General features: G+C 42.7%; 5 protein-coding genes and 1 long non-coding RNA gene across 15 annotated transcripts; 2 read left to right on the top strand and 4 right to left on the bottom strand.

The window, feature by feature from the left end:
- Nucleotides 1-16,778: 16,778 nt before the first annotated feature.
- Nucleotides 16,779-31,950, top strand: LOC135982566 (uncharacterized). The gene is made up of 4 exons (XR_010599977.1): nt 16,779-17,134; nt 18,186-18,331; nt 30,478-30,572; nt 30,683-31,950. It is a non-coding gene; the product is annotated as an uncharacterized LOC135982566 (long non-coding RNA).
- A 9,624-nt stretch (nt 31,951-41,574) lies between these two features.
- On the bottom strand, nt 41,575-52,043 carry MKKS (MKKS centrosomal shuttling protein). Its single transcript, XM_005287404.5, has 4 exons — nt 51,053-52,043; nt 48,166-48,341; nt 47,373-47,483; nt 41,575-46,471 (listed from the first exon to the last, which is right to left on the bottom strand). The coding sequence occupies exons 1-4, from the start codon at nt 52,041-52,043 to the stop codon at nt 46,031-46,033; spliced, it is 1,719 nt and encodes a 572-aa protein (XP_005287461.2). The 3' UTR covers nt 41,575-46,030.
- On the bottom strand, nt 48,202-52,442 carry LOC135982568 (uncharacterized). Its single transcript, XM_065589768.1, has 2 exons — nt 52,289-52,442; nt 48,202-48,341 (listed from the first exon to the last, which is right to left on the bottom strand). Exon 1 carries the CDS (start codon nt 52,440-52,442, stop codon nt 52,290-52,292), a length of 153 nt encoding a protein of 50 aa, XP_065445840.1. The 3' UTR covers nt 48,202-48,341; nt 52,289.
- On the bottom strand, nt 52,057-59,521 carry LOC135982567 (uncharacterized). Of its 3 annotated transcripts, none has more exons than XM_065589766.1 (4): nt 59,414-59,521; nt 55,187-55,411; nt 52,948-52,979; nt 52,057-52,494 (listed from the first exon to the last, which is right to left on the bottom strand). In XM_065589766.1, exon 2 carries the CDS (start codon nt 55,397-55,399, stop codon nt 55,208-55,210), a length of 192 nt encoding a protein of 63 aa, XP_065445838.1. In that variant the 5' UTR covers nt 55,400-55,411; nt 59,414-59,521; the 3' UTR covers nt 52,057-52,494; nt 52,948-52,979; nt 55,187-55,207. The 3 variants fall into 3 exon arrangements, with proteins under 3 accessions (XP_065445838.1, XP_065445837.1, XP_065445836.1); XM_065589765.1 differs by having other exon boundaries at nt 59,357-59,492; XM_065589764.1 differs by lacking the exon at nt 59,414-59,521 and adding an exon at nt 59,014-59,145.
- On the top strand, nt 59,334-179,944 carry SLX4IP (SLX4 interacting protein). 7 transcript variants are annotated; one of them, XR_010599978.1, is made up of 10 exons: nt 59,435-59,726; nt 74,532-74,581; nt 111,029-111,277; nt 120,953-121,042; nt 127,218-127,341; nt 152,294-152,371; nt 154,996-155,084; nt 174,773-174,882; nt 176,328-177,222; nt 179,565-179,944. XR_010599978.1 is itself a non-coding variant. In XM_042846916.2 (9 exons), exons 3-9 carry the CDS (start codon nt 111,152-111,154, stop codon nt 177,148-177,150), a joined length of 1,440 nt encoding a protein of 479 aa, XP_042702850.1. In that variant the 5' UTR covers nt 59,436-59,726; nt 74,532-74,581; nt 111,029-111,151; the 3' UTR covers nt 177,151-177,344. The 7 variants fall into 7 exon arrangements, 6 of the variants coding, with proteins under 6 accessions (XP_005287459.1, XP_042702850.1, XP_042702859.1 ...); XM_042846916.2 differs by lacking the exon at nt 179,565-179,944 and having other exon boundaries at nt 59,436-59,726; nt 176,328-177,344; XM_065589761.1 differs by lacking the exons at nt 111,029-111,277; nt 179,565-179,944 and adding an exon at nt 79,376-79,437 and having other exon boundaries at nt 59,440-59,726; nt 176,328-177,344.
- A 9,003-nt stretch (nt 179,945-188,947) lies between these two features.
- On the bottom strand, nt 188,948-226,061 carry JAG1 (jagged canonical Notch ligand 1). Of its 2 annotated transcripts, XM_005287401.5 has the most exons (26): nt 225,543-226,032; nt 224,475-224,780; nt 213,578-213,629; nt 206,906-207,160; nt 205,624-205,684; nt 201,796-201,926; nt 201,415-201,534; nt 200,841-200,954; nt 200,179-200,292; nt 199,215-199,328; nt 198,764-198,810; nt 198,105-198,278; nt 197,537-197,687; nt 197,059-197,223; nt 196,467-196,580; nt 195,583-195,696; nt 195,382-195,495; nt 195,131-195,247; nt 194,596-194,623; nt 194,385-194,470; nt 193,361-193,474; nt 193,055-193,164; nt 192,740-192,973; nt 192,295-192,426; nt 191,712-191,862; nt 188,948-190,937 (listed from the first exon to the last, which is right to left on the bottom strand). In XM_005287401.5, the coding sequence occupies exons 1-26, from the start codon at nt 225,606-225,608 to the stop codon at nt 190,480-190,482; spliced, it is 3,642 nt and encodes a 1,213-aa protein (XP_005287458.1). In that variant the 5' UTR covers nt 225,609-226,032; the 3' UTR covers nt 188,948-190,479. The 2 variants fall into 2 exon arrangements, with proteins under 2 accessions (XP_005287458.1, XP_042702881.1); XM_042846947.2 differs by lacking the exon at nt 200,841-200,954 and having other exon boundaries at nt 225,543-226,061.
- Nucleotides 226,062-251,170: the final 25,109 nt, after the last annotated feature.

Below are 251,170 nucleotides of genomic sequence, written 5' to 3'. Positions count from 1 at the left end.
TTGTCAAAACATAAAAGCATCACTGATAACGTTTGCAGATGATGCAAAAATTGGCAGAGTGGTAAATAATGAAGAGGACAGGTCACTCATGCAGTGCGAACTGGATTGCTTGCTAAGCTGGATGCAAGCAAACCATGTGTGTTTTAATATGGGCAAAGGAACAAAGAATGCAGGCCATACTTACATGCTGGCGGGGCTCTGTCTTGGAAAGCAGTGACTCTGAAGAGTTCATGATGGATAAAAAGCTGACCATGAACTCCCAGTGCAACACTGTGGCCAAAAGGACTTATTGCGATCCTTGGATGCATAAACAAAGGAATCTCAAACAGAAGTAGAGAGGTAATTTTACCTCTGCATTTGGCACTGGTGCAAGCACTGCTGGAATAGTGTATCCAGCTCTGGTGCCCACAATTCAAGAGGATGTTGATAAACTGGAAGGGTTAGGAGAAGAGCCACCCAAGTGATTAAAGGATTGAAAAACATGCCTTATAGTGGTAGACTCAAGGAGCTCAATCTATTTATCTTAACAAAGAGATGGTTAAGGGATGACTTGCTCACACTCTGTAAGTACTTACATGGGGAACAAATATTTAACAATGGGCACTTCAGCCTACCAAATAAAAGTATAACGAGATCCAACGGCTGGAAGTTGAATCTAGACCTGTGGTTTTCAACCTGTTTTCTTTTGTGGACCCCTAAAAATTTTCAAATAGAAGTGCAGACCCCTTTGGAAATCTTAGACATAGTCTGTGGACCCCCAAAGATCAGCAGACCACAGGTTGAAAACCACTTATCTAAACAAAATCAGTCTGGAAATAAGGTGTAAATATTTAACAGTGAGAGTAATAATAACTTACCCAAATGATGGATTCTCCATCACAGGCAATTTTAAAATCAAGATTGACTGTTTTTTCTAAAATATCTGCGGTAGTTCAAACAGGAATTATTTTGGAGACGTTCATTGGCCTGTGTTATGAAGGAGGCTGGACCAGATGATCACAGTGGTTCCTTCTGGCCTTGGAATCTGTGACACACATGTAAACACTGAGATACACACTCCAGTCACTAATCCCTAAAGGTAAATCTTCACGTAGAGCCTGACTCCTACCTCAGCTGAAATTCACCCCTGGTGGGGAGGTCAGTACAAGGCCCTACAAAGGGACATATAGGGGGAATGTTAGCTGAGTAAGCAGCCAGACAGAGTTTGTATGGGGCCGGTATGGGGCCCACCAGATGGGTTCCATAGATGACTGGGTTGTCCAGCTGCCCAGCTTCATCATCTGAAATCTTGACCCAAAACTCAGATTTAACCAAACATTTGTTGAGCTCTGTAGAAGCACGTCTGACATCTAAAATAACGTGTCATTTGTAACCCGCATATTACAGGTCCCCCTCTGTATTGAACCCTGGAGGATATGAGTTGGGACAGCCCCCAGTTACAGAGACTTGGCTTGTTAGTGCAAGCTGTAGCAGCTTGTGCTTTTAGCCCTGGAGATCATTGATCCGGTCCCCAGTGTGTAGGCCAAGATGGAGGCCGTCATACATCATGGCCACTTCCTACTCTCAGAAGGAAACAGAAATACCAAATTACCATAACAGAGGCTAATCTTGGGGGATCTCTGACCAGGGGGAAATTCCGAAGAGGTTATCTCATGAGAAAGTCAATTTCCATGAGATATCTTGCGTGATTTCTTCAGTCAGAAAAGTGAGGAGAACGCTGAATGAGCTTTGTATGAATTATGTAGGCTTCTCTGAACCAGACCTTGAAGCCTTTGGAACTTTGACACTCATTAGCATTACATAGCTTCAGCTATTTTAATCCCCAGTTACAATCTTCTAGTCTGACCTCCTGCATAACACAGTTCCAGCGAATTTTACTCGGCGATACTTGCATCAAACCCCACCATTTATGGTTGAAGTAGAGCATAAGTGTGGGAAAAAAAATATCCAGTCTTACTTTAAAGACTCTGAATGATGGAGAATTGATCACACCTCTTGGTCAAAATATTTGCTTTTAATTATTATTATTTAGACAGGGAAAAGGTAACAATTAAAAAAACAATCAAGAGCATAAGCTTTCGAAGACAAAATTAAGACTCTCAATTTTCATGCACAAAATGTGATGTATCTTTTGATGCTGTCACTAGGTAGCTGACCCCTCTGAATAAGGAAGGTCCAACTTCCCTGTGCCAAAGCAGGTGCTCGTAGTTTGGCCAGTTAAGAAGGCAGGGTAGCACCTGGGGCTATAAATGATCAGGGGGACTCAATGCTGCAGGAAGTCTTTGAAGGAAGCTGTAGGAGGTTCCTGGGGGAGAAGACTGACTTCCAAGCTGGAGCTGAGAGCCAGAAAAGACTAAAAGCAGGGGAGGGGTTTAGATAGCGGGCTAAAGGCAGGGAAACAGCAGAGGGAGTTGCCTGCTGACATCCTAGCTGGAGCACCAACTCCAAAGGCTGGAAAGGGCCGAAGACGGGGCAGGAGTGGAGCAGCTAGCTGCTGATATCTTGATGCTTGACACTGGACCCAGAGGGCTGAAGACCAGGGAGCAGTGGTAGGGCCTACCTGTTGGCCTGTCTGGGATATGAGAGGCTCATGGAACAGGGGGAGTGATGAACACATCCCTGGTGAGGATGAACTGCCAGCTGAGAGGCTGGGAAGAGCGGGTGCACTCCAGCTAAAAGGGCTGGGGTACCTGTCCTGGCAGAAGATGGGAGAGGACTGAAGCAGAGCCTGGATGTGGTGGAAGATGCTGGTGTGTAGTATGTGCTATGTCAAAGGACTAGATGCTGTGGGAATTTAGGGACTATCTGCACTGGGAAGGAGGGTGATAGGCGGGCTATGATTTGGGACTCTTTTAATGGATTATTTGTTCTAGGTTTCTGTAACAAATTGGCCCCACTGGGTGGGGGAAGGGGAGGATTATTATTGAGACAAGAGAGTCTGTAGTGGAGAATTTAGGGGTCTGGGAGGAGAAGTGGGAGGGTAACCCCAGGGTTAGGGTGCCCAGCTTCAAGAGAGCATTCGGGGATAAGGTGGAATCATTCACACAAACCAAAACCAAATGTGCCATAATTAATGTGAATTACTAGGACAATGAGCTGCATTGCACCTGCTTAAAGACACAGGCACTTCATATTTGTCACAGAACTTTTTATTATTTTCTGCAGCTACAGACCATATAGATATTCCTTAGACAGTTCCGCATGCAGAGCTGCGTCCCCACGGATTTAGACAGGCTTTGGAGGGGGCCCTGTAGCTCATTTGATAGTTCAAAGTCTTTTTGGGTCTGTGTGGTTATTTTTTCCTCTTTTCCCTCTTTTTAAGCTCTTTGGCTAGAAGGGAAGAATTGAGCATTCGTAACGAGGGGAATTGTGTGTGTCAGCGACAGCTGAAGTATACACGCTGGATGCTATCTCTGCCCATGGGGGTAGGTGTGTGTCATGTGACTGCTGGCTTTGGTGGCATTTTGTTGCCTTTCCAGAAGAGACATGGGACCAGCTTGTTTGGAAGCTAATAGGCGAGCACAAGCCGTGTACCATAGAACTGTAAAAGCCTTTGTGAAGCACAGGCACCAGGGATCTTTCCCGCTGACAGCCTATGGCAACGGGGGCCTTGCCTTGCAAGGCACTGAGTCCTTCCCAAAGCACCATCCACTACAGTCTTCAGTGGGAGCTGATGGTGCACTGCAGGTGGTCAATATGGCCCTGGCTCAACAAGGTACTTAATGACAGGTTTCAGAGTAGCAGCCGTGTTAGTCTGTATCCACAAAAAGAAGAACAGGAGTACTTGTGGCACCTTAGAGACTAACAAATTTATTAGAGCATAAGCTTTCGTGGACTACAGCCCACTTCTTCGGATGCATACTTATACTTATGCATCCGAAGAAGTGGGCTGTAGTCCACGAAAGCTTATGCTCTAATAAATTTGTTAGTCTCTAAGGTGCCACAAGTACTCCTGTTCTTCTTTTCAAGGTACTTAAGAATATGCCCAACCACATGCATTTGGGTAGACCCATAGGAGTCAACAGCACTACACACCTACTTAAAGTTAAGCACATGCTTAGGTCCTGGTTCAGCATGGTACTTGTATCATAGAATCAGGCCCTCTGAACTCAGGAGGAATAGGGGGTGTCCAGCATGCCAAAGGATCAGGCCTGTTAAGAGTTTAGAAATGTTGATCATTGACCATCATAAAAGTCTGCTTTTCCTTTCCAAGTAATGCTCCTTCAGTAATGTTTAAGGACCAGTGGCCATGCCAGCCTGGTCAGTTGCAGGCATGGCCTTAGTCCTCCACATATTCTTCTCTTTCATCATCCCTACTTCAGGTTGTGGTAGAAAGATTAAAAGCTCTGGTGAACTCTTGGGGGGAGAAGAAGAAATGAGGTGTTTCAACTGCAGAAGTGAGACATTTTACAATGAGCAGTGTAGGGGAGCAGTGGCCACAGGAAGTAAAGTATTTGGGGGAAGCAGCTGGAGGAAAATCTGAAGTCGGATGGGGAAACACCATTGAGGACTATGAAAGGTGCTAGGTCAGGGATTCTCTGACATTTTCATGGCATAGGCCACATGTTTATCTTTGTGGACACCTCCCCTTATATGACAGCCTCCCTTGAAAAGAGCAAATTCTCCTGGATACTTAAAAGGATCAGCCCAAAACAACTAAGGGAACTGGCTCTATGGATAAACTTAACACTTCACCTGCGTGTTGAATATATTTTTGGACAAACTGTCCACTAACTCATAACTGTGAGCAGTTCCTCAACAAGACTAATCCCAGTGAACTTCACACTGACATACATGACAATGGTTACTTTCAACCGCTATAGCAAGACATTATTTTAGTGCTTGATTGCCAGTGCAGTTTCAGCTACGTCATTTACCATGATCACTTATGACCTAACCCAGCAAACATTTACACGTGCTCAATTACAAACATCATAGATTCCAAGGCCAGAAAGGACCATTGCGATCATCTAGTCTGACCTTGTGTATACATACCACAGACCATAGAACTTCCCCCCAAAATACTTCCTAGAGCAGATCTTTAGAAAAACAGCCAATTAAGCATGTGAGCAGTTCCATTGACATCCATGGCACGTGAGTAAAGTAAATCACGTTAACACGTGTTTTCAATCTCAGGGTCTAAAACACTGTCACTTTCTACAGTAGTACATCCAGCAAACCTATGTCAAAAGAGCATTAAGGTTGCAAAGTCAAATGCTCAAAAGTTAGGAAATGCCACAAGTAAGGTAGCCCTTGAAAAAATAGTATATGATCATGTACAAAGACTATCATGATGCACACGCACAAGCAGACCAGATGAAGTCGGAGTGCCTGACTTTGCAACTTTAACATTCTTTTAACATAGCTTATTTTGGATGTAATTTCCTAATCTTAAAAGAAAAATGGGGGGGGGGAGAAAAATTCCATCATGTGGCACCTCCACATGAGTTATCAGCAGGGTTTAGAGCTTTAGATTCACAGCACAAACCTCTGCCACTTGAACAGAGTAAATAGTAGCAGCAGTAGGCTGTTATCTTCCCAGGTGGACCCATCTCCAGAAGGGAGATGGGGCACACAATTTTCTGGGTGGGCTTTACAGCTATTTGCAGACAGCAGAGGAAAGGAGAGAGCTGGAACGCCTCGGTTCAAGTCCAGAATCTGTAGGAGAGTGTTCTGTGATGAGTAAAACAACACATTTTCCCCAAATTTCATCCTCTAAAGGGTTGAACTGTCTGTACTGAAACTTGCAACTAAATATATACATTCAGTCTGAGGCAGACACCCAGCATTGGTACTTTCAGCCCAAATGGTTAAAGTTTGGAAAAATTGTAAGCAACTAAAACTGGAGTCTTATAATGGGAAGTGTCAGGCACCCGTATTTGCAGGAGAGATAATATAATTGTTTTTCATCCAAGACTTGATCCAAAATCCCCTGGAGTCAGTGGAAAGGTTCCTATTAACTTGAGTGTGTTTTGGATTAAGCCCTGATAGCACAAAAATGTAGTTTGCATTTGACTACGATTTCTGGGTGTAGAAAACAGCAACATGCAAACGTGAACAAAACATTTCTTTTTAAAAACCTACTTGGATTTGCTGTATTGACACTAATAAGATCCTGTTTCTGGCCATATATCATGAAGTATTTTTGATGCTTGGCAGAAAACCATGAAAGACTAGATGGTCCTTCAGACAGCATATTCAGTCTATAGAGACTATAAAAGCATGTGCAGAAAAGTTAATTTGTATGAAATTAGCAACTGTGCATGTAATTCAGCCTTAAACCTTTATTTTAAATCACATTTGCAGGCTCTACTGTATATTCCTGTCTCCTAGATCAAATTAGAATATCAGGAAATAAACCAGCAACATAAAATGTAATGAATTGCTGCTCTTCTCAGACTGTACTTACAGCCTGCCCACAGAAATCAAGCCACATTTGCTGACCCTTGCCAAGCCTAGAGGTGAAAACATCCCTGTCTCTAAAATAAAATGTAATTAGATTAGAATAAAAACGCAGTAGTTGAGGCTGGTGGTTAGTCAGAGAGCTGGAAAGAAAGAAGGAGGATGGGAGAGAACAAGATGTAGAGGATAAGAAGCCAAACAGAAAATTAACATACTCTCCGCATGAACTGAAAAGCACAATGATTTGAGTAGGTCTGAGGGCACAGAAAGAGCTGATCCCAGAGCCTCATGACAGGGTTCTTCTGTGAGGTGACCTGATTCGAAGAGATCTCAGGTGAAAGGTCACTAAAGGCTGGAATCTGCAAACCCTTACTTACGTGTAGGATTAGTTGTGTGAGGAAGGGTTTAACAGCGCAAGCCCTAAGGTACTGTGGAGCTGGAGAGCCGTATGCCATATATGATGAAACATTACTAAACCAACACAGAGAGGCTGTTATGTTTAGTATGATACATCTCTTAATGTCATGGTTGGCAAAAATTCCCCCTAAATCAGCCAAATCAGTGGTCGTGACCAGAAAACGGTTTCTTCCGAAATGTCACATCTTGGTGATCCGTTTTAAAATGTTTGTCATTGATGATATGTGAGAAATTGGGCAGCAGTACTCTATACAGGCTACAGGCTGAAGACCTGGAAATTGGGGAAGCCACCGAGAAGCCAATTATAATAGTCAAGCAGATGAGGGCATAATCTACTAATGCTGCACAATGGTGTACTGCCACGAATGACAAACACAATACATATGCCTGTTTAGACTGTAAGCTCTTACTACATTTCTACAGCGCCTAAGAGAATGGGGACCAAAGCGCAGCGGGGGCCTCAAAGCGCTGTTAATAAAACAAATGAAGAAGTCTGGTTTCCTTTAAGGAAAAGAGTCATTGGCTTCATTGCCTTATATCACTTCCTGCTTTAGTTCTCTGCACTGCCATTGGTTTACGTTCAATCTAGTGGCCTAAACAAGAGAGCACATTATTAATCACTTGCCACTGAAGGGCCCAACCCTGCAAAGTGCTGAGCTCATCCTGGGAGACAATGAGTGTTCTCGACCACCACTGAAATTTTGAGAGCCCCTTTTGCATCTTGCAGGATTACATTCTAACTGCACTCAACTAATGCTTGGTGCAAATATTCTCAATTAAGACAAACCACCAAGCCTTCAGAAAGACTTCTGAATACATGTTAAGGGAAAGCTACAGATAAGGGCTACTGGACTAGAGATGTTATGGTTTACCTGCCTTCAGGACAGGTACTTTAAGCAGAACATTTGTTCTGCATTATTCTCAGGTTGTTTTCTACTCTGTTCTTTTGCGTTAATGTGACAAATTAGCCAATTTCAATAAAGAAAAGTCAGAACTGAGCTGCTCAATTCCCCTCTCACTTATATGAGAACAAATTCCGTCCCAGCGCTCTGAAGTCAATGACGTTACACTGGTATAAAACTGTCAGTAACAGGAGACACGGGCCTACAGGGTATGTCTACACGGCATTTTGAAATGATCCTCCCAGCCCGGATCGACAGACTTGGGCCAGCCGGGCTCATGCTAGCACAGGGGTGGCCAACCTGAGCCGGAGAAGGGGCCAGAATTTACCAATGTACATTGCCAAGAACCACAGTAATACATCAGCAGCCACCCATTAGCTCCCCCCGCCCCTGCTCCCAGCGCTAGCCCCGCCGATCAGTACCTCTCCCTCCCTCCCCGCACCTCCCAATCAGCAGTTTTGTGATGTGCAGGAGGCTCGGGGGATGGGGGTGGGGGACAAGGACATGGCAGGCTCAGAGGAGGGGGCGGAAAGGGGTGGAGTGGGGGCAGGGCCTGTGGCAGGCTCAGGGGTTGAGCAGTGAGAACCCCCCGGCACATTGGAAAGTTGGCACCTGTAGCTCCAGCCCCGGAGTCGGTGCCTATACAAGGAGCCGCATGTTAACTCCTGAAGAGGCGCATGTGGCTCCGGAGCCACAGGTTGGCCACCCCTGTGCCAGCACTTTAAAAATAGCTGCATACACAGCCCTGTGAAGTCGCAGCTGGGGCTTTGAAGCAGAGGGAGAGGGGTGGGCTTTAGAGCCCAAGCTCCAGCCCATATTGCCACTCTAAAAGGCACAATATCTCCTACCTCCATTGATATTAATAGCCTCATTAATACTCCCTTGGCTAAAAATGAATCTTATGTATCATACGGGGGTGGGAATCACTATATAATCAGCTGATTATGTCAAAGCACTTGCACATCATAACATGGACCTTGTAAGTTGCAAGCATTAAAAATTGCCGGGATACATATGAGCCACTTAAATACAGATCAAAGAACCGCACTGCATGATGTACACAGATACTGTTGACTCAGAGTGTCGGCAAATCTTACAGACATGGGAAAGGTTAATACCAGAAGCGAAGAGAAAAGTCAAAGGAAGAGAAAGATTTCTGTCTAAACAAACTCCCACTGTTCCCTTGTAAGGAACGAGGTGAGCAAACTTCGGTCTGATTTGTAAGGTAATATGTCTCATTGTCTATTATGTCGAAGCCAAAGCAAGCCAGTGAGGTGCCTATGAACCATCAATGTATGAAACATTTTAGGGCCAATATTAGATTGGCAATTCCAAACCCATACGTTTTGGGGTGAGGTACGTTCCCAGCTTTGACCTTTCTCTTGTGGAACAAGCTGCAGCCCTGCACAAGGTCTTGCCTGACACTTCTTTGGAATGTGTTAAAAGAGGAGACCTCTCTCTGATTAACCATCCAAATCTGTTCTATTTCTGCTAAGGACTACATGGAAGGGAAGCTGCTTCTGCTGCTTCAGGGAAATAATAAAAACAAATTTTAGTGACAAACGATCATTTTCTTGCAATCTGCTTACATATCATGCAGGTAATGTCTTCTGGTTTGCTTAGATGTCTGAATAACATGGGTTGTGTGCAGAGCTGGTCAAAAAATTCCATTGAAACTGTTTTTCAGTGGGAAAACTGGGGTTTTGAGTAAATAAAATTCTTCACCAGCAATGTCTGCGTTCCATGGGAAAGTTTTTATCGAAAGAACAAAGACCCAAATGTCACCACAGCACCTCATGAAGTTGCAGTTTGACTGCCTCATGCCCCTATTCTCTTTTATAGGGCTTCACTCCCCACTGGACTTTATCTTCCATGAAGGACCATGCCATGGGTCTCGCAGGGGGCACCACCCACATCACAAAGAGGTAAGACTGTGGTGCATCATGGGAGATGAATGACTAGGAAGTCTGGCGGCCTATCATGGAGAATGGGGGCCTGAGGCACCCAAACTACAACCTCACAGGAAGAACCAGGGTGGCATTTCCGAATCAAACAACTTTGGGTTTTGGCCCAACAATTGCAGGTTTCAAGTGAACTGTTTTGATTTTCAGCTAGAACATTTAGGTTTTCCATTTTTTGCTGGAGTCAAAATTTTCCTCAGAAAACTTCAAAAAAAACCTTTTTTCCCCCCGTGTTCTTCAAAAATTTCTGTAGGGAAAAATCCCCATTTCCCAACCAGCTCTAGCTGTGTCAAGTAACCGCTTAATGGCTGCGAAGATGCATACTGTACTGTATAACAGGATTGTATTTTTGCAATGAACAGTGCCTTTGGTGGAGGGCATATTTTACTTTGCAGCTTTGAAAGCAGAGAGAATATGCAGCTGAGGTAAACTACAGCTGTTTAAATCATTCCTCAGTGAAACGATTCTCCCTTCAGGAGACGTCCCAGTGGTGTATTTTTACATCCTGAAATGCCTTTGCTGTTCTTCTGCCCAGCTCAGTGTGGGAAAGACTGAGAAGATGAAGCTAGACTTCCACCACTCCTTTAAGAAAAGAAGGAAGATATAAGGCTAAATTTGACACCAACTGGAATAGGACTGCATGGGCGGTACTGAAAGGTGTATTTAATTCACGTGCTGTCTTTTACTGTTAAACTGCTAGCAGTGCACTAGACACATTGCAGATATGATCTATGGCAACATTAAAAAACCCTCTCAGAACTAATCAGTATTAAAATACATCTTTGCCTACAAGGACGTATGGCTCTGCTGTGCCTTTAAGCCTCAGGCCTGTGCTGGAAGTTGTGGGAGATCCCTGAGGCACTGGGCCTGATTATAATATTACCTCCACCCGTTTTACATTGAAATTGTTCCTGATTTACACCAGTGGATGAGGAATCAGAATCAGGCCCAATGTACAGGAAGCACAGCTCTGGTCTCTACTGACGTGAATCCAGAACAACTCCACTAACGTCAGCAAGGTTATGCCACATTGACACTAGCACAACAGTGTGTGGAATGTGGCTCACTGTGCCCACACGTCTGGGGAGCATATGGGGCATGCCAGCCTTGGCCCCATCCACTCCCCATCCCTTTTGGACAGGCTGGCCTGGATAGCAGCATTAGCAGCCAGATTTTCAGTTACTCCATTTCTGCACTTGAGGTAGGGACAGTGGCGGGGACACAAATATAACTTGTGCTCCCTGCATTCTGGGGCCCTGCAGAGCCCTGTATGGCTCTCAATGTAAAATGGAGCAGCCTCAGAGTAGACAAGACCTAAAGGCCACAGACCGAAGTCCTGTGGTTTCTGTGAGAGCAAAGCTCTCTTGATGAGTGTTAGACACAGATACAGCCAACATTAGTTGGCTCTGGCTGACTGTCTGAGTCAGGTTCTGTGAGGAGCAGAGGTTCAGATGTTCACTGCCATTCAAGTAAGCCTCCAAAGAGTCTGCTCTGACCTCAGACACCAGAGGGGAGCATTTCCAGACCACAGGGGATAGAGGTGGACCTCCCCACCTCACAGAGAGACACTACCATGTGCCTGAACTGGCACCCATTAAAGCCAACGGCAGCTGTATCACTGATTTCAATTAGCGTAGCATTAGCGGTCCTGTCTCTGAATTCAGGGACACACCCCATACTGAAGCTTCGCCCACCCCCAAAGAGGCACTCCTGGTTTGTCCTGACACATGTAAATTCTATGGCATCATGTAGCATGACCGCCTAACAATCCCAGACAGTACGATCATTCGCCTAGACACAGCCTCTGTGGGAAGCAGGCAGTTGAGAAGCGAGCACGGTGACACACCAGCCCTGTCATCCCCTCAACAGTCAAACTCCACCCTGACCCGAAGACACCGCTTTCCTCAGGGACGAGAGGAGATTCGCTCTCTCTGCCCGTGTTGCCCTGACCTCTTTTTTAATCACAGGCTGAAAATGCATTGAGCTCTGCACACTGCCTGTGTGAGGTGGGCCACACTCCAGCAAGGCCTGAGCTGGAAATACCAAAGCAAGGTTTTGTTAATGCAGCTCTTCAAAGAAGTGCTGGATTCGAGGGGATTAGCAGCCGACGTCACAGCACGGCACAGAATGAATAATGTAAAACGACTGTTGTTGTGCTGTATCTGTTCTGCAACTGCAAACCAGGCTGGGAATAAAACAGGAGCTGATACAGTATCATTTCCCAGCGTGAGCTTCTTCCGGGGAGACCAGAAGACACTGGAAATGTCAGCACCTCTCTGTCTTTATTTTAGAAAACACTTTGTTACTCTATGGGCCAGATTCTCCTCCCATTTACATCAGTGTAAACCAGCAACAACTCCAATCGAGTGTGAAACTGATGGGAGAGGAAAAGCAGCCCTATATTTTTCTATTGATCACAGCAGTGAAATTGATCAACATGGATAATGGCATCTGGCAAGGAAGAGATGAGAAGTTCATTCTGCCCTTGGTCATTAAACCTCGAACTGCACTTGAGTCAAGAGTAGGGTTGCTACCTCAGTGTCTTGGATAAATTCCAAGGTGGCTAATTACATTCTGTCTATATTTCCCTGTGGTTGCAGTTAGAAAAAATGGTTCCTTTTTTCGTCTAAAATCTGTTCAGTCATGTTGCTCATTCCAAATGGCCGCTCTGTTTCACCCCAGTGGCTGCTGCATTTTTCTATAGATGATCCCTCTATTTGCAGTTTGAGAACTGTCTGATGGAAAGACACGCTATAAACATAAGATAAAATGATTAGGGGACTAGCGTATCCTAGAGAGGAAGACTACCTGAGAAGAAGACTAGCCTTGTATGGGAGGCAGTGTGGTCTAGTGGATAGAACACTTGACTGGAGACCTGGGTTTTATTCCTCCCTCTGCCGTTGGCCTCTGGGTAAGTTGCTTCCCATCTCAGTGCCTCAGTTTCCCTATGTGTAAAATGGGGATGATGAAACTGACCTCCATTGTAAAGTGCTTTGAGATCTCTGGATGAAAAGTGCTCTCTAAGAGCTAGGTATTAGTATTACTGTAGTCAGGTCATTTGCCGGGAATGCAGGAGATGTGGGTTAAAGTCCTAGTTCTCCTACAGAACTTCTCTATGACTTGGGCAGGTCTCTTAATCTGTCTGCAGCTCAGTACCCCCTCTGTAGAACAGGAGTAATAATACTTCTGTGCCCCTCGCTCTTTGTATGTCTTACCAAGAATGGGCAAGGACTTGTGTCTCTTCCTATGTGTCTGCCAAACACCAATAGGACCCTGCTCTTGTTTAGGGGCTCTAAACTGGATAATGGAAACAATACAATAATTGTAAAAAAAAAAAAAAATCACACTTCGTTGTGATCAATTGAATGTTATAAATACCTTTGAAGTTCATAGAGATTTCAAGCATCTTAAATACAAAGGACCAACTTCACCTTTGATGGAAAGGCACTGAAGTCATTGGAATTTGACCCCAAAATATTTGTTGTAAATCTTTATTCTGGCCCCAAGTAGCCATGAGTCAGATAAGCAGCAAACAGAAAATTGCCCTAGAGTTTTATAAGTACCATTTTGTAACAAAATATTTAATATTCCTAATCTTTGTTCAAATCAACTGTATTGAAAATACATGGGGCCAAATTCTCTGCCGGTGTAAATTGGTGACTGTTTGTCTCCCTTGCCTTCCGCTATGCCTGCCGCAGCTGTTTTGATTTTTACACGGCACTGCTGCATGTCCCTATCACAGCCTTTCTCCTCCATGCCCCGAGCAAGTTCCTGCAGCTGGAGCAGAGCTGTGTCTGCAGAGCCTCCTCTCCTCACAGACCCAGCAGCTCCACCACCTCCCGTGTACTCCAGGCAGGAGCGTGTTTGCTGCGTGGAGCCGGCATGCTCAGCTGGGAAGATGCGATGTGAGCTGTCCACATTGAGCAAACAAGAAGAGCCATTTCAAAACTTCCTGGGGCTTTAAAAGGGGAGAGACGCATGCCTGTGTACCTGGCTGCAGGGCAACGGAGTTAAAAACAATGAGCAGAGCGGTCAAGGAGGGCATTGTGGGACACCTCCTGGAGGCCACTGAAGGAGACATATGCAACGCAGCAGTGTCTATGCCAGTGGTTCTCAAACTTTTGTACTGGTGACCCCTTTCACATAGCAAGCTTCTGAGTATGACCCCCCTTATAAATTAAAAACCCTTTTTAATATATGTAACACCATTATAAATGCTGGAGGCAAAGCAGGGTTTGGAGTGGAGGCTGACAGCTCGCGACCCCCCCCATGTAATAACCTTGTGACCCCCTGAGGGGTCCCGACCCCCAGTTTGAGAATCCCTGGTCTACGCTGACACTGCATCACTCTAAGTATGTTGCCCTAAGTGCTACGCCTCTCGTCAAGGTGGTTTTATGATGTCGGCGTAGCTGGAGAGTTAAACTGGTGGGAGGCGCATTGCAGTGTGTTAGGTTGAACCTAAGCTTCCTTATGTCAAGTTAAATGTGTAGTGCAGTCAAGCTCTAACTTGGCATTGCAGAGAGTAGAGGCAGAGACAAAGGCATGGCTGAGAGGCATGAGGGGGTAGGAGATTCCAACGGTGGGGGTCTGCAGAGGCCATTCAGGACGAAGGGAGAAGAGGGAACCTGATAATTTTTTCTCCCATTTAAACAAAAATAACCAACCTGTACAGACTAACTTTAGACCTTTGGAAAATTGTCCTAGAGTAGTTCAAATGAACTCAGGCACCAATCAGAGCTGGCCAGCAACAAGAACAAATGTAGAGGATTAATGGGTGGGGAGGAAGGGTTAGTGATCCTGACTGCTTTCATGTGTGAAATAAACATATGTGAGCTTGATTTAGTCTGAGGAGCAGTTTACATCTCCTTGAGTTTTCACTCATGAAAGTGCTGACATCTTGAGAACATGACCCCCAGAGCCATGGTATCGGATGACTCCGACTGTTGGCAAAACATCACCCCAGCCTGTGTTAATTGATGGTTTTAAAAAAAGGAAAAATGAGGAATAATTTGAAGTAATTTTATCTGGTCAGTCGCTCTCAGCAAAGGGGCCAATGCTCAACTTCTGTTTGTCAGTATATCGCAACGAAGTCAATGAAAGATAATGTGGCTTAGTGGCCCCCCTAAGGAAAGGAATTTTCCCTTCCCTTCCTGTGGAACGAACTCTGTCAGTCCAAGGCACACTTCTCCAACCTGCCTTCTTTGCACATAAACACATAGCAGAGTGTACATTAAAACAAACCCAAACCCTCCGAAGCACACTCGACTCCCCTGGGGAGAAGTTGAGAACAAACCACACATGACAGAGGTAAGTCACATGGCTTAATGTGCTACTAGAAGACACCCAGATACTATGGGGATGAGGGATGGTGCACATGCTTAGATGGACCAGGCAGCGCATTGGCCTGGAACTCAAGAGACCTGAGTGTTATTCCCAGATCTGCCCCTGGCCTGCTGGGTGGTCTTTGACACATCATTTCACAGCTCCATGCCTCAGTTTCCCCTGCTGTAAAATGGTGATAATGATACTGACCTCCTTTGTAAAGCCCTTTGAGATCTATGAGCGAAAAATGCTACATTACTATGACTGTAACTACACCACATTATGCCAGCTAAGGTCTGGCTCAGCAGTATTTTGTTATGTATTGTAGTCTTGGCAACTTTGAGCCAGGCAACACTATCTTGGTGTGTCAGTCCTGTCAGAGCCTTACGGCCTGATCTGGCAAGGTGCTCGTTACTATTATCTACTATCTAGAGGCCCCAAGCTGAGCTCAGGACCCCATTGTGCAAGGCTCTGTACAGACTCAGAGTAGGAGAGATTCCTTGCTCTAAAGAGTTATAGTCTCAGTAGACAAGCCAGACAAAGAAAGCGAAGGGAAATAGAAGCAAAGAGAGTGATGTGGCTGGCAAAAGTCACACCGCAGATAAGTGACAGAGCTAAGAATAGCCATTGGACCACACAGCCTGTGAAGCCATAACACTTAAAATCAATAGGAGCAAGAACGCTCAGCAGTTTTCAGGACAAAGTCCCCATTTGTGCTTGCATATGTTACAATACGTTTCTTCAATTCCTATTCTAGGCTTTTTTTACTTAGAAAACTCTGGGTTGTGTCCTTGTGGGATTTCTTTTTTTAAATTGTGTCTGTTAATTTTTAGAAGAATGTATTTAAATTTCCATGCCAACAGGCTCTCTGTAGAATTGGATGGGAGACAGAGCCTCTCATTGGAGCTGCTTGATGAAGAATGTTTCAAAAATAAACATATTGTTTTAAACAGCCTAGAGATCTGCTCTCAGTAACTTTGCCGCAAACAAATCAAATGGTCTGTCAACAGCCCAGAAATTTGCATTGCAGCACTATCTATATTGCAGCATTCCGAGCTGGCTGTGAGCTTTGTAGTTGTGGGTAATTTTCATTAGAATTCAGCACACCACACTGCAGACAGGGAAACCTGCCAAGTATTTTATTTGTAAGAAGGAACTACATGACCCATTTATGCCTTCAGCACTAGCAACTTCTCACTTAAAAATTAATGCAGATTTCAAGTACCTGTCCTATGCTTTGCTCTGCTTTCTCCCTGAGAAACCTACATCAGATGGATGACTAGGGTAAGTGGTGAAGACTGACAGAGGGAAAGCATTGAGCTCAAGGTGTTTTCCTGCTTTTGCTGCTCAGTTTTTGTCACCTCATATCCAGAAGAAAAGCAACGGGCCTAGAAAACTGCAACTGATTTTTTGACGGCCGAGTAATTAACTGGGTGAGATATTATTTGATGAGACCCTTACATAAAGTGGAGGTCTTGTTTGCTCTGCACCAAGGTTACAAAACCAGTGGATGTTTTTATAAAGGCAGAGCTCTCCCCTAGCCTCATTTCCTGCTAACAATGTATTTGCTACGTGTGAGTCAATTGGGCTGGTCCACCCCAGAGACAACTGAATTCTCATGGTGCTGTATTTATACACAGCCAGAGTGAAGGCGTGTACTACCCCTATAAGGGTCAGCCAGGAGCTCATAATCAGAACCCTTTGAGTATAATCAAGGAAACTCCCTGCTCCGCCCTAAGACTGACCTATTTAAACAGGGAGACAAAGTGGCTGGGGTAATATCTTTTCTTGAACTGACTTCTGTTGGTGAAAGGGCAAGCTTCATAAAGCTCTTCTTTAGGTCTAGAAACAGGAACAGCAAGAGAGCTAGGACTCAAAGCTAGCTTGCTATGGGGGGGAAATCTTTTCTCCAGGTTCCTGAAGACATACCTGAACAGGCTCAGAGACTTTGTTTGAGGGGCTTGTGGGAAGGGCATCTTGAGCTGTTAATACAAATATTCCTTCTGTGATACCTTGTTAAAGAAGCCATACTTATTTTTGATTAGGCTTTTTTATTTTATTTTTTCCTTGCTCCGTTGGCCCAGATCCCTTTACAGGAGATGTCTAATGCCCCAACTTGAGAGCAGTAAGGTAAGAGGAGACTAAGGGGGGATATTATAGTTATATAAAATCATGGGTGATGTGGAGAAAGTGAATAAGGAAAAGTTATTTACTTCTTCCTATAATAGAAGAACTAGGGACCACCAAATGAAATTAATGGGCAGCAGGTTTAAAACAAATAAAAGGAAATTCTGCACATAGTCAATTTGTGGAACTCCTTGCCTGAGAAGGTTGTGAAGGATAGGACTAGAACAGCGTTTGAAAGAGAACTGGATAAATTCATGGAGGTTACATCTGTTAATGGCTATTAGCCAGGATGGGTAAGGAATGGTGTCCCTAGCCTCTGTTTGTTAGAGAGTGGAGATGGATGGCAGGAGAGAGATCACTTGATCATTACCTGTTAGGTTCACTCCCTCTGGGGCACCTGGCGTTGGCCACTGTTGGCAGACAGGATACTGGGCTAGATGGACCTTTGGTCTGACCCAGTACGGCCGTTCTTATGAGGTTCATCTGCGGTGCCAAACCTGGTCACAGGGGTTGCTCTGAGATTCTGCCTAGCCCCTATACAAGTGTGCAGTAGGGGGAGTGACAAAGGAGTCTCTCATAGGCCTTGCACAGCTCATGTCAAGTCCAGGTAGAATTGCAGTCCCTGTACTCAAGTAAGCACAGAATTGGCTCCCTAATTACTCTGGGAGGAAGACATCAGTGCCCCAAACAGATGCTGGAAGCGTGGTGACAAGGTGGAATTCTGGCTCCTATACCACTCTGTGTGAGCAACTGGAAGTGGCCAGCCATGCTCTGGGGGAGTCTTTCTCAGCATGAAGAGATGCTGCACTGTATGTGTGCTCCCTCTATGTATTGGGAACTCCAGGAGGCATTTGCTGCCTCTTTGGGGCAGAATGCTTCTATGTGCCCACCGAGGAAGCATGTCTCTACAGTGTCCCCATACACGGCTGTGGCATAAACACTACAATCTAGCCCATAGTCTGCAAAGCCCCTATGGCCAGCCCAAGCATTCTAGAAACATGACTCAGGCCCCCAAAATTAAAAAAGAAATTTATTATTTTTATTTGCCTTCTAGGGTTCATGGCTTCAAGTTTTTCTCTAGGAGCATGATGGCTAGGATTTTCATTCAGCTTAAATGAAAGCTGAGACTCCCATGTGGTCACAGGACTCCAGGAGCTGGGGACATAAGAAAAAAAAACACCAAATATCCTGAGATTTGCAGTGAGTTAGCAATCTGTTTCCTTCAAGATAAAACACTTTCACTGATCAAAAAGTATTACGAAGTTGAATTGTCTCCATTTAATTATTTAAGGCTGCTGGCTGGCAGTTTACTGGAATGAGTATTAATACTGCTGGGTGGTGGTTGTAAATCCAATTACTGTTAAGACGTTCAGAGCATCTGTAGAGGTATTTTTTTCTCAATGTCAAATCTAAAGGAATACAATATTCGTTGTAAGGAAAACTTAAAGCTGGATCACTTCTGCTCAGTAGAAACCTGATCCTGGGCCCAGTCATTGCGATGGGAAAGCTCCTATTGACATCGACAGAGCAGGATCAAGTAATGTAACATATCTTCGGGCACACAATAATATGTTAGATAAGAACTATGTGCTTGCATAGGGTGAGCTGGGCAGCCTTTCTCAGTGCGGGAGAGAGACTGTGGAAGGATCTGGGGTAGCTGTTTCTGCAGAGCGGCACGTAGAAGGACAGCTGCCAGGGTCTTCTAGAACAGGGGTTCTTAACCTTTTTCTTTCTGAAGCCCCCCCCCCCCCCCCCCCGCCAAACATGCTATAAAAATTCCACGGCCCACTTGTGCCACAACATGGTTTTCTGCATATCCCGTAGATTTAAAAAACAGGGCTGGTGTGAGGGGGTAGCAAGCAGGACAATTTCCTCAGGTTTTGGCTTGAGTCCCCGGTGGCGGGGCTCAGGCTTTGGCTTTCTGCCCTGGGCTCCAGCGAGTCTAACGCCAACCCGGCTCTCTGGTTTATTTGGGCGGACATCCTGAAACCTGCTTGTGGTCCCCCAGGGGATCGCAGAAACCTGGTTGAGATCTGCTGTTCTAGAGCTGTGTTTCTCAATCTTCTTGATACCAGGGACCAGTTTGCTGCCTTCCTGAATTGCGTCAGGGAGATCTTGGGGGCTGGTCGTTGAGAAACACTGTTCTAGAAGAGGTGAGGGGACAACCCTGCACCATGGGGTGGAAAGCCCAAAGCCCCGAAGGGATGGGCTAATGGTGGGAACCCTGCTGTCCAAGAGAGGAACTGTTTACGCCTAGGAGGGCGAACTGGGCTGTTTGTTTGGTGTGTTCTACTTTCCCAACCAATCAAAAGCAACCACAACCTTCCTCTGGCATTGATTACAACAGGAAAATTTGTCATGTTAATGGTTGTTTGGTCTCTCTAGTGCTCAGTAAGACACCTCATGCCCAACAATGCACAGATCACGGAACCACTTTTCGTATTAGCCTTGCTTCAGTCCCCCCTAAGAAGCACTGGCATAACCGCCTCCACAGTGCAAGCAGTCCTTCCAACATTATCCCACAATGTACAATGTCATTGTTCACGTGGCCTCTTCTGCTTCCTTCTGTAGAGGGGTCCAGCTTGCCAGAAGCACTTAACTATACAAATGGTGCTGTGCACAGGAGGAAACTCATCTGTGTGCTATTTTGTTCCCCAACAAGCAATTCTTTCAACAGCAATCTACTCCCTCTGTTGCTATCACATCTTGGAGGAAGCCAGGAAGGTGCTGCCAGCTGACCATAAGCTAATGTGTGGGTGCTGGCACCTATCTTGGGGCTAGGAGGAAAGCCAGATTGAGCTGACCGGGGTTGCTGAGAACACTTGGATCTATGATGGGGTGTCTGATCTAGCTGGAAGGGACTTCACTTCAAGGAGCAAGCAGCCATGGAAAGAGGGAGGGACTTAGGAGTCAGTACAAGCAATGGGATAATAGTAGGCCTACTGCAGAGATGAAAACTTTCTGCTCTTTGAGGAGCTGGACTGATGGCTCTCGATTAGTCCTCCTATGCAGTGAGATGGGCTATTGGACAGGCTTTGAGCACAGCTGTGATGATGGAATGAAGAGGACCCTGGCTTTATGACCTGGATGAACTCAAGGGACAAGGAGCTGGAATGGGAAGTAACCGAAGGTTTAGTGAGATCTCAAACTTCCTGGGGAGGCCCAGGGTGCAGATGCAATAGTTGAACCAGCTCAGAAGATAAGAATAAATTGGCAGACAAGGAACCTCCTATGTTGGCTGTATAATTATCTTCACAGGAGGGTGGAATTACCCACCTTTCCTCAGCTTCTCCAGTCCCAATTCTCCTCATCTCCAGTATGCTCCTTCCCTAGCATGCGTATCCTCCCCTCTGTGGGGACACTGGCTGGTTAGAATGAAAGTGCCCAGCTCAACATGTGCAGTGATTGGCTAAGCCAAAACACATGGATCAAGTAAGTGCTTTGACCCTACTGCTGAATGTCATGACATAGACCTCTTTTTTCACACCCAACATAATGCTGTTTCTGTGGGGCTTCTACCACTGCCTTCCTCTGATTGTCCACCATTAAATCTAGCCATGTGGTTTGAGGAGACACTGGGAAACACCTGGAAACAAGAACTGATCTAAGGGGAGAAGAGTTGAGCCTAGGCTGGCCAGATGTCTAGCCTGTGAGCAATAATACCTGAAGTTTCAAGCTGCAGGCCAATGCAGCTGGCTTTCAAGAACCTTTGCAATCCACCTGAAACAACATTTAGGGGGAGAAATTAGGGTGTATTTGTAGCCAGTTTCATAAGTGAATCAAGCTTAGTTTGCGTGTTTTATTTTATTTTGCTTAGTAATCTGCTTTGTTCTGTTTGCTATCCCTTATAATCACTTAATCTGCCTTTTATAGTTACTAAATTTGTTTGGTTTATTATTAAACCCAGCGTGTGCAACTTCTAACTGGGGGAAGGGGGGGGGGCAAGAAGTTGTGCGTATCTCTTTCCACATTGAGGGAGAGGGCGAGTTTTTTATGAGCGTGCGCTGTGCAGATTTTTCTATACAGCGCAAGACAATATACCTTTGGGTCTGCACTCAGGGCCGGCTCCAGGCACCAGCTGAGCAAGCTGGTGCTTGGGGTGGCAGATTGTTCGAGGCGGCATTCTGCCCAATCCTAGGGCGGCACGGCCGCTTTTTTTGGTTTGTTTTTGGTTTTTTTTGTTCCGCTCTGGCCGCCCTGTGGGGGGCGGCGGCGCGGAGAACCAGAGCACCCTGCAGGGCAGTCCTCTTCCTTCCCTCCCCACCGGAGCGGAGTCCTCACGGCAGGTGGCAGGAGGCGGCGCAGCAGGAGGGGCTGCGTGGCAGCACCCCTGCTGTAGCCCTGGCCGCCCCTTCTCTCTCTCTCTCTCTCCCCCGCCTGCTCCCTTCCCCCCCACCCCCAAACTGGTCCCCCTGCACCTGTTCTCCGGCCGTGCCGTAGGGTGGTTTTTTTGCTTGGGGCGGCCAAAAAGCCAGAGCCGGCCCTGTCTGCACTCCAAGGGAGGTGGACACCTGAGTGCTGGGGCAAGTCCCTTAAGCTGAGCCTTCCCAGGGGCAACCTTCAAGGGGGGCAACCCATCACAGACATCACTGATGACAAGTAGTGTGGGTTGATTTTAATCAAGGCTATTTAAATTGCCAACTAGAAAGCCTTGATTAACAATAATTTATTTTAAGCAACTTTACCGTTTGTGTTTATTACCTTCTAAAGAAAGGTACATTTTCTCATGGGTTGATATACCCATTAAAACATGTTGATTTACAACTAAATAGAGCCTTTATGGTAGATTGGTACATCCTTTTGGTACCTGGGAGGGTACAGTATAACCATATACATTTATTTAAGCAACTATATAGCTTACTATTTTCAGTAGTATTTTAGAAAATGCTGAAGGACATATTGCTTAGTTAACAGATGATTAACTTTTTGCTCCTGTTGTGTGTCAAGGTGCATTAGGATGGTAACTGAAATTTAAGTAAACACACCACAGCATATACAATTTGTTTTTATTAAACTAAGCAAGCCCTTAATACATGACCTGTTGTGCCATGTTTACAAAGCTTGATCACAAAAGTTAGATGTTTTTCTCTGATTCTCTGTTTATATGGAAAAGCAGCTTTTAACTCAGTTTTTAATAGTGACTCATAGATTCAGCAGATTTTTTATTTATATTTTTAGATCATAATTTTTGGCCTTAGTTTATTTTGTATGAATGTCAGATTTGCTTTTAAATAGGCTCACTTCAAAAAAAATTGTTAAATAACAAAAAAACAAACCCAAGATTTAAAACAAACAAACAAACAAAAAACCTCATCCATTTTTATCCCCCCCAGATGGCTAGTGTTGTGAGGGACACTGTCTGTGTGGAACAGTGATATCCAGAAAGGGAGAGACTTTAAAGTGACCTGGCCAGAGGGCTGAGTCAGAAGAAGAGACCACACGGTTGGAAGAGGGTATAGGATGATGAAAGAGCTGCTGTCCCCACTCAGGAGGGGGTGCTCTAGCCGTGAGTCCATTGTGTAGAGCCAGATAATATTAAAGTAAAGGAGTATACATCCACAAAAGTTCTCTCAGATTCTTTCAAATGGGGAGGGATAAGTTATTGAGTGGGGAAGAAACTGTGGATTATTTGATGGGCTTTGGGAAATGCATGTTTCCAGGATGTGCTCTAGTAACTGCATAATACAAATGCCTGTTGTATGCTACATATCACTCCAGAAATTGATGAAGTTCTGTTACAATGATTATATTGGTCTTCGAAGGGGAGATGATCCAAGAAGCTATATTAGTTAATCTTCTATGGGTGATGACAATGGTGCATTTCTGGTTGACTCAAATGCCAATAATAAATTAAGGATACAAACCAGATGCATGACAAACCACATCTGTTTGATAAGTTGTCTCTTTGGGGTGAATTCCTGCTTCCCCGCAGAATATAGGAAGGAACCAGGTGGGTTAACAAGAAGAAAGGTGTCTAGGATTCTCTTCCCTGCAAGGTCAGTACATCGGTGAAGATTGATGGCTTTCCATAGTTGATTCCACAATATGTATTTGAGAGTAAAGTAGCTATGGCATTTTCAGGCATGGTACAGTACGTGGCTGCCTTGATAAGGTGAGCAAGTATAAGGTTTTAATCTTACATAAATTAATAGTAGCTCTGGGAATCAGTCATGGCCAGATAAGAAGAGTCTAATGGTCTGGGTATAAGATGCTTTATTTGCTGCATGGGAAAATACTGCCATCAATTAGATAAGTTTTTATATCTAAAATGGGTATCATGTGACCAAGTGAGATTGTACCTGAAATGCACAAGCTGTGGTCCAACTCAGCTGATGAAAAAGGCTATATGAAAATACAAGTAACCACTTACATGATGTCCCAAGTTCTACTTTTGGGATGCTTGGTGCTGATTTTTCCCCTCCTCCATCGCCTTGTGTGTGGGTTCTTTATAACTATAAATACTTGTCCCTGGGGGAAGGTGAGTGAGTGGAGGAGTAGTCCAGTGACAAAGGCACTAGCCTAAGACTTGGGAAACTCCGCGCTCTGCCACAGACTTCCTGTGTGACTGTGGGCAAGTCATAGTCTCTCTTGCTTCTATTTCCCCCTTTTATTGATAGGGAATAATAGTACTTCCCTGCCTAACAGGGGGGTGAGGATAAATATATATATTGTATTGTATAGATTGTGAGGCACTCAGATACTATGGTAATGGGGGACAGATAATACCATAGATACAGGTATTGCTATGATTATTATAAAATGTTTTATGCAGTCCTATTTCACACTAGGTACATCCTGAGTGTGATTTGAGTCAATCATTATTTAAGGCCAAACTTATCTATCGAGGTACTTATGGTGAAGAGGATCATATAATACTTCAACACCCCACAATCTGGGAACAGTGGTATACTCTGAGATAAACTGATGACCCAGTCTGGTCAGTGCAACCCCCCACCCCCACTTTGGATGCTTGGGGGCAGAGGATAGACTCATAGACTCATAGACTTTAAGGTCAGAAGGGACCATTATGATCATCTGGTCTGACCCCCTGCATGCTGCAGGCCATAAAACCGTCCCTACCCCTTCCCTGGACTCTGCTGTTGAAGTCCCCAATCCTGTTTTTAGTGACTGCAATCGGCAGAGACCCTCGTGCTAGAGATCCCTGCCCCATGCTGCGGAGGAAGGCGAAAAACCTCCAGAGGCTCAGCCAATCTGCCCTGGAGGAAAATTCCTTCCCGACCCCAAATGTGGCGATCAGTAAGACCCCGAGCATATAGGCAAGAGTCTCTAGCCCGACCCTGTTAGCCATTATACTATTTACCCACCATTGCTTGGCTTTCCTTGACTACTATGTTTTACCATTAAATAGATAGAAGAGGTGGATACCCAATGATCCCTCACTGCTCCCCTGTCTATGGCTGCCAGAAGTGAGCGAGGAGTCTGCAGTGAGCAGTGGCAGAGTTTTGCGTTTCTTTGCTCTGTTTGGCTGCTCCAAGCAGAAATCTTCTGACCCAGGCAGAGCAGATTGAAAGTCAGAACACAGAACATATAAGTGTGGTTTTTGTCTCCCTGTATGAGGCTTTTGCAATCCTAACACACACCATCACGAAAGCATCCTAGTTTGAAAGGACAGTCACATCCCTGGAGCTGAGGGTACTTGGCATCTTGCAGGAGCTAACCTTTAATGCTGTTATCTGTGGACTGTACACTTGCGCACCAGTTCCCCACATGGTTATAGATTCAATTTAGTTAAGTGCAAAGGTATCTGGTATAAACATGGTCAGAAAATAACCCCTCCCCCCATGTTCATTTCAAATGAGTCCTTATTCTGCAAACCATAAAGATCCCCCAGATGTAAATGGGAAAACTTCAGCTTTCTTAAGGGAAGAAAGATGCCCTTGCAGTTATGACACTGGCATGGGACTCAGGCAACCAGGGTTCAATTCCCAACTCTGCTTCAGGCTCCCTGTGTGACATAGGGCACTTTAATCCTTTTGGCCTCTCTTCCCAGTCCTCTACCTGTATGTTCTATCCATTTAGCTTGTAGGCACTTTGGGGTAGGGATTGTCTCCACTGTGTATGTACAGCACCTAACACAATGGGGAACTGATGTTGAGAGGGGCATCTCAGCCCTACTGTAATGCAAATAGTTCTCTCAGTGCATTTGTGAGGGGATGTGAGATCACATCAGAAAACACTCCCAAGATCAGTTCCCTGGGCCTGTTAAAACCAAGTTTAATTTAATAATATGGGAGCCTGCTGTTAGCAGCTGCAGTTACATGATGCAAGATGCTTGGCTGCTTGTGATATGATCACACTGCATAGGACTTCATTAGCAATTCTTCCATCTGACACTATGCTTTGCAGTTGAGTTTTTGGGGCAGTGTGCTGCTGTTTCGCACATTGACAGTAGCTTAATGCAGCTGTCTATTCACAGAGATGTGACTGTTCAGGCATCAGCAATCTAAAATGTCTCGGCTATTTGGATCATTACGGAGCAGTGAGTCACATATGCAGCCCTCTGTAGTGGGTTTACTGTGAATATTCATTCCCAAGGCAACTTCACAACCTCCCTGCATCTGTCGTTCTGTATTCAAATTCTGATAACTGGTAGTGCCTGTTGGCCGTCATGTAGAAAGGAGCATAACCTGGGTAATGGTGGAGGATTCCTTATAGAATTAGGGATGTATTTTAAAAAAGTACTTTATGGTTCTCTCTCCCTGCTACCATATGGAAAGCCTTGGTTTGATTCCTAGGCTTAGTCTCCTGCTTAGCCCCTAAGGCAAAGGAGAGCTTCTCTGATTCCAAGCTGCAATGATCCCATGGCCAAACTAGTGGGTGACAGTCTCTCTAGGGAGTAGCACGTATAGGGGATGACCCAAGGCCTGGAGTGAAGGAAGTCACAATTTGTATCTTGGTTTGCCTTACAAGTTATCCCTCTCATCATGGCTGGTTGGATGCCAGTGTGATCCAGAGTGGATGCAATTGACGTTAAGCACTGGACTCTTTCAACTGCACTGAATCATTTAATCACGTGCTGTGCACATCCCACTTCTGTTTTCTAGTGTGAGGGTAAAAAGAGGGGCAAGATATAAATGGGTGTGGTCTGAAGAGACATGAGTTGTGTGCGACTGTAAGTAAGAAAACTAGATGCTTCTCTCATTGGCCTTACTAGGCAGGAGTAACTCGCTAGCCGCACACTAGAACCAGGATCCCTTGAATTCAGTGTCCCGTTCATAACTACGTACATCCCGCTCTGCCTAGAACACTGTCCTCCTGCTCTGCAGGATCAAGCATCCCCCAGAGTCACCCTTTGTCCTGCTAGCTGGTTGTAGTGATCCTAGTGGCACCTTTTGGGTCTCTGTTTTCCAAATGATGGATGTAACATGCCTTGCATGAAAAAATGTGTATCCCCTCTGTCACTTTGTTTCTTAAGGATGGGTGACCTTAGAGGAGCTGAGGTATTAATGTCACCGTTCAGCAAACGGAAACCATTCCTCGTACTGTGGGAATGGCAACCTGGAGTGAAGGTCGTTTCTGGCTTTGCATTGCATTTGAAGCAACCCCCAAACTGAGGGTCTGATCGCAGACTTCCTTAGAGCCCCACTGAAGTCAATGGGGCTGTGCTCAGGCCCAGGGGTTTGCCCAAGTTCATCATATTGCAGAACTGGGGCCTGAATCTGCATGGCTGGGGTTAGATTCAACAGATTTGTATGTAGCTGGCTGGGATGAGCTTGGACTTCCACCCAGCTCGGTCTTCATCCAGTTCTTCTGCTACAACCAGCCAAAAGTTTGTATCTACGGGGGGGCATTTCCAAAGCATACAGACCCCCTCAAAAATAATTCCTATCCTTTATCCATAAGGACTTGCTACATCCTGTCTCACGGACACTGTCTTTCTTCTCTCCCCATTCCTATTTACTCAGATACTCTAGTAATGATGACTGTATATCTCTCAATCTGTAGTGTAGTGATCATAACACCACCTGACCCGCGTAAGGTAGGGAAGAGCAGTTATTCCCATTTCACAGATGGGTAACTGCAGCACAGAGACTAAGTGACTTGTCCAAGGTCACTCAGGAAGCCTGCTACAGAGCAAGGAATTGTACATCAGGCTAATGCCCTAGCTGCTGGACTATCTTCCGGTCCAGCCATCTAGCACTGACCTCTTGATATTTTCATAAATTCTGCTGCTCTTGGTGCACGATCCTTCTCCTTTGTAGCATTCCTGCAGCATTTGAAGCAGCGTTCCTGAATCTCTCTGCTATGCAGTCCAAAGCTGAAATCTGATCTGTCTTTGCTTGCCTACCTCTAACCAATTTTTTGTAATATTGTAAGAAAAACAGACAAAGGGCAAATTGTGACATTTAGCTAATGGCTAAAGTAAGGCTGCAGAGCTTTGCCAGCCTATGGGGAGTTCATAGATTCATAGATTCTAGGACTGGAAGGGACCTCGAGAGGTCATAGAGTCCAGTCCCCTGCCCTCATGGCAGGACCAAACACTGTCTAGACCATCCCTGATAGACGTTTATCTAACTTACTCTTTAATATCTCCAGAGATGGAGATTCCACAACCTCCCTAGGCAATTTATTCCAATGTTTAATCACCCTGACAGTTAGGAACTTTTTCTGAAGCACACTTCCTCTCAATGGCCCATTGCATAGGGGATCATGAAGGTTGCACCCTTTTTTTATCATATGGTTCAGCCTGCTTATTCCCAGGCTGTGGGTGTATGTTTTCCAGTGTGGGAAGGGGTAGCTCTGTACTCACTACAATTTTGTGAGCTGTGGGACTGCTCACAAAATTATTTTCCTAGATCCTCATTTTGATCATGTCTCTCCTCTCTTTGTATCCTCCACTGCATCAAACACAGACCACTTGCCTTCACTTTCATGACCTATCCCCACCTTATCAATCATCTCTTTACTATTGAGATGTCAGCGCTGGACTCCACTCTACTAGTGATACCAGTCTTCATTGCCCACTTGTCAGACTTTCAAACAAGCACTTTGGTGCTTTCTCCCATGCTGCCCCTCCTGCATGGGCGGATCTCCCCATAAACCTCCATAAAGCCACCTCAGCACCATGCCTAACCTTCTCGGTGCCTAGGAAATCACTGGTATTCACAAAGGCTGAGTTAGGGGAGTAGGTTCCCTATACAACGAGAGAGAGGCGCTTCAAAACAGGATTTACAAAACCCAGCATGCTCAGTGGCTCCTTGCCTAAACTAGCCAATGGAAGATTCCAAGATGAGGGATGTGGGCTAAACCCTGCTCCCTCTCAGAGATATATGCCTAAACTGGGCTGCTTGGATTTTTGGCTCCCTCTCTTGGCATTAAGCACCAATGCTATTTTAGCAAGACTGGGGTGGGGAGGAGGCCCTCCCTCATAACTTTTAGCTCATCTGGGTACTCATCCAGCATGTAAGAGACCCCTGGCTCAAGTCCCCCACCTCTACCTGAAGGGAGAAGGAATTTGAATCTGCTGTCTCTCAGGTCAGTGCCTGAGTTACTGGGCTATTCTGATGTGAGGCTCCTCAGTCTCCTATTAAAGCTGTTGCACTTAGCATGAATAACTTTAAAAAGTCACTGGGGCAGGGGAACTGGATCCTAAGTCTCCCACCTTCTAGGTTAGTGCTCTAACTGTGGAAAAGTACAAAATCTTTTGGATTTGGCCCATCCAATTTAAGGCCAGAAGGGACCATTGCGGTCATCTAGTCCAACCTTGAGCATACCACAACCCATAGAATTTCACCCAGTGATTCCAGCATCTAACCCGTATCTCTGGTTCAACAACGCTATCTCTTCTAGAAAGACTTCCGGTCTTCATCGGATGACTTCAAGTGATAGTGGATTCTCCATGTCCCTAGGTAAGTTTGTCACCGATAGGATCATCGGTCATACTCAGACAATACTCAACTGCTTAAAACTACTACTCCTAACTCAGCTCATCAGGTGAGAACATTTCTCTTTTGTGATAAAAGAAAGCTACTCACCGTGTGAGGTAACAGTGAACCTTCGAGAAGTGTCCCCCTATGGGTGCTCCAATGTAGGTGTATTCACATCCCTGTGCCTCAGATCAGAGATTGTAGGTAGCAGTGTCAGTTCAGCCTGCACCTGAACTCTCTGTCTCAGACCTGGCCTCAAGGCTATCCAGCACTGTATGGGTGAACTGCCCTCAATTCCTTCTCTACCACAGAGCCCCTTAAGAACCCCGAAGTAGAGGGGAGGAGAGCGGGTCATGGAGCGCTCATAAGGACACACATCTCGAAGAACCACAGTTACTGCACAAGGTGAGTAACCTGTTCTTCTTCTTCGAGTAGTGTCCCTATGGGTGCTCCACCGTCGGTGACTCTACAGTAGTTACCCCCGAGGCTTTGGAATTGAGTCTAATATTGATGATGATATGGTGGAGCCAAACATGGCATCAGATGCAGAGTCATCCGTGATGGCATAATGTTCTGTAAAAGTATGAGCAGATGCCCAAGTTGCTGCTCTGCAGACTTCTGTGATGGGAACACTTTTGATGAAGGCTACAGAAGTGGAAACAGATCTCATGGAATGAAGATTGCCGGAGGCTGAAGATTGCAGATACAATAGCAAGAGGTAATGAGGTTTGATATCCATCTGGAAAGTCTTTGTTTTGAGATTGAGGTTCCTTGAGACCTCTCTGCAATCGAAAGGAATAGTTTAGATTTCCTGAAGCTTTTTGTTCTATCCGAATGGAATGCCAAAGCTCTTCTGACATCAAGTATATGTAATATTGATTCTCTCTTGTTATGGTGAGGCTTTGGGGAAAAGATTGGAAGGTGAATACTTTGGTTTAGATGGAAGGCAGAGGATACTTGCAGGAGGAACTTTGGGTGTGGTCTCAGTGTGACCTTATCCCTAAAGAGAATTGTGAAGGGTGGGTGTGCCATTAGAACCCCTATTTTGTTGATTCTCCAAGCCGAGGTGATAGCTACTAGGAAGGCTGTTTTCATAGACAGATGCATAAGCAAGCATGTGGCTATGGGTTCAAAATGAGGCTTTTTAAGGCACTTGAGGGCCAGGTTAAGGTCCCATGTTGGTGTAGGACACCTGATTTGTGGGAAGAGGTTGCCCATACCCTTGAGGAATCTTTTTGTTGTAGGATGAGTGAAAACAGAGTAAGCTATCTTATGATGAAAGGTGGTTATGTACCTTTACTGAATGTAGAGCTAATCCTTATCCGTAGAGTGGATGTGGGGGTAACGTGTTTTGAGTCTCACCAGATTTGGAATCTTTTCCATTTCTGCATATATGTGTGATGAGCTGTTGTTGTTTTTCTTCTGTGTAATAGCACCTCTTTCACATCCTCTGAACAGGACATCTCTGCTTTTGAACCATTGAGGAGCCATGCCTTGCGTCAGAGGAGCTGTAAATTGGGATGGTGGCTCTGTCCAGCATTCTGAGCGAGGAGGTGAGGAAGGGACTGCAGAGTGATTGGCAGGCACATCGCTAACATGTTTGCCTTGGCCAGGTGGGAGCTAAGCGAATAACTTTTGTTCTTTCTTTTCTTTTCTTGAGCAGGACCTTCGATCTGAGAGGAATTGGAAGAAAGGCATAAAGGAGACCTGTGTTTCAGTGACAGAAGAAGGTATCTCCTGGCAAATGATGCCCAAGTCTGGCTCTAGAGCAGTGCTGGGAGCATTTCTTATTTTCGGTTGTGGCAAATAAGTCAATATTGGGGACTTGCCAATGTCAAAATATGTTGTGAAGAACAACAGGGTCCATTTCCCATTCCTGTTCCTGTGAAAATGTCCTGCTGAAGGTGTCCGCTGTGATATTCTGCACACTGTGCTTCATTTGCATGATTTGCTGTAGGTTACCCAACAGGTTTATCGGATCTTAAATTTAAAGCCATAAGAATAATGCAGACTCCCAAAGCGCAATGTCTGAATGTGTCAATTATTTCATAGACACCAACCCCTTTGCCTTTCTGCAGGAGGGGTGAATGTTACTCTGTTATGTTACCTGTTACTATTTCAAAAAAGGAATGTCTACTATTCCGTCCTCTGCCAGCCACCCTTCCCACCCCCCACAAATGGAGGAAGTCCAGAAACAGAAATTTTTTCTGGAATACAAACTAATGAAAAATTGAACTCCTTCCCCATTCTCCCCTATATTAATAGATATAATTTTTTAAAATAAATTATATCTCGAGGATAAGCAAACATACTCCCTGCTACACTACTCTATCTACTGGAAGACTGGAGTGACCTCTGCTGTTTACCATGCAGATCTAGGAACACTTTTTATTTTTCACTTAGCAGCCATTTTGATTGAACAGATCCTTACGGAATTGTAATTTTTTAACTCTTTTTAATCTGGAATCAAATGTTTCTGGTCCTCCTCCCAGAATGCTGGGGTGTGTGTGTGCGTGTGTTCTTTTTTTTTTAAATACCAATACGAAGCATTCATTGAAAAGACTTGGTTTCGCTCTAGATTACAAAAATGTGTGTGTAATTTTTGGTAATGGAATTGTTGAATAGGCTAAAAGATCTCGGTGCTGAAAGGAGCGGTTTGCATTCTACACGTCACTGAGGAAAATGTAGAGTACATTTTCTGCCATCAAGCTTTAGGCTTGAACAAATTCTTTTAGAAAGATAAAGCATGTGATCCTCAGAGCATGTCCACATTTATTCTTTTTAAATGTCTGTATTGGTCTGGGGTTTCAACAGCCCACTTGCTGGCATTTACTGTTCTTGGTGCTGGAAAATTTTTTTAATAAGCTTACAAGTCATAGCATTCTAAAGTTATTAATTGTGTAGAGATAAAGGTTATAGGAACATCCTGTATTTCTTTGGTTTTCCTTGATTTAACACCTCTGTGCTTTGATATCACTTTCAATTAGAGATCTCCTGCATCTGGCTGTTACTATATTCACTGCTATCAAGCACAAACTAATAGGGGCAAATCCACCCCTGCCTCTTTGCTGGCAAAGGGTCCCCAGGCAGTGGAACCTCTTGCTATACTTGCCTGGAAGGGTGCAGGACAGCATGTATTGTGGTAATCCCATTCAGAGATTAGCACCCAGTGTGCTAGGCACTCTACCCCAAAGAGCTTACATCCTTAAATATATGGTGAGAGATAACAAAGAGGGAGATTGTGATTAGTGTCCTAAGCAGTGATGACAGCACACCAATTGCTGTTTGTTAAATATTTATATTATATAAATAATAAAAATATTTATTATTATGATTGTACCCAGAGGTTCCAATCAGGCTGTGAGCAACATTGTGCTTGTTCCTGTATGCACGCAAAACAAGACCCAGGGCCGGCTCTAGGTACCAGCAAAACAAGCTGGTGCTTGGGGCGGCACATTTTTAGGGGCAGTATTCTGGCACGGGCCATGACGCCCCTAAAAATGTGCCCCGGCCGCCCTAACTCACCTCCGCTGCTGCCGCTCGCGTGCCGCTGCTCGCCCTCCCTCCCAGGTTCTCAAACCCGGGAGGGAGGGGGAGATCCCAAGCGATTCGCCCGTCGCGGCCGCTCGGGATCTCCCCCTCTCTCCCAGGTTTGAGAGCCTGGGAGGGAGGGGGAGACCCCGAGTGGCCGCAGCGCACATGCTGCTTCTCCCTCTCCCTCCCATGCTTGAGAGCCTGGGGGGAGGAGGCAGGGCTGGGGATTTGGGGAAGGGGCGGAGTTGAGGCGGGGCCGGGGGTGGGGTAAGAAAAAAACAGGGGGGGGGCAAAATTGTTTTTGCTTGGGGCAGCAAAAATCCTAGAGCCGGCCCTGACAAGACCATCTCAATCCACAGAGGAAGGTCAGGGGATGGGGATACACCATAAGAGCAAATGAATCTGATGAAAAATTGTCCCAGCTTTGTTAGTTACCTGCGTTGTAGGTTTTTGGGGGAGGGGGGCAGGGGGGAGGGAGGTAATAGAGGTGGAGAGGGAAGAACTGTTACAGCTTGTCACCTGCCTAGCCATGATCATCAGGTTAGATTTTGGTAGGCATTGTGGCAGAGTCTTAAGGAGAGGCTTAAGGAAGTGGCTGTTTAGATTTTTGTCATCTTTTACCAGGGAGTTTCCCCATTCCTGCCTTTAGTATCTTTGCTTCTTCCTCTCCAGAAGAGTAAAAGGCCTCTCAGGAAGAACTAGACTCTCATAGCTGATGCCCATCAGCGACTCCCATGGACAGATGTTGAAAATGCATGAAATGTCCTTTTCATTGCCAAACAATGAAATAAACACTTCCGTTCCATATTAAACTGTTCAGAGCCAACAATCATGCGCTGAGTTGCGAGAAATGCCAATGCTAAATTAGAAACAGAGGGACAATAACACACAATGAAATTAAAGCAGCCCGCAAAGGCCTCAAACATGGGCAAGCTCTTGGGACAGACAGAGCTCGTGGGGAGGGTGGGTGGAGAGAGAGCAAAGGGTTACAGAGGTTAGGTAAGAAAATGCACCACAATTTAGAAATAGTACTCCAGATGCTCTGAACCTAGACTACTTATCACTAGGACCACTCTATGCAAGGCTATGTATTTAATCGTGTGTGGCGTGTTTTTGGTTTTAGCTCTTGGGTATGAGATTAAGACCAGTGTGTCACTGCCTCTAAGGTTATTTTCTGGTACTGAAAAGCGCCTATTTGCTGATAAGGAAACAGAAATAATTTGTGTAAGTGGTAAAAGTCTTGAAATAAGTAAATATATATTTTAGAATTCAGCTGCTATTCCCCCTGAACAGACCTTATTTCTTGGTCTCAGTAGTAAAAAGAAATAAAATTTGTGTTTTTGTTTAAAGTGCTTCCTGTGACATTGTCTGACTTTTAGATGTGGATATTGATTTTTCTGAGATTGAAAAACAGTGTATGGCTTGATGTAGCACAGTTTGCAATGTGGCAGAGGCTACACTCTGCCCTTCAGCATAGCAAATTAAGGGCACAAGCAAGCCTTTAAAGTTGAATTTGGGAGTTGTGTGGTTCGCACACATTCCCCTGTGATTGTAATACACTTAGTCATGGTAATTTTAGCTCTATACCTATACAAACAGGAACATTTTCAAACTGCTTTTTAGTTGAAAAACAAGAACAAAGCAAAGCAAAACTTTCTGAGTAACTATTGGCCTACTGACATATTTAGGACAGATTCCCAGCTGGTATAAATCAGTGTAGCTGAATTGACTTCAAGGAACTATGCCAGTTTACACCAGCTAAGGATTTGGCCCATAACATATTTATGCAGAGCATGGACTCACTGAAAGTGACATGCAGTGCAGTCAGGATCAATGATATTTCTCATTCCACTTACCCTCCAATCATGCACCCATTGGGCAGTTAGGGTGCACTTTTCTAGATGTGCATTGAGCATCTAATGCACTGAAGTAAATGTCAGTAGTCCTGGACAAAGTGTTCACTAATGAACTGTTGCTGCAGTTTTAACAGGGGAAACAGAAAATATGAATATTTAGTAAAATACAAAACCATTGGCTTTAAAAATCAAGCATACCTGGTGAAAGATTAGTAAATTTAAAGAACAATGACAACCTCACCTTCATGTTTTATCTGTAGGGCCCTACCAAATTCACGGTTCATTTTGGCCAATTTCATGGTCACACAGGATTTAAAAAATCGTAAATTTCATGATTTTAGCTATTTAAATCTGAAATTTCAGAGTGTTGCAATTGTAGAGGTCCTGACCCAAAAAGGAGTTGGGGAGGGGGGGGTTCGTGGTACTGCTACACTTACTTCTGCGCTGCTGGTGGTGGTGCTGCTGCCTTCAGAGCTGGGCAGCTGGAGAGTGGCAGCTGCTGGCTGGGAGCCCAGCTCTGAAGGCAAAGGCGCCACCACCAGCAGCAAGAAGTAAGGATGGCATGGTAGTATTGCCACCCTTATTGCTGCTGGCAGGGCGCTGCCTTCAGAAATGGGCACCTGGCCAACAGCCACTGCTCTCTGGCTGCCCAGTTCTGAAGGCAGCAGTGCAAAAGTAAGGGGGGCGTGGTATGGTATTGCCAACCTTACTTCTGCGCTATTGCTGGCAGGATGCCACCTTCAGGGCTGGATGTCTGGCCAACAGCTGCTGCTCTCCGGCCACCCAGCTCTGAAGTCGGTGCAGAAGTAAGGGTGGCAATACTGCAATCCCCTAAAATAATCTTGTGACACCCACCCACCCCCTGCAACTCCCTTTTGGGTCAGGACCCCCAATTTGAGAAACGCTGGTCTCCCCCATGAAATCTGTATAGTAAAGGGTACAAGACCAGATTTCATAGTCCATGAAGCGTTTTATAGGGCCCTATCTGACTAGAAAACAGTCTCTACTATCAGATTAGATCAATTTGAGGCTACCTTAAAAATGTAAATTCTGTCAAAATCCCATTAGCCAAATTACCATTTTACGTCAAGAATCCTAATTTGCAATTTGTGTTGCAGTGGGCCTAAAATGGCAGCAAATACTTAACACTTGATGTAGCGCTTTTCATCTGCAGATATCAGTGTTTCTTACAGAAGAATATCATTAGTCCAATTTTACAGCTGGACACTCTGAGGGGCAGAGACACAAAATGACTTGCTTGAGTTCACGCCGCCTCAGCGGCAGAACCAGGAACAGAGATCAGGTAGCTTGAGTCCCAGTGCAAAGCTAAAAGAAACAATTACTTATTGTAACTGTGGCTCTTTGAGTCTGTGCACATCCAGGGTGCTAGAGTCACGTCTTCGCAGTAACATAGAGAGGTGGTGCTCATGCCTTGTGGCTGTGGTCCTTCCCTTGGCTATATGAAGTGGTGTCACCCTGACCCCTCTCAGTTCCATCACACCAAATGCCCATGACAAGCGACTCCTATACAGAGGGGACAAAGGGTGGGTCATGGAATATACGTCTGCATCACATCTCGAAGAACCACAGTTACAGGAAGTAACTGTTTGTCTCAGTAAGTAGGTGTTTGTCTCTGTCTGAGGGATTGGAACAAATGCGGCTGTATTTGGATTTCAACAATTCCCACCCCACCATCAACCTGGACCAGTCCACACAAGAAATACACTTCCTGGACATTACAGTGCAAATAAGCGATGGTCACATAAACACCACCTTATAGCGGAAACCTATTGACCACTATACTTACCTACATGCCTCCAGCTTCCATCCAGATACATCAGATGATTCATTGTCTACAGCCAAGCCCTAAGATACAACCGCATTTGCTTCAATCCCTCAGACAGAGACAAACACCTACGAGATCTTTATCAAGCATTCTTAAAACTACACTACCCACCTGGGGAAGTGAGGAAACAGATTGACAGAGAGAGATCGGTCACCTACTACAGGACAGGCCCAACAAGGAAAATAACAGAACACCACTGGCCATCATGTTCAGCTCCCAGCTAAAACCTCTCCAGCACATCATCAACGATCTACAACCTATCCTGGAAAATGATCCCTCACTCTCACAGACCTTGGGAGGCAGGCCAGTCCTCGCTTACAGACAGCCCCCTAACCTGAAGCAAATACTCATCAGCACCACACCACAGAAACACTAACCCAGGAACCAATCCCTGTAACAAACCCTGTTGCTTACTCTGTCACCATATCTACTCTAACGACACCAGAACAGGAGGCAGCAGCCCTCTCCGAGCCCGAGGGCGATCTTCGGCCTGATCCAGTCCTGAGGCCTTCACGGCCTGTTCGAGCAGGTGCTGCCTGAGGCAAAGGTCCCAAGCTACTTGAGTCCTTTTCTTGAACTGTCTGCAGATCGACCAATGCACCGCCTGATATAGCCAAGGGAGAGGCCACAGCCACAAGGCATGAGCACTGCCCCTCTTCAGGTACTGCTAGGCAAAATCTCTGGCTCCAGCCTGCTGGGCGTGCACACACCTAAGTGGAATACACGTCAGCATCTACTCGAAGCAGAATGATTATTAGTGGTGGCTCTACTGAAAATAGAAATTTTAATAATAGAAATGCTGAAGGACACTGTGCTGCCCCATTGTCAGAACTTGTTCAGAATCCTTTGAACTCGGTCTGAAGTCTTATGTCTGGTCTCCATTTAAAGCTTAGGCTGACATAGTTATGGCTTGCAGGGGATCTGAAAAATCGACACTGACCTTAGATACACAGCTAGGTCAATGGAAGAATGCTTCTGTCAACCTAGCTACTGTCACTTAGGCAGGTGGAGTTCCTATAGCAATGAAAAAGCCTTAAGCTGCAGTCCTGCTCTGAAGAGTGACTGTGACAATGACACCTTACTCAACAGACTTGCTGCTTGTGTATATTCAGAGCCAAAGCTGCTGACATGAGCGATAAAAATACACTTGTACTGCTTTTTATTCCTGTTAGCCCTGCAGCACCAACACAGCTGCAAACGAGAGCTGGATTCTTTTCCTTCTTATGTGTCATCAACAGGATTGTTTACTAAGCTTCAATTAAGTTCCCTGAGAAAATCTATTGAAAGCAATAGAGGATCACTGTGCGCATGGGTTGAAGACTATGGGGTTGCACAGGTGTCACTAATTTAGCTCCAGAAGTTTTATAATAGGTGATGAGATGCAAAAAGAAAAAAAAACTCTGACCAAATGATTTTTAAGTATTTATCCAGTGTGGAACAGTCACTGGATCAGAAAAAGGATTCTGTAGTCTAGTGGTTAAGCATCCAGCTGCAAGACCTCTCTTCAAATCCTCCCCCTTGCCTGGGGTCTCCCACGTCCGAGGTGACTGCTCTAGTCACTGGGCTAAAAGTTAAAGGTGGGCACCACCTTCTTTCCCCATCCCTCTCTGTTTTGTGTTTAGTGATGTAGGCACCTAACTCACTCCTGCAAGAACAACTTAGGCCCCTAATCGGCCTGACGACAGCCAGCAGGTTGTTTGTGGATTGCTAAGCAGAGATAGGTACTCCCCTGCAGCCCAGATTTAGGTGCTAACTCTGTGAGGGCTTAGCACACACTTGTCATCGGCACCTCCCATTGACTATCTTAGGGAGCTCCCGGACTGGCATGTTGGCTTCTGTGGATTGCATTCTAAGGTGCCTATCTTTCCCCATTCATCGTATAGGGAGCCTAGGTGCCTAACGCAGGCGTTGTGGATTGCATTGTTGTTCCCGTGACTTTTTCTAGGCACCTAAAAATTAGGCATTGTGACAGTGTTGCAATGCTTAAGTGAAGAGCCTAAGGTTACACAAGAACTCTGGGGCAGAGTAGGGAATTGATCATGCCCCAGACTAGTGCCCTAACCACTGGCCATCCTTTTCAATCAAGCACTGGCATATTAAGCTGGGGTGTTATTAACAGATTACTATTCATACATGAAATAGACTTTTAAAATGCTTGTAGCTAGATCAAATCAAAGTCAGTTTTCACCAGGTCACCAAAAAGTACATCCAATCTCGTTATCTCCCAACACCAAAAATCTTCTATTGCCTCTTGCCGAGACACTGGAGATATTCCTAGAAAATCTTAGGCAATCGTATTTCTAGATTTTTTTTTTTTTTACTACATGCTCCAGGTACAATTTTCTAATCTATGAGCTTCTGAAATATACCAATAGCAAAAAATCTTAAAAAAAAAAAAGTCAGATGTAATTTATTTGTTTTACAGTGCCTTTAAGTAGAATTTTTTTTTTAGCATGATAAACAAGGACACAAGCAACAATTTCTACTTTACTGAAAATTAAAGCAACTGTTATTTTAACAGTACAGGCAGTCCTCGACTTTGACATTCACCTTATCATGAACGGCACTTACGACATTTCTGAATTGACACCCTGATTTGACTTACGATATTGGTTTCGACTTTATGACGCTTGGTCCCACAATGGAGTGGATTGCGGATCCAACGTTTCGGCTTACGGCACAATTTTCAGGAACCAATTGTATCGTAAGTCCGAGGACTGCCTGTATTCATTAAATTTCCAATTCTTGCATTGGATCGTAAGCTGTTACTAAAAATACATATAGTATTCGTGGTACTATATGTTACATGTTCTTCATTAACTGAAGTATTGCCAGCAGTCTTTCTGTGCCTTAAGATACACTACATCATTTCGCTTAATTATTCCCGACGTTTTCATAGCTTGCCTCATATAGTGTAGGATCAAGAGCTGAAAATCTTTGCACAAAAATAACTTAACACAGCCTCTCTCTTAACCCAAACAGCTTATGCGTTACAAATTTTCAATTGATGTTTTATAATAGTGTAATAATTACTTCAAGTTAAACGGGGTAAGACACTTTAATAGTTTTCTCTATGCATCATTCCTTGTTTATGAAAATGATAACTAGATTACTTATGTTCATAGTAAATACTAATTCTGTGTTTAAAAAAGGCTGGTAAATTTTTTTTTTCAAAATTGAGTTACACAAAGCAGATTGTCACCTTTTTTATCTAACATATATTCACTTGAAATACAAAATGAAAATACCAGAAGACAGATAATAGGCAGATTTGGCCACATGAGTAATTCAGAGCTAATTTATAGTAAAAAAATGCCAAAACCAACTTGTCCCATGTGGCCAGAAAACTGCAGGGGGAAAAAAAAAGAAAATGAATCTGAGCAATAACTGTAACTCCCTGTTTGATCTTGGCTGCAAGCTGTAAATGAGCAAAGAAAAAGGGTTCTATCATTCAGGCTTAAGATCAAAACAAGGCAGCATAGTTTAATGCTTTATTTAATCAAAAATTGGCATGTACAGTCAGGGAATGAATTGAATAGTAAGTGGGACACTTATCTGCATCTTTGCTTAAGATGGTGTTAGAAACGTTATTATTTATAAACTGTCTTGTTTTCTGTGGAACAGTCAGGTGCAACCATACAAAAGACCTCTTATTTCCTAAGTTAGTCTGTGATTCCTTTTGATGTCTTCCCTTAATAAGTCCAGGTTGAATTTTTAAGCGTTTGCTATATGAACTAGTTCTATGCATCGTATATGGCAAAAAAAATCTTCTGAACAAAATAGGAAAGTAAGAAGTGGGTCAACATGTCTGCTAACAAGTTTTTTTAAGTATGAAGTTAAAAATGAGTAATACAGTAGTTTTATTTGACTGTGTAAAGCATATGGTGAAGCTGCAGAAATTCTATTTGATATGTATGCTCCTTGTTGAGCAACTCAATTTAATTTTCCCTACTAATCTGAATGGAGCTATCAAACATTCTACTTTTACATAATATGCGGGGTACGTCAGACAATGTCATTTAACTTCAGTTTTTCCTTATATTTAAAGGCACATTCAAGCTTACTGGAAGGACATGACTTAACTCGTCCTATTTTGCAATGTAATTCTTTCACCTACAAAAGATTTGGGTAAAGTACATGAGACCTGCCTTCTGTAGTGGGCTCTGCAACAGGCTTCATAAGTCACTGGGACAAGTCACAACCTTTCTATGCCTCGGTCTTTTTCTATAATATGAGGATTACATTGCGACCTCACTGGAGTGTTGCGAGGATAAACTCACGTTTCTAAAGCATTTTGAAATGCTTGGCTAGAAGCCACACAATGGATGCACACTCTAAGGTGCCACAAGGACTCCTCGTTGTTTTTGCTGATACAGACTAACACAGCTACCCTTCTGAAACCTGACACGCAAAATAGTAGTCTTTCTTTCAAATGAACTTTTTTTTTTAAAATGTATATATTTCCACTATAACAAAATGGCAGCAGAGCAGCCTCATTTAACCTATACAGCAAAATAGCTTGATTCAAGATTGTGAGAACTGAATGAGGTAGTTTGAGTGCCTGGATTAGGCCCATAAAGAGTTGGTTTCCTTTGTCTCCATGTTACTTTCAGTTTTGAAGAATGATGTTAAAATTGCAGTAAGGAAAGTTTTGTGCTGGTTGTAACAACACTGTATATACACATCTACCCCGATATAACATGAATTTGGATATAATGCGGTAAAGCAGTGATCCGAGGGGGCACTCCGGTGGATCAAAGCAAGTTCGATATAACGCAGTTTCACCTATAACGCAGTAAGATTTTTTTGGCTCCCGAAGACAGCGTTATATCGGGGTAGAGGTGTAGCAGCACTTCAAAAAAAGAAAAGAAAGAGGGGGGGGATTGGTGTTGGGAGGCAGTTGGAAGGTAGAGTCAGCATGAGATAGTCTAGAAAAATAGATTCTGGGTGTGATGGGTTCCCCCCGGGGTGCCACCTGGAACGGGGGTACCACTGAGCCACACTGACCCACCAGCCTGGGCTTCCTTTACACTATACTGCTGTGAGCAGCCTGCCAAGCCCTCTCCCAGACTCCAGCACACATATAGGTAGGGACATACCCAGCTGCACTACATACAGATGTAATCAGCTCTGCATGGGGAGGCTACAGTGAAGGAACTGCCCAGCTACTCAAGTGCACACCTCCTTCTGGAGTGTAAACCCCAAATTATACCATCTTGAGATGTGTATAGCGTAAGCTCATGAAATTTGCCCCCTCTTTCAGTGTGGAGAAGGATATGCAATAGCTTTCTGCCCCAAGGTATGATTCCCACACACTGGTTTTAGACAAAGGAAAAATAAGTTTATTAACTACAACAGATAGATTTTACGTGACTATAAGGGATAGCAAACAGATCAAAGCAGATTACCTAGCAAACAAACAAAACACACAAACTAAGCTTAATATACTAAAGAGATTGGAAATGAGTAGCAAATTCTCACCCTAAATGATTCAAGCAGGCTGCAGAGATTCTTAAGGGGCCATCTGCACTTGTTTATAGCTTAAAAACCACAAGTGTTCCTTTCACAGACTAAAAATCCCTTTAGCCTGGTTCCAGCACTTCTCCCCAGTTCAGTCCTTGTTCCTCAGGTGTTTCCAAGAGTCCCTTTGGGGCAGGGAATCAGTGAAGAATCCCGATGATGTCACTTCCCTGCCTTAAATAGCTTTTGCATATGGCAGGAACCCTTTGTCTCAAAGCCTGGTTCCCACGCCAGTCAGTGGAAAAACACTGATATTCCAAGATGGAGTCCAGCACCAGGTGAGCTGGTTACATGTCGCTGTAGTGCCATAGCAACCATTGCTCGGAGGCCGTTTGTAGCATCTTCATCTTCCCAGGTGGGAAATAAGCTCCTTCTAAGACCTATTGTTTTTTCCCTAATGGTTCATAAACTTGAATGGGCCCTTCCCAGTCAGCCATCTAGACTGACAGTCTTTTGCCTAGTGGGCGTTCCCCAGGTGTAAACATATTTGTGATACAGGTACATAGTCAATATTCCTAACTTCAAATACAAAAATGATACATGCATACAAACAGGATAATTATATTAATAAATCATAACCTTTCCAATGATCTCACATGACCGATCTAGCATAAAATACATCAGAATTATGCCATAATCATATCATAATATCTCTGTGAAGTATATGGGGTACAGTGTCACACTGGGGATTTACATTTTTTAGTGTTTAGCAGGATTGTTTGGCTCCATGCTGCTTCCAGGGGAATCTCTTTTGCAAGGGACAGGTAAATTTTATTTAGATATTTCAGAATTCCTTAAACAGAAAAAGGCCAATTTCTCCACATGAATAAAGCAAAGTTATTTTATGGTACTATATTCATTTCTTGTACAGATCTCCTCATCCCTAACAAAGGGTACCCTTCACAGAAATAGCTGCAGAAGGGGGAGGAATTAAAAAATTAAAAACCACACAAGATTATGTTTGTTTCTCTAGTTCAGCCATCCTGGGTGAGAGAGGGTTTGTGATGCTGCAGAGGTGGGAGCAGTGGCCTGTAGAGATTCAGTATCAGTGAGAATCACTCCCTAGTCTTGTAGTTCTCCAAACACAACTACTGTGCTCTGCTAGTACTTCCCTCCCCATTGGCTGACCAACTTCTGAACCATGCTCCTGTTGCCTCTTCACTGTAGCTGCATATTCTGACATCTCCCGGGGAGTAGCATTACCATGAAGTTGGGGTTTAATCTCAGAGTGAAGGATTAAAAGAAACTCTGGGGGGGGGGAGAGGATGGGGAGATCCTTAGGTACTGCAAACTGTCATAGCTTTCTGGAGTTCTGATTGTTTTATACAAGTTGAAGATCTGCCCCATGATGTGGAACTGCTACTCCCCATTTCCATGTGTATCTGCTAATTTCTATGCACCTTTTTACCTTCCATCCATATAAACAGAGATAAATACGTACCTCAGTCTTTAAATGAGTTCAATGCACAAATAAACTGGAATTCGCTGGTCCAGGATCACCATGTTCCCAGATTATACTAGGATGCTACTTTAACCAACAAAGCTTTTCCTAGAAAGTACTGAATGGACAAGATTTCTCATCTAAAACTCCAGAATAGTCTTCTGGTTTTGCAGATAATAAAACTACAACAAAAGTCCTGAAAACAAGTCATGGTGAAAGTCAGAAACTTCAAAAACATGTTTGATGACGACAAAAGAAATATTTATGAAAATAAATGAGAAGATGGCATATAATTAAAGAACATATTGAAAGAGCTGCACTAAATCCTAACCATGTGAATCCCATGTGAATCGCTCTATTATTAAGAGCGGCACAGCTAAAACCCTCAACAACTTTGAAAGTTTACTGATGGGTTAGAACAAATAAACACACGAAGCAGGGTTCCAAGTACTAAGTTTTATATAGGAAATCAAAATGATACAATGGATTGTTAAATTGGTGATCTGCCTGTCTCTATATCGTATATAGCACACTTAATAAACAGAAGCAAAGTATTGTTTAGTCCATATTTCATATTCATAACATTTTTCTATAATAGATATGCCTCACTGTACCAAACCAATTGCACAACATAGGTGTAATAGAGTTTTTCACTGGATTGTAATAATGACTCTGCTAAGTAACAAGTACAAAGGCAAACTTCTGTTCATTATCTAACTGAAATAAAATAATAGACACTATCATAGAACAATCAAACTTTGTGTCACTAATTGTGCTTGAAAATATCTGGCATCTATGCAATCCCAGCACACGTGCCTAAAAGTACCAACTCCTGAGTTAGTCAGCTGTGATGTTTTCATATTTGCCTTTTTGTATAATCTTTTATGTATTATATAACACCTACTGGTGTTTTTATGCAGGGGGCAAACTATGACCAGGGTGGTCAAACAAGTGGAGGCGGAGTAAGGAGGTGGCAGATAGGCAAAGTCAGGGACAGAGGATAGGAGTTGAGGTTAAAAAGGGAATAGAGAGTGCTAGAGAGTGATGGAGGGGGACAACTGCAGATGATATAGAGGTAAAGAATATAAAATGGAATGAGCAATTTGCAGTGTTTGCAGAAATAGGATGTAGGTGGCAGAAGGGCTCCTCCCCCTCTCCGCACAAGCCGAACAGCACATCTCAGCACCCACTTCTCAGGGCCAGCAGGGAGAGTAAGGAGTGGGTTGGGGGAGACATGGGGTAGTAAGGGCTATAAACTCCACTGAGAACTATATTTTTGTTAGTTCTCAGTAGTGTGTGTAGCCTGTTCAGTACAAAGAAAATGCAGCAAGGGTCCCATACAACATTCCCTCTACATTTGTTACAGAAATTGAAATGTATGAAGTGAATGAGGTGGGAAGAAAAGGGATAGCCTCATGATCAAGGCAGTTGAAAGTTGCCCTTGGGCACTGGATTCTATCCCTGCCTCAGCCACAAGAGTTTCTATATGATGTTGGGAAAATCACTTAAACCAAGCTTTTCAAAGATGGTCATAAATTGTGTATTTTCTTGGTGCCTGATTTGGGACCCTGTAGTCTGATTTGCAGAAGTGCTGAGCACTTTCAGCTGCAAGTGAAGTTAATGGAAGCTGTGCTTTTAACATATGAAGTGCTACAATATACTAAATATTTTGAAAAATCAGGTCTTAAGCACCTCAAATTGGACACCCAAAATTATTGGAAACCTTTTACCTTAATCTTCCTGTGTCTCTGTTCCCTCTCTATAAAATGGGGATACCAGCTCCTCATCTCACAAGAGTATTACGAGAATAAATTAATGTTTATGAAGCACTCAGATACTACAGAGAAGAGAGCCATACAAAAGCTCATGAAGAAATTAATAATTCTGTCTTCAGAGCATGGTTTGAATAGTACGAAGTAAATAAAATATGGGGTCACATGAGAATATAACAAAATATTGAATAGCTGCTCACTCAGTCAGCAATGGCCATTCTGTGGTCTGAATGAGTCAGGGGTCTTGTGGAAAAAGTACAATGTGATTAGATAATTAAAGACTGAATCATACTGCATACACACAAGGAGGCTGTATTAAGGTTGCACAGGCAACCTTAATTCTGGCACTTCCTAACTTTTGAGTGCTTTATTTTGCAACCTTCCTCTTCCTTTAATGTAGTTTTGTGTGTGTGTGTAGTAACACATATTTGCATATATTGTTTGAATGGATAGAATACATTATAGTCTGAATTTTCAATCATGTGTTACTAAGATTTGGTTATGTCTGAGGGCTGGTCTACACTGGGGGGGGGGGGGGAAATCGATCCAAGATATGCAACTTCAGCTACGCGAATAGCATAGCTGAAATCGAAGTATCTTGGATCGAATTACCTAGGGTCCACACAGCGCGGGATCGACGGCCGCGGCTCCCCCGTCGACTGCGCTACCGCCACTCGCTCTGGTGGAGTTCCGGAGTCGACGGTGAACGCGTTCGGGGATCGATATATCGTGTCTTAACGAGACACAATATATCGATCCCAGATAAATCGATTGCTACCCGCCATATTGGCATATCCTCAGTGCACACTAGACTATTAATGTTTAGTTTTTCTAACAAAATATTAAATATAACTGCAAATGTCTATAACAACTGAAGTGGAGTAGGAATCAGACAAGTAGCTTAATGAGCAACTATGCTTGACATTAAAATTCTGTTTATAGACTCTGTTCCTGCATAGTAGCCTCTTAGTATATTATTTATGCTGCTTTGGAACTTTTTCAAATAAATATGAAGTTCAAAATAATGGAGATGAAAACTAAACTAATTTTGATCTTCAACTATATATGACAAATCCAAAATCAGATTGGCTGTCTCCACTGCCACTTGCAGACCACTACATTTTGCAGTAAAACAGTCCAGTACAAGATGGTCAGTGGAGTGTATAGAAGGCTCATTAGAGCAGCTTTGTGGAGCAAAAGGGATACATTGGCTTCGTAAAACTGTCCAATTGAGATTCCGCTGGTTATTGTAAATCCCACAACCACACTTCAAAGCTAAATCTGACCAGTTACAATCACAGGGAAAACCTGATGGAATAGACCAAAAATGTCCATAAACCATATCAGTAAGAATTTCACCATCATCGTGCTCCAGGCAGCAAGCTACACACTCCAGCGAGAGGCAAAAGGCATCAGCAACCAACTGGTATTGTGTCCGAGAACAATCTATAGCTTTCAAAACATTAGTAGGAAGGGTAAAACTCTAAAAAGATAAAATAATAAAAATCATTAGACAACTGTAAATATGTGTACTTTGCACAAACTGGAAAACAAACTAGTAAACATCTTATTTATTATTGAGCACACACAAAATAGTCTCCTACCAAACTACTGGATAACAGCTTTGCTGTTTTTAATAAAAGCAATTTCCCCTCTCTTGGAATTAACACTTCCTTATCAATTATTGGGAGTGGACTACATCCACCCTGACTAAATTGGTCTTCAACATTGGTTCTCCACTTGTAAGGTAACTCCCTTCTCTTCATGTGCCAATATATATTTATGCCTGTATTTGTAATTGTCATTCCACACATCTGAAGAAGTGGGTTTTTTACCCATGAAAGCTTATGCCCAAATAAATCTGTTAGTCTTTAAGGCACCACCGGACTCCTTGTTGTTTTTGTTTTTAACAAGTAGTGCAAGTTAACATTTTTAACTGAGGAAAAATTATTAATGTGATGGCACAATTCAAATATCAAAGGTTTCCCACAAGTAAAATCAAAGCCAAAAAAGTCTTATCCTTATTAACATTCAAGACAAAATAATTCTATACACTTCTTGTTTTCAATTAAATATTCTAGGAATAAAATGAATGAACTTTTGCTATGGTAAATGGAAATCCGAAGAGCTGTTAAAGAATACAAATGCAGTATTTCTTATGCAATAAGTCCTGAGGCAGATATTTATCAGCACATTAAAATCTCATACAGTTTCATTTTATATTAGTCATTCTTTGGAGAATAAAATGCAACACTTAATGTCAACTGAATCTGCTAAGGACAAGTGAGATGTTTCAACTCTGTTCGTAATCCCAGATAAACTAAATTCCTTGTCATCTTAAGTGAATTAAGCAGCTTTAAATATCCTCTCAAGGCCTTACATACCTTGTGTCTTATGTATGAGGCCAAATGAGTTTCTGTACAGCCACCTCCTAACAGTGCCAATGGTTGCTTGATTGTTAGTTGTAAGACATGTTCTGCAGTTTGACACGCAAGCTGAAGAGCAAGAAAAATTTGTCATTGCATATATCACTAAAGCAGAAAAAAAAATCTTGTTTTAAAAAGGTTTAAAAATTTTACTTTTTAGGATATACTTTTAAAGTGCAGTTCTTCTCTAAGAAGTGTAAATGTACAGATGGCACTTGCTTACTCACAGATCTGCTCTGGGTGATTTCAGTATCATAGCTGCTTACAGAGTGAACAAACAAGCTTTTGGTATTCATGCTGCTTAACATTGCAGATCACAGCCAAGAGCGCTGGGTTCTGTTCCTCATTTTGCATAATCAAAATTATTTACTAAGTTTCAATCAGTTACAAACATGGAGCCCCATGTCAGCATAGAACCACACTTTAACTATCTAAATTACTCGAGTGTGAGTGTTGCCAAGTGAAGGATCAGCAGTGATCCTGAAACTTTCCTCACACAACTGAGAAAATTGAAATAACATCCTCCATTTCTTTCCACAGGGGTGGCCTCTAAAAAGGGGGAGAAATAACTATGTGCAAAATGGTGTGGAAAAAAATCTTTGTTTCTGAGATGGGCTGGTGATCAAGGAAAAGTCTTCTGGTTCTAGTGACTGAAACAGTTAATAAACTTTTCCTCACACAATCCTCTCCCAACCTTCTCCCTCCAGAAGAGTATGCATTTTTATTAGATATTTTGAAAAACTTTGCCTACCTTCAGCTCATCCCATGCCATTTCACTTCTGTTACAGAGTATCAAGCTGCAGACAAGTGTGTCATTAGGAATTAGATGCAAGAAATGTTTTGAAACAAAACTCTCAGTGCGCAAGTCCTTCAGACTGCCATAACAAGTAGGAGATACAGAATGTAGGGCAGCAATGGGCTGTGAACCTGTACAATTAAGAAAAAGCATCTATTATCTAATCAGAATAGCTGTCCACTGTGTTTTGTAGAACATGGTCTGAAAGGTTGTTTTGTTTATATTTTAAAGTTACAAATGCTTTTCAAGACATATACATGTAAATTTTCAAACTATGATGGAAGTCATGCAGACACAAACCAGTACAGTGCTTTGAAAATATAGCTTCTGGTACTAGTTCATTGTAAAAGTAGGAATTTTATTATTTAGATTAGGCAATTTAAAAAGCTTGCATCTGTAAGCAATGTTTACCATGGGACTCTAGCCCTGAGTGCTGTAAGCAGCATCCATGTGTCAGCTGTAGAGCTGGCCAGAAAAGGTTTCCATTAATGTTTGAAAAATCTGGTTTCCAATCAGCTGTGGCCATGCGCCGCTAGTCTCACTGGTGACATGTCTTGCTCAGATTGGAAAGGTAGATTGAAAAGACTGGAGAAAAAGAATTTCTGCTGTACAGAATGGCAAGCAAAGAGATTTAAAATTATAACACAACTTCTTAGTTTTCAAACTTTTAATTAAAATTAGTAATTTTAAATTGTAAATTTAAAAATTGTAAATATTGTATTTAAGGAGAAAAAATGACTACCCTTAACTTGACTTTACCAAAGTCGTCTGGGAATATAATTTTTTCTGAATCTTTACTTCCCTTTTTTTTTTTTGCCAAATAGAAATAATTTTAAATCTGTTTCCTCATTAAAGGTTTCATCTTTATGATAGTCATATATTTCATTCGCTTAAAAGATCCAATGACTTGCCCTCTTGAGGGTTTTGTATGTTGGAAAGTTATAGCAAAATAGCTGAACCAACTTCAATGAAAAACTCAAGAACTGCCAAGATACAATCTGGCTGCAGCAGAGATTAAAAGAAAACAGGAACTCAAGTTACAACATATGCACATGAACTAAGACTTCAACTGGGATAGTAGTTTAAAATGAGTTGGACCTATTAAATAGGTATAAACTTTTTTGTAAAACAAATGACATTTGACTTAAAATAATGAAAGCATTACTTTAGGCATTTTCCCATTGTAACTTTGTGCCTTCTGCCTCACCATTACCAGATTATGGCTCTTCCTAACAGAATCCCTATTTAATTCTTTATGAATAGTGGCACACAAATATTGGGCCCAAATCTGACCTAGCCTAAAGTTGTTATAACTTAGTGAAGGAAGCTTCTAGACTGATGCCGATACTAGAGATGAGTGTATTACAAGTACCGAGATGTTTAAACTGATGAGGAAAGCCACCATTTTGTAGAACATCAAAAACATCTGCTCAGTAGCACCAGATAACCACTATGCTTGGTATGCAAACTTTTGGCATTTGATTAACTAAAAACAGAGGGGGAGATATTTGATGGTTACAAAAAACGATAAGATATTATTTTCAATCTTGACTGTAGTAATGGAGTGTATTTGGCGATGCCATTTTTATATTAATTAAAGTCTTATTTCCTGAGACTGTCCTATTTTTAGCCAGGAAAACAGCTACTGGTTCATAAAAGCAAAGGAACACCAGAAATCTTAAAAGTTAATGAGTAATAAGAGCACAGCTCTTACAATATCTAGCAAAACAGAAAGAATTTGGGTTCTGTCTGTAACTTTTTCCAATCACTGGTTCAGGCTTAAAGTACTTTGAAAGTTAACTAATCCTGAAAAAGTCTGCATTGTTTCAAAGCTTTTCTAAGGAAGGCAAGTCCTGACATATTAGACCCTGATCATATAATTCTTAGGTTCCTTCTTCCCTGTCCTTGAACACACACAGACACTTCAATTCTACTCACAACTCTGACATTATAGCAGCTGAATTTAAGGTTTTACCATCTGAAGCTAGGTCCTACATTTTCAAATAGTACTGTATAAATGTAAAGCAGTGTTTTCTACCTATAACTGTTGTCACAGCTATCATGACACTAAAATTTTTGAACCTGAAGTGGAAAGGAAAGGAAAATAGTAATTGGAATGTCATTTTGTGATCTGAAATCAACATCACAAAGGACTAGGAGCAATTTCTATACATATATTTAGAAAGATGAGATTCTTCTCACTTTTCACTAGCAAACTTCACCATTTCTAGTCTTGGTATTTCACAAAACATACTTAACTATTGTAACCATCTAGCCATGCTTTTCAGGAATGATTAGCGCATCTTGGATCATGAGCCATACGACTTTTATTTCCTTGATAAGGAATTACTTGCCAGTGGAATTTTTTTTAAGTGGTTTCTATTTTACAGTATAATATGAGCTATACATTGAGTGTTTATACAAAATAATTAAATTCTCCATTATCATTTAATGTTATATAAACACAGGGTTTAGAGCTTGATTCTATCTGCTCTAGGTAACAGAGTGGGTAATTGTCTTGTAAATATCAGTTATTGTGCTTGTGTAGACACATGCAGTAATGACTTTTATGAAAACTTATAGGATATGGCCACATATGTAAAGGCAGGATCGAGCTCTCTTTACCAAAGTTTTAAATAAAGATATATATCATGAGATTCTAGTTTGTTGGATTTCAAACAGTACACTATTCAATCTTAGCAAATTTATGATACATAAGATACAACAATGGCTACATCCATCTCAGATACAGGAAAGATGGATTACAATCTTACTTTGTGACATTTCTATGTTTCCTTTGAGACTAATGTTATGGATGCCATGTATAAAGTTCATTTATTACCTGTCATTTTACTCAGGGGCTCCATCATAGATACTCCAACTCTGTCTATAGTGATGACATGGTGCTCTTTCAGGTATTGTTTCAAAGATGGGTGGACAACTTTCTGGCACACTACAAGGCCTACTTGGTCATTAACCAACTGCTTTCCTAAATTAAGCAACTGATCCAATACTGCTACTTCTAGAGAAATTCCATGATGGACAATTACAGTTCCTTCTCCAATACTGGAAAGGTCTCCTGACATAGAGATACAGAAGAGTGCCATCTTGATAGTGCTTGAAGAAACTCTTTTGACAGGAAACGTTCTTGCCAATTGAAATTCTGGTATTTCTATTAGTAGTCCAGGAAATACAGTAGAATCCATTACTCTTTTATCTTTCACAGGAACAATTACACACTTTCCTAAAACAACATTAGTTTCAATGGTATGCGGAATTGTAAGCAAAAAAGCCTTTAAAACCAATGTGCTGAGGTGATTGACTTCTGTTTTGTTAAGCATGCAGGCAGGTTTGCTTGCTAATATGCTACGTACCAAAGAAAGAAGAGTCTTAATATTGTCAAAATCCACCGATATTCGGCAACCACAGGCCTCAGACTTGAGATAGTCAGTACTTAAGTTCAAAAGATGTCTACTTATTTTAGTGACAGTACAGGCCGCAAAGTTTATTCTTTGAAAATTTTCAACCAAGCTGCAGCAAAGAATGGCTGTAAATAAGCCACAGTCGCTGAAGCGTGATATATGATTCTGTACAGAGGCTGTCAGAACCTTTAATACTGGATGGGTGATAGAAAGGCCATCAAGCAAGGCAGAAGATTGTGAAGTTGTGCGAACATAGCCTCCCATACCATTGTGGAGCTGTTTGAGTCTACCAGTAGGGCCATAGCAAGACTTTACTATTCCACTTAACACAGACAGAGAGAAACTAATTCTCTCTTTAGTTAGAGGGTCATTAGTACACAATGAAGGCTTTTTAGCTTCAGTGCGAGACATCTTCAAGACAAGATTTTCATTCTGACCAACAAAATTTCAAGTTTATTCCATTTTCCTTGAATCCATAAATTATAGATGTTTTAATCTACAGACGTATTTTTTTACTATTTGTAATCAAGCACATTATAAAAGAGAAATCTTGCATACAGAATGACAACTATGTCCATGTAGCTGTTCATAGTTTAATATTTAACAAATTATACAACTATAAGTGATAAATTAATGTGATGATTGCAGAAAATTACTTCATTCTCCAAGATCCTTTTGCTTAATTTCCAAGGCTGATTTAGCAGAGTTCTTTGCAGCTCTTTGTATAAAATATGTACCAAGATGGACACCCAGAAATGAAAGTCCTGCCACAAGCAGCCAGTTCTTTTTAATCCAGTTAGTTTTTCTCATCTTTTCTTATGATGGTAAGATTGCAGATGCAAACTTTCAAGGTTAATTATACCTACAATAAAGAAGTAACAGGATATTAGTATAACCTTTTATACAATATATTGTATAGTGACTCTGACTGTCTCTTCTGAGAAATCAGATTGTATCTATGTCAATAATCAATAACTGAGCAAATCAGCATTGATTTAAGGCAAGACCACTAATTTGGCACCTTTATTTTTCCCCAGTGTGTTTGCGTGCACACACAAACACCTAACTGTAGTACTTTTTAATAGGACTGTCAACATGTGCTGGGTCATCATCCAAGACTGCTATAACATGAAATATATGGCAGAATGAAGGTAAAACAGAGCAGGGGACACACAATTCTCCCCCAAGGAGTTGAGTCACAAATTTAATTAACACTTTTTTAATGAGCGTCATCAACATGGAAGCATGTCCTCTTGAATGGTGGCCGAAGCAGTAAGGGGCATACAAATGTTTAGCATATCTGGCATGTACATACCTTGCAATGCCAGCTCTCACTTTCTGGTGACACTGTAAATACAAAAAGGGCGGCATTATCTCCTGTAAATTAAACAAATTTGTTTGTCTTCGCAATTGGCTGAACAAGAAGTAGGACTGAGTGGACTTGTAGGCTCTGAAGTTTTACACTGTTTTGTTTTTGAGTGCGGTTATGTAACAAAAATTCTACATTTGTAAGTTGCACTTTCAGGACAAAGAGACTGCTCTACAGTACTTGTATTTATAATAATAATATACACTTTTATTTCAATTACAACACAGAATACAATACATATGAACATATAGAAAAACATCCAAAATATTTAATAAATTTCAATTAGTATTCTATTGTTTAACTGTGTAATTAAAACTGCGATTATTTTTTTTAATCGCAATTAATTTTTTTGAGTTAACTTCAATTAATCGAAAGCCCTACTTTTTAACTAAGATGAGAAAACCTGCTACAGTTAAATATAGTGTGGGAAGGCATTGCTCAAACACATGCATTTCTGCCAGTTAACCTCTTCAATGATGACTTGTAATATCCATGCCATTTTACCCAAGTCGTCAAAGAGCAGGCCCTTACCAACTGTAACAGATTGTGTGACAATATGAGTCTATATTGGTTTTGATAACCTCATTTTACTTTAGATCTATACAGATTAGAAGCTAGTGCATTAATACCAACCTCCCTGCATGTGCAATCACTTCAAAACAAAATGATTTCTTGTGTTCAGAAGTCTAAGAACTCATTCCCTTTTTTATGGGGGCGGGGGGCATAGAATGGCCCTTTAACTTGTAGCCCTGTGACGTCTTGACATGTTTAAATTTACGCATTTTTCTCAGCTCACTTCTAAATACTTCAAAGTTTAAAGAGGTTATTTTTAAATTTAAAATTAATATTCTTTGAGCTATTATAATCATCCACCATTTTAGCACTCAGTGGCTTACACTTCTGAAACCTTGTTCAAGACATGTTTAAATCCTTAAATCACATCAAACTGGTGGAAAACAAAATACCAAGCCAGTAATAAAAATAATTAAGACTAAAATTATGTAATTAAATTGGTGTCAAGTATGAGGAGGTAGCCGTGTTAGTCTGTATCCACAAAAATAACAAGGAGTCCAGTGGCACCTTAAAGACTAACATTTATTTGGGCATAAGCTTTCATGCATCTGAAGAAGTGAGGTTTTTTACCCATGAAAGCTTATGCCCAAATAAATCTGTTAGTCTTTAAGGTGCCACTGGACTCCTTGTTGTTTTTGTAATTAAATTGTTTCGCAAGTTGTTAATATATGGATTTTAAATATTCTGTGCTGTGAGTTGAGATTAAGTGATATTCATTTTAAAACATTTAATTATCCCTAAGATAACAACACTGATAATGTTACTTCTTTAATAGTATATCTCACTTATTCCTACTTAGTAAGAATTTAAATAATACGGAGTGGGAAAGGACTGAGTCTATGAGTGGGGAATCTTGGCCTCATTGTAGTCAATGGGAGTTTTACCATTAACTTCATTAAACCAGGATTTTACCCTATATATCTGGGTTTATAGTTAAAGGTGACTTATAAAGTTTTTCAGAAACAATGGAGTGCTTTAGTTATGTGCCAAAAGTCCTTAAAAACAATAGTATCTATACCTACCTATGCTTTTATATAACATCACTGTTATCTAGACATCTCCTGCACAAGTTTTTCTAAACATATTTGTTTAGTCTTCATTTTCCTCCAAAGTACTTATGGCTAGCTCTATTCTACTGAAACTTGCATAACACATTATTTTATGAAGTTACAATGTGACAGCCATGTTTGTTGGTAGAGCTGACCCTCTTGGATTTGAATATGTTTATCAGATGGACTTGAAAAGCCTTTTTAAGATAATAAAATAACTTGAAGCCATATAATAAAAGTCACTTAGCTGAACACTTATAGTCTAGCAGGATTTAGCTGCAGTTTTGAAAACAAAGACTGATGGATTTTGGAGTGTAATAGCAGAATGGGAGCTGTACACAAGAAAAGGGTATAGAGTAATATATGTATTGAATTGCCTTCTAACTCCTGCTGTGTGGTGTATTCAGTACATAATGGTAGGGTTAACTCACTTTCAGAAAAATTAAACAGAAAGAAAAGGCTAAAAGGTTTTCTATAACAAGATCATAATTGTTAGAAAATTGATTATCACATGAATTATATACTACATTAAGTATTTCAGTCTGGCTCAGTAGGGAACTTACCTTTTATATATAGTACTACTGTTATTTTCCTTTTTTTTGACTTTCATGTTGCATCACATATGTCACAATGCCAGGTTCTGGTACATAATCCTCTCTTTTTGTTTGGAACATAGAATTGGACTTGATGTTAAACCACCCCCAGTGTATCAGCCCAAGGCTAGTTCCCATAACAATCAAAACTTTGTAGTCCTTCCAGATGGTTTTAAGGCCCATACTGGCATCTACCTATGTAAAGACAGTTGATCATTTTATTTTAAACATGTTCCAAGAAATATTTCTCTCCAACCACTATAATAGCACAGTACAGCCAAACCTGAATGTTAACATTTTTAATTATATTGCAGCATGCCAAATGATTAAGAACAAAAAGTGACAGAAGGAAGCCTTGCTTAGTGAACTTTAAAATTGTCTTTAAAAATAACCTCTGTTCAGATACCTAAAAAGAAATGCTAATTGCTGTACTTGTTTCCCATGCAGTTATAAGCTATACTGGTATAATTACTTCCACTTTGTTGGGGTTTTGCAGCTTTAACTATACCAGTTTTGCATGTAAAACTTTTTTCTTTTTCAAAGAAGACTGAAAGGGTATACAATGCTGTAAGATCTGCAACGATCATAAGACTTTGCACTTATCATTGATAAATCTCAAAGCGCTTTTCAATGGTTTTACAAAGGAAGAAACTGAGGCACATTGGCCCCAATTCTGCAAACACATACACACCCATGTAAGCGTTGCAAGATCACGGTAACAGATGCTAAAAGTATGTCTACACTACCAAAAAAAAAAAAAATCACAACCCCAACAGCTGGGTCAACTGACTTGGGCTAATGCTATGGGGGTACAAAATAGCTGTGTACATATTCCCGCTTGGGCTCTGAAACCTGGTGAAGGGGATGGGTCTCAGAGCCTCGGTGGGAATGTCTACATAGCTATTTTTACCTGCATAGTATAAGCCCAAATCACTTGATTCACACTCCAGGACTGGTTACTAAGGTTTTGGGTTTTCTTTGCAGTGAAGACACATCCTAAGCGACTTCCCCCAAGTATCACTGCACCTCAGTGGCAGTCAGAAATAAAATCCAGGTCTCCAGTTGCTCAATCCCATGCTTAGTTCACAAGAGCATACATGCTAGCCTTATCCCTGCCCCTTTCAAGGGGATTCCCAACCATTAACATATTCTGCTCTAAAACCAAAAGCTTCAACACCTATCTGAATGGTATTGTTAACCTGAATATATTTTACTGCAGCCTTTTATAAGTTTTAGTGAATACTTCTCCTCCTTCCCCACCAAGCAAAACACTCTTATACCCACAGGAAGTCCTACTATTGATAAGAACCCAGATTTTAACCCTCACGGTCAGGGTCTCATTATCTTTAGTAATACAAGCGTCTTGTGCTATATTTACTCCTGGGGGAATTCTGCGCCACTGCAGATGCACAGAATTCATGTGCCACGCAGATTTTTTTTCCCCACAGAAAATACATTCTGCCAGAAAGGTGCTGCAGTTACTCCTTTCACTCACCAGGAGCCACTGTTGCACCAGAACAGAGCAGCCACTCCCAGGCAGGAGTAGCCCCAGCTGAGGACAGGGAAGAGAAAGAGGCTGCATTCCTCATAGCACCCTGCCTGTGGGACCAGGTCAGGAGGCATGGGATATGGTAGGAGAGACAGCATGGGGTACATGGGGCTACAGGGGGAGGGTCAGACTCGGGTTCAAAAGGGCTGGGGGGAACAGACGAGGGCGGGGGCTGAATGGGATTTGGGGTGCAAGGACACAGGGGGACAGGGGAAGGAAGGTGCATGCAGGGACACATTGAGGGAGTGGGGGCACAGGGGCATATGGGGAAGGAGTGGGTGAGTGAGGATGCAAGGATTCATGGGGATGAGGGAGAGGATGCAGGGCCACATAGGGACAGGGGCAGATGTACCTGACTGAATGAGAGCATGCTAGGGTCTGCATGGCGGACACTCCCTAGCAATCCCTTCCCACCACAAAAACCTGTTCCATACTTCTCCCACTCACACCCAACCATCCTCCAAGTTTTCTGGGTGTGGTTTTGGGGTGAGGGTTGAATGGGAGGATGGAAAGAAAGTAGGGGGAGAGGTAAGCAGCAACTCTTCTGGAGTAGAAAGATTTTTGAAGGGCTGTTATAAACTAAGCCTGACCCCTAGAACTAGTCAGATCTTTCCCCCACAAAGTCCTAATATTTTCAAATATCTTGAAACACTAAGGCCAGGTCTACATTTGAAAAGGTCTGTTGGAATAGCTATTGCTGCAAACCCTCCTAGAGTAGATGCAGGAAAGAAAAACGTTTGCCAGTATAGCTTATACCAATTTGGCAAGCAAAATAAGCTACACAATCCTAAAGCACTTTTATGCTGGTATAATTGCATCTACCACAGGACTTTTGCAACTATAGAAATGTCACACACACAAAAATACACCCCAATCAACATTGCTATCTGGGCAAAAGTTTATAATGTAGAGCTGTTCTAAACCACAGATTGCATTATGAAGGGCTCTGAGAATTGCTCAGGTATAGAGTTAGTCTTCCTAACACTATAGGTATGTCTGTGTGGTAGAAGGATCTGGTGCTGATAAATACCTCCTCTGTAAAACACTGAAATCTATATGTGACAAGCAACAGATGAGAGCTAAACATTATCATCATGATTAGAGCTGATTAAAAATAATCCAACAATTTCTCAATTCCCCCTCCTCCATAGCATTTCAAAATGTGATAAAAATTAACCAGCTCTACTAATGTGGGAAATGCTGTTGTAAACTCAAAAAGGCAGGGAGGGGAAGGAAGGGCAGTGTTTCTAAATCCTTGCAGTTTAGCAACCCTTCTTGACTGTGTGTTTTGGGAGCTTGCCACAGAATACTTGACACTAAGGGACATACAGTGAGCAGTGCGTGCATGCAAGATTTTCTTTGCTTTAGATTGTAACAAAACTTTCAATGCCTAGTGACCCGAGGGCCTTTTTTGAATCTCGAGGGGGGGTTACAATCTAGTGGTTTGCAAAAGGCACTGGACTGGGATTCAGGAGACCTGGGTTGGATTTTGGCCTCAGGCACACAGATTCTCTGTAACCCCACTGTCTAGGGACTGCAGCTCAGGTGTGGGAAAGAAAAAACCCCCCCAAACCCAACAGGATATTGCACATGCTGCAGTAATAGAGGCCATACAGTCCTACAGGTGGGTGGCTCCTAGGACTGGGAGTTGGGACACCACTGGGGCTTTGAGGTGACTCCAAGTTTTCTCTCGTTTTCAGGTGTTTGCCTGGCTGGCTCTTGCTCATGGTCTTATGCTCCAGCTGATCTCCCTATGAGGGGTCAGAAAGGGATTTTCCCCCAGATTGGCAGGGACCTTGGGGCTTTTCGGCCTTTCTCTGCAGCACCTGTAGGTAATCTGCCAGTATCATCTGCACCTATCTCACTGAATCATTTCCCTGCCGGGGGGGGGGGGGGGGGGGTGAGGTGTTGGGACACTGGTGAGCCTGGTCCCGCCTATTCTCTGCCCGTGGCCCCTAACAGCCTAGTCCCGTGTCAGGTGCGGCCTGTGACACACACACACACAGGGGGTCAGAGCAGAGGAGCTGGTGACCCCTTCTGTGAATGGCGGGCTTAGGGCCTGCTCCCATTGACTTCACAGGGGCAGGATCTGACCCCAGCCAACAAGCGAGGGGGGGGGGGGGTGTGCGGGTCACGCCCCGCCCCCTACGAACAAGTCGGGGGGGGGGGGAACCAGCCGCCTCCCCTAACCCGCAGCCCTGTTCCCTCTACCCGTTCCCAGCAGGCATCAGCCCCCCATCCTCCTCACCTCCACTCGCATACCACCCGCCAACTCCCCCTCACGGGGCGACCAACCGGCAGCCGCCAACGCCTGCTGCCCGCGCGCGAGCAACCCCGGCCCAAGGACAGTCCGAGAAGCCGGTGCAGGTCCTTTGCTAGGGAGAGGTGGTGGCTTAGTCAAACGCCTGTCTGATTCCCCAAAACTACTCTCCTCCCGGAAATATCCTAACGGGGATTTCAAGCTGGTTTTTACTCAGGAAAATGCCCGGACAACGGGACGTGTTAAAAACATGTCGTCGGGTCCCTCAGGCATCTGTGTAGGCACCTATATAATCCAAACCCTAACGGTCGGAGGAAGGCCAATTACATACGCTTTTTGTAACCCGCTTCTCCCGCGAGGGGGAATTATCGTCCCAAAGCCTCCCCACCTCTTTCCAATCGATTTAATTGTGGTTAACTCAAATCCCCTTGCTTTTAGCACAGAACCGATCTTTCGTTGGCCGTCCCGGGTCACGTGACACCGGAGGGCCACTAAGGGAAACACCCGGATGTCAATGCGTGTTGCCCTTCCAGGTGGAATAAAGGCCTGGGGTGGTTTGGTCGCCATTTTGGATTGAGGCAAGGAGACGCCATATTGGATTGGGGCAGAGAGGCTCCATCGAGCGGCCATTTTGGATAGGGGCAGAGAAGCCGGTGCAGGCGAGCGAGAGCGACACACGCGGTGTGGGGAGGGGCTGGAGCGTGAGTATCCCCCCCCCCTGGCCCGTTCAGATCGGGCGGATATGCCCCTGTTTCTACTGCAATATAATCTACTCCCAAAATAAACACCCCTCCCCCGCACACCTCCAGGGGCCCCTGCCCCCGATGACCCCCCCGCCTCCAGCTCTCGTCCTGCTCAGCGCACCCTTCCCCAGCTGTTGCCACTGCTTGGTGTTCAGTGCTCAGTCCTGCCCCCTGCGGTGACTGGCCAATCCATCGCCCCTGGGTGCCCACCCCTTACATTCACCCCCCAACCGGTCTCTGCTCCCTTTGCATTCACCCCCAAACCAACCCACTGCATGTTCCCTAATTGCTAGTGTTGTTTGTCCCCTTTGCAGTCACCCACCCCCAAACTTCCCTGCCCTCTTTGCATTCACCCCCAAACCACCCCACCCCCAGTGCTATCTGAATTAGAATAATCAGACATGTAGATGAACACAATTTGTTGGGGGAAGAGTCAACATGACTTTTGTAAAGGGAAATCATGCCTCCCAATCTATTAAAATTAGGGTTACCATACGTCCGGATTTTCCCGGACATGTCCGGCTTTTGGGGGCTCAAATCCCCGTCCGGGGGGAAATCCCCAAAAGCCGGGCATGTCCGGGAAAATCGGGAGGGAGGGAGGGAGGGCTCGGTGGTGCTCGGCCGGGGCCTCTTTGGCTGGGGTCGGCGGTGCGGGGCCGGGGGCATGGTGCCGGGCCGGGAGCCGGGCCGGGGTCCAGGAGCCGGGCGAGCGGTGCCGGGCCGGGAACCAGGGGCGCAGTGCCGGGCCGGGAACCAGGGGCGCAGTGCCGGGCCAGGAGCCGGGGTCACAGTGCCGGGCCGGGCGGGGAGCCGGGGGAGCGGTGCCGGGCCGGGGTCCGGGCCGGGAGCTGGGGGCCAGGCCCGCGGGGCTGGGAGCCGGGGGGGTGGGGCCGGGGCCGGGGGGCCGGTCTGGGGTCGCGGGGCCGGGGGGCCGGTCCGGGAGCCGGGCCGGGGTCGCGGGGGCCGGGCCCGCGGGGCCGGGAGCCGGGCTGGGAGCTGGGGTCGCGGAGCCGGTCCGGGCCCGCGGGGCTGGGGTCGCCGGGCCCGGGGGGCCGGGCCCGCGGGGCCGGGAGCCGGTCCAGGGTCGCGGGGCAGGGTCCGGGGCCGGGGGGCCGGAGCCGGGGGGCGGGGGGCCGGGCCCGCGGAGCCGGGGGTCCGGGGTCGCGGGGCCGGGAGGTGCGCCGGGCCGCCGGGGGCCGGCAGTGCTGGGCGGGCCGGGGGTGGTCGGCCGGGGCCGGCACCCCAGGGCCCGAGCCGACCCAGGCTGGAGCCGCCGGGGGGGCCAGCCTGGGCCGCGCCTCCTCCCCCCACACTCCCCCTTACCTGCTTCAGGCTTCCCGCAAATCAAATGTTCGCGGGAAGGAGGGGAGGGGGCGGAGACTTTGGGGAGGGGGCGGAGTTGGGGCGTGGGCGGGGTTGGGGGCGGGGCCGGGGCCCCGTGGAGTGTCCTCCATTTGGAAGCACAAAATATGGTAACCCTATTAAAATTCTTGGAGGGTGGTTGACAAGGGGGAATCCAGTGGATATAGTGCAGTGGCTCTCAAACGTTTTTATTTGTGACTCCTTTCACATAGCAAGTCTCTGAGTGCGACCCCCGCTTATAAATTAAAAACACTTTTTTATATATTTAACACCATTATAAACGCTGGAGGCAAAGCGGGGTTTGGGGTGGAGGTTGACAGCTCACAACCCCCCATGTAGTAACCTCGTGACCCCCCTGAGGGTTCCCGACCCCCAGTTTGAGAACCCCTGATATAGTGTACTTGGACTTTCAGAAAGCCTTTGACAAGGTCCCTTGCCAAAGGCTCAGATACAAAGTAAGCAAGTAGTCATGGGCATAAGCCCTCTCATGGATTGGTAACTGGTTAAAAGATGGGAAACAAAGGGAATGAATAAATAGTCAGTTTTCAGAGAGGAGAGAAAGGTAAATACAGTAACTCCTTGCTTAATGTTATAGTTATGTTCCTGAAAAATGCGACTTTAAGCGAAACGATGTTAAGTGAATCCAATTTCCCCATAAGAATTAATGTAAATGAGGGGGTTAGGTTCCAGGGAAAAAAATTTCACCAGACAAAAGACTATATTTTATATATATATATACACACACAGAGTATAAGTTTTAAACAAACAATTTAATACTGGTAGACAGTGATGATGACTGTGAAGCTTGGTTGAGGTGGAGGAGTCAGAGGGTGGGATATTTCCCTTACTGCTAAATGATGAACTAGCAATTGGCTGAGCCCTCAAGGGTTAACTCTCTCTCTCTACACAAGGCAGCAGGAATGGAGGGAAGATATGTGCATTTCCCTTAAGTACACTGCCTTGTTAATTAGATCAGCTTGCTGAGAGGGCAGCTGCTGCAAGCTCCCTCCTTCTTGAGCCCTGGTGTCCCATCCCCCTGCTCTATGGAAGATGGGGTAAGCGAGGTGCAGGAGGGAGGGGGACATTCTGACATTAACCCCCCAATCTTCTTTCCCTCCCCCCCTGCACAGCAAGCAGGAGTCTCAGGGAGCAGCTCCAAGGCAGAGGGCAAGAACAGCACATGGCAGTGGGGGGAGGAACACAGCTGAACTGCAGGCAGCTGCTTGGCAGGGAATTTAGGGGAGTGGGGAGCTGATAGGGGGCTGCAGGTCCACCCTGGTTCCAAGCCCCCACCAGCTAGCTGCAATGGGCTGCTCTTCCTGCAAGCAGTAGACAAAGCAGACGGCTGCCAAATGATGTTAGAAGGGAGCATTACACAACTTTAAAGAGCATGTTCCCTAATTGATCAGCAACATAACAATGAAATAACGTTAACCCAGATGACTTTAAGTGAGGAGTTACTGTAGTGGGGTCCCCTAGGGATCTGTAATGGGACCAGTGCACCCTTATTCATATTCATAAATGATCTGGAAAAAGGGGTAAATGCTAAGATGGCAAGATTTGCAGACAATATCAGGAAAGTTAAGTCCAAAGCAGACTGTGAGGAGTTACAAAGGGATCTCGCAAAACTGGGTTACTGGGCAACAAAATGGCAGATAATATTAAATGTTGATAAATGCAAAGTAATGCACATTGGAAAATATAATCCCAACGGTCTATACAAAATGATGGGTTCTAAATTAGCTGTTAGCACTCAAGAAAGAGACCTTGCAGTCATTATGGATAGTTCTGTGAAAACATTCACTCAATGTGCAGTGGGAAAAAGCTAAGAATGTTAGGAACCATTAGGAAAGTGATAGATAATTAGGGTTACCATATTAAAACATTTAAAAAAGAGGACACCCCACGGGGCCCCAGCCCCGCCCTTCCCCACCCATGGCTCCGCCCTTTCTCTGCCCCCAGCCCCGCCCCAACTCCGCCCCCATTCCAACCCCTTCCCCAAAGTCCCCGCCACAACTCTGCCCCCTCCCCTGAGCGCCTCGCATTCCCCCTCCTCCTCCCTCCCAGCCACACGAAACAGCTGCCCGAGCGCTACCGGCTTCACGGTTTGCCGGGCAGCCCCCAGACCTTGCGCCCCCGGCCGGGTGCTTCCCCTCCCGGGCTCCGGCTGCGCTGGGGAAGCGCCCAGCCGGGGGTGCAGGATCTGGAGGTCTGGGGACTGCCCGACAAACTGTGAACCCGGTAGCGCTCGGGCAGCTCGGCTCTTCAGCTACACAGAGCTGAGGTGTCTGGGGGGAGCAGCAGCCGCTGCCGCCGGAGCTGCTCTAAGGTAAGCAGGGGACAGGGATGCCGGCAAAGCATTTTCCCGGACATGTTCAGCTTTTTGGCAGTTCCCCCCGGATGGGGATTTGAGGACCAAAAAGCCGGACATGTCTGGGAAAATCCAGACGTGTGGTAACCCTAAAATAATAAGACAGTAAATATCACAGTGCCACTTTATAAATCCATGGCTTGTCCTCAGATTGAATACTGTGTTCAGTTCTGGTTGTCCCATCTCAAAAAAGATGTATTAAAATTGGAAAAGGTACAGAGAATGGCAACAAAAATGATTAAGGGTATGGAACAGCTACCATGAATCAAGATTAAAAAGACTAGGACTTTTCAGCTTAGAAAAGAGATGGGGAGGGGGGTATAAAGGGCTATAATATCATGAATGGGGGGAAGAACGTGAATAAGGAAGTGTTACTCCTTCACATAACACAAGAACCAGGGGTCAGCCAATGAAATTAATAGGCAGAAGGTTTAAAACAAACAAAAGGAAGTACTTCTTCACACAATGCACAGTCAAGCTGCGGAACTCATTGCCAGAGGATGTTGTGAAGGCCAAAACTATAACTGGGTTCAAAAAAGAATTAGATAAATTCATGGAGGATAGGTCCATCAACAGTTATAAGCTACGATATTCGGGGATGCAACCCCATGGTCTGGGTGCCCCTAGCTTTAGATTGCCAGAAGTTTGGACTGAACAACAGGGAGCGGATCATTTGATAATTGCCTATTCTGTTCATTCCTTCTGAAGCACCTGGCATTGGTGACTGTCCGAAGACAGGATACTGGTGACCGAGTATGGCCATTCTTATGTTCTTATGCCTTTCCCTTTTGCATTCACCCTCTCCATCATCCCTTCTGCCTTTGCATTCACCCCCAAACTTCCCCACCTTCCTAGTGCTGCCTGCTCCCTTTTCATTCATCCCAAATCTCCATGCTCCCTTTGCATTCACCCTAGGGTGACCAGATGTCCCAATTTTATGGGGCCAGTCCTGATTTTGGGGTCTTTTTCTTTTATAGGCTCCTATTACCCCCCACCCCGTCCCGATTTTTCACATTTGCTGTCTGGTCACCCTAATTCACCCCCAAACTGCCCCATGCTTAGTGCTGCCTGCCCCCTTTGCATTCACTCCCCCAAACTTCCCCACCCCCTTTGAATTCACCCCCCACCTTTCCCATTGCCAGTGCTGTCTGCCCCCTTTGCATTCTTCCTAAATCTTCCTGCCCCTTTTGCATTCACTCCCAAACCGCCTCACCCCCAGTGCTACCTGCCTGCCACCGTTGCATTCACTCCAAACCAGTCCTCATTGCTGGTGCTGCTTGTGCCCTTTGCATTCACTCCCCAAACCTCACCACTCCCATTGCTGCCAACCGCCCCTTTGCATTCACTCCAAAACTTGCCACCCCCCATGCTGCCTGCCCCCTTGGCATTTACCCCCCAAATTTCTTTGTTCACACTTTACACAGTTAACATTAATAACACATCAAAATATAAGTTTAAGCGACACCCACACTATAAAATGTTTACTCTAGGTTCTTTTTCAGACTAGTAATTCTCAGCAGTTGTAACTCCATCAGTAGTAGCTGTAGTATGGACAAGACTTTAGCATTTTTATCACTGTGTTCAACCCTGATCAGAGTGGATTGGAAATTATGGGTTCGAAAAATCCAGAGCCTGGGTAGATGACAAGATGGTGAACGCACATGAGCCCTTCTAAGATGAGTCTACACTAGTGTCCACAGGCAGAGCTGACCAATCAACAGTGTAACACTTGCAAAAAAAGCAAACATCATTCTGGGATGTATTAGTAGGAGTGTTATAAGCAAGACATGAGAAGTAATTTTTCCGTTCTACTCCACGCTGATTAGGCCTCAGTTGGAGTATTGTGTCTAGTTCTGGGTGCCACATTTCGGGAAATGTGTGGACAAATTGGAGAAAGTCCAGAGAGAAGCAAGAAAAATGATTAAAGGTCTAGAAAACATGACCTAGGAGGGAAGATGGGATTGTTTAGTCTGGAGAAGAGATGACTGAGAGGGGACATAACAGTTTTCAAATACATAAAAGGTTGTTACAAGGAGGAGGGAGAAAAATTATTCTCCTTAACCTCTTAGAATAGGACAAGAAGCAATGGGCTTAAATTTCAGCAAGGGTGATTTAGGTGGGACATTAGGAAAAACTTTGTAACTGTCAGGATAGTTAAGCACTGGAATAAATTGCTTAGGGAGGTTGTGGAATCTCCATCATTGGAGATTTGTAAAAGCAGGTTAGGCAAACACCTGTCAGTAATGGTCTCGATAATACTTAGTCCTGCCATGAATGCAGGGGACTGGACTAGATGACTTCTTGAGGTCCCTTCCAGTCCTATGAGTCTATGAATTTGGGAATAATTGGTTTACAAGGTCCTAGATTAGCCAAGCTAGAAGCATCTGATATGATCTATCAGAGCTAGAAATACTTTATTGAATACAAACGTTTTTAGGAGTAGGAAACTTTTCCAAGCACTGCTGGACCAGTGATTAAAAAAGAGAATTTCAATGCCTGCGTTACACTAAGGGCCTGTTTTAAAGCCGCTGAAGTCAATGGGAGTTTTCACTGATTTAATTGGGCTTCGATCAAGCCCTAGGTCATCTATTTGTTTTGTGTAAGTTTCCAGACACTTTATTAGAAAATTAGCAGTGTAAAAAGATTTTAACATCTCCTGTAATTTATTTCTGGGGCACTAATTGTTAACTTTTTTCCCAACCTGTTTGCCATATTTAATTAAATTAAATATTATCTGTTTTAGGACTATTTGAGCAATATGTAAAGAGGTGGTTCAGCTTCTAGTTCTAGCAGAAGGAAATTATTAATAGATAATTAAATAAAGCTTTGTTCAGTAAAATGCAGAAGAAGGGATTGCCATTTTGTCATTAATTACTCATGTTCAGAGCTAAGTAGCTAGGTACAGGGTCCCAACAGCACACTCTTCTTATAATTCTCCATTATTTATAATTCACTGGTGGTGCACCTACTGCATTTAAACAGTAACATGTATTGCTACTCTAGCATCTTCATAATCTTTAATATGTCATTTACTTTTTCCCCTGATACATTTGTTCTTGGGCCTTCCTCAGTGATGGTTATGTATTTCATAGTCCATCTCAATTACGATGTGTCAATAGTGGGAGATTTCCCCAATGTTAGTGTTGGTAAGGTCTAAGAGCCATATTTGTAAGGTATTTAGGCACCTAAAGATGCAGATAGGTGCCTAGTGGGATTTTCAGAAGTGCCTAGGTGCCTAAGTACTTTGGGATGAAGATCTTTAGGAACCTAAATACCTTTGAGAATCTGGCCTCATGGTCCTCTTCCATACTACATCCTGGTACTGGGAATACATAGATGACAAATCTTATTTCAAGTACTGTGCATCTAATTTGCTCCTTATTATATATTTTTCTGTATTCCACATGTTCTTCATCTAACTTTAATTCTTCTCTTGGAACAGTGTTTGACAGCTTGTCTGTAACAGGTGGGTGGGCTGTTGAGATTAACAACAGAGTTAATCTTGGTGAACTTTGCCCTAACTGTGTACCTCTCTCACTGAGTTGCTACACCATAACACTTTCTACTTAAAGAATGGTATGTTCAGGCGCATAGTTGAATCTGGAGTGCTCCATATTTCAGGTTTACACACAGCTGGGCATAAAAGTAATGTTAAAAGGTACGAAAAGGACTTCCAGTTCCCAAGGCAAGCTCTTGATCTAGTGCCAAAAGCCCCTTCATATTTTGGCTGTGGTCCTTAGATGTATTTCAAAGCAATACAGTGGTGATCCCTGCGCTTGACGATCATACGTATTAAGAACATATTATTTTCCATCTATTGCTGCTTTTTCTTCCTTGTTTTCTAAGGAGAATAATTTTAACAACTAAATACTTGCCTTATGGCTTCATCTCTTATTGTTAATGTTAAATTCTCTATTTTATCCTGTATAGTACTGAGCACATCAAGGCTTACATAATAAATAGTTTCAAGGCCTTTCACCTTCCAGATTTTAATGCACCTTGCTGTCTCTTCTTACTAGCATTTTCTTTCATTTGAACAACACCACAGTAATGTCAAGTGCAGATATAAAGTGTATCAGGTGCTGTCAATTGATTTTGATGCCCAAATCTTTCCATTTACAGTTTCTAAAGCTCTTTTCCAGTTAACCTCCAGGTAAAGAATTTTAGTGGTAAAGAACCTGTCTCACTGTATGCTTCAGATGGAATTTTTGCTAGAATTCGATAAATATTTCTAGAAAGTTTTTGCAAACATCCACTTGAATTAAAACCTCATGTTTGTTTCACTGATATTCCTTTTCCTGTTTATTTGCAAGTCTGATGTTTGCAAAAAGGAAAAGCATTGCAAATGTTTGAATTAATACTTATTTGCATGCAAATAGCAATGCATGTATGTTCATATGAGTACTTGCTCTGATTGTGTCCACTCTGTAGGTTTGGGAGTCAAACAGCCACATAACATAGACAATAGTATGTGAATTTAGTGACCAGACTCATGAAGCAACTATATTAATTGTAAATATATCAAGCAAAGTTGTAGTTTGTGCAAGTAATCCTTTTACACAGATTTGTAAAAAAGGAAGTGTTTGTAGATAATTAATGAACAAATAAGCTATCATTTGTTTTACAGTACTCTCTTGAGGCCCCAGATGACATTGGGGCAACATTGTGCTAAGCACTGTACATATACATAGTAAGAGGCAGTCCCTACTGTGAGGAGTTTATAATCTAAAAAGACAGACAAATGGCAGTAGGAGAAAAAGAGGTCTGAAGTGACATGCCCATGGTCACACAGCAGGGTACTGACATAATGGAATCCAGGTCTCCTGATTCCCTGTCTAAGGCTCTATCCCTGGACCCCACAGTAGCTTAAAATAGTCAAATTGTTTGCTGGAAATAGACCAGCTCTCCTTTTCACTCAGCATGTCATCATGTGTGAAGGAGGCTCTTCTGCTCCTGAAACTTCCTTTGCTTCTAACACTTCTGTTTCAGTTGAGTTGGAGGCCTAACTACGTCACCTTCAATAGTTATACAAAATTACATATTAAAACAATGCATTTGATCCTTTTTTAAAAAAATGCTTCTATAAATAAAAGTGGGCTTTTTTGTGAGGGAGTGAGGGATTGGTTTTTTAATCACCTGAATAATGTCTACAGGGTTTTATTTATGCACATAGATGAGTTTATGGGTCTAGACAGGCTGATGGCATGTCATGTACAGTACACTGTTTTCTGGAAGCACACTTTTCACTCCAAAGGGTACCAGTTGTACTAGATCTCACCCTCTTGTGTCTTATTTAGCCTGGGAACTCTCAAAGCTATGTGTCTTAAGTATTGCTGGCCCATTTCCGCCTACAATGGAGGGAACAATTCACCCCGCTGGGTAAGGTAGCTCATGTTTCCTCTCATGTTTCAGCAACCTTTGGCTCACGGCCCACTAGGGTAAGCACCCTGGCAGGCCAGGCCGGTTTGTTTACCTGCAGCGTCCACAGGTTCGGCTGATCGCGGCTCCCACTGGAGTCATTTATATTAGTTCTGTCTTCAAACTCTCTTCTGTCTGTCTGAGCAGGAAGAGAGTGGGATTTTGTACAAATTAGGGCATCTTTGAACCTCAACTCACGTGATTGTAAATTAATTTGCTGGATATCTTATGAATTTTCTCGCATTTCTTTTTCAATCCACTGATGTATTTTGCATTCTAGGAGGGAATTTGTCTCTGTGGTAATGTTCTGTTTGAAACGCTGTGAGACTAAGGGTATGACCAGACTACCCGCCGGATCGGCAGGTAGCGATCAATCTATCGGGGATCGATATATCGCATCTCATCTAGATGAGATATATCGATCCCCAAACACGCTCCCGTCAACTCCGGAACTCCATCAGGGCGAGCGGTGGTAGCGGAGTCGACGGGGGAGCCCCAGCCGTCGATCCCACGCTGTGAGGACGGGAGGTAAGTTGAAATAAGGTACGTCGACTTCAGCTACACTATTCCCGTAGCTGAAGTTGCGTATCTTACATCGCCCCCCTCCAGTGTAGACCAGCCCTACTGTGGCTTTCTGACACCAGAATATTTTTGGATGATAGACAGATCCCCAATCTTTTTGTAGCAGGGCCTGATAGCTGCAGCCTCTATGCACCTGACCTCTCATGCAAGCATCACCACCAAGATGCAGCCTGGGGGAGTCAGATAAGAGGCTGGCTCTCTCTGATTCTTGGGATGTCTGTAATGCAATAAGCCAGTGGTTCCCAAACTTGTTCGCTGCTTGTGCAGGGAAAGCCCCTGGTGGGCCGGGCCGGTTTGTTTACCTGCCACGTCCACAGGTTCGGCCGATCGCGGCTCCCACTGGCCGCGGTTCGCTGCTCCAGGCCAATGGGAGCTGCTGGAAGCGACGGCCAGTAGGTCCCTCGGCCCACGCCGCTTCCAGCAGCTCCCATTGGCCTGGAGCAGCGAACCGCGGCCACTGGGAGCCGCGATCGGCCGAACCTGCGGACGCGGCAGGTAAACAAACCGGCCCGGCCCGCCAGGGGCTTTCCCTGCACAAGTGGTAGAACAAGTTTGGGAACCACTGCCATAAGCATTTGATGGAAAGATGCTTTGCCATATTTTGTAGTAGTTCCCACCTCTTTCTAGGCAGCTGTACGTTAGGAAGTAATATTGAAGCATCAGCTCTCCAAACACAGAGCTGCTCCTCCAGTTCACCAACCTGCAGCACCATGGGTGGTCTTTTAAGCCTCAGTGCTTCTGAGAGTAGAGGAGCCTAGAGGCACCATATTTGCTGAGCAGCATTGAACACACCTCTTGGCATGGCTATGTTCCCAGCCTCATACTTTGTGTATCCGGGGTACTGGTCACCCAAAGGGTACGTCTATACTTACCTCCGGGTCCGGCGGTAAGCAGTCGATCTTCTGGGATCGATTTATCATGTCTTGTCTAGATGTGATAAATCGATCCCAGATCAATCCCGGAAGTGCTCGCCATCGACGCCGGTACTCCTGCTTGGCGAGAGGAGTACGCGGAGTTGACGGGGGAGCCTGCCTGCCGCGTGTGGACCCGCGGTAAGTTTGAAATAAGATAGTTCGACTTCAGCTATGTGAAGATCGTAGCTGAAGTTGCGTATCTTAGTTCAAAGTGGGGGGTTAGTGTGGACCAGCCCAAAGTAATCCACAGGTTACCTAAGTAATCCACAGAGCTGTGAAGAGGATTCTTGATGGTACTTTTCAGAATAGAGGAAGTGAGCCTATAAGCCCATGTTCCCCTATGCTGCATGGGGATTTTATTGGTTAAGCAATCTTCAGTCATGATTCAAGCTGTTTGGATAACCCCTGCTGTGACAGTCTATCTTGTGACATTGAACTCTTTCCTATTGTTTCCCTCCTACTGTCTTTCCTATTTTATTTTTTAATTGGTGGATCATTAAACAAGCTCTTGCTGATGACCCTTTATTAGACAATGTTTACATGTCTGTCCTATTCTCAGACTCACAAGAGCCTTACGGTGCAAAACAAAGATCTAAAATAATATAATGTATGTGCGGGGTTATATTGGCTGTGGTTTGTGAGATGCTCAAAGTGTCTTGGCCTTTCTGTTACTTGGCCTGTATTTTTTGCTGGTCTGAAGAGCTTTTTAAGGTACGGTATCCCATGAGTCCCAGGGGTATACACTAACAGTATGCACCATTTGAAAGCTGGGATTCTGAATTGTTTTTTCACTTCAGTGGTTGCCTTTTTCCTTCAGCTTCAATTCTGACCTAGATTAGCAGCTGCTGTTTCAAGAACTGTTAGTCAGAACCACATTTTATAACATTTAAATAGTTGTCAGTAAAGGCACAGTGGTTTCTAAATCTGACTCTGGATACCACCAATGAGACAGCTAGATTCTGTTACCCTTACTTATGCCGAGTAGCACTTTACTTCATGATTGGCTCCATTTAAATGTAGGGGGGTACTCAGTGGGAGTAACATGCTACTCACTGCAAGGGTAGCAGAACCTCCTCCCTAGTTCGTGGTGTGGGAAATCTGCTGAACCCCACCAATGATTTGGATAGGATGAACTCTGCCAAAAAAGCAGAAATCTTATGAGAGTGGCCATTTTATGTGAGGGTGAGTGTCTACCCACATTATGGAGAAAGCATGACCACTGTGGCCCTTTCTTGTAGCACAGCGTCATGACCTGCATCTCACTTGTCTGTCTCTGAGTAGATTTTTATTAAAGAATTTTGTCTGCTTGCTAACTAGTGAAACACTGAGCTGTATACAGATAGAATACAATACAAGAGCCCCATCACACTAATAGTCCATTCTTCCACTTCAAAGTATAATGCAAGTGATGGTTTTGTTGGTAGTTACATATAATTTTCAACAATTACCTTTAAAGGGGCTCTCATTTTAAATGACCCTTACCTAAGTCAAACAGAATATTGAAAACCTAGTTTACTTTTCACTATTTACGATCCTTTGTTTACTGTTTGAATTTCTTTCAGCTTGAACAGAGAAATTCATTTATGGGCCTAATTCTGTTTTCATTGTGCAAGAAAATCACTGAAGTGTCAATAAGAAATTTCCTTGGGCAAGAGTATTGAATTGTTGCCCCAGTCACTTTCGCTTTTGCATATTGTCATTTGCAATTTCAGATTCAGAACTCCAATGTTTGGGGTGCAAATACTGCATGGGAATGGTTATTTCAAACGATTGCTATTAGAATTTAGGATAATTTAAGTCTTTCTTTTGGCCTTCCAAGTTTGTAAAAGCGTGTGATTTTTGTTCTTGTTACCAAATTTAATTTTATGGCAAAATTTGAGTTGACAGAGTCCTTTTAAATAAGAACATTTTAGTATGTTTGACTTTTCAGTATTACCTTTTGGAGCTAATGTTGTAAATTTCAGGATCCGAGACTTACTATCGGCACAATCAAGGCAAAAGTTACTTTTGTGACCATTGGAATAAGTATAATCAAACCTTCCAGGCCCTGCAACTGCATAAGATCTGAATGAAATGTTAGGCATTCTGTTATGTCATTGTTGAGGGGCAAAATTTTAGCTATAAGTCTATGATACAAACGTCTTCTGGGTGTGAATTGCTTCTGAAAGTGAGCAGTCTCCCATTTTATTTTCAGAGGACTGAGTCTTTCAGCAAACCTTTGCCCAGGACACTAGCTAAAGAGACTGTAAAATTTATGTGACCTGCTGTCAGACCATAGTGTCAAACAGTTAAAATAAGATAAAGGGAAAGTGTGTTCATCTTCTAATACAGGGGTAAACTCTTCCTAAACTGATAAATAGAGAGACAAGGTGGGTGAGGTAATATCTTTTATTGGACCAATTTCTGTTGGTGAGAGAGACACATTTTCCAGTTTCTATAGAATTCTTCTTCAGGTCTGCAAACATACTCAGAGTATCACAGTTAAATACACTTTGTCTCTCTAATACCCTGTGACCGACACAGCTACAACAACGCTGCATACAACAATAAACTGATGAATGTCTCTCAGCTAGTATATAATTGGATAGAGGACATAATTCAAATTCATAGTGATCTGTGAGCAGGGCCAGAGTTCATGCAGCTGGACAGAACCTCAGCATGGCTCCCAAATTAAGCAGCAGAACCCATTTTAGGTTTTCAGGTTCATTTACAATTTTTCCTGTAGAGCAGTCAAAATGATGCTCATCGGCAATATCTTTGACCACATTCCCTAAATCCATTTTAATAGTCTAAATCTAAACAAAACAATATAAACAAGGCAGCTTTTTTTGTCAACTAGAACTTCCAGTCCTGGCTTCTGGTAAGCAAACACTTGTCAGTTCTTTCCTGAAAAGAATTCTACCCCATTTTAAATTTCTGATCCTAACTAACCTCATATGTACTTGATTGACCCAAGTGCAGGTACAAAACTAGAATCCCATACCATGGTGTATTTCTGAAGGGACCCAGTTAGGACATCACTGCAATGGGATGTGTCATAACTACAAGAGTCTCCTCTCACATGGAGCACAATAGGAGATATACAAGCCATCATAGGTTCCCTCTGGCTCATAGGAATGGAGTTGTCATCCAGGTAGAGGAGAAAGGGACTTATTGGGCCACAGACTCCTTTGTAATGAAAGGCTGAGAGGGGAGAGAGGAAGAAGGTATCCACAACCACCACCTGAACCATGATACAAGGTTGAGGAGACAACTCATTAGAGCAGGTGCTATCCTCTCTCCTCTTTAGTTTATATTTCTCTTTTTGAAGGAAACTAGTTCAAAGGATGGTCTTTCCCATTTTTTCCCTCTCCTCTTCTTCACCCTCCCCTTCCCTTAGAGCTGTGCAAAGGAATTTCTCCTGCAGGATGTGTCCTTGGATAGGGCTATGTTTCTGGGATTGTCACTAGAGCACTCAGGAAGTGAGAATCATGAATCACTGAAGGTCTCCTAAACTGCTTCACCAGGGTCTTCTGTAGAGAGAAAAGTTGACATTTGGATTTTCATAGAACAGATGGTGGTGATGGATGTAATTTTTAGGGTGCGAGTACTAAAGGAATAAGAATTGCTGGTATAGAAAAGAAGCTGGTAGGGAAGGCCTAAGGCAAAAAAAAAGGGGGGGGGCTGGGGGAGGTTGGGTGGGTCTGGCGACGGTCCAGTGGTTGTGGCACTTGCCCAAGATTTGGGAGACCTGGCTTCCATGTCCTGTTCCACAAGGATTTCCTGTGTGATTATAGACTGGTCTGTCTATGCCTCTCTCTCCCATTTGTAACATCAGGATGGATAGTATTGCCCTACCTCTCACAGGTGTTGTGATGACAAATACATGAAATGTGAAATATTATGGTAGCAGAGGCCATAAAAGTACCAAAGGTAGGTAGCTAGATTGATCTTCTTGAAGTGGAGTAAGAGTTTTTCCTTTGATTTCAGTGGGAGCAGAGTCTACAATATGTAAAGCAACATGAGCGTGGAATAAACAAATAGTGGAGCTAAAATTGTTTGCCACTTGGTATAAAGATCTGTTTGTTTGTTTTTCTAGTGCAAATCTTTATTTGTAACTTCTTTTTGATATTTTAGGGGCTCTGTTTGAACTGATAATCATGACATCCAGCAAGTTTGTTATTAAGGTAAGCAGAGCTTCAAATTTTTCATAATAACCAATATTACCACAGTAATCTTTAGTATATGGCTAATCTATACATATCTATATTTAAGTTAATGATGAAGTATCGGGTCAGCATAGCACATTTTGACCTTTGGCATTTCTCACTTACAAAATGGAGACTATATTAATGACAATAGAAATGCAACTGGTATATCATGTACACCACTGGACCTTGGCAGAGTATCTTTATTGGAGGTTTTGTCCTTTCAAATGAAATTTTAAAAACTATGCTTGTGTAATTTAAAGCTACTCACTTTATAGTTCATAGTTAGTGAGTCAGAAAACTGCATGAATTGCCAGTATAATAGTCTTAACTACCTGGATTAAAAATAGGAATCACTTCTCTCTGACTAATATTTTAATATTAACCAAGTAACTCCCTCATCAGATCATCTAAGACTTTTGTTGTTTTTTTGCAGGTACTCATATTGTTAAACTTTCTTTGTGGTCAGTCACTGCTTCTTGACTTTTTTCTCACAATTCCTATTTTTTTCCTCTTTCCTGTTCTTGTTTTTATTACCACACTATAAAATATTAACTGTAAATAAATCACAAGAGCATATATGTATGCTTTTGTGATTTATTTATGTATATAGTTTGTTTATATATGATTTCATTATATAATATTTGAATGTTTAAAGATTAGTGCTGTCTTTATTGCAGTATTGTGTAAACAGCATTGTATAGTTCTGCCCACCTGCAAACTATTTCAGCTCAAAGCAATGGGTATGTAAAAAAATCACTCAATCTTATTATCTGCTTCAACTTCCAGACCTCCTTCTCTGTTATCCTAAATGGAGAAATGCAAACAGTAATTTAGACTTTGCATATAATTCCATGTGATTATAACCGCATGTTGCTCTTTGGTGGGGTCTTCTCCAAGATTTTTCTTCATAGAGGAGCTTATGTTTTTCCTTTGTGGATAGGTAGCTTTGCTTTTTGGTGGATTGTTAGAAAATATTCATGATCATCCAGATATAGCAGCCATCTAAGCTGCCATGTCCTGGTTTCATGGCAAGCTAACCTGTTTAACAAAGAGACATGTATATAGTCAAAGTTGTGTTCTTCCACAAGGGAAAGAGAATCATAAGTCATGCAATGAGCTTTTTAGTATTTTCCTCCTCATATCATCTCTAGCTTGACTGTACATACAGTCCCATGTCTTGGTCAAGGACAACTATATATGCCAGAAATTTGCGTCTGCTTCCCCATCATTACAAGGGAAGACAGGATTAATGTTTCACATTTATAGCATTCTGTGGCTGATATCCTGAGTATACATCACTAGTATTCTACTGGTAGAAAAGTAGCAACAGGAGCCCTATGGGAATCCAGTTATTTGATCGGTTGAGCCCTGGTGTCATTAACACTAGTGCCATTGCCAAGGTAATCGGCTGGGTTGAGTTGGAGTGTTTGTGCTGGATAGAGTCCTGAGATCTTTGGTCGCTAATCAGCAATGTGGTGTGGATTGCCTATCTAGCACAGACACTGCAACTCTATCCAGCCATTTACTTTGGCAATCACACTATTGTCAATGACATCATGAGAACTCAGCTGAGCAAACCAATGGTTTCTCATACAGGTGTTTCATATTGTTACCGGATGAGTCAGGTACCAGTAGTGTATGCTACTGTCACGTCAGCCACAGAGTGCTATAGGTTTGGGACACTTCTATTTCTCTTTGTAATGTTGGAGAAGCAAAGGCAAATTTCTGGCATATACAGAATGCTGAACAGGAATATAAATTAGTTTCATATTTTTTGTGTCCATGAATTTTTTCCAGGTTGATAGCTGTAGAAGCAATTTCCTATTTAATTGAAACCTGAAAGATCACTTTGTCAGGCTTATTTATTTACTAGGCGTAGATTTCCATCTATGGGTTTTTGCTTCCCAAAAGATATGTTCTCCAATGAATATAAATATGATTGCTCCCTCTCTCCTTTATATTCCACTTTCTGGGGAAGGTTTTCCTTCAAAAGGCTCCTCATTAAGGCCCAGAAATTGCTTCTGCTCCACTACACAGAGAGGCAATATAAGATAGCATGTTCTTACTCTGTTGAGGCTTGTAATACAATTTAAAGTAATAAATAATAGAAGTATTGTGCCACTCTTGCAATAAATATTGTATAAAATTGAAATATACATATTTTGGCTTGTCTTCCCATGTAGAAATGGGAGGGAAACACCTCAGCATTAGAAATACTGTGGTGGCCAGAATCTGGAATATGCAGTTTATTATCCCATCTTTCATTTTTGTCTTAATAGTTTCAAATGTAATTTAAAAAGAGAAAATGCCTACAATATATTTCATAGTTTTACTTTACATGAACCTACATGTATTCTATACCAGAGGGCTCTCATAGGATCTTTTTACGTTTCTGCTGTGTAATGGTAGATTATTTTCAGCAGAGGGAGTAGTTGGTCCACATTTGAAAGAAGATGATAAGCCTTTTTGTGGGAGATTCTTAAAAGCAAATGAAATGAAGTTAATTGATGCAGTAAAATCGCTTTTATACTTTTATTACAAAAACTACAGTTAAGTCCTAAATGCACATATTTCAATTGCCAATTGGCTGGAAACCATAGTATATTGTGATATGCGACAGCTAACATTTAATGAATAGTAATTTGAGCAGGTATTTTCAGTTTTAAGCAATACTTATACCTCATTGCTTCATGGTGTGCTATATGGCAGAATAAAAAAAACTGAAAAATGAGGCATATGAACTTAATTAGGATAATGTCTGTGTGTGTCTTTGCTCCTAAAATATTTTAGTGCTATTATAAGTAAGCAAATCTTAACCTTAATTGGGCAGGCTTAAAGCAAAATTATGAACTGTATATAGACTTGAGAAAAAATACCACTGGGCTTTTGTTTAAAATTGATGAAAGGTTAAAAAGGAGAATTCTCCTGAAATTATGTAATTTGCATCCACCCATGCCAAACTACTCAACTAAATATGGTAAGCCATGTAGCCATAATATAAATCAACCTCATATACAATTTATAATATGTTGATCTGTCATACCTTTCAAAAAGAGTACATCTGAGTTGGTAACTCTTAAGCTTTAGTGAAAATATTATAAAATAATAAATCTCTTCTCCGAGATGGTTTCTTTCACTTTGGGCTTCCTTGCATTTACACATTTAGGGCTCTGTTCTAACTCAGATTTGTAGACCTTTACTGCCACATATCTGAGATTACAATAATTGCTGTTAAAATGTTCCTCTGGTCAGCCAGGACATTTTGGGCCAGATTTTCAGAAGTGGTCAGCCCCCCGCATTTCTCATTGTTGTCACTGAGAGTTGTTGAGGGCTAAGGCCTAGGTTGCAAACTCCTTGAGGCAGGGAACGTCTTACCTCTGTTTTGTACAAGACCAAACACACAGCCATTGCTTAATCAATAAATGCAGAGAGAACCCTTGATATCTTTTAGTTTAAATATAACCATCAAACATTGTTAAAAGTGTTCCTGTTGAACATTTTTACACTTCTTAAAGCATTCTATTCATGAAGGGAAGTATACTAAAAAGATGTTATATTTTTATCAGGGTGGAAAGGGACTGAGTAGAAATACTAAGAGAAATGTTCTTTTTGTCAGACTGTATACTAGCATCAACCTATGCCGTAATAACAATAGCGTGTGATTTTAGAACAAAATTCTGCTCTCAGATATGTGCGAGTTGCCATTGACATCAGCTTGGGCCTGAGAATACAGAATTGGACACTTTATTTTGGTGGGGATTCATTGTGGTTTCATTTGTAATATTTGGGCAGGGTAACTTAATTTTATTAATGCTTTTCTAACAGTAATATTTCATTTTTGTGTGTCTCCCCTCATTTCGTTGCTCTTTGATTGCTTAGCTGCCATAGACCTTTTCCAGGATATTGACAATAACTTGTATATCGAGTGATGATCCTGTGTCTGACTCTTAAAGCTGATTGTCTGTCTTGCTTACTTGGATAGCTACTGAGGTTAATGATTTTGTAAGTTTCACTGGCCTGAGGTAGCTGATCAGTATTTCTATTAGACTATCCTTGTAGCTGAAAACAAGGCTTGACCTATCTTTTCCAGTAAATAGTTTGGTTTAAAATATAAAGTATAGTTAGATTTTTAATCTGTTGTTGATAGTATAGTGGCTAGGCCTTTGCCTTAGGACCATGGGGGATGGACTCTGCATTTTACTACTCTAGGGAGTAATTAAATCCATATGTATATGAATGTACTGTTTGTAAGGTGTGGGGAGAGCAAGGGTAAAGAATATTTTATGTAAAAGATTGCTGTTTTCCAAGATACTGCTTTTATAGAGTAAACAAAAGAGATTTTCATAAAAATCTGTCATGACAGATCAACTGTTTTGTATCCGGTTCTTGCAGCTGAATGTTTTTCCTACATTATATATTGTGCATATCTTTTGACATATCACTTAGCTTGGAAAACCAGATCTCTAGAGGGGTGGCTTACCTTAAATAATTATAGTGAATGTATTTTTCTGCTTCTTCTTCGTATGACTATTAAGGCTATTTTATATGTGAAATCAAATGGGTTATTTTAGTAGGGATACCCTGGCAAACCATTTTCAAAAGAATTAAACTATTTTATAATATTAAAAAACAGTCTGTAAGAATTCAATTTAATATTAAAAGTAAGATGCCAGAGTTCTGTGAATTGTTTTTAGGGGCTGCTGAATGAATTTCCCTTGTATAATAGGAGGCCCGATAATTTAGTATGTTTTTTGACCCACTTACTTTAAGGGCTATACTACCCATTCAAAATGCTGGGTTCCCAGGGATGGAGTTCTTTTCATAAGGGTCATGTAAGTACCTAAAGTAAACAGTATTTGAACTATTTCAACTGCATTGTACAAAATAACTACAATATACAGCTGTGGGTGGTGTTGTTTTAATAATAATACTAATTAGTATCACAACAATACTCCAATCAGGATTGAAGCCCCATTTTGCTAGACACTATATAAACATATAGTAAAATCTGTTTTTTCCTTCATCTGTCACCTGGCTTTTTAGATTTTAAACAGGGTGAAGGGTTGGAGAAAGGGAAACAACATAAAAACAAAGTGATCAGGGGTGATGGGCACATTTATTAATTACTTTTATTTTTATTTTTTTCTTACTGTGCAATTTCTCTTTCATATTTATGGGGGAAGGAGTAGCAGGATATGGAATGGCAAAAGAGGTGAGTAAATAAGGGAGTGGAGAAAAGAAAAGATGAAGAACATTGATCAGGAAAGGAGTGAGTGGATAGCCTGATCCCAACTCCTCTGAAATCTCTGGGAAGATCTCAGACCTGAAAAGGCTATGGATCAGGCCTGGGGAAAGGAGGGAGGAATGGTGGAGAGTAATGAGATTAAGGGTGATAACAGGGGAATGTTGAGGGAAAGGAGTAGGAAGAAGCTGGGATACATGCCAATAATATGAGAGAACTTTCTTGGCGGTCACTTGATGTGGTACGGAGTAAAAGGCTGCTGGTACAACTCGTTTAACCTTCTGTTCTCAGTAATTTAAATAAATAAATTACATGTATTTGCTATACCTAGAAAGTGAGGATTCTGCATTATGTTTCCCTCTCCCATCATGTGCTATGTAAATCGATTCTGGTGGGTGAATATTCAGTATTATCCCTGTTGTCTGCGTGTTCGGTGTGTTGGGACATTCTGCTAGAAGGAGAGTGGAATGAGGAAGAGATGTGACAGAAGAGTGTATGCAGGAATAAACTAAAAGACAAAATTCAGTAGTCCACAACGTCCTTAAAATTGTTCTATCCTTTTAAGCTGTGCGGACAAATTTCAATTTCAGTTCTCCAATAAAAAATGAGTGTCTCGTGCATACTACAATATTTACCAGTCAGCTGTGACTCTGCAAATATTCTTTTTGACTCAGCATACTAACGTTTCCTTAAATAACAGTAGAGCAGAGAAAGGCACATTGTGTAATTTTCTGCATTCATTCTAATCCATGATGTTTGAGGATTCTTGACTATTGTGAAAACCCTTCTAACCTGCTGATAAAATGATGACTAATGGTCAGCTGATGAAAACAGATGCATTGCCATGGCTTCTGAAACTTTAGCGTCCATATAAATGTTTCACTTTCCACAGTTGCTCTTACTCTATCCGGGATGATAGTGCACTTATTCTCTAACAGTTGACAGCTGCTCAATCAAGCCACAACAGTGTGGTTGGCAAAAACTATAAATTCCAGTTAAAGTTTTAAAATAGTTTAAGGAACTAAAAATCTGAAACTTGAAGAAGTCACATTTGGAGCATTTTCAGATTAAGTAATACTTTTGAGCTGAGTGATGATAACGAAATATAATGGCTCTTTCTGTGGACCTGACCCAAACCCCATTGTAATCAATGAGTTTGGGATCAGGGGCCTGTAAGAGTATATTGGCAATAGAATATAGCCTAACTCAAAGGACTTATAAAATTGTTCTGTCACCAGCGTTATTCAGTTTCGCTTGTTAGCTTTAGTTGTTTTTGAGTTTATTATTATTATTAAGTTCAAAGTCTGTCATTATTTAAGCTCCCTGTCCCTCTCTAGGAATGGTGCATCCAAATAAATTATAAACAAGATCTAACTTTCATATGGAAACCAAAGGCAGACTCTAGGGGAGGAACTCCAAAACACTATAATCTTGTTGGTGATCTAATTTACCCACATTTTACACTGGTGTCACTCTTTTGACTACAGTTAGTTCTGACTTGCTGTGAGGCCCACTATGCTTCCAGTAGAAGTTCTTGAAGCTAAGCAAAGTATCAATGCGTGGTTCCAAATACATAGCAAAACTCGTATTTTGATGCCTGAACTGATACTGGTGTTATATATGAGCAATATGAAGATAGAAGGCCAAATGCATTGGATTTGAATGCAGTGAAATTCACATGCAGACTAACAGGTGAGCTTCAGAAGTCTTTAATTCAAATTATTTTATTTGTTCTAGGCAGTCTCACTTATTTTCCTGTTGCTGAACTTAAAACTTAGATGCTCTTCCTAGCACTGTGCTGCAGTCTCTGGAATTGATCTGCAACAGGAGTTTAGTAATACTAACTAAAACTGCTGACCGAGGGGTTTTTCATACAAAGTAAAATAGACAAGCTAATTGTGGAATGGAGAGACTGAGGATTTTGGAGGAGAGATGAATTGATCTGCTGTTCCAGGAAGAGGATACTTGATATTCTGTGACTTGAAACACAAGGGGTGATCTGATTAGAACTGAATTTGCATTTCAGATACCAAGGGAAAAAAAATCTGGTACAAGATAAATTTGTTAGCAGGTTTGTATCATCTAGAGAAGACATTAGCAAGTACTGACAGCAGCATGGCAATAAATAAATAATGTATGAAAGAATAAGATGATATTTTTTTACTTTGAATACATTAGAAGTCATCTCCAGTTTCTCCCATCGCTCTGCTTTCCAGAAAATTGTCCAGCCTATAGTTAAAACCTATCGTAGGAAAGATCCATGCAGCTACACTGAGTTTCAGTTCCATTCAATAATAAATTGCAGTGATGGTACCAATAATAATAATAAAATTTAGAAAATTGAAGAATAAAATTGAAGAAAATTGAAGAACAGAGGACTATGCAATAAAGAAAACACATACAGAATATGAGCTGGTATCCTAACCCAATTAAAAAGTAATTGTTGGTTCCAGACAGTAAATGCTGCTTAAGTGTTTCAGTCTGTGTACTGATGAGCAGTTAGTTCTTCTCACTTGTGAGGGAGAACTGAGGGAAAGACTAGAGATAGTCTGAATGGTAACTGGATGCTGTATAAGAGTATTTTGCACACATGGAGACCCTTTTCTGTCTCAAGTATCACTTTCCTACACAACTGTATCACATGTATTGTGCAATTAGACATTTACCACCAGAATTTTCTTTCACTGCAATATTCTTTATACTCTGAATGGGAAATACCCTGAGTGGTAATTGTCCATCTTTAATGGTGCCGACTTGTAACGACTGATCCATGTATATGCAGCTGTATCAGCTAGTTACTATTTCCATATCTGCTTGGTTTTTTTGGAAAGATGTTAGCCTAAGGATTGTGCAGTACTCTGATAAACAATGTGCTTGGTTATGAATCTGAAAAATTAACTACATACTGTTTGTCCTTTGATATAGACATGGAATATTCTTATTGTGTAGATTAAATTAGGGAGTTTTCAACGATTGTCAAAGTTTGCCTAAGGGATCTAGTAAGTAGGTGCAAGGAGTCTGGTGTATCAGACACAGCAGTTTATGTGACACACAATTGTTCTTCAAGCCTAAACCAGCGTACTCTTCATTTAAACTCAGGGACTTCACAAGGCAATGTCTTCCTTCTCTGTTCCTTGAATGTAGCAGTGATTTAATAAAGGACACGGCTAACCAAATAGACATTGTTATGGATTATTCTGTTTTATATCATCTAGATAAAAAAATTGCAAACAGTATAAGTGCTGAATGTAAAATATCTGCTGAACTGGAGACTTAGGAAAAGCTAAATTTTAGGCCATTAGTAGAAGGATCTGTTTAGTACCAAAATCCTAGGCTTTGGCAGTTAGCAGGGCATGCCATGCATAACTTGCTCTTCTCTGTTTTTTTCAATTCCTAATATTCAAGAGATAAAACTCATTCCTACAGTAGTAAAATAGAATAGAGACTAATCTGCACAACTCTACCATACTAACAAGGCAATGTTCATTAACTGAAACCAAGCTTATTGTGAACAGGTGTTGTACTCTTATTTATTCATACTCTAGTAGCACCTAGAGGCTCCTGTCAAAAAAAAAAGTTTGCATTGTGCTAGTTGCTGGACAGTCACATAGTGACAGGCTGTCTCTCAAAGAGGTTATAGTCTAAATTGAGACATGTGTGGCATACCATAGGAGGACTACAGTAACAGAAATAAGATCATCTAGTTAAATAGGTCACTATTGCACCAAGTGTTTCTTTTTAATTTTAAATAAATTGGCTCTCTCTGCCAGACATGCATCAAGCCCTTATTGGTTAGCTGAGGCAGGTGTCACAGCAGTGGTTGACTTTGAGGAGAGGGTAGTGCATTTATAGATTTGTGTGGAGCGGGTGTTTAATGAATATGAGATTTTTTTTTGTTGCCAATTCACGAAGTTTAACTTTGTCCTTCTGAGAGTTAAATCCAAGTGCTTTGGAAAATTACACAAGTTAAAAGTTGGTATTGAAAGACTCCAGAAATTCAAAGGAAAGGTTTCTCTCATCTACTTGTCCCCTATTTCTGGCAGCTGAACAAAATGTTTTGGTCTGGCCTCGAAAATATGTTGATAATATCTCTCTCTTAGACAACTAGGACATAGATAAGCATGGCCATTAATTATATCAGGACTGTGATTACAAATCCCTAATCCAAAGAAGTCATTTTACAAGTTTTTTACAATTACCGTGGGTATTATAGAATTTACTCTCTTCATTTATTGTTACTTGCAGAAACTGAATAGTGATACAGAATAGAAAAGGTCTATCTGCAAAGCCCAGTCTATTATAAAACAATGATCTCCCCGCCACCCCCAATACAGCAAAACCGTCACTAATTTGCATGTACTAGAGGGCTTTTTGAGTTATTCATAAGATTATAAGGTTTCAAGGGACCATTGTCATCATCTACTCTGATCTCCTTTATAACACAGGCCAGAGGATTTCTCTGAATTCATTCCTGTTTGAACTCAATCACATCTTTTAGAAAAATATCCAGTGTTGATTTTAAAGTTTCCAGTGATGGGGAATAGAACAACAAAGGCCATAAAATAATAAAAGATTCAGAAATAAAGTATACTCAGATATAATCAGTTCCTACTTTTTATATACAGCACCTTTTGCAATGATCAAGAAATTTTACATACACCTCTACCCCGACATAACACGACCTGATATAACACAAATTCGGATATAACGCGGTAAAGCAGTGCTCCGGGGGGGAGGGGGCGGGGCTGCGCACTCTGGTGGATCAAAGCAAGTTTGATATAACATGGTTTCACCTATAACGTGGTAAGATTTTTTGGCTCCTGAGGACAGCGATATATTGAGGTAGAGGTGTAGTTCCTAACAATACATATAGAACAGAGGTGGGGAAACTACGGCCCGCAGGCCACATCTGGCCCCTGCCCGGCCCCTGAGCTCCCCCGCAGGGAGGCTAACCCCCAGCCCCTCCCCCGCAGCCTCAGCTCGCCGTACCACCAGCACTCTGGGCAGCGTGGCTGTATTAAATTGCTCCCTGTAGGAAGCACATTCCTACGGGGAGTAATTTAATATACTACACCAGCCCTCCATACACTTTAGGAACCCCAATGTGGCCCTCAGGCCAAAAAGTGTGCCCACCCCTGATATAGAAGGATCACTTCACACACTTTTGAAATGTAGCCAACAGTATGATGGAGCAGAGCAGCCATTATTCATGTACAACTGTAAAATACCATACCCAGTCAAAACAGAAATGATGAGGCAGGCATAATGTACTATAATTGCCCAAGTTGGAATTTGACCAGAACATTAAGTTACCCCCTTACTTTCAGAAAAGTGCCTTGGGCTCTTTAATGGCCCCAAATCGCCTCTGTTTTAAATCTAATTAATTCAAAAATGACCTCCAGCACCATGGTGGGACACTGGTTCAAAACTGATGTAGAAGGAAGAATGACACGCATTGGATTACCAGCACCATATCTAGATGTTCCTTGATGGTTCTTCATCCACATTTGAATGCAGCCCAACTTTGCTTAATGCAATCCAATAGCTCTGCCACTCTAGCAATCCTCAATGAACTGGGTGCCATTAAGAATAAGAGACTCTTCAAGGAACATTCTACTTTAGTAGAAACAACCTTTGGTAGAAACTTTTGGAGGACACTCCATGATCCCAGCACTAGCAAAAGCAAGACAGAGAAGCTAAGTGGCAGAAAGCTTCTGCTGGGGTGGTGAATGTTTTTTGACCCTGACTGTTAAACTAAGTAATGAATCAGCGGAGCCACATAACAATGGACCTACTTGCATTTCCCGAGAATTGTTAAATCAAGAAATAAATCACCGGGTATTCGGAGCCAAGGATAGAGAGGATTATGGATTGTTTTTCTGTCCCCTGATGAGTTGGCCTCAGTTTGACGTTCCACCTATCTCTCGATCCAAAAGATTTTGAAGATGAGGAAAGATGGGGAGAGTAATTCTGGTGTGGTATTGTAGTCTAGGTAGGATTCTGTGGTCTGATCCATCTAGCAGAAAGTTTGTACCAGACCTATGTGTCCATAAGGCCTTATCAGGCTGGTGTTTTGTTTTTTGCTTTTTTGTGTGTGTTTGTTTTTGGAAATACACTGAAATTTTGTAGCTCCAGAATTGATTATAAGGTTTGGGAATCTACACACCTGCCTGTGGGATAGTGTACAAAAGATCTTCTTTATCTTTATATCTGCAGTATCCTCAGCCCAGCCTCTAGACCATAGGTTTTCAAGCTGTGGTATGTTTATCGCTGGTAGTGCATGAGTCTGATGTTCCATCAGTCACTTCACAATAATTTTTTATGAAGGTGGTATGTGAACCAATAGCGTTCGGGACATCCTGCTCTAGATTATGTCCATTAGTAGTCAGCATAGCTGACAGCTGAGGAGTCTTATTCCTTCTGAAAACCTCAGATTCAGTATCCTTCAGGATATTTCTCTGAACCTGAATATTGCTGCAAATGTTGGAGCACTTCAGCTATAATAAAATACACATATACAATATTGCTAATACAGTGATATTTGGCAATCGATGGTGTGTGAATGTTCCTTTTTCTATCCTTCTTTTACTGGCAGAGACTCACACAGGTGCAACAGTTGGAACAGTGTTTTAATGAGCTTTCCTTCCAACCCCATTAAGTTTCACCCTGGTCACTATGTTTACCATGAAGTTGGGTCTTGTTTTGGGAGTGGACTGGTGGTAAACTGGATGAAAATAGCAGGAATTCTGCAGTTGAAGGATAGGAACACACACTCTTTAATCAAACATTGTTTTAAAGCCTACTTTTATCTTGTTGTTATAGCAACAGAACAATATCTCATTTCCAAGCAATGGATAATACTGTACTACATAACTGCAGGAAGCTTTTCTAGCTGAAAACATGCTGTTCCTCGTTCCATTTATTGACTAGCTGAGAATTACATTGTGTACGTGTGTCCATGGAAAGGGAAATGTTCTAACATGTCGCAACATGAATCTAAAAGTAAATGTTTTTTAAGAAGCAATGTGCAGAAAACTTAAATTACGAGAGCTGCTGGTTCTGCTTGAACCTGGAGAGACTGGGAGTTTAGTAAAATGAAAAATATGAATAGTTTTTATCATTTTTACATAAACCTGCACTTAGTGGTCAAACAATGGAAAGGTCCCCGGAATAATGTTCCTTGAGTATCGCTGCGCCATGTGTGAACGGATTAAGTTCAGATATCTGTAATTCTTCATCACTGGCAATTTTTAATACAAGATTGGATTTTTTAAAAATATATGATCTGATTCAAAAGGAATTATTTTAATTCTGTGGCCTGTGGTATGCAGGCAGTCAGAATAGATGATCGCACTTGTCCCTTCACAGTGATCACAGTCTATAAATACTATATTCTGCCTGAGCTCAGATATAAGATCAGTGACTTGAAACTAATGATGCTCTAAGACTATCCAGCACCCTGGAGCTCAAGAATCAAATCCCAGTTAATTTGAGAGCAACCTCTAAAGTCATTGCCCAAACTGAGTACTCTGTGCTGCTCTGTAGTGTTGGTCATACTACTGTTACAAACTGAATTGTTTCTTCTGTTCTGTTTGGAGTATCACATTGATTAGAGAGACCTTGGTTGGCAATAATATCATACCCAGGTTAGGTAAATTGACCATCCATAGTTTAGTGTGCAAACAGACTTTCATTTAAGATTTATGATTCTTGTTAGTATTTATAATTGTTGGATCCAGTATGCAAGAAACATTATTTTGTATAATGGTTGCCAAGGTGTAGTGTGAGTAGTCCATGCCCCTTGTGAAAATGAGACAGATGGCAACAGAATTTTGGTGTCAATTTCTCCCTTTTCCTCAGAGGTCCACTTTGCTTCCTCTTCAAAGAAAGATCAGAAGGAGAGCGACTCTGATCTTTCTACTTCCAGGACCACTTATTGTTTATTCTGCTAGTGGAGTCCTTTAAGAAAGAGTGATATAGCTTTTTTTCTCCAATACCTGTCTTGCTTATTTTCCTAATATAGGGAGCACAGTATATATTGGGGATATGCTCACTTTCTAAAATGCTGATGGGTCACATGACATTTTATAAAGTTTAAATGGCACAGAAGGGATAATCCTGCTGGTGCTGAGCTGTCAGATAAGTGTTGACTGCTCAAAAAGAGCTTATAAAGCCTGGGCCTGGGATCTTTGTGTTTTGTTAGGTTTTTAAAAACAGTTGAAGAATTACTCTAACGCAATTGAAAGCCAAAACAGTGTCATGATGTAGTAAAGTTTTAAGTATGTATCAGTAATCTGAAAGAAGAAAATAAAAGGAACTTGGAAATTAAAAAAAAAATACATTGGAGAGCCATTTAAAATTTAAAAAACAAACACACCCCTTTCCACACACACATATGGAGATAAGGGGGGGAGGGGAGAATATGCAGGAACCTCTGCATCTATAACCTGTTCCACCCATATTCATGAGCTAATCTTATCTCTGCACACCTCTCATCTATAACTTTAACAACAGGACCTACATACCATTACTACACTCTGCATACTACTGTGCTATAAATGTACTAATGTACATACCACCTCTTACATGTACTGTGCCCATTGCGGTGGAATCTGGGCACCTTCCAGTGGTGCATTAGGGATTCTCAGCCTGAGGGGAACAAATAGGTGTCAGGAGGTCATGACCCCCCCTCGCTTTCTTATTTGCTTAGTGGGTGGGGAGTCCTAGCAAGACTGGAGGGGAGTCATGCGGCATCGATATGGAAAAGGTGAAGAACTTTTGTATTAATTTGCTTTTGTATTAATCCCCTTCACTGACACAACAGCCACAGCAATATGTACATTTTACAATTTATAAACACCACAAGCTCTATCCAGCCTCCTTTCATCTTCCCCTTACCGTTTGCGTATGCCCGCCATTTGACATTTTACAACTATGCCAACTGTAACTCTCCACAAAAGCTGGCCTCCCTATGTTGCAGACCTCTTACATATTCTGTTCCCACATGGTTTGGCTACTTAATACCTGACTGTGTAAACCATGGGAGGACATTGGTAAAGATGTTCATAGTATCGAGTTCTAATTTTTTGGGAAGCTTTGTTGGAGAACCACCAAAGTATATGAGGTTTAAGATGTCCAGAGCCATTGAGGTTCCTGTATACACAGAATTTAAGTTTTCAGTTATTATAGATGTGATATTATACTTGTCATCGATGAGACAAAACTTGTGATAGACAAGTATCTACTTTATGTGGAAGAGTGGTCGGAATATGGGAACAAAGTTAAGGAAGTTACAGAACACCTCCATGCTTTCTACACGGCTGCTGTTTTAACTGTATCTAAATTTAAAAGTTCTGGACTTTCTAGTTTTCTTATTTTTAAACTTCAGAGGAAAAAATCCTTCAAAGTAATGTAAGTTACTGATTTGTTTCAATAGCCTAGACTACCTTAACAAACATTTTGTGAATGATTTTATTTAAAAAGGTGTTTTGTGTGAATGATTATTTTTAATTTAAAAAGATTGGGGTATGTGTATGCGTGTTTAATGCCCATTTTGAAGAATTTGTATCTCAACATTTAATATTCAGAATCTGGCCTTAGTTATAAGTGTAATAGCTTGTTTCATGCTCTGTATATTCACAGTTATGATACTGAAATGTTAAGACCACACACAGACAGCAAAGTCTCTAGCCACTTAAGCATGTAAACAGTCTGGCTTTTTACAAAGTGGAAAAATATTTCTGGTGCGCTATTTTAAAAAGATCAGCATGTTAAAGTGCGGTGTGCAACTGTGTCAACATTTTTTTGGCTGTAACCATTAATTCTGTAGCCTCTTGATAATATGTAAAATGTGAAACTGGTTTGTTTACTGCTGGGATTGGAGCAGCAATTACTGTCTGCAGTTTCAAATAGATAATAGGTCAAAGAATTATTTTGCACGATCATTCTGCTGTTTAAAACAACTAAGGTTTTGGGTCATTGTGTGTGTGTGTGTGTGTGTGTGTGTGTTTTGTTGTTTTTTACAGATTGCTTTGGGCTCTTGGAAGGGACGTTGGACCCAACGGGTATCATAAATATTTTACTATAAATACATTTTCATTTTAATAGGCAAAGACTGTTTATTTCTAATACGACTCTGCCCTTGCCTTTTCACGCAGGAATTTGAGCTTTCTGATTGGCCACAGACACAGCAACATATATTTCTTTCTTCACAAACCTCAGTTATCTTGAAACCTGACATGACATTAAGCCTTTTAGATCTTTTTATTAATGCACTTTCTCAGCACAGTTAGTTACTGCAGTGATAACCAAAATGCAGACCCACATAGATGTACTGTATGGCTTGAGAACACCCTCACCTTCAGTACAAAGGATTGCAGAGATTACAAGTCCCATCATGCAATATTCCGCCTTGATCTGGCTGCTAGGCTGGTAGGATTAAGATGGAGGATTCGTATAAACAGCCCTGATCCTTATGAGCTGCATCTCTATTAAAATAATAATTATTCTTGTATATAGCACCTTCCATTTGAGCTCCCAAAGATTTATGAATATTAATGAATTTAGTTTCACAACAACTCTATGAGATAGGGCAGTTATTAACAGGGGAGGGTGACTTGGCTTTAAGAGCCCTGACAAGATGCCAATATGTTCTTCATTTGGGAAAAATTTCAACACCCCTGTATTACAGCAATGAAAGTTCTAACACACAAATATAATGGTTCTTATTCAACTCCTTTTACAGTTTAATTTTTTAAAAATACGGTTGGCTATTCTACATCTCCTGTGCTGTCTCATAGTAATAATATTGTGAAAGGGAGTTAGAGTAGGAGCTCTCTCAGCCAGGGAGTTGTTTGTACACTGTCTAGCACAATGGGGCAATAATTCCTGAGTTCTTCAGACATTACTGTAATAAATAATAATAATAAGGATAATATTCTAAAAGATAGATGGTTAGTTCAATCATAGTGCAGAGTATGCGTAGAAAAATAAAATGTAACTTTAGTGATATCATCATGATAAAAGTGTTTCCTTTAAAGTGTTGTTTAAAATAAAAAGTCTGTATATTCCATGTCTGTAAATATCCTCTTTCACCTCTCTTTCACTGCCAAGAAGGGTTAGTTAGTCAAGTATGGGGCTAGCAACACAAGTGGCTACAGTGGAGAGGATTTTTAATCCAGCAGCGGTTTTAAAGATGGGTAGGAGCAAATGTGCTTTAACTGTACAAATGTGTATGCAGGCACCCTGATTTCACAAGGGTCAATTTTACCTGTTCAATATAGGCCAGGTCTACACTACAGACTTACGTCGGTATAACTACGTCACTCAGGGGTGTGAAAAATCCACACCCCTGAGCATTGCAGTTATACTGACCTAACCCTGGGTGTAGACAGTGCTATGTCAATAGGAGAGCATCTCCTGTTGACATAGCTACTGCCTCTCATGGAGATGGATGCTACAGCTCGTGGATTTGCGGATATCTGCTTAATATCCGCAGATATCTGCATCCATGGATGAGGATATCCGCGGACATTTTTGTGGATCACAGATTGGATGCGGATACAAATTTTGTATCTGCACAGGGCTCTACTTATAGACTTTAAGGTCACAAGGAACCATTGTGATCATCTAGTTTATCTCCTGCACATTGCAGGCCGAAAAACCTCACCTATTCCTGTAATAGACCACTGACCTCTGGGTGAGTTACTGAAGTCCTCAAATCATGGGTTAAAGACTTCAAGTTACACAGAATTCACCATTTTACACTAGTTGAAACCTGCAAGTGACCCGTGCCCCATGCTGCAAAGGAAGGCGAAAAACCCTTAGGATACTTGATTTTTATCATGTACTTATTTTTTGTTAGTATATAATATCCCTTATTTTCACTTGTCCTTATACTAAGTATTCTGTTGTAACATGTAAGAATGGTGAAATTAATCACTACATTATATTTACAATTCTTCTGTCATGCTCTGCACAGAGGAAAACATTTAGTGGGTGATGGAGCAATATAATTTTTACCAGCAGCTGGAAATGTATGCAGTAATTAAGGTAATATCCCTGGCATGTATACCTATTTCTGCACTGCATGTGTACCTGTGTGATAGACCTCATTATTCAGAACCAAGATTGCTTTTCTCAAACCTAATAAGCTCTCTCTCACTCTCACTCTCACACACTCCTTAAGGATAAAATGTGTCTATTTTTTATCTTTGATGTATAAGAAGTGGGGTGTAGGTGCGGGTGTGCGATAAATTCTGCTTTGGGCCCAGATTTTAAAATGCTCAGCACCCATCTGGCTACCCCCATTTAGGAGCCTAAAAGGGAAATGAGTTCTCATGAGAATCTGATCCTTATTTTTTTTTATCCTGGAAATATCAGGAATATCCAGTCTTGCCTTTCCTGTTTTTACTAGGGGAATCATTGAAAAATTAGAAAATTGGAAATGGGGGTTTTTGTGATCCTCAGTTGGAGGGACAAGTATTGAATGTTTCATAAAGAACTTTTCTCTCATTTTCCTCCCAGACATTTGAGTGCTAATAAAAACAACACAATCAAAGTTTTAAACAGACTGATCAGACTTCCTCTCTCAATTATTCAGGTTTCACTTTCTGGTTATTTTTCATGTTTTATTAGTTCTTCTGCCATCTTTAGTATCTACCTCACAAAACTGAGGGTATGTCTTCACTACCCACCAGATCGGCGGGCAGCGATCGATCCAGCAGAGATCGATTTATCGGCCTATTCTAGACACCTAAAACGTTTGACAATTAGTTCTATTAAAGTACATTTAGCATATATTTCAGCTTTCTACCCTCCAGTGGCTATTAGATGGCTCTTTTCTAAAAGGGTTAGACTGTTACATCCATAGGTGCAAGAACCTGTTCCCCCATGGGATCTCAACCTGGTGCTAACAACATTAATGGGACCACCCTTTGAACCTCTTGTAACTTACTCCATCTCTATGAAAGTGTCATTTCTGATTGCGATAACATCAGCAAGGAAACTGGTGAATTGAGAGCCTTGGTCTCAGAGCCTCCTTGTATAGTTTTCCATAAGAATCATAGAATCATAGAATATCAGAGTTGGAAGGGACCTCAAGAGGTCATCTAGTCCAACCCCCTGCTCAAAGCAGGACCAATTCCCAGCTAAATCATCCCAGCCAGGGCTTTGTCAAGCCGGGCCTTAAAAACCTCCAAGGAAGGAGACTCCACCACCTCCCTAGGTAACGCATTCCAGTGTTTCACCACCCTCCTAGTGAAATAGTTTTTCCTGATATCCAGCCTGGACTTCCCCCACCGCAACTTCAGACCATTGCTCCTTGTTCTGTCATCTGCCACCACTGAGAACAGCCGAGCTCCATCCTCTTTGGAACCCCCCTTCAGGTAGTTGAAGGCTGCTATCAAATCCCCCCTCATTCTTCTCTTCTGGAGACTAAACAATCCCAGTTCTCTCAGCCTCTCCTCATAAGTCATATGCTCCAGACCCCTAATCATTTTTGTTGCCCTCCGCTGGACTCTTTCCAATTTTTCCACATCCTTCTTGTAGTGTGGGGCCCAAAACTGGACACAGTATTCCAGATGAGGCCTCACCAATGTCGAATAAAGGGGAACGATCACGTTCCTCGATCTGCTGGCAATGCCCCTACTTATACAGCCCAAAATGCCGTTAGCCTTCTTGGCAACAAGAGCACACTGTTGACTCATATCCAGCTTCTCGTCCACTGTGACCCCTAGGTCCTTTTCAGCAGAACTGCTACCTAGCCATTCGGTCCCTAGTCTGTAGCAGTGCATGGGATTCTTCCGTCCTAAGTGCAGGACTCTGCACTTGTCCTTGTTGAACCTCATCAGGTTTTTTTCTGCCCAATCCTCTAATTTGTCTAGGTCCCTCTGTATCCGATCCCTACCCTCTAGTGTATCTACCACGCCTCCTAGTTTAGTGTCATCTGCAAACTTGCTGAGAGTGCAGTCCACACCATCCTCCAGATCATTAATAAAGATATTAAACAAACCGGCCCCAGGACCGACCCTTGGGGCACTCCACTTGAAACCGGCTGCCAACTAGACATGGAGCCATTGATCACTACCCGTTGAGCCCGACGATCTAGCCAGCTTTCTATCCACCTTACAGTCCATTCATCCAGCCCATACTTCTTTAACTTGGTGGCAAGAATACTGTGGGAGACAGTATCAAAAGCTTTGCTAAAGTCAAGAAATAACACATCCACTGCTTTCCCCTCATCCACAGAGCCAGTTATCTCATCATAGAAGGCAATTAGGTTAGTCAGGCACGACTTCCCCTTCGTGAATCCATGCTGACTGTTCCTGATCACTTTCCTTTCCTCTAAATGTTTCATAATTGATTCCTTGAGGACCTGCTCCATAATTTTTCCAGGGACTGAGGTGAGGCTGACTGGCCTGTAGTTCCCCGGATCCTCCTCCTTCCCTTTTTTAAAGATGGGCACTACATTAGCCTTTTTCCAGTCATCTGGGACCTCCCCCGATCGCCATGAGTTTTCAAAAATAATGGCTAATGGCTCTGCAATCTCACCCGCCAACTCCTTTAGCACCCTCGGATGCAGCGCATCCGGCCCCATGGACTTGTGCACGTCCAGTTTTTCTAAATAGTCCCGAACCACTTCTTTCTCCACAGAGGGCTGGTCACCTTCTCCCCATGCTGTACTGCCCAGTGCAGCAATCTGGGAGCTGACCTTGTGCGTGAATAAGGATAAAATTTACCTCTGTCCTCACCCAAAATTCCTGACAAAGGTGGTTTGCAATTTCCGTGTTACCCAGGCAATTGATTTGCCAACTTTTTTACTGACGTCCCACATGCATACTGATGAGCAGAAGCTTCATTCGTTGGATGTAAGGAGAGGTTTAGCCTTCTACTTGCACAGGTCATTTAGATCCACCGTGCAATTATTTGTTGCGATTGTAGACAGGGTGAAAGTTAAACTGGTTTCCATTGATAGGATTTCCTCATGGATTTCCTATTGTGTTTGTTTGTGCTACCAATTAGCTAATGTCATGCCACCTCCTAGAGTGTTGGCTCATTCAACTAGAGCACAAACAGCTTCAGCAGCTTGCCTGCCGCAAATACCTATTCGAGACATTCGCAAAGTGGTGACCTGGTCATCATTTCACACCTTTGCTGCTCATTAATTGTTAAACTTAACATTAACAAGTCACCGGGACCAGATGGCATTCACCCAAGAGTTCTGAAAGAACTCAAATGTGAAATCGCGGAACTATTACCTAGGGTTTGTAACCTGTCCTTTAAATCGGCTTCTGTACCCAACGACTAGAAGATAGCAAATGTAACGCCAATATTTAAAAAGGGCTCTAGAGGTGATCCCGGCAGTTACAGACCGGTAAGTCTAACGTCGGTACCGGGCAAATGAATCGAAACAGTAGTAAAGAATAAAATTGTCAGACACCTAGAAGAACATAAATTGTTGGGCAAAAGTCAACATGGTTTCTTTAAAGGGAAATCGTATCTTACTAATCTATTAGAGTTCTTTGAAGGGGTCAACAACAACAAGCAAACAGGATGTTAGGAATCATTAAAAAGGGGATAGAGAATAAGACGGAGAATATATTATTGCCTTTATATAAATCGATGGTACGCCCACATCTTGAATACTGAATACAGATGTGTTCTCCTCATCTCAAAAAAGATATACTGGCACTAGAAAAGGTTCAGAGAAGGGCAACTAAAATTATTAGGGGTTTGGAAAGGGTCCCATATGAGGGAGATTAAAAAGGCTAGGACTTTTCAGCTTGGAAAAGAGGAGACTAAGGGGGGATATGATAGAGGTATATAAAATTATGAGTGATGTGGGGAAAGTAGATAAGGAAAAGTTATTTACTTATTCCCATAATACAAGAACTAGGGGTCACCAAATGAAATTAATGGGCAGCAGGTTTAAAACAAATAAAAGGAAGTTTTTCTTCACACAGCGCACAGTCAACTTGTGGAACTCCTTACCTGAGGAGGTTGTAAAGGCTAGGACTATAACAGCGTTTAAAAGAGAACTGGATAAATTCATGGAGGTTAAGTCCATTAATGGCTATTAGCCACGATGGGTAAGGAATGGTGTCCTTAGACTCTGTTTGTCAGAGGGTGGAGATGGATGGCAGGAGAGAGATCACTTGATCATTACCTGTTAGGTTCACTCCCTCTTGGGTACCTGGCATTGGCCACTGTCGGTAGACAGGATATTGGGCTAGTTGGACCTTTGGTCTGACCCAGTACGGCCATTCTTATGTTCTTATTATGCTATTTCCCATTAGTCCAGGAACAGTGCCAGTTTTGCATGGGTTGTTCTTCCATCATTGTTCAGGTAGACTCCAAGCCCACCTCCATGTTAATCTGCTTGTGAATGAGCTACAGTGGAATGGACATGTAAAATCACTCAAAGAAGAAAAAACGGTTAGCTGCCTTTCAAGATGTGTTGCACATGTCTATTCTATGACCTGCCCTCTTTGTACTCTTTAGTGGAGTCTTATCTGGTAAGAAGGAACTGAAGGGGGTCAGGGGCGTTGGCTCTCTCCTCTGGAACCAGCAAGCAGTGGTGTGTGATGGCACTGGGTGATCGATTTACCAATGTATTGCTGAGGGAATACAACTGTGCTTGAGGCGCTCACATACCTACAGTGGAATGGACAGATGCAACACATCTCGAAGAACAACAGTTACAGAAAGTTAGATAACTGTTTTTTTCTTTTCTATGGAACCCCTGCCTTATTCAGTCCACAGGATGATTGAGCAGCTACTCAATATTTTGTTTTCTCCTCATTGCTCAATGCGTGGCCCCAGGCCTCATACTATATGAACTTGCTCCAAAATTTATATGTGGTTTCTTATTCTACCTCCTCTCTGCTTCCTACTGTGGAACATAGTTTAACTTAGTTTTTAAAAAGTGTATCGAGAGCAGAATATTTTCTTGGTTTACCTCCTTTACACCCACTAGGGTGACCAGATGTCCTGTTTGTAAAGGGACAGTCCCATATTTAAGTCCTCCTGCAGGTGCCCCGACTTTTTCTTAAACATGGACAAATTGTCCCATATTTTCTGTCTCTCCCTCATCGGTACTGGCGGGTCCTACTGCTGGCCGGATCCCAGCTCACCAGCCAGCTGGCCGCCAGGGGTGAGTGGGGAGGGTCCAGTGGTCGACGATGGGGGTGGGCGTGCAAGACTGGTGGCAGGGCAAATCTGCTGCGCATGGAGATGGGCCTCTCCCCATGCTGGTCCGTCAGCACAGCCCCCTCCCCTTGTCCCATTTCCGGCCGGCACTGGCTGCACGCTGCGAGTGTGTGGGCAGGCGCCAGGGAGCGGCCAGTTACGTGTCGCCTCTGCTTCCCACCCATTGGCTCTTTACGTGCGCCCCCTCTCGCTGTCCTCTTCCTGCTTTGACCCTTCCCCCTACCCTTGCTGCTCCTCCATATCCCCCCCGCAGGGCACGTGCCGCTCTCAGCACTGTGTGGAGAACCATCCCCTGTTCAGAGTGCTCAGCTCACCAACTGCCTGGCCTGCAGGCTCCTTCCTTTCCCCACTGCCTCTGGCTGGGCCGGTGCCCCAGGAAAGGCCAAGACCCTCCAACCTGGGGTGCTGGCCAGGAGGAGCCAAGCCCTGCATGTGCCAAGGCCCGAACAGCACTGGCACGGGGAAGCCTCTCTGCCCCTCAGCTAAGCTCTGGAGTGGAGGGGAACAATTTCCAGCCTCTTCATGCTCCAAGCCTGCAGGCTCCACAGCAGACCCCCGGGCAGAGTCTTATCACTTTCTTCACACACCCCCCCCCCCCCCCCCCGGTCCTGCCCCCAGGGAGCACGGGGCTGCTCCGTCCCCGGGGCACCTCCCCTGCTGAGCCACCTCTCTGGCCGGGTTCTCGGAAGCCACTGCAGTCAGGTGCCCTGGGCCCTGGTGCACTAGGCATCCTTAGGAGTTAACCCCTTCCTGACCACGCTGTAGCTGGGGGACAGGAGGCGGCTGGGTTATATTGGTGGCCAGCAGCAGCCTGGAGGTGTTAGCTGCCTTTCGACACTGTGCGGGCAGGAAGGGACAAGCAGGGCAGGAAGGGTGAAGGAAGGGATGACTTGGCCTGTGTCTTTTCAGAGCTCACCTCTTATTCTCTCCCTTCTCCCCCCACCATCCCTCCATGGCTAAGGAGCTCTGAAAAGACAAAGGCCAAGTCATCCCTTCCTCCACTCCTCCTGCCCTGTGGCTGGAAGCAGCTCCCGTCCCTTCCCTCCTACACAGTGCCGAAAGCCTGCTGCTGACTACATTCTGGTGTGACCCTGGCTGAAATCTGGGGAGGGAGACACATGACCCTGCATGCTCCCCCATGTGTTTCTTTGGGAAGACGTGGCACCAGGTACCAGGAGAGGCAGGTCCGTCCCAGGGGCCCAGCCAGGCCTGGAGAGCAGAGAGCGCCAGGCAGGGAAGGTCAGATTGATCTGTCACCCCACCCATGTGAGAGAGGTGTACGAGAATGTGTGTGTGTGTGTGGGGGGGGGGGAGTTAGAGGTATGTGTGTCACTCCTCCCTGTGTGAACCCTAAAGCCTTAAAGATAAGAAGGTAAATAAAAAGAATACAGCTATGCAGTATTTCTTTTTAACAGGGGTTCAGTCAACTTGATGTTAATTTGTACGTTTGTACTGCATAGTTCTGATTGATTGCCACTGAACTCGCTTGAATACGAGTAATTTTACCAGGTGTCCCATATTCAGCATATGGTCACCCTAACTAGGGCTGAAGATTTGGTTTTCTACTTCTGTTGGGCATGTGAGTGTCCTTTACTTATGGACTGATGTGTGTGCTAAATGCCTCATTTGAAAATATCAGAAAAGGTTTATTTTGCAACTTTTGTGATGTGTTCTTAGGTTAGGAGTTATTTCCTTGAAAAAACAAAATTATCTTCACAGCCTAGACTAGAAGTCCAACCATCAAGACTCATCAAATCTCATTTCCCTGAGGTCTGAATTGCCGATGGCAGAGCAAAGAAATTAAGAAATAGTGATACTTTCGCTTACTTTATTTTAAATTCTAATCTGATCTGGGTGAAGTTTTGGGGTCTTTCTTGTAAATGTGGTGGGTGTTTTGTTTGTTTTAAAGGTTGGTCTACATTGTAATGGACATGGCTTGGTTGACTTAATCAATATTGAACTACATCAAAGAATTGTAGGACTGGAAGGGACCTCGAGAGGTCATCTAGTCCAGTCCCCTGCACTCATGGCAGGACTAAATATTATCTAGACCTATATGTAGTATATTGACATGGTCATGCAGTTTTTAAAATAGGGAGTTCTAAATCTTCTATTTCCTTCCATTCTCAAAGACAGACCTTTTAATTTGTATTGACCACCTTTTCAAATTATTGAGTGATGAGAGATTTAACTTCTGAAAGAAGTTGATAGGTAATGTGATATGAAGCATATTAGTAGGATAGATAAAACAGAGAAGGGTAACTTTCTTGATTACAAACATTCCCTTAGCCATCTAGTAGATCATTCGACTGCTCATAATCACTTTTCATTTCTGAAGAAAAGGGAGGTAAATTGCAGAAAATAGGAAGGTGCAAGAGGAAGGAATATGAATCTCTAAGACCAGTTCCAAATTGGTTTAATGTTTCCAGTATAAGGAACAAGAGAAACTGATATGTAAAACAATTTGTGTGTGGATGCAAGGCTGTTTCTGCTGAAAAAGTAAAGTTTACACCAATGTAACTTTCATATACAGACAGAGCTACACTATTTCAAGCTATCCGAACTATGGAGAAAGGCCAAGCTATGCAATTTCATTTTCTTTTTCCCAACAGTCCATTGTGGATGACTTTAGTACACTGAATGAAAATAAGATTCATATTGCTCTTGAACACTGACCTGCTAGAGCCATTGCTGCTTTTTAACAGTTAATGGAACTAATGATTAGGAACAAATAGCTAGGAACAGTTTAGTCAGTTGCACTAAACTAGTCCCTCTTAAGCTGCTTGCTGACTTTTGTTTGGCAAGTACCTTTATGTAAAAGTGTCCTTTTTTGATGTTTAATTTTTATGGATAGTATTGTGGAGCTCTACTTCTAGTGAGTGCATCTAGGTTGCATATTTGTCCAAATACCTTTCTAAAGGGATAACAGAGTTTCAATTCTATCAGTCAACAGATCTGACAACTATTTCCCCCTTTTCTTCCTGTCAAACTATTTAAGACATTAAATATTAACTTTGGTCTAGTGTGGATGGACTTCTGATGCCTGGATGACATCAGTTAGTGAGATAAATTTGTTTAAATGATTTGCTGTGTATTTTTGTATTGTTATTCATGGGTAGCAGTTTTCTGAAAATTCCAAAAATAGTGCCCATTGCCACGCTCAGACTGAACTTACTTTTAAAGATCTCCACAATATCCATTTGGGGCTAGATTTCAGCGTAATCTAAGGGGATGTAGGACCTGATTCATAGCCCATTAAAGTCAATCAGGTCCTTTGTCACATGACACCTGTTACTACTAATGAGAGTCAAATGGCTGTTTCCCTATGCTGTAATATGCTCTTTGACGTTTATTACATGCAGTAGGTTTACAGATCTCTCTTGGCATAGCATCAGGTAGATCATCTAAATTCCCTTTGGCAGTATGACAAGTAAAGGAATGTTTCCTCTTTGTCTGATACATTCCCTCAGCAACATCTTGGTCTATTTCAGTTGGTTATTGGAATATATATTTTTGCTATGTATGCTATTTGACAGTGTGTGTGTTGGTGTAGCTATAAATCTGTATCTGTGTATATGTTCTTACACTGAATTACCCTGGGGTATATGAGTATATAGAAGGTGTATATTTGCTAATTAGTGATAGTCAAACTCACAGTAAGGTATCATTCTAGCTTTTTTCATAATCTTCCTTAATGTAACACAAAGATTTTGCCTCAGATAAGAGAGAAAACATTCACACTTTTTCTTCTCTCCACATTCCTGAACACCCTTGTTCATCTCTGCTTTTTATCTCTCCTTCCTTTTAACAGAACATTGTGAGATGAACCCACCACATAATTCTTTTTCTTCTTTAAAAGTAAGCTGTTCGATGAAGGTACTGCTTTCAGTAGGGTTTTGCCATCGGTTAGCCCTTCTTATTTAAATAATTCTAAAGAGAGATTTTAGACCTTTTTATTTAATTTAAGAAAAACAACCCATGCTCCAGGCCTTTTTAAAAAAATGCAGCTACAAGTATGTTTTATAAAGCTTCAGCTACACCATCACTTGGAAGGTGGGAGGGAATTAAAGAATTTGCCATGAAAGTCAAGTTTTGTAGATATCGGGGGGGGGGGGAGGGAATCTCCCTTCGGTTTAAATTGAGGATCTGCCCCATGGTCAACTCCCAGGAATTGAAAGCTTGCAGTTATATGAGAGCTGTGGCTTAATTTGTAACACTGATGTGCCATTATATTAAAATTCAGTATATTTGAGGCCCTTCGTTGTTAATATTTTACCAGTTGTATTCCGCCCAAAAATTCCTGGGTTTTTGAAAAAGCCAGTATTCAGGTTTTACCGATTTTTCATCCAAATTTTGTCTATTTCCGGACCTGGAAATTTGTTGCAAGGAAAGCAGATGGAGCTGTGCTAAAGGGCTGGGGTCAGCAGGGGGCTCTGTCTAGCAGGGAGGTCAGTACTATGGGGTGCAGCCCTCTACAGCCATCCTGACCACAGGCCTTTGGCATGGCTCCATTTGCTTCCTCTGCATAGTCGGGGAACAAGATGGGCAGATTTCAGAGTAGCAGCCGTGTTAGTCTGTATCCGCAAAAAGAAGAACAGGAGTACTTGTGGCACCTTATAGACTAACAAATTTATTAGAGCATAAGCTTTCGTGGACTACAGCCCACTTCTTCGGATGCATCCGAAGAAGCGGGCTGTAGTCCACGAAAGCTTATGCTCTAATAAATTTGTTAGTCTCTAAGGTGCCACAAGATGGGCAGAGAAGATGGGTCCTGGAAGCCGAGACTTGCCCAACCGCTGCAGGGAGCGGAAAGCTTCCTCAACTGCTCAACACCATGACTACTGGGCATCTCTCCTTCCTCCTGCCTACTGCTCTTCGGTTTTGGTTTTTACTGATTTTTCTCCCATTTTAAAATTGTTAATAAAAGCCAAAAAAACAAACAAAAAATACCTGAAATATTATATTATTAATATTATATATTAGTTATTTTATACTTTCTACTAAAGTCCTGAGTATTTGCAAAATATTATTTCTAATTCTAGTGAAAACGTTGTTCCATAGGCAGATGGCATTCCAGCTTATCTGCCTGTTTTTTGTTTTTTTTTAACTTTGTGGTTTCCAGTAACATGGGTAGTGTAACAACACACAAAAGGAACTTTCCAACCTGCAATATGAGCTCTTGATTGGAAGAATGCTTCATTGATCCACTTAGCCACTTTACTGCCCACAGAGAGTTTGGTTTAGGGTACAGTCTTTACACAGCAGGCTGCTATTATTAAGTTGCATTTTTTTCTCTCCTTGATAGGAATTGTTTCCCTAAAAACATGGCCCCCAAAATACTTTGCTGAATACCTTGCTTTATTAAAATACCATGAAATATATTTATGCTCTGAAAGGTCATTGCAAAAAAATTACTATGTTTGGGTTACATATTGTTTCTTACTGACTTCATATCCAATCTGCTAGTTTGACAAATAAAATTCTATTTTTCTACTTTCCAGCCCTGCAAACTCAACTTTGGATCTGAACATTAAACTGGGTCCATTCACTCTTGCATGTCAGCAAGCCCTAAAGATTCTATCCTCCAAAACACCCCCATTGTCTTTAAATGCATAACTCCATATCCTAAAAATCTGTCTTGGTTACACTTGTGCAATCCCATTGTCTTCAAATTGAACCCTCAGTTAGATCTATGCAATAGGGGTCTAATGGCAGAATTTGTCTCTGCACTAGAAATTTAGTTAACAGTTTTGTTGATGTTGTGAGATTTTTAATATGTCCTAGGTCTCACTTTCACTCACTCATATCACTGTAGATCCATCTCAGCTAACAGTAGTAAAGGCAGTAAAAAACTTAATTTTCACTACAGCAAGCAGAAAGAAATGCGAACATCATTATTTGTTAAATAAGGTGTTATTTTCAGTCACCTATTAAGTGTAAAGCGACAGTTTAAAGTATATAGGTGCTTCAGCTACTAAGCCTCTTCTAGTATATGCCAAACAAATTATCAAACTGATTATATATGCACAAAAGGTGTGTGTTTGGCAGAGGGGGTTCAGATACATGGATTTCTGGGGACTTTTTTTCCAGTTAATTCCAATTAAATTAATGGGCCAGTGTTTTCTTGTGATAATGGACCGTACAGAATAGTTGTTCTGGCGGGGTCCTTAGCTTTTAGTGGGAATGGATGTACGAAGTTGAAAATCAGAAGTTTAATTTTTTTCCAGAGCTAATTATTAATGTTTACATTATAAATAAAATAAAACAGGAGGAAGAGTCTGGCATGTTAACCTCACAATAGACAGTCTGGTTTGTGTTTCTTTTATGCTTTCACTTCGTCTTTAAAATATAACTTCTACAGATAGTCATTGCACTTCACTGAAAGTGGCCAGTAATTTTGTATAAGCATTTAAGTTCACAGCCCCAGTTGGAATTCCTTATTTGGCTGTAGGATTCTTCACAGAGGTTTTCCCCTCTTCCATTCCTATCTTTGCGCCATTAAATGAATGCAATTTAAAGGCAAGATTATCTTTAGGTCACAGTGAAATTTAAAACATGAGGGAAAAAGTGCATTTAGTGTAGTTGGAATTGGAAATAAACACATAAAGAAATGTATATGGCCATGCTGATAGTTATAAATTAAGTGTCAAGGTCTCAAATCTGGGAAAGCATCATCAGAATTTATAAAGTTCTATTTAAGCAGTCCATTCTCCTCACTTTAAACATCTGTTACTGGTTATTGTTTGAGTGACCACCATGTACATTATACAAAAAGAAACGTGTTTTTTGTAAGATCTCTGCTAATGTGGCAGATAAAATCCCAATGTTTGATAGCAATGCCAAAGGGCAAAGAGGTGCCGAGCAATAGTCCTCATCTTTACCATAGCTTTCCTTCCTGGAAAAACAGGCTTTGACAGTGGGAAAACTACGAAAGTGATAAGGAGAGGTGGAAAGATGCTTGGGAACTGAGACTGATGTAGACCAGAGCTGTATTTCATCAAGCAGGAACAAAAAGCCTGCTCTTAAATTAATGCACCAATAACTATTTGTTCCCTGATTAGAAATAAAAATAGAAATTCTAGTTTATATAATCTTGTTGTGGTAATAAATTAAAAGGACTGGTGAGTTAAGCAACAACATTGCTTTTGTTGGCACACGACACAAACTGGGTCTGGATTTCGCAGTTCGATTTCCCTGACAATCCATTTTTGATCTGATTTTAAAAAAACCATCTCATTTCTTATTGACTGTCTTCAAATACTGTGTGATCTGCTCAGAATAAATGTTTTAAAACTGATGCACTATAAGGATGAATAACAATTTCCTGAGGGGATAGAGTCTGAACTGTTGGAAATTGTCCACACCTTTGAGGTATGTCTACACAGCATTTTGGAGTGAGCAGGAGCAAGCCTCTGCTTGGTCTCAGAAGGCCACACCTCTCCCCTACAATGCTATGTACACGTACCCTGACTCTTTTCTGACACTGCTGCATTTGTTGTTGTTTTGAAGGTTTTGGGGAGTTTTTTGTGGCAGGGTCGAGAGTGACACTTGTTGCATATAAAACACTTAAATGTCTTTCTTTCCCATTACATACGTGAGGCGGTGAGGATCAACTGCAGAAAATTAGCAGCGATGAGTAGACATAGGACTAAGAGTGAATTAACTTGCTAGAGATGAATGAAACAATTCAGATGCCCTTTTTGTTTTCTTTCTCTGATCTATGCTGTCTGCTTGTACAAAGAAGGAAAACTTGCTTCATGCACTGACAGACTCTCTGCATATTAAGGGCCTGTCTACACTGAAGAAATATTTCAACGGTTTAAGCTAAATCAATTTAAAGCTGCTTACAACTATACAGTGAAATCCTGCCCCATTGAAGTCATTGGGGGTTTTGGCATTGATTTCAATGGGGCCAGGATTTAATCCATAGTGTAGACCCAGTTTTAGGTGGATTGTCCTATGAAATGATAGGTCTAAATTAGCTGTTACCACTCAAGAAAGTGATTTTGGAGTGATTGTGGATAGTTCTCTGAAAACATCCACTCAGTGTGCAGGGGCAGTGAAAAAAGTGAACAGAATGTTGGGAATCATTAGGAAAGGGATAGTAAATAAAACAGAAAATATATTGTCTCTATACAAATCCATGGTACGCCCATATCTTGGATACTGTGTACAGATGTGGTCACCCCATCTCAGAAAGGATAGATTGGAATTGGAAAAGGTTCAGAAAAGGGCAACAAAAATGATTACGGGTATGAAATTGTTTCCGTTTGAGGAGAGATTAATAAGACCGGGACTTTTCAGCTTGGAAAAGAGACGACTAAGGGAGGATATGATTGAGGTCTATAAAATCATGACTGGTGTAGAGAAAGTAAATAAGGAAGTGTTATTTACTTCTTCTCATAACACAAGAAATAGGGGTCAGCAAATGAAATTAATAGGCAACAGATTTAAAACAAACGGAAGTATTTTTTCACACAACATACATTCAACCTGTGGAACTCCTTGCCAGAGGATGTTGTGAAGGCCAAGGCTATAACAAGGTTCAAAAAAGAACTAGATAATTTCATGGAGGATAGGTCCATCATTGGCTATTAGCCAGGATGGGCAGGGATGGTGTCCCCAGTCTCTGTTTTTCAGAAGCTGGGAATGAGCAACGGGAAGGATCACTTGATGATTACCTGTTCTGTTCATTCCCTCTGGGGCACCTGGCATTGGCTACTGTTGGAAGACAGGATACTGGGCTAGATCGACCTTTGGTCTGATCTAGTATGGCTGTTCTTATATTCTTATGATTACAAATTGGATACGATACAAAAATCTACATATTCTGTAATTTATTTTTATCACACATGGTGGATCTAGCTGATTTAATAAGACTGCACTTCTGTAGCATCCTTCATCTGAGTCTCTTAAAACAGTCAGCAAACACCAATTTTAGCCGCACAACATCCCAGGTAGGGAATGAACAAATATATTAACTGAGGTGAACAAATACGTTAACTGAGGTGATGAGAAGGTTTGCCCAAGGTCACACAGAAAATCAGTAGCAGAGCCAAGAATAGAATTTCAGAGACCTGACTCATTCACTTGCTCTGCTGGACAGCACATGATTTCTTAAAAATCTTGCTTTTGAAAAAGTGCTACAGGATAGCAGTCCATGTGAACAAAGCTGGTGGCACTGAATCTTCCTGTTGCAGGTGAGTGGAACAAGTTTCTAAAAGCAGCAATAGCAATAACAGAGTCAGATGTTTAATGCCAGAGGATAAAAATCTTGTTCACCAATCTCAGCTCAGTCACATAAATCAAGAGTAAAAATCTAAGTATTCTGGGAAAATCTTTGGTTAAAGAAATATTGAAAAGAATAAACAACCTGATACCGTGGTCTTGGACCCAAAGAAGACATCACCTGGGATACAGAATTGGGTGGATTTTGGTGGTACTGGTAGAAAAGACTTTGTCATGTCACTGGAGGGAAACAGGAGGTGGGGTATCTGAGACATGCGAACTATTCATAGATTCATAGATTCATAGATTATAGGACTGGAAGGGACCTCGAGAGGTCATTGAGTCCAGTCCCCTGCCCGCATGGCAGGACCAAATACTGTCTAGACCATCCCTGATAGACATTTATCTAACATACTCTTAAATATCTCCAGAGACGGAGATTCCACAACCTCCCTAGGCAATTTGTTCCAGTGTTTAACCACCCTGACAGTTAGGAACTTTTTCCTAATGTCCAACCTAGACCTCCCTTGCTGCAGTTTAAACCCATTGTTTCTGGTTCTATCCTTAGAGGCTAAGGTGAACAAGTTTTCTCCCTCCTCCTTATGACACCCTTTTAGATACCTGAAAACTGCTATCATGTCCCCTCTCAGTCTTCTCTTTTCCAAACTAAACAAACCCAATTCTTTCAGCCTTCCTTCATAGGTCATGTTCTCAAGACCTTTAATCATTCTTGTTGCTCTTCTTTGGACCCTTTCCAATTTCTCCACATCTTTTTTAAAATGCGGCGCCCAGAACTGGACACAATACTCCAGCTGAGGCCTAACCAGAGCAGAGTAGAGCGGAAGAATGACTTCTCGTGTCTTGCTCACAACACACCTGTTAATGCATCCCAGAATCATGTTTGCTTTTTTTGCAACAGCATCACACTGTAGACTCATATTTAGCTTGTGGTCCACTATAACCCCTAGATCCCTTTCTGCGTACTCCTTCCTAGACAGTCTTTTCCCATTCTGTATGTGTGAAATTGATTTTTCCTTCCTAAGTGGAGTACTTTGCATTTGTCTTTGTTAAACTTCATCCTGTTTAACTCAGACCATTTCTCCAATTTGTCCAGAATCCTATTATATATCCTAATATTCTGGAATCCTGTATTGATGGGATTTTGTAGGAGAGCAAGAAAATGTACAACTATTAAGGAAAAAGAACAGGAGTACTTGTGGCACCTTAGAGACTAACAAATTTATTAGAGCATAAGCTTTCGTGGACTACAGCCCTTGGGCTCTAATAAATTTGTTAGTCTCTAAGGTGCCACAAGTACTCCTGTTCTTTTTGCGGATACAGACTAACACGGCTGCTACTCTGAAACTATTAAGGACTGAAGGGTGGGAGGCAGAAATATAGTGAGTGGTGCATAAAAATCTAAGCCTGAATAAAACTAAAAACACACATCTCAGTGCTTTTATTAATTTATTAAAAATGACAGTGCATTAAATAACAAATTCATTTGCACCTCTGGATTCAAAGCAGCTGGTCAGATCTGTCAAATACTATTTCTCTTGGGTGAATGAAAGAGTTCATGTAGGCTTCCAAGATGGTGTATGAGCATGATGATCTTACCATGTTGGGGCATGTGTACAGCAAGTACTAGGATATGTGCCCAAACTGGCTCTATTTTTCCAAGAGTTAGCATAGAAAAGCTGCAGAACTGAAGACACGCAAATTAACTTTGAAAATAAATTAACTTTTAGATTTTGTGATGTTCTAAGCTACACCAGTAAAATAACAAATGATTTTTTTTTAAAAAAATATGTTTTTAAGGTATCCATTAGTGTCTTTAAAATAAGTGCAATAACAGCCAAATTTTAGGATATGTGTTTAATATATAAAATATAATCATGAAACAGATTTTACAGCTCTGCAGATTACTTTCATGTGAATCCAGTTCTGGACACTTTAAAATTGACGCTGTTTATCATTTTAAATCAATTTAATGTTTTTCAGGCATTTCATGGTAGTTTTCTTGATTACTGCCCGTTACCCCAGCCACTTGACTTTTACAAACATAATTGTGGGAAATGTTTTCCAATTAGTAACTCAATACACTGGAAAATTAAAAAGTTGGCTTTAAAGATTTAAACTTTCAACACAGGTTTGATAATTTTTTTTTTCAAATAATCAGCTGATATTTTAGGTGCTTCTAGGCTACCCTTTTATTTACCAAAATCAATTTCCCTTTTCTCTTAAAACAAAATCCTTTTTTTTTAAATATCTAGAATATAGAGGAATTTGCTCATTAACAAATCAGTCTCTCAGTTTTCTTTGTGTTCCTATATTTGATTTCTCTGAATTCATGAGAGCAAGTTTCCTCCATTGCTCTTGATTGAAGGTGAAGATGAACAACATGAAAGACATGTTCTATATATACACTTTATACATATTGTATTCTGAAACCAAAAATTGATATAAAAGCAGGGTTACTTTTTATTCATGGTTTTTCATTTCTTAACCCAGTTACATGTGAATAAAGATGCCTATCGTGCTTAATAGCATAACAAGCAATTAAAGAAGTTGACAGATGCAACTATAGATTAGCCATTGCCAGTGTAAAATACTGTGGGATTTTTCCTTTTCTATCACCTTAATATTTATTTTCCTATACAAAAATTAATAACATTTAGTATATATGTGGTTTTTCATCTTCAGAAGGGTTTACAGGCTTTGTTAACTAAGTAATCCACGTAATACCTCTGTGAGGAAGCCTGCTGGGTAAATATTAGCTCTATTTTAGAAACTGAAACCTGGAAAAATTCAGGCCAGGTTTTGCAAAAATGTTCACTAGATTTTGAGGTGACCCAATTTTTGAGTGCCCAGCTTGAGAAACACAGGGTCTGATTTCTATGTAATCAGCATGTTGCAACTCCACTCAAAGTCAGTGGCACCTTTGAATGTTGAACATTGTTGAAAATCAATCCCTAGGTGTATCGTTTCTGTAATATGCAATTTTTGAAAGAAAACCACATATTTTGTTCTCTCATAATTTTCTGAAAACTTTCTGGGCTGAAAGAGAAATTTTAAAAAATTAAAACAGTTCATCCATTATTAAAATGGAAAATAAAAAAAAAAAAACCTTTTTAGTGCTTAGAAAACATAACAAACCAACCCCCCAAAAACAAAAGCAAACAAAAAACCCCAGTAGAACCAAAAAACTGTAAACTTGGCATGATCATAGTGTTTGAGGAGGAAAGTTAACTGAGACAAGTATATAAAACAAAACTAGTATTTTTAAAGTTATAAGGGTTTAACGTTACAAGTCTGTGCATGTGTAATCAATGTATCTTTAATCTGCTAAATTATTTTGGCATAAGGATTTCACATCTGCAGATACTTTATACTGGAACATGGACTGCATGTGGTGTTTCTTTTTTCATAAAGAATTGCCTTCTGCGGTAGGTAACTTCATATGACAAGGGGAAGGAAGTGTGTTCTAGGGCAGGTGGGGCATTTCTCACGGTCTAGTAGAGGAGTCAAAGTCTTCCTGAACTAGCTGCATGTCTGGGGACATGGAGCAGTTTGTTGCCTATGATTCTCTCCCTCCCGTTATACTGGTGGGGCAGAAGAATAATCTAGCCCAATTCCCTGCAGCTGCTGTAAAATGTGTCCAGGACATATAAGCCCGTGTGCATTACTTGTTTCAGAACTCCTTTTCCTCCTCATTTGAGGGACTGATTCATTACTTTACCTTACTTTTTGCTTTATCTCATCTTCACCTTAAAAGAACTTTGAAAGTAACTTTCCCATGATACCAAGGTGTAAGATCTATTTCCTTTGTCATAACATACATCAAAAGAGATGGTAGCTTTCTACCTAATTTTTAAATGGCATTTTTATTGCAGTTAAGCAATTTTGTAGTGACTCTAATTAATCTGATGTATTATAGAATATACCTCATATATCCACATGGTTTTTGTGTGTGTGTGTGTGTGTGCGTGCACGCGTATAAAATAAAAAAGGTGGTGTATTATTAGTAGGCAGTTAGTAAAACACCTTGGGTGTGCTTTGCCTTTTACCTTTAGTTACCTAGGAAATGTACTAGTAACATATTAATGCGTACCCCGGAAATCTTGGCTTTTTATTTTTAAACTTTGACTAATTAATATTAAAATGCAATTTGGAAAGTGTTTTATGCAAATCTATAAATATTATTTCATGACTACAAATATAAGAGAATGGTATTGAAAAGGCTTAAAAGTATCTTTAACTACTATTTATGTCTTCATAAAATTATTTTACTTTTTTGTTTCTTTGTTTTTGTTTCCTGGCCCCTTTTTTCCTCTCAGCTACCTTTTCAACAACATTCTCTGGCCCAGAGACCACTTTTAATGCTAATTTTGTCATTTAAAAATTGCTAGGGACTTCAATGAACAATTTTATTCTTGGGTGTGAAGCCCTGATTCTGACTCTGGTGTCCGGGTAGAGAAAGAAATGTAGAGTTGTTCATGTTTAAACGATAAATAAATTAGGAGGTCAATTTAGTTTTAATAATAGAAAGCTAATGGGCTTCACACACATCCTTTGCAATGTCCTCTGGGTTGATGGAAGAAGTGAAAATTGTTAAGGCTCTCAGTTCTACATATCTGTGTATAATGACATCCATTTCCATACTATCTGAGACCCTCTCAAACACTAATTAATTTATTCTTGCACAGCCCTTTTTAGTAGGCATTACTGTTACCTTTGTTTTACAGATGGAGACTGAAGCACAGAGATTAAGTGACAGATTCACACAGGAAGTCTGTGCCAGAACAGGGAATTGAACTCAGCTCTCCTGAGTCCCCTCCATCCATCCCTCATCAGTTCAGCTTCTTAAGATGAAAAGTTTATTGCAGATGGTCTGGAGTGGATGCAGGAGAAGGGTCACTTACAGCCTTTGGATGCCTTTTTCATTAAGAAAAGTGCTTATGCCCATTATATTAAGCATTGAGCTTGAGAACATGGTAAATGACCATATTTCAACTACTGGTAAATAAAAAACCCCAAAACATTGATTTCGTCTTTGTTGTAAATGTATTAATCACCCAGGGTCTAGAAGTTGTGATTGAACATATTCCCAAGAGAAATCCTTCCATTTTTTTCTAACAGAGTCATATAAGAAATACCTTTTTCTTGTTTACAGCAAAAGTAAAATAAAATACATCAGGGAATAGTTTTAGGGCGTTTTATTCATTCCTGTACTCGCCCTTTACTTGTCTGTCCATTCTTTTTGTTATTAAGCCCATTCATGAGAATAAAAACAAACCACAGTGAATATGAGTTGCTCATGCCCTCATTTGTGGCCTGTCATCAGTGGCTTCACAGATTGTCAGAACGTTAACTGCAGCACTTGAGAAGGAAAGGGTGCATGCAACTTTTTGTGAGCTCAGGATATCTGTCCCCGATCTGACACAAATGTGATCTTGCAGTTTTTGTTTATGTGGATCCATTTTGACACAGGCAGAGACATGGTACATCCCTTTACGATGTTGAAATTGAACTGATATTTGGAGCCTTTGCCCTGAGGAAGAACTTGTGTTTTGCAATTGCTTGCGCTCCTGGCCTGATGGCTTCTTTCCATTTGTAGGCTACAAAATTGCCTCCTACAGAATTGCATTGGTTGGCAACTGAAATAAACTTGTTCTCTCTACTGCATTTTATGCCACTTTTTCAAGAGTATGCCTCACAGAGTGGTTCTTGGAAGACCAGTTCTACATTTTACATATAGTAGGGATTATAGGAAGCAAATTTAAAATAAAAATAGTGGAGTGAGGAGCTTTATATAGAAACATTATTTCATTGTATTGTGTCGTATGAAAACAGTTGATTTTTGAGTCTGTCAGGTTGCGAGGAGCATTTTAATAATTGCATGCATTAACAGCTGTGTGTGTCAACACTAAGTTTGAATTTCTCAGTCATGAGATTCTGCTGCTCCATCAGACTTGGAACTTCTAGGTTTCTCCATCCTTTCTAAGTATCAGAGGCATGTAAGAAGTTCTTCATTTTCTCTTTCCTGCTCTTCCCCAATCCCTAGTGCTCTCTGCCTGTCAGCACCCTCTACAGGTGTGCCTGATGATCTGCTGCTCTGATGTTACTCCTCAATTTTTTGCTTCTGTGCTCACAAACAGATTTTCTCTGCAATCTGTTCTGAGAATTTGTGTGGCCCTGTTCTCCCTCTCCCTCCACCCTAGTTTCTGTCTAGCAAGGAGAAAGTCTTAGAGGGATCACTTTGAGGAAGGCTTCATACTCCTGTAATTTATTGATAAATCCCCAGATGTGTGTCCCTTCCCCCCTTCATCCCATCGAAGCACCAAGTATGGGACTCTCATCCTTTTTGGAACCTTTGGTGCAAGAGCTATACACACCACTGCCAAAAAAGCGAATCATTCTCTTCTGAGGATTCCCCTAGACATAACTTGTCTTCACCCCAATCCTGTGCTTATGAAGTGGAATTATTCTCCTGCCGTGAGCACTTTGAATCAGATGATTCAGGTTGCCTGTATCCTAATGAAATTTTGGAAGTTATGGTTGAATAGATCAACTCCCTTTCAAGATTGCCAAATCAGCAATCCAGTCTCCCCCTACCCAAGACATGGTGATGATGACTCACATGACTATATGTATCTCCTTCTCCATTTTGAACCTCCTGTGACCAGGGCCGGCTTTAGGCCAATTCCACCAATTCCTCCGAATCGGGCCCCGCGCCTAAGAGGGCCCCGCGCCCAGTGGCAGAGCCGCCGGTGTGGGGGCAAGTGGCCGAGAATCCCTTCCCTGGCTAGAGGCTCCTTTTTAATTTTTACTCACCCGGCAGCTCTCCGGATCTTCAGCGGCACTTCGGCGGCGGGTCCTTCACTCGCTCCGGGTCTTCGGCAGCACTTCAGCGGCAGGTCCTTCAGTGCCACCGAAGACCCGGAGCGAGTGAAGGACCCACCGCCAAAGACTAGGAGCGCCGCCCGGTGAGTACAAGCCCCATGTGTTTGTTTACGTGGTTTTTTTTTTTAGTCATCCCTGCTGGGGCCCCGTCAAAACTGTTCGAATCGGGCCCCGCACTTCCTAAAGCCGGCCCTGCCTGTGACATCACCAGATTCTCTGCCAAGACTCTTCTCTGCAACGCATTTTGGCTCAAAGGAATAATTTGGCTCTTGTCTCTAGATCTAGACACTGCTTCCAGAGGCAACCTGGTTCAGGCATTCAAGCACCTTTTGAAAGGATAAAGTTCCTTAGTGAGTCCCTTTTAGGGTTGCCAACTTTCTACTTGCACAAAACTGAACACCTTTGGCCCGCTCCTTCTCTGAGGCCCCGTCCATGCCCTGCCCCTTCTCAGAGGCCCGGTCCCCCCACTCACTCCATCCCCTCCTTCCTCTGTCGCTCGCTCTCCCCACCCTCACTCACTCGCTCATTTTCACCGGGCTGGCTCAGGGGGCTAGGGTGCGGGAGGTGGTGTGGACTCCGGCTGGGGATGCGGGCTTCGGGGTGGGACCAGAAATGAGTTCAGAGTGCAGGAGGGGGCTCCAGGCTGAGGCAGTGGGTTGGGATGCAAGAGGGGGTGAGGGTTCTGGCTAGGGGTGTGGGCTCTGGGGTGGGATGAGGAATTTGGGGTTCAGGAGGGGGCTCCAGGCTGGGGGGTGGAGCCGAGGGGTTGGGAGGGGGCTCCTGGCTGAGGCAGGGGGGTTGGGTGTGGGAGGAGGTACGGGCTCTGGGCTGGAGGTGCAGGTTCTGGGGTAAGGACAGAAATGAGGGGTTCAGGGTGTGGGAGAGGACTCCAGGCTGAGGCAGGGGGTTGGGGTGTAAGGGGGTGAGGGCTCCGGCTAGGGGTGCATGCTCTGGGGTGGGACTGGGGATGAGGGGTTTGAAGTGTAAGAGGGTGCTCTTGGCTGGGATTGAGGGGTTCGGAGGGCAGAAGGAGGATCAGGGCTGTGTGGGCCACGGGGTTGGGGTCCTGGAGGGGGATGGTCAGGGTGCAGGCTGCGGGAGGCACTTACTTCAAGCAGCTCCCAGAAGCTGCGGCATATCCCCCCTCCGGCTCCTACGTGGAGGCAGGCTGGGCGGCTCTGCGTGCTGCCCCATCTGCAGGCGCCACCCCTGCAGCTCCCGTTGGCCGCGGTTCCCAGCCAATGGGAGCTGTGGAGACAGCGCTTGGGGCAGGGGCAGCGTGCGGAGCTCCCTGGTTGCCCCTACACGTAGGAACCTGAGGGGGGACATGCTGGCTGCTTCCCAGGAGGCGCAGAGGCTAGCAGGGATCCTGCCAGCCCCATTGCCTGGTGCAGCTCCGCCAACCAGACAGTCAACAGCCCAGTCAGCAGTGCTGACCGGAGCCGCCAGGTTCCCTTTTCGACCAGCTGTTTGAAAACCAGACACCTGGTCACCCTAGTTCCTTTACAAAAAGCCAACAAAACTAAACAAATAAAATCTCTTACATCCTCGGACTTGAATATGATGATGATCATCCATCCATCACAGATATGCATCCGAAGAAGTGGGCTGTAGTCCACGAAAGCTTATGCTCTAATAAATTTGTTAGTCTCTAAGGTGCCACAAGTACTCCTGTTCTTCTTTTTGAGATGCTCCAGGAAGCTTCGGGGAACTTTGCTGTGACTTCGAAAAGTCTCGTTTGATCCACCAGGGCCAGGAAATTCCAGCAGCAGCCAGAAAGCTACCCCAAATGCAGGTTAAAGACAGTGAAGCTCTGCAGGCCCAAATCCTCCTTCCACTGGAGGAAAGCTCAAGAGTTTCTTTTTGGCTTTATGATGCTTTTAGTGCAAACTGAGCGTATACCTTTGTTGCCCTACTGCTGATTATACATTATGACATACCTAACCATTACCAGCTTTTTGACCACCTGTGATATCATCAAGAGGTGATCATCAGGATCTAGTTCTTTGCTCCATACTTCTGACATCAGAGAGTGGAATAAAACTGTAGCTAGCATTGTCTAGCCCTGGGAAATTGTACATTAAAAGGAAGCTGCACCCACTTGCTGAGCACAGCAGTCTGAAAGCTCACATGTTGAGAAGCACTGCTCACCACATCTGAATTGTGAAATGTATTTCAAAATGGTTTTAATTAAAATTTGTAAGTTGATCATGTTGTTGAAGTCAGCAGGCATCTTCTTGAGAAATGAAATCATTTGTGACGACAGCAGTACAAAAAAGCTAATCTGTTTCCATTCTTCTCTGATTTTGTTTTAACCAAAGATTACAGTGAATTGTTTTGCTGCTCGTACCCCACAAAAAATTAGGGCTCTAAGGAATTGGCTGCCAGGGAATGACTGGTGGTGATAAAGCACTTTTGGACTGGCAAAACTGAATGTAAAATCACCATTCCTCTCCCTCCATTCTCAAGATTGTTTTCCTTGATCTTGCCTTTCTTTTCAGGCTACTTGTAATGATGAATGTGCAAGGACAGGAACTAGAGTGTGTGCACCAGAAACAGGTTATGTGCATATTTGAATTTAGAAATAAACTTTACCGGTCTATTTTAATTCCTCTTCTGCTTTTTGGAGTGTTGGATTTAATAGTCTTGCCTGTTTGCCAGGCTGTGCAGAGTCACTCATCTGAGTTTAGCCCGGGCCAACGTTTTAGCAGGCTGTAGGCAAGCGACATTGCTTGACTGACAAATTCAGACCATATCCTAGTGGTTTCTATTCTGATTCTGTTAAAAAAACATTTTTATGTCCCCTTAAAGGAATCCATAACATGATCAATGTATTTTTGCAAGCTGCCTGAGCCCAGAAATGTTGTTATGAATTAATTAAATTCTGTTGCTGGACCATGACACACTGGCAATACCCTGAGATAACTTTAAGTCCTTTGCTTAATAATTAAGTGATGAAGGTTAATATATAAACAACATGTTTCAGGCTGGGGAAAGTAAGGTTATATTGAAAATTAAGGCAGGATAAACATTTGATTGCTAGCTATTTAGATATAACACATGTCTAAAATGTCTTTACTAGTAGTTTTGAAATGCCAATTTTAACTGTATTTTTCAATATGGTGTACAGTTTTAAGTGTTATCAGATTTTTAGATTACAATATTGCCAATCCCAACCCTTGAAAAATCATGGGTCAGGCTCCCCAAAGTTATGAGACTGGCTTAAAAATCTTTTTTTTTTTTTTTTAATTATGTGTTCTTTTTATTTATCTTTGATTTTTGAACATTTAGGGTTCACATTTTAAAGCTTTCCTCTGCAACCATGAGGGCTACAAACTTACTTTTTTCCCAGAAAAAAGTTGAGATTCTCATGAAATCACATATTTTTTTGGGCATAAGCTTTCGTGGGCTAAAACCCACTTCATCAGATGCATGGAGTGAAAAATACAGTAGCAGTATATATATCACAGCACATGAAAAGATGGGAATTGCCTTACCAACTGGAGGGTCAGTGCTAACGTGGCCAATTCAATTAAGTTGGAAGTGGCCTATTCTCAACAGTTGAAAAGAAGGGGTGAATATCAAGAGAGGGAAATTACTTTTGTAGTGCTAACGAGGCCAATGCAATCAAGGTGGACGTTGCCCATTTTGTGATATATATACTGCTTACTGTATTTTTCACTCCATGAATCTGATGAAGTGGGTTTTAGCCCACAAAAGCTTATGCCCAAATAAATTATTTAGTCTCTAAGGTGCCACAAGGACTCCTCGTTGTTTTTGCTGATACAGACTAACATTGCTACCACTCTGAAACCTGTCATCGTGAAATCACATGACTCCAGGAGGTTGGGCTTTAAAGACCAAATATTGTGAGACTTGTAATGAAAACATTAGAGTTAGCAATACTGAGCAATGTAAGTCCCAGGGTTTTTTCCTTAACGTCTTTGGATTGGAGTTTAGTCTGTACAGAGAGCTGTTTTCTCTACTGCTGCAGTGGCAGCAGCTATGTTGAGATGCTTTTCTGACAGATGCGTAGTGTAGATGCAAGGTATAAAGAAGCCTGCACAAGGGCCATTCCTTCCATCACAGGGCAGGGTCTAAGTGTTTGAAGAATTAGCATTAGTGAGACCCAGCAGGCCCACTGCTCACATAGCATCTTGTACACCTCTACCTCAATATAACGCTGTCCTCAGGAACCAAAAAATCGTACCGTGTTATAGGTGAAACGGTGTAGTATCAAACTTGCTTTGATCCCCCGGAGTGTGCAACCCCCCCCCCCCCCCCCCGAGCACTGCTTTACCGCGTTATATCAGAATTTGTGTTATATCGGGTTGCGTTATATCGAAGTAGAGGTGTATCTTGGTGATCCCTTTCTGCCTTGTGTCCTTTTATGTGTAACTTTAGCGCCCAAACAAAAACCATTTAAAAAATAAAATCTGACCTCAGGCTGATGTCTTTCAGGCCTAAATATTTATATTTTTTATATTCAGTACAAAATGGCTTAAGGTAACATTTAGCATGTACCAATTATTTAAAAATTCATCATAACTAATACCTTCAGTGTGCCAGGTGTTTGATTGTGTGCAGTGTAATGGCTTTATATTACCTATATTGTTATGTACTGTCTGTAACTTTGAAGTTTGCCAGTCAAATCAAAAGTTTGCTGGGACTAAATAATGATTCACTAGAGGTTTTTAGAGGTACTTTGTCATCAGTTTAAAAACTTGGAGAGGTTTGGTATTGCAGCCATCTGTTAATTCTTGGATCTCTGGAGGAAAGAGAAGGCCGCCTTTTGAAAAATAGATCAAAGCATTCTGTTCTTTCAGTGAGTGATACCTATACGTAACTTAGAAGCTTTGCAAACTGATTACACAATGCCTGTCTCATCTGGCAGAGTTTTGTATTCTACTTACTGGTACAATGTTGATCATACATTATTTTGTAATTGCAGGTAAGCTGTTGTTGACTGCTTCTGGTCAGTAATTACTTCTGCAAAAGTATTAATCTGAAATGTGAAATAACGGGAGAAATGTCTGATTTACTTAATATGGCATTGCAATTGGTAAAAATCACCATGATGAAATCATGGTACATTTTTTTTAGATTTCTGCTCAACATATTTAGCACTCTTTCAGAGTAAGAGACGCTCAAGTAGTGTACTTTCTGTAATACCTTGAACATTAGGTCTAGATGTGCCTTTCAGTTTCAAAGATCAAAAAAGTGCTTTATTTTATAATTTATCTATTTTGCTGTTACTAGGAATAATTGTTCCCACAACTGAAATGCTGGAGTTGAATATGCAGATGTTTAGCAGTGAAAATCAACACCCTGTAATATTTAGGGACAGGAAGTGAAGCATAGAATATCCATTTGAAAGTACAGGGGAAATTTAAGTGGCAGAATGTAAATATCCAGGGATTTGGCTAGGACTCCAGGAATAATATTGCCTACTTTTGTGAAAAATTCCTGAGTATTGTAATGACCATGTGCAGTAGGTCTTTTATAAACAATGTTGCTTGGATATCATCGTGTTAGACACCTTAGAAATGCCTGAGACAGTGAGACAGTCAGACCACAGTACCTCCTAACACCATGGGTCATTACTGTCTCATAGGGCAGACTATTACATACTGAACTGGCATCTTCACATTTTGCAACAAGTTATGTTTCTTATAGTCCCCTAGCCAAATATCGTTTTGATGTCACCCCGCGCAGCTTTCAGGATCTGACAAGATAACCACTCAAGGATTGCTTTGCCCATGCACCCTATTCTGCGCCAGCTGATGTAGGAGGGGTGGCAGTCTCCTCATTTTATCTCTGCTATTGATAAGGCAGCTTATAAAAAAAAAAGGCACAAACGTTGGGAGTCCGTTTCCTACTCTTCCTACAAGAGTCTGATGATACAGTCATCTGTGGCCAGGACTGTGACTGTCTAGATTAAGGGTCTGGAACCCCTACTCCATGAACGGAGGCACTTTACAGGAAAAAAGGATTTGCCATTCTTCAGTGGCAACTGCTAGCAGTGAAAACTGCAAGGCACAGTTTAAATTGTCGAAAGGGGCTTGTACTACTTCACAGATTCTCCCAGGAAAAATGCAAAGAATATATATGTGTCCTAATGGCCTGGATGCAGCCAGACATTGGGTATGGGTGTCCTAAGGTGTTGATGGTAGGATGATGAGGACAAGTGTTCCATACATTGAAACTGCACATAAGCATGGCTGCCTTCATCTGGCTTTCATAATGAGTAACAGGAGAGACTTCCGAACTTGCCATAAGATAAAGTGAATGACTTTGGGGAAAAAAGTAGAGGCTAGTCTGACAAAAGCTAAGAAGAGAGAAGGTATCCCTGTGATCTGTGGTTCAGTTCTCTTGCTCCAATAAAGGGCAAGGGAAATAGAGCGGTGAAGAAGCCAGTCTTGGTAGCTATTTCTATTGGAGGGGAATTAAGGGCTTTCTACCCCAGTAGCCTGTGGATACCTCTCACACATGAGCAGTGAACATTATCTAATGCTGCTACTGAATTTGCTTTTTAATAAGCTTTCCAAATTATTCCTCTCAAGAATGAAGTCAAGTTCAAATGTATTAGGAAGAGATGCTGCAGCCATTCCCATCCCACTTGGTCAAAAGTGCCAAAACAGAAAGAGCACACTTTACCAGTTGCGTTTATAGCTGACTTGCACCATAAGAACAGCATAAAGCAGCCAAACTGCAGTGCTGAATTGGCCCTTAACTTGCTGTTGACTTATTGGGTTAGAGAGCTGTTTTAGTGAGACTGATGCTATATGAAAGTCTTCAAAGTCCTAATGTTTTTGCACTTGAAAGGCTCCACTATACTCCTGCCTTATTTGCCTGGCAAACCAGTGGAGCCCAGCAGTGCCAGTTGGGCCAAGTTATCTACCAGTGAAGATTCTTGGTTCATATGTCCAGTCTCCCTCACATCCCGTCTCATTCCAACCACTAGAATTCTTGCATATAAATTAATTATAAAGAAAGGATGGTGACTGGTTGAAACTCTGATATCACAATGGCCCCACTTAAGAGTTATCTGAGTTGTTGAGATGACCCTGGCTGTAGCCTTTATAATCCTAACGATTAGATACAGTCATTAATAATATAACGTAATTTCTTTAAATAGAGGCCAGATAAAAGATTCCGATTAATGTTAAATATATGGAAAGTTCGAAGAGTGTATTTTTCTGTTATTAAGATAATGTAGGATAAACAGAAGACTGATACAGTTGCTAATTTTTTTAAGGGACTCATTTTAAAATTTATTTTAACCTCTAAAATAATTGTAACATCTCAGAAAATTAATTCAATAGAGTAAGTGCTGCAAATTTGGGGAGGATATGTTGTCTTTTTCTTAGATAAAGTGAAGATTTAACACCTTAGTTATGTGCAAAACACAACGCAGCCTTAAATGTGGATCTGTGACTAGCACATCCTCAAGAATCTGAGTGCTTATGCTTGGTACATCTAACAAGTAGCAATATCTGTTATTTGATATGTTATAATAAGCAAAATAATATTGTTTCTAGCACTGTTTCCCATTATAAATATGTGGAATGCCTGTTAAAACTGGAAATTCCATACCTAAAAATGAAATGTTTCTTTAAAAAGGTTAAAAAACTCTCAGACTTTAATTGTGGCTACTGCACCTCTGACTATGATCACTTGACGGTTTATTTCCTTGTCTGCTGGATGTGTGCCTCACAACAACAACTACTTAACTTTTCTTTCTTTCCCCCCTTTTTTTTTTCCAGTGTGGGAACTTTGCTGTCCTAGTGGATTTTCATATTTTGCCTCAAGGCTCCAGTAGAGACTCCAGCTGGTTTTCAGATCATGAGAAGGAGGTACAACAAAATCACTTCTACTTCAAAAGCACGTAGCTGCAGGGAAAAAGTTGGATTGCATTGAACTGTTCAGATTTTCTTCTCAGTACTGTGATGTATTCAGTATTGTGAGTTATACCTAACCCTGAACAACTCCTTTGGGACTACGAGGCCTGTGATGTGTGTTATCTCCCCTCAGGTCACTAAGTGACTGCTTTTAAATATTAAACTTTTTTGTGTGCGCTATTCTGACTTGGATATTTTTTAGATTTATGAACATAATGTAAACACATACTTGTAGTGAGTATGTGTGATTATCTTAAGCTAAGAAAATGATTAATAAAATGAAGATTATGTAAGATGGATACTGTCCTTTTCTACAGTTCCTATCAAATGTCTTTTTATTAATTGTTTATTTTTTCTTGCTCTCAGAAATACGAGTGTTGCACCAAGAGTATAACAAGTGCAAGAAAATGTTGTCTTGGTATGCAGGCTATAGTGTCAGCAGATCTTTTATCTCCTGTAGAATGAAAATCGAACCTTATTCTTCAAAGGTCCATTAGAATTCCAAACAGGAACTAGGTTTAGGACCATAGATGAAATGTTGCATAATTACTGTAATATGCATCAGTGACCAAGGACATGAAGTTTGTACCTTCCATGAGATTTTTTTCCTATGATTTCTATTGGGATCTAGTAACAATTTACTGGATGCTTTTTTTTCTCCATTACAGGCTATTGTGGGAACTTGAGTCTCCTATTAAAATGAATGTGAGATATGTAAGTTGCCTCAAGTGCCAGTCCTTTCCCGCAAGTCTCTGTTACGGTACTTTTCAGCAGACCGCTTTCCTAATAATAACAGGAGGACTTGTGGCACCTTAGAGACTAACAAATTTATTAGAGCATAAGCTTTCGTGGACTACAGCCCACTTCTTCGGATGCATATGCATATGCATCCGAAGAAGTGGGCTGTAGTCCACGAAAGCTTATGCTCTAATAAATTTGTTAGTCTCTAAGGTGCCACAAGTCCTCCTGTTCTTCTTTTTGCGGATACAGACTAACACGGCTGCTACTCTGAAACTTTCCTAATAATGGCATAATTGACTTGTCATCACTGAACATCCCAATACTTCTCACAAAATATTTTGCTTCAGTAGTGTAAAATCAAAAGGCGTAATAATTTGTTATTCTGGGGTGGTGGGGAGCAGAATATTTAGCAGTATGATTCAACTGATCTGTGCCTTATAAACCGGAGAGAAGTTTATAGGAAAAGTCTTTAAAATTTGCTTCTGAGTAAATGAATCTTCATTAAAGCTTCTGTTTGTAACTGATTTTACTGTCCCAGTTTATCTGACTTCCCAGTGTTTTAAAAAAGTATTTTGCTTGACTGCCAAAATATAAGATATGAATTTCAGGAAATTGGATTTAATAATGAGGCACAACAGGGCGTTTGATACTTGTCTGTGACCTCACACTTTGAGTAAAGCACAAGGGTTGAGTGTCTTCACCAGCTGAGAAATGTGATTATAATAGCTCAACAACATATGCCTTAAAAGCCTTATTGAGATTTTGTGTTGATATAATAAGGTGGGAAGGGAAACGATTAATAAGAAACCATAGTCAAAATCATACCCCATGTAGAAAAACTTGGTGCAGGGCCTGGGAGCTTTTCAGTTTTCAACCGACACAGTTTTCTACTAATCACTTTGTGGCTTGCCTCCTGCCCTTTTCCAGACTCTGCAGAGCCACGAAGGGGGAAGACCCCATTGTATTAATTTAGATCGGTGGTCTCCAACCTTTTTATGCACAAGATCACTTTTTGAATTTAAGTGCAACCCAGGATCTACCCTGCCTCTTCCCTGAGGCCCTGCCCCTTTCCTGAGGCTCCACCCCATTCACTCCATCCCCCTGTCCCCCTTCATCGCTGGCTCTCCCCCACTCTCACTCACTTTCACTGGTCTGGGGCAGAGGGTTGGGGTTCGGGAGGGCATGCAGGCTCTGGGCTGGGGCTGAGGGGTTTGGAGTGCGGGAGGGGGCTCTGAGTTGATCCTGGGGCAGGGGGTTGGGGTGCAGGAGGGGATGAGGGGTGCTGGCTCTGGGAGGGGGCTCAGGGTTGGGGGTTGAAGTGAGGGCTCATGCCCGGGGGCACTTACCTCGGGCGGCTCCTGGGCGGCAGCGCAGCGGGCTAAGGCAGGCTCCCTGCCTACCCCGGCCCCACTCAGGCACATCGACATCTCCTCCCCATCACGAGCCAAGCCACCCCTCCCACCCTGCCATCCAGGAGTGCACCACATGGCCATGACACTCCTGGAAGGGGCCAACGCGCCCCTGCGGCCCCTGTGGGTGGGCACGTGGCTCTGCGTGCTTCCCAAGTTTTGGTTCAATTTCTAGTCCCACACTCTTCTTGTTTACCAGGCATGATCTTTATACAGTCCTGGTGTTAAATCAGTAGGCATTTTTGTTTGGACTAATTCAGGGAGGTTTTTTTGTCTTCCTTTTACCTTTTCCCATCAACAATTTTTGTTTATAGGTTATTGTGACATCTTATGAACTTTCACTCACTTTTTACAGTTGTGCTCCGTTCGAGTAAATTTGTAGGCCCAGTTATCACAACAGCTCCTCTGTGCTCAAGGATCTCTGTAGAACTATGAGATGTGCAGGCTACTCCCTGCCCCAGAGCAACCCAAGTCTCTCAGGAACCTTGATTCCATTGGTTCTCTGATTGCCCCGGGGCCAAAATCCAATGAGTTGCTGACAGTTTGGTGTGGGAGGGACACTCTGGAAGGCTATTACATAGGGAATTATGTATGAATTTGCAGGGGAATGATACTGTGTTCCTGGCCCTTTCCTTTTGTAGCTGCTCAGCTCTTCCCCCATTGGCACCGTACTGCATTGGTAGAAGGAGGAGAGAGACTGGTTGCTCCATTATCTACTTCTCTGACTGAGTCAGTGGAAAGCAGGATAGGAGCTCTAGTGTTTGTGCCTGGGCTGAGGGGAACCTCTAGTAAAAGACACTGTGACGGGTTGGATCACAGAAACCCCCTTGGGAACTGCCACCTGATGTGCCAAGACTACTTCTGCCCCTGCTTTCCTGCCCTGGCAGCTTAGGACTCCAGCACCCTGTCTTGTTGAGCCAGACACGCCAGTCTACTCCAACACAGACCCAGGCTCGGAACCACGTGCCCCAAAGCTGCAGACTTAACCTGAAAGCAGTTTACAGAAGTGTTCCTGTCTTTAACACTCAGATACCCAACTCCCAATGGGGTTTAAACCCCAAATAAATCCGTTTTACCCTGTATAAAGCTCATAAATTGTTCGCCCTCTATAACACTGATAGAGAGATATACACAGCTGTTTGCCCCCTCTCCCCCAGGTATTAATACATACCCTGGGTTAATTAATAAGTAAAGAGTGATTTTATTAAATACAGAAAGTAGGATTTAAGTGGTTCCAAGTAGTAACAGACAGAGCAAAGTGAATTACCAAGTAAAATGAAATAAAACACGCAAATCTAAGTCTAATACAATAATAAAACTGAATATAGAGAAGGTCTCACCCTCAGAGATGTTTCAATAAGTTTCTTTCACAGACTGGACACCTTCCTAGTCTGGGCACAGTCCTTTCCCCTGGTACAGCCCTTATTCCAGCTCAGGTGGTAGCTAGAGGATTTCTCATGATGGCTGCCCCCTTTGTACTGTTCCACCCACTTATATATCTTTTGCATAAGGCGGGAATCCTTCATCCCTCTCTGGGTTCCCACCCCTTCCTTCTCAATGGAAAAGCACCAGGTTAAAGATGGATTCCAGTTCAGGTGACATGATCACATGTCACTGTAAGACTTCATTACCCACTTGCCAGCACACACGTCTACAGGAAGACTTACAAGTAAAACAGAGCCATCTGCAGTCAATTGTCCTGGTTGATTGGAGCCATCAAGGTTCCAAACCACCATTAATGGCCCACACTTTGCATAATTACAATAGGCCCTCAGAGTTATATTTTATATTTCTAGTTTCAGACACAAGAGTGATACATTTATACAAATAGGATGACCACATTCAGTAGATTATAAGCTTTGTAATGATACCTTACAAGAGACCGTATGCATGAAGCATATCCCAGTTACATTATATTCATACTCATCAGCATATTTTCATAAAATCATATAGAGTGCAACGTCACAGACACATTTTCACTTTGTAATCAGATACAAATTTTCTTCTTAACACAATCACACTTGGTGTCCAGTTTAGAGCCTTGAGGACCCCAGGTTGAACACCACTACATAGAGGTTGTCTGTAGGGTATTCTTGGTGGGTGGGGAGGGAGAATGCTGCTGCATTGACTCAGTTGCCCTTTCTTTGATGAATTTGAGTAACTTCCTCTGCTTTTCTGCCTTTCTCACCCTCTCCCTAGAGGTAATGGAGTAGAAGATGTGGCTTTATAGTTTAACAACAATTTTGTATTCTGATAAGTTTGTTGCATCAGTTTCATTGCTGTGCTATATGTGTGTAGCTATAATGCCTCATTAACAAGCTCAGTTGAGTTCACAATTCTATTTTATAAGTGAAAAAGAGGGATATTAATTTTCTTTGATAAAAGCGCCAGTTGACATTTTTAAAAGGTATGCTTATGTTTATTTTGAGTTCTAGTCCAGTAATCTCTTCATAAACACGACAGCTAAAAGAAATATTTTGAATATAGATGTAAGGAAGTTTATATTAATCTTTATTATTGCAAAGGGAACCAAGTGCATCTGATGTTTCAGCTACTTCCTGGGTTTGTTTGTTTTTTTAATTAAAAATATTTTTTTCCATTGGAGAATGTGCAATGAGGTTACTTTGACGAGTTAAACAGCAGACTAGATACGAAGAACCCACGCTTTATGTGTGCTCTCTCATTAAAATGAAAACGTCATTCTAACATTAAGGAGAAAATAGTGTGCATGGATCATTGATATGCATGTAGTACATTATTTTGAGACCTAATCATTTATACCTGTGTTTAGATCATCTGTTTTCATGTGTCTATTTTGCATATTTTCTAGATTAGTCATAGCTGATCCCTGCAAAAATCTTTAATTTAAAAAAAGTACTCATTTAATTTTTCATCTGTCTGAACATGAAAAATTTAAACCTAAAATTATATCCTGGTGTCCAACAAAGCATCAGTTCTTTGACAACAAGATACTGTGCAATGGAAAACGGGAATATTGAGAGAGAGGCCAAAACGAGTCCATATACAGTCAACTGAGAATTTGTTCAAAGTACTGTTGAGACCAGATGTCCTGTTTTTAAAGGAACAGTCCGATTTTTGGGGACTTTTTCTTATATAGGCGCTTATTACCTTCCACCCCTGTCCCGTTTTTTCACAGTTGCTATCCGGTCAGCCTATGTTGAGATGAAGTCTTTATTTTATTCAAGTGCTTCCTGTACTAAAGCTTTTGCTCGGGTGCTTTTGAATGGTGTGTGTGTGTGTTTGTATGTGTGTAGTATGTGTTTAAATAAGTTTTCAAGGTGTAAACAGTTAAATTTAGGAATGAATTCTAAGTAAACCAGTGAAACTAGTTCTCCGTGACCTACTCAACTTCTAGCCTTCCCTAAAGTATCTCCTGGAATTGAACCAAAATAGTTTGGTCTTGTTTACAAGGATCCTAGAAGAGAAATTAGGACATTACAAATTCCTGAGAGAATCCCCCTACTACACCTTCATGTTATGGAGGATGAATTTTCTCATGGTAGATTCCATTTTCAAATGTATCATTTATTAACTTTGCCTGAATAAAATATTATAATTTACTATTCAAAAGCAAGAGTGATGTCACTTTTTGTGATATTAATGTCATGTTATGTTTATTTCATGTATCTAGTTAATGCGAATTTTCACAGTAAAATTGATTAGGGAAATTACTCAGCCATACAATTTGTCATATTTGACCATAACCATAATATTGTAATTTAGTAATTTCTTCCTTTCATTTTTCAAAATGTATATCTAAAGAGTCTAATTCTTTTTCCAACCCTTGTTGCAGTTTTAAAGTTACTTTCCCCATTTATTTATACTTTAAAATAGTCCTTAAAATATGACAGTGCAGAATTGCATAGAATGGGTTTCTGCATACATTTTTGAGTGCTTTGATATTAATTTTTAAGGATGCATAGATTTAGACATAAATTTGCAACTGATTTCTATTTCAGGAACTGTGCTTGCTGCTAAAAGACACTATTGATTCAAGAGTCAAGCACTACTTAGAAGCTCGTAAACACCGTGGCCAGTGGAAACACACGGAATGCACACAATCCAGTCCCTTGTCCCTAAAAGGTAAGGTCAAGTACAATAATTTTAAATATTGTAAATAAAATGAAAAAATGGTAGAAATTATTTTTATTCTGTTTTTGATTGCTATAAATGACATAGTCCCTACCAGGAAATCCAGTGAACCTAGTGTCTAACTTAAGTGATTTTACATGTAAAAATATATATATTGTTTCTGCCATATAAGAATATATATTCTTTATATGTAAAAGTTTTTAAGTTAGACTGAATCTCTCTCTCTCTGTATACACTCACATCACATACATATTATATGATTTCACCTAACGCCAAAATTACAAAACATAGAGATTACATCCTTATTTTTTTATCCTTGTTCTGTATGACAAATAGGTATATTTCACCTACCACGTTTTGTTGTGATTAGAATTGGTAGTCATTTAATCAGCTCTGTTACCACAGCTTGGTAGCAGGGTTTGTTAAGTTGTGATCTCGTTTAGCTAATTGTATGCAGAAACACAACAAAACAGGAGGGCCATTTATTTAAGCTGGATATTGTAGATAGGTTTTATTGTGGGGGAACAAAAAGGGGAAGTTTTAAAATAACTGTTTTAATATCTGAAGATACTTCTTACTCAAATCTAAGTCTGTAGAACTGTTTTAGGGCATAAACTACTTGGTAGTTTCCCTTCCCTTTCTTGATTGCTTAATTATTTACTCCATTATCTTTCCAGGTACTGAAGTTAAGCTGACTGGTTTGTAATTCCCCAGGTTGTCCTTATTTCCCTTTTTATAGACTGCCATTATATTTCCCTTTTCCAGTCCTCTGGAATCTCTCCCGTCTTAAATGATTTTTCGAATATAATCATTAATGGCTGAGATATCTCCTCAGTCAGCTCCGTGAGTATTCTAGGATGTGTTTCATCAAGCCCTGGTGACTTGAAGACATTTAACTTGTTCTTTCCCAGTTTTAGCCTCTGATCCTACCTCATTTTCACTGGCATTCACTATGTTAGATGTCCAATTGCTACTAACCTTTTTGGTGAAACCCCCCCCCAAAAAAAAAGTCATTGAGCACAACCGACATTTTCTGTTACTATTTCTGTTACCCCCATTGAGTAATAGGTCTACCCTGTCCTTGGTCTTCCTCTTGCTTCTAATGTATTTGTAGAATGTTTTCTTGTTACCCTTTATGTCTCTAGCTAGTTTAATTCTAGTTTAGTGCCTTGGCCTTTCTAATTTTGTCCCTACATGATTGTATTATTTGTTTATATTCATCCTTTGTCATTTGACCTATTTTCCACTTTTTGTAGGACTATTTTTTGAGTTTCAGATCATTGAAGATCTCCTGGTTAAGCCAGGGTGGTCTCTTGCCGTAATTCCTATCTTTCCTACACAGTGGGATAGTTTGCTCTTGTGCCCTTAATAATGTCTCTTTGAAAAACTGCCAGCTCTCTTGAACTGTTTTTTCCCTTCGACTTGCTTCCTATGGGAACTTACCTACCAACTCTCTGAGTTTGCTAAAGTCTGCCTTCTTGAAACCCATTGTCTTTAATGTGCTGTTTTCCCTTCTACCATTCCTTAGAATCATGAACTCTACCATTTCGTGATCACTTTCACCCAAGTTGTCTTCCACTTTCAAATTCTCAACCAGTTCCTCCCTATTTGCAGTACCAGTGCAATTACTGTTATGAATATTAATATGAACATATATTTTTATTAAGCACAGCAAAGATTAAATACAGTTTTGGTGGCTCATTAGGGCAGCAAATAATTGTAGAAGCCTTTATAAAAATATGTTAGGAATACATGGGAACTAGCTTGCTATGACATGACTATTTTTTTCCCACAAGTACAAAATAGAATATAAGTAGAAAGTGCTGGAGGCCAGTAAAGATTTTTTTAAAAGCCTTTCCTGCAAGTTGGGAACCTTAATTTATCCCCCTAAAAGAGTGAACTGTGCAATGTTTATAAAGCATGTGAACTTTTAGATCCTCTTATATTTCTGGTTTTGAGAAAACAAATAGAATTTTCCTATGAAAAAAGAAAAGGATACCATTTTAAAAAGAAATCCTGCTAAGGAATGTTTTTTCCCACTGAGAAACATTTTTAATATATATGTTTTTAAAAAGTTAGCTGCCCAAATAAAGTGTGTTTAAAAGTAATTGTGTGAAAATAAATTTAATTGTTCTCAGATGCGCAGGCAGGTATCTTGTATAAATTGTTAATCTGAGAGTATATATGAAGCCTGACACATTTGTGAGTTGTTAATTTAAAGCAACCTTTTAATTAGAAAACTGGCACGCTGTTCCAGCCCTGGCAAACTGATGATCTATATGTCTTGTCTACATTTCCCCTGATAACAAACACCCTAAAGGCAAATACGTCAAAAGAAGTCATCAGTAACATTAATGACTCCATTCTGACCCTGGAGGCTCTAGATTTTGGATTTGCCAGAACTATCATCCCATTCACCTTGCTGGATTAATTCCCACTAATTACTGATAGATGGAAAATAAATGTAAAAAAAAGAAAATTCCATGGAAACTCGATTTGATGTTGAATGTCCTTACCAAGTCATCTTTTTACGCCCTCTCTGCCTTAAACGTTTGAGTTGGAAGCCCTGTCTATGGTGCCTCAATATGGCACTCTGAGAAAATGAAGTGCTTTGCCTAAGTCCAGCATTCATATGTTCTTCACTAAGCCAGTACACCTAAGAAAGAAACAAAGGAATGTGTGAATGTTCACCAGGGCAATCAGAATCCATCTCATCAGGAGCCAGCTAGTCAGAAGATCCACAGCCCAGTAACTTTTACACTTTACCAGTTACCAGCCCTTAAACAAGGCAATAAAACCTTTAGTTAATAGATGGTAAAAATATTGTATCTTTGGGTTCTACAGAAAGGAACTGGAACCCTTCAGAATAAGTCACTGCACACAAGATCTGGGAAATGACTACTTCACAATCTGAACAGTCCTCAGTGTCATACAAAGAAATGTGCACAACCACTCTGTTATATTTTGTATTGCAGGAAAAATTCATGTTGTGTTGTAATGGGGTTAATAGAAGTTCCTAAACATCATCTTCTAAAGCTGAAAAATGTTATAATTGGGGATTTCCCCAGAAGTGGGAGCCAAGCCACCTCTCTTTGATTGGCAGTCTGGACCTGCCTCTTAGGGCTGCGGAGCAGAGAGGAGTCACCTTGGATATTTCAAGGAGAAAATCATCAGCTAACAGATTTCTCTGTCTGACGTTATGGAGGTATATATTGCCTTCCCTGTTTGTGACACATAAGTAAAATCTCTGTGCAAGTTACTTGTTAATTTACACAGCTCTTTCATTTACACCCACACAGTAGTGCGTGGTGGGTCGCATACCATCTCATTAGGAAATCTGTGGGTGTTACACACAAGAGCAGAAGAAAGGAAAAATGGGATAGAGAATGGAAAAAGGGGAGAAAGGAGCCAAAACAAGCAAGTTCTTCCTATTCTTCCTTCTGTTTGAACAATTTCTCTGCCCCTCCCAAATGGCCAGTGTAACTTATCTGCCAAAGTAAGCTTTAATTTAGTCTTTAGTCATTGGTTTCAGAGTAAACTCTCTATTTCCTGTGTTTGATCTAATGTCGAAAAGTGTTTGATTTTGGTTTATCTTATTTTTTAAGAGAAAAACGCAGTGGGATAGATTTACAAAGATACAGTTTTCCCCCCATCCAGTTTGCATGCCCAGAGATGTGCAAGATGGGCATTGAGCTCGTAAACCTCACTAGCATGCCCATATGAGGCGTTCAGTGCATGCAAGTCAGCCCCTCACAAAAATTGCATCTTGGAAAATTTGACCCATTAAGAACTGGGCTTTCTGCAGAAGTGTAAGTTGAGTTGTTATCTCTTAACTTCAGACCCAGCTTATAGAATTTGTGAGGTATCATCACTGTGCTCCACTTTTACCAATCACTGACATCCTCTCATAATGACATTTTCAAGCATGCTAGTCTACTGCTTTCCTTACTCGGGGGAAAGTGGCTGCTCTTCTGCCTAACAGTAAGGGGCTGCAGAAACAAAGCAATAAGAGACTGAAAAGAGGGCTGAGCAGCGAGTTCAAGGGCATAGTAGGATAAAGGAAGAATGATGGGAAAGTTGGGAAGAGGGTAAAGAACACACAGGGAAGGACGGAACATTGGGAAGGAGTGAGAAAAGGGTTAAAAGGTGACCTGCCAAGTCAACAGGGCTAGGTCCTTCATCTCCCACGTAGTAGCTGGAGTGGGAAGGAAGTACCTAGCAAACTGTGACCTCCTCCTTCTACTTCTTGAGGGAGAAGGGAGTTGGCTGTGTTTATTCTGCAAGACCATGTCTACACGACAAAGTTTTGCTGTCACAAGTTACGTTGGCGTACAGCCGCTGCAGTTAGTCCATCGCTTGTGTGTGCATATTTGGCTCCTTGTGTCCGCACTGCACATGCTCACCAAGAGTGCTTGTGTCGATTCACAGTGCAGTGCACCATGGGTAGGTATCCCCGTGTGCAACCTGCCACAATTCAGCGCACTGTCTTTTGGGCAGTTTTGGGAATGCATGACGGGGCAGAAACGACTCGCACGGAGGTGACTGAGAATGAGAGATCAACTTTCCATAAGGCAGTGTTCTCCATCCCATAATATCATCTATATCCCATAATTTTGTGCCTATTTTCAATTTCCTACTAACCCGCGTGGGACTTGTCTCTAACAGAAGCATGGAGCCTGCACAGCTCTGCACTACTGTCATGAGCATTGCAAACATAGGATGCACAATCCTTTGGTATTTGCTGAGCCACAAGAATAACCATGGGGAACATGGCAGTTTCCTGGCTGTCAGTTTGCTATGAGGACATAATGAGAACCTATTCAAGGTTATTGGTGGCATTCATGGATCCGCTGCAAATGGTGGATCACCACTTCTGGGTCTGAGAAATGAGCATTGACTGGTGGGATCGCATCGTGATGCAGGTTTGGGATGACGAGCAGTGGCTGCAGAACTTTCAGATCCACAAGATCACTTTTCTGGATCTGTGTGCCAAGCAAGCCATCCAACACCAGGGACACCAAACTGAGAGCTGTACTGACAGTGGACAAGCGAGTGGTGATCACACCGTGGAAACTTGCAACACCAGATTGCTACCGATCAGCGGGAAATCCACAGTAAAAGCTGTTGTGATACAAGTAGGCCGGCCCATTAATAGTCTCCTGCTACACAGGACTGTGACTTTCAGCAATGTGCAGGACATAGTGAATGGCTTTGCGGCTATGCAGTTCCCCAACTGCAGTGGAGAAATAGAAGGTATGCACATCTGCCTGACAGTAAGGCACAGATCACCTTGCCGCAGAGTGCATCAGCAGAAATGGCAACTTTTCCATGGGTATGCAAGTGCTGGTGGCTCCACGGGCATGCTTCATTGACATCAGTGTTGGCTGGTCAGGGAAGGTGCATGACGTTCTCATCTTTAAGAACACAGGACTGTTCAGAAAGCTACAAGCAGGGACCTTCTTTCCCAACCAGCAGATTGCTGTTGGTGATGTTGAAATGCCAGTAGTGATCCTGGGGCATTCAGCCTATTTCTTGCTCCCCTGACTCATCAAGTTGTAAACTGTCCACCATGACAGCACCAGGGAAAGATTCAACTACAGGCTCAGCAGGTGCAGAATGACAGTTGAATGTGCTTTTGGTAGACTGAAAGGGCGCTGGCGTTGTTGACTCACCATATTGGATCTCGGTGTGAGAAATATCCCAATGGTTATAGCTGCCTGTTGTGTCCTGCATAGTATTTTTGTAGAAAAGGGGGAAAACTTGCCGCAAGGGTGGAGGGCAGAGGTGGAGCGGCTTTCTGCTGAGTTTGAACATTCCAGCACAAGGGCTATCAGACAAGCTCAACAAGGAGCTCTATGGCTTAGGGAGGCTTTGAAAGAGCACTCTAACAGCGATCCACAGTAACGTCCTGTGTTGCGCTGTGCTCAACCTGGCGCTGCAGTTTGGGGGCCTGTTAGGAATTGTGTGGTGCTTGCTGCACATCTGTGCATATATCACTGACAGTGTACCTATTAATGCTGGTGTGCTTACTGTACACTGGTGAAAATTACACTGTTTGGCACTGAGCTTGTGGGTTGTGAGTGTACAAGACCACTACTTTCACTGTCATCAGGCATTGTGCACTATGTGTTGTAAACTAATAAAGATGAATCACTTTCAAAACAAAAGAGTTTTATTCACTTACAAAAACAGCTCCAAAAAAATCTCTGAAGAGCTTAAGTGAAATGCATTTTAACTTAAAACAATTGAGGAACCTTAATAAATAAACAAGAGGAAGGAACATTGATGTCCATTGTAGCTACACGTACACCAACTGTGGTTCTCACAGGTCAGTATATGGGAAGCTATTCTTGTCCAGGCTTTCCCCCAGTGTATAGTGGTAGAGGTAAGCATGAAGGCCCAGAGGCCATGTTGAATGCTAGGAGAGAAAGGGTGGTGTAGGGAGGAGCTGTGGAGCAGTTCTCCACAGACTGCAATGGGAGTCCAACCCCGGATTGTTGAATCTGGAGGTCCATAATTGTCTGCAGCAGCTGAGTTTGCTGATGGAGAAGCCCCATTATGTCCTTGTTCATCTGCCTCTCCTTTTCCTGTGCCTCCCTCCTCTCCATAGAATCATAGGGTTAGAAGGGACTGCAAGGGTCATCTAGTCTGACCCCCATCTGAGTGTGCCCCACTTCAGCACCATGCTGTGTTAAGGCAAAGATCAGACTAACTGGTTCTTTGCTGGCCTCATACACGGGAGGCACCATGGCCCAATGGCGAAGGAAAGAGCAGATAGATGAGTGGAAGAGCTGGGAACAGAACCCAGGTCTCCATAGAGTCTGCAATATTCATCCCCCAGGCCCTCTGTTCAAGGTCTGATGCAGCTCTGGCTTGCAGCATTTCACAGAACATGCCCTCTCGCCTCCTCTTTTTTCTCCTCATCTGAGTCATTTGTTCTGCTGATGTGGAAGGGGTGTACCCCTCAAAGCTGCAACAACTGCAGCTACAGATAAAACACACTTGAGGTACCATTATCAGTATGGTAGGAACGGAAAGCGAAACTTAAGATTCAAAACTCCCCCCTTCCATTGCTCCCTAAAGTGTTAAACAAAACATGCTTAGTGACACTTCTGCTTTGGAGTGCTTGTGCCCGATGCCACTCTCCGCTCAAGCCATGGTGAGTATGACCCACCATGGGTGAGGGAAATGGGCAGGGAATTGCTTGGTTGCATGAAACTATGGGTATAGGGCACTGAGTACTGGCACCATTTGTGAGAGTTGGTGGTGGTTTTAGCTCATGTCTCACTCCTAAGGGTGACAAAGGCCCAGAGAACAAGCTACTGCGGGTGTCCTGAAGTCACCTGGGCCTGTATGCTGCTAGCCCATTTACAGCAATGGTGTCTGTCAAAGTTTTTGCCAACTGGCATGGGAAAGTGTCCTACCATGGAGGAAGAAATAAGACTGCCATCCCTAGAAACTTTCAGGAGAGGATTGCAGTGTACCTCCATGGAACATAAGAATCACCATCTAGCCTAATATCCTGTCTTCTGACAGTGGCCAATGCCAGGTGCTTCAGAAGGAATGAACAGAACAGGCAATCACTGAATGATCCATCCTCTTATTGTCCACTCCCAGCTTCAGGCAGTCAGAAGCTAGGGAAACCCAAATCATGGAGTTGCATCCCTGACCATCTTGGCTAATGGCCATTGATGAACCTATCCTCCATGAACTTATCTAATTCTGTTTTGAACTCCTTTGTAGTTTGGCCTTCACAACATCCCCTGCAAGGAGTGCCACGGGTTGACTGTGTGTTGTGTGAAGAAGTACTTCCTTTTCTTTGTTTTAAACCTGCTGCCTGTTACTTTCGTTGGGTGACCCCCTGATTGTTGTGTTATGTAAAGGAGTAATTAACACTGCCTTATTCACTTTCTCCACACCATTCATGATGTTATAGACCTCTATTATATCGCCCCTTAGTCATCTCTTTTCCAACCTGAAAAATCCCAGTCTTTTTAATCTCTCTTCATATGGAAGCTGTTCCATATGAACAGCGTAATCATTTTTGTTGCCCTTCTGTGTACCTTTTTCAGTTCTAATATATCTTTTTTGAGATTCGACAACCAGAACTGCACACAGTATTCAGGGTGTTGGCATACCATGAATTTGACCATTGATGAAGTTTCATCGAGATTTCTCAGGAGATTCAAAGGCCATCCCCGTGTACCTAAATAAACTGCTCCCCAAACCCTCTGCTCCCACCTAACTCTAGAGGGGAATGAAAAGCAGATAGCAACTCTTCCTCTATGTGTTGTACCACTACCTCTTGCAGTACAAGTAAATTAATGAAAAGTTGATAGCTGTGTCCTACTAAGTTGGGGGTGCCATCACTGAAATGGGAAATTTATTTAAACATTTACCTGAGGCTCTTTCTCTTGCACAGGCTCACCTGTGCTCTGCTACAGGGACTGGCTGGACTGCTGTGGAGTCAAAAACAGGTCCTGGCTCATGGCACAGCTGGATCCCCCCATCATCAGTCCCCTCTTCTCCTCTTCCTCTTCCTTCTCCACCTCCTTCTCTTTGCTGTTCTTGGCAGGGGCCTGCAACTTGGGTTCCTTCGAGGTATCTACAGTTGTGTGCACACTGGTGGTGGGGTCTCTGCCAAGTATGGCATTCGTCTGTTTGTAAAAGCAGCAGGTCTGTGTCTCAGCCCCCGATCGATCGTTGGCCTTCCTGGCCTTCTAGTATTCCTGCTGCAGTTCCTTGGCTATCACGTGGCACTGCTGCTGGTCCCTGTCGTACCCCTTCTTCTGCATCCCCTGAGCAATCTGCTCGTGGATGCCAATATTTCTACAACTAGTCCATAGCTGTGCTTGCACAGCCTCTTCTCCACACAGGCCCAGGAGATCCAATATCTCCTGCCTCCTCCAGGCAGAAGTGTGTTTGGAGCATGTAGCCGGCTTGGTCAGCTGGGCAGTTGTGCACAACAACAGAGTGCAGATAGAGGTGTGCTTTCCAAGCTGGACAAGGAAAAGGTATTTCAAAAAGGTGTGGGGTTTTTTAAGAGGTGGGGGCTTTCCCGTATGTGTGGCCTTTGGTCAGTGGAGCAATTCCAAATGCCATGACAGTAATTAGAAAACAGGATGTCACATGACACCCGAACTCCTGACTTTATCTTTTTTCCCTCCTTCTGTATGAGATCAGACCTCCTCTTTTTTACCTCCTGCAAATGCACAGGAAATGTGAAATCAACCAGCATAATAAAGACAAAGGTGCATCCAAAAGATCCTTCCAAAGCATTCTGCTCTCGCATCTCAATTTCATCTTTTTTGGCGCTTCTTAAAATCTTTTAGACAGTATCCCTTTTAAATTCCTCTCACTTGCGATCAATTAAAGAGTGCCTATTGCTACCACAGGAGGTGAAGTTTGTTTGATACTTGTCTTCACAATGCCTCAGCATTTCTCAAACTGTGGGTTTTAGCTGCTTGAGTTTCTTATTTCTCAGAGAGATAATTATAGCCCTATTTATCATTTAATGACTTATGGCCCAATCCTGCAGACCTTAATTGACTTTTACTCCAGTTTAAATGCAATATTGTGTGCAGTGACTGTACTTCAAATGATCCTATAGGCCCAGATCCTGTAATCAGATTCATGAGGCTGGACAGACCCCTGCATATATACAGAACCCCACTTAAGCCAAATGGGGCTCCACATGGACACAGGGACACCTGTGCAGATCTGATTGCAATGTCAAAGCTTTGGTGAGTTTGTTCAGCATTTTGTTGTGCCAATCCATTTAATCTACTTGGCGTCTGTCAGTGGAGATGGTTGCTCCCAGAAGTAAGCAATAATTGTTTCCCCCTTATGCTGGTGGTTTCTTAAAAATATTTTGATGGGGTGGTTTTATTTTTTATTTATTTCTTAATATTTTACATTTGTTTGTATGTCTGATGTATGCATACTTTCCATATTTTATTTGGGATATCAATTTCTTGGGATTTTAACTGCAAATCAGGCTAGCAGAGAATTTGAGAGGAATAAATATCTCTTGTTTTAGCAAAAATCTTTCTTTTAAAATGTCTTTAAAAATTCCAAAATGCAGAAAAACATAGCTGGTATTTCAGGCTCTCTTTCCAGAAGAGGGAAATGTTTCCCATTTTAATAGTGTGTGGGCTTTTTTCTTTTGGTAATAAATTGAATAAAATTCTCACTCCTGGCCTCCCGCTCCTCATCCTGTGGTTGCCCTTTTAAAGCTGCCAATTGTCTTTGATCAGTAGTTCCCAAACTGTGGTCTGTGGAGAGCTGGCTGGTCACATGACTCCAACCCTCTTATGGAACACTTTCCTAATATTACTTTTCCATGTAAGGAATTGCTGTAATTTTCCCAAGATGTTACATGATCACAGATGGAGGTGGTCCAGTGAGTCTTTTCTAGATAATTAAATAGCATTACCTAAGTATTGGCACTATGCAAGATACAAGGATAGAGAATCCTGAAAATGTTGAGGTAACCTGAATCTCAGGCAAAACTGGTAAACTTTTAAGGTTGAGCACTGTACCTTCTGCAGCCCCCATGAGTAGCATAATTTCCCTGAGCTCATCTGCAAGAATCTTTCCCTCTCTACCTTAAGTCCCTCTTGAAGAGCCACTTCTTCTGTGCTGCTTACTGTGAATCTTGTTGACATATACATATGAAGGTGGGGTTTTTTTAAATGTTGTTTTCTATTCCCACTAACTTCAGTCTACTTGTCTGACTGTCCTTCAATTGTGAGCTCACTGGGTCAAGGATCAATGTTTGTATATGGTTACAGCAATGTTGAATAGTGATCGATATCCCCCAACTTCTTCTGAAAGGCACTTCAGAGACTGCACGTTTTAATGTAATAACTAATATAAGTTTTAGTAATGTTCAGTACATGGGGAGGAGGGGGTGAGCCAAAGGGAATTAGACACCCACTGAATTTCAATGGGGTTTGGACGCTTAACTCCCTTAGGATTTTTTGAAAGTCCTAACCAGAATGTTTGTAATAATTGTGCCACTTTTCCATGTATTCCCTGGAGTACATTTCTTAGTAAATATGGCTTAGGTATTGCTAATACACCAATAACCTTAGTATCTAGGACGTTGCATTTACTGCATATTTCTGATTAAAATAAGTGTATTTTTTCACTGAATATGGTTACAGAGTTATAGATAAATAACAAGAAAATCTGTTTACTAATAAAGTCTAAACTGTTGTTGTCCAACTTCAAAATATGATGAAAATTGTATTTGAGCTTTAAAATTATTCATCATTCATCTCTTTATCACTGAATCTATTCAGACTTTTTTGCAGTTTGCGTTTGAACTTTACTCTCCCCAGCTTGTGTGTTCTGGTGCTGGGAATTTAGAGCAACACTTGCAGTACCCCTTGAGCTTTATGTATAACAGAAACTTAGCCACTGAACACTAGTAACAGACTTTAAGAAAAATAAAAAAGCTGAAGGCTGTTAGCCACGTCTCTCACTGCCTACACTCAGACCTGGTCCACACTAGAAAATTAGGTCGCCATAACACTGTTGCTCAGGGATGTGAAAAATCCACACCCCTGATCAGCGCAGTTAAGCTGACCTAAGTCCCTGTGGAGACAGTGCTAGGTTGACAGAAGAATTCTGTCTGTCAGTTCTTCTGTGAATCCAGCTACCACCTCTCGGGTAGGTGGATTACCTGTGCTGGGAATCTCCCATCAGTGTAAGTAGTGTCTACACTGAAGTGCTGTAGCATTTTAAATGTAGGCAAGAACTTAGTAGTTAGTGATGAGTTTTCTTTGGGGTCTTTTTCAACTGATGATCTCACCTGATTTGAGCATTATTGAGTCTATATTTGTGTTTTATAGGGTAAAGGTGAGAGTAATTCCTTTTGTATAGTAATTAAAGACCAGTTGTGCTTGATTTATTCATGGGTGTAGTCCCATCAGCTTCACTGGAAATACTCCCATGAGTAAGATTAGCAGGATTTGAGCCAGTGTAGGTTTCTGTTCAGTTCTTTGTCGTAGCTTTTAAGATTTTCAGTTTTGGGGGCTTATTAAATGAATCTTGTGATTAGTACAGAAACATGATAGCTATTTTCTTGTTAAGATTGTAACTACCCTTTGATTAGCCTGATTTTTGATATGCATACCCACTCCCACTGACTTCAGAAAACCTGCTTCCCAATTATTTTGTTTTGCGGGAGGTAGGAAAGGAGCAAGGATGATACAAAAGTTATTTTAGAAATATTTAAACAACAGAAGAACATAAGAATGGCCATACTAGGTCAAACCTATGGCCCATCTAGCCCACTATCATGTCTTCTGACAGTTGACAGTGCCAAATGCTTCAGAGGGAATGAACAGAACAGGGCAAATTTTGAGTGATTCATCCCATCAGCCAGTCCCACCTTCTAGCAATTGGAGGTTTAGGGACACCCAGAGCATGGGGTTGCATCCCTGACCATCTTAGCTAATAGCCATTGATGGATCTATCCTTCATTAACTTATCTAATTCTTTTTTGAACACAGATACACATTTGGCCTTCACAACTTCCACAGCTTGACTGTGTGTTGTATGAAGAAGTGCTTCCTTTTGTTCGTTTTAAATCCGCTGCCTTATCAAAATGCAAAAATACCCAACCTAACCCTCTGTTAGCGAGTAGGCTGGAGTTGTGGTATAATGGCTTGATCTAGAAACTCCAGTGTGTGTTGTTCCATTATCTTTCATGAGAGCACTGTAGTGGTTTAGGAAAGATGGTGATCCTGATCATGCTTCTAGGGTACTAGAACTCCATTTTACTGTTAACTAAATTGTCTGTTAGTGAAAGTTGGGGGTTGACCCCTAAAGAAGAAGCTGGAGGTTCAGTCCCGAGAACCCAAAGATCTGCATTGCCTTGTTTCTTTCCACTACATCAGCTCTTTTGCAGGGAGTTCTCCATCTGCAAGTGCCCCTGGAATTTCCCAACCCGAGATGAGGCTTTCACAGCATGAATAGTGGGAGGGGCACATGCTTTGACCCTCTCAGTCTGCTCCTTCCCCCATAGAAGGAACTCCTGGTCCAGCATAGGGAGAAGAACAGTACATAGAAATTTCTGGCCTCCCCTTCAGCACAGGGTTGAATATTAAGTGCCCCTCTGCACAACAAGTTTCAGGCACAGTTTGGATCTCTGTGGATTCCCAGTGAAGCTAATGAACTTGTTCCAATTAAACTTTTGTGTATAACATACACACAGAGAAATATATATATAATTTGCCCTTTTTGTTGCAAGGATAGATTTGAAAATGTAAATCACTTGCTAGGATCGAACACTTGTCAAAGCAGTTCTCACAGGTAATTCATAGTCCTTCCCCAGCAAAGCCCAACTTACCTTCAAATTAGAACTGGCCACCAGAACTTCTACCTTGAGTCCCCCCCACCCAAAAAAGAGATGGGCCAAGATAGAATCTTCCTCCCCAGGCACTGCTTAGCTCTGTACAGTTTGTTTCAGTACCTCCTCCAGTGGTGCTAGTGAGAGAAATCTCACCTATAGCACTTCCCAAAGAAATGGGCTGTTGTGCTTGTCTTTAGCAGCAGAATCCTTCTCTACTTCCATGGCAACAGGGTGTGGATACGGTGGTGGCAGAATCTTCAACCTTTCAGTGGTGAAACTGGCAGTATCATAATTTTTATTTTACCCCTTCTCCTTCAGGAGACACTTGGTGATCCCTTCCCCTGACATGGCAGTGGCACTAATTTTGACTGGTACAGGACACAGGGTTAAGGGGAAAAGGTAGAAAACAGCAAAACATGCCACTTCCTGAGCTCTGTGACAATTTACTTCCTTGTTCATACTTCAGCAGCTGTAACTCTGAAGGCCTCATCTCCTGTTTCTCCCATTCATGTGGTGTTTGCCAAGTTTGTAATCTTGACTTGCTGAAGCAGTAAAGGAGTGTAGTTCAAAGAGCCTGTGGAAGAAATGGAAAAATAACAAAGTGCAGACATTTGTTGTTGTGGTTTTTAAATGCTTAAAAAAATTAAAAATCCCACAACCTCAAGATATTCCCAGATAGCATCTTTCAGATGATTAATGTTGAAAATAAATACCACTTCATTTAAAAAATACTGTATTTTTTTTAATGAATAAACGAGAAAAAGAAAGGTAGTTTGGAGTTAAAGTTTTAAAAACATCCTTAACACTGACCATTAAACAATGTCTATCTGCTATCCACCAGCAACCCCTTTCCTTCTATTTACTGTATGTTGTCTCTGTTTCCTTTTTTTTGCTGTATTTTTAAGATAGGAAAAAATGAAGATAAAGATAATTACAAGAAAATGTGTGTGTGTGTAAAATATACATATATCAGAGTCTATATATCTTCACACAAACATTAGAAATATTAGCAGCAAAAGATCTCTCGCTATAGAAAAAACTAGATAATAGTTCAATACTGATAATCATAGGTATCCAGAAATAATCATAGGTATCTAGTGTGATCATATCTTCTCAGTCATCTATCAGATTTGGCCAGAAGCAATTGGACACTTCACTGATCTAAAACTTTCAGGGCCAGACTTTAAAATAGCTCTGCAGCTCCCATTTAGCCACATAAATTAATGGCTGAATTTTCAGAAGAACTCAGTGCCCATTTGTCTAAGTGGGAACTGAGCACATTTGAAAATCTGTCCAAGTTGCGGCTGCTGAGTGATTTTGACTATCTGGCCTTAACGTTTCTTGTTGACTCTTATGTGGGTTGTATGATTTCTCATTTCAACAGCTGTTGCTCTTGAAAAGATTTTTTTCTGTACTCTGTTTAGATTCTAAAGCTCCCATAATCTCTTGGTATCAGGTATTTTGGTTAGTGAAGAATGTCAGTTCCCAAAATGATATTTAATCTACTTGGTACCTTCTTCCAGACCTGATTAAACATAGGGCACCACAAAATGTGAGTAACAAATCACCATTACAGTATGTTCCACTACAAAGCATTTTAATCCAGTTTGTTCAGTATTACTGCTGCCAGTCTTAAATGGAATTTTCTGCTGAATAAGTTTGATTTTGAGACTGTGTGTGGTTTTATTCATGTTTCAACATATCTTCTTCTATCCACTAACAACATGGCACTCTGGATCTCTGCTCTAAGCATTCCTCAAATCCTGGGTTCAGCATTTCAAGGATGTTTGAGTACCTTGCGTTAGGAAGAATGTCTAAAATGGCAGAGAGGAGGTGGTTCTGACAGCATGTTCTACTAGACTTTTGTTAATTAATTCTTCAAATGTTTTTCCATGGATTCTGTGACTCTGAGGGGCATTTTTTTAAAGAACTATCAGGTAACTAGATCTGTGGGTCAAAGTCCCTTTTGGCCAAAATATTGGCTGGATTCTGCTCTCACATCAGTGTAAATCTAGGCTACCTCTACACTACAAACCAGTGTCGGCATAGATACACCTGGAGTGAAAAGCAGGCTGCTTACACACTGTTGTGTAGCTATACAAGTCCATGAAAGTCTTCCATACTCACCCTTTACAACACTCGTATGTTGGCCCATCCCATATGCAATCCTCTTCTCCCTTTTCTTGCTCTTTCCAGGATGCCACTCAGACTAACAACACAGCCCCAACTTCTTCTTTGCAAAAACTCTCATATAATCCTCCCTTCTTAAGACAATTTGACTTAATGTTTGGTCATTGAAATGTAAGCAAGTTTGAGAAGGTACACCTCTACCTCAATATAACGCTGTCCTCGGGAGCCAAACAGTCTTACCGTGTTACAGGTGAAACCGCGTTATATCGAACTTGCTTTGATCCACCAGGGAGCGCAGCCCCGTCCCCCTGGAGCACTGCTTTACCGTGTTATATCTGAATTCGTGTTACATCGGGTTGCGTTATATCGTGATAGAGGTGTAATGCAAGAGAAAATTCTGCTCAACAACCTTAAACACAATTGCAAGTATATTCAGTATTCACTGTTGGCCCTGATTTCAGTAACAATGCAGGCAGGTTGAGTGCACGTCTGAATGCACAGCACTGCTAATGCAAAACATTTTTGTTTTTTGGAGTAAAAGCAAATATAGTTTAAAGTCCAAGAAATCTTTTGTTTTGGCAAATTCCACTTGATTAGCATCTCAGCTCAATATCTTGATAAAAACAAGAGGGAGATTCTCTGCTAACCATCTGTTACACTTAACATCAGATAAAATGCTACGTCCCAAGTTGAGTTATTTATTATATATAAATAGCTTGTTCATTTTTTCTTCATTAGCCAAGCAGTTACTAGAAACCATAATTTTATAGTCTTGGTAATTTATCAAATGAAATTATGTCATTTATATTAACTCCATAAATTACTAACTTTAATTTGATTGTAAGAAGTTGGTGCCAAAAGAATTAAGAAACCCTTGTTCCAGCTAAAGCAGTACAACTGAGGCACCTCTAAACTTTTTAGCTACAGTTGTGAATATTCATTTTCTTGAATTTGTGCATCTGTATTGTAAGAAGTTTGTGGCATAGTGGTAACAGTGCCTGTGCAGTGCTGGGTGTTTCTAAAGTTTGCGAAGTACCCTCGAGTTCCCTCAACTTCAAAGCGAGTTGAAAACAGCACCTAATAGGATCTAACCCTATACAAATAATGGCCTAGGGAAAAGGAAAAAGAGTTGTTTGGACTTTTTAAAAGATCCTTTTTTTCTTTTAAAAGCACACCATCAATTGGAAAGTAATACTTAAGTATAAAAACGATGTATCTAGTATTGGTACAGGTAGCGCCTAGATTACTATTTAAAAAATAAATTAGATAAAACATATTTCTCTATTTTTACAGTTTTGTCTTTGTTTTTACTTTTGATAACACATTCTCTCTCTCTCTCCTGTATAGTAGGTCAGTTAAGCTCCAGTACTGGAAACACTTACGCACATGCTTAACTTTGAGTAGTCACGCTGGCCTACGGTAAAAGTCTGGGGACTACTCACATGCTTAAATTTAAGCTGTGTGTACATGTGTGCAGGACTGGGTCCTCCATCAATTTCTACTGTTTGAGTGGGTCTTTCTCACAGCTCCAAGGGAGAGAAAAACGTTTTTTTAAATAAGAAAAATATGACTGAAATCACAAATACTGCAGGAGGTCAAAAGGGGGAGGTGTGGCTCCTGAGAAAAGGTTTTTAATGCTTGTTTTTAAATAAACTAGATTTCGGTTTAATAGTTTCCCTTTAATAAATTCATCTAATTTTCTTAAATGAGTTCAACTTTAAATGAATGAGACTCGGATGGAAAAATTGAGAGGGTTTAATTTTTAGATTAAAATGTAGTTCAGGTTCGTAGAAAATCTTCAGATACACAGGTATTATATGTTGCTAAAGAGAGTGAAAGTGCTGTGGTTACAATGTAAGCAAGAAAGCAGGGATTAAAAAAAACTGCAAGAAATATGATTTCCTTAGAAATGCTGGTAGGAATTTTACTTAATTGCAACCAGAAGCTTGACCTGGAAGTGTAATGTTTTGACCCGCTAGCTGTCTGGTTTCCTAAATGTGTTGTTTTGTGCTCTTTAAACTGAGAAAATTTATTTTACACATGTTTAACCCTGTGTGTCCCTAAAAGCACCAATGTAAAAATGACATCAAATCACCACCAGCAGCAGTCCCCTAAAAAACAACCCAAGCAAATTAAATTTACAAGGAAGAAAATTCTTTTAGAAATGCTTGTTAAATGGTGCAGCTCTTGTTACTTTAATTGTCACAAGAGGTGGTTTCAGGCACACTTTATATGGTTGCAAGATAAGCAGTATCTTTTATTTTTGATGTTACTATGATATACAGCAATATTCTGCTTACCATCCTCTTATTCTTAAACTGCATTGCCATATGACAGATGTAGAGAGAAAATGTAGCATTTTTAGGTTTAAAAAATCCTTTTTCTAATTTATTTTTTTCATTACCCATCATGTAACCTTTATTTTCCTATGCTTAGAAAATTTTGCTGCAGTACTTAACTGAAAGGTTGACTGAGCTAGACTAAGAACCTGCCTGGCAAAAATATATGGGCATTCCAAACTTTACTCACATGAGTAGTTCCATGGCTTTAATGGGACTATTCATGTGAGTACAGTTATGTATGTTTGTGTTTGCAGGATTGGGCCAGACTTTCCATGTGTCTGTATTTTAGGGGCCTCTCTTGCTAAGACTTACACATGTGCTTAACTTTATACACTGTGAATATCATTCCTATGGATCTCAAAGGGACTTTGTGTAAAGATAAATATATGAGTGCAGTATCTGGGCCTTAATTTGTAAAATACTTATTGAAAAAAGTAAATAACTAAAATTTAGTAAAACTGGTATAAATTTAGACAAAGCTCTTCATCACTTGAAAAGTGAAAAACCAATTTGTGGATCCTTTGTGGACACATTAATAGGATTTAGTAAATTTCAGCAGTGTCATAAAGGCAAATAATAAATGTAATTTATTTTATCATTTAGAACATTAATTTGAAAAAAATGTCTGGTTTTTTTTTTTAATTCACTAAACAAATCCATGCAAAGCAAAGAGATTTAAATTGATAAATCTAGCTTTAGAGGAAAAAGGATGGAAGTTGGCAATCTCATGTTTGTTTATTTGCAGAATGTTTTTTCACTATCTTTTTAATTAACAGAAATATTTAGCTTCTATTGTGGAAACCAAAGTCAGGCTCACAACACTAACTCACAATTTAGAAATATCTTTTAACAATTAAACTAACGTCAACAACTTAAATTATAAGTTACATAAAAAGCAAGTGTATTTTTGTTTGAACTGGTGTAATATTGACATTTTTTTGACTTGTTCAGACTTATAGTTTCTGGATTGGTTATGTCCTCTCTTCTATATCATCTCAGTTTTCCCTCCTTGAATGAGATTGTAAAGAGAAATGGAAAAAGTCACTTTTTTGATAGTATGACAACTCACGCTCGGCCAGATCCTTACCTTGTGTGAATTGATGTAGCTCCATTGAAGTCAATGGAGTTACTCCAATTTCCACTAGCTAAGGTTCTGGTCCATTATTTGGAATACACAGGTAAGGAATTTGGGCTTTGTCATATAGCTGAGTTGTATCTTTGTCATATAGTTGAGTTGTATACTGACAGAAACAAGGTGGGTGAGGTAATATTGTTTATTGGACCAACTTCTGTTGGTGAAAGAGACAATCTTTCGAGCTCCATAGAGCTCTTCTTCAGGTCTAGGAAAGGTAATCGGAGTGTCACAGCTAGATTGTTAAGCATAAAGAGTTAACACATGTTGCAAGAAACCATTCAAATACTGACAACAGTTTGGAAATTCATAGTGGTGGCCAGTAAACATAAGGGTATTTCCTTCTTTGCAGTCAAGGCACTAGAACAATTTTGTAATCGAGACACAGTCTCCTCTCAGTTTTTCATCATTATAACAGGTGGGGCTTATATTTTAATCCCTAATATGTCATCATGTCATGTAAACTGGTGTAAAATCACTATTTTTGTAAATTACTTTCACCAGACAAAAGCATGTTAGAACAGATTTTTATCCCATTCCTTTAGATCTATGGTTCCCTTCCTACCGTCCCCTCACCTCATGCTATTTAGATGAAAAATATGTTGGTCCTAATTTTCTAAATTAGACGTCATCGTCTTTTGTGGGGCGGGGAGAGTGGGGGAGGTGCAGTGACTTGAATTCACAGTTTTCCACCTGCTGGATTAATGCTTTCCCATGCATTACAGGTGCTAAATAGAGTGTTCTTCATTGCAGGCACTAAATTATGCCCACAGAAATGTAGGCTTGGTATGGAAATTATACATAACTAACTAGCTATTTGTGACTATACTTCAGGTCTAAGTACTTCCTGGGGTTTTTTTAGATTATTTAAACCCTAAACCTTTTCTTGAATTGGAACTTAGAATGCAAGGTCATTCCCTGGGGAAAGTCCTTTTATAACACAGTTTTTCTTTAGAAAAAATCCATTTGGCTCTTTTAAGCTGTTTCAGTGAAAAAGAAATGTTCTTCTGGTTTAAAGGATGCAGTGTCAAGTTAAAATGTTGTATATATAATTTTACATATACATTTTTAAAGCAAATGTGTTATTGATAATCTAATAATGTAATTGTAATTTGCTGTTCACTGTTTATACTCTTAGCATATTTGTGACACTTCATTCAGCCTGGGCAATGAAAACAGAATGTTCAGTCTCAGCTTTGGTTTTAGTCCATTTCTAATCAGTTTCATTTTGTTTTTCATTAGCTCTGTTGCATGGATTGCACATGCTTGAGTGGAATGTTCTTAATAGACAACATAAATCTAGAAACCATACTTCTATCTTATCTCTTTTCCATGCCTTTTGTTACAAGTAGCCCTAAAAATAACTATTAGTGAAAGAGATTATAGGGGGAAATATTTTTTTCATCTTTTTTACTTTGTGGTTTTGACAGCATTTTGTGTCTCGTCATTTTCAGTGAGATTGCTCACTCAAGTAAAACTACACACGTAATTTCAAATCAAAGGGGCAATTTTAATCCAAAACAACATGTCAGAAATTTAAACTGGCTGAGACGTGAGAAAAAATTAGATCAGGGATTTTCAGCTTGGGGTCAGGATCCCTCAAGGGGTTGCAAGGTTCTTACATGGGGGGTCATGAGCTGCCAGCCTCCACCCCAAACCCCGCTTCGCCTCCAGCATTTATAATGGTGTTAAATATATTTAAAAGTGTTTTTAATTTATAAGGGGGGGTCGCACTCAGAGGCTTGCTATGTGAAAGGGGTCAGCAGTACAAAAATTTGAGACCCACTGAATTAGATGTTTTGGAAAACAGCAAGAAAAGCTGTACAATCAGAAATGTAGGAGTATCAGGTATGAAAATGTTTTGGGGGCAATCGATCTTCTTAGGCCTGTCTTGTGGTTTTGGAGAAGACTTTGCAGAATTCAGTAACAGAGCCATGCAGGTGCCAGATTTTGCTGGGAAGTGAACACCTGCCAGGCTATTCCAGATAACTCAGCAGCTCATAGGCATTTTCCCAGGCTCCCAGATGAATGGTCTCTAATAGCCGTGGGAGAGGGCTTTCCACTGTTATACACTGTACCACAGGCTCTTCTTGGCAGCCTTGTTGGAAGCTCAAGTCAACTTGGCTGTAATTCCTTTGGAAAACAAGTGTTGCTGGATAGTTTTACAGTATAAACTCAGCGTCTAATATTTCCTCTCAGTGTCCTGGGACTGTGAAATATATCAGGCAGGGCAAATTACCACTCCCTTAAAATGCATTACTCACTGGAGCACATTGTTGCTTAAACTAAACTGCATCCTTGCTAGGACTCCATTTATTCGGTCACGTTTTGGTTTCCAGTGTCTCAGTGAATGATTTTGGAACTCTGATATGATGACTTAGATGTACAGTTTCAAAATCAGAATATCCACTCCCCTCAATAGAAGTCTCATTTCTGCATTATTTACTGTAAACTGGAAAACATTTTTCCGATTTCTGTGTTGGTAACCTACATGTAGGAGGCTGCAGAATACACAGGCTCTTCAGATAGGAAGAAGAAGGCATTTCTGTAGTATCTTCATTTCTTGATCTTGTGTAAGAGACTAGTTAAGTTGCAGATATTTTTCCTTGGAAGGAGCAGAAAGAACTCTATAGTGTTAGTAGCATTGCAGCGCTGCTGTATTATCAGCGAACATTGGCACAGCTGTCGTTTTGCTAACACAAACTGATGTTACTGGATGGAGCAGTTCAGAAGTCCCAAAGACATTAATGCACTAGCAAGAGGTTTTTGAAAATATTTGTTAAAAATGGAATATAATGTTCTTTTAAAATATATTACACCCCAATGCCTGGCATGCAGATATCCACATCTTAAAACACACACCACAATTAGCAATAACTGGCACCCTTACTAGCATTCTCAGCAAAGAGTGGAAGGATGGATGGGTATGAAGACTGAACTTCTCTCTTACAATTAGTCAGAGTTCTTCCAGTTCTGGGTTGATGCACTCTCGAGAAACAGCGTGGCAAAGTGGCTCAACCATGGCTGATGCTGTTCCTTCTCTTTTATCCACAGGGGTTATGAACACGATAAATGGAGGACTTCAGGGTCTAGAGCTGTCAACAGTAGCTTTTACACATTAGATTCACTTTTAAAAGAAATGTACTGATTGCTAGAACCAACTACGCAATATCTACATTGCAATTTCTTTTCATTGCATGATCATACATTTAATACTCAAATATAGATGCAGCTATGAAGAAAACAATTTATTAGGTGGGTTTGATGAACACAAGTTTTAAATTATTGCATGTAAATATTTTTCACCTCCTAAAAGAAAGAGTGAAGAAAATTATTCCTGAGGTGCAGCAATTGTACAGACTGCATTCATCTGCAGGTACAGACTGCATTCATCGTTTAAGTGATAAACTTTGGCTGCTAGAGCTGCTGTACTGACATGATATCCCCTATTAACTGATCAGCAAACCGATATTTAATTGAACTGCCTTTAGAGCCTCATGACAATATAGCTTTCCTGCTGGTAGAAAGGTTCCACAAGGGAAGAATCAATGAAGAGGGGAAATTAAAGAGACATATTTAACAATATCTCAAATTACGTTTTGGACATATCCTGTATGACTCTGTCACCAACAGAAGTCAACTTGGAATCATGCACTAACAAGAGGCAACTGAAGTGAAAATATCATAGAGCTGGGTGGGGTGGGGGTTGTCTTACTCCCAAGAGCAGACATATTGTAAATCAAAGGTCGTTAAGATCAATTTGAATCTCTGCTTAGGTTGTTAGTTGGTCAGATATGATTAAAGACTTACTTCTTACAGGACAGCTGGAAAACTAAACAGATAGACACGTTGATCCCATTCTTAGAAGAATCTCGGGCATGAAGCATTGTGTTTTAGAGTGAGGTGGGAAATGTAAAAGATGATCACCTTTTGTTTGAAGTTTTAATAAAAAAATACGATGAAATTGAAGTACTTGTTCAGTGTTGTGAGGAACATTCAGGCGGAGAGGATTTCCTCATTTAGACATCTATTCTCCTCATTTAGAGACTGGTGTGTAAATTTGTATTTTTACTAGAGATGGTCAAGATTTTTTTAGATGAGAGAATTTTTAATCTGAAAATACCGATTCATCAAAACGGAAACTGTTTGTGGAAATGTGTCAGTTTAGACCAAAGTTTTGTTGGACAGGTTTATCCGGAGTGGGGGGGGGGGGAGAATGTGTGTGTGTCAGAGAGGGACCCCTCCTGCACACGAAAAGAGCCAGTACCCCAGTGTTTAGGGCACTCACCTGGAATAAGAGACCCAGGTTCAAGTCCCTACTCTAAATCGGGCAGATTCGGACTGTTGGCAGTCCGGTCGCTCTTGTGTGCTTTGTGTGAAAAATTTCAAGAGGTCTTGTTTCTGATGCAGAACAAAAACAAACTTTGAAACCTTGAAATTTTTCACAAAACAGAATTCTTGTTTTTTTGCCAGCTCTAGTTTTTACAGACATCTCTCTGTTCCACTGTTACTGAGATCACAGTGGAAGGCATTGTACTGTCACAATTACAATTTGTTTATAGAAAGCGCAAAGTCTTGTTGTCTTTGATTTGGCTAACCCCACTGACAGTGTGTCAAAAGGATAGTGGGTGCCAAACTGGAAATAGCTAACAACAATTTTCTTTAATTGTGTGCTGTAAATATGCAACTAATAAAGGTGATGGACTGCATCCAAAGTGTTCCTTGTTTTTAAAGGGTGGCTTAACTTGATACATCTTGACTCGATCTCTAAAGGGAGTCAAGTATTCAGTTGTCTTCCTAAGGGAACAAGCTGGCTGATAAATTATTTAGGGATTGATTATGATAAATAAGCATGGTACTGCATGAAGGATGGTGTGGTAGAACACCACTGCAGGGGTCATTCCCAGAGGCACTGTGCAAACTAGGAATCTCTGGAGCATGCAGAAGGGAATGAAGCTGCATTGTCATCCTTGTGCTGTGGTCAACATCCGGACCATCTGCTCCTGGTTAGCTCTCCTGGCTGGAATTGTGATGGGGATATGTGGTCCTGCGCCTTCCCTTGCCTTCTTTCTAGAGTCGAGAATGGCAATATTTATTTATAAGCTTTTCTGTGGCACTTGTCACCAAGGTATCTGAGTGCCTTGCAAACAGTAATGAGTTTAACCTTGTCACATCCCTGTGAGGTAGGGAAGAATTATTATCCCTACTTTACAGACTGAACTGAGGCACAGAGAAACTAAGTGACTTGCCCAAGATCCCACAGGAAGTCGATGGCAAAGCAGAGAATAGAATAGAACCCAGTTTTTTTGGAGTTGCAATCCAGTGTACAAGATGATCTTTCTAGCTTTGAGAACCTTTATAGCACAAGGATTCTAAGTGTGGTCAGCCGCTGGGAACGAGGCTCTTTTGCTGAGTTTGATCACAGTTTGATCACCACATGGTATTTATCACTGCAATTAAATATAGCCTGATCTTGAAGGGCGCTGCTTTTCTTGTTGAACTCAATGGGATTGGCAAATGATTAGCATCTTTTAGAATCTGCTCATAGCTGGCAGCTCCATACCAAACTTTTAAAAACGTTACGCAAGCCAAGGTCTTTCTCTAAAAAGCGATTAGTTAAGAACATTTTCAGCTGCTTCCTTGGTTTGTGGGGTCACAATGAACAGTGTCTTAGTCTCCAGAGCTGTTTGTCTGGCACCTCTTGTGGGCAATGAATTAATTGAAATTAATTTCTGTGATTGGATAGCATAACTGATCAATTTTAAAATCCACAGCTTTTTTTTTTTACTCTGCTCTACATTAGTTAGTTTATTCTTGACTCTAAGAAGTTTTTATTAAAACTATTTCTTTTGGAGAGACGCACATCTTGTAAGTGAGAGCTATGCCTTCCTTTCCCCAAACAATCAGGAGATGTGTAGCATACTGTGAGAACAGAATGTCCTTACACTCATTACATCACTCTGTTTAATGTTGCAGGTGGAAATTTTCACATTACAGCCTACTTCATAAAGAGATGGGTCAATCTCCGTTGTGTGGTGGGGAAGCAGTATCGCGGTAAGCAGGCAGTTTCTTATTCCGTTCCTTAACATTTAGCACAATTGGGAGAAGGGAGGGGATCATAAACACAGTGTTTCCATTAGAATTTTGATTCAGTTTATTAGTTTCTGTTATTGTTTTGTTGTGGGATTTTTGTTTTTAATCAAAAATATTTCCAAACTGTTGTTTGTGTGTTTCATTTAACTTTAAAGTTGCTTACTGCCTTTTCCAGACTAATCAGCTCGGTCATACCAGATTTTATATTTGTGATGAGGCTCAGCATTTTACTGAGGCTCCACAAGGTGAATCAACCACAGGTTGCATTCCCATGAGTCACATCATTATTGTTTGAATATCTTATGGTATCAATTGTATGGTACAAGCGTATGCAAGCAAAAGCTTTCATTGAGCCCACTGCTGTAAAACCCCTACATAGGTGATGTCATTGGGCCAGAAATTTTTCTTCTTCATGTTTTTCCAAGCCAAGATGCTCTGTAAGGAAGTGATATCAATCCTGTTGCTCCAACAACAATAAAAAGGAACCATAACAATCACTGCCCTTTCAGCTGATCTTTTGAATTTAAAAGAAAAATAAAGTAAATCAGCTAAGCGGCCTTAAAATCTTTTAACTGCTTGAATAACAATCTTAGTAATGTCTCTTACCTTTTATAGGGTTTTATTTGCTATGTTTATGGACATTTGTTAAGTCTCTTCTGTTTCAAATAACTACTAATTTTGTCTAACTTCATACTGAGTGCAAAGATTAGAGTGTTGATTTTAAGTATTTCAGCAAAGCTGTACATTTTCATGGCTGTTTTGGAATATTAGATTATATTGTAATAATGTCTTTTACATCAAAACTTTATTTGTTTTGGATCTAAGCTTTATTGGAATTTTACATGAAGTATTGTAGTCTAGTGACAGATTTGTTTTGTTAACCAGCAAGAGACTATCTGGCAAAATGTAACAGTTAAAACAACCAAACTAAAATGTATTTGATCTACCAATACTATCAGAAAAAATTCTAAGGCCATGATCCTGTAACGAGCTCCACATGAATAGAACCCCCTGCTCCCACACAGAGGTCGTTGAAAGACAGTAGCCAAATTTGTTGTTGTTTCTTTGTCGTTAATAATAATTTTTATTATTAATAAAAGCTGCTGCCGCACTCTAATAAGTATATTTCCTGAGCTAATAAACACTTTGGCCTCAACAGTTCTTTTAGTCAGGATACATGTAATACTGCAACCAAAAAGAACACATTGTTTATCATTTAAGTACAATTCTGTATTTTGCAATTGAAACGCATGTTGCATTGGTTCATTTTACCGTCAAAGCTGAAATAACACATTGTCAGAATGCTTAATATCTGAGGCTAGGAGCAACCCTTCTGCGTATGCATCTTATCCTTCCTGTGCAGAAGGTGGGGATTACTGCCCCCACTCCCCATCCCAGCACCACTCCTTATTTCCTCTGGAGCCTTTCTGCTTGGAGCTCTGCAGGGCTGAAACCAGAAGAACAGTGGGTCCGACTACAAGCCACCACACCAACCCACAGATCTAGTAGTAATTAATACAGCATTAACTTTTGTAAAGTTACCTTAATGGCTCCTGCATAGCAGCCATCGGAGGACTTGGCAAATGGCTGCACAGAGCACGCTGTCAGTGAAACACCACAGTCTTGTGGAGAAGCAGCCATCCATGTGGATAGCTCCATGTTCCTCCCCTGTTTGCTGCCCTTTGATGGAATGTTCTGAGGGAAACTGTGTGGTCAGCCTCCTAGTTTTCCTGCCTATCTTACCTCTTCCCCCTCCTGTAAGACAGGATGTTCTGGCCCATTGTTATAAAAGTCTGACAATTTCACATATAAATCCTAAATAAAAATATGCCATTTTAATGGATGTGGAAATAATCGCAGATTGCTAAAACAGAACACCCTCTCTCTCTCTCTCTAGTAGTTTTGTCATTAAATGGAGTGATGCCTGATGTACTCTATTCTGATCAGTGGTTCAGAATTGTTATTACTGAATCCTCTTCCCTGTAGTAATGTCAGATGACTACAAAGTTTTGTTGTTATGGATTAACTCTGGGAACTGTGTTTTTAGGAGTAGGATATGTGAGATCGTAGTGGTAAACAGTAATAAATCGTTTAAACACTTTAAAATCCCCTTAGTCATAGTTTGAAAGATGTTTCCATATGTCATGTTATGTCCAATTTTGATGCAATACATTATACTGATGTTATAAACATGACAAAATTTTTGGGATGAAAAGATGAATCATCAGACTAGCACAAAGGAAATATGCTGAACGACTTGCCAGTCAGGTTCCATGTGATATATTTGTCCTGGGCTCAGGTGGACTAATTTGCAGCCTAGTCTTTTCTCTGGAGAACTGAGCTTACTCTGTCCTATTGATAACTGAATGATTTACCCCCTCACCCACAAAAAAACCACAAGTGAAGGGGGAGGAGAGAGTGGGAAATTGCAAAAAGTGAGGTGGGAGAAAAGAATTATTGTGCATTTTAAAATGTCGACTGCTTTGATTTACAAAATGTAGTACACATATACGTTGCCCTTATAAAAACTGTATTATATACTGAAAGATGCATGTAATCTTTTTGGGGTTTGTTGTTTTACACAGAGCTGCGTGTATTTCCAGACAAATTTGTGGTTTGTGTCACTAGACTTGAATCTAATCCCAGTCTTTGGACAAGCGAAAACGGAGCACTGGTATGTATGGAGGAGTACTAGAATAGTCTGATTTATTGTTCAGTGGTGAGACATGTTTCTGTGTAGACTTAGTCATTCAAATGCTAATCTGATATTTTCTAGGGATGGAAAAGATCATCTAAACAATTGGGCCAAGATGTTCACAATGGGAACCTAAAGTTAGTCTTTTTGTCACCTAAGTGGTCTGATTATCAACTGGGCTGAACACCCAACACCTCCCGCTGAAGCTAGTAGGAACTGCTAGAAGCTCAGCACTTTTGGAAATCAGACTACTTGTTTAGAAACCTAACTTTAGGTATCCATTTTTGACTATGTGGCCTTGAAACCTTTTCTGTTACCAAATATTAAGATTTATAAGGTCCACCGTATTATTTATTTTGCCTATTTTTTTGGCATCTCTGTTCTATAAGACAACTAATAAGGGTCAGCGTTGGCACTGCTGGAACAAAATATGTTCCCCTAATAAATTTATGGGAAAAAAGGTATTGCTGGGTAGTTCATTACCAGTAAAAATTATTACTTATATATTTCATCTAGAAGGCTCTATCAGGGTCAACAGCTTATGAATTTTATACTGCAGTTAACCACTGGTTGTCTCATGAGTGCTAACATTGTCCCAGGTGGCCTGTTTTATAACAGGCTGTTTCTTGTGCACTCATGGTGAATGTCATAAGTACACATTAAGGTCTGTGCATGTATTGTAGGCGTGATTAATGGAAATATTAATTTTAAACATTAAATTTAATTTAAGGCCCTTTGTAACAGGAAAGTTTCTTTCTAACATCAGCAACGAGGGCTTTATATTCTTTATCATCTTGGTCCCAAGATCGATAAACACCACAGGATAAGTAATCCAGCAAAAAGAGATGTTTAGGTTGCTCAAAAGAAAATCTAGTAAACTGCTTTTGAAAATATTTTGTTACCAACCGGAACAAAAAACTATTACTCTCACAACATGTGTTTTAAAAGCCACTCAGACTCCTTAAAATGGGACTATTTAACATGTATTTTGACAAAACAAACAAACAAACAAAAAAAACCCTGTGATTGGGAAATGAATTATTATATTTTTCTTTTTAAAGTTTCTTGTAAAACTCTCCTTCCAATCTGAGAGAGTTAATTTCTCCAAAAAGCAACAAATAAGAATTCCCCTCCTTAGTTTCCCTTTCATATGATTCCTATTAGAAGAGTCAAGGCAACTGAATAATGTGCTGCTGTCAAGAATATTTTGATTGTTTCACATAAATATTACAGTATTGATTTGAAATTGTGGTAACTTAAAACTTGAATCCGTCAGTACAAATCCCTAATTATTCAAAAAGTGAATTAACATTTTAAGGGCCTGTTCTATGGGGCTATTCATGTGAGTAAAGTTACTCAGGTGCCTAATTCTTTGCAGGATCAGACCTTAAATCAGAGAGCTCTCCCATCAACATAATAAAACCACCTCCACGGCACCGAATTCACCCATACGGGACCCGGTGTTGAGTGTCTCCTCAGGCACTATGCCTCTGCCCTCAGCACCAACATCACAGTCGGCATTGGTTGAGAAAACCAAGTCGGCACCGATTGCACCAACTAAATTTTTCACTAGGCAGTTTTGGTCAAGGGTTTGGACAACCCCCTTCACCAGGCAGTGCTGTCACCTGATCAGTCCCCATGCTTTTGACACCACCTTCGCTCATTTCTCCACATCTGGATGGACATCAATAATAACGGACTAATGGGTGTTAGAGATCATACGATTGGGATATACCATCCCCTTTACCTCCTGATCACCTACCCTGTCCCATTCCCTGTCCCTCTTCAGGGATCCTTCTCATGAGCACCTGATACAAGAAGTCGATCACCTTTTACAGCTAGGTGCCATGGAACAAGTACCTTTGCAATACGTGAGGAAGGGGTTCTACTCCCACTTCTTGACACAGAAGAAGAATGGGGGATGGAGACTTATCTTGGATCTCAGGAAACTCAACATGTTCGTACACACTCAAAAGTTCAAAATGGTGACACTGGGCATGATACTTCCAGCGCTGCAAAAGGGGGACTGGTTTTCACCCCTCAACCTCCAAGATGCTTATTTTCATATTACTATTCACCCCGCTCACAGGAAATTCCTGGGTTTCACAGTAGGACACAAACACTTCCAGTACAGAGTACTACCGTTCGGCCTATCCACTGCACCAAGAGTTTTCTCCAAAACTCTAGCAGAAACAGGGAATAATGATTTTCTCTTACCTGGACGATTGCTTTCTCAAAGGCCCAACTCAACAAGAAACATTGGACTCAGTCCAGACGATTATCACACTATTCAGGGATCTAGGACTACAGATAAATGAATGAAAATCCACTCTAATCCCTGTCCAACAACTGGACTTCATCGGGGCACATCTCGATACTGTAGAAGCCAAGGCGTCCCTGCTCCTGAACAGATTCTCAACTCTGACAAGCCTTATCTCAGAGTCAGCCCCCAAATACCAGCTCATACTGTCCTGCAACTGCTAGGGCACATGGCAGCCACAACATTTGTGGATGGTTCCGTCCTAGCGAACTAGCCTGCTCAGAACAAGTTAAATGTGTTACTAAACAGCAGGAAAGTGACCATGTGGAATACTTACTTTCAAAAATGGAAGAGATTCTCCTCCTGGTGTCAAGTAAAACATTTCGGCCTCCACAGCACCATTAGTGTTGGAATACCTACTGGAGCTGAAACAAGTTTAGCATCAAGGTCGATCAAAGTCCATCTTGCTGCCATTACTGCGTTCCATCATGAGATTGATGGGAACTTGATCTTCACGCACCCAATTACTAAACGTTTCCTCACAGGTCTCCAGAACATTTACCCAGAAGTTCGCCAACCTACCCCGGCCTGGGACCTCAATCTGGTGTTGAAATGCATCATCAGACTGCCATTCGAATCCTTAGTCATCTGTTCCCTGCTACATTTATCCATGAAAGTGGCCTTTCTGGTCACCATTACTTCTGCAAGGGGTGCTCATGGCCAATCCCCCCTACACAATATTCCTCAAAGACAAAGTCATGCTACATCCGCATACAAAATGTCTACTAAAAGTAACATCAGCCTTTCATATGAACCAACCAATCCATCTGTTCTGTTCATTCCCTCTGAAGCACCTGGCATGAGCCACTGTCAGGGCAGGATGGTCCATTGGTCTGACCCAGTATGGCTGTTCTTATGGTCCCAAAAGATATAGCCTGTAATTGCTATATCTGTCACAGCAAATATATTCGTTAAATCAGTACTTTAAAAATTGAATTATAAAACAGTAGATGAAAAATTATGATAGACACAAACCATCATGGATTCTGCAAAGATTGTGCCACTTGAATCAACTAGAATTCTTGAAGTTGTCTGAAACAGAACAGATATAGGAATATTGCTTTATATTTTTTTTATGGACTTGCAAAACTGCTAAAGAAACTAAGTAGTCCCAGGTATAGTTTTCCTATGGCTTGGAAATTGGCGGGTCCATTTTCAGCATGACAAAGGGTAACAGTTGTGTACCCCAAGGATCCATACAAGGAATGCTGATGTTTAGTATATTAATGATCTGGAGAAGTGGATGAGCAGTGACATGGCATGATTTGCATATCACACACAATTATTTACCATTGACAAGACAAGACAAGACCATAGAGACCTAGCAGAGCTGCATAGATGGGCAGTATGATGACAGATTAAATTCATTGTTGCCAAATTCAGCGTAACAATTTGAACTCCTCATACACTTTGTTGGGTTCTGTATTAACTGTAACAAAAAAGTCCTGGGTGTCCTTATAGATAATTCAGTGTATTCTGTTCAGTAACTTCAGTCATCAAAATGCAATCAAAATGTTAGATGCATACAGAATTAAATAGAAAATACTGAAAATATCATAATGCCAATATATAACTCAATAGCATCCACCCATTGGAGTATGGTATGCAGATTGGGTCATGCAAGCCCCAACAACATATAGCAGAAATAGAAGGGTTCCAGTGGCTGGCAATACAAAAAATTAGGGACATGAAAAGGCTTCCTTATGATGTGGGATTGAAATAATAGGGACGTATTCCTGCAATCCTTTACTGAGGTGAGCAATCCTTTCTCCTGAGTACTTCATTTGACTTAAATCTAACTACTTGCTTAAGGGCTGTGTATCTGAGAAAAGTTTTGTGGGATCATATAACTCTTTTTCGATACCTAAATAACTTGCATTTTAGTGGAACGCTCAAAGTAAAAAATGACTGCATTCTTGCTGTCCCAAGGGCCTCCAGCAGATAACCAGCAGGATCGTTTTGTAGAGCAAACTATCCTCTTACCTTCAGCAGAAAACTCCATAGCAATTAATAAGAAATAAATTCTATATCTTGACTTCAAAATGAACTGAAATAAATATAGTATAAAGAGACTAAATGTCATGGAGGGATTTGGGGCAGTCTCTAATTTCTACAGTTCAGTGCTATCACTTACATTCAGCCCTTATGCAAACACACTGCTGTCAGACTTTTCTTTGCTCATGCCTATCCCTACCCTTCCCCATTCCTCTAGTCACATAGAATAGATGAGTGGTTTTCAAACTGCAGGTCGCAACCCACCCAGTACTGGGTCGCGGAATGTAAGGCACTGGGTCGCAGCAGCTCTGGTCAGCACTGCTGACAGGGCCGTTAAAAGTCCCATCAGCAGTGCTGCCTGGCTAAGGTAGGCTAATTCTGTTCTGACACTGCGCTACGCCCCAGAAGTGGCCAGCAGCAGGTCCAGCTCCTAGGCGGGGGGGCCACGGTGTTCCGCGTGCTGTCTTCCCTCCCCCCCCCCAAGCACCAGCTCCGCACTCCCATTGGCCAGTTCCCAGCCAATGGAAGCTGCGGGGCGGTGCCTGTGAGCAAGACCTGCGCAGAGCTGCTTGCACGCCTCTGCCTAGGAGCCAGACCTGCTGCTGGCTGCTTCCGGGGCACAGTGTGGTTCGCGGTGCCAGGACAGGCAGGAAGCCTGCCTTAGCACCTCTGCCGCGCAACTGACCGGGAGCATGCCCCATTCCCTTGCCCCAGCCCTGAGCCCTCCCCCCCCCCACCCAGGGCCCCTTCCTGCACCCCAAACCCCTCATCTCCAGCCCCAGCCCAGAGCCTACAACCCCAGCCCAGAACCCTGACCCCCTCCCGCTCTCCAACACCCTGCCCCTGCCCAGAGCCCCCTCCAACACCCTGAATCCCTCATTCCTGGCCCTATCCCACAGCCCTCACCCCTGCACCCCAACCCTCTGCCCCAGCCCTGAGCCCTTCGCACACACCAAACCCCTCATCCCCAGCTCTGCTGGGTCGCAGGCATCAACAATTTTCTTCAACTGGGTTGCCAGAAAAAAAGTTTGAAAACCACTGAAATAGATAATGGTTATAAACTGATAGAGATTGAGTTTGAGGATGTCTGTTAAATTAGTGAGAGCTCTACTACTTTTCACTTTATTTCTTCCCCAATTTATATAATCTAATCCATACTAAAATAAAATGAAAAAGAATCTGAAAGTAAAAAGTTTGTCCTTGGTAGTAATATTTCCAGAGCTTGATTGTGCCATTATGATACCAGGCTAAGACCTGCTGGTACTGCCTGTTTTATATGCCTAGCCTAGATATAAGTGGCAAGATCAAGGGTATTACTGTTAACCTTTCTAAGGTCTCCTACGGTCATTTCACATGGTATCATAGTTATATAAACAATGCAGTTCTTTTACCTGTTGGTGTATTGTTTTTCTAAGTTTAAGTCTTATCCTTTTATACTAAAAGTTTATTTTTCCTGGCAAAACCAGATTTTTTTTTATAAATGAAACATAGTACTGTAAAAAGAACGAGGAGTACTTGTGGCACCTTAGAGACTAACAAATTTATTTGGGCATAAGCTTTCGTGGGCCACAAGTACTCCTCGTTTTTTTTTGCTGATACAGACTAACACGGCTACCACTGTGAAACACAGTACTGTGTAACTTATGTTCTTTAATCAATAGTTTGTTCTGTTGTTACCCAGCATATAAATCCAGAGCAAAAGGAGTAACTGTTTGTCTACGTAGAAAAATGAACATAAAGGATATTCGTCTGTTTATACTATATGTAGTGGATGCTTCAGTCATTTAGACTTATTGGACAGGTGAGAGTACCCTATTTTCAGCTGACTCAAAGCTACAATACAGGATTGCAATATTTTTTCAGGAACCCATGTAACATTTTGCTGTTAGTCGAGAAGTTAGCGTTTCCCTTGTCTTGAAATATGTAATAAAATAACTAATTTTTTGCTTTTATTTTATAAAAAGTCATTTAGAGGAGAACTTTTACAAAGTCCTTTTGCATACCTTTTGCAGGCAAGAAACTTACAATTGAGGGGAAAATGGCTGAAGGTACAGGTGTCAGAAAAATACTGCTCTTTTATTAATACAAAAAAATCGGGTCTGGGTATGGTTTAAATCTGCCTTTAATTTCATTAAGAGAAGTTGTCAGATTGACTGAAAAACAACTGCCTTTTTCTCCTTTCTCTTATCATTGGACACACTCACCATGAAGATACTATCTGTGAATCCACAGTTCTGAGTCCTTTGGCATCAGGATATGAAATCAGGAGTTCAATCAGTTAACACTGATTAAACGTTAATTAACATTTTTGCCTTCAAGCAAACATGTAAAATGTGTATCACATGTGTCTTAAAGCACATCAATATCACATTTGTTTTAACTACCTTTTCTTCTGTGGCATTAGGAGTGTCTGTACTTGATAATTTCTGTGTTCTGAGTTTCAAGTTGTTAAACTAACTATTAGTGCTACAATATTGCAATTTTGATGTTATATAGTCACTTTATTTTAATTAAGTTTCATAGGGAGTTTTCCTATTTATCGGTTGCCCAGCTCCATGCCACTTTAAGTAACTCCAGAATCAATAAGAATTAGTCTGAAATATACTGAAATATACTGCAAGATTTCCTAAACTTGTATTAGAAAAGTTCTGAATTCCTACTCATTCCGTTCTTTGCTAGGGAGCACCAAATTCTGATGATCACACTCTTATTTGTTTTTAAAATCAGAGTTTTTTAGAGTTCTATCTAATATTGAATTAATATTAATATTGAAACTCTTGAAACATGGTGTATGTACTACTTCTTCTATTTGATACCTGTGTGAACTATTCTCATGTCAAAATATTCATCTCCCTTTTGGTGTAAGTAAGAGAGTTTCTGGGACATAAGAAAATGATTATCATGAATAATACCATAAATGGGCTATTTTCTACTGAATAGCCATGACAGAATAGCTTATAGATTACTTTTTTTAAGTGACCAGTGTGTTTAAGTGGCTCAGATTTTGGTACCCAGCTTGGGATATCTTAAAGGGCATGGTTTTCAGAGGCAGGTATTCAGCAGCCCTGAAAACAAGCCCCATTTGGAGTGGCCAGTGTTGCTGACTCTCACAATTTTATTGTGAGTCTCACCACATTTCATATTTTTCATAAAGCACCATCCCTTGAACTCAACTGATTCTGGGAGAATCTCACTTTCTTTCAAAAGGAAAGTAAATATATGGCCTTCATGGTCCTGGAAAAATGCTCAAAAATGTGTCCCAAATGCACCTTAAAGGCTCAGAAAGCAGAAGGCAAATAAAAAACCTAATTTTTATTTTTTGTAAATATCATGATTTTTAAGCCAGTCTCCTGGTTTTTGGGGACCTGACTCCTGATTTTTGAGCACGCAGGGTTGGCAATACTTGGTTTCTCAAGTTAAGCATCCAAATTCACCAGTCATTTTTTGAAAATGTGAGTCTTATGTTTCTGAAAAGAGCTTTACTGGGATGGGCCTAACCTTGCCCTAGATAGTACAAAACGACATAGGAAGTTTGGCAAGTTAAGTATTCAGTTATGGAGACTTTAAACATCAAATGAGGGTGGATTTTGACACTTGGTAGTGAAGACCTCTCAGATGGCTTCCAGGAGTTTTGCATAGCTTCCTGAGTCATGCATCATGCAAGTCAATAGATCTACCTACACCAGAAGTAAAACTGTCCAAGACCCATGCTTAACAGCAACAATATTTTGAGTTCATCAGATTGTTCATCCAATTTCAGTCTGGCCAAAAGGTTGTATTATCAAATCCCTCAGCATTTACTAAACATTTGCAATCCAAACTTGGAAACAGTTCCCATTGGCAAGAGTTAGGGGATGTGATCCTTTTAGAATGTTTAGCAGCGCACCAGTGGCCTGGAGATTAGGACCATCCAGACTTTTTAAAACTTGGCATAAAACAAAATTGTGTAACTACAGCCAAGGAATGTTGTAGTTTCAAATTAGCCAGCAAGTAGGTAGAATGTTAATCTTTTGATACTTGAAAGCCCTCGAGATTTGGTGTCCAGTGAAACCTTCCTGTCTGTTACTTGTCTTTCAGGGAAGAAAGCTTATGTTCACCTGCTTAGCGTATGCTGGACTCTCACAAATAGAATCCAGGGCACAAGAGCGTCCCTATACTGGGGGGAATGGAATATGGAGACATGAAAACGATACATTTTGTGAGGGGCTCTTTCGGGGTAGGGAGAAAAGAACAGGGCAGTGTCCCACACTTTCTTCATGAATAGGGTGTTCAGTTACCATAACCTGTAGATCTTGGGATCAGCCAGAGGCTAGGACCATCATGCAGTCAGAGGCGACAAACCTGTTGAGGCTCTTCAATTGGCTGGGAGCTGCCTGTTTTGAGCTACAGTTCTACACTGTAGGACTTTCAATCTCCTGATAAGTCAAGCTTGGACCATCTTTGACAGCTTATACTTGGTCTGGGACATTCTCCATCTGGCATGTAGGGATGGTCTGTCACTCACCCTTCTGTCCCTTGACTAGGAGGCATTTGACAGGGTGAATCATGGGTGCTGTCCAGGTATTCAGCTTCAGTCTTTGTTTTGTAGGGTTCCTCCAGGTGCTATGTGCCTTTGCAGTTTCTGGTCAAACTCAAATGGGCCCTGACCGAACCTGTCATCTTTGATCAAGGAGTTTGTCACTGTCCTCCCGGTCTGGTCTTTGTCATTAAGCCCTTCCTCTGTCTCCTCCATCAGGGGTTGGTGCTCCAGGAGCTGGACTTGCAACTCCTGCCACCATACTAGGACATTTGTGATATCTGGTGTGAGTGGAGACTTGCCAAATCTCTTCGGCAGCCTCCTCATCCAAGTCAGCTGGGTCAAGAGCTCTGGCTCGATGGTTGGAACTGGGTGTCAGGTAAGCTCGCTCTCACCTGTGCTCTGTGCCATCCAGTAAGGCGTGGGTTTGCTGCTCTATCTTGGCATCTGTGTCTCTACTACCGAGTCGTCCCTGCTGGTTAACTGAACCGATTTGGAGGCCCATGTGTCTGACCAGCTGAAGACATGGACAGGGTTTTCCCAGAGCCTTTCCCATTTATGGAAGTCCCTGGTCATCGAACAGTTGGTTCTCTCCATGCTCTGACCCCATCCCTCATTGCCCTGGCCAGTTTCCAGAGAATGGTCCTGGAGATCTTCTGTCCAGGGAAACAATGGGCCTCCCTAAAAGAGGACAGTCAGGATTTGTGTCAGTGTTCTGTGTCAGCAGCTCCAATATGACTAGCAGCTCTTTTACATCAGCCTGAAAAGTCTCCCCAAAGACCTGTCTGAGTAGCCAGTCTTTTATTAGGATCTCCTAAGGACCTGAAAGCATTTCTGTGATGTCTGTAGTGGTTGTTGGAGAGAAGACCTTCTCCTAGAGCTCCTGCTGCATAATCCCCATCCTTCTTCACAGATGGTGGAGACCCCTTCAGTGTGCTGGCTGGTATCACCAGAATCAGAGACCTCCTGGACCATGGCTGGTGGGTCTGGGTGGACTTCAGGGTGCTCACCCAGCGCATGGGGTTGACAACTCCTTGTCACCCCCTCTGTGTGCTCCAGGAGGTGAAGGCCACCCTGCTCTCCAACTCTCTTGCATATCTTAAGCGGGTCTTGCAGGAGGTGCGCCCTGCCTTCCTGGCCCTCTAGAGCATGATGCCAGGACCCCTCCAGGACCCTGGCCCTGTGAATACCTTCAGGCACCTCCAGCACACTGTCTAGTATCCAGCCAGTTTGCATCCAAGTTGCACTCAGGGAACTCATCTATGCACTCATGTTGCACACTGTGCATTTCCTCACTATTGTTTCTTGCCTTGATAGCAAACAGCAGGACATCCTTCTACCTAGCGAGGGGAACTGATGCAGGAGTCTGATGAGGCGGGGGAACCCTGCCTACCTGAACACAGATGGGCCAGTGGGCCAGCCTCTATTCAACTCTGGTCCCACAGCTCATTAGGGATATTAGTTGGTGACTCTTGCATGAGATTATGAGCATGGGCTTGGATACATCCAACACCTGCCCTTCTGCAACAAGAGGGAGACCTTGGCGCATGCCTACCTAGGGTGCCAGGTTGCAGCCCCATTTCCACCTTCTCTAGAATCCCCTGCTGAGGTTCTGGCTGCACTTCTCCCCCACTTCTGTTCCTATACACATACCCATCCAGGCCTCCGGAAAGTTGCAGGACCCCCTCATCCTCCTCCTCCTGGAACTGGCCAAACTGGCCATCAGTCCAGGAGGAGGCATCTTGACAGGGAGGTTCTCTGTGCCTGTGGGCGTACTTCCATGTCTTGGTTATCTTGTGGATCCATGCAGAGTTCCTTTGGGTGGCATCCACCTACTCCTTGGACTCCTTTGCAGAGTCTTGAGCTCTGGGAGTCTCTGCTCAGTGCCCCCTGCCGGTTCCCTCATTTTGAACCTTTGACTTGGACACCCATTCCTATTTTATCATTTGTTGTCCCATGGAATCACTTGTTTTGTTGGGATCTGTGGCCCCTTCCTCTATTGAGGTGGGGATGGAGATTTTTGTCCTAGGTGGTCTTTGGCACACCTTCACAGAATTCAGATAGGCTGCAGATATATGCTCTTGACTGTGTATCTATGGTTAGAACCTCTCTAGGCAGGGTTTCTGTGGTTAGAGTCCTCCAGAGGTGGAGACTAGAGCATAGTTCTCCAATCCACACATGGCCAAAAGCTCGGCGCTATGGCTAGAGTGACTCTGGACAGTGCTCTAGCCATCTCTCCATGGTCATATGGGCCTGGGAGCAGTAATCAGTGAAGAGCAGCCAGAGCCAGAGACTTTGGGACAGTATCATAGGAACAACACCAGAGCCTCTTAGGTATCGCTATCCAACAGGGTTAGTGAGACTCGAGTCAGCTGACCCGTGTCAGGAAACCCTGTGCTTTGAGCATTTATACTGCAATATAACCCTCGGTTAAGGATTTTCTGGCCCATACTTGAACCTAAGGCTCTGGCATCCTCACTGCAGTGCACAGACCCAAGTCAAAGTAACAATATCCCAGAGTGCCTAGCGCCCGCTCCCGCATGTCAACACTCTAGCCCTACAAATGAGTTGCGCTATGGGGAAATTCTACTGCCCACCCTGTTTCCTAAATGTGATGGTGCTTTTGATGGGACCCGGGTGCTCATAAGGAGCACAAGTACATAGACTGCTTAATTTGCTCCTTTGGTGGCTGTGTCAGTAGAATGACTGCAGTTTGAGAAGGCTTTTTACTGAACTACTGAGAATTGGGCTCTCCATCTCTAAGGTTGAATCACATCAGCAGGAAAATGCTCATGTCCTGAGGATAATTAGCACATCAGCCTCCAGGGCTGTTAAACTATTAACATGAAACTTTGCAATTCTTAATTTTTAAAATGGGACGTTCAGTGAAGGTGTTCTTGTTGGTTTGATTGATTTGATTTGATTTTTGTCTGTTTGTTTTGAAGTTTGACATAAAACATAGGTTCCAGAGGAAAAGCACACACACGCACCAGCCTGGCTGCCGCCGGCTGCTGGGCGATGAATTGCATCCCCAGGGATTGGAGTGCAGTGTGCTCCAACACTCCCTGGAATCCCTTATCACTGCCTCTGCTGCACCTTGGGAAGCAAGGATAAGGGATCCCTGGGAGGCTGTAGGGAAGTTTGGGGGCTGTCTCCCTCTCACCGCCCTCACAGTGCACACTGCCTGAGTGCCCCTGCACAAGCGGCCCTAGGGAGGGTGGGTCCAGGAGCAAGAGTCAGAGAGCAGAGCAGGACCAGGCACCTGCCCTGCAGGGAAGGGGAACATGTCCAGGGGAGGGATGACCCCCAACATCCCGGCAGCCAGGAGCCACCTGTCTCTCACCTGTCAGCTTTGCTCCCTGCTCCGGGCAAGCTCTGCACAGCACCAAGGGGGAGCCAAAGCTGCCGCTGCAGGAGCTGCAGGGAGGTTTTGGGGCTGGGTCCCTCTCCCCGCCCTGACAGTGCACGCTGCCCGGGTGTCCCGGCATACGCAGCCCAAGGGAGGTGGAGGTGGAAGAGAGTAGAGTGGGGACCAAGCAGCTGCCCGGCAGGGACGGGGAGCAGCCAGGGTGTTGTGGGGTCATTCCTCCCCCAGCCGTGCTGAGCGGGAGCTCTGCCACTCCCTATCCCCTCTGGGCAGCCGTTTGGTCCTTGCTCTGCTCTCTGGCTTCCCCAGCCTTCTTGGGGCGGCATGTGCAAGGATACCTGGGCAGTGTGCACCAAACTCTGGCTGTGCTCGTGTGACCAGGAAGCAGCTCTCTTTGCGAAAAGCTTCTTCTGATCGGTCTCCACTGAAAACCCTGCAGGCTGATCTGAGCTGCTGCCCTTTGTAAAGGGGGATGGGATGTCTGTTTGCAATGGAGTGCAATAGACTGCACCACAGATGGTTGGCATAGAGAGGACTAAGGAAGTTGCCCCAAGAAACTCTGGGATACGTCTGGAGGATTTCTTGAACCCAAGTCATGCTGGGGCTGCATGCACACAGGAAAGCAATAGGGCTCAGCCCCTAGGTCCCAACTTAGTCCAACCTAGCCCAGGCCCACATGCCCGGGTCTAACTGATCACCATATTTGGGGTCAGGAAGGAATTTTCTCCCAGGTCAAATTGGCTGAGACCTTGGGGTTTAAATTAGTGTAAATGGTGAATTCTCTGTAACTTGAAGGCTTTAACCCATGATTTGAGGACTTCATTGACTCAGCCAGAGGTTAGGGATCTATTACAGGAGTGGGGCGGGTGAGGTTCTGTGGCCTGTAATGCACAGGAGGTCAGACTAGATAATCACGATGGTCCCTTCTGACCTTAAAGCAGGGGTGGGCAAACTTTTTGGTCCAAGGGCCACATCGGGGTTGCACAACTGTATGGAGGGCCAGGTAGGGAAGGCTGTGCCCCTGCCCCCTATCCGCCCCCTCCCACTTCCCGCCCCCTGACTGCCTCCCTCAGAATCCCAGACCCATCCAACCCCCCCTGCTCCCTGTCCCCTGACTGCCCCGACCCCCATCCACACACACCCCGACAGCCCCCCCCGGGACTCCCACCCCCTATCCAACTGCCCTCTGCTCCTCGTCCCCTGACCACCCCCTCCCGGGACCCCTGCCCTTAACTGCCCCCCGGGATCCCACCCCCTTATCCAACCCCCCCTGCTCCCTGTCCCCTGACTGCCCTCCAGACCCCTATCCACATCCCTGCCCCCTGACAGGCCCTCCGGGACTCCCACTCCCAACCCTCCCTATTCCCCATCCCCTGACTGCCTCCCCAGAACCTCCGCCCATCCAACCGCCCCCTCCTCCCTGACTGCTCCCCAGGACCCCCGCTCCCTTACCCAACCCTGCCACTCCCCACCCCTTTACCAGCAGCAGGAGCTCGCAGCCATGACACCCGGCCAGAGCCACCTGCGCTCCCCACGCTGCCCAGCAGGAGCGGTGGGCCAGAGCACAGCCCATGCGGCAGCATGGCTGCAAGGGAGGGGGGACAGCGGGGGAGAGGCCGGGGACTAGGCTCCCCCGCTGGGAGTTCAGGGGCCGGGCAGGACTGTCCCGTGGGCTGGATGTGGCCCACGGGCCATAGTTTTCCCATGTCTGCCTTAAAGTCTATGACTCTATCTAGGAATACAGGTTCAGACCCTCCAGCCCTGCAGGGGCCTGGGACCGTAGGTTTGAGCCCAATGTTAACACAATTGGTGTGTGGACACAAGGTGGTTTAGGCTCAAGCTACATTGCTGTGTAGACTTATCCTTAGTTACCGAGTAAGGCTCTGTCACACCAATGCATGTTCACCAAATATGCAAATGAAATTGTTGCCTTAATTTGCATCAATTCCAGCTTTGGGGATTTTCATTCTTAGCGGTGAAGAGGCCTTGGCCTTTATACCTTCCTTCTGGCTCTCTTCATCCTGCTCCAACTTCTTGGCAGTGCAGCTCTAGAGAACCTGTACTGTTAGGAGCTGCCCTGCTTGCAACAAGCTATGGAATCCATGGGGATGGAAGAGGAGGAGAAGGAGAAGAATGAATTTCCACAGTATTGAGGAGCTGATCTGGGCCCAAATGTAAAGTTAAAGAACTTTATCTTTCTTCACCTCTTCCTTTCTGCTCCTGCAGTGCAAAGGCACATACAGAATGGGTGAGGAGAAGGGAAAAGCATTCTCTCCAATAAATGTTAATGTCCAAGGTACTAGTTATATCCAGGTTAGTTCCCTCTTTTAATAGAGATGGCAGCTGATCCCGTCAGATTGTAGATTTTGTCAGACCTGATTAGCCAAATCAAGGGTACTTTCTCCCACATTCGCATGGAAGGGATCCAACTCACGTGGAGCCAAATAAGTCTTATTTGAATACCTTTATGTGAATTAGGTTGGCCCTCAAAGAAAGCCATGTTTTTACAATTTTAGCACTTCATTAAACCACAAGGAATAACTATTTCTACTAGTTTATCTTAGTTCAGTTTATCTAGCTGTGTTGTATTCTGTTTTTTTTTTTTACTATTTACCTCATCACCACCCCCATTTATTGTCCATCCTAGAGGAGCATCATTTCAAAAGGAGAGAGCTCTGTAAATCTAAACAAAATTACGTGCAGCATCTTTCTCTGTTCTTGCCTTATGAGAGTATTCTGGCTTGGCCTGCTCGTCAAGTGACAGCTTGATAGAGAATACACCTCTACCCCGATATAACGCTGTCCTCGGGAGCCAAAAAATCTTACCACGTTATAGGTGAAACCGCATTACATTGAACTTGCTTTGATCCGCCAGAGCGCAGCCCCGCCCCCTTGGAGCACTGCTTTACCGAGTTATATCCGAATTCGGGTTATATCGGGTCGCGTTTTATCGGGGTAGAGGTGTATTAAGAGAAAATACAAGACAGTAAGTCCAAAACTACAATTTCAGGGGAGTGGCTGGAAAGGAATGCAAATTACACCTGTACTCAGCAATAGAGATACAGGGCCAAATTCTTCTCTCAGTTACACCAGAGTAAATCAAGTTATGGTCATGAACTTAGTCTCAAGTGACCTGTGTTTAATTCCAGGCTCTATCATAGGCTGACCCCTTGTGTGACAATGTAGTTCCATATCTGTATTATGCGGATAACAGTACTTTCTTACTCTCAACTTTTGTCAGTCCTTTCTGTTTAGATTGTAGGATCTGCAGGGCAGGTGTTAAGTATCAGAGGGGTAGCCGTGTTAGTCTTAATCTGTAAAAAGCAACAGAGGATCTTGTGGCACCTTTAAGACTAACAGAAGTATTGGAGCATAAGATTTCACGGGTGAATGCCCACTTTATCAGACGCAAGACTGATAAAGTGGGCATTCACCCACGAAAGCTTATGCTCCAATACTTCTGTTAGTCTTAAAGGTGCCACAGGACCCTCTGTTGCTTCTTAGGGCAGGTGTTGTCTCTGATAGAGCCTAGTATAATGGAGCCTTGAGCTCTCATCTGGGACTGCTTGGCACTACTCTAATACAAATAATAATGATTAACTGACTTCATAGATATTTTCTATTAAGTTTGTCACTTGATGAGCGGGTCAAGACAAACGGATAAAAATCTCTAAGTGCAGTTCAAAAACAATAAATTTCCTCCTCTAGAGATAGAATGTAATTATCCAGAAATACATTGTTTTATTGTAACGTAACCAGGCTGAACATAGAAACAGGCTGAGACAAGCTAGAAAGAGACTGAAACCAAACCAGGGAAGTGGGGAAGAGTTGTTCACTCAGGAAACAAACCTTTCTTTCAGTGCAACATCCCAAATCTTTGACGCAAGAAAGTTCAATGTCTGTATGAGCTGTATTGTCAGGTCTATTTCCTAAGTGCCCAACCCTTTCTATCTTCTTTGGGATAATTAGCTGTAGGGATGTTTTCACAAGTGTGGCTCCATAAATAGTTCCTTTAGCAAACCAATGTTAAATGTCTGTAAACTAGACTTCTGTAATTCGTTGTGGATGCCAATCACTTAGCTTCCTTGCCTTTGCAAGCTGTTTCGCTCTAAATTAGTGTTACACGGAAAAGAATTGATGGTTAGACAATCGGAAGTGGTATTTAATAATCCTTGAAGCCCGCATGATGCACGCCTAATAGTTTTGCCTCTGTGCAAAAGTCTTAATTAAATAGAGTTGCGTATTGCCTGCTGAAGTGAAGTGGTAGAAGCCATGTATGTGGCTAAGGGTAGAATACATGTACATAATACTAACTTCAGAGAACTCTGCTTGTAAGTAGTAATGTTTCTTTCTCTGTGAGCCTGATTTCTGAAGGCTCTCACATGCCGAGATTTAGTGACAAAAAGGAGTGAGCTGACCCTAGAATTTTAAGAACACAAGATTTCTAATGGGTCTTGACAGTTCAAGGGCTAAAGAAGCATTTTAATCTTTTGTGCCCACCCAGTCTCCATACAAATGTAAATATCTTTCTTTAACAATTTGCCAAGAAATCTGGTTTTAATTTGTTAGCAGCAACCCCCATTTCCCGCAGCTTTTTCAGAATCCTGTCACAAGTTTGGCGGCACTTTGACGTTTTTCTCTGTCACTGTGTCATTGTTTATATGATGTCTGCTTCTTCTGTCCTCCTTTTTATGCCTGGAATATTTTTCTTTAATTATTTCACTGGCTAAAAGGAATTTGGGATTACTAGACAGGATGAGAGTAGATTAGCCTTTTTTCTTTCCTCAACAAGCCTTGAAGTTCCCATAGGAAATAAATAGTATTCCCAAAACATACAGCGGCTTTTATTTTTTTAAATTAACTAAAATGATTAGGCCTAATAGAGAACATAAAGGAAATATCACCAATAATAGTTGAGTGTCTTATTGGTATATGTAGTGTGCACTATTGTTATTTATAACCTTTTCTGCCTTCTATTGTGGACTTATTCCAGCCTTAGGGAGTTTACTTTACTCCTAATAGCAAAAGGCTCTCTAGTTCCCACAGAGTCATTCAGAGACTGACTCATACTCCTTATGTTAATTGTTCAGCTCTCAAAATACAGCACTTACAGGGTGTGGCTCCAAGGGGAACATCCACTGTACTTATAGGGCATGTTCAGAAGTGTTTCACATATAAATCATTTTGTTTTTTATTTTTGATGCCTTAACCCTTTTCTGTCACGGTTTATGGGAGAAGCATTTAAAAACAAAATAGAAAGGTCTCAGATAGTATAATAATCTATCAGCAGTTCACCTCTGTACTATGAATTTCAAGCCAGGCTCAGGTCACAAGCGAAATGATATTTGTTGTCTCAGTGTTTGTCTGGGACCTTTTATCCTCATTCCAAAACCACCACACAGTCCAGGCAAGTATCATTCTCTGTATAGGATAGAGCTGAGGTTCGTTGGCTGACATATTGAGTATGGGCAGCACCTGTCTACAGTCTTCCTTGGTCTACTTTGTACTCTCAGGTTTCTAAGTGCTACTTTTCACCAACTACTTACTGTTCCCCCCTCCCACGCCTCCACTCCCCACCAAAAAAGCACCTAATGGACAAGTGGTCACATCTCAATTGGCCCCCTTTTTGGCAATCTCAGCAGAGTGAATGAGATTTCACGCTGTGCTACCTCAACGGCCTTAGAGTTAATCCGTCCAGGGGAGAGTGGAAGCTTATTGGTGGGGCAGCAGAGGGGAAAAACTGCTGCTATCCAGGCTCTAATTGTTCTTTGACTAAATAGGACTTTACTCTCCAGGACTGTCATCCAGTAATTATTGGGTGAGGTTCGTTGGGTTGTGTTGTGCAGGAGGTCAGACTAGATGACTGTAAATGTCATTCCTTGCCATAAAATCTACGCGAAATTCACTGTAAAATTGAAAAATAAAAACCAAACCAGCTCGCCCTCACACGCACCCCCTTACAGAGCTCCCCTCCCTGATAATGCACAACCTTATGGGAACGCATTACATCAAATGGGGGGAAAGAGTTGGGGCAGGTATTTCTAATTCATGTTAAAATAATTTGGGTTAGATTTTGAGATTGAAATTATGTATGCATTTGCCTGTGCTTACTTTGTGTGTGCATTACTACAAACGTGCATGGAGAGTAGGTGCACATGTCTGGCTCCAGGTGCACGCACAATTGTTCATAGAATTTACATCTGAAAATCAAGCTCATAACATCTGCACTTTTTTTTTAACTAACTACCCAAATGGCCAGATTTCTTCCCCCACCCTTCCTCTCCTCTCCACTCACAAAACAGGAAACAGTTTCCACTGAGTCATTTCACTGGGGAGAGAGGTGAGGTTTGGCCCCCTCCCAAAGAACAAACAGGGCTAGACCCCCAGAGCCGTCAGGTTCCCAAGTTATGTCACAGGCACTGGTCATGTACGCATTCGCTTTGTGCCTCCACAGTCCCTCTTGGCTTTCCTTGGCTCCTGCTGGCTGCCTAGCAGCATAACTGCCCCTTCTAGGCCCACAGTCCAGTGCAGGCGGCAAAGTAAGACCGCAGTCTCCCCATCTGCAGAGGCTGGCCCCAGCGGAGTTCTTTAACTAGATTGGACAGGAACGATTCTGCAAGAGAGACAATTCCCACCCACCCCACTGCCATTTCTCTTCTTCCCCGCCACATTACTCTGCCAAGTTCTTATCCCTTCTGTACACAGCCTCCAAAGATTACACTGATGTAAAGTGTCCGGGAGTTAGCAGTAAGGTCAGCAAACAGCCTAACTCTCTGTAAAATTGGTTCATTGTGAAAGGAAATGCTCACAGCTTGAGGAGAAGAGCATTTCCCTTTCTTTCCCCCCATCTCCAAATTACATAAAACCATGGTACTGCTGTTAGTTGAGACCAGAAAGAATCCCCCTGTGGCCTCAGAGTGGCCAACCACGTCAAGCCCTGATCATCAAAATGTTAGTATTAAAAGTTTTAACCCTTGCCTTCTTAAATTGAGTAAGTAATACTCTGCATATTTTTAGTAAATATGGAAAATTATGGGAATTCTTCAGAGAATAAGGGTATAGACCACTGCGCCACTCAGTCTCTTCAGAAAAAAACTGACAAATACACTGTCTGCAACAGAGATTCCTGGCATTTGTCACAGTTTGAGCCACAAAGATGTCAGATATTTGCCAATGGTTTCCTCAGATGGTTTGGAATCTACATCCTTTACATTACATTCGTGTTTGTTTGTGGTATATTTTAACATGCAAAATATGTGTAGTGGGAGCCTGAGAGGGGAGTAAACGGACTAAGGTGTCCCAAATATTATAAAATTTAAAATAATTTTATTCTGAGCTGCTTCTCTAGGCTGTTCAGATTAAAAATAATAAAGAACATCTGTAAGTCATGGCATTAGCAGCAGAGTTTTATTTTCTGTAATAGAAGCTTAATGGCTCACATTTTAAACCTGTGTTTTCTTTTGGAGCAGAAAGAAAAGCTTTCTAGTGGGACCTCTGAATATTTTGCTGAATCTACTGAAAACGAAAAGTGTAACATTCCTCCGACTCGACAGATAAAGCAAGACATCTTGCAAAAGCTGTACGTCTATCTCTCTTTTTTTTTTTCCTATTTGTAAGATGTTAAATATATGATTTGACAATGAGTAATGCAGTCTGGCGTACATAGTGAAATGTCAAGTAATGTGCACCCTTTTCTGTATATATAGGATTACTATAGGCTAGTAAACATAGACAGGCAACTGACTATGAATAAGCATATAAAAACACCCATTCTCATTTTATAGAATACCAGATCTGGCCATTACAACCCACTTATATCCCTCGTAGCAACAGGCAGAACCAACATGCTTCCTCTAAAGAAAATTTGAGCCAAAACAAATACATGTGATGTTTGAATCTGGTGAAAAACATTTTTAATAAGATTCACCTCCTCCCCTTCTGTGTGTGAGTCTGCAATATACAGATGGGGAAGAGGGTCCTGGTAAATGTTTATTTAAGCCCGCTTTGTGCTCCCCCAATCCTGGGCCAGCTGTGTGTCAGACTGTCCCCAGTGCAAGTTAGAGAAGCCAATGGCCCTAAAGGATTATTACAGCATCTGGGGATCAATGGATTGCAGTGAGTGCTGGCAATACCCTCTTTATCCCTAGTCACATCCCATGTGCTGGCTACAGACAGGGGATTAGGATGGGAGCCACTTTGGTGGCTCTACATCACTGGAAGGTTCCCCATTTCTGAATTGCTTCTCCCACGGCAGGATATACTGGCTTTCGAGCTGGTTTGCATCAGCAGAAAGCAGTTTCAGCAAGGGAGAAGCTGTGCTGAGATCTTAGACTTTAAATCCTACATCATGCAGCTTCTGTACTTCTGCATCATGTTAATCTTCCAGCCTATGTGGCGTTTAGATTTGTGTGTAACATGTGCAGCTGAACAGTGTTTATGTACTGACACTCCAATCAAGTCTCTTGTAATTCCATTTTCCTTTAATACTTTTTGGAATATCATCCACTTATCTTGCCTAAGTCCTTCTCCAGATGAACAGGCTTGATATCAGCTGGGTAGTGGTTAAATTTTAGTAATACTTTGAAATGTACCAGGAGAAATTCCAGAGAAACGTCCTAAATTAGATTAGAAGCTAACTCTCCCTCTTTCTCTGTATGTTGTGCATACGTATATATGTATATGGTTTGAAGCCATATAGTCACATTTTGAAGCACTTCTTTATCTAGCCAGTTTGGGAAGGAATTCAAAATACTTATGCAGTATTGACCCCTAACATCTGTAATGAATCTAGTTCTGCCTGTTGGAATACAATTTGAACTCCTTCAGCTTAGTCATTAATAATTAGGATTCCCCTAATGCAGTGGAAAATCAGATGGCTAGTGCTTGATACTATCCACACTAGACAAACGTTATTGTCAAGATGATATACAGGCCATCTTTTTCCAAATTCAGAATTTGTAAAAAGGGCTGTAAAAATCAGTAACAATTCTTTATTATTAAAACCAAAATATCTTTTTATTACAGTGTGAAAAGGACAGAAACAAGGAACAGTAACATGAGCAAACCTCAAACCAGCAAGGACACAATGCAAGTGTATCTTGGCTCAGGGGACTCGGCGACAGGGAGCAGGAAGAAGGAACATCAAGCTCCTTCCGATCCTCAGTCTGAAGTAAAATGTAGGAGTATAGGACACCCAAAGGATTGCATAAATACAGCTGAGAGCAACTCGGAGCTTCCTGCCTTAGAACTGGAAAATCATGTTAATCAGAGACAGCCAGATGATGCTAGCAGCCAGCAAAAACTTCACTCTGCAGAATGGTTAAAGATGAGACTTCTAAGCAGTAACCCTCCATGTAGCTGTGAGTCAGCACTGCCAGATCCAAAAGAAAGTCAAAGAGTGACTAAAACACAGAATCAACAAAAGAGTTGTGGTTCAGGGGAAGAGTTAGACCATTGCAAGAAAGTATCTTCTGAACAAGGTCACTTAATCCCCAGAGACGTAGAAAGGAAAAAGAGCAACTCTGATTGTTTAGAACCATCTTCGGAGGAGAAGTCCCTACTGAATCCCAAGTTATTTTCTAAGCAAGACTTGGCAAAAGCCATGTCTGATGAAGAGTCACTTACTTTAGGAAAAATTCCCCCAAGACCTGTTTTCATAAAAAATAATATACCAGTAATACAGACAAACCAAAATGAGCCAGCCACAACCACTGAAGAATTATCCCTAATGCCGCTATCCTCTTATTTAAAATTTAACTTCAAGCCTTCAGAGAAACTTATCCAAAAAAGAAAGAAAGAGGGAGAAGATGGGCCCAGAAAGTTAAAACTACGGAGACTTAAGAAGTAATGATGTATTAAATTTTACCAAGGTGAAATCAGTTATGCAACCAAACCTGTATTCAATAGACAGACATATTTGGTGAGTTTTTAGGAAGCAGTTCAGAATAAAAAGAAGTGATCAAAATACTGAATGTTAAACGTAGTGTCTATGTTGCTAAACTTTCTAATGATGAAACTGATTCATTAAATGACTTAATCCTTTGGAAGTTTAACAAAAGCACACTTGATTTTACCCTGTCAACATTAAGATATTTAAATATTTAGCAAAACAAGGATGTAGTATTAGACAATGAATGAATATTCCATACATAAAATGTTAATATTTAAAGCTAGACATTCTATAGGGATGTGTTTTGATACTACTAATAAATCAGCATCTGGAGATCTGATGACAAAAAATGCTAAAGTAACTTCCACTATTGTCAGCTAACTGGTACAGACAGATTCTCCATTTTTCTGCAGACTACTAAACTCAACATTTTATTTATTGGTAAAAGCTCATCATTTAGGCTTTCATGGGGGGAAATACTTGATTAGTTCATCTGATCTTTGGAACCTTCTAAAGCAAATAAATACTAATGAAAAAGTACCCTAGTATAGTGCTCTCATCTAAAATATTTTCAAGTAACACTTTAGCCAGATTAAAAACTGATATGTGCAACAGTCATTTAGGGCTGGATTTTCCAGCAGGAACTCAACATAAATGCACACACTTTTCTAGTGCTAGCTATGCACACAGGTGGTAGAATTTTCACATACATACCTCATTGAGAGAAATGAAGTTTGTATGTGCAAAGCCCATCACCTTCATGTGCAGGAGAAAGTGCATGCACACACATTAAAAATCAAACATTATTGTACTTGAGGGCCACTTACTAAAGCTTCCTTTTGTGTATTTGGGTTTAAGCTAAATCTGTAGTATTTGACTATTATCGATATGGCATTGGAGTTAGTTCCTAATGTCACATCTTTTTTAATATTGCTTTTATGACTTGTGTACCAGGGGTGAAAGTAACTTAAAGGATTTACCGGTATGCTGGAGTCCTGAGCAGGGGCGTGGCCTCAACCGGAAGGGGTGTGGCCTTTCATGATTTAAAGGCCCTGGATCTCCGGCTGTGGCTGGGAGCCCCATGGCCTGTAAATCACCCTTGAGCTACCAGATGCAGAGGCGTCTGGGCGCCCCAGGGCTCAAGGGCAAATTAAAGGGCCCGGGGTTCCGGCCGCCGCAGAGCTCCAGGCCCTTTAAATAGCCGCTGGAGCCCTGCCGCCACTGCTACTCCAGCGGCGACAGGGCTCTGGCGGCACATTAAAGGGTCCAGGGCTCTGACCGCTGCGGGGAGCCCTGGGCCCTTTAAAGCGCTGCCGGAGCTCCGGCAGCAGGGCTCAGGCAGCGCTTTAAAGGGCTCAGGCTCTCCCCGCAGCGGCTGGAGCCCCGGGCCCTTTAAATCATCGCTGGAGAAGCCTGTTCAGTCCAGCACGGCTTACCGGCTCTTGCCGGTACGCTGTACCGGACCGTACCAGCTTACTTTCACCTCTGGGGTGTACTTCATTTTGTGTGCCAATTAACTCATTATTTCATTGTCTTCTTCCTAAAATGGATACAATGAAATTGCAAGAAATTTCATTTTTGATCAGTCTGAAAATCAATATGACCACCGAAACTACAGTATATGGAGCCAATCCCACAAACTCTTACTACTTGGCACAGAGCTTACTAATACGAGTGCCCCCATGTACTTCGTGTTTGAATATATGTGGCTTCAAGTGTTGCACTCAGTAATAAGTTTTGGCAGGTCGGGCCTTAGATGATAGCAATCATCGCAACAGTTGAGAGTAGGACACTGTCAACATAAACAGCACTTTTGCACCCACAGTTAGAGCCCTGCGCATATACCATTTTATATCCGTGGATACAGATATGTGCGAATATAAATCGGTATCCGCAGAACCACAGGAGCCAGAACCCTGCCGATGGCAGTTCCTCCGGTGCAGCTGTACCGCCCGCAACCCCGCCCCCACCCCTGACCCCATCCCTTCCATGCAGCTGTCTGCGTCTCCTCTCTGGGGGCATGCGCGCTGCTTGAACGCAAGAGCATGACCAGGGACAGCTGCTGGTGAGCCTGGTGCCTGCCCCAGTGAGCGGGGCTGGGGGTGGTAAAGCCGTGCTGGAGGAGCTGCTGGCGTGGGGCACTAGCTCCTGGGAGCGGCGGCTCCATGTTCTGCTCCTTTCACCGCTGCAGTTCCCAGGAGAGCCCTGCGGTTCCGCAGATACCGATTTATATCCGCAGTTATTTGTATCTGCAGAGATAAATTTGATTCCACGCAGGGCTCTACCCACAGTTGTTAGAAGTAACCCCTCTGATTACTATGAATGTGAAAGAGATTAAGGAAAGAGACATTTTCTTCATTTTTTTTTTTCAGTTTGGTGACTTTGTGTATCTGACAGCACTTTTGTATAGTCCGTTTCACAGCATGCCTGTTGATGCTCACCCATCCCCAGTCTATGCAAGAGGACATTTACGAGTAACAGGAGCAACAAAGCTGAAACTGAAGAGGTATCAGGCAGAAGTGTACATGGAGGAAGGGTGGACATGTTTAGTGCCATCCCACAAGATCCTTTTAGATATCAGGAGGGAAACAGAAATCATTTGCGTATTTATTAAGTGATTTAAATGAAGTATCAGGGCATTACTTAAAAGGTGCTTTGTCAGAAAGCTGATTTAAAAAAAAATATCATTAACAGTGGAATTAAAGTATCAATGCAAGTATTTTAGACATTTAGTATATTGCTGCATGCATGGTCTAAGTCAGTGTTTCCCAAACTTGGGACGCCGCTTGTGTAGGGAAAGCCCCTGGCGGGCCGGGCCAGTTTGTTTACCTGCCCCGTCCGCAGGTCCGGCCGATGGCAGCTCCCACTGGCCGCAGTTCGCTGTTTCAGGCCAATGGGAGCTGTTGGAAGCGGCGGCCAGTACGTCCCTTGGCCCGCGCTGCTTCCAGCAGCTCCCATTGGCCTGGAGCAGTGAACCGCAGCCAGTGGAAGCCGTGATCGGCTGAACCTGCGGACGCGGCAGGTAAACAAACCGGCCTGGCCCACCAGGGGTTTTCCCTACACAAGCGGCGTCCCAAGTTTGGGAAACACTGGTCTAAGTGAATTAGTTTAGTAGTATAGAGACTGAGACAAGGAAAGATTATAAGCATGTGTTCCACCTGAGTTCTCAATTTCCATTATTTCCAGTTTGTTTGTGCCTGGATCCCTTTTGCTGTGAGCTTTCCAATACATTCTAGGTTGTAGCACAATTAGGGTGTTAGCAACAGGAAACGTTCAGATGATAATCTATTAACATGCATTGACTTGAGTATGGAAAATCACTTGAATTTCTTCTTTCCAGTTTATCCCTTTCTGCCTATTAAGAGATCCTATGCATGGTTCATCAAGACTGGCAAACTCATTGACTACAGCTGTAATAAACACTAACATGTTTGAGCAAGCGGGGCTCAAATTTCCCATTGTTATATTTTCTTAAATGCTTTAAAGCCTTCTTTCACAAAGTGGGGGGGGGGGAGCATAAAGTCAATTAATTCAAGCAGTTCTGGAAAGCAAAATCTGACCGCATACAGTGTGTATCATCATGTATTATTGTTAGTCTGTATTACAGTTCAAGGGTATAGTTACATTTTCAGTTGAAACACTCCCTTTAATTTCGTTTTCATCTTAATTGAATAAGATAGAATGCATATACTTCTAAAGCAGTTATTCAGGCAAGAAGTTATCCAGCGGTGAGACTTTCCAAAGCACCTTGCTACAGCATAATCCCCAATTACTCCTGGAGACTCAGCTGGCACTGTTCTGCATAATCACCATTTTCCATCTGTGTAAGGTAAGACTACCATTACCGTTTCACTCAGGCGTGGGTAGATCTTGCTGAAGTTTTTCATGCCTTTGTGACCATCTGTTGCCATACACTCTTATTACCTTCTGATCTTGGCTGTCCTGGGTCTTTAAGTTTTTCGGAAGCACTATCCAACCACATACAGCTCATTGAGAAAAGGTTATGGTCCAGGATCATGCTGGTCAATGGTGTTGACTGATATCCTGAGCTAGGCTTAGGAACAGAAAAACGTAAGAAATGTTTTTTGTGGTCAATGGATTGTGAGCTAGCAGTTTGGATTATTGGGACCCTAATCTTCTAGAAAATTTGCTTCAGAACATGATTAGTATACTTCCAGGTAAAGGGAATATTAAGAACAAGAAGTACTTGTGGCACCTTAGAGACTAACAAATGTATTTGGGCATAAGTTTTCATGGGCTAAAACCCACTTCATCGGATGCATGCAGTGGAAAATACAGTAGGAAGATATATATACATAGAAAACATGAAAAAATGGGTGTTGCCATACCAGCTATAACGAGACTAATCAATTAAGGTGGGCCATTATCAGCAGGAAAAAAAAACTTTTGTAGTGATAATCAGGATGGCCCATTTCAACAGTTGACAAGAAGGTGTGAGTAACAGTAGGGGGGAAATTAGCATGGGGAAATAGTTTTTACTTTGTGTAATGACCCATCCACTCCCAGTCTTTATTCAAGCCTAATTTAATGGTGTCCACTTTGCAAATTAATTCCAATTCTGCAGTTTCTCGTTGGAGTCTGCTTTTGAAGATTTTTTTGTTGGAGAATTGTGACTTTTAGGTCAGTAATTGAGTGACCAGGGAGGTTGAAGTGTTCTCCGACTGGTTTTTGAATGTTATAATTCTTGACGTCTGATTTGTGTCCATTTATTCTTTTGCGTAGAGACTGTCCGGTTTGGCCAATGTACACGGCAGAGGGGCATTGCTGGCACATGATGGCATATATCACACTGGTAGATGTGCAGGTGAATGAGCCTCTGATGGTGTGGCTGATGTGATTAGGTCCTATGATGGTGTCCCTTGAATAGATATGTGGACAGAGTTGGCAATGGGCTTTGTTACACGGATAGGTTCCTGGGTTAGTGTTTTTGTTGTGTGGTGGCTGGTGAGTATTGCTTCAGATTGGGGGGCTGTCGGTAAGAGAGGACTGGCCTGTCTCCCAAGATGTGTCAGAGTGAGGGATTGTCCTTCAGAATAGGTTATAGATCCTTGATGATGTGCTGGAAAGGTTTTAGTTGGGGGCTGAAGGTGATGGCTAGTGGTGTTCTGTTACTTTCTTTGTTGGGCCTGTCCTGGAGTAGGTGACTACTGGGTATTCTTCTGGCTCTGTCAATCTGTTTGTTCACTTCAGCAGGTGGGTATTGTAGTTTTAAGAACGCCTGATAGAGATCTTGTAGGTGTTTGTCTCTGTCTGAGGGATTGAAGCAAATGTGGTTGTATCTTAGAGCTTGGCTGTAGACAATGGATCGTGTGATGTGGTCTGGATGAAAGCTGGAGGCGTGTAGGTAAGGATAGTGGTCAGTAGGTTTCCGGTATAGGGTGGTGTTTAGGTGACCATTGCTTACTAGCACTGTAGTGTCCAGGAAGTGGAACTCTTGTGTGGACTGGTCCAGGCTGAGGTTGATGGTGGGATGGAAATTGTTGAAATCATGGTGGAATTCCTCAAGGCCTTCTTTTCCATGGGTACAGATGATGAAGATGTAATCAATGTAGCGCAAGTAGAGTAGGGGCATTAGGGGATGAGAGTTGAGGAAGCATTGTTCTAAGTCAGCCATAAAAATGGTGGCATACTATGGGGCCATGAGGGTACCCATAGCAGTGCCGCTGACTTGAAGGTATACATTATCCCCAAATGTGAAGTAGTTGTGGGTGAGGACAAAGTCACAAAGTTCAGTCGCCAGGTTTGCCATGACATTATCACGGATACTGTTCCTGATGGCTTGTAGAACATTTTTGTGGAATGTTGGTGTAGAGGGTGCACTACATCCATTTTGGCCAGGATGGTGTTTTCTGGAAGATCACCGATGCATTGTAGTTTCCTCAGGAAGTCAGTGGTGTCTTGAAGATAGCTCGGAGTGCTGTTAGCGTAGGGCCTGAGGAGAGAGTCTACATAGCCAGACAATCCTGCTGTCAGGGTGCCAATGCCTGAGATGATGGGGCGTCCAGGATTTCCAGGTTTATGGATCTTGGGTAGCAGATAGAATACCCCTGGTTGGAGTTCTAGGGGTGTGTCTGTGCAGATTTGTTCCTGTGCTTTTTCAGGGAGTTTCTTGAGCAAATGGTGTAGTTTCTTTTGGTAACCCTCAGTGGGATCAGAGGGTAATGGCCTGGAGAATGTGGTGTTAGAGAGCTGCCTAGCTGCCTCTCGTTCATATTCCGACCTATTCATGATGATGACCGCACCTCCTTTGTCAGCCTTTTAGATTATGATGTCAAGAGTTGTTCTTGAGGCTGTGGATGGCATTGTGTTCTGCACGGCTGAGGTTATGGGGCAAGTGATGCTGCTTTTCCACAATTTCAGCCCGTGCAAATCGACGGACTTAGTTGTATTCTGAAGTGATGAGGAAGCCCTTTGCATGAAATAATGAATACTTTCTGTGATATGGGGGCCTACCCTCTTTTTTAAAGTGGGACTTCAAATCACTGTGAGAACTGAAAAAATTGAAGGGCATAATTTGCTAGAAATTCTACTGTCAGCACAGCTGGCAGAGATCTGTCAAGAGAGGTCCAGGGAAAGGTTAAGGTTGTGAGAAACTGACTGGCCAACCCCAGGAAATGCAAAAATCATGCTTAAAAATATGTATTTGTTGTAAAAAATGAGACCTCCTTGCCCTAAAAATGTATCATCTAGGAAACTTTTAACTGCTGTGATTTCTTGAATACACACATAATGAAGCAGTTCTTTCAAAGATGGGTAATCTGTAATGTCTGAAAACTATCCTTTTTGTGTTTTTAACATTAAATCTTAACATTAACGTTAAAATTTTAAGCTTAGTAAATGTCTTAGATCAAAGGCTGGCTTGGCCTTTACAAGTTTTATGTATAAAGAGAAAGCTGTTAAAATAAGTTCACTTTTGCCCAGTGGTAATCTCCAGGAATATTATACAGCTATCAGAGGTCTTATCATAGGAGTAATAAATCATGTGCTAGTTCTGGTTAGTCTACATGTCAGAAGTCACATTTCTGTATATCAAGGATCAGACTGACTATGTATTTGTGTGTGTTTGTAATTGTACAGCACCCATTTCAGTTGTTTTTCTTGGCTCATAGTAACTGCAAGAAAATCATTTATTTTGTTTCCACCAAAAGAACAGAATCGGCAGAAAACTCCACTTGTCACTATCTGTGACTCTGCTAATGAAACTTTTGCTCAAGTGAACTGTGCAAAGTAAACTGCCCAGTAAGATTGACTCCTCAAGTAAGTTGCCTTCCCAGTAAGAAATCTGTATGTTGGTTAGAGTGCTAGCAGATTTTTGATGTCTACATCTCATGGGCTTTTGAATGGCATATGACACATCCAGCTGAATAGGACAAAGGGGTTGGGGTGAGTTGGTTGGGGTTTTTTTGTGTTTCTAGGGGAAGTCAAAAAAGAACTAGGTAAGTTCATGGAGGATAGGTCCTTCAATGGCTATTAGCCAGGATGGGCAGGGCTGGTGTCCCTAGCCTCTGATTGCCAAAAGCTGGGAACAGGCGGCAGGGGGATGGATCACTTGATGATTACCTGTTCTGTTCATTTCCTCTGGGGCACCTGGCATTGGCCACTGTCGGAAGACAGGATACTGGGCTAGATGGACCTTTGGTCTGACCTAGTATGGCTGTTCTTATGCTCTAAGATGGGCTGAAGTAAGAATAGTATGTAAAAGGATAGATTTTTTTTGGTGATCAGAAAGCACTTTACAGAGCAGGACAAAGATCAGTTTTTCCATTGAATACAGGAGCAAAGTGACTTGCCCAAGGTGACAGAGCAATTCCGTGTTAGAAATGGGAGCAGAATCCAGTCCAGTGGACCCTGCATTCTGGCAAGTGCCTTTAAGCCTTTATCAGCTTGACTCATTTATTTGATGGACCTCCAGCATTCTGGGTGAGGCCATTCAGAATCTGTGATTTTTCCCAGGGAAAAGGCGAACATCTTGTTGGACTTACTTTTTTTTTTTTCCATAAGGGAATTGCTTTTTGGGACTGATGGCTTTGTCCACCTCCGAATTTGGAAAATTCTGTCGTGGGGAGGTAGATCATAATGAGGAAGGTCTATGCTGTTAGTCTTCCCTGACCTAGATCAGAGATTGAGGAGGAGGAAGAGATTCTGCCCCCATCCCCAGCAATGTCAGGGAACCTTGATTATCAATCTATGTTTGGGAGAGTCCTGCTCCTCATTTTAGGGGGAAGAGCCTATACGGCCTATTCCATCTTCAGAGGGAGAAAGGGGTGGATGTGGACGAGCCTTGTTCACAGGATGGGGGGAGACCTGTCCTCATTCAACTATATGAAAATGTCCAGGCTTTGTGGCATAAACAAACGCTTTAGGCCATGCCCCTGACCTGGTCCCACAGGGCTCCCTGTGGTACAGGAGTAGAGCAGAGGCTCTGCCTGTGAGACTAGGTGCACATGGCAGGGCTCTAGAGTGGTGTCTGCAGGGGGAAAGAGCAGCTGCCAGCTTCCCTCTGAGGCTGCAGTGAGAGGGGGAGCTGTGCTAACCACACCTGCCTTGTGAAACACTGGCTGCCCAAGCAGAGGCGGCAGTGAACAGCGTCCACCTCAGCTGCACTGACAAAGCAGCTGGGAGAAGGCCCCTGGCCTCTGTTGGAGAGAGTTCCTGATACCTTGTCAGAAGTGCAGGGAGCTGCTGCCAGCTAGTGGAGTGGGCTGAGGCTTTAGCTCACCCTTTACCATTTGGGCCCTCATGCTTAGAGTAGCGAACCAGCATTGAAGGCCCCCAGCAACACCTAAAGGGCTTGATTGGGTGACAGGTGAGAAGCTGCATGACACTATCTCCAAGGAGAAGTGGGTAAAGTTACCCTGTAGGGTCTCTGGTGTGGCAGAGAGCTGCTTCATGAGCAAATACTAGCTCTTGCCCTTCATAGGCTTCTGTAAGTACAAGAGCAAGTGCTGCTGGCCCACGCTGTAGTGAAGGAAGATACACATCGCCCCCCTGAAGGGGTTTGCGAGCTGCCATTGAGCCTGCTTATGCGCCTTAGAGGTGTTAGACAATGGTATTGCTATAAGTTTACAAGCATCTGATGCAATTTGCATGCATTAACAGTGGGGAAATAATTGCTCACCAAAGAAAGTACCTTTCCCACCCCTTGGAGACAATCTTAGAATTTAATACATTGACTGGTTTTATAAATGCCTGCCTCTACATAAGCTGGACAGTATTTTCCATATTAAGGGGCAGTGACTTTGCTGTATTCAGTGCAAGTTTAAACAAACCAGTTTTCGAAAGGGTCATCTGGTTGTAGCTACAGTTCTGCTGCTAGGGAGCAACGGAGAATAACGTGTTTTGTAAAGTTTGTATTTTAAAAAGTAACTCAGGCAGCAGACTTCGCCAATGCTGAGCTGAATAAGCATAAAACATAACACCAGCAGCAGGTGGCTGCTCCTGACCAAACTATGTATTTTCCCAACCCAGTAAACTGGCAAAGTAACTTCCACAAAAAAATAAATGTGGGCTTTACTTTTGCCATGTGAAAACCTTGAGCTTCTGCATCCCTATTTATTTTTACAATAGAAAAGACCAGCTCCCATCCTGCTGGCTGTATCATGATCTGAATTCACCAGTGTACATTTTGCAGCTACCACTTAGTCACAAAGAACATATAGTGCAAGGTTTCTCCATGGTAATCTCGCAGAATTTGATTATCTGGTTATGAACAAGAAGCATCCTTAGCTCAGAGATGCTATTACATATACATGAAGTCCAGTCTTTTATATTAGAGACTGAAAAATGGGCCCCTTGTTTAGCAAATACCCCACCTAGACAGTGTCAAACTTTTACTCTTTAGTTATATGGGAGGTTTCATACAAGAATCTCAGTGCAAAACACTTGACTGACACTCATTAAGTGTGGAATCTTTCATTATGGGTCATTGAGATTTTGCTCAGGCTAGATCTTAAAAAGGTACTTGTTACCACTTGTGAAATAGTTTGAACCTATAGACATGGCTATTAAATGGATATTATTTGAAACTAGCAGAGGCAGAACCTAATGTAAAGTGTTAACCCCACTTTTTGGTTTAAAAAGGAGAAAATGGGGTTACAACTGCTATTCTTAGTCACACCAGGAGTCTACTGGCCTACTCCCGTGAGGCAAACATTTAATTGTAGATGCTAAATTAGTAAAGGCAAGTTCCTGGCTTACCTTGGGTACAAAAACTTCAGTGATGCTGCTTTGCAGTAAGATAACCACGCCTGGATGTTTAATGGGGTTAGCTAGCTTAAAAAAAAAAATCCTAGCTAAAAGTACTTAGTTACTCAGCTTCAGCTTGCTGTGCCAGAGGGCTGCCAGTTCCCTTTAAGCAGTTTTAAAGAGAGGTCTGTTTATGGAAGTGGAAGTAGGATGTGGCCTAGACAAATGAATTGCACTAAATATTCTGTTTTTAGTGCTGCTGGAAACTCACCACAAGCTTTGCAGAGGTGGTGACATGCTAATCCGTAGCGCATCTTAGTGACTTCCATTCGGTCAGTCATAAATTGACAATTCTCTGGTGCTGCAGTGAGTCAGTAATGTGACATGTTATTGTGAAGACCAGAGCACTTCCAAGTTGGTTGTACAGTGACAAGCTAGAAAGTTTATGGGTGAATGGAAAAAGTGTAGTTTGAATTATCATCTAAGGCAGAGTTGAGTTTTGAGTGTTGTTTCTAGATATTCCTTTTGTTGCAATGAGATCCTCTTAGAAATTCCTTGTCTAACACTAGACTTTTACAGTTCTTATACAGAATTATCCCTTACAATACAAGAGGGGTTTCTTCTTATCTGAGAAGGTAGCATTAGAAAGATAATGAGCCTAGCTCTGCAGCATCTGCACTTTACACCAGTGCAGACTAGGTCTAACTAGCAAGATGAGGGTTGCAAGGTCTTACACCTTTGCTCTGTGTGACTACACTAGGCCAGGGAAAAATCAGGCTCAATATTACCACAGTCTCCATGGTAAATATCAGGGGGGGAAATGGTCCCCAGATACCGCTCCTACTGCTACACCAGCATAAAAATTCAAGTAACTCCGTTATTTTGGTGGCATAAAACGGGATTAATTCCATCAGCAGTGGAGCCAGTCAAATAGGAGTAATACAAGCAAGGCTGCTGCCTTTAAGAACACCCACTGCTATAACTGCCCAAGGCCACACAAGCAACTCTAAATCCTTAGAGTACTTGTTACTTCAAAAAAAACAAAACAAAAAAACCACCACACACAAACAAACAACCAGGTGTGGTGCTTTGCAAGCCCCTTGCTAGAAATGAAGGAGGAAGATTAGAATTGTTTGTGGAGCTTTTCCTGGCCAGGTTTGAATCTGGCTGAGCTGTTTGGTGGCCCAAGTGAAGCGAGCTCGTGGTGCAAACCCAACTGCTTACATCACAACCCACCATGGCCGACACCCGAGAGACCCCATAGCTATGATGGGCATACCTCTCTTCACCCCTCCAGGGAGTCTCAGAACTGGGGCATGTGAAAGCGTACAACAGTACACTTAAGCAGCCTAGGCCTGATTTAAATCCCACTGAAAACCAATGGGAGTCTTTCTAGAGACTTCAATAGTGTTTGGATCAGGCCCTCGAGTACTTAGCTCATCTATCATTTCTCTCACTAGCTTATCACCAGCCATAGCTATTGACTAAAACCTTTGGGTGACAAAGCTAGCTGGAAGTGCCTCACTGCAGCTTAATAACCTTCACGCTGTTTCATGTTTTCATACAAAAAGTTTAATAAATATTACTTTTTAAGATTTATTGCCAGGAACAAAACACATCGAAGATGCATTTTCATGTTCATATAACACTAATATCACAAGGTATCTTCATGATCTCACTGGTTAACCAATGAGACTAATATGTTTATAAGCCTTTTTGATCTTAACATTGTAATAGCACTTTGATTTCCTCACTTGTTAAGGCGGGCAGCGTAACCTATGGCAAATCTACACAGTGATCTTACTGGACATTCTACTGTTCAAGTATCCAACAACTAGCTTATCAGAATACTCCCTAAATGCAGTAGAGTACAAAAAAAAAAATCAAATCTACAAGTGGTTCAGTATTACAATATTCATGGTGAAAAAAAATCAGAATTTACAAAATGAGATTGCTGTGCTTCCAACTTCACACGCTAATTTGATATTTTAATGACATGCAACCACTCACATTTCATCTACATAAGAGTTATAGCTCATTTTTGTTCCCTTAAACTGCTTTGTAGCAGATTATCTGCCTGTCACTCTTTTTCAAGTCTAAAGCAGCAAAAAATAAAAATAAAAAAAATGGTTCTAATCTAAACTGCCTCAGTCAGCACTTACAAATAGTCTTAAAGTGATACTATGGAAGGTGTTTGAAACATTTGACATTGTACAAAAAAAAACAGTATCAAGGCATGAAAGCCTGTCCTATTGTTAAAAATAAACTATTTTTAGAACACCTTAATTTTGGCATATAGGCAACATGTAACAAGAAAATAAATTCAAAATAAAGAAGCCACAAGCTTACAATGCTATCAAAAACCTTCAACTCTAAACATACATATAAATAAAAAGGAATGATATTTAAGGCTCTTGATTATTAAGTTAATAAATCAAATATACACAGTGATTAATAAAAAAAGAATTATTTACATATCTATACAAACTTCTACTTTTAACACATTTTCCTCTTTAAATTCTTCATTTACCAGCAACTGCTGACATCAAGTCCCCTCCCGCCCCAACAAAAATACAATAAAAAAATAAATAAACTTATTTGTTGATAGTTGCTGTGGTTCTGAGCTGCAAAGGCACTTTCAAATACAGAACTAGTTGTACGTCACCATAAAACCAATATACAAAAAACTCAGATTCAATAAATATAAATAAAATGTATTTTCTATAAATGTATAAATCAGGACACATCTGGCAAAAAAGAAAGTTGACACTAAAGAGGACCTAATAAGGCTATGCAATACCGTATGAAACATTTCCATGATGTATCAGCTACAGCTGAATTTACATTAGGGCACTTTTGACTAGTTTTGCATAGATGTGAAATGCAGCACTTGGTATTCCAGCCAACCACAGCAACTATCATTGCCAGTGTAAGCCAGCTTGTCAAAACTTAAATTAACACAGGGATTCTAAGTAAATAATAGCCTTAGACTCAAATATTACACAACAGTTTAAGAACTACAAGCTCTGAGTGCCTTTATAATGATATCTAAAGGCTCTGCAAGGCAGCACCCACTGTCTGCTATACAATGTACTCCATCCGATTTAAACTTTGTGCGCTTTCCAAGTCTCTGTTGTCTTGTTTGTTTGTCCAGTTCGGGTGTTTTGTCGGAGTGCTATTGGGGGGCTTTTCATCTCTGTCTACCAGTGTATACGCTGGCTGTTTGACAAAGCGGCTCTTCTGCTGGTGCTTGTCCATGTCGTCTTCCTCCACTTCCGAGTTGTGTGTCCTTATTTTGGCGATTTTGGAGTTCTTGTTTTCATAGTCTTTGATGGGGACTGTGTTTGCGCCGTGTTTCTCAATGGGGTTCTTGATCTGATTCAGCTGCTCCCGCACGTTGTTTGTAGTGTTGTCGTCGGACGCAGTGTGAGTGTGGCTGCTCTGCTTTCTGCGCTTCCGAATGCACCAGAAGAAGGCAGTTACCAGGCAACAGATCCACGCTACTGTTAAAACGGAGCTCAATAACGGCACCAAGAAATCTGGAAGACAGACGTGAGACCAATTAACCTTGCCAGTAAAGTGTTTCAGTTGAGATTCTCCCTCCCAAAAGAACCCTCTATTCATAAACCTTCTTTATACAAGGAGGGTGGCTGGGGACAATCTTCTTAAAAACAAACGTTAAGCGTTCTTAGTGAGTACTAAATTCACTTAAGAAGGCTGACATATAGCCTTTTTATCCACAGAACAGACAGTGGTAATGCAAGCTTCCCTGCACTGCCCAGCCAAAGAGCCTAGCCTGGAGGGAACAGCTCTTGGCCTGAGGGTAATTGGCTCCCTACCCGTTCAAATCCTTGGTGTCTCTGCTTAAGGCTGTCAACAAGAATGCCAAATTTCTGACGGGTTGTGTGTCATGGAGGACTGTCCACTAGGATCTTGACTAGACTACCCAATTCATTTCATGTGGGGCCAGTAACAGCCATCACATAGCCACACTTGTCACTATGAAAAGCCAGCAAATGGCACCTTGGTATTTTTTTCCTTCTTTCTCCATGGTGCAGGCCATTTGGGGAAAGAGGGTAAAAAGATGACAAGGGGGTGACTTTAATGGCACTATTTTAGAGCAAAAGTTAAATCTCTTTTAGAACAGTTTGGCACAACGGAAGGCCAAGAGTCAAGTATATTAGCTTATTTAGGACGTTAAATAGTTAGAAATACTTGGCCCACTAAATCCAGTGCAAGTTGTGCTGTAAGATGAAGCTGGAAGCTGCCTCTTTACAAGAGATGAAGTTTTGGAGTCTCAGTTTAAAACTTACCTGTTTTATTTTTAATTGGTCGCCGCTGTACCCTGACTTCTGCAACGGCAGCAATTAGTGTGTTGTTTCCGTCACGCTTACTAACCAGGTCAATAATTTTATCTGTGATTTCTTTGACGGGGTTTTCATCCTTTCCTATATCTTCAGCAGACTAAGACAGAAGGAGTATAGTTAGTATTGGATACCAGAATGGTAACATGCATAACCAACCACCGCGAGCAAGCCTTTGCAATCAGTTGAATCTTTTCCGGAAAACTCTCAAAACAAAGTTCATCTAGGGGCAGAGATCAATCAGGAAGTATAAGCCCTTATCTTTTTCAGAAGACATGAAAAAGTGACTAGGATGACTTCTAATCATAACTGTTTTGCTACCTTAAACTATCAGGATTGCTATCAGATGTTAACTTTCAAGCACATTATGTTACATCTAAAGCTATGATACCCCTACCAATCTCAGAAGAAATTGCACTTGAAGCCATGGGAAGTACTGATAAAGCCTAGAATTATGGTTTTCATTAAATCCATGTGTTACATATATCGACAACCTGTTAAAAAAGAGACAGGGTATCAGAAGTATACTTACAATAGCAACATGGATTTCATTGTGTGCTAAGTGTGAAGGCTCACAGGTAATGTAGATAGAATATTCAACAGAAACATTCTTCAAAATATTCAGATTCCTCAAGTCACTGCAAATGTGCTCAGTGGTAAGACCCTGAAAATACAAAAAAAAACAAAAATACCAGTGAGAATTTGGACTGGAGGGGCTTTAAGTAACACATCTTCCAAAGAAGCACCGTATCCAGAAAGCCAGAATTAGCAAAAAGATACCTAGATATGGCAGAGCTGAAAATCTGTGTGTTGGGGACAGGCAAGGGTCGGTATCTATACTGCAGATTTCCACTGAAAAGTTAGAAGCTCTCCACAACATCTGACTTGCACAAAATCAAGTCATTTGTTTTGTGCAGTACCACATGGCAGCTTGCTTTCAGGAGTTTGAACAACGTTTATATTTCTAAGTTACTTACTGAGACCATCAGCTCTTTGTTGAAGGTAAAAGTGATGTTGGCACAATTGTCCTGATAGTAAGAGTCCGAATTGCATTTGGTCTTTATCGGTTGTTGATTTGAAGGCCAGCATACACCCACTCCAGAACAGGGATGTGTAAAGCAGTGGTCATCCTTAATAGGGACACAGGTGTGGCCAGCTGAGCACTCGTGACCTTTGACATGTATCAGGCAAGGTCTAGGACCACACCAAACCTAGAAGAGAATGAAGTTTTATAGCACAGCTGTTTGCTCTATAGCTGAAAACAATGCAACCCAGATACTGTAAAAACGTACCTTAGAGCATGCGACCTTTCCATTCCAACACTGACAGGTATTGCAATCATCATCCCATTTAGCTCCATCAGACATCACTCGCCCATTGTTAATACAAGGCCTTCCTGTAACTGAGAACAGAGATCAAATACTGTTAAGCATTTTTAAAAACCCAAGACCTTGTCCCATTGGATTTGCTAATCCCTGTGCCCAACAACTAGTATTTATGAACTTTCACACTCTTAAACATGCTACTCCTATAAAAATTGCTAATATGCAAGTCAGCTGGATCTGATACTGTTGCCAGTCACATGCTGCCTGGAATACCTTCTTGGCATCTTGGGCCACTGCGACCAGGTGGGCAAATGCAACGGTACCCATTAATTTCATCCACGCACGTAGCTCCAAAGGCACAGGGTGACGACTGGCATTCGTTGATATCTGTGGGGGAGGGGAAGTTATATATATTTATACACCGTATTATACATATACAGGTGTGAGAGAAAGACAGTCAGCTATAGTGAAAGTCTTTGTTTTTCCACAGTTCCCAGGGAGCTGGATTCTGATGTCCATTACCCCAGTTCAGTTCTGGAGTAACTCCTCTAAAGTCACTGGCATTACACTAGATTTACACTATTCTAACAAAGATCAGCACCTGGCCCTGCATGGCTACTTTAAGCTCTTTAAGGGCAAGGACACATTCTTTGTTACATAAACAAACCTGCTCACTTTTTCCTCTGACACAGTGCAGGTTAGCCCACATACTAAATACTTTGGCTGACGACAACTTTAAACCCCTTCCAGTTTTATTACTGCTGTGAATAATTCTATTTTCATGGCTATGTTATTAAAATATGTCCGTGTCCTCTTCCCTGTAATTTAATAATTACAGGTAAGTACATATACCACCTCAGGGTCTGTAAGTGGATTATTAATTGACAAGTGTTTTAATTAGCATGCTTCCTCCTCAAACATAGAAAACTCTGGAGCATAAACACGTTCTAACCGGGAAGATCGTGCTGAAGGACAATCTAACCCCTCTGCTGAACCAAGACATCCTTGGAAGCATTAGGCATATACTTAACCCAAATGGTTTTCAAGGGAATTCTACCACCACTCACCAACTAGAGATCATAGAACCCTGCGCAGATACAAATTTTGTATCAGCATCTGAGCCGCAAAAATGGTCCATAGATATTTGTGGATTTGCAGGGCTCTAATCATAAATGCCAGATAGGGACAAGTGTTGCAGCTGGATTGATTTGCAGAGCTGAGCAGAGTTAAAACATGATTGTGCAGCACATTTTAAATAAGCATTAATATATTTCTTGCTGATCTGACTAACACTTACTTATCCTGCAGTCTGGACCAGCAAAGCCTGGAGCACATTCACAGCGGTACCAGTTGTCCCCATCAACACAAGTTCCACTGTTGTAACTAAAAAACAACAAAAAGTCAGACAGGAGATCTCAGTTCACCAATATTCAAGTTACTAGGAGTAATAAAATCAAAATCAACAGTTTAACACAAAAAGATGACGTGAAAGACAGCTCATAACTTACCAAGGGTGAGGACTGCAATCATTTGTATCTGCAAAGAGAAAATGACAGACATGAATATAACAGTCATCGGCTAATAGTGTTGCCGTCAGTGAAGATGTGCTGAATTTCCAGTTCTTGAGCTACATGTAGTTAGTTTAACTTTTACAAAAATATGCTGAAATTCTCTGCTAAATTGATTCCAGGCTCCCACCACAAAATTTGTTAGCTATGCTGGTGAACACATGTACACAGGAAGAAATCCTTGTAAAGAATCTAACAGGAAGAAATGAGTGGAAGCAGACCGGGCTGCTGGTAGAAAAAGAATGCAGGAGGAAACAATCCAACATCTGTCTCCACTTAGCTCATGTGCAACTTTCTCATGCCCAGGTCAAGGCTCTATCATAGAATGTCATTAAAAACAAAGATTCAGGTGATGCTAAAGCCTACATCAAACAGTTCTCCCTTCTGGTTTCCATCTCAAATCTCAGAGGGCGACAGGATGAGCGAATGTTCTCATCAGGCAACACTTTGGAAGAGCTCAAGCAGAGAGACTTACTCTGAGTGCAAGTAGGTCCTTCCCAGCCCTCTTTGCAGACACAAGTAAAAGAATCCCCACTGACGACACAGGTACCACCATTATGACAGGGATTTGGCAAGCAGCTGCTGTTTCTCGCTGCAACAGAAACAAGAGTTGATAAGGATTTAAAAGCCATCAACTTAAGTGCAGAGGGTGGGAGGGACGGAGGGAGCACTGAGCCCCACACTAAGAGTTCCATCTGCTCCCTGGAGGTTACAAAGCACACTTACCTATATTACAAGTGGCTCCTTCCCATCCCACGGGACACATGCACTTGAAAGTGTCTCCCTCATCATAGCACGTTCCTCCATTATTGCATGTAGCCTCATCGCACTGGCTATCACCTAGGAAGACCAAACCAGCCTTAGTTCCAGTACTCTCGCAAGGCAGGACAGCAAGTGGATGAAGACTCGTTAGATGCTAAGACTTACGGGAGTGGCAAGTTTTTCCTTTCCAGCCGTTTTTACATTCACAGAAGAAGTCATTGACCAAATCTCGGCACGTTCCCCCATTGTGGCAAGGGTTTTTACTGCAGTCATTAATATCTGGAAGTATTGAAAGAGAAAATGAGCAAGAAGTGCATAGCCTCTTCGGAGATACTTCATGCCTCACAGCAGCATGTTCTGGCCCTGGATTTGGCCCCAAATCTTTGTCTGCATTAAGATCTGCAAGCAGATAATCCCCATCACTGACTTATGCTTGCTCTGTACTGTGTCCCCCCCAGCTCATTTTGTTTCATGTCAGTAAACCTCTCTCTAGTCCCCTGCCATAAAAGCCACCAGTGCTACTGAAAGCAAAGAGGCCTAATTACACTGTTTGGCTGTCAGTCAAAGGCTAGCAGTTCTTCACCGCCTCTTCCTCCCCCCAATCTGCTGCCAAGACATGCAAAACGCAAGCGCCACATGCAGATAACGAACACAGTTTTGCTACTCTAGCAAGTGTGTTTATGTACATGAATGCTTTCTGCTGGAGACTGTCTAGAGGGTTAGAGCATCAGAGCCAACTTCTGTTCTCACTCTGCTACTGACTTGGGCAAGCCCTTTGTGACTCAGTTCTACCCGATCCTCATCCCCAATTGTACTTGGCTACCTAACAAGTGTGTAATGAAGCTCTAAAACTCCCCAAGCATTAACAGCCCCAATCCAAAGCCCAAAACTCAATGAAAAGCTTCCCACTGACTTCAGGGGGCTTTGAATCATGCCTCAAGACTATAGGTGGTCCCTGCACATTATAAAGACGGTACGTTCAGAGTCTCTCCTCCCCTGTGCTGCTTCAGGATCTCTAGTCTTCAGTGGGAGTCAAGGGTTTAACTTACTTGTTTCACAATAAATTCCTTCCCATCCATCGCTACAAATACATTTGTAGGAGTTGATGCCGTCAATGCAAGTGCCACCATTTTTACATGGATTGCTTTCACAGTCATTGATATCTGTGAACAGATTGAAGAAACTCTAGCTAAGTACAATTATTGGAGACTATGTATAATTAAGCTTTGCCAAAAGAACACCCCCCCCCTACACACACACACACACACACACACACACACTTTCTAGAAACACCATTTGCTGATAAAGATTACAAGAAATAGCTGAAACAGCCAGCACTAGTTCCCCCAGTAATATACACTTTAACAGAGCTTTTAAAGGTAGCCCATAAACTCTAAGGTGAAATCTGCTATTAAACACCTCAGACCTCATAAGCCTACATTTCAAGGTTAGAGGGTTTGTTGTAACAGACTTCCCCATAGGCCTAGGGAATTCCAGTCTGCCTCACCCAAGAGCAATATGCAAAGTTCCAGGGTTTGCTGTGGTAGAGCAAACCCTTTAGTGGTCTCTCAGACTGGTATGGAGTCATTTGCAACAGGCAGATTCAGGATCAGAGAACAAAAGCATCTTTTTAGTTCTTACTTTCATGGCAGTAGGTCCCGGTGAAGCCTTTGTTGCATTCACAGGTGAATTTTCCACCTGCTTGGCTCTTGCATTTCCCATGGGGACCGCAGACATTTGAAGAAATATAACGAACTCCTTCGGGCGTGCTGTTAGAAGCTACAGCCACTGTACAGCTGTCAATTACTGCAGAAGAACAGAGAACAGGAAGTGATCAAGTCACATCTATCAAGTTACCAAGCAGGCTGGCTTCTCATCTCCAAGTTACTACCCATGTTTTACTTCCAGAGCCTAACTGAACTTCACAGTAGGTTTTAAAGAATGTATCTTTCATCCAAGCATTGACAGTGCCAAATTCAGCTCTGGTGTACAAGAAACAGCTTCATTGAGTTCAGTAGAGCTACAAACATTTATTCCAAGGCTGAATTTGGCCTGCTGAGCCTTATTTTGGGAGAAGAGATGAAAATGTTTTTTGGGTACACACACACGTAACACGTACCTTCACAAGGAGTAGTGCGACAGTGATCTTTCAGGTGGGAGCAGTTCTTTCCCTCGTAATCTTCAGGACAGTTACAGAAGTAATCTGTGTTCAGATTGAAGCACTGGGCACCGTTCTGGCAAGGGTTGGGCTCACAATAATCTATGTCCAACTGTAAATGGCGGGAAAGGGGGTGGGGAGACAGTGAGTGAAACAAAGGTTTTATTATTACTCTTGTCAGAGCTACAGGCAGCAGACACTGTGGAATCTGACCTTTTTATCTGCTCCTGCTATTAACTGTACATAATGCACAGTTATACATGCAGTGATTTCAACAGACAGCACTCTGATACTTAGCAGCCACTGAAGGTTAACAGTGAGCATGCAACAGAACTTGACATGCGAACACTTGCAATCTGTTTAACTAAAAATCTTCAGCAGCCATGAATTTTTCCACAAGCACTTCCTTGGCAGACAGCTATACAACTACAACATGGTTCACTGGATACAAGGTATTCAGTGTGTGCAGACCTAGAAAGGGCTGGTAGGAACTCCCGTTATCTGGGGCTTGCATTTCAGCCAGGCTCACCTGACAGAAGTTTCCTGAGAAACCAGCAGGACACAGACACTGGAATCCATTGATTTCATCCTGACAGTGACCCCCATTCAAGCAAGGGTTGCTTGCACATTCATTGATGTCTTTCTCACAGTGATCTCCTGCGTAGCCAGGCGGACAGATACATCGATAACCATTAACCAAGTCCTGCGAAAGAATATTCAGGTTTAAAATTATTTTGAAAAAGGCCCAAGCTATATCACCCCTAACATGTCAACACTATCACAAAAAACCACCACACCTTAGTGCAAATTAAACATGGCAAGAGCATGTTTCTCAGGACGACACATTAAGCCAAAATTTAAAAAGGAGACATTTATTGTGCATGTGTAACAATACTGTGTCTGTTTATTGCAAAGACTGTCACTGGTGATAAAGATGTGTCATTTATTACAGTTATATAGTCCCCCTGCCCTGCTCCCCTAAATGGAGCGTGCACACACATCCCCACCCCCACAGGAGCCAAATCATCAACTAGAGTAACATGACCTAGCTCCAGTGACTTCTATGGAGACACGCTGATTTACATCTGTTGTGTATTTGCCCCGTGTACTTTTCCTACATCTTTGGTATTCAGACTCAACTGCTTTGGTTTCAACATTTAATAACCAGCTTAAATATGACCAACTCACCCGGCAGGATCCTCCATTCTGACATTGTCCAAGACAGTCGTTAATATCTGCAATAAAATTGGGACAAATTTAGAAGGCAACTCACATTTACTCTAGACAAGTTCAAGCAACTCGAAAACTCTGGCTACATAAACCTTTTGTCAAATTTCCTGCATGCCTTCCTTGTGATAAGGTTATTATAATGGGTGGGAATCTTCAGCAATTCTTCCAGTACAGTTAGTGAAACTTCACACCATTGTTTTAGTCACCTTATCAGAACATAGCCACGTTAAAAGACTAATGAGTTTGATAAAATTGTGTATTTTCATTCCAGACAAGCTACTCCCTTTCTGAAAAGATCACTGGCTGTAGGGGCTGCTTGCTTCAAGTTTAAAGCAAGGCTCAATTCAGTGGACTGTATAGTAACTTTCAGCAGATCAAGAAACTGGACACAATGTCCACAGATGCTTACTTATATCACAATTCTGGCCAGACCAGCCAGCAATGCAGTCACAATAGTAGCTGCCAATCAGGTTCCTGCAGGAGTTGGCATTGACACAAGGTTTGCCTTCACATTCATTCGCATCTGAAAGACAATTGGAACAGCAAAATGTTGAGCTGCAGGTACAGTGCATGTGGGGGGTGGAGGGGAGGAATCTACCTCTTGTTTTCATAGCAATAATCAGGAATTCATTCAAAGTTAAAAAGAGCTTCTAACGTACAGAGTGGACCAGGGAGACAAAGTGGAATAAAAGGCAATCAAACATTAGACTCTGAAGTACCTTTTGATTTCTCTCTAATTACAGCATGCCGGCTACACTAATTAGTTGATAGTTACCCAGCCACTCATTAAGAAAAACTTAAAAAAACAAAAGACAACAGACTCAATCAAGCATTTTGGAGGAGCACTGCAGCTTGGTCACTGGGATTACTATGTTGCATAAAGAATGCAGACAGCTCATTCTTCATGAGATCACCCACATTTTGGAACCCAGCTGTGAACTCCTTGGTCTGGAGGAGTTGACATGGCTGAAGAGAGACAACAACTTTCCCACAAAGCCAAAGGGAGGGGAAGGAGGTGGGGGCAGAAACTCCCAAAAACAAACCCTGGTTCAGCTGCAGTTTAAATACCTACATATGGCTTTGTTAGCTTAGTTATGATAATTGGCTGTTTTCTGCAATAACCAGGGTGCGTCGATAGTAAAATGAACCAAGGAAGCCATTCTGAGTGGAGTGTGGCCTAGCCCCAATTCTGCAAACATCTCTACACAGGTTGAACTTTAAGCATCTGAGTAAGCCCGCTGACATCAACGGATGGACTCAGACTTATAGTCAAACACGTGCCTAAGTGTTTGCAGGATCAGAGCTGTTAGTTGTGCAGTTTCTCCAGTAGCAGTTTTGTAGAAAAGCGTGAAATAGAGCAAGTCAATATTTACCTAGCTGGCACGTTTTCCCAGTCCACTGAGGTGGGCAAATACACTTGAAGCCATCAACGAGATCCTGGCAGGTGCCTCCATGACCACAGGGATTCGGAGAACAATCATCAATATCTGCAAATGAAGGGCAGGAATGGGAGGGAGTAACTTAGCTTTGTTACAAGATACCAAAGCAATGGCACCCCATTGATAGAACTCGTCTGCAGCAGCCACCACTATGATTTGTCCATAAGGAGGAGAGTATGCTTTCCCTGAGCTTTCTGGCCTTATTCTCGTTTAGATGAAGATCCTTTTAATTTACATCAGGGCGGCATGAAGGGGCAGAATGTAAATGAAAGCCAGGCCTGCTCTATTGAATTTATTGTAGGCTCTAGAGGCAAAGTTTTGGCAAGCTGTTAAAACAGTAATTAGTTGTCTCAAGCATGGAGTTTAAGACAGTTTGTTCCAATTATTTTCCTGAATTTATTAATAGCCCCACTAATAGCAGTACAACATCAGAAGAAATAAACCAATGCAAAAATTGCAAGAGGTATTAGCAAGCTTCATGGAAGCACAGGTTTGCTTCCTGGACAAATGCAGTGGTTATAAGTAAGTTTTGTAATATTTAGGAAGAAACAGCCTCTTACTACAATACGTTTTTTAATGCCTAAAGAATGACTTACTAAGAGTGCATGTTGGTCCAGCCCAGCCAGGCGTGCACACACACTCAAATCCGGTAGAGGTTTCTAAGCAGCTTCCTCCATTGTGACAAGGATCAGAAAGGCAGGCGTGTTCCGCTGCACCAAACATACAACCACATCAGTTTGGGGATAGCCCAAGGATATTACCAATAACCACTACCACTCCCTCTGCAGATTTCCACGCCTGGACCACCACACAAGACACCACTCTATCTTATTCTTATTAGCACCCTTTGGTTTTACACCGTATCAAGCGGGCAGGAAATCATCTTTCATGCTAAGCTGACCTGATCAACATACCGTGACTTATATCTGCTTGGGTGAGAGCCAATTTCGCTCTCCTACCAAGAGAGCTACAGAAGTCCTCAAAAGTTAGACTGAGTCTGATTAAGGAGATCAGTCATTCACCGTGGAACAACTGTGAGCGCATCAGATATCCTTTGCCAACGTTAGTAACAGTATTAAACTTCCCAGACAAGGTGTGCAAAATCGCCCCTAAATGCAAAGGGAAGGGTAAACGGTCGATTGCCATTTGCAGCTGTGCCAAAGCACTTACCGATTTCACAGTTCTGTCCTGAGTAGCCCTCGGGACAGGAACACTGATATTTGTCAGGCCCGGTGTTGCTGCAGGTACCACCATTCAAACAAGGCGGGTGAGTCCCACAGTAGTTAAGATCTGTAAGAAGATGAGCACCAGAATACAAGGCTTGAACAACGAGGGGTTTGTGCTGTTACTCTAGATACTTTATAGAACGTATCGACGCACAAAAGCGGGCCAGGACACAGGAAAGCAACGTGTGTACGCTAACAACCGATGCGTGGCAGAAACACAAAGGACAAAAACCCCCACCACGTTTCTGGATGCTGTCTCTCGACACTAAATCCAACAGCATTAAAATTCAAGTTTTACACTTGGCTATCTACAAGATTAGCATACCTTTATCGCAGAGCTGACCACCCCAGTTGGTTTCACAGAGGCATTGCCATGGTTCAGTGCAAGTGCCATGGACACATCCTGGGTGCGGAATGCACTTATCACAGTACTGGCCTTGCCATCCGTACTGACACCTTAATAAAAACAGAACAGGGAAACAAAACTTGGAATTACTTCCAAAGACTACAAGGGACTGCAGAACTCCAAGGTTTTAAGATAGACTGGGGGAGGTGGGGGGAAGGAAGCCATTCAAGGTTTGTTTCATGGTTTCTTGTAAACAAACATTTTAGCCGTTTTGCCAAGGTCTCTAAAGCCGGCCTGCTCACAAAAGAATAACTGTTCTGGGAGAAGCAGCATGGGGGCCATTCATCACAATAATACTCTATTCTGAGGCTCATACAAACGAGGCAAAGAGGGTGGGTGTGCGCAACAAATCAATCTCTGGACTTTGACAGAATGGATTATACATTAAAAAAGTCAGAGGAAACAATGGTTATCTGGACAGCCTCATGAATGCAAGGTTCCAGGCATTCGAGCTAAACTGTGTGTGCAGGAAGACAAACAAACCAAGCCATAAACACCAACTCAGAGCCCATTGCAAGGCAAGTCATAAAGCACTAAGCAAGTCATCTCAGCCTTAGAGGAAGTTACCTTTTATCTGTGCTAGAAGCCTTTATATAAAGTTATGTAACATGCATGATAATGGGATTTTTTAAAAGACTCCCATAATTTGGTGTTTGGCCAAAAAAAACACCTCCTCCCTTTCAATGTACTTCAGAGCTAGTGTTTACCCTTTGGGAAAAAAGAATATCTAGTCACTCTGCATCCAGGTCTAAACTAGTTTTATCTACTGTCCAGAGAATGGATTTAATAAGTATTACTAATCTTCACCAAGCTACAGAGATTCGTTTGATTTTAAAAAGGGTAGCAAGAAGAAATCTTTACTGTGCGAAAGTCAGACATTTTCTTTAATGTGAGTGCACTTCAGATTTTAAACAGTTATATTTTTTCCATAAGAATTAAAATATATTGGAAATTGAGGGGTTTAAGTGTGAAGTCAAGGGTCTAAGTAAAGTAAAGTAATGTATTTCATTAATGGGGCCTGGCGGTAAGTGATCAGCAGCCATCATTCACTAAGCCATCACTAAATTATGAAAATAAACCTTGTGCAGCAATCAGGTAGGCTTTCAGTTTTCAAAAGAGCTGTTCTCTGACCAGTAAATCCATCTCATGGGAAAAGCTAGAGGGCTCCATGTGATGCCTCATCAGCCACAGCCAGTGGTAAGTTTAACTCCCCCTTCTAAAAATCCTCCTAATTAATTTTTTCCATAGCTATTTCAACAGCAGCCTGTCAAAGCCCATGTGAAACACCTGATGTTCTTAAGTGAATGAAAAATAAAAGTGTTAGTTTAACTTGCAGAAGTTTCTTTGTGAGCAAAAGAAAACCAAAAATGGGGGGGGGGAGGGGGAAGAAAGACAGTCTTTCCCCAACAACTCATGGGAGAAAACAAGTCTTTCCATTTACAGAAAGGGAGAAGGATGCAAAAAGACCAAATTCCGGATCTGAACCTGCAAAACTCCATTGAATTCAATGCTACTCCTTGCATGCATGCAACTTTATATCCAAGTATTTGCAAGAGAGCACCTTAGTTTTATAAACATTTGCATCCTTTCCAGACTCTTTCACTCCCTGCTAGGAAATGGAGGCAAATCACTGAAAATCTTTACTCTTGCTTTAGTTACACAAAAGCTACAGTAATGAACTTTTTAAAGAAGCTAGAGATCTGACTTCCATTTTGAAGGACAGGCCCAAAGCCAATAAAGAAAGCAACGGGAATCTTCTATTAATTCCAGAACAGAAATCCATTAAGTTATTCTCATTTAATAACAGGCATGGAGCAGTTTCTCATGAGAAATGTGAAGTGCCTTTGCTTGTATAATGATTCATGAATAAGTTTGGTTTTCTTGGCAGTTCTGTGTTGAAAAGATTGACTCTCAAAAGGGGGGGAAAAAGATATTTTAAGTATGTTTGCAAGTCATCTGTTACACCAGACCCCAGAGAAGCCTGTGCTGGGACATTATTTTTAAATTTGGTTGCATTTACAACACACAGCCTATATGACTCATCAAAACTTCAGAGGGAAAAAAAAAAATCAAATCTTATTTGTGTGTTCACTTGAAAAGCTATGAGTCTCCCTTGGCAAGCAGAAGTTATCTGAGAGCGCCAGAAGGACAGCATTGTTTTAAGACTGTGCAAATGAAGTGTGGGAAAGTTGCACCTTAAGTAAATAAGAGCACTAGTGCATGTCTGGGCAGTGAGCAGGAGGTGAGACTTAGAAAGAGAAAGACCTTAAAAAAAAAAAATCTGGAAACAATGCCTGGTGAGGAGACCGCAATCCTTGCATGGCCTGCTTATCCCAAGGACAGCAGCACAAATCCTTGGTGTACATCAGCTGAGGCTGCCTCAAGCCGCTGGCCCACTTCTAAAGGATACTTCAGATCAGATTTACTCCAACAGGCTCCTCAATTAAAGATCTTGGCTTGGTGTTTTGGAGCTGGACTAGCTGACACCAATGCTGTTAAATATCAGAACCGCTGGAGTCATTTCTTTTGCCTCACTCTAGCACCCCCCAAAGACAGACAAGGGAAAGGCAATACACAGTGTCAGGTAGCATTGTTTTGTTTCCTACTTGTGCTTTCTGAACCGTCCTTTAGGAAGGGATGAAAACTGCTCTCTGTTCCTTTTAACCTTCTGTATTTTGCCAATCTTCATTCTTAGCCATGGCCAAGCAGGATGTGTGTAACATGCTGTCACTGGACCCAACGACTTCATACATAAAACTACAGCTCCTTATTCCAGTGATTCTCAAACTTTTGTACTGGTGACCCCTTTCACCTAGCAAGCCTCTGAATGCGACCCCCTTACATATTCACCATTATAAATGCTGGACGCAAAGCAGGGTCTGGGGTGGGGGCTGACAGCTTGCAACCCCCCAGGTAATAACCTCACCACCTCCTGAGGGGTCCTGACCCCCAGTTTGAGAACCCCCGCCTTATTCCCTTGCTAGATGGGCACCATCAGTGGTTAAACAAAATTTCTAAACACAGTTTGTCTCTAAGTAGCGTCGACGTTGAAATATCCAATACTCTGCATTGATCAGGGAATAAGCCTCCCCCTATTGTAAATACCAATACAAACAAATAAATTCAAGACATTCCAAAAATTTAATTGTTAAATTGTTAAGTTATGTCTAAGCTCTGCTCTTCATTGTCTCCTGCCCAGACCGGAATCGACTTCAAAGCACAGCAACAAAATTCTGCATTCATCAGTGTCTGCTGACAAGATTCCATCCCCGCTATTAACCTCTCAGCACTCAGAGCCTGGCTCAGAAAAGCCAAAGAACCAAGAGATTTTACTAATCCCATTCTAAAGAATGCTTGACTTTTGCCTATTGATGGGAAAAGCTGGGCAGGGGGTGGGAGAGTAGGGAAGAAAAGCAACGCTGTATTTAGAACTGCTGGCAGAAAAGCCCATAATCAGCCCTCCATTTTAAAAGACAAGTTGCACCAATTTATACAGATGCAATTAGTTACTGCTCATTAGGAAGCATTCACCATAATTTGTTTTTAGCCCATTCAATTCATAAATGCTGCCGCCATTTGCTTTTTCCCCCCCCTTAAAGTCTCAGATGCATTTATAGCTTATTCAGTGCAACGGACATGAACAAGAGGCCGTTGCCTGAAATCACTGGATAGCTCGACTTCTCCCCTTGTCCAGCATTCACAGCAGGGAGTGGTTACAAATTTGTTAGCAAAAATCAGTTTATTTACCTGCATTCTCCTGGAGTTTTGCAAGAACCATGCTTGGGACTACAACCCTGACGGCAAATAGCTGCAAAGAGAAAAAGCATCAGTAAGTATGCTGTCCATTTCCCGCTCGTGGGAATGTTTTAATCTCTAGCTAGCATTGTAATCCTACCAAAGCCAAGGTTTAACAGGTCTCTTATATCAACTACTGGAAAGATGTAGGGTGTGCCTTACAACAGCAAATCCATCCAGGCAGCTAACTGTAAATAGGGATCCCACAGGATGCTGTTTTAAGAACTTGTGTCAACCCCAGAGAAGCCACTGTGCCTAATAAACTTGTACCCCATGCTGTTCTACAAGAATTTCTCTTTCTGCATCTGCAGGTGAGAGGAGCTCTTCCCTCACCTTACAAAAAAATGCAGTGCTAGTTGGTTTGGTAAGAACCAGCCGTATTCTCCCAGACCTGTGTGCACACACCATTTCAATGGGTCTAGATTGAAACTGCACCTATATTTTATCGAACACGTTTTGCTGACAATCCATTCTTCCACCTCAGCAATCTGCGTTTCTCCTGCCAAAGTTCACACTGTTAAGGGAGTGAGAACACACTCCGCAACATCCACTCATGTAGGAGACAGCCTGGAACTCTGGGCAAATAAAAAGCCTTTCCGCCGCATTCAGCTTCACGGCAGGTCTCGTCTTCCTGCTCGCTCTGACGCGGCACACAAGACGTTCTGCCCCATGAGGGAAATCTTGGTCTCGTTAAAAGTCAGTGGCAAAACCCTCACCGGCTTCAATTCAGGCCAGATTTCACCCCCAGGCTATGATGTGGGTAATCAATGCTACTCAATTGAAGAGGACACCTGCTAATATTCCAATGCTTCTTGAATTGATATGGGCTCAAAAGAGATGCTGGGTAACGTTTAAACAAGTCATTAGGCACTTTTGAAAATTCTGCCCATTAAATAGAAAGCCCCATAGAATAAAATCCATTATCTATATAATGGGTACATGGGCAGCCGTGGTAGCTGCAAAACCAGAGAAAGCATCAATAAGTATGCAGTCCAGCCAGTCTACCTGAACCCTGAACTGGATAGAACAGTCCTTGCCCAATCAATCCTTGGCCTCTCTGCCAAGGCTACCAACAAAGGCACCGGTGAGGGGTTACGATGGTGTGGATGGTTATCCTCTAGGAATCGGGCTGACATTAGCAGGCAACAGAATAGCAACCTTGAGGTTAAGTGCTCCGTGTCCACTGAACTATCCAAGACCGTTATCAGTACATCCTTCAAAACTAGTTACAAACCTTTGCTGCATTCTGGCCCCATCCAGCCTTCCAGACAAGTCTTGTTGCCGTTCTGATCACAGGTATGGTGGCCGAAGAAGTCGTCTCTCGGTCGACAAAACTTGTTGCAGCCAAAGCCATAGTAATGCTCATCACAAGTCACGCGGATCTGGTACTCAAAATGGGCAATGCCTGCGTTTTGTTTCAGAGTCTGCCACTGACGGCTCGGATTGATCATACCGGAGTGCGATGCCTTTTCGATAATGCTATCAGGATCTAGAAGTCAGAAGTGAAGGGGAGGTTAACGCTTTGTTGGTCATCTGAACTGGATGGAAGTCAGTCAGTCTCACAAACAGGATTTCGAGAGACTGCTGTAGGCTGGCTTTAATAGGGTCTCCAAAATTAAGAATAAAGTTGCCCCAAAGCCTATATGCCATTAACGGACATGCACGTATTGTGTACTGAACAGAAGCCAGACTGACGACTGTGAGAACAGTTAGGCTAATGCTGACCGCCCCTTTTTAATAGCTCTCACTTAAGACTCCCAATAAGACCTATAAGATTAGCAAGTCGAGGAGGAAAACAGAATTGCATTTACTCCTACCTATGACAGGGACAGAAATCTAAGCTTGGTGCATCGTGCATTTTGCTCCACTTGTTCAAGTAGTATTGTATTGTCTGTTACAGTATTTGTGAAAACCTCTAGCCCTAATATTATAGCCTAATAAGGTAACCTTTCAAATTGGACAGACACATGCAAGAGGCTTGCAGGCTTCTGGAAGCCAGGTATAAAGAGTTTTCTACATGAGAAATCTAGTGACATTTGGCATAAGTGACTCTCACTCCGTTTTGGCCAGGAAATACTGTGAAAATTAGCTCTTTAGATGTTAGCTGACACTCGCCTAACAGAGATCTGTACAAATAACTCAAATTGCTTTATATGTGGAGTATAGATTTCCCCTTCTCTCCTTAAAGAGTTTAAACTTTGTACTTGACATTTAGTTCCAGCAAAATTTTCTGGCTTTTAGAAACGTACAACTGTCTAAATCACAGCCTGAAATAATAATATTTCACATTAGCATGGAACATTGTATATATCTGTGGTATTTCACTTCGTAGTTCAGGTCTTGTGACTTAAAATGATCTGACACTGCCTTACGACCTGCTGCTAGCAGCACTTGACTACAGAGTGAAAGTTTATCATAAAATAGCCAAAATACCCTTGCAAACCCAGTGCAAAAACAAAATAAAGTACCAGGCCAGACTTCTGTATATGGGAGCATAATCCAGAGTCAGAAAAATTCTAGCTAGAAGGGCCCTTTGCCACTAATGTGTTAGAATGCTCTCTCTGAAGGACTATCACATTTAAGAATTAAAATGAATCAAAACATTTACTTGTTCTTTCAACACTTAAAGTATGGGACTTTACATAAGGCAGACTTGAAGGCGAATAAAACTTTTGCAAAGCTGATTAAGACATGGGCTATTTTCTGTCTAAATTTCTTTAAATGTGTTCATGAGAGCCCAATTTTAGCTTTCAGAAGGAACTTCCAAACAAGACAACCGTTATTCAGAGCAGTAACAATTCATCTCTAGCTAAAGAGAGCCAAATAAATCCAAGTATTCACTATCCCACCAGAGAAGCCTGTTGATCTGTGTTTAAACTGTCATGATATTCTTGGGTTCAGGAGTCCAGCGTCTATTGCATTTTTACAGTTTAGAGTTAATGGCACCACCTTCTTATTTATTCTATGATTCTATTCCTTCCTTGGAGGTTTTTAAGGCCCGGCTTGACAAAGCCCTGGCTGGGATGATTTAGCTGGGAATTGGTCCTGCTTTGAGCAGGGGGTTGGACTAGATGACCTCTTGAGGTCCCTTCCAACTCTGATATTCTATGATTCTATGATTTACTTTAGGTTTTAAAAATGTTTTCTTTCCAACTCATTTTTCAGAACTAGGAGTAATTTGTAATGTAGGTCCCCCCCCATGATGAACAGACAGTTTTTGTACTGCTTTAACTAGGTTGATTTCAAACTAGTATAGTTGCATCAGTACAACACTGTAGCTTAAATGCAATTCTGTTGGGATAAAGGAATACCTTGTGAGCTTATTTCTGTAAAATTAGTCTCCAGTTCAGCAAAGTACTTAAGCACATACCAGTTGGTCTTCAGTGGGACTACTCAACGGATAAAGATACACTCATGCTTAAGTACCTTGCTGAATTGGGGTCTAAGTGACTTTGCCAAGGGCATGCATTGAGTCTGCAGCACAACTCTGCCCAATCCCAGCCCGGTGCCTTTTCATCCTTTCCTGCTGAATGAGGAAGAGGCTAGTGATAACAGAGACAGTTTACCAGCAGGATTATAGAACTGATTTGCTTTTGAACCTGAGAATTGTTCCTTCACATATTCATCCCCGTTTCACTCCATGGCACCAGAAAGCCGTGTTTCCTTCAAAAAAATGGTACAGAGCTTCCCTCTTCTTGCCTCCACCATATCATGTGGGAGCATGTATGCACAGATAGGTAGCTCTGCCATGTTTCACTCAAACTGCTTAGTCCTTTAGGCCCTTAGCCACAGCCTGCTGAACCCAATGGCAGCACTCCCATGAATACAATGGGTTTTGGATCAGGCCCTTAGTGCATTCAATTTTACCATGAAATAAAGATGACTGGAGTTGGTCTTTTTTGGTTACCATTAAAGTATCTTTCTTGGATACAGGTCACAGTAATACTGCACACATAATTCCTGATGAGAGCTCATGTGGGCATACATGACCGTGATCAACACCTGCCAATAGCCATCACTCAGAGAGCAAAGGCATTTTCATAATCAAGTATGCCATGTTCTTCCTTGTATTCTTTCCCCACCCTCAACCTAGTCCCACCTGGAAGCACAGGAGAGGACACCAGTCCTTCTACTCCCAGTCCACACCAGATTAATAAGAAGCAAACACTAAGTAATAAGAATGAAGCCAGCCAGCCTAGAAAACATGATCTTCATAATTCCCTTGATGACCTCTGATTTGGGATCCCAAGCTTTGATAAAGGGGTTAGAGGAAACATTAACCAATTGGCAACTGCTGAGGTGGAAGAGAGAAGCCCTCTGACGATATTAAAGCTTGTACGCGGCTCTTAACACTAGAGAGCTGGTAGGGTTCAGGCAGTGTTTGGCTAAGCTGCAGAGCTATTAATGTTTCTTTTTGATTTGGGGTGGTGCAGCTAAAGTTTAAAAAAAACTTGGAGGGGTGGGAGAGGGATAGCTCAGTGGTTTGAGCATTGGCCTGCTAAACCCAGGGTTGTGAGTTCAATCCTTGAGGGTGCCATTTAGGGTTCTGGGGCAAAAATCTGTCTGGGGATTAGTCCTGCTTTGAGCAGGGGGTTGGACTAGATGACCTCCTGAGGTCCATTCCAACCCTGATATTCTATGATTCACAGTTTTCAAGTGTGACCAGCAATGTTGGGTATCCAACTTGAGATGCCTTGTAGGGGTCTGATTTTCAGAAACTGCTGAGCACCCACCCTCAGAAAAGCTAGGCACCATAAGGTATCTCTGGCCACTAAATTGGTCACTTTTTAAAATCTTGGCCTCCAAACATCTTCCAGTTATGGTTTAATTTACATGATGCTGAAGCCTCTTATGCTTGACTTGAATTCACATGCAATGGATACTAGTAAGCTACAATAGCACTTGGTCATACCCCTTGTCAGCTCCATTTATTTTATTGATGAAGCAACAACAGACAATGGGAGTGAGCTGGAACCTAATCCAGGACAAAGCTAAGAACACCTCTGGGTTAAATTCTGGCCCCATGGAAGTCAAACTCCCTTGGACTTCAATGGGTATGTCTACACTGCAATTAAAAACCCACGGCGGGTCCATGCCAGCTGACTCCGGCTTGCTGAGATCAGGCTGTTTAGCTGCAGTGTAGACATTCTGGGACTCTCCCACCACGCAAGGTCCTAGAGCCCAGTCTCCAGCCTGAGCCTGAACATCTACACCACAATTAAACAGCCCCAAGCCCGGTGAGCAGAGTCAGCTGGCACGGGCCAGCTGCAGGTTTTTAATTGCAGTGTAGACATACCCAATGGAGCCACGGTTTCGCCTTAAGTGCTACATGGGATACAGCAAAACTGCTGGTGGGGAAGACAAGGATACAGAGAAGCAAAGGTCAAGTCTAGATTTTTTTAAATGACCAAATTTCCATCAGGTCTGTCATATGCCATTAAAAGAATGAACCCTACTAGAGCAGTGTCCAGGACACCATGACACTATGTCCTACTTTTTCCAACAGCCCTAAAGAAAAAAAAAGTCCAGTAGAATTTAATGAAATTAAACTATTAGGGTTGCAGAGGAAATGTTGTAGAAGCCTACAGAACTTTAACTATTTAAGAATTTTATTGAAAGCTTAGCATTCCCTGTTAAAAATTCTATGGAGATCTCCTTTAAAGATGGGGGAGTCTACTGTCAGCAAAGTGGTGACACTCCAGGAAGGAGGAAGTGTTTGTGCAGTAGGGTCACTTAGATGACCCAATTAAAAATATACAATGGTAAAGCTATTGAGAGAGAGTTTAATCAGGAACATATGCAAGACCAAGTCTGCACTGGGTCAAACATGCTGTTTGGGCGGGTGGGGGGGGAGGAACCATGAGGCAGTTTTCTCTGAAGACAATTTTGCTTCCAGAAGATTAGAGCAAAGAAAGGATTCATTGTGAAGTTTTGGAAAGTCTGTTTCATGAAAAAAAGATGAGCTCCAATAATAGTAGAAATGGCAGAGATCCAGGCTGAAAAAAAAAACTGCGATCTTACAGTAAACAAGACCTTCATTTTAAATGCAGACCTCTTCTGTTTATAATTTGACACTGCCAGTATAGAAGCACCTATAGATATTTTTCCCCTTGAATAAAGTTTGTGCAACCAAGGCCGTAAGGTTCCTTGAGCAGTGATCCTAGACTTCAAATCACGCATGCCGCTCTATCAGAGTGTCATTAGTCATAGGGTATGTCTACACTACCCACTGGATCGGCGGGCAGCGATTGATCCAGCGGGGGGGGGGGGGGTGTTAAATTTTTCACATCTAGTCTAGACACAATAAATTGACACACACACACACACACACACACACACCCAGCGCTCTCCCGTCGACTCCTGTACTCCAGCTGGGCGAGAGGAGCAGGCAGAGTTGACGGGGGAGCAGCAGCAGTCGACTCACCGCGGTGAAGACCCCACGGTAAGTCGATCTAAGTACGTCGACTTCAGCTACATTCTTCACGTAGCTGAAGTTGCGCAACTTAGATTGATCCCCCTCATCCCCCAGCATAGACCAGGCCCTAGACAGGAAGGGAGAGCATGGGTATCACTTATTGGCAGTTTTCATGAGTTTTGTTACGTGTGACCTTAATCTGTGGAACCAGTGGGACTTCTTAGAAAGTTGCACCTGTTCCTGAAATCTGATCTGTGCAGAGGGATCCCTGTGCCCAAGCACAGCCTCTGTGGGGTCCATGCAGGCACAGGGGTTTGCCCCTACAGATTTAACTGAAAGAGTAGGGCTTTGGCACTTCACACATATCTGTGGGTCCCTCTACCGTGCTGCGTCTGGAGCCCATTCCAGTCCCAAGCTGTGGATGATTTAAGTAGTTTCTGTCTTCACAGTTCAAGTAGGGCTCAGTGCATTTTGCGGGGTGGAAAGGGGGCACAGACATCAGGTTGGTGGACAGAAGGTCTGGTATTTTCTTCGCAACATTTGGCAGAGCATTTCCAACTCCTTGACACAATCAGCAATTTTGCTTCTGACAACAGTAGCATGGGAGTCTTAGGGACCCAGAGAAGGAACTACAATAGAGGGACAAGCCTGAACTCCTAAATTTAGTGTAGTTTATACAGTGAATATTAACGTTTAATTATAGGTATACACACCCCAGTGACAGCTGGATATCAGCAGCACAGCTCAGGAGCCACTGGGGTTTATAGCTTCCTCTGACTAGCATGTAAAGCCGAAACTGATCACATAAGGACAAAGAAATTGACCGAACAAAGACATTCCAGGGGAAGATCTTCCCCCTCACACATCCCCCATGTTTCAGCCAATTTTATCGGGTGGTGTCTGCTACATATTTTCAGTTCCTGAATACAAATCCCTAGATAGAGAACCTATTTCTCCTCCCCCCCCGCCCAAGAAAAACAAGTACTACCACCAGTTTCTCATCTTTCATCATTCTAAAATCATTTGGATAATGACTACAATAAGTCTCACTGTGGCTTTTAGAAATGATATGTAGCCAAAAAAAGTTCTCAAGGGTGCTTAAGTGACTGACACTTAAATCCCATTGACCGTCAAGAGGATTTAGGTTCCTGGTACTCAAGTAGTTTTTTAAAAAGGGGATTTAAGCGCTTTTAAAAATTGTACCCCTCATTGCTACTTGGATTTTTCCCCTCCCCAGAACTGATGTAGGCTGTACCTTATCCTTGCTTATCATAGACCCAGACTCTGCAGTCTGCGCTCCAGATCCCTGCATTGTGTGACTTCCCTACTTCCTGCAAGGTGCTTTAGAACTATAAACAGAGCTCCAGCAGAAGTCCCACCCTCAATTTGTGGAAGAATAAGGTCACAAACTAGCCCTGTTCACATAAAAGCCTTTCAGCAGAGAGCTGACTGAAGAGTTTTGAATGAGTAAACCAAGGAATGAATACTTACTAGCAGTGTCATTGCTGTAATCCCATGCCTCAACAAGCAACGTATAGGATCGCTGCAAAACAAAAAATATATATATTAGTACTGGACCTCAAATAGCAGCTTTCAAAAAAAGCAAACCTTTTTAAATAAAATCAAAATCAAATTGCCATCTCACTTGAGACTGTATCCATTGAAAACCTAAATAGGCAACAGATTATACTCGAGACAAACATGATCCTCTTGTAACCTCTTAAGTCACCTTATCCAGTCTGACTGAGACCTTTCACCTTGAATTGCTCATCTTGGTCATCACTAATGCATCTTATGTACTTAACCAGGAAGTACAGCTTTTGACACGATGCTGTAAGTTAGAATTTAGCGAGTTTGGCAAAAGTGCACACAGGGGGGGGGGGGGGGAGAGAATAATCAGCTGTTTGAAGAGAGTTTTAGTTACAAAACTTCTGCTTTGTATTTTGTTTTAGATCCCGACATTTTTTCCATCCTGAAAGCAAGGGGTGTTGCAAAGATTATTCTGCTTGGCCTCGGCAGTGCAATCTCTAGAGGGCTTTGCTTTTCAGCACCCCTTTGAAAGCTTTGTCTGCACTAGGCCGTCACTGCTCCCACAAGTATCAGGTAACTAAGGCAAGAACTGATGAATCTCGGAAGGGGGTGGGGAGGGAGAGGCTCTGTCAAACAAAGCCTCGGATCATACTATTTGGAAGAATTAGGGAAGCGGGAGAAGTAGCACACACCTATGTGTCACATTTATAGACATACTAATCTGCCAATCAGGTCTCCAGCATTCCCATAATAATGATCAGCAGCTCCACTAACCAAAGAGACTGCTTCAGGCTGGAAATATGCCAGATCCTACAGCTAAGCTCCCTTTATCGTCAAACCTGACTCAGGAACAAAAGTCATTAGAACTTTCCCCACCTTTATTAGGCTATGTTCTAGCCCGATTCTGTATCCCCCGTCCTTCCCAATCCAGTCATGCTACCAAAAGTGTCTAGGCTTAGATACAAATTTTTAAAGAGTCAAAAGGTTAAGAATTTAGAAAAAAGGAAACAGAGGTGGTGTGTTTGACTTAGTCAGATGTCAGTCTAACCATTTGGAGGGAGGGTGTGTGAAAAACAATGATCCATAAGTTAGAATCTTGTGCAAGAGAAGTTGAGAGTCATGTGGGTTTTTTTCTCACACCAACTTCTATTCTCACCAGCAGTACATATCAGTCCATTTGTAAAGGGAGTCGCATGTAGCAATTAAATACTGTGTTACCAGAAACAAAACCCCGTTTATAAAAGGCTGCAAGGTGTATGCATCAGGCAGACTTCAAAACCCCTCCCGGCCTCCCCTCCCCCCAAAAAGTCAAAGCCAACTAATTTCTCACGACTGGACACAGCATGCAGCCTTTGAATTGGAAAAAAAAAAAATCTCGTTTGTGATGGACACTAGCTTGGAATCTAGCCTAAATACGTTTCATATTCAAAGCAGACTCAGATTCCATTTCGTTCACTGATAACTGTGGGAAAATGCTTTGAAAAAGCAAGCAAAACTGGGCAAGCCAAGACATGTGCCCAACCTTCCCAGCAAAGTATAGATCGGCCCTAACCATTTTTGGTTAATATTTCATCAATAAAGTTACACATTATTTGTTACTATTCTGGGAAAAGCCTTGCAACTTGGAGGAAATGCTCTGAAACAGCTTTAGGAGGCTTTCCCACACAAGTCAGAGGTAAAAATTCCTGAGACATAATTAAATGTGCATTTCATTTCACTTGTGGCAGGGCTACCGTCACCTCTCCGCCTCTGTTTAATTACAACACTGCCAAACCCAAAACAGAGAGCGTGACATGTTACAGCAAGCTTGCAAAAATATTATGCTACAACTGAGAATAAATTATGACAACAACTTGCACTATTTCAATAAAATTAAGGATGTTTTCCTTTTGGCCTTGCATAATTGTTTCGAAAGATGTTCCGTCTAAACACATAGCAACAGTCCCTGCTTAATCCTTAGGCTTGCTTACCAACACAATCCACCCTCGAGGAAAGGAAAGGCAGAATCCCTGCTTTAAGAGCTACTGTTGCCACATACCTGTGTAACCAATTTTCAAACAAACCACAGGGCTTCATTTAAAACAACACTTAACAGGGCAAGCGCCTCCCTCCAAAAAAAATAATACAATAAAAATCTACCTTTGCAAGTATTTTTACAGAAATTTTTTTTAGCTAAAGACAGCCATATTTTATGATTGGAAGAGAAATGTCATTTCATCCACTTGGTTGTGCCCTCCCTGACAAAGTGAAAAATTTGTGCTCAAGGAAGTTTATCAACTAGATTTTTTTTTTTAAACTTTCAAAAAAACAGCTTGTAAACCCCCTAAGATGCTATCAGATGATTGCAATAATCTAACCATCCCATGATAAGGAATTTCTCTGCAAAGACTACACAGTGTTGAGATGTTAGACTATTTTAAAAGGTGCCCATCATCCCCACTTTACAGATCAACAGTTAAGATATCTCAGGAATGACTACTTGCAGCAGGGAGGTTTAATTTTTCCCATGCCCACAACTGACCTCTGCACATCTTTGAATAAATATACATCCAGACACAAGAATTCCACATCATGCACCTTATTCCATCAAAGCAAGGTACCAGGCAGCAAATCAGCAGTGAACTATGATGGAGTCACACCCAATTAGCCTCTATAAATCTGATTTTGACCAGAAGGCAAAGATTCAAGCCAGCTTTGCTCTCATGCTAGAAAGGAACTTCAAGCCACTGGTTTGCAGAATGTTCACACACTCATGGTTTAATCAAAACCAAGAACATGTTACAAATACACCATCACGGTCACATCTGTACGAGTTTACCAAAGCTAGGAGATCGTTAAAATAGCTGGGCTTATGGTAGATAGTATAGGGAGCACGAAATACATTTGTGGAGGTTAGTTAGATAGCGAAGTGAAACCAAAGAGTGTTGAGAACCGTAAGGGCAGTTCTAAGCCAACAATCACCATATTTATTCCTGATCTGTAGAGGACAGAACCCATGAAGAACTTTCATGACCCTTTAAATCTGTCATTGGTGGTCACTTGTGAGGGTGTGACAAGATAACGCTGCCTCTTCAGATTATTCGGTGTTTTAAGTCACAGCCAGAATGGATGCATAATCCAGGACGGGTTTAAAAAGCAGAGAAATTTTTGGAAGAAATAGGTGTCAATGTTTTCACAGGGGACTAAATTTTAAGGGCCAAAACTGAGACAGCTTAAAGAGGCCAGATTTTCAAAAGGCAGGTGCTGAGGACTGGTGGGGGGAAGCAAGCTCCTTTAAAGCTCCCCCCCCCCAAATCATTAGACCCTTTGGGATCTTGATCCCCACATGAAGAATAGTGATCCAACCGGACAGAGCAGCAGAGGAACGTCCTTGTCGTTTGTGAAGGGATATCCCCCCTTTGGGGGTTGTGACTCTTGTCCTAGAAAGTTAACCACCCAAGACACCTGCCGATTCAGTGTTTTGCATGCTTCACGACGAGCAGCGGGAAGTCCGATCTGACTTTTGTACATGCTTCTCTTCTGTCAAACAGGGAAATCAGGTTAACCACAGCAATGCTCAACCTGTGCCCTGACAGCCACATGTGGAGACAAGCCTGACTTGCAACTCCTCTCGCTCTGCCTGGGTCTCAGGCAGCGTGCCAATCCCTACGCACTCCACGCTGGAACAGGAGACAGTGAGCTGAGAGCCGCAGCAACTCCGCCCATTAGCTAGAAGGGGGCGTGGCAGGGAAGAAAGAAATGAGGAACACTTTAAAACCTCCAGGGGGTGGAGGGGGAGAGCGAGACAGACAGAGCCCAGAACAGATTTACAGCTAGCCACAATACCACTTCCTCAGATTGCTCAGCAAGGTTCTCACTGTGGTGCCACATCACCACATGACGACACGGAATCGAGACGACACCACACGAACACCTGATCACATCGGGGCCATCCCGTTAGTTCCTGCTCCATCTGTTGACAGAGCAGCTCTTCAAAGCTGAAGATTACTGGTTTGGACATATTTACTGGATGGCCCCTTCAGCAAGAGAAGGAAGAGGAGAGAGACTTGTCTCCTTTGTTGAACACAAGGTAGCTTGCAAGCTGCTCGCTGGGCCTTCCTACATAAAACATAACCCTACAAGTTTTACTCTGTGTACCCAAATTGGATGCCACTCCGGTTTTGTTTATACAGGCAGTAACCTCACCTCCCATAGGCCCTGGCTTTCAAGAACTTCAAAGGTTACATTAACACACTCCGCACGCAGGGCAGCACATCTGAGGACCAATCACAATGTGCCCGTGTGATCACACACTTCACTCTTGATAGAGCAACTTTTTGCCCTGTCTCCTCTCTGCTGAGAGAGGTAAAAACACTTGATTGCCCCATTAAGAATGGGCCATGCAAACAAATGTAGCTACATTAGCAGCTGCCAAGAGCCTCTCTCTCTGACAGCACAAGCCAAACCAGTCAAGAACTTCTCTGATACAGCTGTCCTCCTCCTGCCAAACGATGAAGGACACAAAATTACCGCTCTCCGAACTATGTGTGCTGCATCCAATAAGCCAGGCTGATCTCTGATCTGGCAAGCCTGCTGGAATAAAGAGTATCCTGTGAATACATAATGTGCTGAAGTTGCCATTGTGTGAAGTCAGTCCATGGTTTGTCTGGGAGCCGAACTCCGCTGAGTCTACTGCTGCTTCCTGTTGCTTGTCCTGTATTAGCATTATTTTTGGATAGGCCCCATTATGTCCTGTAATCCTCACTGCAGTCAGTATGGCCACGCTATTGTTCTTGGTTAATATTAGCAGGCAATGCCTCCGTCTGGGTGGCCGGACTACAATGTATTCTAATCACAGCACTAGAATGCACTAACCAAACAATGCGCCAGAAAAAGATCTTTAAAAAACTATGGCATCTCAATTTTAACAGACTTCAGTTTGGGGGGCGGCGGGGGGGAAATCTCAGCGGCAGGGGGCAGAATATTACAATAGCATTTTAATCAGTGCCTTATCTGATTACAAGGTTATTTTTTCACAAAGCTCTCACTTGTCACCAAAAAGACCCAGTAAGTAGGCCAAGATGTCAATGGTCACTTTAAACCCTCCCCAATAAGATTACCCACTATTCTTGTCCTTCTCCCTACCTGTTTAAAGCATCCCAGTGATAATTAAATGCACCAGTTACAAAAGGGTGGCAAGGTTAATAGAGAAAATACCTAGTAGCCAGCCAAGCAAAACAGTCAGGTTCACACAGAGCAAGCCTGAACAAGAGGCCTTTCTACTTATTACCCAAGTGCATAAAAACTGGGCTGAGCTGGTAAAGGACTCAATGTTTGACTAGTTACAAGCCACTTTAACCACCTCTATCCACATTTTACAGTTTCTTCGGGATACTACAACAGTAATGAGTGTAATTGATGCTGTTGGGCAGTGACCACAGAATCACGAGTTCCATGCAGTAACAAGACACTAACACCACTCAGTTTTCTTTCGACAGCTTTCCCCATCTATAAGATGCATGTAGGTTACTGGTTTAGTGGCATTTTCTAAAAGCCCCTCAATGCCAGTGATTCTATACGAAGTGTGAATTCAGGGGTTTTAAGACCAATGCTGTTCCCAGTTTGTTTGGTTTTTTTAAAGTGTATTAAAGAACTGTAGCTGAATCCCACAGGTGCCATAGGATTTTTAGGCCTGAGCCTGGGAAAACTGCATCTCGTTTTTATTAAAAACTAATTTCTAGTTGAGAGACAAAATAGCAGCATCTCATGTAATGAACTGCATCATCAGTTTTAATAGCAAGAAGAATTACCGTTCTTGCACTCTAATCTTCAGTCCATAATAAAATAAAGGGACATAAGGGTCTAATTAACCTGAGGAAAGCTAACCCAAAAGGTATCCAGTCTTATGCAATACAAAGTCAGGCATCCAGCTACACAAGTTATGAGATGACCGTGCCGAATGTATGCTATCTAAAGAAGCTTCCATATACGCTTTAAGGAGGGCTACCCTGGGCCCAATTCAGCTCCCACTGAAGTCAGCTAGAGCAAGCCTTGATTTAAATCAACAAACTAAAAACCTGCATACAAAACATAGTTAGTGGGACTGATTTACTTATGGACAGCTCCAGCTATAGGCACTATAATAAAATGGATTCAAATTGAAGGTGAAATCCAAAACTGGATTGGAACACAAGAGTCCCTAAAGAAGGGATAGATTAGGAGTGGAAGAGGTACCTTTTTCAAAAAACACATCACTCCTCTACAGTCCTAGGAAAGTTTGAATTTGGATGCCAGTTATGTTCCAGAATGTCATTTAATACACACACTCCATTTTGGATAACAGTGCCCATTCAAACCATGGCACTCAGATGGGGGAAAAGCATTGTTTACCAATAATTCAAGTGGTACACATGTTCCAACGTGGATATGTTCTTCTTCCCTGGACAGGGGCACTACCTAAAATTAGGGATGTTGGTATTACACACATCTGTTAAAACCTATAACCAGAAAAAAAAAAGTCTTTATATTTCTGGCTAGTGGCTACAAGAAGAAAATATGTAATGCCAGTCCAGAGAGTTTCTTTCACATCTTCAGGAACAGGCATAAGTTTTGCTGATAAAAAGACTTTTCTTAGCCAAAGGGTGAAATAAACATAAACAAAAGTTTTGGATTTCCTAAGTTTTGCAGTGAAGCAGTTTAGAGGTTTTTGCACCTCAGATTCTTGGTGCCTTGACACAATTGTGCCAACATTAAATGATTACAAGGATCACAATTTAATTTTTCAGGATAAACACGCAGTTTGAAATCTGAGCTATGGGCACCACAGAGGAGGCCAACTTTGACCTGCCTCATGTTTACAACCTCAATGAACCCCAAGATATCTCTTTGCATAAACAGTACGGAACTTTGTTTGCTGAATGAATGCAGGGCTCCTTTAAAGCATGAGAAGCCATGAGATTTTGCAGTCCTTCTTATAACTGATTCCAAGTTAATCCTTTTGGATTTTGACTGACCATTTATGACAGCAGAATTATGCTCAAGAACCTGCAAAGACAAACTTCAACGCAAGGAACATGGACAGATTTGGTTTGAAAGTTCCCTACAGGTTTAATGGATGTACAAAGTTCTGAAGGAAGTTCCCGGTACCTTAAAATGAATTGTGCATTTAGCTAAAAGTATAGTTGTATTTTTAAAGAGGAATTACAATTTGCACATTCTTTGGCTTACGGCTGCAGGTGCAGCTTTCTGGATGTACTCTTTATTTCCTTCATACTGGTCCGTTGCCCTGTTGCCTAGCAACTTATTCAAGCCTCCAATCACTTAAATGAATTTACAGCCCACTATCTTCACTCCCATTACTCACAAGGGTACAGATCAAAACCTACACAACAGCCAATCACACCATGTTCTTAGAAGGCGAGTTCCAGCACTTCAGATCTATGTTCATTTTAGGAACGGAGTCTAAGAATTAAAGTGATCAGTGCAAACTTGGATTTTCTTTTTCTTTTTTTAAAACCCTGCCTGGTGCATAAAAATCTTTACAGATCTAAAAATGTCTTAAAACTATTTTCAACACAAGGTACAAAGAAGCAGTTTGGCATGGGGAAAAAAAAAGATGTCAAAAAAAAAGTGTAGTCAAGGCAACAAGGCTTCCTGATGTTACTCACTAAAGCAAGAATGTCCCAGAAAAGCCCTTCCTCAAACAGAAAGATAACAGAACTGATGCATATTCAGAGGCGACTATGAATTGCCAATTGGCAATATGATTAACGCTTAGCTCTGCCTTCTGTTAACCATCAATGCAATTCTCAATCTGGTGGATATAAGTCAAATTTGTATCTGACAAATTGTTACAAGACAAACTTTTGTCCTCACGCTTAAGATAGGGAGAAAATAGTGTTTTAAAGTGAGCATAAATGTAGTAATTGAATTGAGTAGGGCCAAAGTTTCCATTTCAGAGTCACATTAGCACATTAAAAGTGATTCAATATTCTGTTCCTATCTTAAAAAAATGTAGGGTCTCTTGAAATAGTTTGCATACCTAATTTTAGTCCAAACAAGAGCTTTGCTACATTAAGTATTCCTTTGTTCAAATGCTTTAAGAATCACAGTGGCTAGTAGTAGTAACCACCATTTCCCCATGGAAGGGAAAGCAGGTTGGATAAGTGAACAAGTAGGTGATCACTTCAGTCTTAGAACGGCTTGTTTTCTGTGGAGGGTCTGAAACAATTCATTAGAGTTCTCGCATAGGAGTCAGCACTTCTAACCTCACACCATCGAAAAGACTTGAGAGGAGATGGTGCAAAGATGGTTTTCTACTATACTTGGATTCCCCGGCTTGATTAGATCCAGCTAACAGGACAATAGAAGCAATTCTTTCACTAAGTGGAGACCAGCTAATACATGCAGTCAGGGTGCTGGTTGTTTAATGCCTTCATCTTTTGCACATCTGTGAACAAGTTACTAATGATCTTAAAAATTCAACACATTTAAGGGGTTTTTTTTGTTTGTTTTTTTAAAAAGGAAAGATAAAAGCCACCCTAGATGAACCAGACCTTTGTGAAAATGTCAGAGCCCAGAGCAGGAACACCACAGCCCCAGCAGTACTTCAAATACCACAGATTTTTACAAAACCCTTGATCCTTTCAATGGCATATTTGAAATGAGATAAAACTGATCTATTTTAAAAAGTAGAGCTTACACTTCCAACACAGTTGTGCAAACTATACTACTGTACTTTGTAATGCTTCAAAACATGGGCTTGGGTTTATCCCTGCAGCCTTCAGTTCTTGGGAGAGAAACAAAAATCCCCAACCTGACACACTCTAAAGCAGGGGTTCGGGACCCCTCTGGGGGGGGGTGTCACAAGATTATTACATGGGGGGGTCGCAAGCCATCAGCCTCCACCCCAAACCCCGCTTTGCATCCAGCATTTATAATGGTGTTAAATACATAAACTAGTGTTTTTAATTTATAAGGGGGGGGGTCACACTCAAGGCTTGCTCTGTGAAAGGGGTCACCAGTACAAAAGTTTGAGAACCACTGCACTAAAGGCAGGTAGGAGGCAACACAGGCATTTTCAGAACGCAGGGCTGGCTGCCAGCTTTGCCTGCACTACAATTGGGGGGGAGGAAGAAGGGGGAGGGACTGAGATGGTGATCCAGGGACTCCTTTGGTTCTTATCCCATGAGGAAGGGCCAAGCTTGGGAGAGGGTGGAAAGCTTACATAGGCTTCAGTCTTACCAGTAAGGGTAGGGGTTGGGGATGGGAAAGGACACTCCCTCCTCTCCCAGGCCCGCAGACAGTTAAGAGCACTTTACTTTCTTTCCTTGCCCAAGGTCAGACTCCTAAAGCCATATTAAGGCATCTAGGTTAGAATGGCCTGACTTTGAGCAATGCTTACCACTCAGCTGGCCCAGTGAAGCTATGCTTTCCCAGCACCTGGGGGGGGGAGGGGGAGAGTTAAAGGGATCTAGGGGGTTGTTTTTTTTGGGGGGGGGGGGGGGGGCGGTGGAGAAGTCTAAATTTAAGCACCCAGCTTTGAAAATCTTAGCCAGTTTAGGAGACCCTAACAGAGCTGGAGTATACACATTACAGGTACATAGCAAGAGGAAGGGTATTGTATAGACAGCTGTTGTACTCCAAGCAGTGGTTTCATGACCCATTTGGAGAACTGACTATATTCAGGGCTTAAATTCGGCCGGAGTTGTCCGGAGCAAAGTTCCAGTAGGTATTTTCAACCCCCCTGGAGTTTTCAGAATCATAGCGTGGGTGAAGGGGGGGTTCATGGGGAGCTCTGGAAAACACTGAGAATTTAAGCCCTGATCCTATTAAAGCTTCCCAGTAAGAGCCAACATGATTGTGGTCAAACCCACTTAAACATGTGCGTTGCACCATCAGAACTGAAGTCAGCCCCCTCCCCACTCTCTGCACGGAGGCTTTGCCAGAGGTCTAACAGCACAGTTCTAGCAAAGCACATGGCCCTGGGCCCCACCTCCTTGTGGTCTCTGCCCTGCCACTGAGTTTGCAAACACAGCTGTTGGGGGAGGGAGGGGTGCTGGGAACCCAGGAACATGGAGCCAACTCTCCAGCGGTGGAGGGGAAGCGAGGGGGGAGAAGAGAGTCCAATGAACCAAGGTGGAAAGTTAAGCCCAGGCTCTTTTCTTTATTTAGCTTCCGGAGTCTGCAAGTGCCTTGAAGCCCGTAACAAGATTCCCTGGGAAGTTGGCAGCTAGTTTGCAAAGAGCAGCAGCAGCTTCCATCAACACCAAGGCCTGCAATGAGATTCCCCTTGGGGAAAGCAGGTAGCTTCCCCAGTATCAGGGGGTAGCCGTGTTAGTCTGTATCTACAAAAACAACAACGGTTGCATCCGAAGAAGTGAGGTTTTTACTCATGAAAGCTTATGCCCAAATAAATCTGTTAGTCTTTAAGGTGCCACCAGACTCCTTGTTGTTTTGGTAGCTTCCCCAAACACTCCCAGGGAAGGGAGCCAGGCATGACACGCACTGTTCATAGGGGATCACTGGACAGCCCCCGGCCCGCCACTCTCTTGGCTGCGGCACAAGCCTTAAGTGGCAAAGGGGGGGAAAAAATGAACTTCTGACCTTATAACTCTTAAGAGCCTTATTGGTGCTGTAAAGTGCAGCGAGCCCGGGTTTGCTCCCTTGACCCGGCTAGACCTGGCTCGGATTTAAAAGGCACTAACAGGGTCGGGTTAGGGGGCTCCCTTTCCTCTTTGTAGACAGGCTCCACTCCCCCCACTAGGACCCCACACTGACTTCACAAGACCCCCACGCCCGTATGACAACTCGGAGAAACAGGTTTCCCCATGCAGAGCACCTTGGAGCACCCCTCCCCCGCAGCATGAGATTGACTCACCGGCCAGGCAAAGCTGAACGGGAGAACAATCCGGTTCCTTTCGTTATTCCGGTTGTATTTTAAATTAAAGGTATTCCCTCCGATGACGGGCGTAGATCCGGAGCCGAAGCTGCAAGGGCCGCCAGCAGAGACCCGGGATTGATACTCCTTCAGGCAAACTTTAAAATACGTATCACACTCGTCTTTCGTGCACTTCCTATCTCCTGGGTTTCGGGGGCCATCGCAGCAATTCCCATTTTGCAACTCGCCATTGACGTTTTGCATGGATAAGATCTCCAGTTCGAAGTGTCCGGACGCTCGAGTCACCTGTTCAGCCCAAGACAGGGAGGGAGAGAAAGTGGTCACCGGCTGTGACAAGGGAGCGCAGGCACGGGGGATTCAGTCCCAAACTGGAGGGGGGTTTAAGCGAGTTACGGACACTGCGAAGCGCCACACTTGCATCTCCCAGATACTCAGGAGGGCATGAGACCAGAGCCCCATCGCCAACGCCTGCCAGGGGCACCGCAAGGGAAACCCCTCGGGGAACCAGAGCACCGGCTTGAAAGTCGGTGGGAGTCTAATTAAATGGGGGGGGGGTAATCAGCGCTGTAAAATAGGGACCTCAAAACCAGGTGCTAAGATTTTAAAACGCAGCCAGCACTGATCAGCGCGGGTGCACCGAAGTCTTGAGGAAAGATTGTAATGAACGTGGTTAAGCAAAAAATCTTCAGGGGTGACTGGTGCCCATTAAGGGGCTTTTTTAAATCAAAACGGGGAAAGGAGCAGCAATTGAATGTAGCTAAAGGCCGGATCCCCCACCCCACAAGCTAGGATTCAATCTCACGAAATGAGTCCCAAACACCTTGTCTGCAGCACTCGCATATGGGTTGAGGATTTTTTAGGTTGGTTGGTTAGCACCGAAGTGGCGCCTGCAGAAAGGGCGCGTTTCGGGGCGACCTGGGGAACCCGCAGGAATCGCTGGAGGAAGGTCCCCCCATCCCTGCCCACCCCGGTGCAAAGCCTGGCGAAAGCGGGGGGCTGGCCCGTGCAGCCGCAGCTCCAGCCCCCCGGGCGCTGGCGCTCACGTACCTTTCCCCGCAGACATAGCAAGGCGAGGAGGAGAGGGGCGAGGGCGGGTCGCCTGGGTAAGGGCATGCCGCCTCCTTGCACGCTGCCGCTGCTCGCGCCGAGACCGCTGCTCCTGCCGCCTGCTCCCGACTCTAATATACTCCCCCGATTGGAGCATGCACGAGTGGAAAACAACACCACTTTTCACCGGCTCCTCAATAGCGCCCCGATCTCCAATGCAAAGCAGCCCGGCCTCCTTTTATTCGGCCTCGGCCGCCCTCGCCTTTCTTTTCTTTTCTTTTTTTTTTTATTGCGATTACTCGGAGCCTTTTCTTCCTTTCAAATCACTTGCCACCGCTCGCTCAGGGCAGCACAATGAGCCCCCCTCCCCCCGCGAGAGACACACAGGGACACATGCGACGCGCACAGAGAGAGGGAGCTGGAAGCCCGTCTGGGAGCCCCGCCGCTGCCTGCCTGCTTCATCTATCCCGCGGCAGCAGGAGGGGAAGCCGCAGCCGGCGCATGCGTCTCTATTAATATGCATGAGGAGGGTGGAGGGGAAGGGGGGGGGGAAGTGGCACCGCCTGGTTCCCTGGAGGGGAGGGGAGCGTGACAGCAGCAGGGGTGGGGCGGGAGCTTTGCAGCAGGTGAGAGCAATGGCAGGCAGGTACGGGGCGGAGATACGGATTAGCTGGCCCCGAAGAATAGCTTCATGCAGCGGGCCCGTGTGAACGGCGCTTGCAGCCAGCCGAGGGGTCTCTTGCAGGAGGGGGGCAGTCAAAGCCCCAGGGGCTGCTGCGGGGGGGGGGTTGTTAACCCTTTCGGGTGCAGCACCGGGGGGTGGGGGGGCTAGGTCCCATCCAGCCCCCCCAAGCCGATGCAAACCGCAGCCAGGGTGCAGAGCCCCGCCTGGAGGAAGAGGACTCGCCAAACCGGCTCCCTGCTGGAGCCAGGTAGCGGATCCACCGGGGACCTTAGCACCCGGCCCTCGGCGGCGGCAGGAAAGTGATTTCAGGCGACCCAGCCCAGGCAGCGGGAGGAAGGGGTCGGAGCGGTGCACGCGTGTGTCTGCATCAGGAGCAGCCCCAAAGGTTGCAAAGCCTCTGGGGGCTTGTCTAGCAACCCCCCCCTCCCCCCAATAAATCCCCCCTTTACACTCCGCGATCGCAGCGCGGGGGACACGGGCGCGCACCCGAGGCGGGAACCCCCAGGTGATCCGCCAGCCCCTGGGCCGGAGAACCTGCTGCTAGCCACGTGGGCAGGGCAGCGAGCCCATCGCCTGGCCGCCCTCTGCAGCCCTGGGTCTGACCCAGGCGCTCGGGGTGCGCCCGCTTTGGGTTCACACGGCTTCCCCCGGGCGACTCTGGAACAGCCCGCCCCACTCGGGGTGGGGGAGGAGAGGCAGGCACCGGGCTGGCAGCGCCTGAATCCCCTGGGCGGGACGCTGCCGTCGGGTGCCCGGCGAGCGGAAGCTGCACTGGGGGCCCTGCAGTGTAGGCGGCTCCTGGCCGGGAGCGGAGTTAGGGGGAGAGGTCTGGCAGGGAATGGGCTGGCACGGCTGCCAGCAAGGCGGGCCTTCCAGCTCTTGTCTGAGTTACATTTCCCCCCATTGGAAAGGCAAGAGACAGGGAGGGAATTCCCTAGTCACATTGGATTAAAGCAGCCAGGGACCCCCCCCCACACACACACTGCCCCCCTAGGCATTATGAGACCCCCGCCTCTCCCAGAGAGGCAGAAGCAGGGGTATGTGAACCCTTCCCCCCATCCTCCATGGGGAGCCCCAGAAAAGCAGGGGGTACCCAGTGCTTGCCCCCCTTCTCAGAGAGTATTTGTGCCTGTGATTGCAGCAGGCTGCTTCTCCTGCCAAACATACAGTGCTCTGCTGGAGGGGGCGTCCATGGGGCTTTCCTAAAGCAGTGGGTCTTGGAGTTAACACCCCCTCCAGATGCATGGGGCAGTCCACGCTGTTATTGTCTCAGGCTCTCTGCAGACTCAGGCAGGCCTCTCTGTATGGCTTACATATACTTGGCCACACTTCCACGCTTTTCTTCACAGTCACGAGGGCTAGAAATGTTTCTTTTTGTTTTTAGGTGAAAGCTGAGATTCTGACACAAGCACATGGTTGCAGGAGCTGGGGGGAGAGGGGAAGGGGGGGAAATACCTCCTAACTGAACCCTGATTCAAGAGGATGTACTGTACACTGGTCAGTTCCTCCAGCAATGCAAAAGCCAACCTCAGAACCAAAATTCTTTTCCTTGTTTTCAGTTCTAGGGCAAAAGCGAATTACATATTTGGAAATAATACCTTTGTTCTCAACACAGGGCTTGCCTGCTCTAAAATGTGCCATGTTTGGGGCTACTGAAGGTCCCCAGAAAAATAGGAAGATAATTAGAGGATTCCCTTTCAAGAGAATAGTTTCAGTACAAAAACCAGCCAAAAAGCAATTGTACCTCTCCCTGTACTGCCTTGGTAGCATGCAATATGTTGTGATTTTACATCCATTCATACATAGGACTGTGACATTATTACACAGATACATCACCCTCTTAGAAAATAAACCTGGTGTGATGAGAAGTTCTGTGCATCTAAAACTGGTGGTTCGGGAAGGTTCAATCTCATTTTAAGAAGAACAGGAGGACTTGTGGCACCTTAGAGACTAACAAATTTATTAGAGCATAAGCTTTCGTGGACTACAGCCCACTTCTTCGGCCACAAGTCCTCCTGTTCTTCTTTTTGCGGATACAGACTAACACGGCTGCTACTCTGAAATCTCATTTTAAACACTGTTAGTTCCCAGTCCTGCAAGTATGAGTTGTACCATTGATTTCATTGGGGCTGCTTGTATAAATAAAGCGACGTATACGCCTGAGTGTTTGCAGGATCAGTGTTTGCTTAGAACTTATTCATGTTAACATGGCTAAGCCTTTCAAAACAGTGTGAATGGACTAGGACCATTTCTATTTCAGTCCATGTTTTAGCATTCCAGTTTGCAGGAGACTCTACAATAATATCCAACATTCTTTTGCAAAACTACTCTACAGAGGGACCTAGCGGACTTCTCCATGCACATGAGGACCTAGTCCACAATGGGATCTCACTTGAAGAGATAGTCATTGCTAAAAGGCTCTTGGGTCCAGAAAGAGGCAAGTGTAAAATTAGTTTCCTTCTTATCTTTGCTACTTGGAATATTCAGCACAGGACACAACAAATGCCACATTTGAAATATGCATAGGCCCTGATCCTGCAAACACTGAGCATGTACTTAGCTTTACAGATGTGGGTAGTCTCAGTGAAGTCAAGGGAACTACTCACATATGTAATGTTAAATATGGGCTTAAAGTTAGGCACGTGCTTAAGTATTTGTAGGATCAGTTTCACACAGATCACCTTTAATTAAGTTGTGAGCTCAAGTAGAAGAGTTTGATTCGATAGTAGCAATATTATCACAGCTACAAAGGATTTGAACGCTAAAGATTTACTTATGCATTATTCTTCACTTCCAGTCTTAAAGTTTTCCGTCATGTTCCTGGGGCTGGTGAACACTCGTATTTTATCCACGAAGTGGCTGCATTTTGGAGGAGGATGAAACGACTTCTGTGCTTATTTGAATGTGTGCTCATTAGATTGCACATTCAATTCCAATGTTATTCACCCAACGTTATTCTGGGGCTTTAACTATCCTGCTGCCTGCTAGCATGCACTGTGCCTTAAGGGCATGTCCGGGGCTGGGCTTTAAGTGAAAGGTTACTCAACCTGATGAGTACTTTCCAGTACTCAGGAAATGCAAAGTTATGGTTCCCACAGTATCCATGACTCAGTCACCTGGCACATGTAACAGCATTTAGAGAAAACTGCTTATCTAAGCAACTCAAAGTGTTTTGCAAACATCAATGAATTAAATCTCTCTACATCAGTATTAGAATACACATTTTACAGATGGCTAAATCAAGGTATAGAGAGATTAAGGCTACGTCTACACTACGTGGGGGATCGATTTCAGATACGCAAATTCAGCTACGGGAATAGCGTAGCTGAATTCGATGTATCTGATCCGACTTACCCCGCTGTGAGGATGGTGGCAAATCGACCGCCGCGGCTCCCCCGTCGACGGCGCTTACTCCTACCTGGGCTGGTGGAGTACGCGCGTTGATTCGGGGATCGATTATCGCGTCCCGACGAGACGCGATAAATCAATCCCCGAGAGATCGATTTCTACCCGCCAATCCGGGCGGGTAGTGAAGACCAGCCCTCAGTGACTTGGGCAAAATCATGCAGTGTGTCAGTGGTAGAGGTGGATAGAAAGAAGGGGTGACGTTCTGGCCCCGCATAAGTCAATGGCAAAATTTCCATTCATTTAGTGAAGTCAGAATTTTACCCCAGAAGACCTAACTCTCAGTCCCCACCTCTGATCACTAGACTCACAGGGCCAGCTTCTCAACTGGTGTGAATCAGCATAACTCACTGACGTCAAGAACACTAAGCCAGTTTACACCAGTCTGTTACTGTTTCTGTGACATACATTTATCAGCATACGCCGTAATATACACATATTACATGTGCCCAAGGGAGCTGAATTGTGATTGCTTTGGGAGCCATAACAGTGTATTTAAAATCTCAGTCATAATGGCACATTAGTGTAGGGCCAAATTCTAAAAGGTCTGGACCCACCACAACTTCCCTGGAGGTCAGTGGGCGATATGGGTGCCTACCAGGTTCTCAGAACCTTTCACGGTTTGGCTCAGAGCTTTTTGCATTGTGCAAAGTTACTTTCTGCTAATCTTCCCATTCTGACATAAGTAGGTTACAGCCACGTTAGCAGTTATAAACATGTAGCAGGCTGTGGGCCAGTGTTACATGTAATGCTGCACTTCAGATCTGAATCAGTTTCCTAATATAGCGCCTGGATCCCAGGTCTTCAGCAGGACCAGAATCATGGCCTTCAGAAAGAGTGTCTGGGTTGCAAGGATCTGGTGTCATGAAATCAGTTCTTTTGTGCATTAGGGAAGTTGTAATTTCCTTTTAAAGTTCTATGACTCATTGGATTACAGCTAAAAACAATCCCACAGGATTGCCTTAAATCATGCAATATAAGGGCAAACTAAGAACAGCACTTCTCAAAATTCTTCAGAGGGGGTTTGATTCTGCTCTCACTGAAGTCAATGGCAAACCTCCTGTTGATGTCTGGTGCAGATCAGTGAAATTCCACGCAGGATCGTGGGGGCTGGGTTCTGTGCCAGCTCTGCATAGGCCAGTATAGACCGGCTTTCAGGAGAGGGGCTAACCATTGGGTCAACAATCACATGGATACAGTGGTCATAAAACCGCCCGTGGCAGGGTGTGAACTAGCCACAGCCTCTATTGCACGGCTGTAGAGGGGCTACAGAATAGTACTGAGCCCCACCCACACGTTCGGAGGTGGTTTTCTTCCTCCAACCTTCTCCTGTCCAAACCTCATTTACAACCACTGTTGGGTGGGGTTGAAAGAAAGGTAAGTGTCACCCGCTAGGTAATTCTTTATCTTGGGGTTGCATTCCCTTTGCAAAACGCAGCCTTTTGCAAGAATGCGGGCCATGTCACTGAGTCCCGGGTGCCTTCTAGCTAAAGTCATGTCCATAAATGCCCCCCGAACACTTTCTTTCCTTCCTATTATCCTGAAATTGACCCCTCCGGATGGGCAAGCAAGGCAGTGTCAGATACAGCGATTGTGCCTGGGCCACTTCATGGCTGGCTGACACACATTTCAGAGCAACACATTCCACCCGATGAACCCATTTGCACAGTTGAGTGATCTAAACTTAGAAAGCTAATTTCTCTAATTACAAAGTGAGACTGAATTCCTTTAAAGCTTGTCATTACCTGAGTGGAATGGGAATTACACTTCCATAATCATTTAACAGTCGGAAACTAATTGGAAATATTTAATGTGTAGGCCACTCCCCTAATTACACTCTATTTAACAAATGGAAGAGTGGGGAAAATATCCATATTTTAAAAGTTGGGCTAGCTAGGTTTTAGAGACAAAGATCCTGCTCACCAACTAGCCAAGCAATCCTTTTAAATAACACACTTCTGCAATTCTTCAAACCCCGCAGAATTTTAAACCTGTAGTTTCAAAAGTAACTAATGATTTTGTGACTTTGAAAATCTGTCCATTGAGACTTTGTGTGCCTCAGTTCCCCATCTGTACCTCACAGGGTGTTGTGAGGAAAGCTGCATTAAAAACTACCTTAAAACTGTAATTAACTCTTATTCCGAACGGTTATTTCCCCAAGGGAAATAATACAATTTCTCCCTTACCTTTATGTATTTGTGTGTGTAAAAATGGCTTTTATGGCTGTTATGTGCTAATCCTTTAAGCAAGGGAAGCCTCCACATTGACCTGTGAAATAATTTCTTTGTCATGTTATTCTTCACCCACAATTGAATTCTTTCACATCAGTGATCGGATCATCACAAATCTCTGTGTTCTAAAAACAAAGAAGAGATGAGGTGAAAGTCTTAGTTCTGGTTAGGGGTACATCTTATCAAATCAGACCAGCCTACAGGAGGTGCAAGGACCGTGACACTGAGCAGTACTGGCATCTCTATCAGGGACAAGATGACGCTTGCATTTGATAAACTGTAACCTCAGCTATTCTTGGTCCATTGCAAATGTGACGGCAGTGAAACCTGCGCTAAAGACCATCTCCAATAAGCAGTGCCCTGGTTTAAGACACCTCCTGCTTTCCAGTTTTCTAATTATCCTTTGTTATTTGAAGATCTCTTCAATTAGCCAATCCTACTAGTTCTTTCAATAGTTGTTGAGATCAAGTTTCATTGTATTCGTAACTGAGGCATGAAAATGTTCCAGTGTTTTCATATTTTCTCCCTCTCTCTTTCTGATGTTGAATTTTTGTTTGATTGAGGCATTTTGGTATATTTGTTGTGTGCTCTCTTCATCTCAGAAGATCCTGAGAGCAGTTCACCTGAACAAAATTGGAGTGCTTCCCAACGCTGAGGGAATGAGCATAAAGAACAGGGTTGTAGCTTGCAATTTGAAATTTACATGCACAGGATTTGTTTTGTTGCTTACGCTCTTTTTTCCAGGATATTTCTACCCTTGGCTGATACAATATTACACACACTGGTGACATTTATTCCTCATGAATGATGTACGTGGAGTTGCCCCAGGGATGCGTTTAGAACAATATGATCACTAAGGCCCTGGTGCCAACATTTAAGCATCAGAGTAATCCCAGTTAAAGTTAGGCCTGTGCTTAAGTAAGCCAGGCCCAGATCTTGAAACGCTCTTGCCAAAAAAACGCCCTTGCCAGGCTGCATTGGAAATGTTTCCCCAGGAAATTAAAAATGTCCACAGAGGCATGATGGCATATGCTTACCTAGTCCTTCGGCATTGGCTGCATGCAGCTGGCTGGCAGAAGCTACTTTTTGGATGAGTTAAATGTTTTGAACAAAGCATTGGCCCCACAGGGTATGTAGCATCCATAGTGGCATGGCCAGTGCTTGACTGTTGGGCAAAGAGTTGAAAAACGGCATGCCACCGCTGTAGGCCAGCATTCGTTCTGAATGTCACACTCAGCTAAAGCCCGTCATTGCAAAGGGAATCATTTAAAAGTGGGTTGTACCATTTCCAATGTGCACTGCAACTTCAAAGGGAGTGGAGTATGTGAGTGGTCTCAGCCTCAGGTGTAATGATACTTAGACCGCCTGGAACTACTGGCCAAATCCCATTGGAGTTGGCCTCAGGCGTTTTTCCTTCCCGGGTGGATAACTTGAGTTCCATGCAGCTTACTCGATGTGGGTCCTTCAAATGGGAGCTTAACATCCCAAACCGTGTCCATTCTGAATGGATATTAAAAATGCCATAATACGGATGGACACCAGGGCCTCATAACAGGAGGGGTTCGCTGAGTGTCCTTAGTTAACATTTCCCTTCCCCCACCTCCATTGATAGGCAGAATGCTGTGTTCTAGTTGGCTGTTGCACTCCATCCTAGAGCTAGCTGCATTCAGTAGGGCCTCATCCTGTTCTCATTGAACTCACTGGGAGTTTTGCCATTGAATTCGATGGGAGCAGCTCCAGAATTTGTAAAGCATAGTTCGTAAAGGTTCTTCTGGATGCCCAATATAATCTGTTATTCACCTTTTCTCGCTCTGCTTTGGAGGGCTGATGGGATCAAAGTGCCTGGGCATATGCATGAACATTAGCGGGAGAGTTGAGATGTGAGAATGCCTGAGGGGAAATGGAGAAGGGGAGAAAGGACTGGTGGCACCAGGGGAAGGACCTCACCTCTGAAATGGGAGGGTTGGGTGAGATGACAAAACAGTGCCAACCAATCTGTTTGTTCAACAGTCTTCAATGGATCTTCCTGCAACACCTTGAACCTTTTGTGTTCATTCCTCCCTGTCGGCCGTTTTGTCTTTATAAACACATGGGAGCCGATTCTCCCCTCGCTTACCGCAGGGCCCTAACTTACGGAAGCATTTAAACCCATGATTAAGTCCACCCCCATTCAAGACAGCCTGCTGTTCTGAATAGTGATGGACTGCTGAATCAGGGCTTACATCAGAAGTAACTCCATTGAAGACAGTGGGGTTACATTGATGTACACGAGATTAGAATCAGGGCTCAGGACTCCAACGTCAAGCCCCCAAATCTCCCAGCTCTCTAATCGGCGTGTTGCTTTTATTTGATAACCATAATGATTATTTTTATTTACTGTGGCAGAGGGGAACAAATGGGTCTCTGCCCCGATTTGCATAGGAGCAATTCCACACCTGCCCCTTTAAAAAATGTGGTTTTGGTTGGCTGCCTTTTATTGTCCCTTCTCCTCCCTGGGGAGAGTGGGGTGGGGCGGATGTGTGGGTGGGAAGGCTTTATCAGCCTAGCAGACAACCCTCTCTTATTGCCACTTGAGTCTGTGGCTCCCCAGGATTTTTATTGGGAGCACATGCTAAGGAATCCGTGAGCTTGATATGCTAAGAGCGCAAGGCGGGGTCGGGGACCAGATGCAAGGGGAGGGAACTTGTTTCCCAATCAGGGAGCCTCGAGACCCATCTGTTGAGTCTCGCGGGCCCACAATGCCGCGAGTTGCACAAGGCAACAGAGACTTTCTTTTGTCGATGCTTTTAGTCCTCAACAAGTGCAATCCTGTATAGAGCAGCTCGTCGTCTTTGTTGTTACTACTAGCTAATGTGACTTTGAAAAGAACGTGGGCCCCCCCCAGCTCAAAGGGGGATAACCTCCGCCTCCTTCTCTCCCCACCCTCCACCCCCACCTCCTGCTCGGATCAATAGCAGGTCCCTAGGCACAAAGCCTGCATTCTTTTATTCTCCAATTAGAGCAGCTGCAACAGCAGCAGCACTGCGGCTCATTGGAAACCTATTAGCGTTTGAAAGACTTAATCCAGTTTGAAAACGTTAGTGTTTCTGAATCCTTCACGCGCTCGCATCCGTCAGCGGCAATGTTCCGAGGCAGCCCTGAGGGTGGACTGGGTTTGCTATTACAGTCACCTGCACCTCCCGCTGTATCCCGAAGGCGCCACAAGGAAGGCAAAATGTCCATTTCCCAACCTCATGTGGTAGAAGACCATAGGGATTACTCTTGCTCTGCACATCGGGCCCCATCGCTGGGCTGTGCAGTCTGATATCCTGCCTTCAGCAGTGACCGATACCTCACGATTCACTCTTCGATTTCATAGATTGATGGATGTCAAGTCCACGAGGGACTGTTATAATCATCTAGTTCCACGTTGCTTAACACAGGCCGTAGAGGTTCGTGTGCATTACGGTTCACGTAAAAGCTGGTGGCAGCTTGACTCCTCGTTACCACTGCACTGAAGCACAGAGTCAGCACTTTCATTGTGGAAGATACGTTTTACTAAGTGAATTTAGTGCGCTTGAACGGGGCTGGATGGACAGCCTTGGGGAGGGGTATCCCACGTGCAGTCGCAGAACATACACACACACACACACACACCCTGTACCCTGACCTGGTGCACCACTTCTAGGGCCAGGAGGAGAGCTGTCTCAGATACTTATGTGGCCTCCATCACTGCACTAACCGAGCATCCCACCATCTTAAAGGTATTTATCCTCCCAACACCCCATTGAGTGAGGGAAGTGCACTTTCCCCATTTGACAGATAATGAGGAATTGAGGCATCAAGAGGGTAAGTGACGTCTCAGACAGGAAGTCTGTGGTAGAGCAAGGAATTGAACCCATGTTTCCCAAATCCCAGGCTAGCATTGGGCCATCCTTCCTCAAGTCATTCAGTTTCTACACCCATTCACTCCTTGGCCTCTTTAGTAAGTGGTGCTAGCTACTGCCAGTTTTAGGGGCCTGGACACTTTGTCTAGTTGGAACTGGAGTAAGACCACCAACTTATTGCATAAAGGCCACCAAATAGCAACAGCTTTTGATCTCTCCTGACCTGGGGTCGTATTCATTCTGGTCACCTAGAGCTGAGGGGCTCAGTATTCCATTACTAATCCCCTGACCTAACCAATTCCTTCTGCCAAGCCAATATGTTCTAAAGTGTTAAAAGACTTTTCTCCCCTCCCTTCCCCTTTAAATCCTGCTCCTCTGTCCCTTGCCTTGGATCAGCCGAATCACTGAAGTGGATCCGTTTTAATGATTCAAGCTGTGGTACTGAGAGTGCAGAAGATGGTAGGTGCGGCCTGGGTGGAAGATACTGCTCTTTATGTATGTGGCCCATGGTGTTTCATGCTGTCAGCTTCCTTATCTTAGAGATGTTTCCCTCCCCTGTTTGTTTGTTTGTTTGTTTATTCAAGAGATCCTAACTCTTGCCCAGAGACCAGAAATTTCCCCTGATCATATAAGGAGATGGCTCTTTGGAGCAATGACCGTTCTGTATTTGTACAGTGCTGAGCACAATGGGACCCTGTTCCAGGACTGGGGCCGCTAAGGGCTACCACAATACAGATAATAATAATAAAGTCCATGAAGGAGGTGTCATTGTTCATTTGCAGAGCTTCCAGAGTGAAACAGGGCAGCCCCAGGCAGGGCCGGCTCCAGGGTTTTGGCCGCCCCAAGCAGCCAACTGAGGGATAGCTCAGTGGTTTGAGCATTGGCCTGCTAAACCCAGGGTTGTGAGTTCAATCCTTGAGGGGGGGGCACTTGGGGATCTGGGGCAAAATCAGTACTTGGTCCTGCTAGTGAAGGCAGGGGGCTGGACTCGATGACCTTTCAAGGTCCCTTCCAGTTCTAGGAGATGGGATATCTCCATTAATATCTAATATCTATATCTAACAACAACAAAAAGTGGCGATCGCGATCTGCTGCGGCAATTCGGTGTAAGGTCCTTCGCTCCGAGTGGGAGTGAGGGACCGTCCACCGAATTGCCGCCGAATAGCTGGACCTGCCGCCCCTCTCCGGAGTGGCCGCCCCAAGCACCAGCTTGCCAAACTGGTGCCTGGAGCCGGCCCTGGCCCCTGGAAATAACACTACTTAGAGCAGTGGCTCTCAACCTTTCCAGACTGCTGTACCCTGTTCAGGAGTCTGATTTGTCTTGCGTACCTCTAAGTTTCACCTCACTTAAAAACTACTTGCTTACAAAATCAGACATAAAAATACAAAAGTACTATTAGTGAAAAATTGCTTATTTTCTCATTTTTAGCATATAATTATAAATCAATTGGAATATAAATGTTGTACTTCCATATCAGTATATAGTGTATAGAACAGTATAAACAAGTCATTGTGTGACATTTTAGGTTGCACTGGTGCTTTTTATGCAGCCTGTTGTAAAACTAGGCAAATATCTAGATGAGTTGATGTACCCCCTGGAAGACCTCTGAGTACCCCAAGGCATACACGTATTTCTGGTTGAGAACCACTGGCTCAGAGAGATGACCAGGGCAGGGGGCGCCGATCATGTGCATTTTCAGGATCCCCACCGTACCCTCAACTTCCTAGACTATTAGATCTGAAGAGCATGGACTATGGCTCCCTATGTGTTTTTACAATGCCTATGACAATGAGGCTCTGATCCTGATGAGGGCCTCAGTGGGTGACCACAAGATAAATAATAATAATTAATATTACCAAATGAGAGCAACTGAAAACTCCGTTGAAATGTTCCTGTCCAGTGGTTCTCCTCTACCTCATCTGTGGAGGATTCTAGTTGTCAGGTGCTAAGTCTTGACTGGTGATAATGAGGTAACACACATGAGGAGAGACTGGATGCTTGTCCTCTTCCACTGGCTGGTCCATAGAAAAAGATAGGAGATGATAGTTGCGGTCAGTAAATGGAGTTAGCTCCTCTTTTAGCTCAAGTGGCAGTTTCCTGGTTTTAGTATGAAAGGTCTCAGGTTTGAACCCAACTGTAGGCCCAGTTGGGGTCAACTCTACTGGCTGGCCATTTTTTATCCCCCAGAGAACTCCAAGGCCTACACAGAGTGTATTTTTAGGCCTGAGGGGGCATGAAAGACACTGAAGACTGAGGGGATCCGCAAAGAGGGGGGAAGCACGAGAGAGACTGAAGAGAGTGAGCTGATCCAACAAGATAGGGTGTGACTGTGAGGGAGAACGTGTGGGGTAGAAGACTGGGAAAGGAAAGGGTGAGAAAACAGGGTGGGGGCCTGTGAATGTGGGGAACCAAGAAGGAAGAATGTGAGCAAGGCAGAAGACTGGATGGGAAAGGGAGAGAGAAAGGAGAGGGGATGTTTTTGTATGAGAGTCACTGTGATCCAGTAGTAGGCCCTGGACCTGCCACTGACTTGCCGTGAGTCACTTTATCTTTGCTTCCCCTCACACCCTTTCTCTGTGTTGTCTATTTAGATTGAAAGCTTTGTGGAGCAGTGATTGTCTTTGACGATATGTTCGTATAGTGCCTAGCACAATGGGACCTGGACCTAATTTGGAGCCTGTAGGTACTACTATAATACTAATACTAACAATTGAGTTTAAAAGTCCAGATGAAAGATCCGAACTGAACAGCTCTCTCTGCTTCAGTCCACGAAATCTGATGATACTTGAATTTGATGCCAGCCCCTTGTCATAGGTAAGTTCATCAGGGTGGCTCACCTGGGATTTGGACATGCTATGTTTCGAAAACTCCATGTGTTTTTTGAGAAATAAATGCACCTTCTCAGTAGAACGTCTGAGAACAGCTCTAAATTATTTATAACGACTCTGAAGCTTGCTGGACTGACCATCCATAAAGTGGGGCCTGAAGCTGCGGGCATGATCCAGGGAAACCAATTTGTTCACAATATTGGGATTTCATAAATGCTTTGAGGTTAACTGGCAAAGCTCAGGGCTCGGTTTTCAGAGTTCTTTTTTCCTCCCAGCAGTTTTCAATAAGTTTGCAGGAGATAGGGTCTTTATGAAGCAAGGTATGGGTCCACCTAAGCCTTGGTCAGTGGTTACTGTTCACTGGCAAGGATTGTCTCTTATTTTGGTAAGCCAGTTTCAATAGGCCAAATAAAGATCTTGTTTTGATATGGAGCAGTATCCAGAGGCATGGATGTGACAGATGGTATCTGATTACAGTACCATCATTGTGTTTAAAACCTTCTTGCTCCTCCATATTACTATAGCTTATTATTTATATCACCATGGTGCCTAGTACTCCAGTCCTGGATGAAAATCGGTTGAGCTGAATGTTGTAAAAACATAGCACAAAAAGACGGTTCCTGCCCCAAAGAGCTTACAATCTAAGTCTCCAGGCCTGTGCTTTCCAATGGGATATATCGTAGAAAGAATGCCAGCTCTGGCAGAAATGGATGAGTTTTATCAGCATTCTTTGCATGGTAACACCAAAGCTTTTGCCGCTTCACAAATCCAATTGGTAGACTACCAGTAAGTTCATGGGTAGTTGTAACAACTCTTCAGGGCGGAACAAGTCATGTCAGTACATACAATATGGTGCTTTAACTAATGGAAATATTTTTGGATTTTAAATATGTCTGTATTACTGCATGTTTTGCATAGAACATCATCAGTATTTATATATCTATATCTATATCTATATTCTTTATTAAGTTTATTTTTTAAGATATAGTTAAATACACATTAGAAGAGTAAGTACAAAAACACACAAGTTATGATATATCAGTATTTGAAACAGTCTGCTCCATTGACTTCAGTGGGCTTTTGATCAGGCCCGGAATGAGTGGGTGAGGTAATATCTTTTACTGGACCAACTTCTGTTGGTGAGAGAGGCAAGTTTGCAAGCTACACCGAGCTCTTCTTCAGGTCTGGGAAACGCACTCAGAGTATCGCAGCTAAATACAAGGTGGGACGGATTGCTTAGCATAAGTAATTTAATACATATTCTAAGACCTGAAGGAGAGCTCTGTGTAAGTTCAAAAGCTTGTCTCTCCCACCAGCAAAAGTTGGTTCAATAAAATATATTACCTTCCCCCTCCCTCCCTCTTGCCTCTCACGTATTCTAAGAGACCCTTCAAGGTGAAGTGGCCTGATAACACCACCAGTCATAGGACCAAAAAGGGGGCCTAGTGGATTACAGATTGTTGTAATAAGCCATTAATCCAGTGTCTTTATTAAGACCATGATTTTTAGTGTCTAGCAAAGATCTATGTAAGTTCCCAGGCTCGTTTTTTGAAGGTGTTGTTCAGGTTTCCTTTGAGGACGAGACCTGAGAGGCCAGAGATAGAGTGATCGTTTTGTGATAAATGTTCATAACGGAACAGCTCAGGATTGGGCCCTACCTATGCATATCATCCTCTGGCAAGCAAAGCTACTTGGCAATGAAAATAGCCCCTCTGTGGCTATGAACACATTTCTCAGTATATTTACTTCTGTTTTACTTTGCCCTGCTTATCCCTGCGAGAAGGGGAGCTATTCTAACACTGTACTTATCGTTCAGGTACTGATCCATGAGAACCTGGGTTTTTCTCTGGTTACTCTTCGGAAGTGTACTAAGCTATATTTTAGTAGCAATGGGTCTTCAGTGGGGGTTTAGCCTGCATGGCCAGCCACTCTACTTTGCCTTCTTTTGTTTGGAAAGTTTCTCACAAAGACATTTTGCCAGAAGGGTTATTCTTTCCCCGTGGACCAAGATTTCCTCCGCATAAAATATGAATATGTTTCTGGGAAGAAATTTATTTTAAACAAGGAACACCACCCCCTCTGATTGCAGGTTGACAAGGAGACACTTTTATCATCCTCACCCTCGTAAGAAGAAAACTAGATAGCTTTTTGTTAAATGATAGCTTCCCCCCCACCCCAGTATCTGGGCTAGCCTGGGATAAAATGGATTATCGATCAGCTGCAGGTGTGTGTGTGTGTGTAGAAATGTCCATGTTTTCGGTCACTTCCACTGGCGGGAACATGCCTCAAAAGGATATTCTGGCTGAGAATATTCGGAGTGGTCGGATAGACTCTCATCAGAGGGGTTGCTCCTGAACTGCCACTATCTTGTCATGTTGCCTGATGTTTATGTGCAATTTCAAACAAAGTTCCCGCAGCAAAGCTCGACATGAAGTCAGGATTCTGTTAAAGACCCCGAGGCAATTTCTTACTGTCCTTCCTCTCTCGAGCTCTTTGTTTGTCTAAGCAGTTTCCCAGGCTGACTCCTGCTGCCTAACCCACAGAGAAGAAGGTCTAATCTCTTGCTCTCCCTGGAGACCATAGTCCTGCAAGGTCCTTATAGAATGTATCCTGTTTTCCAGTCAAAGAGTCACTCCAAGGATGTGCCCTGCCTTCTATTCTCATTTGAAGATTGTTTACCTGTTATTTATGAACTATGTTTTGTCTATGGACTATTTCTAGTTTGTTGATAACATGCAATACTTATTAGAAAAGAAGTAAGGATTACAATGGCTCAGGCTTTTATATTGACTGTCACATATTGGAGCCGAGGATCAGATTGCAAAAAATATAGGGACAGTCTTTCTCCTATTTGACTTAATAAGAATTTTCCTATTGTCTTCAGTGGGAGCAAGATCAGGCCTACAACAGAGACATGCTGAGAGAATGGTTATTTGCCTATTTTGCTGGTGTTGTAGTGCAATAAACTACATATACATTGTAATGTTTTAAGCAACAGAGAGTCCTGTGGCACCTTTAAGACTAACAGAAGTATTGGGAGCATAAGCTTTCGTGGGCAAGAACCTCACTTCTTCAGGCTTGCATCTGAAGAAGTGAGGTTCTTACCCACAAAGCTTAAGCTCCCAATACTTCTGTTAGTCTTAAAGGTGCCACAGGACTCTCTGTTGCTTTTTACAGATTCAGACTAACACGGCTACCCCTCTGATAATTGTAATGTTTTGTATCTGGAATGAAATCCAGACTTTTCAGGATTGCGCTTAAATAAAAATCACGGGTCAAATTCTCTACTGGTGTAAAAGGGAGAACCTCAGTCAAAGTCAGTGGAGTTGTTCCCATTTACACCAGCTGAGAATCTAGCCCCACCATTTATAGATGTCTGAAGAGGCCCCTCATTATTTCAAAGTGGGCTTCCCTCAAGGGAAGGCAGCCGGTGATGGAGAGTGGCAAACACTGAGCTTTGCTCGTTTATAGGTATTTGGGGCCAGAAAAGCTTCAAAATAAGCACATTTTCAAACCCAACAGTTTTCCTTTTGGTAGCCAAAAAGGAAACCGCACATCCAGGAGGAATGTAGATCAAAGCAAACTCTGCAAATGATGCAGAAACACATAAAATAACAAACAAGGCGGGTGGGAAGAGTGGAGCTTTTGTAAATGGATAGGTCTGTTCATATTACACTCACGCTGAATGCAAGAGTGCTAAAGAAGATACATGAGAGGGGCACATGAGGCTAGAGGTTTTTTCAGTCATTGTTTTTTGCATGCCCCTTTTATAGTTATAAAGTGACATACAAAGGATGCCCTCGGTGCTAAGAAATCTCTCTAATAACACAACTCCCAATGTGATATATACCATCGTGTGCCAGCAATGCCCCTCTGCCATGTACAATGGCCAAACCAGACAGTCTCTACGCAAAAGAATAAATGGACACAAATCAGACGTCAAGAATTATAACATTCAAAAACCAGTAGGAGAACACTTCAATCTCCCTGGTCACTCGATTACAGACCTAAAAGTCGCAATTCTCCAACAAAAAATCTTCAAAAACAGACTCCAATGAGAAACTGCAGAATTGAAATTAATTTGCAAAGTGGACACCATTAAATTAGGCTTGAATAAAGACTGGGAGTGAATGTGTTATTACACAAAGTATGCTAATTTTTCCCCTACTCTTACTCACACCTTCTTGTCAGCTGTTGGAAATGGGCCATCCTGATTATCACTACAAAAGTTTTTTTTCTCCTGCTGATAATAGCCCACCTTAATTGATTAGTCTTATTAGAGTTGGTATGGCAACACCCATTTTTTCATGTTCTCTGTGTATATATATCTTCCTACTGTATCTTCCACTGCATGCATCCGATGAAGTGAGTTTTAGCTCATGAAAGCTTATGCCCAAATAAATTTGTTAGTCTCTAAGGTGCCATAAGTACTCCTCGTTCTTTTTGCTGATACAGACTAACACGGTTCCCACTCTGAAACCTGTCTCTAATACTTGCTCATCGTTTTGCAATTTACTTCTTATTTTCCTTCCCCCTTTTATTGCCCGATGCTGCATCCATTGAAGGCAATGGCCAAACTCCCATTGACCTCATGGGGTGCAGCATCAAGGCCTTAGTCTGTTAAACCAGGGGAGATGAATTACTATTTTAGTTCTGAAATTAAAATAAAATTAGAAATATTTCATATGTAAGCACAGTCAAATGGGTGTGTTTGTATGTGCATGTGTGTGTGAGTGTGTATATATATAGATTTTTTCAGGACAATACAATGTTTGGTTGGTGTAAATCAGTATGTGTTTATATATATAATTAGGATAATGACAACAAATCTATTCCAATAATATTTGTAAATAAAAATTTTAAAACTCCAATAATAATTTTAAATATTTTGAAATATATATGTATATATAGTGCTATAATAATAGCCTATGTACTCAACACTAATATATATGATACTTATAAAATAGTATATAATAATTAGAATATATATAAAAACAACAAGGAGTCTGGTGGCACCTTAAAGACTAACAGATTTATTTGGGCATAAGCTTTCGTGAGTAAAAACCTCACTTCTTCGGTTGCATCCGAAGAAGTGAGGTTTTTACTCACGAAAGCTTATGCCCAAATAAATCTGTTAGTCTTTAAGGTGCCACCAGACTCCTTGTTGTTTTTGTAGATACAGACTAACACGGCTACCCCCTGATACTAGAATATATATAGTATATTATATATACTATATATATATATTATACTATTATATATACTATTATATATATTTTAATAGAATTGATACAGATATATATGTGTCTATCAAGTCTAGTAAGATATTATTGGAGTAGATTTACACTCATTAGCCTAATGAAAACATAGCCAAGACCTTTCTGTCCTGTCCCACAAAGAAACCCATGAGCAGGGAGGGATTAAACATAGATAAAGGATTCCTGAACTGCTATGAGTTTCACGTCCCAGAAGTCTAAGTATAAGGGAGAGGTCTTTGCAGGGAGTAGGGGCACAGCCCAGGAGCCATTGAAGAATCTGCTGGGCTATCCAGGTTCTGTCCCATGGATCTCAGAGCCTCCTTGCTGCTGTGTCGCCCCTGCTCTGATGCAGCAGGGCCATTGGCTCTGCGGTTGTCCCTGCGTTCTGGGGGAAGTTCCATGTGTCTTCAACACCCATTGACTTTAATAGGAACTGGAGATGCTTTGTCCCTTGCAGCAGGTGACTCAGCTCCTTGCAGCGTCAGCCTCCCAATCCCACAGAGGTGCACATGTGACGTCAACACTTCTTTGAGCAGCATTAATTTATGCACAGCCACTCGGGGGTATGCAGAGAAGAGCGACTGGTCTCTTCTGCTTCCTATGCCCTCGAAGCCCTACTGGAGTCAGCACAGAATGGGTTCCCCAGGCTCATGGGCAGGTAAGTGGGGGGACATGTGCTGTGTTGACTCCATTCCCCCGTCTGTTGTGGTTGGGGATATTCTGCCCCGTTTTCCTTTTTCTTGCAGTGGAGAGGTGGATAAAGGCCAGTCCTGCAGTCCTTACTCTGGACCAGTTCCCATTGTTTTCCACGGCAATCTCATCTCAGAAAGGGCTGGTCCACATAGTTCCTGGGGTCAATTTTCAGCCAGGCATCTGCCCAGCCTTCCGTTGGCTATGCACAAGATTACACAAGCCCATAGCTTTGTTTTCACTTTGCCAAGGACAGTTTAATATAGACATGAAATTAAAATAAGGAGTAAGGCTGGCTAGTGCTGTTAGCTGTATCCACCAACTGGGCAAGATCTTCAGCTGGTGGAAATCAGTCCAGCTCCATTGACTTCAATGGACTGGCCCCTATGCATTCCATTTGCCTCACTGGAACCACACCCTGTTTACACCAGCTGAGGATCTGGCCCAGTGTGTGCAGTTTGCACAAGACCCAAGGATGAAATGCTGCATGCCCTCATTTTCCATTGGGTCTGATCCTGCAAGGTACTGCTCACCATCAAAACCCTGTGGGACTGCAGGGTAACTGGTAACTCTCGGGAGATGTTCAGCACCTCCCAGACTCAATCTGCAAATGAACTGCTCGGCATTATCATTTGCCTCCGAGACCTTGATCCTGCTTCCACGGAAGTCAATAGGAGTTTTGTCGTCGTCTTCCATAGCAATAGAATTGGTTTTTTTCATGACCTTGTTGTATTTTAAAGAAAAACAAAACTGCACTCGGAGGGCAGATCCACAGGGGGCGTAAATCAGCATCACTTCATCCATGTCTTTCATTGGACTACAGTACGCAATGGGCCAGATATTTAGCTGGTGCAAACCGGTATAGCTCCATTGAATCAAGGTAGGCCGATTTGCCCCAGCTGAGGAGGTGGCCCTTTGATTTTTAATTTCTCCAGCATGTTGGATGGGGTTAGATTTCTTTTACAAAGCGGTGACTAGCCCTTTAGCATGAATGGAGTCCAGTGAAAGTTTGATCTCCGTATCTGGAGAAGATCATCTCTGCGTGAGCAGTGGACCAGTCAATAGACTCTGTATATCAGATTGCGAGACAAAAGGGCAGCCTCCAGCAAATGGGATGTTTGTACTGAGGCCAAAGTAGGCTTCCTTAAAAATAATAGCCAAGAATAAACACTATCGATTGACAAGTTAGATGCTTGTAAAAAAAAAGTTAGACCATTTAACTAAAACATTAAGAAAGGAAATCAGTGTTGACAGTTCCCCTATACTGTGATTCTAAGCATGGTGTTTCATTTAGAAACAGTGTTTAAGATGTTTTGTAGGCATTGTGAATGCATTGCAGACATTAATGGGAAGGGATTGGAGAGATCTGTAGCCATAGGAAAGTGGTACACAGCATGGTTTTAGGTTGTTTCAAACTATCTGCGTCAAACATAGCAATGTCTCTCCCCAACAAAAGGCCATGACTAGCAAGATAGGGTCAATGCATAAAAGAAAGAGAGAGTGTGTGTGTTCAGAAAATGATTTGACTTATGGTTTTTTAAATGTGGTTTTTATTTATGTAACTTCAGGTTGCAAAAAATGTTTTCTTTGTTGAAGGAAGATTCCCCTACAGCCCAAGTTAGCTTTGCTAAGGAAAACTCACCACAAGAGAAGGATTTTTGCAACTCTCTTTATTCTCAGGGTAATTCTTTCCAGTACAGGAGAAAATTACATACATAACCAGCCATCTTTACTGTCACTAGATCCCTGGGCAGCAGGACATTTTACATTAGGGAGAGGAAAGGGGACTTTCGACAAGCAAACTATTGAAGGGGACATCTAGATTATATTTTGGAGATAAGAGCTATGTGCTATCCTTTAGAGGGGCAAATATCCTTTCCTCCTCAAAACCAGGAGCCCTACGTTTCAGATCTGTTCCTAGAGAGGCGCAGCATAATTGCGGTCTGTTTCCAAATAGGTACGGAGGGGGAAGCACTTATGATCAAAGATCTTTGGGAAAGAGGAGCACCCCACATAAGCTCCCCTCTTAGACGTGGTGTCAGTGGGATAGTGGAAACAGCATTGGGGGAGAGGGGCCTGAATGCACCGAGTTGAAAGACTCAAGAGGAAATCAGATCTCCATTCTGCCCGGTTTCTTCTCTATATCTCCCTTCTGCCTTCTTATGTGCTAGTTCTTCTGTTACCCCCCATCTTGGTGTGCCAACAGGGGAATGCTATCCTCTCCGCCTCTACAGCTTCCCCTTCCTTTTCCCTTTGCGTCCAGTTCTCTTCTCTTCACCTCCTCTCTCCAATTCTCTTTTCCTCCTTCTCTCTTTGAGGTTTCTCTTCCTCACCCTCCCTCCCAAGTTCTGTTTTATTTCCCAGCAAAGTCTCTTCTTCATGTTTTTCCTTCTCCCTGCGGAGATCAGGTCACTGAACCTGGTAGGTCAGAAGTAGGCCCAAAGCACCTTTTACTAGGTCAGAACAAGCTGAAAAATCCTTGAGTGATGGTGTGATGGGATTTAACACCCATCACCTGTGAGGCTAGCAAATGCACCCAACTAGTGCTTTGCATCTGGGGAGGAGAGTAGCTAATTGGCTCCTGACCAGATGGGGCAGAGCTAAGCCATAATAAATAGACTGAATGAGCTCATTTGGAAGAGAGAGATAATATGGGAGATAGCATATTCTAGCTGAGTAAAGCCCAAGGTTAGGGTATGCAGACAGACAAGTAGGCAGAATGCTACAGGGGTAGTATAGGTTCCTGCAAGGGAAGCCTTGAGATAGGGTTTGTAAGTAGAGAAGACAAGATTTCAGGGGCTTGAGAAGATAGGAGAACCATCTAGTATCAAAGGGATAGCCATGTTAGTCTGGATCTGTAAAAGCAGCATGGAGTCCTGTGGTACCTTATAGACTAACAGATGTATAGGAGTATGAGCTTTCGTGGGTGAATACCCACTTCTTTGGATGAAACGATCTAGTTTCATTTTGACTTGTTTATGATATCTTGGGAGGGGTCTGAACTTAGGTGACTTAGCTAGAGGCTTGAATCACAGAAGGCCAGAGGCAGGCGGTACTGGAGTTGAAGATAGTGACAACATCCTGCATTAATGCAAGGGGATAATCTGAGGGTGAGAGTCCCATGGCAGATAGGCAAAGTGTTGCTGCCTTAGAGCTTCCCAGATGTCTCCTTTGCTCAGCTGAGAAGCGGCTGGTGAAAGGATGGAGCTGTGGGTTTGGCAGTAGTGGAAATCAATGCTATGCTGGGGTCAGTACAGGGCTGTGCTATTAAGGGTCCCACCACACTTATAGAGATTGTCCTGGGCTTGTATTGTAGAATTGCTTGGGACCCTAGGACAGACACTCAGAGTTGGGACAATCCTAGTGTGATGAGGGTGTTTGGTGTCACAAATTGTGTGGATTATAGGTCTGGAGCCCAGAATCTACTCCTAGCTAGAAGCACAACAGAGGCAATATGCTCTGTCCCCATTAGCCAACTCAATAAGCATGTCTTGAAGGGGGAAGCATATCCAGCTCTTAGGCAAGAGAAGGTCCCTGCGATGCAGGGCTTTGTAAGGAAGGTTGGTGAAGGTGGAACTTGCCTGGGAACAACCATTTCTGATCACGGGGAGTGCAGGGTTCTTTATAATTGGGGCTTCTGGCAGGGTTAACTGGGGGGGGGGGGAGTTGGTTTTTAAGCAATTTTTGAGTTCTATGTAGATGTCCAAAAATTGAGCTTTTGTGGGGAGGGCTTTCTCTTTGTAAAAACACATAGTACTGCTTGAAAGAGTAACTAAGTTAAATGCAGTGGGGAGCCTTTAGTGCATGTCACTGGTGTCTACACAGACCAATTAATGCACAGCATCTTAGTAATCACCATCCCCCCCACCCCACATAGCCTGCATTACTGCTCCGGGCACACACATCTTTAAATACAAGCCAGAGAGCAGGTCTGTATAAACAAACCATTCTCAGAAAGGGGAGACATCTGTGAGGGCTCACAGCCCTCAAACCCAGGGGTCCCAAGGCAGCATTCGGCGTTGCCACCCAACAGCTCACTTGAGTAATTAGGGAAGGGCTAGCTTGCAGAGGTCCTTACCCCCCAGAGCTCCTGGTTGGTTCAGGAGTGCTGTATAAACCAGGAAGTAACAACAGGAAGTTCTCTGAGCAACTAGAGGAATCCTTGGCTGGGTGTGACTATGGACCCCTCCTGAGCCCTACTTCCTGCCAATTCCTGTTCTCTTCTCCCAGTTCCTGCTGTCCTGCCCTATTCCATGCCTCTGCTCCTCCACCTTAGCTCTGACCACTGGCCTGGCACCTGATGTGTCTTTGGGTTAGACCCTCTGCTCCAACCACTAGTCCTGACTGCCCATACCCCAGTCATTGCACCATCAACACAAACTGAGTAACCATTTCTGGTGTTTATTGGATAAACATGGCTTACTCTCTTTTTTTGGTCTCGGGGTTGTTGTATTGGTTGTAACAGTTAAAACTTAAAATCAGAAGCCCTCCTTGTGTTCCCTAGACAGACTCCTCTTCTGTGTGGTGGTGGTGTTATCTATTATGGATAGACACACGTATGATGTTGCAGGTGTACACAGGCCTTTACAAACCAAAACTGGTGGCCTGACATTAAAAGGACCTCGTCACAGGGTGAGTTGGACCTTTTAAGAGGGTTGGGGCTCAGCTGCACCTCTGCCATGTTTAGCTCACCTCAGCAGCGGGAAGAGATGAAGTCGTGACCAAACCATGCCTGCGGGGGGTGAGCTTGTGGGAAGCTTAGCCGAGAGAAACTCCAGGGAGAGCTGTAGCTCTATAAAAAATGCAGCCAGGAAGGCTGGGTAATACAGGAAAAAGTTCCTGGGAAGAAGTAGGGTAAACTTGAGGCTATGAGGGTAGCAAGCTGAGTTATTTAGGACTCTCAAGACCAGGAACCCAGACAAGATGGTGGGTCTGGGGTTCTCCCTATGCTGCCGTGACCCCTGCTATTGAGCAGAGGACTGAAAAGGGGTTTCGCTGCTATTTACTGAGGTGTTGCAATGAGCCTTTGAACAAGGGCAGGACTCATCAGCGCGCAGGCGGGGCTGGAGCTGAGCCCAGAGGAAGGCCAATATTGGAAGTGTGCAGTGGAAGAGAGGGCGGGCCCTCAGGAAGGAAGGGCAGTGCCTAGCTTAATACTGGCATGAAAGACTCGTGTGTGTATTGGACTCTGATACTTGGAAGGGGTGGACTTTTATGTGACTTAGCCACAGGGCTGGGTCACCTTGGCAACCAAACCATGCTGAAGGCGAGAGAAACAGTGGAGATGAGCGCCAACTGAGACGGCTGGTGGCCCTGAGCCAGTCAAGGAAGTCCCTGTTACACACCTTATGCAAAGCGCGTCAAATACCATGGTACACTTTTTTTTTTTCTACTGACTTCCTGGGCTTGGTTCAGGCCTGTAGTCCTCCTGACTTCAGCTGGCCTTGAACACTGAGGACTTTGGAGAGAGGGTCAAATATGAGTAGGATTAGTTGTGCAAGGGAGGCAAACACTTCGGGTGAAAGTGTCTGAAGCACTTTTTTTCTCTTTTCACTTTTCAAAGGAAGTGTAAAATAAACATCTCTGTAAAATGCCCCATTATTATTATTATTATTCCAGACATGCCTAGAGGTTTCAGCTGAGACTAGGATCCCATTGTGGTAAAAGCTGTGCATACACATAGTAAGACAGTCTCTGCCCCAAAGATTTTATATTTTAGATGGTCAAGACAGGAAAAGAGGCCTTATTATCATTTTACACATAGGGCCCTGAGGCACAGAGAGACTAAGTGACTTGCCCCAGAGTTGTATAGGAAGTCTGTGTCAGAGCAGGCAATTGAATCCTGACCTAGTCCAGGAGGTGCTGAAGCATATGCCCAACTTTAAGCTATACTTCCTTCAGTGACACTACTCATGTGCTTAAAATTAAGCACGTGCTTACGTACCTGGCTGACTCCACGCCCTTGTGCTTTAATCACACGACCAATCTTTCACTCTAGTGACCCGATTATGGTTGATAGTTTTTAATATCAACTTTGAAGTTGTGATTTTCATTTGACAAATGTGTCCTGACCCAGGCCTCTCTCTAAAATGATGAAATGTTTGGTAACTTCGTAATCTGGGCCACAGTTAAAATGATCAGCTCACAATGCGAGCTAAAACTATCGAGAAGCTTTTAATCCTCTAACAAAGATCTTTAAACATTAAAACCAGCTGCTTTTGCATAGTTATTCCTTTTATTACACTGTAGTTGCTTTGCAGTGTCTGGTTACACTTACAGATGTTAGCAGAATCATATACTTGCTCAAAATAGCCCTTGGCTTTTTGTCAATACATTATTATGCAGAATAATTTTATATAAGTAGCACTTTCACAGTACTAGCTTTGTGTTTAAGGTGTTTTGAGAATTTTTGAATGGAAAATAGTGACAGTACCTAAAAAGGAGAATGCTATAAACTGTATAAACAGGTAGTTTATTCATTATAAATAACTCGTCAATATAGGAACATAAACATTGCCATACCATATCAGACCAGTAGTCCCTCCATCCCAGTATTTTGTCTCTGGCAGTGGTCAATACCGATGCTTCAGATGAAGGAATGAAAAATCCCTGAGTGAACAATTATAAATTCCCAGCCTACACGGGAAGTTTTTTCCTGACTCCT

Source organism: Chrysemys picta, chromosome 3, assembly GCF_011386835.1.
Source record: "Chrysemys picta bellii isolate R12L10 chromosome 3, ASM1138683v2, whole genome shotgun sequence".
NCBI lineage: Eukaryota > Metazoa > Chordata > Testudines > Emydidae > Chrysemys > Chrysemys picta.
This window is presented reverse-complemented; position numbering and strand designations above follow the sequence as displayed.

Coding starts and splice junctions, on each gene's coding strand:
- MKKS (XM_005287404.5), bottom strand. CDS start 52,043: ATGTCTCGCACTGAAGCTAAAAAGCCTTCATTGTGTACTAATGACCCT. Junction 48,342..51,052: donor GCCCCTGAGTAAAATGACAG/GTAATAAATGAA, acceptor TTAATTGTACAG/GTTCACAGCCCATTGCTGCC. Junction 47,484..48,165: donor TGGCATGGGATGAGCTGAAG/GTAGGCAAAGTT, acceptor CTTGCTCTTCAG/CTTGCGTGTCAAACTGCAGA.
- LOC135982568 (XM_065589768.1), bottom strand. CDS start 52,442: ATGAGAAAAACTAACTGGATTAAAAAGAACTGGCTGCTTGTGGCAGGA.
- SLX4IP (XM_042846916.2), top strand. CDS start 111,152: ATGAAAAGTTTATTGCAGATGGTCTGGAGTGGATGCAGGAGAAGGGTC. Junction 152,372..154,995: donor GGTGGGGAAGCAGTATCGCG/GTAAGCAGGCAG, acceptor TGTTTTACACAG/AGCTGCGTGTATTTCCAGAC. Junction 155,085..174,772: donor CAAGCGAAAACGGAGCACTG/GTATGTATGGAG, acceptor CTTTTGGAGCAG/AAAGAAAAGCTTTCTAGTGG.
- JAG1 (XM_005287401.5), bottom strand. CDS start 225,608: ATGCCCTTACCCAGGCGACCCGCCCTCGCCCCTCTCCTCCTCGCCTTG. Junction 198,811..199,214: donor TGGCCAGAATTGTGATATAA/GTAAGCATCTGT, acceptor ATTTTATTGCAG/ATATTAACGACTGTCTTGGA. Junction 197,224..197,536: donor TCGCACTACTCCTTGTGAAG/GTACGTGTTACG, acceptor GTTCTTCTGCAG/TAATTGACAGCTGTACAGTG.